Source organism: Megalobrama amblycephala, linkage group LG19 (genome assembly GCF_018812025.1).
Source record: "Megalobrama amblycephala isolate DHTTF-2021 linkage group LG19, ASM1881202v1, whole genome shotgun sequence".
Lineage (NCBI taxonomy): Eukaryota > Metazoa > Chordata > Actinopteri > Cypriniformes > Xenocyprididae > Megalobrama > Megalobrama amblycephala.
Genome location: NC_063062.1, coordinates 25,781,640 through 26,050,722, shown reverse-complemented (window position 1 = coordinate 26,050,722; position 269,083 = coordinate 25,781,640). Strand labels below are relative to the sequence as shown.

Below are 269,083 nucleotides of genomic sequence, written 5' to 3'. Positions count from 1 at the left end.
TCCAACAAAAATAAACATAATCCTGGAGTGTGGCAGCCAGCAGTCCTTCTCTCTCTCACTCACTCCTGTTTCTCCTGGCATTTTATACTCTCTCCACGGCAATTACCGCAACAAGAGACAGGTGTTTGTTATTTGCGCTTAACCCACTCACTCAACGCGCGTCTCTTGACGCTCTCCCCTGCTGCAGGGTTCGCTAAACCACGCCCCCCTTGCCACATACCCCCACCACCCAACAACTCAGGCCGGGGAGCCAGCCATTCCTTTTTAGTAAGATCAGTCAAGGGGCTGGTGAGGTCCGAATAATTAGGTACAAACCTTCTATAATATCCCGCCAGCCCCAAGAACCGTCTCACCTCCTTTTTGGTCTTGGGATGCGGACAGGTCGCAACTGCTGCAGTCTTATCAATTTGTGGATGCACCTGCCCGTGCCCCAAGTGGAAGCCCAGATACTTTACCGCCACGCGCCCAATCGCACACTTCTTCGGGTTGGCCGTGAGCCCAGCTCCTCTCAACGACCTTAAGACCGCCCTCACAGGCTGCATATGCCGCTGCCAATCATTACTAAATATAATGATATCATCTAAGTAGGGAGCAGCATATGCAGCATGGGGCCGCAACACCATATCCATCAGCCGTTGAAAAGTAGCCGGTGCCCCGAACAGCCCGAACGGAAGTGTAACAAATTGGTGTAATCCAAACAGTGTCGTGAAAGCTGTTTTTTCTCGGGATAATGGAGACAAGGGGATCTGCCAATAACCCTTTGTTAAGTCCAGTGTCGAATAAAAATGACAACCCGTGGCATTGGATATGCGTCGAATTTCGATGCAGCATTCACCTTGTGATAATCCACACAGAACCGGACCGAGCCGTCCGTCTTAGGAACCAAAACTATCGGGCTCACCCAGTTACTGTTGGATTCTTCTATTACTACCATTTCAAGCATCGCACCTAATTCTTCCTGAACTACTTTTTTCTTGTGTTCAGGCAAGCGATACGGCCGGCTGCGAACCACCACGCCCGGCTCTGTCTCAATATGGTGCTGAATGAGGTTTGTACGACCAGGTAGGGGAGAAAACACACCAGCAAACTCTGCCTGTAACGTAGTCAAATCAATGAGTTGGGAGGGCGAGAGGTGATCTCCCCCTGGGGCGAGAGTAAGAGATTGTTTTTTTATATTCGCTTCTGGCCCGAGATCATCCTCTCCGCTAATCACCATCGCCAGCATCACTGATTCTCCCTCATTCCATTTTTTTAGGAGATTGAGGTGATAAATTTGATGTGCTCCTCTCCTATCTGAGCGTATTACCTCATAATCGAGCTCTCCAACTTGCCGTGTGACCTCAAACGGTCCTTGCCACTTTGCAAGTAATTTTGAACTTGACGTTGGGAGTAATACAAGCACTTTATCTCCCGGTGCAAATTTACGCAGATTGGTTCCCCTGTTATACAGCCGACTCTGTTTGTCCTGGGCCTGTAACAAATTCTCCATAGAGAGCCGCCCCAAAGTGTGGCGTTTTGTTCTCAGGTCCATCACAAACTGAATTTCGTTTTTAGACTGAGAAGGTCCGTCCTCCCAAGTCTCTCTTATGACGTCCAGCACGCCCCTGGGCTGGCGACCATAGAGCAACTCGAAGGGGGAAAACCCCGTGGAGGCTTGCGGGACCTCTCGCACAGCGAACAACAGGGGTTCCAGCCATCTGTCCCAATTTTTGTCGTCTTCCTGAAAGAATTTAAGAATCATTGTCTTAAGCGTGCAATTAAACCGTTCGACCAGCCCGTCCGTTTGTGGGTGAAAGACGCTGGTCCGAATCGATTTAATTCCCAATAATTCGTAAAGTTCGCGTAACGTCCGTGACATAAACGCCGTGCCCTGATCAGTGAGGATTTCCTTGGGAATCCCCACTCGGGAGATTAAAGAAAACAGCGCGTCAGCAACACTCTTAGCGGAAATGTTGCGGAGCGGCACTGCTTCAGGATATCGCGTTGCATAATCCACAATGACTAATGCAAAACGATGTCCTCTTGCTGATCGCTCTAATGGCCCGATGAGGTCCATTCTCTCAAAGGGGACCTGCATTAATGGAAGGGGCGCAAAGGCGCTTTTGGGGTGGCCGGTGGGTTTACCAACTGACATTCACGACAAGCCGTGCACCACCTGCGCATTCTCGTGAATGCCCGGCCAAAAAAATTGGGTCATGAGGCGATTTAGTGTCGTTACCGGTCCCCCGCTGCAGGGTTTGCTAAACCACGCCCCCCTTGCCACAATGTTTTATTAACAAAGTTCAGGAGGAGCAAGTTCAGATAATTAACCTAATTAGCAGAGGTGGAGAGCATTCAGTTAATCAACTCAACCAATGTCAAGAGGTATAAATTCAGCAGAATTACCTCAGTTCATCTGAGAGTTTATCAGCATCCCTCCTCCACCCCATCTCCTCACTTATAGTTCTATCTACTTTTACCACACCGGGGGGAGTACTCTGGGTTCGGGCCAAAATTCAGAGCTTGGAGCCCTCTCCCCGAGCAGCACGCCAAATGCATATAACTTTACTCTATTTAATTATAAGGATATGTGAACTCGTGAGTTTGCTATTGGAGCAAATGGAAATGCAAAAATTGTTTCTTGTCACAGAATTAATGGGATAGTGGATGCAATAAATGAGAGTTTATTGGAAACACAAATAATCTCAAAAAACACAGTATGGAGATGGTTAGAGAATCCAAGAGATAACAGCAGGTAATCCAACATGAACAAGAGGCAAAACAAACTAGAACAGAGACAGAGGACAGCAAGAGTAACCGGCAGACATGAACCAACAACAATCTGATGAAGAACGACTGAAAGACAAGGGTATATATGGAGAATATGATGAGCATCAGGTGTGGATGACCTGATTAACTCCTGACAGGCAATCAGGTCACAGACAGAAACACAAATCACGCAAGGATGAACACACAGAACCGTCACACTTCTGCTTCGGAGAATCCAGTAAAATTTAAAAGGGCCCAGGTGTTTCCAACAGTACATGGAACCATGTTTTATTTGAGTTATTTGCTGTGTAGCTGCAGAGGCCACGGCAGCAAGTAACCCAAACTCCAACAGGTGACATCAGATGACAAACAGGTGTTAAAAATGGAGAACAGAACAGAAACCAGGCTCAGCCAGTTCTCCTCTGGCCAACAGCGAAGAGTGCTTGATTATGATTCAGGCATTGTTACAGGTTATAAGTCAGATTAGGATCGTAACAGTCAAAATATTTAATCCAGTTCTATCTAGTTGAAGATCGTGTTCATCACCATGCATGTTTCTTTTGTTCTCACTCAGCAATCCTTCCATTAATCTTTAATCATTGTTCTTTTGTGTTTATTCAGCCATTACTTGTCTTCATTCTGCCATGAGAATTATACTTATCCCGTTCTTCTTGATTCTCTCCACTGCTCTGGAATAAAGACAAAGGAATTTATCGACAATTTTGAGACACTGCTTTCAACACAAAGATCAGGAAAAAAGACAAAATAAAATGATGTACCAATTACCTTCATGCAATCCCAGAAAAACAATCTCAATTAAAACTGAACTTAGAGATTCACTATCATGCCTCAACATTGTATGGTCCAATATCTTTGAGACTGTAGACTCAGAGATAAATCCAGACAGAGCTAGACAGTATGAGACTGACTTTCTCAAAGGAGCCCCACCAACATGGCCGAATTTTGACAAATCAGCAAACTTACAATTGGTGGAAAGGGATGGCTTTAATGATTTAATACAGTTAATCAATAACAAAAAAAGAAAAAGCTGTCTCGTCACTGATGTTTCTTTACAATACCAGCCTGGCAGTGGAGGATCAACCCTCGCCATGCAGGTGCTTTGGCATTTCCGGAAAGATCTCAGGTGTGCCAGAGTGATTGATTCAATCAATGATGGCTTAGACACAAAAGAGCTGTCGAAACAAGTGGTGGACCTTTTTCTGCTGTCTAAAGAGAAACATGCAAAACAAGATTGGAAAACTGTGCTGCTGCTGCTAGACACCAAGGAAAAGATGGACAATGATCTGCCTATCAAGAATGATCTCTGGGAAAACCTGATTGAAGAAATACATAATAGGGACATTGATACTCAAACTCCAGTTGTGATCATTTTGAACTGCAGCACTGCAGACTTCAGTCTAAACGACACAATGATTCATGACTCCAAACTCTCTGAAGAGGAAATCAGACAATTCAAGGAAAAACTGCTGCAACAGATCCGACTACAGAGAAAAAGCCAGTGGAAAGTTACATCCATAAATCTGTTGTACCACAAAGACAGCAGCGGATCAGCAGTAGCCAGGGAGGTACTGCAGGACCTGAGGGAAGAGTTCACCTGTGAAATCCTGACAGAACCATTCACAACAGAGATTACAGAGAATAAAGAAAGGTTTACAAGACAGATTGAAGATATGGCAAACACACTGCTCGAAATATATGAAACACATAAAAAACCTATGCTTCTCCTGTTGGATCACAAGGATGATAAACCACTACGCTACTTATTAAAGAATCTGCAGTCAAAGCTTCAGCGCTCTGATCGACCTGACCATCCTGCATTCATCATTATTAATGCTGTGAGGAAGAGCGTTGTTCGAGCGCCAGGCCACGTAAAGCTGAAACTGGAGCTCTTACCAGATGAGAAGGAGAAGTTTGCTCAGAAAAGGCAGGAGATTGAAAAGAAACACAGGAAAATATCAAAAACGTTTCATGCCTTTAACATAATGCAGGGAGGTTTCCAGAAAGAGGATGCAGAGAAAGTCATCACAGAAGAAATGGTCAATCACATTGGAAAAGACAAACAGTCCAGCAGCACAAGACTTCTCAGTTTTTTGGCTTTGATAAATTCATATGTCCCAGGTTCACACTTGTTGAAACCTTTGTGCAAGAAATTCATTGAGCAAACAAATGAGAGAAAGCCTTCAGTGGAAATGATAATGAAGCCTTTCATGGATCTCATAGTCATTTTCTCTGACGGAGAGCAAAACTGCATACGTCTGAAACATCCCATGATCGCTGGTGCGTGTCTGAAAATGTTCACTGAGAACAATCTGACAAGATCTGACATCGCTCTTGACTTCTTGAACAGCATGGTTAATGGAAATGAGAGTAACTATAAGCACATCTGCAAGAGAATGTTAGTCACAAGACCAGACGGTCTGATAGAAAAGGAGAAGTTTTCCAGACTGATTCTTGACATCAAAAGGGAAGGTAAAACTAACAAATGCAAATGCATCAGTTTGTTGGAGAGGGCTTCGAATTTGTTCTCCACAGACCCTTTTTATCCTCAAGCACTTGCACGTTTGTATTACATTGAGGTAAATGAGGAAGACAAATATCAGGAGGCAGAAAAATGGGCAGAAGAGGCCATTGAAAGAGACCCCAAAAAATCTCATATTAGGGACACACTGGGGCAAGTTCACAAAAACCATCTGTCAAGGATCTGGAATAAAGTGGAAAAGTGGAAAAATGTGGAAAAACCATGTACAGACATAAACACACGTTTGGCCATTGCAAAGTCTGCCATCAATGCATTTAAACGTGAAGAGAAGGCAGCTGAAGATGAGTTAGATGCCAACGCCATATTCAATAACAGGGGCCACTTTGGTTTTCTGCAGGTTTGCAAGGAAATTTATGATTTGAGGCCCTTAAGTCCAAATAATCCTCTTCAACAAAAATACCATGATTTCATCAATGGTCTCAGGGGTAAAATTGAATCAAAATATGACTTCTTTGAATGCTACCTGACATTCTCAAGCAACAAAAAAGATGACCCAGACTACTTTCGTAGAGATGTTGAAGATTGCTACAAGCGATATTTTACACAGGGAGACCAGAATGAAGAAAATACCCTTAATGAGAAAAAAATGAAGTCTTTTGCAGGACTGCTTCATTTCCTAGAATCTGACATTGATGTGCTTGAACAGAATTTGATTGCAACTAAAAAGCCCCGGTCCAAAAGTGAAACCCAAACCATTCTCTACATTTTTGCCAATATCATCTTGAATCAGTCTGACGAACCCTCTGAAAAAACAAAAAATCTTCAGGACATGTTACAGAAACTCTGGTCGACAGAAGCTCATGGCAGAAGCCCAGAGTTTTACCTCTTGATCCTTTTGCTCTTTTGGCCTGATCAAGCAAAGAAGGCAAAGCCAAAACCTCCAAACCTTGAAAACTGTGTGAAATATATGAGTCAGTCATACGAGAGAAAGTATCAGAAATACCTTCACAGTCGCCACCTGGTGCCTCTGTTCTTCTATGGGAAAGGAGAAGGCTTGCAGAGACTGGTTCATGCCTTAAAACCTCATCAACATGGTTTGAAGAGACCGGTTCACTCAAAGCTAGATAAAACTGATCTGGATCTCCTGACTGAAGGAGATGGAAGTGTAGAAGTCAAATGTCTTCAGCGTATCGATGGGAAGGTGGAGGATCATAAAGTGTTTGCTGTTAGAAATGGGCAACAGATTCCAGTCGTCGCTCACAATCGGGCCAGTGTGTGCAGACGAGGCCAAGTGTCGTTCTACCTCGGCTTCACGATCAGAGGACCCGTCGCCTACAACATCAGATATCAGAACTGTAAGTAAAGCAATGCTTTATATTTCAGACTCACAAAACATTTCATATTTGCCAAACATTGGTCAGTAGTGAAGTCTGATTGTGTTCAAAATATAGACGGTTTATGTAATTGTCGTAGAGACGGCTCCAACAAATATGGACTGTACTAAAAAAAATCCTACCAAAAGTACCAATTCATCAGGAAGAACCTAGAGTTGATATGGTTGATTTGATTACTCAAGGTTTGCAAAAAAAAACAAGACGAAATCAAGAAGAAACAGGATGAGAAAGAGGAGAAGAACCACAAAAGTGGAAAGAATGAAGATGGACCCGAAGGCCAAAGAGATGCTTAAATTACTAAGACAGCAGCAAAGAAGTAATTTGAAATTGATTATGCTTATTAAACAATCATATAAGTTGAATACTTTTATGTGTGACCTGGAACAGATTACAAACGAGGTTGAAGCTTTGACTACAAAAGCTTCAGCGCCGGTTGAGTCTGAATATTGTGTGTAAAGGCCAAAAGGTCAAAATGCAAACTGGCCAAGATGTATGTTTTTGTTTTTCATTTTTTAAAAGTGTTGAGGCAAGCTAACCACAATGTATGCTTCAGTTGCTGAGCAAGAAGCCTTAAGGGGAACTAGTACTAACCAAGTTAACCACAGTGTTTCGGTTGCTGAAACGAGAAGTATTAAGGAGAACTGGTACTGACCAAGACGTATGCTTTTACCGCAAGCTAACCAATATGTGTGTTTGTTAATGCAAGCTAAGCAAGCTGTATGCCTTTTTTTGCAGAACTAGAACTGTTAAAGGGAGCCAGTGTGAAGGTCGTGAAGTTCAAGTTAGTAAAATGTGTTAAAAGTCGTTGAACGGGCATAGCCTGTAGATGACCTGTGTAACTTATATTTCGACAAACAAGGAGATGTTTTATGTCAGGAAAAAGGATGTGTTCAGACTATATATATTGGGAGTTGTACAACAGAAGTTTGCCACACCTCTGGTGAAGACTTTACTCGCTTTTATGTTCTTTGTAATTTTTTCTGTATCGTGTTATTAAACCGAAGCCATTGTATTTGGTGATTCGTAAACCTCTCTAAACAAGTCTCAGAGTGAAAATTGACTTTTACATAAAACTATTATCTGAACCTGCAATTAATTTACTCCAACGAGCCTCAAGAGCACCGGACCCTGACTGAGCTGGACTCCACCTTGAAAACTTTGATCGTCATACAACGCTCTCAATCCAAGGTAAGACCAAATTATTAGATGCAGTTAAGGACCGTAGAGACATGCATATGATTGATTGGAGGTTGAGGGGGATAACAAATACAACATAATATATCAACTCTATTTTACTCTTTTATCCCCTTTTTCTCTGCAGAGTTCATGGATGATCGAATGCTGTCATTCAGAGTATAAATCTCTTCATTGACACTGAAATGCTCAACAGTTCAGCTCATACAAAACAAGAAAAACGTTCCTCTTTCTTCTCAGCTGGATGTGAAAACAAGACTGTACAAGAACAAGACAACCTTTACTGCATCATGTTTATATGATAATATTTAATGTGATTATTTTTGAATTGCACTGTATGATTTACCTCTTCAACTAGGTGAATGTGGGACCGAATTTATCTACGAACTCAAATGTCAAAGACAAATTTGAAATGTCTTCTATTTTTGTTTCTATGTTCTGAAGAAAGAATTGTGTGTGTTGGGTATAATCTAACAGACAATTAGATAATAATTATTAGTTGTAAGCAGAGTTCAGTCATGGTACTTTTCACCTATTTCCAGAGAGGATGTGTTAGGAAAGGGAGAAAAATCTGAAAAATATTATTCATAATTGTGGTGGTGGGTCTGTAAATTCAAATTATTTTCAAGGGGTTTTGAGCTCATTTATTCCAAAAGAGGCCATATCACAATATCTCTTTCTTTATCTGAACAGCAGGTCAATAAGTTATCATTGCTGTGACGCCCTGCTGGCCGTTTCTCGTGTGTGTGTTGTTTGTATTTGTTGCAGGTGACTGGCTGATTGCGGCATGATTGGGAGCATCATGGTGTTCATTGCTCTCTATAAAAGAGGATCATTCCTGCTGGTGTGTGGGTGGCAGCTCTGGATCTGATGGCTGTTTGAAGCTCTTTGTTTGATATGGCAAAAATCCGGTTTATTTTAACCATGAATACAAAATAAAGATAGCAAGATGAATGTGCTCGTCTTCTCCTTATTTGTAGCGATTTGTTGTGATCGCAACACTGCTTTATCACAGTTCCCATCAGTGAATCGAGCTGATTATTCCTCATGCACAACATAACTTTGAGATGTATTTGTGATTACATTTGTTCCAATAAAAGTAATATTACAGTATCACTTGCTGTCCCTCTGCATGCAGAATGTGGCTGTAAAACATTACAGCAAGTCCAAAATAAGTAATTACATAAAGGGTTAGTTCACCCAAAAAAGAAGTTTCTGTCATTAATTAGTCATCCTCATGTCATTCTACACCGTAAGACCTTTGTTCATCTTCAGAACACAAAATTAAGATATTTTTGATGAAATTCGAGGGTAGGACCCACACATGGTTTGAAGTGAATTGTCATATACAATATGCTAGTGCAAGTATATAACAATTAGCTCAAACTTTGACCTGTGGAGGGCAGTAATACACTTAGCAGCGTCTACACTGCTGGAATTCAAATAGAGAAGAAGAGAGCTAGTTCAAGATGAGCATTTATGGTTAAAATGTAGAGCTCTTTGAAGCTGCACTGAAACTGACATTTGGACCTTCAACCCGTTGAACCCCAGTGAAGTCCACTATAAGAAGAAAGAGAGAAAGACATGAACATCTTGGATGACATGGGGGTGAGTAAATTATCAGGAAATTTTCATTTGAAACTATGCTAATATTAGCCATAGTCTGTCAGATCCAGGCCGTATCCAGATGAGATGAAGGACCTGTGCCTACACACGACGACAACGCAGCCCTGATGTTTCAACTAAACAATCCCTGCGAAGGCCTCCTTTCCTTTACTTTCCCTATGTATAGATAAAACATTATCAAAATGATTCCAGTTTTGCACAGTGTAGGGGAATTTTACAGTGAAAGACCAGATATGAATAAACTGCAGAAAATTTTACTGAAGAATAGTTTGTAGTTTCATCAGCAGAAGCCATCTTCAAGTCTCATGAGGAGTTCGTAGGTCGCGCTGCGTACATTCACATTTCCATAATTATACTCTAACATCATTAAATTAGTCATTACTTCAGGTTAAACGATTCTGATTGGCTAAGAAAATAGACAAAACCCACCTGCTGGTCTCAAGCAGAGTGACTTGGGTAAAGTTGGTTTTATATTCGCACTTCTGATAAATCCAGACTTTCCAATAAATGTGCAATAAATTAATGTTTGCGAATTTTAAGCAGCGATATGATATTGACAACCAACGATTGTCAATTTACAACATTTTTCACAGTCGATCAAAATAGGCAAGTATTGTTTTAATGGCATATTTACTTGTGAATATCCACTGAATGTCCAATGTAGTGTGATTAACAAGACTATTGAATACGGATGTCCGAATGTGTGAATATAAAACCAACTTTACCGAAGTAGCAGAGTGCCAGTTGTCCAGTAACAAAGGACCTGCACAGAACACTAGCGCACATACACAGCTACACGATTCACAGCTTCTTCAAGGTTGAAGTTGGTCTGAGCTTTGCTATGAACAGGAAACTTTCTCAAAACATACTAAGTTGTACATTTCTCTCAATGAGAGGTACAGACAATATTCATAATTGTTTTCTAGTGTTTGAAAATGAAAATAAATGCTTTAACAAAGTAGTCATTCATATATTTTAATATTTAGAAAGATAAATCACTCAAGATGTGTATTAAAGCAGCAGTGGATTCCAGAATCCACCCCTTCTATTAGGCAGAAATTAATTTTTTTTCTGTATTATGGGGACTGTCAGAGATCTGCCAGGCCCCATCACCACCCAATCACAGATCACTGTCACCTGAGTACTAGGGCCAATCACCCGCGCCTTATTGTCATCTCATCATCATTGCAGCATAAGCACACAATTCAACCGGTCAACTTTGAGTAGAACTCACCTGATCTACTTATCTCCATGGGCCATCATTCAAGCATCTCTCCCGATCCTCTGTGTCTTCGAATCCCGGACTCCATTATACTTGCCGAAGTGTGTGCTCAACTGCTCCTCTGCTCTTGTCTCTATTTTAACATGGAATACTGCTTTAATTGAAAAATAATTTTGAAATATATTAGAAATAAAAAAAACATTTAAAAGCAAATGTGACTCCTAAACAAAAAGAGCCAGAGAATTAAACTACATCGTTGTCACTAATGCAACAAGCTTTGGATGCGACACGGATCAAACTAGTCAATTTTTAAAAAAAAAAAAAAGATCTACAACTCAGCCTTTCAACAACACAGTTTAAATATTCACAATAATCTATACAAATCATCTCTTTTGTGGGAGTATATGGGTGGCTCTTAAAAGAGCCTTTGGGTGTGTGGGAGTCTCGGGGACTCTACTTGGAGCTGGTGTACTTGGTGACGGCCTTGGTGCCCTCAGACACGGCGTGTTTGGCCAGCTCACCGGGCAGCAGCAGACGCACGGCGGTCTGGATCTCTCTCGACGTGATGGTGGAGCGCTTGTTGTAGTGAGCGAGACGAGACGCCTCACCGGCGATGCGCTCGAAGATGTCGTTGACGAAAGAGTTCATGATGCCCATCGCCTTGGAGGAGATGCCGGTGTCAGGATGAACCTGCTTCAGCACTTTGTACACGTAGATGGCGTAGCTCTCCTTCCTGGACTTTCTGCGCTTCTTTCCTCCCTTACCGGCGGTCTTCGTGACGGCCTTCTTGGAGCCCTTCTTAGGCGCGGACTTGGCTGGTTCAGGCATGATGCTGAATGATCGCAGAACTGACGAATCAATGTGACTCACGAGCGACACAGAGGCTTTTATTCTCTACCATATGCTAATTTACACAGAGAGACGGGATCACCTGATTGCCTGTTTTCATAGGCCACACCCATAAACTCGTGTTTCACTGGACAAATCAAAGCATCACGCGCTGAATGAGAGCCAATCAATAAAATGATAGCCCCGCCCACCACCAACAGTTTGAGTGACACCCCTCCCCCCAGTTTCATTTGTTTCATTTCCCGCTCTTTTTATTCATTACAGTTTGAGAAAATATGAAATTCCAGAAAAATATTGTGCAAAATCATGTAATTTTAAAACCTCTTGTAGACTCATTGACTGACTTTGGGAGGAAAGAGACCAATAAGACACTCTTTCTTCATTAACTTTGTTGAACTGTTTAAACTACAAAAATAGTAAATACACACCCATTTTTGTGTAAAATAAAATTTTCTATTTTGTTTTCTCCATTTCCATTTATAACTGGGTCATTCTACAGAAATGTCCACTTTTGGTATGACAAAATGTCTTAAAATGGATTTCTTTTTCTAACATTTAAAATTAGACCACATTATTATATTACACTTTGACTTTATGAATACACATAAATGATAGCTTAATGATTTTTTATTTTATTATTTTTTTTTTAAACATTTTTCTGAAATATTGTTTCTCATTTTTTTCAGCACATGCAGTCAGAGTTACAGAATAATAATGATAATGCAAAAAATAAGGAGATTGTGTTATTTATTTTAATCAGGTTAGTTAAAAGTGTGATTGAATGATGTTAATTCAATTGTGCAACCATGTATTTATAAAAATGAAAATATTTGAAAAACAGTTATATAAAAGTAATGATGCGATCCTTTAAATCGTAATTCTTGAGTGTAGCAGAATTCAGTGAATGTAAAATTATTATCATGTCACATATGACACATTTTATTTAATGTGACAGACAAAAAACAGTAACACCAGTGACACAATGAATCTCCAATGACGTATACATAGGACCAAAGATCCTTAATTTTTCAACTATAATTAAGTAGATTGGACTAAATTTTTACATTTGGTATACAATAAAAGACTTATCATTGACACTTAGTGAAAACAGTCAGAAAAAGATCATAAACAACATTTTAAAACTGTCTGTAAAATATGCTGTCTGTAAAGTCGCTGCACTGAATTTAGCCAAATACCCTTAATTTAGCCATATCTGACCAAAGGAGGATTAACAATGAGAAAGAAAAGTTATAATCATGTAATCTTAGTGCTATTTTATGCAAAAGAACTTAATGAATAGCTTTGAATAAAGTTTATCTATAAATGGGTAACACCAATGACATTTTTCATGAAAAATGCATTTTACAAAATGGCTGCTGCAAGGAATCAATCCACATGTTGTCAATCATGATATATTCACTAAATTAAGTAGTTTAATCCATTTGTTTGTATTCTAGTTTTTTTTATAATTCCCTAGCAATAAAGTAGGTCACACCAGTGACTTCAACTAAAAGCTTCATATGTGATGCAAAAACTTGAGAAAATGAGATCCAGGCAGTAGATAAAGTTGTTGATGGAAAATTATTTATTCATTACAATTAAATTTAGCCTTGACACGCAAACTTTAATCGATAATGAAAATACTTAATAAAACCAAAAGGTAAAATAACAACCATAAAGAAGCAGTCAATAGTTAATAATACAATTTAGAGTATTATAAAATTTAGAGTATTGTATCTAATAGATGAAGATCAAAAAGAGCAATAATTAAGACATTTGCAGATAAGAGACAAGAAGTAGAAGCCAAGGAGAGCAAAGGAGGAAAAAGCTGAATTATCAATGACCCGGTCAGCTTTATAGCATGAGCACACAGGGAAATTTACATCCCACTCAAATTGATGTTTTTGTTCTAAAAGAAAAGGTTAATTTCACCCATTACGTCATCTACTGGTCCAGTGTCAAAAATAGTTGTTTTATCCCCTATAGGGAATTTTGCAAATGTCAGCAGACATATTTTGATCAGATTCAAATGAGCAATAATTCTGATCTGCCGTATTTGGCAGGCATCCAATGTCTAACCACAAACGTGTCAGCGTGACCTGTCATACTAGAACACTTGAAGAACAATTGAACATAACAAGCATACTCTTAAATATAAAATAACCATAAGGGTACAATAACAAGTAAATCCTTGAAAATATGATAAAAATTAATATATAAAGTAGGAGTACATCAATATAGGAAATCAAAAGTGAAACTGATAAATCGTAAGCCATAAATGATTAAAATAAATATTAATAGAAATGCATGACTATGAATATTGACCATTTCGGATCCATCAATATGAAATCATGATTTTCTAATTAAAATTTCTGATAACTGAAAAGAGACATTGGCCTTTCTTCATTGATCTTTAGGAAATAGGAAGAAGGAAGTCAAGTGATGTCATCAGTGTGATTTTTTATTTCAAAATAAGAGATTTTTGTTAAAGGTAACACCAGTGACACAACACCAGGGGACAACTACATTCATTAAATATTTTATAATATTTATTCAGCATTTGTTTTGTTTTTTTATGACATTTACATTATATATTTGATAGTAATGCATACATTATTGTAGTTGAAATGGTAGAAAAACCTGTTTGTGAGCTCAAAATAAAGCCCTTTCCCTCTGTTCATTACTGTGGGGACGAGCACTTCTGTGGTGTTTGGAATTCTTATTAATTAAAAAAACAAATATTGCCACATTTATGCTCAAGAAGGCTTAATTGTTCAAATAACATATTGTTTCATATTAAAATATTAAAAAAAACTGTAATCCTAAAGTGTTTTTCAAGTGTAATATTTCTGTAAAGTCTAGGGACAGAAAAGTGGACGTTTCTGTAGAATGACCCAACTATGGTGTTTTCTGATCTAATCGTTTTATTTGAAACTCCTTGTTTAACGACCGTTAAATTACTGAACATTGTAATAAAGATCTCCGTGCGCCATTTAAACTATTATATTTCATCTATCATGTTGGTTAAAGATAATGAGAAGATGCTGTTGACAGTCTCTAGACACATTGTGAAACTATATTTATGAGTTCATTAATAAAGTTGATTCTCTAACCAGAAAATAACTGCAGTTGTCATCACTTAATCATGACTCTTTGTGTGTCAGAGTGTGTGTCTCTTAAAAGAGTCGTTGGGTTTGTGTAGTTTCTCCTGGTTTCATGTTTATCCTCCTAAGGTTCGTTGCTTACAGGACCTGACAGAAACCAGCGCCGCGTCACATGACCCTAAACTTCAGTGCTAAAATGCAGAATTATGTTTGATAATTACTTTACTGCCTGCACACATTTTAAATTATATAATATATATATATATATATATAGTCCCTGAATACATTTAGAAAATATTTTCATAATATTGTGCAGCATATGCTATCCAGTAGGTTTACTATACTAAAGATTTAGATAAGGAATTATCACTCTATTTTACTTCGTAAAGTCATCTCCAATTTCATTCTTGAAGTGACAACATGAGCTTAAATTAAAAAGGAAAGAAGCCTCAAAACACTTTATTACCTACATTACATATTGACCTCTGACACTTTGGTTTGACACATACACCATAACTTACGTAATAATTACTGTCGCTGGAAATGGTCTCGTTCAGAGCAGGTTTGTGGCTCTTAAAAGAGCCGTTGGGGTGAAGCGCTGATGCGGGTTAAGCGCGCTCTCCGCGGATGCGGCGGGCCAGCTGAATGTCTTTGGGCATGATGGTGACTCTCTTGGCGTGGATGGCGCACAGGATTGGTGTCCTCGAACAGACCCACCAAATAAGCCTCGCTGGCCTCCTGCAGGGCCATGACAGCGGAGCTCTGGAAGCGCAGATCCGTCTTGAAGTCCTGAGCGATTTCTCGCACCAGCCGCTGGAAAGGCAGTTTGCGGATCAGCAGCTCGGTGGACTTCTGATAACGGCGGATCTCTCGGAGAGCCACGGTCCCGGGCCTGTAGCGATGGGGCTTCTTGACGCCGCCGGTGGCTGGCGCGCTCTTCCGCGCTGCTTTAGTAGCGAGCTGCTTCCTCGGGGCTTTACCACCGGTGGATTTACGAGCGGTCTGCTTGGTTCTTGCCATTGCTCAACTCTCCTTCTCTCTGTCCTGCTTGTGCTGGAAATGCGGCTTGATGTTTCACTCCTGCTTTTAAAGCATCGCGCGGCCACGAGCTCGTAAGTGTGCAGAGGCCTGTGATTGGCCAGTGTGTGAGTGTGCTTATGACCGCTAGCCAATGACTGCGCGTTTCCTCTTTTCAAACACGCGGAGGGTTTCCCGCTCAAGACGCTTTGTTCAGACAGTGTCACACACCCACAGACTTAGACTCTCTTAACCCTGTAAAACCCAAATATAGAAATTAGCAAAAACATTTTTGACCTCTCAGATATTGTTTTAGGAGGTCTCTGAATTAGAAATGAAAGATTTTTCAATTTTTTTACATTTTAGTAAGTTTTTAGGGAAATGTAATATTGCTACGCTGGGCCTAGTTAGGAGCAGAATTGCTGTATTTGTACTAATTTTGTCTGAACAGATATACAGAGCTTTTTAAGCATTCATTTGCAGAGTTGATTGCTTACTTTGCCCCATAACAGTATATATCATGAGTAATAATCACACAACAATCATATTTTTATGAATAAGCATTTATTAATAAAAATATTGAAAATTGTATTTATAAAACTTTCTTCTATCACTTTCAATGTGGTTTAAATGAAGTCTGTGTTTTGCAGTGATAGTCCCTAAGAACATTGCCCTTGCTACAGTGTATTTGTGTATCCATTATTGCAGTGTCTGCAGCATCCTCTCGTCTTTACTGGGAAATGTGCAATCATGTCTTTGTGTACATCCAGTGGATGGTGGTCCGATGACATCTTGGCATTCTAAAATGGAAAAAGTAAAAAAATTAATGAGTGAATAATACATACGGGTCTTATATTGTAGTAGATAAACAGAAAGAATACAGGGTGGTAGACCATGTGTCGAGGGTAGAGATCTAAGTATTATCCATCAAAGTATTATGATTTCAATGCAAATGCTAATCAAAATTCCTCTACTACATTCAAACAATACTGTCTGTCTGGCCTATTATGCTCTCTACTTATCATACTAAAGGAACACATGCACCCCCCCAGAGCACTTACAGGTTCATATTCAAGACCACTCACACCTCAGAACAATGCAACAGGCATCCCCCCTAAAAATATCCAGAACATTCAGAGCCTGTTTTTCTATTTCCTAATGCTATAAACTGCTACTTGGGCAACATTCATAAAAAATCTCGGGATCATTTAGAAGTTAAACTACAAAGATACAGGGAGTTTCAGATACTGCTCTAGATGATAGATGTTTCACATTCCACATACTATTTAATTATGGTCTAAGCTAAGCTAAACTAAGTACAACTTTAACAGAAAAGCACATTTAGAACTTAGTTACAATAAATCTAACAGTTTAAATTTCAATTCATGACCATGTGAGAAGTGCAGTGTCCTTATGTGATGTGTAGGAGCACGTTGTAGAATTACAACATGGACTTAACAATCTCTAAATCAAATTTGATGAATGTTTTCCAAAATAACTAAATAGGTATGTGTTCTAGACATTGTAATAATCAAAAAAAAAAATACATAAGGAAATTTACTTACTTGAATCTTGACAAATCCAGTCATGTAAAAAAAGGAGATGAGCTCAACACGAAGTTTGCAGGTAGAGTGAGTGCAAGGTCAGATGACCGGACATATAAACACTTCTTCTATCCAATAGCATTGTGAGGACGAACAGTAGAACCCATTAACTAAGCAAATGTGGTCTTGAGAGAAAAAAAAAAAAAAAACTTTTGCAGGCCTTTTTTACAAATTGTTGAAAGTGATGTTGTAATTCTGCAACAGTGGGCTTTACAGGGTTAATTCAGTGATTGTGCAGATCTCGGATCAGAACTAAATCACATTACAGTCTGTTTTAAAGCACTGCAGTCAGTCACACACACTAGAGTTTCCCTCCTTAGAGAAACACTGATAAACTTGTTACTCCAGACGATATGAAATGCTTTTTATTTTGGATAATCTATTCATGTACATAATCAGATATTGGAAAACATCAATTTATTATAAGGGGAGATGGGTTGTGGGACGTGAATGTGTCTAAATCCTAATGATCTCTTATCAGACACATTAGAGAATCATCATGCAATTATGACAAACATGCAATTCTTGTAGCCGTTACTGAATTTGTAATTTTTGATACACAGTAAACATTTTGTTTTCATGATCGTTTTTAATCAACCCACTGCGTTTGTGTCAATATGTATTAAAAAAAGAAGCGCTCTCTATCAGATGAAATGTGTGGCTCTTAAAAGAGCCTTTGGGTTTAATGAGAGACTGGAGCTGGTTTATTTGGATTTGGCGGGCTTCTCGGTCTTCTTGGGCAGCAGCACGGCCTGGATGTTGGGCAGCACGCCGCCCTGAGCGATGGTCACTCCGCCCAGAAGTTTGTTCAGCTCCTCGTCATTGCGCACCGCCAGCTGCAGGTGACGGGGAATGATGCGGGTCTTCTTGTTGTCCCGAGCGGCGTTTCCAGCCAACTCCAGGATCTCAGCGGTCAGATACTCGAGCACAGCCGCCAGATAAACAGGAGCACCGGCACCGACGCGCTCTGCGTAGTTGCCTTTGCGGAGAAGCCTGTGAACACGACCGACGGGGAACTGCAGTCCTGCCCTGGAGGAGCGAGTCTTGGCTTTCGCTCTCGCTTTGCCGCCGGTTTTGCCTCTGCCGCTCATTCTGGAGTTCAGTTACTGTAACTTTATCAATGAAAGAGAATGAAGATTCAATCCTGCACACACTGTCTTTATAGGAGAGTGCCAGTCGCTCATTGGCTTACAGTCTGTTCAGATTTCATCCAATCACTGAACTTCCCTCTAAAGCCCAACCCCTTGACTTTTAAAGACGAAACTAGTGAAATATTTCTGATAGAAAATTAATATAAAAGCATAACAGATTTTAAGATAATTAGATTCCTAAATATTCATTGAACAATGTGTTTTTTTCTGTGTGCAGTTAAAATGAACTAAAATTGTGAAAATTTAAACAAGTTTTTCAAATAATTCACATCAATATTAATATGCTACTGGGGTTTGACACACACTAACATGGAATATGGATATTATACGCTGTTCCTGCCAAAAGTGCTTCACTTTCACACTATATTTTGTGCTCATTGACCTTCTGAAACTACAGAATTATGTTCATATTGTAATACTGGAGTTTTATCACTTCATATTGTTGTATGTGGAGTTGTTTGTACTAATTGTTTATATGTATAATAATGGTTCACTGAGATTGAGTGATAAAATGAAAAATACATATAAGTATTTTATATTGTTAAAATTTCAGTGTTCATAAATCCCATCTTCACTGTTTCCTTTGCACATTTACAAGAAATGATTAAATTCAGGAGTTTTGCTCTTTACTCAGAGTTAGTGGGTGGCTCTTAAAAGAGCCGTTGAGGAACAAACTAGATTTTTACTTCTTTTTGGGAGCTGCCTTTTTAGGCTTGGCGGCTTTAGGCTTTGCCGCCTTAGGTTTAGCCGCCTTGGCCTTTTTGGGGCTCTTGGCTGCTTTCTTAGCGGCTGCTGGCTTCTTCGCCTTCTTGGGGCTCTTCGTGGCCTTCTTAGCGGCTGTGGCGGCGGGTTTCTTGGCCTTCTTGGGCGATTTCTTAGCGGCGGGCTTCTTTGCCGCGGCGCTCTTGGGCTTCTTGGCCGCAGCGGGTTTCTTGGCCGCGGGCTTCTTGGCTTTAGGAGCCGCTTTCTTGGCCGGCTTCTTCTTGGTCTCTGCTTGCTGCTTGTTGAGCTTGAATGAGCCCGAGGCGCCGGTCCCTTTGACCTGCACCAGGGTGCCTTTAGTCACCAGGCTCTTGATGGCGATCTTGACGCGGGAGTTGTTCTTCTCCACGTCGTAGCCGCTGGCAGCGAGAGCTTTCTTCAGGGCGGCGAGGGACACGCCGCTCCTCTCCTTGGACGCGCTCACAGTTTTGACGATGAGCTCACCGACGCCTGGACCTGCTTTCTTGGCTTTCGCAGCGGACTTCTTCTTGGGCGCTTTGGCCGGGGCGGCAGCAGCCGGGGCTGGGGCGGTTTCTGCCATCTCTCTCTGATCGGATCGAGTCTCTCAAACGCTGTCTGCTTTCAGCAATGAATAGCGCTCGCGCGGCGCTGCGCTCTTAAACAACACATGAGAACCTCGTAGACTCAACCTGCCCCGCTCTGTGTCTGTGCGCGTCCACGAGCCGCTCGCGCGTGTGTTTTCTTCTCTCACATTTGGGGCGAAACTGGAGCAGTAAAATAGTTTGTCACAGTCGAAACAAAGTGAGCAGCAAGCAGAGGTTCTGAGCTTTCATTAGAGACTGAAATACGGCGAGAGGAAATGTTTGTTTTGCCTCCGTCAGATCAAATCCGAGGCGAGCATCAGTCACGGGGAAAAGCCGCGTGTGGGCGAGAGGAGGCTTTCATACAGCTGCTGTTTTGGTTTTCATCACCCTCATCTTCACCAGCACTTACTTACTTTTCTTTCTTTCTTTCTTGAGAGAAACACGGGTCTTATTCAAGTGACCCTCTGTTTTGTCTGACGGTCATCATGGTAACTCTCAAACTCTCACTCAGAATTTAGAAAATGCAGCAAACTGTTCAATGTAATCTTATTATAATTCATTAATTAAGTAATTAAAATAAAACTTAAATAACACCTATTGTATACATGACTATGTTGTGAATTAGCATTTATTGTGGTTAAAAGGAAATTATGCTGTCTCTTGCTTTAAATGATGAATGAACTCATTTTCATGAGTGATAACATCTAACACAATAATTTCCATCATTTCTGTTCACATGGTTCCATATTTGAGACGAATGGAGAAACATTAACATTTGTATGTAGTGATATGATGTACAGTGATTAAATAAGGAAGGCGGTCTGACAAACGCATCGCTTCGCTTCATTAACCCGCCGGAGCCGTGTGGAGTACGGTTACGATGGATAGAGACACTTTCTTCAGCTCATACTCACTGTTTCCCATTCATTCTCATTATAAAGCTTGGATCCGTCAGGATATTTATTAATATCTCTGATTGTGTTCATCAGAAAGAAGAAAGTCATATACACCTAGGATGGCTTGAGGGTGAGTAAAGCTTGGGCTAATTTTCATCTTAATGTGAACTAATCCTAGAGAGAAATTGATTATATCTCTCAATTTCTTACACAACAACTCTCATTCCTCGGTAAACGAGCTGCACTGATGAAAAATATTCTGTGATGAAGTAAACACCACAGAAAAAAACAAATGTAATTTCTACATGATAGATTTAGTTTAACGATATAAAATAAGAGTAAAACCTACTCAACTTTTCTGATAGTGTTCCCATAATGGACCAGTTCTTTTTTTTGTTTTTGTTTTTTTTGCTGTTTTCCAGCCTTATTTACACTGTTTTATCATTGCTTTGTTGTTAAACTTTTGAGAATGAGTGTCATTTTGAGTAGAAAACAAAGTAATTAAGTAAAAATTAGTGATGGGAGTTACGGGATGGTTGATACCTGTAACGATGGGAGACTCAAACAGGGGATCCAAATGCAGCGGTTTATTAAAAGTGAGCGTGGTCGTACAAGCAGGGTCAAACAGGAACAAACAGGAGCAATAAAGAACAGGCAGAGTCGTAGTCAGGGTACAGGCAAAGGATCGAGGCAGGCAGCAATGGGTCGTGAAACAGGAATCAGGCAGAAACAGTAACAAATAGGCAGACAAGATAATAATGCTTAGAAATGTAACACAAGGTAAACAAGACTTCGCGATCCAGTGAAGTGTGAGTGAGTCCTTTATAGTTGGAAGTGTGCTGAGCTGTACGTGGCAACAGGTGATTGGTGTAGAGTGAACATGTGACCAGCAGGGAGGATTGTGGGAAATGTAGTCCGGGAACTGACGGTGATCGTGACAATACCGGAGCTCAACACAGTTTATCGTATCACACACTGTACTGATGCTTGTATCGAAATGACAATACTGTGTGATTGTTGACGTTTGAAGCTTCGAACGTCATGCAGTATCGGAAAGTCAGAACCGCTGGTTTGAAAAAAAATTGGCGCTTCATCGGATGCATAAAAAGAAAATGCATTTAATCATGTTTTATTGCTGGGATCTCATAGACCCCGAACAGAACATAAGGGTTAAACAGCTCATCCCAAATATTTTTTTCAACTACTCACGTCAATTATATCACATCATTGTATATTTTATATTATTGATCAATATGTGAATCTGTTGACCAGGCTACACATGACAAGAGTTGTGGTCACATTATTTGTCATAAACTAATTTAGATGAGATTAGATCAGATTAGATAGAACTTTATTGATCCAAGACAATCATGCTCCAATCAAGGCTTTTTCGGTAACTTGTACTGTATATTTTAACATACCTTCAGATGTTCATGCATGTTTATTTTGCGCTGTAACTGGTATTAAAGCAGAGGAGAGGATGATCACATGCTTCTCTTTAACTGAGGCGCTAAAGCGATCTGTCACGCCACATTAAACAGCGCCAAAACTGTATTTATTTTTTGAATCTCATAATAAGATGGACATCATTTGAAATCTGAGACTTTTCTTCATATCAAAAGTCACAAAACACAAAGATTATTTTGATTTATTGGATGGGAGGCACTACATATTCTGCTCATTCATCAACTGAAAACAGACTAATCGATTCTTGGGATTTAAGAATCCATATCATAAAAATGAGAATCGATTAAAATCAAGAAATCAATATTTTTTTACCCAGCCCTAGTTCCAAGCATGCCAAACCGATACTAAACTTGACGTTTAAACACTGCTGATCGGTCAGAGAGAATCATCACTGCCAGCATCAGTGGATTTGAAACATGAGACACCAAACTCGCTAGATTTGAATAGTCTGTAACAGCCACCGCAGTGCATTTGTTCGCGTGATTTTTTCAAACGACTCTCTAAACAATGGCCGTATCGTGGTCAGTAGACAAGGAGCGCATCCGCGGCAGTAGAGGCGGCACAAATATAACGGTCAGTCTATCCCACCCACTTGAAGCGGTACTAAACTGCAGTGGAAAACCAAACCGAAAGTAAAGCAAGCCGAACGGTGCCAAGCCGAACCGAGTCAAGTGGTACCGCACGCAGTGGAAAAAGGGCCATAAGGCAACAAACTGGCACACGGGCTGCGTTTCACTCTACTTTTAGACACACACTCGCGAACTCCCCTAAGCACTTCCCCTCGGGGGAATCCCTGCCACCATATTTAAGTGCGTTCAACTTCGTGAAGTGGAAAAGGCAAGTTTATTTGGACAGACCTTTACCTCTCAGTTTTGACCGAGGGAGCGAGTCTACTCAACCTGTACACTTTAGACAGATCCATAGACCACAATGCATAAATCAAGCTTTATTTACCCACACATAACTCCAGGTACTCAACAGGCGGCCCGCATCCGGCCCCGTCAGCATTAAATTTGTGGCCCGCATCATGCTACATATAAATGTATTTTATTATAATTTGCGTTCAAAAATTGTGTGTATATTACTTCGCTTTTTTACATGTACAAATACGGTAGGCGTACAGTGCTCGTGACGCTGCAATCATCAACACAGAACGCCATAACGTTAGCGCGCAGCACAGTTTTTCTAACCGCAAATAACAACATAGACTGAAGGCACTTTGCATGCGCACATTAAATAGTTTTTGCACTAATTTAGTTTGTCCACAAGGTGTCAGCACTGAAACGGGCTGTTGTTTCAGTCTGAAAAGAAACGGAGAAGACAGAACAAGAGTAACAACAAACACAATAGAGTGCCCCAGGGATGACGCATTTTTGTAGGCCAACCCGGAAGTTAGCGGCGCGCGGGTTCCCTCGACTGAAAGCCTATGCATTTTTCCCATAGACTTTTGGAAAATCGCAGAAAATAAGCTCTGTGTTTAACAAAGGGTTATGACACTTACACGTTTTGTCTATCAAAATAATCTTTACAAGTTACAAGTTTACAACATTTATAGATTTTGAAGTCGTCAGATATAAAAGGCTAACAGTAGGCTATAAACGGACTACAGCACAACATGGTCGCGGATCAATGTCGTCACCACCAAGCTTCCTCAAACTTTATTTAAAAAACAACTCTATTTAATAACATGCTCACTGATTATGATCTGCGCTGTGTATGAATACTTATCCACTTTTTCATGAGAAATGCTGTCCAAATGTCCCGTTTTTAATGATGACGTCTAAAGTCCCCGCCAAAGGAAGTAGTCCCTTTTAGCAATTTGTTAGCAACCGCCGAATTTAAGACACAGTAAAAGTTTAAAAAATCACAAGTGGGTTATAACTGGTGTGTTTTATGTCATAGATCAAAACGTGAAAGTATTTACAGGCTTTGTTTACCACAGACCTTATTTCAGGTGATTTAGCAAAAACCCATTCAAAAAACCTATAGACTTGACGGCGTTGGAACCGGAAGTCCTAAAATGCTAACTTGCTTCCGGGTTTTGCCTACAAAAACGCGTCATCCCTGGGGCACTCTATAGTCGACCGTGTTGAAGAGCGCTCATGTGAGGGGATTAAAAGATATCAGCAACTCTCTTTTAAACGAGTACAAAGACATTTTATTGTAACTATTTGACCAAAAAAGACTAGACGAGCATGAATCTCTCTAGCGCGCATGTGTCGAGCACTTGTGTTCGTGAACGCTTTCAAAGGTTTGAGACTGTGCGCGCGGTTATTTTTTTGTAATTAAAAGGATTTCTATATTTGATCCACTCAATAGTCTACGATATAATAGCCATATAAACGTAGCGTAATTATAATAATAAAACTGAGTGGGATATTCAGTGATATTGGCTGTGCAATATCGACTTTTGTACAAAGGTGGTAGCCTACATGAGGAAGTAATTTGACAACAATGCAGTAAATATTTTAGGTGCATCAAAAAGCATGCTACCAGCAGACAAGCTAATCCAGCACAAATTAGTGCATAAAAGGTCACCAAAATGAAGTATTTGAACCTCATACTTACATGTCCACTTTTTGAAAAAAAGAACCCCCCCCCCCCCCTTTCAATAGGCTGGTTACGGACTTGATAGGCACTATAAAAAGTGTTAAAAAGGTGCAATGGAGTATAAAAAGACTATACTGTCTCATCAGCCAGATGAGAAACTTGTGAAAACAATGCAGACATTTCACTATGAATAAGGGCTTCTTTTCATCAGTTCTTGTTTTTCTTTATGCATTTGTACATTAAGAATACAGCAAGACAAGCTATTAAACCCTTTTATAAATGCCATTTATCATGTTCAGTGACACTTTAAATAAGTAAATACTCAGTAAAACTACAAATATTGTTTTAAGTAGGCCTAAATAAAAGTCTTACGATCCAAGTTATAATTTGTGGCCCCTTGCATTTCATGATGTTAAAATGTGGCCCTCTTGGCCTCCGAACTTGAGTACCTCTGCTCTAGAGTATGATAATGGAGTTATTTTGACATTTAACCACATTTTACTTGTAGCTACCTTGTTTTTAATATTTTATATTTAATATAAATATATTAACAGTATATTCATATATAATATTTGTATTTATTTATTTATTTATTTTAAACAGCCCAAGCATACATACAGGCCCATAGAATGATGATCTGTAATAAATCAGCTCCATATCAGATTCCAAGTGATCAAGGGCATATGGGAGGCCAAAAGGGCCAAAATGTGTGAAACTGACGTGTAAACATGTAATTACGTCTTAACACGTCATTTACGAGAATATTTTTGGTGCGCCAAAAAATAAAAATATCTAACGACTTATATAGTGATGGCCGATTTCAAAACACTGCTTCAGGAAGATTCGGAACATTATGAATCAGTGTGTCGAATCAGCGGTTCGGAGCGCCAAAGTCACATGATTTCAGCAGTTTGGTGGTTTGACACACGATCCGAATCATGATTCGACACACTGATTCATAACGCTCCGAAGCTTCATGAAGCAGTGTTTTGTATTTTTATATTGACTATATAAGTCATTATCTTGTTTTTTTGGCGTACCAAAAATATTCTCGTGGCTTTATAATATTAATATTGAACCACTGTACTCACATGAACTGATTTAAATATGTTTTAAATATGTTTTACTGATTTAAATATAGTACCTTTATGGATCTTGAGAGAGGAAATGTCATTGCTGGCTATGCTGGCCTCACTGAGCCATCGGATTTCATCAAAAATATCTTAATTTGTGTTCTGAAGATTAATGAAGGTCTTACGGGTGTGGAACGACATGAGGGAGAGTAATTAATAACATTTTTTACATTTTTTGGGTGAACTAACCCTTAAACAGTTCTATAATTAAAATAGGGAATATATTTGGCTGCTGCTGTATACTGGATTTTTTGACCCATCTGTATACATTTGAATATAGTTAAAATAATTTTAAGTATTGATCCACTACTATTTCTTCAGGTATACACCTTTCCATTTATTTTAAAGTGTAACTGGAGATCTACCATTGGCATTTGGAACCATATAGATATACATAGCCTAATAAAGCCTAGATGTCTTACGGCGGAGTCTCTAACGTCATCACCGGCGGCCATCTTGTCACAGGCAAGCTTTCTGTTGGGCTCTGTGGTACCTGATGTAAGGTTCATGATCTGCACAAACACAAATACTCTTATCTCGCTGAAATCTTGACGGATTTTCAAATGGTTTGGTTTCTTACACAAACGTTATTAACGTGGCTATAATTCTGGATGCTAGAACATGTTGAAATTGCAGCTTTTCTTTTCGAAAAATGACTTAATCCTGCAGCATAGCTGTGTATCACGGCTACTTGCCCAAGTTATCGAGGCTGAGACCCTAATCGAGCTGTTCAGTTATATAGGTTTTGCTGACACCAATAACGATTTTATGACAACTTTTAATCTTTTGTCTAAATGACAATCTTTGTGGATGTGGTTGTAGTTATTAGCTGGCTAAGAGCAAGAAGTTTTGAGTGAGACCTAGTGGTTACAGTTTAGCTGCTACCCAGCAATTTTACATCAGTGGGAGAGGCAGAATTGCTCTTTCTTTTCAATATAACTTAAGCTGCACATTATTTCCAGTCGGTTTGGTTTGTTAAAAACATCTTACATTATGATACAGGAAATTGCTGGCTTTATTGGAGAAGATGCCAGACTTTGTGCAGTCTATATGGCCCAACCCTGAAAAAGTTAAAATAAACATGTAATAATTCAAATTATTTTATTATAATAGTAATATTCATATTATAAAAGTGTGTGTGTATATATATATATATCTCACGTTGCCATTCTGTACACTGAGTTTTAGTAGCCTATATATTGATCCTTGTGTGTGTGTATATTCATTGCACCTATCTGTTCTGTTCAATGTTATTTTCATATGGAAGTCCATGGTTATAATTATTCATAAGTATACAGTGTCATAAGTACATCTCTGACGTTTATAACAAACCAAACAGTTTGAAAATCGGTAGAAAATTGAGCAAGTTATGGTTATTTAAAAAGTACATGCACCATTAAAACACAGTGTTACGAGTGAGTGAGCTGACTGTGACAAGATGGCCGCCAGCTGCGGTTGTCGACCTCCATTGGCCAGCAGCGCGGACGAGACATCTGGCCTTTATTATGTATATCTATGTTTGGAACAGCCAAGGGGTATTATTGGTATTGCTACCATTGAGCTTAATTTTATGTCATTAATTCCTTGCTTCTTGGCATCCAGAACTAATGTAATTTACATTCTCATGTTCCCGACATTTTTTAATACATCTTTAACTGGATGGGTTTCTGCATGCCCCCTTACTGAACACCAGTATGCCATCTTTAACTTTTGCTCTAAAGGCAACTCTGCCATTTCCACCTGCATCGCTGAAACCGGAGATGTTCTAAATGCTGCTCTTGCTATTCTTAGTGCTTGAGATTGAATATTTACTTTCTTTAATATTGATACTGATGCTGAACCATATACCATGCTGCCATAATCAATCACATTGCACAATATACTCTTTTCAATGCATGTCGGGTTGCACCCTTTTTTAATTCCCCTTCTATTACTTTCTTCATATGTGATACAAAGGTTAGTTTTGAGTCCATCCATACTCCAAGGAACCTAATTTCTGTTACCTGCTCTAACATTTGATCATAAATCTTTAGTTTAATGTTTGGTGATTTCTTCTTTGAGAAACATTTCACTTTAGTTTTTTCTACCGACAATCTAAAACTCCACATATCTATCCATTTTTCCACTTCGTTAACTGCTTTCTGCATACTTCTTTCCACATATACTACATTTCTTCCCCTTTTCCACAAGGCACCATCATCTGCACATACAGATTTACCAAATCCTTGTCCAATCATTGAAAATATGTCATTTATCATTATATTAAATACAACTGGGCTGCACACACTTCCCATTATCTGTTGAGTAAGTCCTAGAAAAGCTTGTTCCGACTCTTACTTGAATGGTCATATTCATCAGAAAATCCATAATCCAATTATACATTTTTCCTTTTATACCCATCTTGTCTAATTTAACAAAGTCCCTCTTTCCAAAGCGTATCGTAAGCCTTCTCCACGTCAAACAACACACTAACACCTCCTTATTCGCTATTGCCTTTCTGATTTCAGATTCTAGACATATTATTGAATGTTCGATTTTCTTTTCTTTTACATAATTTGACCGGCTAATTATCATTCTCTCCATTACTTTGCATAAGTTTGATGTTAAAAAAAATGGCCTATAATATTAATTTGATGCTTTTGAATGATCCTTTCCTGGCTTTCCAAATGGAATTATCACTCCATGTTTCCAAGAGGAAGGGAGTTTTAACCCTCTAGGCGCAATATGATATCAATGAGGAAAAAAATTATTTGTGTTGTTTTTCCTGCTTAAAATTGGACACTTTAACAAAATCAATAAACATTTTCAAAATTGTATTAATTTATTTAATTTTTTATAAGTGTACCACAATGGAAAAAATTAAACATTTGGTATTTTCATGTAGAAAAAAGAAATATATTTATTGAAAACATTAATTTCTTTAACTAGACACTTAAACAAATTAATTTAGTTTTTATTGTATTAAAAGTTTCATATTTAATAAAAAGTAACATTTTATATCCAGCTGTTGCCCTCAGGCAACATTGTACCATAGAGGAACACAAACATTACCAAACCATCATATCTTTATGTTATTATATCAAGTTATCGTATCCATATTCATCCTCATCTCCATCTTCTCACTCTCTCCCTGATGGATTGTCACTATGATTTCATCTTCCTCATCACAGTATGACACTCATCCTCACCTTCATCAACTGGCTTTGCTACGTGTGTTTTATACCTCTTTAAAGTGCTATTGAAAATGCGCAGATCATAATATATGCAGATATAGTATGTGAATTACTATTCTCATAAGTGCATTACAAAATCATGTGAAAATGCCAACATATTTAGATAATTCTAACTCTTTTCCTTACAAATATGATACATTTGTATCGAAACCTATTATGCCTGTATGGCCTTATGCGATTCCATTATGGTACAATGTTGCCTTGAGGAAACACAGTTTTTTGTTATTTTCTCTAAAACATTTGATGATATATAATGTAAAGTTCTTAAAAATACTTCTTTACTTGCCAGTGAAGGTGATTCATATTTTTGAAGGGTGATAAAATGGTTACAAACAAGTGAAAAAAGCACTTATCAATGGAGAAAATATGGAGTCATGTGACGTGCACATGTGCTGAAACAGGACACCAAATGGACCCCTGTTGGTCATGTTTTGGTCTTTTTTGCACTTTTATTGATTAGTATTTGAGTTATTCTGTCCTGAGATACGTTTGATCAATCAATTGGTGCCTTATTTTATTAAAAACAAACTAAAATAGACCATGTTGTCTGGAGGGAACAACACCTACCATAGAGGGTTAAGAATGGGATTAAATCACGTGCTCTGGATATATTTGAGGGAAGGGGCGTGTTGTGCCATGTGACATGACGCTGGTTTCTGTCAGGTCCTGTAAGCAAGTGTAAAAGTCCTCCTTGTAACGCTGAATTATCATTTATTCGTCATCATCGTCTGATAGAGTTCAGTGATCATGTCTGGAAGAGGCAAAGGCGGGAAAGGGCTCGGGAAAGGAGGCGCGAAGCGTCACCGTAAAGTTCTGCGCGATAACATCCAGGGAATCACCAAACCCGCCATTCGTCGTCTGGCTCGCCGCGGCGGCGTCAAGCGCATCTCCGGGCTGATCTACGAGGAGACCCGCGGTGTGTTGAAGGTGTTTCTGGAGAACGTTATCCGCGATGCCGTCACCTACACCGAGCACGCCAAGAGAAAGACCGTCACCGCCATGGATGTTGTGTACGCGCTGAAGCGACAGGGACGAACCTTGTACGGCTTCGGAGGATAAACACCTGAAACCAGGAGAAACTACACAAACCCAACGGCTCTTTTAAGAGCCACACACTCTGACACACAAAGAGCTGATCAGATCATACTGATTCATGCGTTATTCAGATATAATGAAACGCTTCTGAGTAAAACATGAAAATATGAAATTAATCTGAAAGAAATTAGTGTCTTTTTTTTAATAGTTACTTTAATGTAATGAGTCTGATTGCATTTAGAACTGAGTCTATTTCTCTTTTAAGATTAAACTTTATAACCAGAATGTTTTTTTTTTGTATCAAACACATTTCTCTGAGATTAAGGTCTAGTTTCACAGACAAGGTTTAGACTAAGATTTTAAATTAGGACTTTTAATTAGCTTATTTAAATGCCTTAAAAAAAAAACATTACTGTTGAGACAAAACAATGACAGACATATTTTAAGACAGGACAGCACAAGTTTCTTTAGTTAAAGCTTAAACATGTATTTTAGTCTCAGACTAGCTTTAATCCTCGTCTGTGAAACTGCGGTAATTGTCTAATTTGTGTCACATGACATGATTTATTCCTGTACTTTGAATTAAAGTGGTTTACAAAATAAATACAAAATCTAAATATGACCAGTGAATGGGCTTTTAAGATACTTTTTGTTTTTAATCATTCTTCCCTCCAAAATCCTCTCAATCTATATGGAGTTTCAAACACAATCCTGCAGAATATTTGTCTTTTCACAATCCGATTAAAACGAAAATAAAGAGCGGGAAATTAAACGAAGGAAACTGGGGGGAGGGGTGTCGCTCAAACTGTTGGCGGTGGGCGGGGGCTATAATTTAACAGCCTTTGATTGGCTCTCAGTCAGCGCGTGATGCTTTGAGTTGTCCAGTGAAACACGAGTTTATGGGTGTGGCCTATGAAAACAGGCAATCAGGTGATCCCGTCTCTCTGTGTAAATTAGCATATGGTAGAGAATAAAAGCCTCTGTGTCGCTCGTGAGTCATATTGATTCGTCAGTTCTGCGATCATTCAGCATCATGCCTGAACCAGCCAAGTCCGCGCCTAAGAAGGGCTCCAAGAAGGCCGTCACGAAGACCGCCGGTAAGGGAGGAAAGAAGCGCAGAAAGTCCAGGAAGGAGAGCTACGCCATCTACGTGTACAAAGTGCTGAAGCAGGTTCATCCTGACACCGGCATCTCCTCCAAGGCGATGGGCATCATGAACTCTTTCGTCAACGACATCTTCGAGCGCATCGCCGGTGAGGCGTCTCGTCTCGCTCACTACAACAAGCGCTCCACCATCACGTCGAGAGAGATCCAGACCGCCGTGCGTCTGCTGCTGCCCGGTGAGCTGGCCAAACACGCCGTGTCTGAGGGCACCAAGGCCGTCACCAAGTACACCAGCTCCAAGTAGAGTCCCCGAGACTCCCACACACCCAAAGGCTCTTTTAAGAGCCACCCATATACTCACACAAAAGAGATTCTTTGTTTGTTTGTTTTTTTTCTTTCTGCAATGAAGAGTATGTAGATATTATTTCAAACAGATAAATATTTGCTGGATTTATATTAAAAAAAGTCTGAATCTCTCTGAAACTAACTTATAAAATTGTTTAGCTTTGTGCAACAAATATTTACAGAGTTTATAGTGTTTTAAGTCATATGTTTATTTCTCAAAACATCTATATCACTCTACAATAAGTTCACATTTGTTTGCCATTTAATGGATTCACTAACAAACTAACAATGGGCAATATATTTTTTTACAGCTTTTATTAATCTTTGTTAATAGGAATGTTCATGTTCTCAGTGCATTAATGTCAACAACTTTTGATCTTCAAAATGTGTCGGTATATACTGGGATATACATTAAGATTAATAATAAATGCTGTTTAAATAAATTATTCATTGTTAGTTCGTGTTAATATATAATGTTAACAAATTAAACCTTATTGTAAGTGTTACCAAAGTATCTGTAACTCTCATTTACTGAAGCTACTGATGTTTATTTCCTAATACAATATTATTAGAACTATATTAAGATATTGTAAAATATTTATACTCTTTATCTGATCCCTTACTGACTCCATCAAATAAATGTAGTCCAATTGTCTTCCCTGAATATTAATGTAGATCATTTTAATGTTCATTATAATTAGGCCTGTATTATATTTACAGTATGTTTTGGGTCAGTAGTTTTCTTTCAGCAAGGATCTATTGAATTGATTCAACAATAAGTGTAATAGTTGCCATGAAATCAAAATTGACAATTCTTTTTTTTTTTTTTTTAAATGGAATATTGCAGTATTTATTATCAATTTAACTGTGCATTTTTATTATTATTATTATTTTAATCCATGTGCCCTTGTGATCTTTAATCAGAAACATTAACCTCCCCTTCCCCTTAAAACGACTCATCAGCTGTGTCCCAATTCAGGGTCCGCGCACTTCAAAGTGCATGAAAGGGGAGGGGTTTTGGAGTGTAGGGTTGCCAGGTCTGCGCAACAAAACCATCCCAAATGTCGTGTAATCACAGCACAAGTGTAAAAGTATCCCAATCCCAGACATGGCAACAATGAGCCGAGCGTCCTTACATGGCTATCGGCTGTGTGACAGACAGCTGACAGTTGACGTTTATGTGTGCATTTTAAAGTTTATGACTTTCATTGGGTTTTGACATGCTTCACTGCCCGCGACGACGGGAGACTGGACCAAAATATGTATGGTTAAACTATGTAATGTTAGTTTTATATCATTCGCAATAGTTAACCTTGTTTTTTATATTAAATTGTTAAATTTATGTTAACTGTGAAAATATATACATTCATATTTCTACATTTATTCTGTATTTAAGTCTGAATTTAAAGTACAGTACTTTACAGTACTTTATTTTATTCATCTCAGAGACAAATACTGTATGAAAACCAGATATTACAGTTTGATTTAGATATTGGTGAACACGGGGCATTGCTTACATTTATGTGAATTCACACAGAACTCCTGTCGTCACTGGCGCGCAATGAACTGTGGGATAGTGTAGACCATGAAGTGTCTTGAGATCGGTGCTTCATTCCACTGGGAAACGGAGAGGGTGCACTTGAAGTCGCTCTCGAATTACGTCATCCCTCCTCGCGTCGCGGTGAATCGCACTTCAAAGTCCGCTTTCCCCCCACTTTTCTCAAGAACAGAATACAGTGCATAAGATGTGTCGATATAAATATTATTTAAATGTCACTTTGTCAATGAAACAGCCTAATTTCTGTACAGCTTATTTTTGTGATGTAAGTTAAAAATGAAATGCATGAAGTTATACATTATGTTTGTAAAGTAATTTATTTGTAAATGAGCCAGAGTAATTTCTAATTACTATAATTTCTGTTCGATCATTTTTTTAACGCATGTTCACGTCTGTAAATAAGAGAATTGTTCTGTTCATTGTTTTTACATGAAACATTTTACATATACAACATATACAATCATTTTTTCATCATGTAAATTAAATATTTTTACATTAAAATAGGCTACATCGTTCTATACATTACATAAAGTACCTTTACAACTGTTTACAACAGAACTTAGGTTGAACATCATAAACAACGACTGAGATGGAGTGCAGTTGAATAAAATACTAAAGTACTGTACTTTAAATTCAGACTTAAATACAGAGTAAATGTATAAATATGAATGTATATATTTTCACAGTTAACATAAATTTAACATAATTTAACATAAAAAGCAAACAAGGTTAACTAGTTGCGAATGATATAAAACTAACATTACATAGTTTAACCATACATATTTTGGTCCAGTCTCCCGTCGTCGCGGGCAGTGAAGCATGTCAAAACCCAATGAAAGTCATAAACTTTAAAATGTACACATAAACGTCAACTGTCAGCTGTCTGTCACACAGCCGATAGCCATGTAACGACGCTCGGCTCATTGTTGCCATGTCTGGGATTGGGATGCTTATACACTTGTGCTGTGATTACACTACTTTTGGGATGGTTTTGTTGCGCAGACCTGGCAACCCTCCACTCCAAAACCCCTCCCCGTTTTTATTTTCATTTTTTGCTACATCAAATTTGTAGCGCCTCCCGTCCAATAATTGCAAAAAGCTTTGTGCTTTGTTACTTCTGATGAGAATAAAAGTTTCAGTTTTCAAATTATGTCTATTTTATCATTAAATTCAAACAATAAATGGCGTTTTGACACTCTTACAGTTTTTCTCGATTGCTTAAACACATTTCTTGAAACTATGCCTCATATTCTCAAAACAGTAAACACAAATCCATAACGTCTCACTCAATTCCCCAAACATCCTATTTTCAGGTCAAAATGAAGCTCTACACTCAAAACCATTCACTCTTGCTGAAAAACCACACTTTGCCCTCAGACATCACACACAAGCCCTCAAAAACACACACACTACAACATAGTCTTACACACTGCAGCGATCAATTCAAAACAATACTACAAATAACAGTAATAAGTTGAGTTGCTTGTGGTTCACCCCCTCAAGGAACTTTTCACACGATGAACACATGTATACAACAAACAACAACAAAAAATATTCTGCCCCAGCATCACATCTTTGGTCCGGGACAGGCCAGGGAATCTCGTCAACATCGCAGGCTCTACAGGCCCTATCCAAGCAGCGGGGAAAAACCCTCTTGATCCACTCCTGGCACTCATCAACTGAAATGTCTCGTCAGGCTTCTTCCATTCCATCGTCTCTGTGTCCTACGAAGTACTGATTACTGTAACTGTAACACATCCTTTTTACAAAATGGAAGCAGACAGAAACTCTATCTGTATGTAAGGCAGTTTGATGCACGTGTTGTAACTCAGAAGTTACAGTAGAGTACACTGAGGTACACCTCCTGTTTCCCTCCCTGAAGCTTCTTATGATCGAGGCGACGGTGAAGGAACTTAAGTTTGGCTGAACTCATTGCCCAGCCTCCCTGGTCATACCCTGGACATGGTCAACTAGTGGCACGAATTTCATGGGACTCCTTGTCTCCTTGCCTATCATACTCATCCTCGTCCTCCTCTTCCTTCACCTCTTCCTCCTCCTCTCTGGTGTCCTTGACCTTTTCAATCACGTCTCTCTGGATCCATTGTTCCAAAACTGAATGAACTGACTCGGGCTCTTTTATCTCTCTATTGAAGGTTCTGATTGGTGTGTGATAAATTCTGACTCTTAGTGTTTCCATGTGGGTCACTGTGTGCTAACTGATCTCAAGCTGTGCTGACTTGAGGGAACAATATTGAATGCCAGTGCTTTCTAAATGACAACATGGTGTACGCAATGAGAAATGAAGGTACACTCTAAAAATGTTTGGTTAAAAACAACCCAAGTTGGGTTGAAAATGGACAAACCCAGCAATTGGGTTGTTTTAACCCAGCGGTAGGGTTAAATGTTTGCCCAACCTGCTGGGTAGTTTTATTTAACCCAACTACTGATTAAAAATGACTATATGGCTAGCTTAAAATGAACCCAAAATAGGTGAGAAATTAAAAATCAGACACATAATTACTAGAGGCAACAATAATAATCAAAAGGTGAACATTTATTAATAAGCAATTTAATAAATGTTTATTGTTTATTATTCATTATCTTATTAATAAATGCTCATTTATTAAACATATTAATAAATGTTAATTTCAGCATATTTTGGGTTCATTTTAAGCAAGCAATACAATAATTTGTATACAACAGTTGAGTTAAATAAAACTACCCAGCACGTTGGGCAAACATTTAACCCAACCACTGGGTTAAAACAACCCAATTGCTGGGTTTGTCCATTTTCAACCCAACTTGGGTTGTTTTTAACCCAACATTTTTTAGAGCGTAATTGTGTCTGGAATGTTGCAGTGACAGTTCAACAAATCTGATTCATGTGTCAAAACAGGAATAGTGTAAAAATGGGTATGCTTTTTGTTAAATGGCCTCAGGGTTTTGAAATTTTAGTTCAAAAGCCTGGTTATAGTGTTTAAGCAACCGAGAAAAACTGTAAACATGGCGTGTCAGATCGCTGTAATGCCTCAGCTCAGGCGGAGTCTTTTCTTCCTCTTCAATACAAGTTATATCTTGAAAAACATGCATGATCATCAGAGGTACGGTGAAATATATAGCCTAGTACAACTTACCAGAAGGTATCACGTCACATGTAATCACTTTATTTGTGCTTCAACCTCAGAAAGACGTCAATGAAACAGCTTGTGGACAATATGTCATGTCACATTTACCTCAGGAATATATATATATATATATAACACTAGAGAGGAGCTTATTTACTGTTAATTATGTTTGTGTAAATTTGCCATGAAGACAACAAGTGCTTATGAAAACCACCTTATGTGATACTAAGTTTTTATACAAACATTTCAGTTTTTATTTGAGTGTAATTATTATATCTGAAAACAAACAGCAGCTGAATATAATACCTCTGCTGTTAATTGTAACCTCTAATATTGTAATGTACCAAATGAGAGGGTTCCCTGCATAGTTTGCAACATAATTTGGGAGAGATATTTTTTTCCTTAAGAATAACCAAACTATCGGCATCGGCCGATATCATTCTGAATAACTGGCTATCGGCATCGGCAGAGAAATTTAGTATCGGTGCACCTCTATATAATATACATATCGTGAAATAAAATTTCTCATATCATGGTCATATTGCCCACTCGTGCTGTATTCCAGAGAAATCTGGTCACCAGGTTATTTACAGTGTTGTGGTATAAACATTTGCTCTGTAATATTTGTTTAGTTTTTGAAAGGCAGGTTAAAAAAGACATGATGTTTTATTTTTATTTATTTATTTATTATTTATTTATTTATTTTTTATTATGACTTTTATTATGCCCTTTGCAGGTTATTGGTGAAATTTGTTCTTTAAGTTTGTGACAAGCACATAAAAATTGATTACTTTTTGTATGGAGTAATAATAAAGAAGCTGTCCTATATTCATTTGCCTCACTGTGTTGTGCTTGGAAAACTGCCACATCAAACAAAACAAAAGAAATTAATAAATTGTATATAGGCATCGGCATCGGCATAGATATTGGCGAGCACTAGGGGGAAAAAAGGGTTGGTACTCATACTCGGTCCTTAAAAAATGGTATCGGTGCATCGCTACTTATTCTCTTTGACATATAATACATTTATTGTGATGCATATTTTTGTAATGTGTAAAACAACTAAATCAGTTTGTGTCTCAAACTCCACCCTGTTACACTGCTGCAACTCGCCCTTCAGCAGATTCCCCAAATCACATGACTTGCTAGAAGTGACATCATTTCATTGGAAGGAAAGCAACTCCAAGAGCCAAATTAAGTGTCAGTCATAAACTTTTCTCTCTTTTCATCATTTTAGAAGGCTTATATAATACAGTAAAGCACAACAAATCCATCCTTTTGTGTCAATTTAAACTTGACATGAAAATGCTTCGTTTTTTTTTAAATAGATTTGATACATCTATTAAAGTTCTTTCTCAATGTTCATCTTCTGCTAGCATGTTGTTCTTAGCTAGTAACATTTCTGGTAGTATCATCAGTATCATACTGTCATCCATAATGCACCAATAGATTTGTCAAATGATATAAAGATCAAATATAAACTTCACTCTCTTTGTAAGTAATTGACTTCTCAAAAGACAACAAGCACTTCAGGTGTAACAGGTTCATGACATAAAAGGGTGTGATATTTCACTCAGTAAAAGACTGCACTGCTGTAACTGCTATTGAACAACAGCTGATGGTAAGACAATTCACTCATACACAAATATATATATATAATTTGACTTTTAACAGACTGTGATGATGCGTTTCTACAGTTATTAACATTGCAAATCTAACAAAGTATATATATATATATATTGTAACGACTGAGACAAATCAGACACAATTATTTGTCATATTTAACAAGTAATCTTTAAAACTCACTCTGGGGTCTGCAGAACCATCCACCAATAGACCCCAATGGACTTGGTTACCATGGACACCATCTGATGAGACTTTTTATGACCCGAAACTATGCATAGCTCTGCATCAAAAGTCATTGTGAGTCAGGCAATATAAGACACACAAAGCCTAAAAAAAACGTGTTTTATACAACTTACCTGTCTGCATCCTTCTGTTGTGTGACACCCATTGACTTTTCATAGTATTATTATTATTATTGTTATTTTCATACCACAGAAGTCAACGGGGTCCATCAACTGTCTGGTTACCAACATTCTTCCAAATATCTTCTTTTGTATTCAATAAAAGAAAGAAACTCGCACAGGTTTAGAACAACTTGAGGGTGAGAGTATTATGACAACATTTTCATACTTGGGTGAACTAAACCCTTTAATGTTCATGTAAGTGTTGCAGTTAAAATTGCATTTATTTATTTTTTTATGCTTTAACATTGAGTGTGACTGCATATGGCTGGTATGCACCTGGAACCAAAGTAAGGATTAGTCATTAAGGCTATTCCACATGCTCTTATTTTACATGCAATCTACTTGAATATTAAAATGAATGAAATGTTTAATAGATTGATTTTAGGCTTTTCTGTTTACTTGGCAAATAAATGTTTAATTAAAATGTGTGTAGTGTACAGTTCAGTGGCGTAACTTTGTTTTAAAAAGTGGGTGGGACAGGAATGTGTGTGTGTGTGTGTGTGTTGGGGGGGGGGGGGGGTTGGGGGGGATTGGGTGTATTGCAATTGTATTATTACAATTGTATTATTACAATAATAATAATATGATATTAAAATTAATATGATAGTTTCTTCCTTACATCTGCTATAATACAATATGTCTCGAGAATATGTATATTAGTTAATAAACACATGGATCCGCTGCTCACAATAGATTGTCCTGATGGACTGGAGGCAAAATTTTCGTTTAGCGTGCAAGAGATTCTGGGTTCGAATCCAACCATGTATGATTTTTTTTTTCATTAAAACCAAAGATGTTCGTGAGTGATTGTATATCAAGAGCAGGGACACGTTTATGTGTATTTTGTTTTGTGATTCGACGTAACGAATAGAGAGTCTCTGCAACAGTTAAGCAGTGTGCACGAGCGCCAAGAGAACACTGTTGCGCCTCTGATAACAGCGACAATGAGCACTCAACAAGATTTAAAAAACAACACATCCCAGCGCCAGATCGCCTATTATTAACTCTAATTGATAATCAACTAGAGGTGTTTCTTTTGTATTAGATATCCGCGAGATGCCGCGAGATGATTCAAAAAGTGGTGGGGACATGTGTGTCCCACCCGTCCCACCCGCAAATTACGCCTATGGTACAGTTGCTTTCTTATAACTTTGGTTTTATTATATCCATTGTAAAGTACTCCTGGAGTAAATACAGTGTAAACAAGTAAATGCAACATTTTGATAATTGATAGTTCAATATTACATTAAATTCACATTTAGTAAATATAGCAGTTTGTTTTGTTAATTTCCATCCAATATTTCAATTACATCCTATTCAATTTTATTTATGATATAAAATAGTTATTCAATTTTTTAGGCATTTTGTTCATTACAAAAAAATACACAGTTATTATTATTTAACATTTTAATAAAACTTAAATTGATCAATTGAACACAGAACCACAGCAAACATATCAAATAAATAAAGACATATAAGGCAAATAAATGCAGGCAGATGCTGCTTCTTTTTCGGTTTTCACTCAGTTCCTCACTTTCTTCCGATGCGCTTGAATTTAAATCCGGCTCCCACACCTCTCCTCTGTCACTCTGTGTACCTGGCCTGTACCACTACACTCGCTATCTTCGGAGCGTGTGTCCCCCTTCCTCCTTTTCACATAATGGATATGATCCTAGTCTGTCCTCCCATGTGATTGGCTGCATGGTGTGCCTATTCAAATAAAGTCCCGCCTCTGCATGCAGATTACAAGATTCGGCTCTAGAGCCAACTCCTGTCGGCTCTTCTTGTTTGCTACAAAGATTCGGCTCTTAGAGCCGGCTTGTTCGCAAACAACACATTACTAGTTTCTATACCACTTTACTTAACAGAAGAACAGACCTAAAAGAAAAAAAAAGGATGATCTTGGCTGAAGACCGTCTATGGAGAGGTATGTAGAGGATTTTCTCAAGCTTTCCCATCAGGTGAGCTGGCCTGACGCCTCCCTCAGTGTGTGTTTTTTGATGGGACTGGATGAGGATACTATTCGTTACAGCGAGCCAGTTTGTTATTTCTCTTTAGTCGAGTCGATAAATCTTGTTCTCTATTTAAATGGTTCAAATTTTGAAGTAGAAGAAGTTACACAGTAAAATCCCCAGAGTTAAATCAACTCTGCTCATATGGTCCCTCTCTAAATAGTGTTAAAGTAACACTGAAGCAGAGTTAAAGTTAATGAGATAATTAAGCAATTGATATGGCTGTGACTGAAGTCAGTTGTAGTTCTTGTGTTTCTCTTTTCTTCAGTGATTGTTAACAGCAGGTGTTAATCACTAATGCACAATCATCACTCAATTAATAGCTACTTATCTCATTAACTTTAACTCTGCTTTAGTGTTATTTTAACAATATTTAGAGAGGGACCATATGAAAAGTTCAGATGCAAAAGCCGCTAAACGCCACCTCTGTCAAAAATGAGATAATGACATTGAACGAATGCTTACGGCACGTAGTACACGTTCAACAAATCACGTGCTTCAAATCCTCTAAATCGCAGCGTCAGCCCATTCAGAAATGTCGGTTTGTTGGCAAAAGCCTCTAGACGCCACTTCCCTTTGGCAGCAAAAGCCGCTATATTCCGAGAACCAATCAGAAGGCGCGAATCGAATCATATGATTCCGAGCAGTTTCAATATAGCGACGCGCTGAGGAGATTTTTTCAGAGAGTCAGATTCAGATTGAGATTTTTAAAATAAAAGATGGAGTACGATGAAATGGATCAGCCTGTCCTACTAATATTGAATGGCAGAAGAAAACGTTATTTACCTCAAAACTGTCATAAGGCAAAATAGCCTACAGTGGAAATGGCTTGGTCGCAATTGTATCATGCACTCATAACAGTTCTTCGTGCAGTGCCGTTACTTTGAAGGAATCGGATTTATTATACATCAAACAACAGCTCTATTTCAACAAAGACAAAGTCAAACAAGATGCTATTCTTCTGTCTCATATGGAAGCTGTGCCATATAAACGGAGGAGGCAAAAACTGGAGGCTGAATAGAAGAGACTTGTTAGATCCCTGTGTAAAGAGGTTTGTTTACTGTTTAGTTGTTAAGTGATAAGTTCTCTCATCTTTTTCAGGGTTTTTAGTTGCATCTTTAGTGATTTTTCAACTATTTACCATGTCTTGTCCCAAATAGGTGGATTTAGAGGTTTTTGCAAAAAAAGCACAAGTGGATTTAGCTGGTTTTGACGCAAAAGAAAATCTAACTCGTTAAAAACCAATCAATTTTCTAGAGTGACATTTTTGAAAAAAAAGTTATTTTATTCACTAGATAATAACCTTATCATTACCTTTAAAATTAAACTCCTGAACTTGATCGTAAAAGCCTGGTAAAAAATGCTCATTTTAAAGAAAAGAAGTCTGATGGATTTAGAGGGTTTTGCATCTGAACTCTTCATATGTACTCTGAGCAGAGTTGATTTAACTCTGGAGATTTTGCTGTGTAAAGAAAATTAGCGTCTTGCTCATCTTGCCCCCTCTGAAACACACTTGGCCTCGCCAGCTCACCCCACACCAGTGCCCTCCACATACCGCTCCAATGGATCCGTCCATTCCTGCTCTCCTGCGTTCCTGCATATCCAAAACTGGGTTTCCAACAGCACTGAAGTCCGCCTCCCTTCCTCTGTCTACAGCTCCCAAGACCATCCCAATTCTCAGCCAAGTGAAAATGCAGGCCACATCTCACGCTAACCCGCAGGCAACCATTCCAGAGTTTCGTCCCAAGATGGCCGCCATTCAAGATTCTCACAGTGCCCAAGGAAGTCGACCGGAAGTTGAAGTCGGCCGCGTGCCGCCATCTTGTAGCAGAACTTCACTTGCGTTAGCATCCCCATTGACTCCCATTCATTTTGGCGTCACTTTGACAGCGAATAACTTTACATCTGAGGCGTTTAAAGACTCCATTTGTCCATTATTTATTTCTAAAGATACACGACAATGTATAAAGGGCTCCATTACCTTCTATGTTACATTATGGCCCCGTAGAAACAGTTTTTGTAAAAATAGGCTAACGATTGCGTCATAACCACTCGACTCTCTGTCGCACAGTAGAGAAATTACCGTACAGACAGGAGGAGAAGCTCGCAGGCAATAGTATGCATTAACTTAATATGGCGTACTGGCGTTACATTTTAAAATACTGTACAAAATAATTAATCAGAATACTTACTCCTGCTCACTCACGCCAAAGAACTCCCCGCTCAAGCTCGCCGTCTCTGCAAGATTAACGATGGCAGTTTGCACGGCAGTTTGTTATTTTTTGGCATGCTTAATGTGTTCATAATCATTTAATACTATAAAATACTGCAAACAAAAATAAAGACATTAACAAGTGTACACAATTTCATGTATTTATCCTTTTTAATAAAGTTGTTAGAAACTCTCACGCTCACAGATGACGTGGTCTTTGAGCGCCCTCAGGCGACCGTTATGATTTGAATACGCTACCTATGATTAACGAATTTTTTTAAATCATCCACTAAATTATCATCTTTTAAAGTTTAATGAGTTAACAGTGCCACAAATTATTAAAACACATTGCTGTTAGTAAAACACATTAAATTGATTTAATGCCTACATAATATTTTAATAATAAAAATAATATTTTTTATTAATATAATTTCATTTTTTTTAATTCATCTATATAATAATGTCCCCCTACATTTTAGTAGGTTTTATTCAAGTAGTGATTAAAAAGAAAAAAAAAAAAAAAGGTTAAAAAATTGGATTTTGGGAAATAGTGCTTCAGCAAGTGTACATGGAATGTACACTCGAAATCAGAGAGAATTGTGGGTATAAAGTAGTGAACGAATGTAGGGAATGAAGTCGTTCACTCAGAATTCAGACACCACTACAAAATGGCCGACACCCGATATAGTGGACTATATAGTGGATAGGGAGCGGTTTCAGACACAGCTTCAGACTTGGCTGAGGGCCGCCGAGTCTGAGCCCTCAGCCAAAATGGCCGCAGCACCTGAACCTTCAGCAAAGATGGCTGCCACGCCTGAACCTTCAGCCTAAATGGCTACAACATCTGAGCCCTCAGTCAAGATGGCCGTCACGTCTGAACCTTCAGCGGAACTGGCTGCAACACTTGTACCTCTGGGTATTCTGGTGGAGTATGGAGTGATGTCCTGGAGCCCAGATATGACTCCAGTTATCAAGTTCAGTTCTGAGATGACTCCGCCATGGCTTCCTGAACTGCTGGCTCCGGCCTGGCCTCCTGAACCAGCGCCGCCCTGGGTGGCTCCTCTGAGGTGCCAGCTCCACCCTGGATCCCTGTACCACCAGTACCACCCTGGAGGCTTCCTGTTCTACACAAGATGCCCCTTGTCAGTCTACAGGGCACCCACCTTCCCACTCCTCAGATGAGGACACACCTTCTGGGAGGGGGAGGGTACTGTCACATGTTTGGTTTATTTGTTCATGTTTTGAGTTTGTTTTGTCATCTGTTTCTCTTTTCAGATCTTAGAGTTTCTTTGTTAATCTTCTAGTTTGTTGATTAGTTTATTCACCCTCTGTTCCCTGCCTGTTTGTCTTCCTAGTAACAGTTTGATTAGAGTCCTCCATGTCAGGTGTGTCTTGTTATTTACTCATCTTTGTTTGCCATGTGTATATATACCCTGTGTTCTCCCTCAGTCTCTGTCAGTTCTCATTTACAGTATCTTGTGGTTTTCTTCTGTGTTGTTCCTGCATGGTTCCTGAGTGTTTTGTGATTAAATTCTGCCTTCCAAGTTATTCTTCCTTCATCGTGAGAGTTTCTATACCACATTACGTAACATCTGGATTGTACTGTTTTGTTTTTTTCCATCAAATGACTCTCAATTACATGTAGCCTAGATCAGATAAACACTATATACATTAGTGAGTGTGGTGGTGCTTATGGGGTGTCGCTGAATGAGGCTGGAAGGGAAAAATCACAGTATACTCACTACAAAAAACTAGACTACACCACTGGCAGAAACCGGCTTCCTCATTCTCCTCGCCAGCCACTGAGGCCCCGTCCACACGGAGACGCGTTTCAGTGAAACCGCACAAATTTTTTATCGGATAGGCGTTTCGTCCACACGGATCCGGCGTTTTCGAAAGGTGAAACCGGTATTTTTTGAAACCGGGTCCCAGAGTGGAAAAATTTGAAAACGCCGGCTTGGCGTTGTCGTGTGGACGGGGCAATCCGTATATTTTCTGAAACGATGATGTCATCACCCCACGTGTCGACCCCTAGTCAGACACGCTAACACCACAAAACAGCACCAACAACAGCAATAGCAGACTCTACATGCTTGCATTCATGCTGCAGAAGCTACTGAAACAAAATAAAGTGTTATTTCTAAGCTTTGCTAAAGTTTGTATTCAGCGCGCAAGGTTTATGCGCATGCTCCAAGTCTTCTTCGCTGCTTTAAGTGCATTTCTGCGGCAGAATTACAGCGCCACGTAATGGTCTGGCATGTATACTACATTGTTTTGAGTCGTTTCAGTGGTTTCGTGTGGACGCAGATATTTTTTGAGACGAGGAAAAAAAAATATCGGTTTAGGGTAAGCTCCGGCTTCGTGTGGACGTAGCCTGAATTCTCTTGGCACTCCCGAGGACGCAGCGTGTCTAGCGGATCCGAGGACAACATCAGGAACGGGACCGTGGCTCAACTTCAATGCACTTTAAAAGCAAAGTTATCCACTTCAATCATTCAGATAACAAGATTATTCCAAATATATGCAGAATCCACCCAAACTTAAGTCAAAAAAAGCCGCCAGCGCTTCCGACAACTGCAAGCTTGCCACTCTCCACCACCCGTGACGTCATGAGACATTCTCCTCCACAACAGCTTCACTTCAGGCTGCTCCAGCTCCCCCTAGTGGCATCTGATGCAAATTCTTGAGAAAATGAAGTCCAGGCCGTGATGACGTTGTAGAAAATTATTTATTCATGTCCAATTAAAATTAACCTCACACGCAAATTCCAATCAATAATGAAAATGTTTAATAAAACCAAAAGATAAAAGTTAAAATCTGAAATCGAACATTTATGATCAGAACATCCTGAAATCTGAGTATAGTAATTTGCAAGAAAATCATTAGAAATGGCGCCAACGAGACAGCAAGATGCAATCAAGATAGCAGGAAAGAGGTACCAATCGAGAGAATGAGCCAAGTTTTATACCCCAAGATGGGAAAAACTTACATCACATTCGGGGGTCTTGTTTTGGATGAGTAAGAAAGGTCAAAATGAACCTTTCCATGGCTCGGAGTTTTTAAAGAAATTCATGACATTTGATGATTTCCTGCTATTCTGACAGTCATTGGATAATTTTGTGATCTCGTGACAATTGACATTATCAAACAGGGCATAAACACCCCAAAATAGTATCTAAATGGGTGGGGTAACACCTTCTTCGGAACAATACAATAACAAGTTAACATTTGACGAAAAATTCCCTTTCATTTGAATACAAAGATACAAAATATTATTGCAGAAAAAGTACATCATGTGATCCATTCTAGAACTTTTACGCTTTGGTAAAATTTTGGCAGGAACCCAACTCAACCACAAAGATAACAAACCCTCTTTTACCCAGAAACTTAAAGTTCACTTGGAACATCAAAGTCTTACAGTTCAACAGGTAAAATAACACAATAGAGATCAAAACAACAAAAGAGCATAATATGAAGTAAATATATGGTTATTCTTGAATATAAGTGATTATATGTGAGTAACCCGAGTAAGATGATATGAATACTTGAAATCATAAGTAACATTAAAATTCATAACCAATAAATGATGATAAAAAGATTAAAAATGATTAATGATAAGTGAGTACATAGAATATGAATAAATGAACATGCATAAATGAATATAAACCATTTTGGATCCATCACATCCAAGCTGTATTTCCACCACCACTCCCTACTTCCAGTCTTTCTTTAATAATTTCATCATTCTTTTCTTCTCTATGTTCTCATTTTGGCTCAGAAACCCCTTTCAAGTTACATCCTTTCATCCCAACATCCATTCTCTACCTCTCCTTCAGCAGTTTACAGTAATACGGACAATTTTTTTTTTTTAAAACAGCTAAGCTGCAGTCACACTAAACTTTGAGCATGCAAAATTTTTCATTAATTACAAACTGTACATTTTATGTAAAGATAACATGGTAACACTACAATAAGGATTTATAAAGGTGTTAGTTAATGACTAACAAGTAATTTTCAAATGTATTTTATTTGTTTTTGAGCATTTATATACTGGTATAAATAAGAATGTGAGTTCACTATCAAATTAGTGTTTACAGCCCGCCCACGGAAGATAGGGGTGGGGTGAACAGTAGCATCATTATCATTTAAAGGGACATGCACCGAAACGGCTCGCTGTGAACAGAGCTGTTTTTGACAAGGTAAAAAGGGTGTTTTTTACACAACCATTGAGAAATTTTAATCAAAGTATGTTTATAGACTTTTCATGAGAATCATACAAACTTGTGGAAAATTGGCATCCGATGTCCCCTTTAAATTAATTACCTACAGTAACTCATGAGCTTTGTGTTTTATTTTACAGTCAAATCGGGGGGAAAAGATGAAGAAATGATCTGAGAGTGAAACACCTGCTGAACACAATCACACACAAAAATGAACATTAAATATAGCATTTCTGTCATCTTTATTGTGGCTCTGGTCATCGTTGAAAAGGAAAACAACATTATTTCAAAGTAGGTACTTCTCTCACGCTCCTCTTCTATTTATTTTAATGTACGTGTGAATAACAGTCAGAGAACACTTTAAAATCAAATGTTGTCATTCATTTTTCAGTTTCTATTGCTGGAGAAATTGCTTCTTTGAGAAAAGATAAGATATTAAAGGGGTGATGAACTGAGAAATCAAATTTTCCTTGAGCTTTTGACATACAAGAGGTCATCATACTATAAGAATATCCTGTAAGTTTCAGAGCTGAAAACGTCACGGGTTACTTGTGTAACCCTGGTTCCCTAAACAGGGAACGAGACGCTACATCATATGACGTTATGGGAACCCTCTTCATGATTGCGTCGTGAAGCACTCTTGTATCTAACCAATGATAAGATGCGACGTCAGAGGCGGGTGACGTCACGGACCAGGAAACTATAAAGCATACCCAGAACAAAAGAACGCTAACTTGCTGGATTATGGCTGAAGCAAGACGCTCACAGGTATGCCGGGGATACGGCAATGCGACGTAGCGTCTCGTTCCCTATTCAGGGAACCAGGGTTACACAAGTAATCCGAGACGTTCCCTTTCATGGGAACTGTCGACGCTACGTCATATGACGTTATGGGAACGCTGTCCCAACAACGCCGTAGAACCAAGTACCTGTCTGTTATCTTGTAGACAGAACCGACGACCCCTGGAGTGGAGCATACGTCCAGGTTATAAAACCTAATGAATGTGTGCTGGTATGACCATCCAGCTGCATCACATATATCATTGATGGAAACTCCTGCCATCAAGGCCTTTGAGGCCACCATACCCCTGGTAAGAATGGGCGCGGACAGCTAGTGGAAGATGGCTGACCGGCCACTTCATATGCAAGTGAGATAGCCTCAACCAACCCACTTGCTCATCCTCTGCTTGGACGCTGGGCCTCCTTTCTTAGGAGACCCGTAACATACAAATAACTGATCTGTTTTATGCCACAGGGCAGCTCTGTGGACATATGCATCCAAAGTCCTCACTGGGCAGATCAGATTGAGTTTTTTTCCTGATCCGGAGTTTCAAATGGAGGAAGATAGAAGGCCTGAAGTACAATAGGGCCTGGGATGTTGTTGGGAACCTTAGGCACGTAGCCTGGTCTAGTGTGTAGGAACGCCTTGACCATTCCAGGTGTGAATTCCAGACACGAGGGAGCAACTGAAAGTGCTTGAAGATCTCCTATCCTTTTAAGAGATGAAATAGCAAACAAGAATATAGTCTTTAGGGTGAGGAATTTCTCTGAAACTTCCTCTAGTGGTTTCGAAGGGAGCCTCAGCTAACCCTTCCAGTACCACGGCCAAGTCCCAGGCCAGAGTTCTTGTACGCACTGAAGGCCTCAACCTCAGGGTACCACGGAGGAAGAGTATAACGAGGGGGTCTCGACCCACCGAGGAACCCCCCAGAGGAGCATGATAGGCTGAAATATCCGCAACGTAGACCTTCAAGGTTGAAGGAGATAAACCATCCGAGAATCTTTCTTGGAGAAATTGTAGCACAAGGCTGATAGAAGAATGGACAGGGTCCTGTATTACATTGTCTACACCAAGTAGAGAACAATTTCCATTTATATGCATACAGCTTCCTCATGGAGGGAGCTCTGGAGTGAAGAATGAATGAATGAATGAATGAGGCATTTATATAGCGCTTTCATATGTACTACTGTACACACAAAGCACTTTCCAATCATATCAGGGGTCTCTCCTCATCCACCACCAGTGTGCAGCATCCACTTGGATGATGAATGGTCTCCACAACCTCAGTTGGGAGACCAGCATCTATGATCCTAGCCCCCTCAGAGGACCAGGCCCACAGCTTCCATAAGTTCTGGGCGTGGATGAATTATTGTGCCGCCCGCTTGAGACAGGAGGTCCTGCCTGAGAGGAAGCTCCATTGGGGAGCCGTCTAAGAGTGAACATTAGGTCTGAAAACCATATCCTGGTTGGCCAGTACGGGGCTACCAATATTAGACTGACCCCTTCCTGGCGTACTTTCTCCAGAACTCCCGGGAGCAGAGCGAACGGGGGAAATGCGTACAGACGTAGCCTCGGCCACACCGACAACCTTTTATTGACACCAGACCCAGCAAACGACAGGATTTTCAAAGTGGGATCTATGACGTCAAAGGGCAGCAAGCACCGCCTCCGCAGAAGAAGATCAACCCCTACTTCATCACTGCCTGTTTAGCCCCACCCACCGATTCGCGCATGACATGCAATAGAATAGGTAGCCTAAGTAACATAGGCCTGCGTGGTACTAAACCAGATCAAGCTACCAAGCAATAAACATGCCGTTGAGGATTACAAAATATTGTGCAGTGCCTGGACTCAACAGACTAAACGTCAACTTGCATTGTTTCTCTTAGTAGGATGAAAATAATCTGTTATTTAACGGTGATTAAATTACATAAAGAAAAGCAATCAAAGAAAGCTCCCTTTGCAATCGTTGGAGTAAAGCGTGCTGAAGCGTGCTGTGGTTAATTACCACAATGGGTTGAAGCCATGTACTTCAACTTCCAGGTGTTTGCTTATAATTAATCATTAGCTAATGATTTTCAAATTGTATCATTATGTTATAACTTTACTTGTTGATGCACATGACTATTAACTAATTGTTAAAGTAATATGTCATTATGGTTTTTGACATCTACACTAAGCCAGGGAATTTAAATTTCCAACCATCTACAACCGGGACTCCACTGTATCAGATGAACTGCTGCATCCAGAGTCTTGTTGTTCATGGCACAGGAATATGTCAGGTTAAGCTTGAGGTCAAGGATTCAAAGGTGGAACACTGAGAACATGTGGCCGGGCACTGCTATTTCGTAACACTGTGTCAAGACCGGACAAAGAGAATAGAACCTATTATAATCAGTAATAGTGATGCTACACTAGACGCGGGGCGACGCTACATGACACAACAAAATGCTGCTTCTGTTATGAAGGACAAATGGACTTGCAATGGTTTGTCACATTATTCGATAATGGTCATGTCCAGTTTAAACACAGTGTAACAGTGGTCAGTAGTTCAGATTCTGGTGTGCTGATATGTGTGTGCATCCTTCAAACACATTCTCTGTCATTACCCTCACTGCATGTGCAACTGTCAAAACTCTTTAATTACATATTACTTAACAATTAGTTAATAGTCATGTGCCTCAACGAGTAAAGTCATAACATAATGATGCATTTTCAAATCATTAGCTACTGATTAATTAAAGCAGACAACTGAAAGTTGAAGTACATGGCTTCAACCCATTGTGGTAATTAACACATTAATTTGCACTTTTAGTTAATAAAATATGTTATTAAGGAATTAATACATTATGACACATTTAATTAATAACAATTCATATATTACTTAATATATTAATCATATAGACTCTTTATTAGTTGCTGATGCAGTAATTATTAATTAATGGATTTAGTTCTTCATGAGTCATACATTAACGCATGATTATCTGTGCATTAGTTAAGCATGAATTAATGCATATTAGTGCACCAGTATTGTAAAGTGTTACCATGATAATTTTCTGGTGAACTGACCATTTAGCACTAATGGCAACTATCGTACCTGTAACTGTGAACAATTTCTGATGTCATCTTCAGGGTGTCTGAAAAGCTGGTAAACTTGCCAAGGTCCATCCAGCAGAGTGTCTCGCCTGCATCTGCAGCTGGAGGACGGAAACACGTCCTTCTGCTGGCTACGACTCGCTCAGGCTCTTCTTTCGTTGGTGAATTTTTTAACCAGCAGGGATCCAATATGTTTTACCTGTTTGAGCCGCTGCGGCATGTGGCGCTAATGTTATCAGTCAAGATGGACGGGACGAACGCCACAGTCGCTGAACCAGTGTATCGAGACGTTCTGCATCAGCTGTTCCTCTGTGACTTTTCCCTGCTGGAGATCTTTATCAAACCCCCGCCGAAGGATCATGTGACTGCTGCGCTCTTCCGCCGTTATTCTAGCCAGTCGCTGTGTGAAGAATCCGTCTGCACGCCGCTTGTTAGAAAAGCGTTTGAGCAATTCCAGTGCATAGAGCGGCGCTGCGGGCCGCTCAACCTGACGCTGGCCTCTCAGTCCTGCATGCAGAAGAAACATCATGCGATTAAGTCCGTCCGTGTCCAGCAGCTAGAGACGCTACGGTCGCTGGCCGAAGATCCTAGACTCGACATGAAGTTCATCCAGCTGGTCAGGGACCCTCGCGCCGTTCTCGCCTCACGAATGGTTGCCTTCTCCAGAGAGTACAAGATCTGGAAGAAGTGGGCCGTGGACGAAGACCTTCCAGTGGATGAGGTTGAAGTGAGAAAACTCAAAGAAAACTGCGACAACATCCGCATGTCTGCTGAGATCGGACTCGAGCAGCCACCATGGCTTCGCGGACGGCTACATGCTAGTGCGTTATGAGGACATCGCACGATTCCCCATGCGCAAAGCTGCAGAGATGTACAGCTTTATAGGCATTCCCTTCACCACAACGGTGGAAGAGTGGATCCTAAAAAACACTCAGGCATCTAAGAAAGTCAGTGAAGTTTTTTCCACCCAGAGAAATTCCTCTGAACAGGTGGAGAAATGGAGGTTCAGCATTCCCTTCAAACTGGTTCAGCTGGTGCAGAAAGCATGCGGCCCCACCATGACTCTGTTCGGCTACAAGTTTGCTGAAAACAAAGACATGTTGATCGATAAATCAGTGAGCCTGATCGAAGACAGAACATTCTTATGATACTGTACTTCCTGAAGAAGAATGCTGAGATTTAGGAAGTTGTTTGTGACATGATTGAAATATTATGCAGAAATGAATTATATAACTTAAGCATTACTGAATGAAGAAATATTTTGACAAGTACAGTAGAAAAGATAATTGAGTTGAAGTGAATTGGCACATAGCAGGTGTTTGGGGTGTTTTCAACTGTACTGTATATACTATATGTTTTGAGGGAAATTAGCTAACAGACGTTTCTGATCTGCTTCAGTGTGTTCAGATATTCTTTCCTCCTATCCGCTGTCAATAAAAGACACAATGATTTAAATGGACTCAAGCAGTATGAGTGGTAGCTGAAAGCCTAAACATAATATATGCCAAGGCACATGTGAACAAAGATCTCTTTCAGTGCTGTTGCAAAAGAATCCATGAATGCAACAATGCAGGAACGGTTTTCTACAAAGTTTTAAAGTTGCATTTAAAGGGGTGGTTCACAGTTTTTTTTTTGTTTGTTTGTTTGTTTTTTGTTTGTTTTTTCTAGGCTTGTTTATTGGGTGCAGTTTAACATGTCTTAATGCTTCATTTTTAAAAAAAGAATTCTTTATTTTTCATATATTTTACCTTTATTCTACACAGCTGTATCCATTGTCATTTGAACGTCCGGTTTGACTTCCTAGTTCACGAGTTCACACTTACAAATAAGTCAGGTAAATAAATTGGTAAACGTATTTGCCGTGCTGTCCGGGGAGACAGCACGCCATTATATGAAGTAACCCAGAGAGTGTGAGGAGACGGGGTGGTGGAGGGATTCTGGAAACTGTCGAGGATCCTTGGGTGAATTTTGACTGTGATTATATACAGGCCTGAACTCATGCCGATTGGGTAGATATACGTTGATTACAGATTGTTGACAGCTGGTTGAGATGACGTAATCATTAAGATGACGTAATGATTGGGTAGCTTATTTGACTTGTTCCTCCTGAACTACGTTAATAAAACATAATATAGTAGTCAACATTTGAAGTGGATCAAACTTAGTTCTTTAGGACAACTTTGATGAACTTTTTTTGATCCACTTCAAATGTTGACTACTGTACATTGCTTGAATACAGACATAGCAATGGAAACTTTTCATTTTTCTGTCTTTTCTGTTCAGGCACATGATGGCCAAATTCATTCCTCATCCCCAACAGGACTGGGTTGACTGGCATGCTGTGCCTGTGACTGATTTTCTTTGCATTGTTGCTCTTCCATTTTAGCTGTAAAACAATAAAATGTCTATTGACCCCACGTTTAATTACTATTGTTCTTTAATATACATTAAGACAGTTTTAATTAAGTATGTTATAATTCCAACGTCATTTGATTTTGCTGATTTTATAAATTGTTTCAATTATTATTACTTCAACATGACACTTTGTTGGGTGTTGTTACCATAGACAGTAAAAAATATGGATGTAGCGTCCGTGGCGTCACCCATAGAGTTCTGAACAGCAGTTTTGAAGCGAAAATGAGGCCGCTGCCTTCTTAGCAGCGCGTCACAGCACGTCACTCCCGGATAACTGAAAATGGGCAAAGAGGCGGGGAGGTGGTTTGAGCTGATGTGACTGGTTGCTGAAACCACGCCCGCCTAGCTCAACATGACCATGTTAGCAGCAAAGGAGCTATCTATCTATCATCTATTAATGAAGATAAGTTTTATCATCAGAAAGTTCTAAAGGTTTACTGTCAATCTACTGTGTTTTTTTTTAAGATATAGATGCTCCAACACCAGTAGTGTTGGGTTGTGCAAATAACAACATGGAAAATCAAATGGGACTTCATACCTTTATAATGAAATAGAGATCGCGAGAAGAATCCAATCTGTGGCAAAATATGAGTGTCCATTGCAAAACAAAAAAACAGTACTTTTTGTCCATGAAAGATTTATATTTTGTCCATCGTTTGCATCACATTTCTTCTGAATGATCTGCTCTCTGTCATCGTTCTTCAAGAAATAATGCAATCTGAGCAGCGTTTATGTTGTAAAACTGTATACGATCGTATCTAACAAACAAATGAGCCCGTGTCCAAAGTATATTTTTTCAAAATAGTGCAGTAGTTTTAGTTATAATATCCAAGCAGTGCTGTCAGATTTTGATATCCTCCTGGTATTGTCATTGAAGTAAATCTCACAAACAAAACTTTCAGCCAATGAAACAATCCAACAACGTGTGTTGTTTATCTTCCCCATGCATGCACATCTACACAGACACACATCAGTCTCGAATATTATGCAGCAAGCCATATTTTATAATTGTATAAAATAATCGAGCACAAATACGGCTGAGATGCCAAATTCAGCGGCAGCTGAGGTAACATGACGGCTCACAGACAGCAGCACAATCTACCTGTCACTCAAGTGACCACGCCCTTAATTATGCAGAACTTTAAGGCTTAATATAATTTAAACGGATAAGTTATAAAAAAAATTCACCCCGCTCAGAGTTGTCATGAAGGGCAAAAATAGCAGTATAGACCAAAACCACAATTTGAACCAACTTGTAAACATGTTTTTTTCTGCTATAAACTTGGCCAATTTAACATGGGACTCAATGAGATTCTGCTCTCTTTTGGAGCCTGTCCCTAGCGGCCAGTCGATGAATCGCAGTTTAAGTCACTTCCGTACTGGCTTCACGAGAGACTGGGGGAGGTTGCCACTTAAGTTGTTACTGATGGGGACATGGGGTATGTAAACAAAGTTTAAGAAACATCAAATGTTGTACAAAATGTAACTGCAGACATGTTCAAACAAGGGTTAAAACACTAAGAGTAAAAATTGAACACACATCAATCAGATCCTGCAGTAGATAAAAGGGCCCGAATCAGATCATTGAGTTTTGGAACAATGGATCCACACAGAAATGAAGGAATAGGTCGAGGAGGAGGAGGAGGAGGAGGAGGAGGAGGAAGAGGAGGAGGAGGAGAAGGAAGAGGAGGAGAAGGCTTGTGTGTGATGTCTGAGGGCAAAGTGTGGTTTTTCAGCAAGATTGAATGGTTTTGAGTGTAGAGCTTCATTTTGACCTGAAAATAGGATGTTTGAGGAATTGGGTGAGGATTTGTGTTTACTGTTTTGAGAATATGAGGCATAGTTTCAAGAAATGTGTTTAAGCAATCGAGAAAAACTGTAAGGAAAATTAATAATGCATAAAATAAGGACATTCATTAAAGCAACTCAGTCATAACTAAATATGTTCAACATTACCTGTGAAGGGCTGAACCTCTGAAGGGTTAGGGTTATTTAACGCATGGCAAGTGTTGTGTTACTGTGCTTTAACTACAGTAAAACTATGTTTACTGAGGCAAAACCACTCTTTTCCATCCAAAATATAAGAATGTGAAACATCTTTTAAAAATGACAAAAAGTTTATTACCAGCAGGACACTGTTGTCAAAGATTTTTGCCTGATTGCGGGACATGTTTCATGCACCTTCCTTGGCTCTGGTCCGGGACACTTTCATGGACTTCATGTCCAGCAGCTTCCCACACTGAATAGGGGAGAGAGACAGAGAGAGTAAAGGGGAGACGTTATGACAAAAAAAAAAAAAAAAAGATTCTGAACTGTGGTCCAGTTGATCAAGCATTGCTGATTGGATACTTGAAGTGAATGACGGACTCAGTATGCAGCTGAATCAATGCACTGGCATGTTTTAATAAGGCTTCTCTGCCACTCAGAGCGTTGCATTTCAGAAGATGCTAGGTCTAATGAGTTCAGCATCTCTGGCTCTGCAGCTGGGCTATATATATAATTATACACAGCACACACACACACACACACACACACAAATTAATTATTTAATTAACTTAAATATAAGTTTAAAAATTAGTTAATTTATTGTCTTGTCAATCAGTTTCTCAGTCAGACCTTGAAGGTTTCTGTTAATTTTGATTTTTTTTTTTTCAATATATTGAGTTCAATTATTAAAACATCAACTGAACTACATGATACTATGTCTGATTTACCTAAGAACATTGTTTATGTTTAATATTAAAAAGCAGGGTATTGAATTAAGGAATTTACTAACTGGATTGTTCATAGTGTAAAGAAAAAAGAAAAGTGTAAAGAACAAGAAAAAATGTAGCGAATGTATTTTTATCACTTATCTACTTTACTGAATACCATTATTACATAATTGAAGACTTTACACTGTTGTTGGATGAATCAAATTGAAATAGCATGCTTTATTTGGTAATGTGTTAAGTTATGAAGTGAATAAATGTACATTTTTAGAGAGAGAGAGAGAGAGAGAGAGAGAGAGAGAGAGAGAGAGAGAGAAACATTTTTTATAAAAACCTATTGCTTTACATCAGGGGTGTCCAAACCTGCTCCAACACACCTGTCTATCAAGCAGCCTTAAACCCCATGATCTGCTGGTTCAGGTGTTTGATTCAGGTTGGAGCTGAAATCTGCAGGGCGGTAGTTCTTTACATAGTTCATTAGCTGAGACCTTTGTCTACAAATAAATCAGATAATAATATATTATTAAATCATAAAAACTAACATCTAAAACATGTTTTGGACCTTATCTCAAGAATCAGTGTATTATTATTATAAGTACAGATGAAGGTGAAGATGAGGGTGATGAGAGTCACAGACAGACTCCGGATGATGTTCATGTGCTTCAAGCGCCCAAAACAGCAGCTGTATGAAAGCCTCCTCTCGCCCCTCACTGATGCTGATTTCATTCAAGTCTCTTTCAGACTGTTTGCTGAACACACAGAGGAGCGTTCAGGCTTTCAGCAACTTTATCACTTCAAATATCCAGCAGATTCACACGCGGCTTTTCCCCGTGACTGATGCTCGCCTCGGATTTGATCTGACGGAGGCAAAACAAACATTTCCTCTCGCCGTATTTTAGTCTCTAATGAAAGCTCAGAACCTCTGCTTGCTGCTCGCTTTGTTTCGACTGTGACAAACTATTTTACTGCTCCAGTTTCGCCCCAAATGTGAGAGAAGAAAACACACGCGCGAGCGGCTCGTGGACGCGCACAGACACAGAGCTGGGCAGGGGTGCGTTTCCCGAAAGCATCGTTGGTGAACTATGGTCGTAAGTCCCATTGAACTCTATTGGTAACGACGGAACTTACGACCATAGTTCGCTTTGGGAAACGCACCCCAGGTTGAGTCTACGAGGTTCTCATGTGTTGTTTAAGAGCGCAGCGCCGCGCGAGCGCTATTCATTGCTGAAAGCAGACAGCGTTTGAGAGACTCGATCCGATCAGAGAGAGATGGCAGAAACCGCCCCAGCCCCGGCTGCTGCCGCCCCGGCCAAAGCGCCCAAGAAGAAGTCCGCTGCGAAAGCCAAGAAAGCAGGTCCAGGCGTCGGTGAGCTCATCGTCAAAACTGTGAGCGCGTCCAAGGAGAGGAGCGGCGTGTCCCTCGCCGCCCTGAAGAAAGCTCTCGCTGCCAGCGGCTACGACGTGGAGAAGAACAACTCCCGCGTCAAGATCGCCATCAAGAGCATGGTGACTAAAGGCACCCTGGTGCAGGTCAAAGGGACCGGCGCCTCGGGCTCATTCAAGCTCAACAAGCAGCAAGCCGAGACCAAGAAGAAGCCGGCCAAGAAAGCGGCTCCTAAAGCCAAGAAGCCCGCGGCCAAGAAACCCGCTGCGGCCAAGAAGCCCAAGAGCGCCGCGGCAAAGAAGCCCGCCGCGAAGAAATCGCCCAAGAAGGCCAAGAAACCCGCCGCCACAGCCGCTAAGAAGGCCACGAAGAGCCCCAAGAAGGCGAAGAAGCCAGCAGCCGCTAAGAAAGCAGCCAAGAGCCCCAAAAAGGCCAAGGCGGCTAAACCTAAGGCGGCAAAGCCTAAAGCCGCCAAGCCTAAAAAGGCAGCTCCCAAAAAGAAGTAAAAATCTAGTTTGTTCCTCAACGGCTCTTTTAAGAGCCACCCACTAACTCTGAGTAAAGAGCAAAACTCCTGTATTTAATCATTTCTTGTAAATGTTCAAAGGAAATAGTTAAGATGAAATTTTTGAAAACTGTTGTTAATAATATAAAATATTTATATGTAGTTTTCACTATATCACTTAATTTCAGTGAACCATTATTATATATAGAAGAAATTATTACAAACAACAATATGAAGTGATAAAACTCCAGTATTGCAATATGAACATAATTCTGTAGTTTCAGAAGGTCAATGAGCACAAAATATAGTGTGAAAGTGAAGCACTTTTGGCAGAAACAGCGTATAATATCCATATTCCATGTTAGTGTGTGTCAAACCCCAGCAGCATATTAATATTGATGTGAATTATTTGAAAAACTTGTTTAAATTTTCACCATTTTAGTTCATTTTAACTGCACACAGAAAAAAACACATTGTTAAATGAATATTTAGGAAAATAATTATCTTAAAATCTGTTTCTATCAGAAATATTTCAATAGTTTCGCCTTTTCTGTCTTTAAAAGTCAAATACTTAATTATTCCCGCCAGAAAGGGGGTTGGGCTTTGGAGGGAAGTTCAGTGATTGGATGAAATCTGAACAGACTCTAAACCAATGGGCGACTGGCACTCTCCTATAAAGACTGTGTGTGCAGGATTGAGTTTTTCATTCTCTTTCATTGATAAAGTTACAGTAACTGAACTCCAGAATGAGCGGCAGAGGCAAAACCGGCGGCAAAGCGAGAGCGAAAGCCAAGACTCGCTCCTCCAGGGCAGGACTGCAGTTCCCCGTCGGTCGTGTTCACAGGCTTCTCCGCAAAGGCAACTACGCAGAGCGCGTCGGTGCCGGTGCTCCTGTTTATCTGGCGGCTGTGCTCGAGTATCTGACCGCTGAGATCCTGGAGTTGGCTGGAAACGCCGCTCGGGACAACAAGAAGACCCGCATCATTCCCCGTCACCTGCAGCTGGCGGTGCGCAATGACGAGGAGCTGAACAAACTTCTGGGCGGAGTGACCATCGCTCAGGGCGGCGTGCTGCCCAACATCCAGGCCGTGCTGCTGCCCAAGAAGACCGAGAAGCCCGCCAAATCCAAATAAACCAGCTCCAGTCTCTCATTAAACCCAAAGGCTCTTTTAAGAGCCACTCATTTCATCTGATAGAGAGCGCTTCCTTTTAATATTTAGACATCATAAACGCAGTGGGTGAAATAAAAATGACCTATCAAAACAATCAGAAATATGGTAAATGCATCAATAATTACAAATTCAATAACTGCTACAAGATGTGCATGTATAAAGGGGCCATTCCACCCAATGGGTGACATTTGTTGTAACTCTTCAAAATTAAACTTTTTATTTTATTTATTTATTTTTTTTTTTTTTAACACTGAATCTAATATTACATTGATTTTATTTTTTACAAGGTTTCAATGCAGAAGATGGATGCATGTTTTCTCAGTCCTTCTACCAAAACTCATTTGCTGTGTAAAAAGCATGTCAGTTAATTCCTTTATATTCACCTACAGAAAGCGTTCATTTTGAAAAAATGGATGGTTATTTGTGACAAAAAAAAATAACTATATTAAGGCAAGGTGTATTTAATAAGCGCAAAACATTTTTTTTCATTTAAAAGACAGAAGCTTCAAGTTAATTGTGTAAATGATGGATCAAACAAAACTGATAAAAACAGTGGTTTAAGTTTATTTATTTTTTTTTAGTAAAATAAATTTGGTAACAGGAATGAGTGTCCATATGTGTGAGAAAGAGAGTGTGTATATGGCCGTGTGTGTGAGTGAGATTTCTGTGTTGAAGGGATGTTGTGATAGTAGTACTTCACAGTGAAGGAGGTGGAGAGAGAGGGGGGAAAGGAGAGGGTTGCGGGTGTGTTTCACTCGTTCTCTTGCAGCATGCCATGGGTGTGTGTTTCTGGCACCTGCAAAGTATAGATTCTCTCCATCTTCTACAAAACAAAATAAAGAAAAAGACAAAAAGATGAAGTCACGTCGTGGTGGACTGGCTCCCTGCAAGTATGTCATTCACACTGTAAAAATAATCCTAAATAAATCTACAATTGAAGTAATTTCAACTGTAAAACTCATGAAACATAGTATTATATCAACTAATAATCACACAATTAAATCAACAAACCAGAGGACTCTACTCACTTATTTTTCATATGAGTAACAGGATTGAGTTTTTAAGCAAAAATGATCAAAAACATGACATATGGCCACATGGAGTACATGCTAATAGCATGAGGACACTGAGCAAATACTGGTGACTTACCTAAAGTTAATATTTTTAAAATAAACAAATAACATCTAAGAAATAATGTAGGTAACAGGACAGTACGTTGAGATTGACCTTCTCATTCATAGTTACAATTTCATCAAATATACAGAAATTAAAATGAGAGGACTTACTTTTGGTCTTCTCATGGTCTGCATAAGATCCAGATGATGCAACTTCCTGTTGAAAATGTGTCTTGTGGAATGTTCCAAGTTTTTCAGAGGAGGAAATGTGTGAGGGTAACAGGACTGAAAACCTGGGGACACGACTAAAATGTGTATTTTATTTAACATACTATGGATTTCTAATGAAATTTATTTTTGTTTAGCATAGATGGTATACGGAGTAACAACAATGCAAAAATAATAAGATTTCTGAAAGATTTTAATGATTATATTTCATAATAAAGTTTAAATAGCGGGGACATGTGACAAATGCTATTCTTTAGTATTCTCAGTAGATTTTAATAATGCTTTAAATTATTTATTTTAAATTTGCAGTTAGAGAAATGTTCAGGACATTTTACTTAATAAAATAAAGTTAATTTTCATGCATATTTATAAATAAAATATCCTGGGGACAGAAATGGCACTGATTTGGTGGAATGACCCAAACATGATTCTCTAATGTGTCTGATAGAGATCATCAGGTGTAGAGTTGTTTAGAGACATTCACACCCCCAACCCACTTATCCTAAAATACATATGTTTACCAAGCTCTGATTATGTATTTAATATTACATTAATAGATTGTCCAAAATAAAAATCAATTCATATGGTCTTCAGGGGATGTCTGGAGTAACAGAAGTTTATCAGTGTTTCTCTAAGGAGGGAAACTCTAGTGTGTGTGACTGACTGCAGTGCTTTAAACAGACTGTCATGTGATTTAGTTCTGATCCGAGATCTGCACAATCACTTGTCTGGCTATCACCAGATCAAGCTCAATTAAAATTTGTTTGCTAAACTAAAGAAGTCATTCATCAGCATTGTCGAGAGGTTAAAAGGAATTGGACTGACGCTCCTGCTTGCTGTCACTTCTCTGTCGTCATCGTGTTATACCCGCCAATAGCGAGCAACGTGGATAAGAAAGTCTGTGATTGGTTCCCGCAAAAGTGTAACAGAAGCAGTAGAAATGAATGTACGGGTTTCCAGACTGAGTTGCCGGGCGAAATCAAATCGCCGGCAGATCAGGCTGGGTTTACCCAGTCTGCACAATCACTGAATTAAGGGAGTATTTCAGCACAATAACACAGCAGTGTGAGTGTAAGTCTGTGGGTGTGTGACACTGTCTGAACAAAGCGTCTTGAGCGGGAAACCCTCCGCGTGTTTGAAAAGAGGAAACGCGCAGTCATTGGCTAGCGATCATGAGCACATGTCACACACTGGCCAATCACAGGCCTCCGCATCCCCTCGCGACACTATGAGCTCGTGGCCGCGCGATGCTTTAAAAGCAGGAGTGAAACATCAAGCCGCATTTCCAGCACAAGCAGGACAGAGAGAAGGAGAGTTGAGCAATGGCAAGAACCAAGCAGACCGCTCGTAAATCCACCGGTGGTAAAGCCCCGAGGAAGCAGCTCGCTACTAAAGCAGCGCGGAAGAGCGCGCCAGCCACCGGCGGCGTCAAGAAGCCCCATCGCTACAGGCCCGGGACCGTGGCTCTCCGAGAGATCCGCCGTTATCAGAAGTCCACCGAGCTGCTGATCCGCAAACTGCCTTTCCAGCGGCTGGTGCGAGAAATCGCTCAGGACTTCAAGACGGATCTGCGCTTCCAGAGCTCCGCTGTCATGGCCCTGCAGGAGGCCAGCGAGGCTTATTTGGTGGGTCTGTTCGAGGACACCAACCTGTGCGCCATCCACGCCAAGAGAGTCACCATCATGCCCAAAGACATTCAGCTGGCCCGCCGCATCCGCGGAGAGCGCGCTTAACCCGCATCAGCGCATCACCCCAACGGCTCTTTTAAGAGCCACACACTCTAACGCACAAAGAGCTGATCAGATAATATTGATGTGTTATTTACACATAACGAAACGCTTCTGAGTAAAATATTAAAATATGCTAGTCCTCTAAAAGAAAATAGAGGCTTTTTAATAGTTACTTAATTGCATTTAGAACTGAGTTTTTTTTTTTTTTTTCTTTTTAGATGAAACTTTATAACTAGAATATTTTTGTTTTCAGAAACATTTCTCTGAGATTAAGTTTCACAGACAGGGTTTATACTAAGATCTTAAATTAGGATTTAATTATTTTATATAAATGTGCCTTAGAAAGAAATATTTCTGTTGAAACAATGACACTGACATTAGTTAAAGCTTAAACATGTATTTTAGTCTCAGACTAGCTTTAATCCTCGTCTGTGAAACTGGGTAATTGTCTAGTTTGTGTCACATGACATGATTTATTCCTGTAGACTTTGAATTAAGTGGGTTACAAAATAAAGACAAAACTTTGGGCCTTTGTTTAAGAGACTTTTTTAATCATTCTTCTCTCAGATTCTCTCAATCTATATGGAGTTTTCAAACACAATCCTGCAGAATATTTGTCTTTTCACAATCCGATTAAAACGAAAATAAAGAGCGGGAAATGAAACAAAGGAAACTGGGGGGAGGGGTGTCACTCAAACTGTTGGCGGTGGGCGGGGCTATCATTTAACAGCCTGTGATTGGCTCTCATTCAGCGCGTGATGCTTTGAGTTGTCCAATGAAACACGAGTTTATGGGTGTGGCCTATGAAAACAGGCAATCAGGTGATCCCGTCTCTCTGTGTAAATTAGCATATGGTAGAGAATAAAAGCCTCTGTGTCGCTCGTGAGTCACATTGATTCGTCAGTTCTGCGATCATTCAGCATCATGCCTGAACCAGGCAAGTCCGCGCCTAAGAAGGGCTCCAAGAAGGCCGTCACGAAGACCGCCGGTAAGGGAGGAAAGAAGCGCAGAAAGTCCAGGAAGGAGAGCTACGCCATCTACGTGTACAAAGTGCTGAAGCAGGTTCATCCTGACACCGGCATCTCCTCCAAGGCGATGGGCATCATGAACTCTTTCGTCAACGACATCTTCGAGCGCATCGCCGGTGAGGCGTCTCGTCTCGCTCACTACAACAAGCGCTCCACCATCACGTCGAGAGAGATCCAGACCGCCGTGCGTCTGCTGCTGCCCGGTGAGCTGGCCAAACACGCCGTGTCTGAGGGCACCAAGGCCGTCACCAAGTACACCAGCTCCAAGTAGAGTCCCCGAGACTCCCACACACCCAAAGGCTCTTTTAAGAGCCACCCATATACTCCCACAAAAGAGATTCTGATGTTTGATATTATTTAAGGGGTCTAAAGCTGCCATTTTTGCTTTGTTTGTTCTCAGTTAGTTTGTAAATGTTTTGCACACTCAAAGTTTAATGTATTTATCACTCAAAATGTGACTAGCAGACTAATGTTGTTCTTAGTTTTAACTGCATGCTTGTTTATTCAAAATTGCTAAAATTAAGAATGTTTCTATGAATGTCTAACCTTTTCCTTAGATGACAGTCTGATCTCTCTCCACGTTCTCACATTTGAGGCCAGAATCAAGTAACTTTTTCTGTATTGTAATCAGATTGAGGCTGATGAGGATAAAGTAATTCTCCAACTCTAGTAACTTTAACTCCAGTAAATACAGCATGTAGAGAGACTATCTGTAATCTATAATGGACTGAATTTAGTTATATTAGATTCCTTAATTCTTGGTCTAGGGGGAAAAATAGAAACCAACAATAAAAATTAAGGGAGATGTTGATGTGCTCCTGACACCTTTTCATTTGTTTAAAACATGATAGCCATAAAGAGATCTTTTATTTTACTGACAAAAAGAGTAGCGAATAATAAAGGCTAATTAGTGAAAATATAATACAATTTATCTCAGGAAATGCGATCCCAAAAATAAAAACAAAATAATCTAATTTTAGCAGAAACTAATATATTAAAATAAAAATCCTTAAAAGAAAAAATCCACAAATCAAGAGAAAGCGTTTAACTCTTGTGCTGTTGAAAACCCTCTAACGCTCGTGGTGTTCCCGCTCAATATGACAGGCCTGCAAAAAACTGCTTCTAAATCTCTCGTTATGCTACTTTATCACCAAATATTGGATTGGATCTTTTTGTCAGCTTGTCTTTCAGTTAGGACAGATTTTGTATTTATTTTTGGAACTGATTGATCGGAGCCTCACTGATTTCAGGATAAAGTTCATCTTTGTGAAAAGGAAAGCCTGTAATACTCAAAATGGTTTGTTTGTGTACATGATTGTGTGTATGTGCGCGGATGCACGAGTCTGCATGTATCCACACATCCACAGGTCCGAGGCCTTTATTTTGCCAGATCACATGTGAACATGAACATGATGAACGCGCTCCTGAACACTGATTGTTTCTCTGATTTTCTCTGAACACACTCCTTACAAAACCCTTAACACGTATTTTAACGACATTGTTAGAGTAACACACACAAGTTAAACAACAAGTGTGTCTGTGAATGTAGACGTGAAGGAAACCATCAAGCAAGATGAATCGCTTCTCGGCTGATTGTGGACGCTTATATCTCCACACTGATCAGCAGCAGGTGTCAGCAATCTGCACAGACAACAGATAGAAAAAGAAACACAGAAAACAATCAAACTCCAGAATAACACTGATCGTCTGTTAGTGGGTGGATATATTAGGCAGCAAGTGGACATTTTGTCCTCAAAGTTGATGTGTTAGAAGCAGGAAAAATGGGCAAGCGTAAGGATTTGAGTGAGTTTGACAAGGACCAAAGTGTGATGGCTAGACGACTGGGTCAGAGCATCTCCAGAACTGCAGCTCTTGTGGGGTGTTCCCGGTCTGCAGTGGTCAGTATCTATCAAAAGTGCTCCAAGGAAGGAACAGTGGTGAACCGGCGACAGGGTCATGGGCGGCCAAGACTCATTGAAGGCTGGCCCGTGTGGTCCGATCCTACAGACGAGCTCCTGTAGCTCAAATTGCTCCAGCAGTTAATGCTGGTTCTGATAGAAAGGTGTCAGAATACACAGTGCATCAGTTTGTTGCGTATGGAGCTGCATAGCTGCAGACCAGTCAGGGTGCCCATGCTGACCCCTGTCCACCGCCGAAAGAGCCAAACCACATGTCCAGAAAAGTTGGGACATTTTGTAAAATACAATAAAAACCACAGTCTGTGATTTGTTAATTCTCTTGAACCCTTTTCTACTTTTTTTCTACTTTTATTTGTACTTTTTCTAAAAAAGTACAAAGAAAAGATTTCCAGTGTTTTCACTGACCAACATAATTGTATTTTTGTGAATATAAACACATTTGAATTTTGATGGCTGCAACACACTCCAAAAAAGTAAGTAAGTGAATTGGTAATAGATGAAGGTCTCATGTTTGGGTGTAAAAGACTTTCTTTGCAAGAAAAGATGGGTCATGAAGCAGTGTTTTGAAATTGGCCATCACTAGATATTGTTTTTTGGGTTTTTTTTGGCAGACAATAAGTATTCTTGTTGCTTCATAACATTAAGGCTGAACCACTGCAGTCACATGAACTGATTTTTAAACATGTCTTTAGCAGCTTTCTGGATCTTGAGAGGTTCAGTGACATTGACGTCAATAGAGGCCTCACTGAACCATCGAGTTTCATCAACAATATCTTAATGTGTTAATTCTGAAGATGAATGAAGGAACATGTCCTAGAAATGTTTAAGCTAAATTAGGAGCTTTCTGAGAGGAGCTTTAATAATACAGGCCTTTGGGACCAACTCCTTGAACCTCCAGTCATTCACACTGTTCTCAACACTAAAGCTTTATACCTGTCGACAGAAGTCTTTCTGTTTGTGGTTCGAGACTCGTGATGTTGACCCTGTACAATGCACATTTTCTGTAGTTTTGAGCTTATTGCAAGGTCTTTAGACAAAGCAGCCTCCATGTTAAAAATGTATGTAGCCGTCATTTCTGCACCATTTCTGTAGACAGTTCTTCTCTGGGCTCACACAGCCTGGTTTGTAGTTTTTAAAAGGTGTGAATCTGTGAGCCAGTCCTGTTTGAGATCAAACCAGAGGGTTATCCTTTGGCCCAATCCGGCTTTCCTCCATAAGATACTTCTGCACCAGTTTATTCATCAGTCTATTGAACTGTGTTCTTCCAGCCAGCGGTTATTGAGTAACGTTCTCTGCTCCTGTGCCCTGTGAGAGCTTTAATGTGGAGGCTACAGCACAGTTAATGCAATCAGAGCAACAGTGGCCCTCTATCTAAGCAGAGGCTGTCACGATGGGTTGTTGGGGTTATTGCTTTGGCCTACAAGATGTCTGGGCAACCTGTGCCTGGGACCATGGGGGGGGGGGGGTTTGGTTACTGACTGGATTTTGGCGGACTGTTTTATAGTTGCGATTGTCTCTTTTAGACTTTACCTATGACTACAAACTGAGCCTCAAGAAAGAACAAGCACAAGGGAGTCTTCTACGTCATTCCTGAAGATCTTCAACCTGTGGGCGGGTGAGTATTTATGGTTTAGGCAGAGACATAGCCATCATTTCAGAAGTGAGGGGGACAGAAAAGTACCAGTTTTATTATCTGATTTTTTTTTGTTTTGTTTTTTTTTATCTCGTCTCTTGCTTTTAATTTGAAATCAATTTGCTTTTAATGAGAAATCAAATAAACTACTGAACAATAACCAATATCTATAATATTTTTCATACATTTTATGACAATGTTATGATTGGTTTATGTACTGGATTTTATACAGTGTAAAATAAAAGATCACAGAATAAGGCAGAAAATATGCAGTACCTGTCTAAAGTTTGGAAACAATCAATCAATGTTTTAGTCTCTCCTGTGAACCAAGGCTGAATTTATTTAATCAAAAATCCATTATAAAAACAGTAATATTTGAATGTCACAGTTCATAAGGTGCACAAAGAAGAAGAATCAAGTAAAAATACTTTAATGAAGATACTCAAGAGAGTATAGATGAAATACAGCACCATACAAACAAGAACAAAGACTAAGGGAAAACACAGGCTATCTCAGAATTATTCAGACGTTTTTGATATTTTTGGCACATTTTTTACTAGTGGGTGCAAGACACTATTTTATGTAAGTCAAAATAAAGTAAACTGTAACATATTATACCCAAAAATTATTCAGACACTTTGACCTGACCATGTTTTGCTCAAGTGTTATCTGACATAATTAAGATATTTTTTTTTTTTTTTTTTTTGGACACCGTTTAACGCTGAGATCTTTTCATATTTTGTTACCATTTTTTTTAAACTATAGTGAATAAACTGAATTAATGAATGAAATTGTAATGAGGCAGAGGCGGCGTTAGAATCCATACGCAGTAGTTTAATAAAATCCACAGCAAACAAGTCCAAATCGACAGGCAGATAGCATAAACGTGAGGCAGGCAGAGGTAGAGACACAATAAGGCAGTCCAATCCAAACAACAGATCAAAGGGGTAATTCAAGAGGAAGAAACAGAACTAAACAGGCAATGGTCATACACAAGATAGCAAGACAATAATGAATAATCGCTCAGTAAGGCAGGTAAACTTAGCCTGACTACGTCAGACTTCCTACTTCCGCTCAATTTCATTTCGCTTCTGTACTCAGTCTGATACAGCGTCAGAGCTTTCTGTTTCCCACCGGTCTGGAAACAGCCGGGCCAATCAACGAACAGAGGGCGGGCTGAGAGCCGTGACGTAGATGCTAAGCGCAGAGTTTTACATTGTAGGTTAGAGAAATCGAAAACCGAAACGACCGCGGAAATGGGAAACGAGACACGGGATGCAAACTTCGGGATGCATTAACTTCGCATAATCTGCAAAAGTCGTTTACAGCCATGTTCACTCCGGTATTTCGCTCGCATCATCATGTGTTTACAACAGGTTTACAGTGGAAGTTCAATCATAGATTTGAGTTCGATGCATGATGTCTGTGCTTCGATGCGGCTGTAGAGGCGCATAACATACGTCATAACTAAACGTATCTGATTGGCTTACGGGTAACCAATGATTTTAAACTTCAGACAAGCGCCCCCTAGCGAGAGAGAAAACACTTCTCTATTATGCCATTCCAGACTCTGTCTACGAAGCAAAGTGAAGTAGCAGAGTCTGGTATTACCAGGCTAAGGTAAACTGGCAATACTTTGCAATAGCCTGATAGCCTAGCCATGCTTAAATGTCCCACAAACAGGAAGTGACTCATGAAGCAGAGGGAGCGACACACAGTCAGTAATCGGGAGAGGGCTCCCTCTGCTGGCGTGACGTTACAGAAATGCATAAGGTGTCTGAATAAAATTTGGCTTGACTGTATAAAATATGTTTGCAAATCTCAACATCTACAGTGCATAACATCATCAAAAACTTCAGAGAAACTGGAGAAAATCTCTGTGCGTAAAGGACAATTGAACTGTTCACTGAACTTTCTATTCATCAAAGAATACAGAAAAATTAAGTGTATCTGTCACGTTTTGAGTTTGTTCTGAATATGTGTTTCTATTCATTCATTAAGTTCCAAGTTTTATTGCTCTGTTAATTCAATCTAATTAAGCCTTGTATTTCAGTCTGTTCTTCGTCAGTTCTCCATTGTGTGTACTTCTGTTTGTTTCTCAGTCAAGTGTATTGTTTATAGTTATTGTTAATAAACCGTTTTCTGCCGCACTTAGATCCAGCCGCATCCTTTGCTGTAACCAAGTGTGACAATATCATGGTTTCTACAACAATTGATAAGACTGATAATAATCATGCATGTTTCTCGAGCAGCAAATCCGTATATCAGAATGATTTCTGAAGGATCATGTGACACTGAAGACTGGAGAGAATTGTCACAATTGTGTGTTTTCACATTTCTTCAGCCAATCCGTTTCTGCTGCTACAGCGAACAGCTGAATTACTTCTATGAAACCATGATCTGCTTTTATTTTTTCCTTTTTTATTAAAAGTATTTAAATTTGTTAGCTATAGCATGAATTATCTGATATTCTGAGTGTCAATTATGTGCAAGTGAATGTGTTTTACTGTTTAAATGCTTTTATAATGATTGCGTTAGGCGATGGGTGCCGCCATGTTAGTTTGTACTACAGTTCAGAGAATCAGATCTGTGGGATTCACAACACGCAAATTCCTCCACTTCTCCTAAAATACATGAAAGTGAGCTGGTGAACAGATAGAAGAATAGAGTAAACCAAGACTGATCACACCGGTGTTAAGGGTTCAGAATAAAATGACAGGTCATGCACAGACTATCTTGTCTCTTTAATTCAAATGTAGATTTACATTGGCCTACAATGAAGTAATGAAGTGCAGTTTAAAAAAAAAAAATATATATATTTTTTTAAATTACAAATAATAATGAAAGGCAACTGAAGAATAAGCGCCCAGGGCTGCAAGTCCCGAACTATCAAACCAGAGTCCTAATACAAAAGCAGAACAAATGTAGACAAGAAAGTTAGTCAACTAACACTGAGAAGGCCAAACAAGACCTGAAAAACAAGACTAAATAACCTCAAATCAAACCAACTAACAAGGAACAGGGAACTGACAGTAACAGAAACCGAATCGAAACACGGGAGGGAGTGATTTAATCTGAAAAATGTACAGAGCCAGATATTTACCCTCTTGTTGAGCAATACACTGTCTAACCAGAAACCAGTTTTTCTTCCAGAAAAAATGCTTTAAGGAAACATTTCCCAAAAAAAGTACTATAAATATGACCAAAAAACGCAGTTGGCTTCAGACTTCAACTGAAGACATTACCAGACAACTTCTGAACATAACGAATACACACAAGGACCCCAGGTGAGACATCACTTTAAAATGATACGGACAGGTAATGTTATGACATGAATGTTATGAGCTGATCTGAACAGTATTGCATGAAGACTCAAAATGCATTAGGAATAAACATTATGTCTTCAGACTAATCAGATGCATATGTCATTTCACCACAGCCAATGGTTAAACATTATTTATTTGATTGTATTCAGTAAAGGAAGGATTTATGAGTTTTTTATTTTTTTGAGTTTTTTAAACACTGAATTAGATTGCATTTTAAGGAATTTTATGTGAGAACTAATGAAATCAGTAACACGTAAAAAGAATTTCAGAATGATGAAGTAGTCATTATTAAACTTCATATGTGTAAATCCCCATTGTTCATTGTTCTTTACTGCAGTCATGGCATCAGAGACCATTGAAGTGGCAGCTCTGGGAAGACCTCTGTATCCTGGTATGCTGTATGACTGCCGCAAGGATGCCTTCATTCCAGGTGCTGTACCTACTGAAATTATTTTTATTCCTTTTTCACCCAAACATGAATCAACAAAACAGTACATGTGTGGTCATTTTGAGACAAAATATGAAGCACACAAATATTGGCATGTTTACTTCAACAGTACATTGCGTCCTCATACGTAACTGTTAAAGCCATTTCTCATTTCAGGTGTTACTCTGTGGGATAAGAAGTTACTGAGTGAAGATTTGGACAGTCATCCACAGCCCATGACAGATTTGAAGTTCAGCAGCTCCGACTCTCTCTCTAGTAAGTCCAGTCTCCTGGATGTAAGCGCTTCCCTGAAGGCCAGCTTCTTGGGAGGACTGGTGGAGGTGGGAGGATCTGCCAAATACCTGCGTGACACCAAATCCTCAAACCAACAGTCCAGAGTTACAATGAATTACAGTGAAACCACCAGATTTGACCAGCTCACCATGACCCAGCTGGGCTCAGCTCATATCACCTATCCTGAGGTGTTTGACCAGAAAACTGCGACTCATGTGGTCACGGGTGTAACGTACGGAGCTCAGGCCGTCATGGTGTTTGATCGGACATTTTCAGAAGAGGAAAACAAGCAGGAGATTGAGGGAGAAATGAATATCATGGTCAACGCCTTCCCTGAATTTTCTATGACGGGAGAAGGACATATAAATATGACAGATGTTGAAAAGAAAATGGCTGAGAGCATCACATGCACATTTTATGGTGACTTCCGCCTTGAGGAAAATCCCACCACTTTCATGGAGGCCCTGGATGTGTACAAGAAGCTCCCCGTTCACCTGAAGGAGAATCCAGATAATGCAGTTCCAATAAAAGTCTCTCTCTATCCTCTTTGTCTTCTGAATTCAAAAGCAGCTCAGTTGGTGAGAGAAATCACCACACTTCTGGTTTCCAGCACTGAAGATATAATAGAGGGGCTGTTAGAGGCAGAGAGGACATGCAACGATCTCTCCAGAAAACCACTGGTTAATGTTTTCAAAGACATCAAAGAGAGGCTCAGTTCATTTCAGGACTGTCTTAACATTTACAAAACTGTGTTGCTGAAAGCAGTGGCCAAGGTCTTGCCTGCTATACGAGGAGGAGAGAAGGAGGAGAAGTCACTGGAAGACATCCTGAAGATCCACTACAGCTCCCCTTTTATAGCTGACATGCTTAACCAGTGGTTAGATCAGGCAAAGTCTGAACTTAACCTCTTGAGTTCTCAAACCAAGATGCTGGAGGGAATCAAAACTGAAGATGCAGACAGTCTCAACATCCTCCTCCTTAATCCTGATATTGATGTTGTGGTGTGCTTGACCTTCACATCTCTGAAGTATGAAGACCCGTATCTTTCAACCCTGAAGAAGTTTCTGGAATCTGACGAGTTTAAAAAGCTAGATGAGGGAATGAAACAGTGTTCTCGCACATTAGCATTAGAAGTGTGGTTCAACAAACCTGGTGTCATCTTAAAGATGAGAGAGAACTTATCTCTTTTCAGAAGTTTTTCTGAGGCTAACAAAGATGAAAAGAGATACCAATTCATTTTATCTGCCATCTCCAATCCATCCAGTCCAGGCTCCTCCATCTATCTGTATGAAAAAGGGCAGCTGACAGACACACAGTTCCAGCCCGTGTCGAAGCCTCCCCCTCCAGAAGTGAAGGAAGTGAAGGAGCGCAGTGTGTCCCTGAAACTGCAGAAGTCCCCGACTGGAGAAACTGTGCAGTACAGAGTGGAGTACAAGCCGGTGAAAGCAGATTCTGGCTCTGAGGAACAGTGGCTTGTCAGAAACACACCTGATGAAGACTTTACTCTGACTGGATTGGAGTTTGAAAAGCAGTACTTGATCCGCTACAGGATTGTGGGTAAAGTGGGAGTGAGTGAAGCCAGTGACACTATCAGCCCCAGCCCCATAGGTAAGTGTCAATATGCACTTTTTTTTTTTTGCATTAATGTTGATATATATATATATATATATATATATATATATATATATATATATATATATATATATATATATATATATATATATACAGTGGGTACGGAAAGTATTCAGACCCCCTTAAATTTTTCACTCTTTGTTATATTGCAGCCATTTGCTAAGCTCATTTAAGTTCATTTTTTTCCTCATTAATGCACACACAGCACCCCATATTGACAGAAAAACACAGAATTGTTGACATTTTTGCAGATTTATTAAAAAAGAAAAACTGAAATATCACATGGTCCTAAGTATTCAGACCCTTTGCTCAGTATTTAGTAGAAGCACCTTTTGATCTAATACAGCCATGAGTCTTTTTGGGAAAGATGCAACAAGTTTCTCACACCTGGATTTGGGGATCCTCTGCCATTCCTCCTTGCAGATCCTCTCCACTTCTGTCAGGTTGGATGGTAAACATTGGTGGACAGCCATTTTTAGGTCTCTCCAGAGATGCTCAATTGGGTTTAAGTCAGGGCTCTGGCTGGGCCATTCAAGAACAGTCACAGAGTTGTTGTGAAGCCACTCCTTCGTTATTTTAGCTGTGTGCTTAGGGTCATTGTCTTGTTGGAAGGTAAACCTTCGGCCCAGTCTGAGGTCCTGAGCACTCTGGAGAAGGTTTTCGTCCAGGATATCCCTGTACTTGGCCGCATTCATCTTTCCCTCGACTGTCCCTGCAGCTGAAAAACACCCCCACAGCATGATGCTGCCACCACCATGCTTCACTGTTGGGACTGTATTGGACAGGTGATGAGCAGTGCCTGGTTTTCTCCACACATACCGCTTAGAATTAAGGCCAAAAAGTTCTATCTTGGTCTCATCAGACCAGAGAATCTTATTTCTCACCATCTTGGCAAACTCCATGCGGGCTTTCATGTGTCTTGCACTGAGGAGAGGCTTCCGTCGGGCCACTCTGCCATAAAGCCCCGACTGGTGGAGGGTTGCAGTGATGGTTGACTTTCTACAACTTTCTCCCATCTCCCGACTGCATCTCTGGAGCTCAGCCACAGTGATCTTTGGGTTCTTCTTTACCTCTCTCACCAAGGCTCTTCTCCCCCGATAGCTCAGTTTGGCCGGACGGCCAGCTCTAGGAAGGGTTCTGGTCGTCCCAAATGTCTTCCATTTAAGGATTATGGAGGCCACTGTGCTCTTAGGAACCTTAAGTGCAGCAGAATTTTTTTTGTAACCTTGGCCAGATCTGTGCCTTGCCACAATTCTGTCTCTGAGCTCTTCAGGCAGTTCCTTTGACCTCATGATTCTCATTTGCTCTGACATGCACTGTGAGCTGTAAGGTCTTATATAGACAGGTGTGTGGCTTTCCTACTCAAGTCCAATCAGTATAATCAAACACAGCTGGACTCAAATGAAGGTGTAGAACCATCTCAAGGATGATCAGAAGAAATGGACAGCACCTGAGTTAAATATATGAGTGTCACAGCAAAGGGTCTGAATACTTAGGACCATGTGATATTTCAGTTTTTCTTTTTTAATAAATCTGCAAAAATGTCAACAATTCTGTGTTTTTCTGTCAAAATGGCTGCAATATAACAGAGTGAAAAATTTAAGGGGGTCTGAATACTTTCCGTACCCACTGTGTGTGTGTATATATATATATATATATATATATATATATATATATATATATATATATATATATATATATATATATATATATATATATAAGATATATAAAGATAAACAGTAACAATCAGTGTTTGTATTGACAACCATATTTACTAACCGGTGTGGCTATTAATAAATGTGTAACATGTTGAAAAGTGTTTCCCATTTGACTGTATTTTATCCTTTGTTCATGTTGTTACAAATAGTCCAATAGATAGATCTATCTATCTATCTATCTATCTATCTATCTATTACATTAGACATTTATTGATCAGTCAGTGTCTCTTTGAAAAAGAATAATAAGGAGGTCATGGTTTAATCTAAAATTTCGTTACAATGACTTGAGTGATGCAACAATTGTCTCATTATTTCATGCATATTTCTATACAGTTATGCAAGTAAACATTTGAAAAAAAAAAACTACTTTATCAGCAGTTGTCTTCACTTTTGCATGGAAAAGACAAAAAAAAATATACAAAAAAATTGTTGTTTAATACATTTATTGCAAACATATTTAAGTTTTTACCTCTAAGAATGAAAAATAGCTTCAGTTGAAGTAAACTGTGTGAAATCATATGGCAATAGTAAAGGAGGAAAAGTAAAGCAGGCTAAACCGGTTGAACCTGGTGAACTGAAGTTGAGAAGAGATCGACTCAAACACTGGGTCACTTCTAACATGAGTCTACTGAAGCACATATTCACTGTTAAAATCACATTTAAATACTGTTGATTCTACTGATACCAAGAGTTGAATGAATATCTGAAAACAATGTGTTTTTAAGAATTTAAAGCTGCAGTCCGCGATTTTTCCTCTTTGTCGCCATCTCTGTTTGAAACATACGATTGCAGTCATCTGCGGAGCAGTTATCTGTACGTGTGTTGTGCCTCGGCACGGCTCGTCAGCGGATGAATCTAATGCTTGCTGTCAGTCACGGCACCGGTGGATACTGTACTTCAGAATCACAGATTGTATGTCTTGAAAGTATGATCAATATCAGACAATATCAGAATTTTCACTGGAAAATATCATCTGAACAAGTAAGTAACATGTCTGCCACTTTTGTTCTGACCAACTGAGGAAAAAAGCATTAAGCCTACGATAAATCGCGCTGCCAATGATGATTAAATCTAACGCTTATCTCAGATCATGCCAAACCACAAATTATTATTACTGTTATATTGTTCTCAAATTGTTTATGTTAACAATGTGTATATTAGCGTTACCTGTAGATTTCAGTTTCTGTATCCACTCCACAGTCCGATGTCTTTTGCTTTTTGACTACGGGTGAATCTCCAGTTGTCACTGATGATTGTCATTTGGATCTTTCTGGATTACAATCTGCCATCAAGATGATAAGTTTAATTATTTCAGCTGCTGTGAGAAAAGGCTATAAATGATCCGCTACAAGCAGCATCCTCAACTAAAACTAAAACCGATTAGCCTGAACTCCTTCCTTTCTGTTTACGGACGTGACGTAATGACGCACAGACAAACTGCTGTACGCTCGAATTTCCTGCAGAAATCCACCATGTTGCTCTTATTATAAAACATTATTACAAGCTTACCGTTGTGAATCAAGCAAAGATATTGAGATTTGAACACTGGCTGGTTATGTACTTGCTCAAAATTTGATTTTGGATCATTTTTAACCAAAAAAAGTTACGGACTGCAGCTTTAAGAAATATGTTTTTGTGCTATTAGTATTTAAAACCAAACATCAATGATGAATTTTTATGATTTTAATAATTAGAGCTAAAACATGCCCTCCATGTATTCACAGACATTCTCATAATAAACAGTATAATTATGACAGGCTGATCAAATAATTGATCATCAGGCATTTATTGATCAATCAGTGTCTTTTTGAGGAAGAATAATAATCCATTCGATCGCAGTTCCTCTTATAATTGACATGTTATTTCTCACAGATTACAGATTTAAGGGTTGTGTCACAGACGCTTACATTCCCTCAAATCAAATCTGATCAGTTCATGCTTACACAAGACAAATCAAATGACATATATAGCAGTTGTGTCAGGATCTGGGCTCTGTGAACAGCAAAAACATTTCTCTAAATATCTTCTGTGTAGGAGGATTTGTAAAGAGCTTTATCAAAACTAAATCTCTGCTCTCAGAAATGATCCTCCATCATCTCATATCATGTAGATCATCATATTAGAAATGTGTTAGCAATAATTTGCAGGGATGATTTTCTCTTGACATGATAATCACACTCTTCATGTCTCTTGATTTCCACAGACACTGATCCCAGCACCAGAGACGACTTCCTACAATGTAAGTCACTGAGAATCAAGCAGAAACTTTGACACAAAACACTCATGAAGTACAGTGGCTTTTTCTTTTCTATGATCCGCCAAATAAAATAACAGTAAAATAACAGTATCCATAATTAGATTAATGGCAATTCATCTAGTATTTTAATGCAGGATAATTAAAGTGATGCAACATATTAAGACCATGGAGTGACTGTAAAACACATTAATGTCTAGACAGCGGAACAAACAGATAAATCAGGATTAATCTTATCCTGGTTGTTAGCCTGTTCTGGAGAATAAATCTTTATAGTAACTTAATAGCTTAATTTAGCCTGCTTTCATTCTGCTTTCATTTCATTCAGTCAGTGTTAAATTCAGCCAGGATAACTGTAAAATCCCAGCTTAATCCCTTATCTTGCTTTTGTGTTAAAAATGTGTCTGTCATTGAATCATTCATTCAAGAGATTCATTCAAAAACACTGATTCATCCAGTAATGAAACAAGTGAAGTCTTAATGAGTGTCATTGAATCTTTATCTGAATATGATTTTTAAAAATCATTCATTCAAATTAATTGAACATATTAAATAGACTGCAGAAATTAACATTTTGTCAGAACCTCTAGTAAATGACGTTATTTTGTTTAGTTGTGTGTTCAGAATCGAGATCTCTATTTGAAGAAAAAAAATGTGATTCTCAGTTTATCCTGAATCGTGCAGCTCTGTGCTGTTCATTATGTGTAAGAGATCAACATTATAAACCCTGACAGGTGCAACAATATTACAGTAATATTAATACTGATCTAAAGTTCTTTTTCAATGCACTCAATAAATGAAACACAAGATGGCGCCAGTTGTTTGTATGAAATAAGATGCATGTTGCCATGGACAACAGTGAACATGAGTGATAAATGCTGATGGACCAATCAGAATCACATGTTATAGAGAGCCATGTAATAAACGCCTCAATCGAGTTTGATTTTTGGCCTTTAGTTTCATTGATTCGAACTGATGGAGCGCTTTAAGGTTTCCAAACTACAGATGAGACGAGATTCTGTGAGATAGAAGAAGATCCTAAATCAAGTTCAGATTTAAGACAAACAGTGTTGGGTATAGTTACTTTGGAAAGTAGTTAGTTAGGTTACAACGTTACCATCAATTAAAAGTAATCAGTTATGATACAGCGTTACCTATTCATAAAAGTAACGCGTTAGAGTACTCATGCGTTACCAAAAATTAAAAGCCGTTTGCAGCGGCTCACACATGACAGACACAGCCCCCGGCCCCTTTAAATGCACCTAGAAGTCGTGACTCCCGACAATGAATAACGTCAGTCATCCGACTAAATTAACACTGCAGGATAACAATAACAGGAAAGACAGTCCGCAATAGGCTATTCCACATGGCGTTTTATTTATTTATTATCACAGAACATATTATTAATCAAAATTCGCACCTACCCAGCCCGGGTAGCCTAGGCTACTGTATATTATGAGCACCACAAGATAACTCCTGATTTTTCTTTAACTTTAAATAATGCAGTTATCAAAGTACAAGTATGCTTACTTGTAAACACAACCTTAAAACAGGCTTGCAGATTTAAATCCATTTAGAAATGATGAACAACCAGCCAGCCAACGATCTAACAGAAATTAACAGCTGCCTGTCAAACAAAAATGATAACAAACCGAATTAAATCCTTCACTGCCACACAGGCAAATGACAAATCGCTTAATAGCCGAACTAACAGTCACAGTCACAAGCCTAAATTCGCTTTAACACAGTCCTCTTACATTTACTCTTCAAAGTAGTGATTAAAACGTAGCAGAAGCTTTTCACCAACGCAGAGTGTGCATTTTACCGTTATGTTATGTTACAAATTGAAAATAATGTGCGTACTTCCATAAACCAAACGATGTCCTCTCTGCCATCTTGCCGGGAGTTCACACAGGGTCAGGCGCAGGGCACAGACAGACGTATCACAGCCATTGACTTTACGATCACAGAGCTTCGGCTCCGCTGATACATCCGCAGGTGGCACAGTAGACCTAGGCCTACTGTCTGACAAAAAGCAGGCTGCAGTCGGGATTTTCCTTTCCTTAAAATAACGGATTACTTTTTTAAAAAAATAACGAAGTTACTGATTACTTACGCACGAAACTAACGCGTTAAGTTACACATTTCAGGAAAAAAGTAATTAGAGTACTCTAACGCGTTACTTTGTAAAAGCCGTTACTTTACTTTGTAACGCGTTACCCACAACACTGAAGACAAATCCTATAAACTCGTCAGATCTGAACTCAAGATTCTGTAATAGATCCAGACCAGAGCAAAGCATGCTGGGAACTAAACATCCACTGCCCAGTTTCAGTTCATTCAACACAAATGATGAAGTGAACTTCAGTTTGACGTGTTTAAGTGGATTTACTCCATTAAATCAGGACAGAATGTGCAGTAATTGTGTGGTTTAACTCATTTTAATGAAGCTCATTTAACAAGCAGCAGAAATCATGTTTACAGTGTAGATTAAAAGATGGACAGATTGATGATTCCTGATAGTGATGTGTTTTATCTCCATCAGATTCCCATCGGATCACTGCGGATCCGAACACAGTGAGTGAACTCCTCCTTCTGTCTGAGAACAACACAGTGATTACATTCACTGACAAACGTCAGTCGTATCCTGATAATCCAGACAGATTTGATGTTCCTCAGGTGTTGTGTAGAGAGAGTGTGTGTGATCGACGCTGTTACTGGGAGATTAAGTGGAGTGGGACATATGTGTCTATATCAGTGTCATATAAGAGCATCAGCAGGAAGGGATCGGGTGATGAGTGTTGGTTTGGAGCTAATGATCAGTCCTGGAGTTTTATCTGCTATCCTGACAGTTACTCATTCAGACACAATAACATAAAGACTGATCTCCCTGTAAAGCCCGTCAGCAGTAGAACAGTGAATGGTGTGGATTACTATAGAGTAGGAGTGTATGTGGATCAGAGAGCAGGAACTCTGTCCTTCTACAGCGTCTCTGGAGACACAATGATCCTCATCCACACAGTCCAGATCACATTCACTCAACCGCTCTATCCTGGGTTTTGGGTTTATGTTAATGGATCATCAGTGAAACTGTGTTGATGAATCAGAACAGACTGTAGAGATTCTACCCATAATGCTTTGAGCTCATGATAAATCAGTGACTGTCACACACTGGCTTGACTAGATAATCCAAGATCATAGGTTTGACACAGAAAGACGATGAACACTAATATTTAATAAACACTAGCAGGAAATGTTAACACAAGAAAATAAACATAAGATGAGGGTTTAAATACACCAGTTAATAAGAGACTGATGGCAGGGGAACGGGGAGATGTTTAAGGTTAGAGATGAGAAACTATTAAGAAACAATACTATATAAAACACGTCAACACTCTGGGAAACAAGCATTTCGCTGAGACAAAAAAAAAAAAAAAAAAAAAAAAAAAAACTTTAAACAAATAAAAAGTATAAAACTTTTTTCTTCATTATACTTCCATGAGATTTCCGTGCTCCACTTTTAAGTCACATGTCCACAACATACAGATCCCAGCATAAAAACTAATACAGTATTTGTTATTAAAGTATCAACATCATTCAGAAACATTAAAGCAAGCACAGATTGACATGACGAGCACTTACTTTATGATCACAAGATGACCGTTTATTTCATCTTATTGTTCCTTAAAAAATACAGCATTTTTATATTTAAAGTGTTTATTACAAACAAATTATTAAATGATAAAAAATGAATAAATGTAACTGAACTAAAATTTGCGTTGCATTTACTGTCCTGTGAAAACTGCAGCTTCCCCAGAACCCCTGATGGTGAGAAGTTGTCATGGTTACAGACACTGTTACTATGGAAATGAAAACACAGGAAGCAGGAACTAAACCACAGGAACTGAAAAACAGACACAACAAGACAAAGAGATTTCAAAATAAGAGTCCATGAAGACAGACATACGAGTTATCATGACAGTGACAGTCAGATATTATATTATTGTGTTATAGAGTCTCTTCATTACATTACTGTGTGTGTGTGTGTGTGTGTGTGTGATAAATCCTCACATAGATCAGTGTGTGTGATCATCATGAGCGACGGTGTGTATATGAGCTTTTCTCAAACTCTGTTTTATTATTATGTCACATCAATCATTTATAATGTGTGTAGAATTGAGATTTGTTCAGCATATTTTAATCCAGGAGTATTTTAGGGGTTCAAGCGCTGAAGCTGCTGCATCATTATTGTGTTTGTACTGTTTTATCAATTATTGTTTTCTGTTTTAAACATGTTTGGGTGTCAGAAACTGTACTTTATAGAGTAAATAAATTAAAATTGTCTAAACTGTTGGTCTAATTTACTCATGACAATATATATAGATAAAATTCAGACAATTTAATATGCCACTAGAAACAACTATAAAATTATATCTATTTCAGGACGTCAGTGTACAAAGTCTATTTTAGGCCAGAAGTGTCTCAGTTTTGGTTCAAGGTTAAAGAGAGATGCTATATGTTTGGATTTATATGTGAGACACAAAATATCCTCACTAATATAGTGTTTAAACTCCAAATGTTTGAACATGTTTGTAGTTATTATCAGTTCTTCAGCTCGTGTCGTTCAGACTTCAGTACAGATCCCAGTTTATCCCGCCGGTGTAATTCATTATTGATCTGTGTTTGTTTAGGGTTCGAGATGAACTATATAGTCTGAGCAAAACCTGAACATCAGTGTAAATATATCAAACATATTTTGTAAAAACAATTACATTAAAGGTGCCCTAGAACGTTCTTTCACAAGACGTAATATAAGTCTTAGGTGTCCCCTGAATGTGTCTGTGAAGTTTCAGCTCAAAATACCCCATAGATTTATTTATTTTTTAAAAAATTTTTAACTGCCTTTTTTGTGGCATCATTAACTATGCACCGATTCAGGCTGCGGCCCCTTTAATTCTCGCGCTCCCCGCCCCCGACTATAATACAGTGCATAAACAAAGTTCACACAGCTAATATAACCCTCAAATGTATCTTTACAAGAAGTTCGTCATGCATGCTTCGGATCATGTGAGTATTGTGTTTATATGAGTATTTTGGATGTTAACGTTTGATTCTGAATGAGTTTGATGGTGCTCCGTGGCTAAAGCTAACATTACACACTGTTGGAGAGATTTATAAAGAATGAAGTTGTGTTTATGAATTATACAGACTGCAAGTGTTTAAAAATGAAAATAACGACTTGTCTTGTCTGTGAATACAGTAAGAAACGATGGTAACTTTAACCACATTTAACAGTACATTAGCAACATGCTAACGAAACATTTAGAAAGACAATTTACAAATATCACAAAAAATATCATGATATCATGGATCATGTCAGTTATTATTGCTCCATCTGCCATTTTTCACTGTTGTTCTTGCTTGCTTACCTAGTCTGATGATTCAGCTGTGCACAGATCCAGACGTTAATACTGGCTGCCCTTGTCTAATGCCTTGAACATGGGCTGGCATATGCAAATATTGGGGGCGTACATATTAATGATCCCGACTGTTACGTAACAGTCAGTGTTATGTTGAGATTCGCCTGTTCTTCAGAGGTCTTTTAAACAAATGAGATTTGCACAAGAAGGAGGAAACAATGGAGTTTGAGACTCACTGTATGTCATTTCCATGTACTGAACTCTTGTTATTTAATTATACCAAGATAAATTCAATATTTGAATCTAGGGCACCTTTAAGTGACCTGTGCTTTATTATTTACATTTGTTCATTTAGCAGATGATTTTATCCAAAGAGACTCATGAAGGAAAACAGTCTTAAAGAGGCAATGACATGATAAATGATGACAATACAAACATTGTCCTGAAAAGTACAAGCTTGAACAAAGAGGGAAATAAGAAATAGAGAAAAAGAAGTTTTTAAGTCACTTGCTGCTCCTTGATGTAAATGAACAACTGATTCAGATGAGCTTCAACACAATCCTCATTCTGATGCTGAAAACTGATTATAATGACAGATGAAGGTGAAGATGAGGGTGATGAGAGTCACAGACAGACTCCGGATGATGTTCATGTGCTTCAAGCGCCCAAAACAGCAGCTGTATGAAAGCCTCCTCTCGCCCCTCACTGATGCTGATTTCATTCAAGTCTCTTTCAGACTGTTTGCTGAACACACAGAGGAGCGTTCAGGGTTTCAGCAACTTTATCACTTCAAATATCAACAGGCTGACTCGAGATTTACACCCGAAGTTGATTTTTGCAGATTGGCGTATGATTTTTCATAACGATTCAGATGAGCTATATTTTTTTATATGAAAATAATTTTTCGGGTCAACCCTCAATATTACGTTTCAGAACGCCAAATTGGAAACCGCACGCCCGAGGGCGTTGAATCCAATGGTGAGTTGTGACTGAGGGCCAGCCCATCGCAGGCGTACAAGATCCAACGGCTAGTGTACAGATCCACAGCCGTACAACGAATCCAACAACGCCTCAACGCTGAATATGGATAAATTTTCAGCCCTAAACTGCGTTGGATTGGCGAAACGATTGTTGGGCGTAGTGCCCCCAGGCCATCCGATCACCTGAGCGCCTTTGCTTCGTTTGCAGGACCTTGTTTTGATTTTTTATCATTTTTTATGTTTTAGGATTGACCGCATCACATATGCAGCATAAATATACCCCAATCCTTTTGTGCCTATTTCACGGGTTCCGTTCGTGTTAGAAAGTCGGTTCAGACGCGGTTGTTCTCGTCTTCCCGAGCCGGTTCTGACGACGTCAGAATATCATGAAAATCTCAAAGTGCCAATTGGGCAGTTTTCATAATTATGCACAATAGATGCATAAGCACGCCAGCTTAGCCTTGAACTGTTAGTCCGTCTTGATATTGATATCTACGGGAAGGCCTAAATCACCTCTGTACATTTATGTATCATCCAACTGAAAATATGAGTTTCCTAGCCTGTACAGCCTGGTTAATATTTGGACAAACTTTTGGACCACTGAGATTACTGCCTAAATTGGGTTTATTGTAGTGATAATTATTAGCGGTCACATTGGGCTATATTAATGTGTTTGTGCTTGATGGAAAGTGGGGATTCAGGGCTACAATTTGGTCTATCACAACTGAAAATCTGAGTCTCCTTTGGGCTCAAGATAACAGGGGTCAAGTATGCCGTGTCGAGGTCATTCAGAGCTTTGTTGTGGATATATTCTCACCAAAATCTTTGTAAATGAGCCAAATCTTAAGCTATTTTTATATATTTTGTATAAAATTAAAGCTGAACATTGGTAGTTTACAAATATGTTGATGAATTTACTTGTTCAGAAAGTGAAAGAGGAGATTTACAGTTGAGCCTGTTTTTGGGCTTTTGCAAGGCTGCAGCTGTTTGCTACAGCTGCCTGTACAATTTTATTTATTGTTCATTAAAACAAAGTCCAATCAGAATGTGTCTTATATCATTGGAAAGCTTGTGTTGTGCAGTTTCACACGAGCTCAACACCACTGTTGTACGTTGTTCGCAGGCCGAGAGAACAGGGGTCAAGTGAGGCCTTACAGAGGTCATTCAGAGTTTTGTTGTGATCTAAGGGCATCACAGACCTGTTATTGCTCCATCTCGCGTGGCTGAACGCCACGTGTCCCTCTAAGAAGTTGGACGCCGACCGCGCGGGGCCGCGTAACTATTTAGCATGCCGGAGTCTCGTTCGTTATCGGAATGAACCAGACAAATCGCTCCACCAACTAAGAACGGCCATGCACCACCACCCACAGAATCGAGAAAGAGCTATCAATCTGTCAATCCTTTCCGTGTCCGGGCCGGGTGAGGTTTCCCGTGTTAAGCCGCAGGCTCCACTCCTGTTGGTGCCCTTCCGTCAATTCCTTTAAGTTTCAGCTTTGAAACCATACTCCCCCCGGAACCCAAAAACTCTTGGTTTCCCTCACGCTGCCAGGAGGGTCATGGGAATAACGCCGCCTCATTACGGGTCAGCATCGTTTACGGTCGGAACTACGACGGTATCTGATCGTCTTCGAACCTCCGACTTTCGTTCTTGATTAATGAAAACATTCTTGGCAAATGCTTTCGCTCTCGTCCGTCTTGCGCCGGTCCAAGAATTTCACCTCTAGCGGCGCAATACGAATGCCCCCGGCCGACACCAGGTTCCGGAAACCCACAAAATAGAACCGGAGTCCTATTCCATTATTCCTAGCTCCGGTATTCAGCGGCGACGGGCGGCCTGCTTTGAACACTCTAATTTTTTCAAAGTAAACGCTCTGGTCCCCGAGTGACCAGACGACCCAGCTAAGGGCATCCAGGGGGCACCGAGAGGCAGGGGGACACGGGGACAGGCGGTGGCACGCCTCGCGGCGGACCGCCAGCCCGCTCCCGAGATCCAACTACGAGCTTTTTAACTGCAGCAACTTTAGTATACGCTATTGGAGCTGGAATTACCGCGGCTGCTGGCACCAGACTTGCCCTCCAATGGGTCCTCGCCCATGGGTTTAGGATACGCTCATTCCAATAGGTTGTTTGCACATGACGTCACAGCAGCAGCGCGAATGAGTCTGGAGGGCAGGGATTGATGTTTCTATATAGGAATCCTATCAAAAACTCAAAATTTGTATGTTCTGCGTTGTTTATGGTTGCTCAAATCGTTAAAATCGAGAACCCAGAAGGTCTTTATATCGTTTTCCTAACCTATACCGTTTTTTATAATTTAGTTCATTTTTTTTTTTTACTTTAAAAGTTGTCGCCTTTTATAGCATTTTGTGTCTGCTGATACTGAAATGATTATGGATACCTGCTTACCTTTTGTTTTTGACTTGGTTAAATATTCACATTCTTCATGCTATCGTTTGCAGGGAGGAGAAGATATTTTATCTATTGAATGATAATTTGGTGTTTTCACTTCAGTTTTGTAGAATTCTGTTTACAATGTTGATCTGGTTACCATGAAAACAGTCATGCGCTGCTGTTTCAGCCGTCGTATGGTAGAAAACGTCCAAATAAAATAAATGTTTAACAAGCTGACAGAAGTCGATGCATTTCTTTCTTGGAAGCGTGTAAATGTATAGTTTTAATGTTGTTTTAGTAAATATTCACTTTCCATATGACCACGAAGGAGAATACATTTGCTAGTCGTCTTCCCTCACCTTCTCAACCAAGGCGAAAATTGTATTAGCGTCCAGTTTTTTCCCCCGAACGATATCGTGAGTTCCTATTACAATTCTCGAATCAGCATAAATGACCAACAATGGTGACATTTTTCACAATAATGACAGAAAATTTAAATACCGCACTTAACATCACTAGCAGAAAGGCAGCGCGATATAAACAAACCCAGACTTATAACTGAACGCGGCGTGATGGCAGCTTAACATCCACTATATCTACCTCCTCGATGGCAATCAAGTCTTTCAATTCAGTGGAAAAGTCGCTCCTCTTCATAACATAACGATCACGTCCAACATATGTTGTGATTTTCTGTTTACGCCTTTCTAAATCAGCACAGAAAGGACTTATCCCTATCTCTTCCATTCTAATTTTCACTGCTTGCCCTCCACCGGAATTTCGCGCGTCACTAGAACCACGTGATTGCAAACAACCTATCACAGGGCCTCGAAAGAGACCTGTATTGTTATTTTTCGTCAGTACCTCTCCGTGTCGGAAATGGGTAATTTGCGCGCCTGTTGCCTTCCTTGGATGTGGTAGCCGTTTCTCAGGCTCCCTCTCCGGAATCGAACCCTGATTCCCCGTTAAGCCGCGCACACACTTAACGATTGTAAGGCCGATTATGAATGTAAATTATGACTGATCGCGCTCAAACGCGTCCAGTCTGCGATTACAGTCGGTGTTCAAATTCCATGTGTAAGTATTTAAATCTGCTTCAGTTGCAGGAAACAATCGGTATGTGTGTTCAGTTCAGTCTTTGAATGTTTTAGCTAATCGTTAGGTGTGTGCCCGGCTTTACCCGTGGTCACCATGGTAGGCGCCGGACCCATCGACAGTTGATAGGGCAGACATTCAAAACAGTCGTCGCCGCCGCGGGGGGAGCGCGATCGGCCCGAGGTTATCTAGGTTTTGGATCTGATAAATGCACGCGTCACGAGAGGGAGGCTCGGGTCGGCACCCGTTAGCATGTATTAGCTCTGGAATTGCCACAGTTATCCAAGTATTGGATGGAGCGATCAAAGGAACCATAACTGATTTAATGAGCCATTCGCAGTTTCACAAACCCTAACTCTATTGAACTAATCTCTTGTACGAACTATATTTTCATGTTTTTTTAGACATTTAAAAATCTTTGCAATTAAAAAGGTTAGGCCATCCATCATCATCACAGCCTCCAAAGCCCTGCTGTCCAACAGATCGACCATTAGGTTGTAGAAAATAGATTTGCTACATATGAAAAGGAACAAATATATATTTACATACACAGGTAGTGCAATAACAAAATACAATAAATAAATACATTTTATAAACATATACATATATAAACAACCATTTCAGTAAACTCTAAAACATATCAACATTCAAAATTTGTTAAAAAACTATGAAAAGCACATAGATGGTGCTAAGTTGTTGTCTGTTCTTGACAGCGGGCCTCTGGAAAGAGGCAAATTTAGGCCCAACTCAACAGTACCCTGACAGGCGCCACATGTTTCCAAGTGAACGATGTTGGTCTCAAGTGAAAGGCCAGAATCTAGGCTATATATTACCCAATCACTGAAGTAAATGTGGTCAAGTTGAAGAGAGAGCCAGGCCTAAGAGTCAGGCACAAATCTGCCCTCTTCGGTTAGACCAGGTTAACAATAAATCACCTGGGGAGAATTTTCTCCTGGTCACACCCAAAAAATTAACTTTATACTTGCGGTAACCTTTGATTAGTCTTGTTAATAAAATAGTATCAAGTCAAATTATTAACACTTCCCCCACCAGCAGTTTATACATTATACCTTACAACATTATTAAACTGAATATATAGTTAACATTTTTATACTTGTATTGATTTTCATTTCACCCCCTATACCTCCTAATAAAAGGAAAAAAATGAAGTTAAACCATAAATATATCAAATAAAAACTTTATTGACATGTTGTCATAAAGATGCTCTGCAATGACTCTTGAGTTGGTATTCAAACTAGACAATCAGAACAACATTTCTTTTTTGGAATAAATGAATACTACTAAGCAAGTAAATGATCAGTGTCACAGTGTATTCAATTTAGCAGGCCTGTCTGCCTGGGGTCAGAGGTCAGACCTTAAAGTTTTCGTATGTATTTCTGCCCAACATTTTCAAATATATGGTTAATGATTAATACACACATTAAAAGCTTAGCTGTTCGTCTATCCTGCAAGCCCAGGCCCACAATTCTAAGACAACCTGGCAGCTGGTGACAAATTAACAGCAGGATAAATTAGCCCATGTCTTGGTACAATATAATACAATAGAACGTAATAGAGTCTGTCCGGGGAGGTTGTCAATCATCCAGCCACTCCAGCTCCTCTTCCTCCCCACGAAAAGACCTCTTCTTTATGCTGTGGTTGAAGCGGATCTTCTCATCTTTGGAAATGTCCTTTGTGGCCTGAAAGAGCATGACGTCCCTGTCTCCTTCTTGCAGCTTCACTGTGCAGAGGCGTGGCTGCACGTTGAACTTCTTCTTGGAGTGCGTAATCAATCTCCCTTTGGTTTCCAGAGACGGGTGGCACTCACAGGGGAAGGTCTCCGCATCGATGCAGACTTCCTCACTCCCATGTTTAAAGAAAAACAGGTGGCCCAGCTTATCCTGCATCTCTGCCATCTCCCTGCCCTCAGCACCCATGATCACCTTTCCGTGGAAATCACACAGGATGGAGCCCTTCCCGAAGGCCTTGGTTGCAACAACTCCTGTGGTCAAAAACAACGTTTTCACTTCAGTAAGTACACATTTGTAACAGGAATGATGTTACTACATTTTTTCATTAATGTGCCGTTCATGATGTTATTATATTCATATATCAATTTATACCTTTCTGCCCCCCAAAATCCTTCACAGCCAGACCCGACCATTTCTGACGGGTCACCCCCCTGATGATGGCTGGGTCACTCTGTGCCTGTGCTCTGCTGAGCGGCCTCCACTTCGCAATGACGTCCTCTGGACGGGGATGATTGGCCGTCCACCCCTCTGCCTCTATGACTTTAGCCACCTTCGCTGCAGTCGGGGCACATCTTGAGCATTTTGCTGTCAAAGAGAGAACGTTTAAATTAAAATTCCGGTTCACCCTTATGAAACAAAAATATTTTGCAGTATATTGGAAAATATCATGTAATATATCAGGCAATATATTCTTACAGTGCTTCCCACAGGTTTGAAATATACTTGCGGTGGTAGCCGGGCGAAAAATCCTCCTATTACCCACGGCACAAAAATGGTCTACTACATGTGACAAACAAATAATGTGTGATTTTTAACAGTATTTTTATTTATTGAAATTAATTTTAAATTGCATAGCATATTACATTTAATTACATACTAATAGTATCCATAATTACAGCATTTAAATGGTTCTCCTTTTCCTATGTTCTCCTTGCTGTCATATAGTATCTCTCTCAGTGAATGGGAGAGACAGATTTTAATAGTAAAATTTATAAAATTAATAATATATGTGTCAAATAATGTTCTTAGTCTTTTTTTCCTGTGGGGGAGACTACAATGATTTACTATGAATTAATTGGAAATCAAATTAAATACAATTTATTGTGTAACCAAAATACCAATAATGCCCAAAAGAAAAAAAAAAAAAACTTAGCGTGTGACTTTTAATTATAAACAAGCCTGAAATACACCGGGACTCTTATTTTGAAATGTCTGTACTATTGCAGGCTGATCCTTCAGATTCTTACAATCTTCTAAAACATTTTATATAAAGGCCATGAAGTAGACTTAGTAATAATTCATCAACTTGAGTTCATCAGCAATCGCTTGGCATAAATCTGTGCTTTTCATTGATTGAGAATCACTTTGAAACAGTCTGAAGCGCTCTTGCGCGAGCTTGTAGAAAGCACAACAGCGCCCCCTTGTGACTTTGCAAAATGCAGCGCCCGTGAGAATGTCAGCAGGAGTAAACAGTTCTGACGCACACATAACGAGCAGGTACGAAACGACTAGTTTATCGATCGCGGATGTTTTTATTATCTTGTGGATATAAAAGTATAAGAGGATAAACATAATAAAAGCAAAAATGGGTCTCAAAATATACTTGGGCGGCCATTATTATACGTGGGCGGCCCGCCCAAGTAAAGTCTATGTGTGGGAAGCACTGTCTTATATATGGGATTTAATATTTATATTTTCCAATATATTGCAATACATTTTCCTTTCGTAAGTTCTAAATGTTTCCGTTGGAGCAGATCTAATCATTGGCTAAGAAAGTGTCTACACTTACACAAAAGATGTTGCTCGCGCTTGCTGTACTGCAGAGCTCTCCACTTGTCGTAGAAGACTCTGTCGGTGGGGAACCCAGCTTTTGCTCTCTGGGTTTTGTTGGGTGGCTGGCCAGTGATTCCTACAGGGAAGGCCTGTAGGAAAACGTCCAAGTCCGGTGTTGGGCTGCTCACCTCTTCTTCCACTCGCCTTCTCTTCTCTGCCCGGGCGCCATCTTCAGCAGAGTCGCTGCAACATTGAAAAGGTTTCACGGTTACACACTGACAAACTGACGGATGAGCGTTGAGAGACATTATAATTATAACTGTTTCAGATAATTACATACCGACTCAGGGAGTTGAGCAGGTTTGCGGTCGCCACCACAAACTCCAGGGGCTTCATTCGGTAGTATTTATTTGCCACCGCCGTCGAATGGGCCATGTAGTGTGCGACAGACGCCTTCTGCTCCTCTGTGAGGTTTGCAGCCGCATCTGTCTCCACGCTCCTGCGTACCTGCTGGCTTTTGATGTTGGGCAGTTTGTAGCTGCAATGGGGCAGAAATATCAGATGAAACTCCCAAACTTGAATTATATCATTTTCTACAGGCTGATTCGTTTAATAAATGCACAAATCCAACAGATATTTTTGGACTTATGGACTGCTGTTAACACTTACTGTGCGTGCAGACGACAGAGGTCATTGGTTGCACTCCTGATCTTCGTGCCCGATGTTGAAACAAACAACCTGTTTCCATGATCTACATCCGGCTGGATGCAGTCAGGGCGGATCCAGGTGTAGTATGCGTCCAGCATCTGCAGAGACAAACAAAACAAAATCTGTTAAAGGTGCCCAAGAATGCTTTTTCACAAGATGTAATATAAGTCTAAGGTGTCTGTGAAGTTTCAGCTCAAAATACCCCATAGATTTTTTTAAATTAATTTTTTTAACTGCCTATTTTGGGGCATCATTAACAATGCACTGATTAACACTCGGCGCCGCGCCTTTAAATCTCGCGCTCCCTGCCACACGAGCTCTCGCATTTACAAAGTTCACACAGCTAATATAACCCTCAAATGGATCTTTACAAGATGTTCGTCATGCATGCTTCGAATTATGTGAGTAAAGTATTTATTTGGATGTTAACGTTTGATTTTGCATGAGTTTGAGGCTGTGCCCCGTGGCTAACGGCTAATGCTACACTGTTGGAGAGATTTATAAAGAATGAAGTTGTGTTTATGAATTATACAGACTGCAAGTGTTTAAAAATTAAAATAACGACGGCTCTTGTCTCCGTGAATACAGTGATAAACAATGGTAACTTTTAACAGTACATTAGCAACATGCTAACGAAACATTTAGAAAGACAATTTACAAATATCACTAAAAATATCATGTTATCATGAATCATGTCAGTTATTATTGCTCCATCTGCCATTTTTCGCTGTTGTTCTTGCTTGCTTACCTAGTCTGATGATTCAGCTGTGCACAGATCCAGACGTTAATACTGGCTGCCCTTGTGTAATGCCTTGAACATGGGCTGGCATATGCAAATATTGGGGGCGTACATATTAATGATCCCGACTGTTACGTAAGAGTATGTGTTATGTTGAGATTCGCCTGTTCTTCGGAGGTCTTTTAAACAAATGAGATTTATATAAGAAAGAGGAAACAATGGAGTTTGAGACTCACTGTATGTCATTTCCATGTACTGAACTCTTGTTATTTAACTATGCCGAGATAAATTCAATGTTTGAATCTAGGGCACCTTTAATATCTGTTGGTTCGTTGCTGGTGTTACTGTATTTTATGGTAAGGCAATTTAGCCTGTACAAAGTGTACTTACTGCTGCCTCCTCCATTGTTAGGGCAGTCTTGTGTTCGCTGACAGCCACACACACCTTTCCCCCAGAATTTTTCCGTTCATCCCACTCTGCTGTCTGAGAAAAAATAAAACTCACAGAGTGAATAACTGACATAAACGTCCTCTTTGCAGACAACCTAATATAATCTGTTTAGGCTGATGCCCCCACAAAAACTGAGGTCTAAACCACTTACAGTTAATCCCTCCACCGCTCCTGGTCTCTGGAAGTGACCGAGGATCAGGATTGCTTCACAGTAGTAGCGGAAAATGGTCTTTTCCTCTGAAGACACGTGGTCACCTTCCAGCATCCTCCCATAAACGGACAGCATGTCTTTCTTGGCCTTCCGGAGGACTGCCTGGCACTCCTGAAGGCTCTTCTCACCCTCAAGGAACCGTTCATACCTAGAATGACATACAAGACAACGATGCGCTGGAGAATTACACACGTCTGTAGCACATAACCCCAGATGTACAGCCAGCACATAAGTACTATCAACATGGAGGAAGTCATGAAAGAAAACAAAATGGAAGGCAGATTAGCAACTGACCTGATTTTACAAGTGACCTTGCTGTTCGACCTGGAAACTGGCTTTCTGAGGGTAGTGAGGAGGTCGATGTAGGCTTGGCACTTCCTGTAGAAGTCAGCATCTGCTGCAACCAAGTTGAGGTGGGTCTTCAGATACTGAACAAACCGGATCATGTTCTTGATGTAGTTCAGTATGGTGGCTGGGCCCATGTCAGCGCGCCGGAGTTGGGTGAGGAAGTCCTTGGTCTCAGTGGACTTTAGCAGGAAGTCTAAGGTGACTTCATCCCCACTTGGCTGGATGTATCTCAGCATCCTGGAGACGTTGTCTATCTGTGATAAGGAAAAAGAGAAGTGTGAGATGATGCAGTGAGAAAAAAAGCCACGGAGCAGACTAAAAAGAAACAGAAATGGGATGTATCTTACCACCTGCTGGCAGTTTGTGACCTGCAGGGTGTTGATCAAGTAGCCCTTGAAGTCTGTCAACATGGCCTCTTCTGCAGGGAATTTTTGATAGAGCCCCATGTTCATCATTTTGACCCGGACACCTGGGCTCGTCTGTGCTTGATCTCTGAAAAAGAAAATACAGACAGAAGAAAATGAGCTCAAAGCAACCTTACAGTTTTTGCACTGATGTGTGTGAGGTTTAGAACGTACCCTTGCCATGTTCGGTCACTTGGATCGGTGGTGCTGCCTTCAGAGCTGCTGTCCTCCGAAACCAAGACACCACCGGCTGCTCCAGAAAGGCCACTGGCTGTGGGAACGACAGCTGTGCTGCTGGACGGCTCTTCGGGTTCCAGGTCTGCCTGGTTAGGAGCGTTGGCCACGAAAAACTTTCTTTGACGCAGCTCTTCCAGAAGAGCCAGCCTAGATGGTCTGTGGGGGTAACGTTTAACCATCTCCTTGTAGTCCCAGTTTCTGGCTTCCCGTGTCCACGCCTTGGTGGACTCCTTGGCCCTGTTCGCCTCCTCCAGCCGTTCTTCGGGTGTACTATTCCTCATGCAGACCCTGCTCAGGTGCGTCGTCAGCATTTCCTGTGGTTTTTCACACAGCAGGCAGTGAACGATGCGACGGTCAGATTTCTGGCTGTGAGACAAAGCAGACACACCAAAGATTACAAATGTGAAAATGAATGAAGACAGAGCATTCTTAACACAGAGGCCTGATGTGACCCTTAACCAGCAAAACTGATCATATAAAGCTACTGTAATACTACCAGAACCAGTTTTTCAGCCTTCTTACCACAGAGGCCATTGTGTGTGCTAATGTGGCTGACCAATTCACACCTAACCCTTGACCTATTTTAGTTTAGGGATGAGAAATAAGTCTTACTAAGAAAAGAAAAGTTGACTGAACTTAAAATTATAAGGCAACTTGATGCACAGCTTTTTTGAGTTTACTCAAGTATAGAGTTTATTTAACTGATGTTATAGTTGAGTAAACTCAAAGAAAATGCTGTGCAGCAAGTTGCCTTATAATTGTAGGTTAAGTCAACTTTTATTTTTTTTTACAGTGTAGAAAAACAAAGAGGAGCACCTATCCTTTAGTTTTTCACAATTTGCTCAAGATATCATGTTTTTATCCATACTATGTCAACTGGCATATAACAATAACAGGCAATAACAAGCAAATAGCTTACAATAACAAACAAATAGGCAAATAACAGCATATAACAATAACATGGAAAAAAGTTTGGATCAGACACAACACAAATAGGAAAAATCAACTAGAGAAAAGAAATTTGAACTTACATGTTGGATTCTGATGCCATTTTCAAGTTTCAACTTCAAAGTTCAAGATGTCCTTGCAAAGGTCAAAAGGTGGTATCCGTAATCTGATTTGAAAACAAAGTGAATGTGATTCACTACCTGCAGTGTGTATACACTCCCAGTTGTGTGATGTCATCGTCAAGCAGACCAATCAGGTTTATTGCTATTGTTTATCGGGTGGGAGGACCCAGCATCTGGAAAATAATCAGACTGTTGTAAATATTGAGAGATATAAGGTCAAAAATAAAACAAAAACACCACATAATAAGAATATATTTATTAAATGTATAAAATATTTTTGGAATGCTCCCCTGGGGAGAATTTTCTCCTGGTCTGACCCAAAAAAAATGAACTTTATACCTGGTAACCTTTGATTAATCTTGTTAATAAAATAGTATAAAGTCAAATTATTAACACTTTCCCCACCAGCAGTTTATACATGATACCTTACAACATTATTAAACTGAATATATAGTTAACATTTTTATACTTGTATTGATTTTCATTTGACTTGATCAAGAAAAAAATAAAATAAATAAATAAAATAAAAACTTTGGGACATCTCATTTGTCAAAGATTCGCCTCGTTTGTTATAAGACACACAGTTAACAATGGTCATTGCAGGTCAACTTTTGAAACTTTTAAGTAGATAATCAGACCCTGCCCCCACCAGCCTGGAAAGGTGTGAAAGTCAGCCTGTAATCAGCACTTTAATTCAGAAGTTTGGAGTGAGTCGTTGTGTTTAAAATGGGCCCATTTTCATCCTGTTATTAGCCCATTCACCTTACACCATCCACCAATCAGGTCAAGGTTTAAAATCTGCAAAGTGGTCAATAAAGGTGAGCCTCAGAGGCACCAGTTACTCAGTTCTTCAAGGCAAAGATTACTAGATAATCCACAGGAGAGACCAGGAACATACACCAACACATACTTGAACCAAACCAAACCAAACCACACAAGACTAGAAACACAGGGTTTATATACAAGGGCTAACAAGCAGGGTGATTAGAAACAGCTGGGTGTGATGATTATGTGATGAGTTGCTATGGTGACAAACTAGTGGCGGGAAATAGAACTACAACAATTCCAACAATGAGTCCAAAACGGAGTGCACATGTAAAGGCGAGCATACTGTGCGATATCTGTGCGATTTCAGCAAGGTTACCAACTCGCACTGTACACGCGTGCGATGGAAAACCAAAACGCACGATTTATGTGCTCACACTATGCGGTCCGATAGTCGAGACGTGACTCCACTGCTCACACTATGCGTTTGAAATATGCACGATAAACCATGTACTGGGATGCGCCGATTGACAATGTTTCCAGAGATATCGTCAAACGCATCAGCTATGGATATCAAGAGGATTTAGCATTTCCAATTCATATATTAAATAATAATAATAATAATAATAATAATAATAATAATAATTAGCCTATTATTATTAGTAGTAGTATTAGTAGTAGCAGTATAGGGTAGGCCTATTTAATATTAAATTGATTGCTACAATTCATTTGGCCCGCGATATTTTATAGCGCATCACCGCATAACTGACGCACTGCGAGGATAATAAAAGATTTGATTAGCTTATAATTACTCCTCACTGAAAATTATTTAAAGACATTTATACAATGAATTAAAGGCATATAATTAAAATTATTAACGTTCGAAGCAGTGGCGTAGCCAGAATTTTATTTTTGGGGGGGGGCCCATCTAAAAATGAGGGGGCCGCTACAATATATATATATATATATATATATATATATGACACTAATAATGACTACAATGACACTAATAATTCTTAATTTCTAAAAGAAATGCAAAATCAATCGGTAGTTATTAATAGAATAACGAGACACAAACCTTTACATTCAATCGCGTTTGGTCCCATTTATTTTTGATCTCAGTGCATACTACATATACAAACTTTTACTCTCAAAGTGCGCACATTTGTAGAAATACACGTTTACCTCAGATTTCATTAGATAGAATTTCTAGAACATGTACGCAGGATTTCATAATTACAGAGGTCATAAAATGTAGTTTGCTAGGGGGGTACGGGGTCATGCAAAATTTAGATTTCCCTGGTGCATATATGTGCAGTTTTAAGACATTAAGACCAACAAATTGGATAACAATAGCTTTAAAACCATGCCAACAAATACATGCGTGCACAGTTTTGAGGCAGCTTTAATCGCATGTTTGTCAATTTCATTTTCAAGCGACGGTCATTGCTCGTAGTATCTATTGCGTTTTGTTTAAGCTATAATAAAGTAATTATGAAGCGCGCGCCGGCGCATTTGCGCATGAAATTCTTGAGTGCGCACCTCGAGCACAGTATAATGACTGATTGGACAGTCGTGTTATTTTTTCTGAGTTTTACCGACATAGCCTGACATCATCTCATCTGACCGCGGTTCACTGTTGTTCAACTGAAGGTCCCTCGTCGTCATCTGCACCTTTTCCGCGCTCGTTTGACTTGCGCCTGGCGCTGAGGTGAAGCCGGAATGCGCGTCTGAAAAGTGTCCCGTTTGTTGTGTCGTAAAGAGACAGTTCTAAACGCAGCGTTTTACTTGTCAATGTTTTAAAAAAACGATTTTTATTTTTGGTATTTTATATGCTCTGTTGGTGGTTTGTGGAGTATCATCACCCGGGAGGGATATTTTTTTTTATCCCCACCAGGGATAAAAATAATTCAGCAGAGGCAGGGATACATAGACCAGACCATAAACCATTTATAAATTAATTTTAAACAATAAAACATTTTGTCAGAACCTAAAGTAAATTATCCCTACATATTGTTTTGTTTGATTGTGTAATTTGCTTTTTGAACCGTGGAAAAACCGTTATTTCTATTCTAAAAAAATACAGATTATCCAGACTTGTGAAGTTAGAGCGTTAAACAGTTTTTCACCAAGTCTCTGTTCAGGATTTTTTGGGCGGAGCTAAAACGGGGGTCTGATGACGCACTTGGACCCCCGAGCATAGCCCCTCCCCTAAAACTATATAACTGTCGATGACGCACCGAGCGTGGCGCCGCCTCTACAGCGGTTCACTCGAGTGCCATTACGGTTACGAACCGACGTCATGCCGTGTTGCATGCCGGGGCGGCGCCGCCATTTTGACAGGATCGCCCCACTGAAATGAATACAGATACTTGCTTACCTTTTGTTTTGTTTCTGCCATTAAGTGGAACATTCACATTTTTAAGGGTATCGTTTGCAGGGAACAGAAGCTATTTTATAGCATCGCATGATAATTTTATTTATTTTTTATTTTTTCACTGACGTTTTGTAGAATTTCGTTTACAATCTGTTACATCTGTTTACCGTGTCGCACACTGGACGCTCGCTGCTGCTTCAGCCATCATATGAATATCCAAATAAAAGTATGTGTTCAACACGCTGAGAAAAATCGATTCATTTATTTGTTGGAAACGTTTAAATGACGCTTAAACAAGCATATTGAGTAGGCCTACAACTGTTGTCATTGTAAATATTCCTTTCCACGATCCCAGAGAATCAGAGATTATGGGTCAGTCAGCGGACAGACGGACACGAACACACTGTATTTTTATATTTATTTCAACAGATGACAAACAAAATCAAAACCCTAGGAGCTTGTCAACAGTTTAGTAGTGAGTCCTTGCAAGGGCACATTTTAAAAACGCTGGCTTAGTGTATTATGATGACATTATAATAAAAGATGTGCAGACGAGCCCTGAATATGAACGCAACGCGTTCTCCACACAGTATGCTTTAACAGATATGTACAGAATCTTGTGTTTGTCTCGGTGCATTAAGCGTTTCTTCATCCTTAAAAGCATTTGAATGTCCCCGTTCAAGTTCTACTAATTCACGAGCGGAGTGAGAGTCAGACTCGCAAAATGTAGGGTAGAGTGGGGGAAAACGCCCCCCACCTGTTTTTCTCAAAATAAGCACTAGAGGTAGTCAATATACATTTTCACTGTTGCTATGCACTACGTTTGACAACGGGGATAAACATTTTCTTGGAGAAGCTGACACCAGCGACGTATTTGAAGAGAAGAGGATTACATGGCAAGCGCTATAATTTTCAGATATTAGTAAGTGTTTAAGAGAATATTGTTCTGCAGGATATCACAGTATGATAGATGAATAGTGAAGTCTGTAGCTTGAGAGGATATGTTATTTATAAGGAATATAATTATATTTTAAAAATTAAACATTTTAAAAAAGTCGTAGCTTGTGGGGTAAAACGCCCCCCAGAGGGCATAGTTTCTCTCTATCATAATTACTATAATAACATATTTCTGTCTATCAAATCCTTTGTTTTACACTTAATGCAGTATAACTAGGTGGTAAAATCAAAATATTTAAACAAAATTAAAGAAAATAAAATAAAAATTACCTCAAGTGAGCATTAGGCTAGCTTGATAGCACAGTTGGCTCACTGATGGAAGGTGGTTAGGTGACCCAATGAAATTGGGTGGCTTTTAATGCATTTATTGGATATATTTTACTACATAAATATACAAATTTATAAGTTTAATATTTATTTAGGGTTTTCTGTTTGTCTTGGTGATAGTGGTGAACAAATACATCAATTATCAAATGTTAAAAATTTGGATATGTTGGATATTCCTCAAATAAATATTAAAAATATTAAATATATAGGCCAATACATGTTGATACATTACTTGCCTTTTACTTTTAGAGATTAAAAATTAGTCTGTTCATTTTGCTGTTGATCTATGAAGCAAACTGGTTGGTAAAGAAAAGGGGGCATTTTACCCCACCTTGGGGGGCGTTTTACCCCACCGCTGGGGCAAAACGCCCCCTTTGTACAAAAATATTTTCAGTCAAAATACTAATTAATTATGAAGGCTGAGCAATTTTAATATTTGGTGAATAACTCCTGCCATAGTCACTCAAAACCGGGATGGCAATTCTAGTCACATTTATGTTTTGTTTCACTGTAATGTCACATTTTCCTTAAGGGGGGCGTTTTCCCCCACTCTACCCTAATGTTAATTATTAAACCAAAAATTTCAAAAAACACTCAGCAATGTGATTCTTTTATTGAGTGATATGCAGTGGGTTTAATCAGTGCCATTACTAAAAGATTTGCCATCCGGCGTCTTCTCGTCATCTCCTACACCTGCTTCCCTTGCTGTTTTTACACGTAGAAAAAGCAAAAAACGTTGCTCATTGTCCGGTTCTCTCTCAGAACGATTATCAGAGTTACTATCACCATTATCGATGCAGCATTAATGACATGGTGAAATTTTTCACAATCATGACAGAAAACAAATTACTGAACTAAACTCAATGACGGAAAGGCTGCGCGATCCTGTCAAGATGGCGTATAAACAAAGAAGTTACCCAGAACTCAACGCGGCGTGACGTCAGAATCGTATTCTCTATACAGCCCGTTGCACATTTACATGGTTGTTATAATATACAATATGCTCGGTCTCCTTATTTAAATTGTCTAAAACGACGATATGAAATATTCTAAAGTGATCGTTCTACACCAGATAATTTTACAAACTTTCATCAGACAGCTGGGATTCACAGATAATCCGCTGTTTTTGGTAATTGTGACTGAACAGACCTCGGCCCCCCTCGCGCCTCAGCCTTCCTACCGTCCCACCGATAACCGATGATATATGGGGCTGGACAGAGTCTCTCCCGTCCCGGCCTTCAGCCTCCCGTCTCGCGGCACCGTCATTTGTCGACTCGACAACAGTCGGCAGTTCGTGCCCACCAATGAGTGTAAGTTGCCGAGTTTGCTTATGTTATAATTAGTAGGTAGTCCACAGTAACTCTGCTAAAATCTGCAATCATCTAAATGATTCTTTTCATATGCATCAGTATGTTTGACTCATTAGACTCAAGTTAGTTGAGACTGCAGCTCTCGCGAGTGGGCGTGGCTTCAGCGCCGCCAGAGGACACGCCCCCAGCGTTTGAGAGCAGAGAGCGCTGCCTATTTTTTCGAGATTTTGATAACTTATTTAATTTATTTGCAGATTTTTTTTAATCATTCAAATTTGGCTGGGTGGTTAATAACACATTTTTCTGCAGAGTGAAAAACTCAGAACACATACTTTAAAATGACTTTACAGGGACTTTAACACATATAACATGCTTTGAGTCATGAACTACATTACCCAGAATGCACCGCTGATTACAGGCACGCATTTTACATTGCGCAGCAAGGAATTAACCACTCGCGTCATCAAAATGTAATGAAATGAAACTCAGATGAACGTTAATAAACTTCCTCATACTCATGAGAATGAACATAAGACATAAACTGATATTTCAGATGATGTGCGTTCATAGGATTACATCACATTCACACGTTTTAAACTATACAGTTTATGTAAAGTATTAAACATGCACAACCTCTAATTTTACACATAACAGGGTCAAAAACGGTATTACCAAAATATTTTGTTCTGATTTAGTTGTAACTTCTATTTAATATGCTCTAAAAACATGTTCGAGCTGTCCACTAACAGAGACACATACCTCTCTTCAGAATGTTTCACGCAGACTGAAGAACGCGGCACCAGGGGAACATACCATTGACCGAAGAGAGGGGTATACCACATGAGCAACACAAAAGAACACATAACATTTTTTAAAACAGAAGCTATTCGTCTTATTAGAAGTCAGTGTATCAGAATGTTTTGAAAGTGATTTTAAGGTAAAAAATGCATACAGTTGTTTTAATATAGCCATGTATATTGTATCCATTGCAGGAATAGGCCTAATGGAATAGCCTGTAATTATAGTCATTTTTTTCTTATGAAGCTATAACAATTTTGCATTCATATTAAATGTGTTATACTAACCATGTTTAAACTTATGTTTTAGATACATGGATTCCTTTGTAAAGGAAAGATTACAACAGTGGAACCTCTGCAATTTAATAGGAACATTTCAAGGTAAGTAATTATTTAATTTAGTGATGTATAAGAGTTTTTTTTAAGACTTTTGTTTGTTAATGGTAATGAACTGCCTCCTCTGGTGTAGCCTGGTTTCTCCCTAGACTTTTTTCTCCCTCTACCACCTCTGCCTCAGTTGCATGTGACTTGCTCATCAAAGGATCAAAGCATTAAAGGGTTTGTTCACCCAAAAATAAAATTTCTGTCATTAAAGGGTTTGTTCACCCAAAAATAAAATTTCTGTCATTAAAGGGATAGTTTACCCAAAAATGAAAATTTGATGTTTATCTGCTTACCCCCAGGGCTTCCAAGATGTAGGTGACTTTGTTTCAACTGAAGTGAGGTCTCACACTCATTGAAGAAAAGCACGAGACATCACTTCAGTTGTCTCATTCGGTTACCTCACTAACCAAGTGCTGAACGCAGTTGGATATAGTGGTGTATTAGAGGTAAAAATTATATAAATACTGTTTGGTTTCTCGCACAAACCGATCGTTTTGCGTTTTAGGACATCAGTGTGCCGTCATGAGCTGCAGGGTTTAATTTGGATTTGTCTATGCATGTTTTTTGACTCTTATAAATTGTGTTACCATTGACACGCATTATAAGACTGACAGACGGCAATGGTTGAAGTTGAAAATCATCATTTGTGTTCTACTGAAGAAACAAAGTCACCTACATCTTGGATGCCCTGGGGGTAAGCAGATAAACATCAAATTTTCATTTTAGGGTGAACTATCCCTTAAGTACTCACCCTCATCCCAAACCTGTAAAATAGTCAACATGACTATAGTGGTTCAAACTTAAAGCTGCAATATATAATATTTTTGCAGTAAAATATCCAAAAACCACTAGGCCAGTGTTATATATTTTGTTCAGTTGAGTACTTACAATATCCCAAATGTTTCCATAAATTTGTTGCTCATTCTCGGTGGGAAAGTGCCCAAGCAACATTGCCCGGCAACATTGCTCAAAATGTTGCCACGTGTATCATCACCTTTAGACACGTGCCCAAGTCATTGATATATATTCTAGACAACACTAAAAATATTGCTAGTTCTAAATCCAGAGGATATTGTCATATCGTTAACTTAATTTGACTATTTTAATTATCTTAAAATAAGAGTAGTTTACTTTATTGTGGTGTAAATGTTTCTTTTTCTGCTTCATCTTATCACAGAGGAAGGAGTGGATGAGGAGAGCTTCATGCTATTGGATGAAGTCAGCATTGCTGCTTTAATTCCAAGAATTGGTCTCAGGGTTAAATTCAGCAAATTTCATTCTGAACTTTTGGGAGTAAGTTTGCACTAGATAAATGATGATTACATTTTTGCTCACTTGTTTGTTAACATGTTTCAAGTGCAGTCAGGAAATTTCAGGGGAAACAAAACAACTTTTTGCACATCTAAATTTGATTCATGGCATTAACAGTGCTAGCACTTACATCAGATGTTGTGAAAAAGGCTGTAACAGAACATTCAATTACTTATGGTCATATAAGAGACACATATTAAAAGAACATATTTGTCAAACCGTATCATCCACAACAGATACAGATTTGCACAGCCAACATGTTCCAACACAGTCACGATTAGAAAACATGACAATATTGACAACACTTACAGATGACTCTGGGGGTAACGAAGACACAGAGGATTGGGAAGATTTAACAGAGGAAGATATAACATACAGAGTGGCATGCTTCCTTGCAAAGCTTAAAGCCCAATCGAATCAGACCTATTCTGCAATTAATTACATGGTCAAGCAAACATCCTCTTTGATCAGTGATATTGTAGGTAACTTGCAGACTAAGACAATGGCTCTGTTGCATCGGCTTGGTCACTCAGATCACCCTGATGTCAGTACCTTAAAGAATCACTTTAACAGAGCAGCTGAACCGTTAATGAACTTGGATTCTGACTATAAACAGATGAAGTATTTTTCTGAAACAGGGTTTTTCATTAAGCCAGAGACTAAGCAGTTTCCAGGCACTTCATATGTCCAGCGTTTGGATGCACTGACTGGCAGCGTGAAGCAGGTAGCAGTCCAGGACACTTTTCAGTATGTTCCGTTACACCCTGTCCTTAAAAAAATACTAGAAAGTCCAGGTACCATTGACAAAATTCTCTCTCAGGAGCAAAATAAAGACGGTGCCCTCATTGATTACATTGATGGAGAGCAGTACAAAAGCAGCCACCTGTTCTCCAAAGAAATCTCTGTTCCGCTGACGCTCTATAATGATGATTGTGAAATTGTAAATCCCATCGGTTCCAAGACTTCAATCCACAAACTGGGGGTAATTTACTTTCAAATTAAATGCTTACAACCTGAGCTGCTTTCTTCGTTGTCAGCGTGTTTTTTGTTGGCTCTGTACAAGTCAGACGACATCAAGACTTACGGCATGGACTCGGTTCTAGAATGTATAGTTCATGATTTGAGGGATTTGGAAAATAATGGCATTCAAATTGAGACTGAACAATTCAATGGTACCATTAAGTTTGGAGTTGCACAGGTGTGTGGGGACAATCTTGCTCTGAATTCTCTTCTTGGCTTTTCAGAGAGTTTCTCAGCAAACAGCGTCTGTCGCTTGTGCAAAATTAACAAACAAGTCCTCCACAGCCAGACAGCAGAGGACCCAAATTTGCTGCGCAATGCACTGAATTATAGTCAGGATTTACAGAGTAACAATCCCACAGAAACAGGCATAAAACGGAGATGTGTCCTGGACAAGCTTGCATTCTTCAGTGTTGTTGACAATGTTACACCTGATATCATGCATGATATTTTAGAGGGTGTTGGCCCTCTGGAGGTGAAACTAGTGCTGTCTGAACTTATAGCTGAAGGTCATGTTAGCCTGGAAACTCTAAACTACAGGATAACAAGCTTTGATTATGGTTTTGTTGATAGGTGCAATAAGCCATCAGTCCTGTCAAGTCATGAACTCAGAAACCCCAGCAGTGCCATGCGTCAGACTGCAGCACAAATGTGGTGTTTTTTACGATTTCTTCCACTTCTAATAGGTGACTTAATTCCACATGACAACAAGTACTGGGAACTGCTGCTTCTACTGTTGTCTTGTATGGAAATGATCTTTTCCCCATCCATGACTCCTGATGCCACAATATACCTCCAAAGTCTCATTCAGGACCATCACACACTCTTCCTAGAGTTGTTCCCTAATTTGAATTTAAGACCGAAACACCATTTCATGGTTCACTATCCTTCTGCTTTTAGAAAGATAGGCCCACTTGTCAACTTCTGGACAATGCGATTCGAGGCTAAACATAGCTTTTTTAAAAGACTAAGCCACGTCACTTGTAATTTTAAAAATGTCACAAAGACTATGGCATACAGGCACCAAATGATGCTGTGCTTTCAGCTGTTAACAGACGGGTTATTCAAGAAGGAAACTGAGATTGGATCAGGTCAAAACTCTGTTCTTCATTCAGTTGAGGGATTTCAAAATATTACTGGTAGCTTGGATGATTTTCCCCGTTCCAGTGAGGTTTATATCCCCTCATGGGTCAAGATTAATGGCACTGTATATAGACCAGGGATGACTGTTTTCATGTCCTGCAATACTGATGGAGATACTCAGTTTGGCTGTATTAAGAAAATTGTCACTCTTGGTGACAAAGTGAAACTGATAGTTCAGAGATGGACAACAGTTTGTTTCAGTCATCATTACTTTGCCTACACTGTTGTTCCTGACCAAGTTTTGGAAGCACGTAGTGTCAGTGAACTCTATGATTTTCACCCGTTACATGCAGTCAAGTCACTTGACTGTCATGATGACCATTACTACATTCCATTGCGGTATCGGCGGTTTTAAGTGTTCCAGGCACTAAAACGCATATTTGTTTGTTTGTTTTACTATTTATTTATTTGTTTGTTTGTTTGTTTGTTTGGCAATACTGATAAATTCACTTCCTCTGTAGGCTTCCTTTCCCCCAGACTCATGTACCACAAAATGTGCTTGCAACATCTCAGTCATAACATTTTCACAAATTAGACACAGTGGGTAGGGTAGAAAAATACACATGTATGAGAATTGGAACGGGTGAGACCAATTCTCCACAGCTGCAGTGCATAGAATCTTCTGTACAGGTACAGTTAAGTCACTGGTAGGTGATTGCTGGTACTGTAGGATATTTACTACTACTTCTTTCTCTTTTTTTTTTTAAAATAGTCTCTGGATCATAGACCTGTTAACAATCAGTCATGTCGCAATCAGTCACCTATAAGGAATGACCCACCAACCCCAACTCAGACAGCAGTGGAAAGCTGCCAGGCGAGAACAACAAACAACTCAATCTTTGTAATGACATGTCTTTTGATACTCTTGAACTTGAATTTTTGGCAATATTTGTATTATTTTTAAGAATGAATTGAATGAAAATTTTAGTGTGCATTTTTGCTTTTCACAGGATATACGAGAAATACTCATAAAATCTGGAGGATTGGCATTAACAACATCCTTAGACGGAGACGGACACCTAAGCCTCAAGGAACGACGTAAGATGGTGCGGTTGTTGGTTTCTCATTTGATGGAAAGGTTTGGGAAAGAGTGAGTAAAAGTAAAATAACTTGACAAATGCATTTGAGTAAACTAGTAAGTAAAGTAGCATATTTGAAATGATTGTTTCTTTGTAAAGCCCATCAGCTGAGATCAAAAAGGAGATGGCTTTGGCACTAACTGCCCAGTTTCCTTGCCTGAAGAACAATGAGGGTCATGGATATGTAAGTTGTTGTGCTGATTCTGATTAGAGGGTAAAGATATTGAGAACTGATAAAAGGAATCAGTCCCCATCTTTTTTTTAATAAAAGTGATTTCTTTATATTCTTTTGCTGCAGGAGTCATGGTATACACCTGGTCGTTATCGTCACCCTGCAACAGGTTACCTAGAAGAGAGACTCCGCAATGTGAGGAAACGTCTTAGAGCCCCACACAGTCAGAGACGGCACAGCCATCCCATAATTTTTCTTCCAGACCAAGTTTTCAACTGCCAGGTTAGAGCTGAGGGGTGGGTCATGATTGTCCAGAACAAGAGTATTATTAAAGGGTTTGTTCACCCAAAAATGAAATTTCTGTCATTAATTACTCACCCTCATATTCTTCAGAATAAAAATTAAGATATTTTTGATGAAATCTGAGGGTTTCTGAACCACACATAGGCAGTAACGTCATAGCACCTTTTGAGGTCCAGAAAGGTATTAAAGACATTGTTAATAGTCAACGTAGTCTATGTGACTACAGTGGTTCAACCTTAATATTATGAAGCGACAAGAATACTTTTCGAACTACTTTTTTTAACAGTTTGAAATATGCAGTTGACGTAGTGAACACAGTTCAGTGTTTCCGTGTTTACATCCGAATGCTGACTCATTATTGGCTGGCTCCTGCGTCAGACTTGCGTGCATCCATCGTGCTGCTCATGTGTTACAGCATCTGCCAATAATGAGTCGGCATTCAGACATAGAACACGGAAGCGCTGAACTGTGTTCACTACGTCAACTGCGTATGACAGTTCAAACTGCTAAATAAAGTCGTTCAATGTGTTTTTGCACACAAGAAGTATTCTCTTCACGTCATAATATTAAGGTTGAACCACTGTAGTCACAGACTATTTGTGGTCACATAGACTACGCTGACTATTAACGATGTCTTAAAGGGAACCCCTGGTGTTAAGACTTGTATGGCTTAATATAATGAGAATGATGTCTCTTACTGAAATATGTAGTAGAAAACCCATGAAAGATTTAGGTTATTTAAAAAAATCCATATTTGGACAATGGGTGGCGCCATTTTGTTTGCATTCTATGTCGATGACGTCAAATGTGACACTTCTGACACTGTCATATTGCTATTTTTAACACAAAACAACTTGGAATATAATATACAATGCCACATTGTGCAGCTTTTGCAACTTCCCATTCTCTTCTCCTCTTATCGCTAGTAAAGCAATAAAGACTTACATTGCTTCTCTTGTGGCTCATCGACTGAAAATTACAACCAAAAGCTGTTGTGTTGTGTTAAAAATAGCAATAGTGTGTGGTTCAGAAACCCTCGGATTTCATCAAAAATATCTTAATTTGTGTTCTAAAGATGAACAAAGGTTTTACGGGTGTGGAACGACATGAGGGTGAGTATTAAATGACAGAAATTTCATTTTTGGGTGAACTAACTCTTTAAAGGGGCAAGGGAAACAGATTTTTACTTGCCCGACTGGAAAAGTAGCCAGTGCAGGGCTCGACAATAAGTGTTTCCGGCAGTGTTTCCCATACATTAACTAGACTGTGGCGGTTCTAACTGTCCACCTTCTAATTTGTCCTACCACAGTAGTTTGAATTCTCCGCTGTAATCAAGGGCTGAATCCGAAATCGCCCCCTATAACCTCAAATAGGGCATTATTTGGGGCGACTTTTGTAGTGGTGTCCGAAACCATAGTGGACGTTATTGAGTGCACTCATTCAATCTCACATTGCACCGCAATAACGAGTGTAGGCTACAGCCGAATACACACAACGGCTGTTCGAATTCACTCACTCGTTTTCATTCACTCTTTCAAGTGAACAATATAAGTGGATAACATCGGGAATAGTGAATGAGGCTTTAGGGGGTGATTTCGGACTTACCATATAGGCTGTGATGCGATTTCAGATTTGCTCTCACTACAGTGCAACAGTGAAACGGGACGCTCTCAAACAGTGACGGGCTGCGCTGCATTTCGAACACTGGTTAAGCGACACATACCGGTATTGCGGTATCATCAAAATTCATATCATAACAAAAATAAATACCGGTATTTGGTATGAACCTGTATACCGCCCAGCACTAATTGTCATTTATTACTTACCCTCATGCCGTTCCACACCCGTAAGACCTTCGTTAATCTTCAGAACACAAATTATTTTAGTTGGAATCCGATGGCTCAGTGAGGCCTGCATAGCCAGCAATGACATTTCCTCTCTCAAGATCCATTAATGTACTAAAAACATATTTAAATCAGTTCATGTGAGTACAGTGGTTCAGTATTAATAAAATTTTGTCTGCTCACCAAGGCTGCATTTATTTAAATAAAAATACAGTAAAATTAGTAATATTGTGAAATGTTACACTATTTAAAATAATATATTTTATAAAGTAATTTATTCCAGTGATCAAAGCTGAATTTTCAGCATATAGTCTTCAGTTAGATTAGATTAGAATATCATGTAAAAGTTTTTTTTTTTTTTTTTTCTGTAATAATTCAAAAAGTAAAACTTAAATATATTCTAGATTTATTAGACAAAGTAAAATATTTTCAGACTTTTCAGACATTTTTTGTTTTCATTTTGATGATTACAGCTTGTTGTTCATCAAAATCTAAAAATCAGTATCTCAAATTATTAGAATATTAGTTTTTAGTTTTAAATTACAGAAGAAAAAAAACTTTTACATGATATTCTGATTTATTGAAATGCACCTGTATTTGAATGTTCCGGTAAGATTTTGCCAAAGGTTTAAAAGATGCAGAGGAATCGTTGTCATTAATAAAGAAAGATCACGCGGGTACTTGAATCGAGATCACAATCTTTTTACAATTAATCGTGCACCTCTACCATGAATGAAAAATAACAGGCTAAATAACACTCAAACAAGGAAATTTTGCCTATTGTTTTGAAACAGATACCACAGCAAAAGCAACTAGCCTAACTAATATAAATTTCAAACATTACTAATGGCATGTAAACAGTCAGTAATTAAATAAGAATAAATAAACAAATTAGCAATAGCACAAAAAAATACAACTGAACAAAGATACAAATTACATTTCCGGGTAGGTCTAGTATTCAGGCACAGAAGCTATAATCAAATGTGAAATACCACTGTAGTATATAAATAAAATACACATTACAAATATAGTTACAGAAGTTATTTAATCAAGATCAGCAAATGAATTTTCTCTTTGAATATCTTCAGTTTTATTAACATTAATAACACAGACAGAAGCAGGATTATTTGTTTGGGAAACATAGGTAGAGTTTATTACTCAGGTTTTTCCCAGTTGTCTTCCCTAATTTTAATGTGTTTTATCTGCTGTAGAGTCTGAGTTGTCTTTAACTGAAATTCACACAATGATTGAGTGGCTAAAGAACAACAGAACCCCTCACAGCCAAGTAGAAGAGTTCATGAGACGTACAGCACCTCATCGAGCTGCGTGGATTCGATCATCTGGTACAAAAACTGTTGAGGAAATAAACAGAGAATATCCCAGACTTCATGATTTTCCTGGAATGGTGAGTGTGAAGATGTGCAGTATAGGGAATTTACTGAAGGGTTGTCTTGGCCTGTCGTAGAAAGCCTACATTAATTTAGAAAAGTAAAATGTTTCAGCTTATTTATTCTATTGTTACTAGCAAAAAATAGTAATTTAATGTTTTGTTAGATATCACAGGACTTTGGAGTTTTATTCCCTGACAATGCAGAGCGCCTTTATGAATTTTGGGCTCCTGTCTTTACTGACCGGATTTTACTTTTTGCAAGAAAAGAACCCAAGGCTTCTGATGTCCTTCTAGAAAGTCTGGAAACACTGACAAATGGTAGGTTATCCACTTAGAATCATATACGATATACCACTTGTTAACTATAGCACTCTAAATTGGTTTATTCTGATTGGTTCTTAGCTGATGAATTTTCAGTAACTGCACAGGTACTTCTAGGTCTGTTACCAACATTACAGTAACATATATCACTTAGCCACGTATTTCAGCCTTACAGCCAACCACAGAAACTGACCAAGTAAATAAATTTGAAATAATATCTAAATTATACACATTATAGAATCAATAAAATGGAATCAATAAAATGGTACATTCCTTCAGGAATACTGTATAGGACCAGCCCAAAAAAATTACTTATTGAACAAGGAAAAAGTAGGGTGGAACTTGATTTTATACATTGTTTTTTGAAAACTGTAAGCTTAACTTTTTTCTGACTTGTGTTCTCTCTCAAACTTGTTTAAGACATCCTTGGTGAAATTGCCTTTAAAACCCTTCCTGCTGTCCTGCCATCATCACCATAGCGCACAAATGGGAAAATGGTGCGTCCAACATATACTGAAATGAAGCGCAGCTTCATTGACGGTCAGCCTGTAAGTAAAAGCAACACTGCAAACTCATCTCTCAAAGGGCTTTTTTTAATATATATTTATTAAATATGTAGTATTTTTGTTGTTCACTTATAATATTGGTAAAAAAAATTGCACAATTTTATTCACAAAAGATTATGAAAATATTTTCTACCTTCATTTGACCTTCTGTCTGAAAAGCTCTTATTTAGAGGATTGGCTCCTTTAAAGGCCTAGATATACTTCAAGTAAAATCAAAGTATGAACTAATGTGACATAATTTCAAACAAAATCAGGCAAAAACGAGAACACGGCATCTATCTACAGTCCAAATCCAGTGTATTCATTGATTATAGCTTTTGTTAGTGAATCCACACTCTCGTCTGGTGTAGACAAGTGTCTGTCAGCAGGCATTTTGCAAATGTGTTATATAGGCTGTTTCTCAATTCCAAGAATGTAGAGAACCGACTTGTGTTCTTGTGGAAACTGGTCTTGCCAGGCGACCTTGAAAGAACAAACTCAGAAGGACGCAAGGACACAGAACGCATCATTAGAGAAATGAGATGTTCTGCAATCTTGTTGCTCAACTGACTGTCCCAGCATCTTATAAGTGGCTAATGCACAATAAATACAACAAATTTCATAATCTAGCTATTAAAAGATTTATTTCATATTATTAAAGACATTGTTTTCAAATAATTTTCTAATTTTTAATTTCACCGTGTGTATTTTTGAAAAGGAGTAGCCTTTGTGTTACATGCTTTGTCAATGTTAAGTTTCGTTTTTATATTCCAGTAGAAGTACTACAGGCTTTTTTTCAGGTTATCACTTTATTAAAATTAAGCAAAACAAACAGACAAATGTTTACTTTCACGAGCCGTCACGTATATACAGTGGGTACAGAAAGTATTCAGAGCCCCTTAAATTTTTCACTCTTTGTTATATTGCAGCCATTTGCTAAAATCATTTAAGTTCATTTTTTTTCCTCATTAATGCACACACAGCATCCTATATTGACAGAAAAACACAGAATTGTTGACATTTTTACAGATTTATTAAAAAAGAAAAACTGAAATATCACATGGTCCTAAGTATTCAGACCCTTTGCTGTGACACTCATATATTTAACTCAGGTGCTGTCCATTTCTTCTGATCATCCTTGAGATGGTTCTACACCTTCATTTGAGTCCAGCTGTGTTTGATTATACTGATTCGGACTTGATTAGGAAAGCCACACACCTGTCTATATAAGACCTTACAGCTCACAGTGCATGTCAAAGCAAATGAGAATCATGAGGTCAAATGAACTGCCTGAAGAGCAAATCCTTAAATCTTTAAATAATCCTTAAATGGAAGACGTTTGGGACGACCAGAACCCTTCCTAGAGCTGGCCGTCCGGCCAAACTGAGCTATCGGGGGAGAAGAGCCTTGGTGAGAGAGATAAAGAAGAACCCAAAGATCACTGTGGCTGAGCTCCAGAGATGCAGTCGGGAGATGGGAGAATGTTGTAGAAAGTCAACCATCACTGCAGCCCTCCACCAGTCGGGGCTTTATGGCAGAATGGCCCGACGGAAGCCTCTCCTCAGTGAAAACACCCGAAAAAACACCTGAAGGACTCCAAGATGGTGAGAAATAAGATTCTCTGGTCTGATGAGACCAAGATAGAGCTTTTTGGCCTTAATTCTAAGCGGTATGTGTGGAGAAAACCAGGCACTGCTCATCACCTGTCCAATATAGTCCCAACAGTGAAGCATGGTGGTGGCAGCATCATGCTGTGGGGGTGTTTTTCAGCTGCAGGGACAGGACGACTGGTTGCAATCGAGGGAAAGATGAATGTGGCCAAGTACAGTGATATCCTGGACGAAAACCTTCTCCAGAGTGCTCAGGACCTCAGACTGGGCCGAAGGTTTACCTTCCAACAAGACAATGACCCTAAGCACACAGCTAAAATAACGAAGGAGTGGCTTCACAACAACTCCATGACTGTTCTTGAATGGCCCAGCCAGAGCCCTGACTTACAGGTGCTGGTCATATAATTAGAATATCATCAAAAAGTTGATTTATTTCACTAATTCCATTCAAAAAGTGAAACTTGTATATTATATTCATTCATTACACACAGACTGATATATTTCAAATGTTTATTTCTTTTAATTTTGATGATTATAACTGACAACTAAGGAAAATCCCAAATTCAGTATCTCAGAAAATTTGAATATTGTGAAAAGGTTCAATATTGAAGACACCTGGTGCCACACTCTAATCAGCTAATTAACTCAAAACACCTGCAAAGGCCTTTAAATGGTCTCTCAATCTAGTTCTGTAGGCTACACAATCATGGGGAAGACTGCTGACTTGACCGTTGTCCAAAAGACGACCATTGACACCTTGCACAAGGAGGGCAAGACACAAAAGGTCATTGCAAAAGAGGCTGGCTGTTCACAGAGCTCTGTGTCCAAGCACATTAATAGAGAGGCGAAGGGAAGGAAAAGATGTGGTAGAAAGGAGTGTACAAGCAATAGGGATAACCGCACCCTGAAGAGGATTGTGAAACAAAATCTATTAAAAAATGTGGGGGAGATTCACAAAGAGTGGACTGCAGCTGGAGTCAGTGCTTCAAGAACCACCACGCACAGACGTATGCAAGACATGGGTTTCAGCTGTCGCATTCCTTGTGTCAAGCCACTCTTGAACAACAGACAGCGTCAGAAGCGTCTCGCCTGGGCTAAAGACAAAAAGGACTGGACTGCTGCTGAGTGATCCAAAGTTATGTTCTCTGATGAAAGTAAATTTTGCATTTCCTTTGGAAATCAGGGTCCCAGAGTCTGGAGGAAGAGAGGAGAGGCACACAATCCATGTTGCTTGAGGTCCAGTGTAAAGTTTCCACAGTCAGTGATGGTTTGGGGTGCCATGTCATCTGCTGGTGTTGGTCCACTGTGTTTTCTGAGGTCCAAGGTCAATGCAGCCATATACCAGGAAGTTTTAGAGCACTTCATGCTTCCTGCTGCTGACCAACTTTATGGAGATGCAGATTTCATTTTCCAACAGGACTTGGCACCGGCACACAGTGCCAAAGCTACCAGTACCTGGTTTAAGGACCATGGTATCCCTGTTCTTAATTGACCAGCAAACTTGCCTGACCTTAACCCCATAGAAAATCTATGGGGTATTGTGAAGAAGAAGATGCGATATGCCAGACCCAACAATGCAGAAGAGCTGAAGGCCACTATCAGAGCAACCTGGGCTCTCATAACACCTGAGCAGTGCCACAGACTGATCGACTCCATGCCACGCCACATTGCTGCAGTAATTCAGGCAAAAGGAGCCCCAACTAAGTATTGAGTGCTGTACATGCTCATACTTTTCATGTTCATACTTTTCAGTTGGCCAAGATTTCTAAAAACCCTTTCTTTGTATTGGTCTTAAGTAATATTCTAATTTTCTGAGATACTGAATTTGTGATTTTCCTTATTTGTCAGAAATAATTCATCAAAATTAAAAGAAATAAACATTTGAAATATATCAGTCTGTGTGTAATGAATGAATATAATAAGTTTCACTTTTTGAATGGAATTAGTGAAATAAATCAACTTTTTGATGATATTCTAATTATATGACCAGCACCTGTAAACCCAATTGAGCATCTCTGGAGAGACTTAAAAATGGCTGTCCACCAACGTTTACCATCCAACCTGACAGAACTGGAGAGGATCTGCAAGGAGGAATGGCAGAGGATCCCCAAATCCAGGTGTGAAAAAACTTGTTGCATCTTTCCCAAAAAGATTAATGGCTGTATTAGATCAAAAGGGTGCTTCTACTAAATACTGAGCAAAGGGTCTGAATACTTAGGACCATGTGATATTTTAGTTATTCTTTTTTAATAAATCTGCAAAAATGTAAAAAAAATTCTGTGTTTTTCTGTCAATATGGGGTGCTGTGTGTACATTAATGTGGAAAAAAAATGAACTTAAATGATTTTAGCAAATGGCTGCAATATAACAAAGAGTGAAAAATTTAAGGGGCTCTGAATACTTTCTGTACCCACTGTATAAGCTTGTAGCGGGAATCTCATAAGTGAGGACGAGAACTTTAAAGCTTGCAGGCTTCCGTATGTCGGACCGCCCGCAGCGTCTTCTGGGATTTTACGGTTAATGGTTCGATTCTCTCAAGTCTGCATTCGATGCATCCTCAATATCAAGGACACATCCGGGTACTTTCATGCGTCCTCTGTTTTTTGCGTTCTTGAGTATTGGAACTGAACTTCGACAGTTGATGATGATGTAGAGCAAGAGCACTTAGGATCGCTTAGGAATGCATATTGAGAAACAGCCATAGTAACGTTGTAAAGTCACAGAAGTAATGGCAGGGCTACAAATAATAAATTTCAGGCAGTTCAAGTTGGATAGAAAGACCTTTGGTTTATACTTTGTAACCTAAAGGAAAAGTAAAATTAAAAAAAGGATAATATAGGCCCATTAACCCTTGTGCGGTCTTCGTTTGGGGACTACACTCTGGAGACCCCAGGCAACAAAATGTAATTTTGTAACAATATAATATATTTTTTAAAAACCAATGTAATTTTACTCTGTTTATTAATGTTTTTACTCAACGTTTGTGCAGTTTTTGTAGGATTTGTGAGATCTTTTAAATTTTTATAAATAAAAAAAAAAAAAAAAGTTTTATGCAAAAGCTGCTTTTATGTAAAATTCACTTTATAAAAGGCCCATATTTCTAACTTTCATTCATGGGGATAACATGGATAATTTGTCATGGTTTAGTGTAAGATTTTTGCCCGTCTTTTGGAAAATGCAGTTAAAAAAGTAAAAAAAAACTATTACTTTTACCAGTAGATGGCTGCAGAGCTCCACTATTTGCTATGTGCCATGTGACTGACTGAGAGATGTCTTTTCACAAGTTTTTTTCAGTTGGATTCTTATCTAAATGTTATAAAATCACAATTATAACAATAAAAATTACTTTTTGTCAAAGTTTAGCATTTTTTGTACTGAAAATAATCAGTTTTTCAATAATGTAGTATTGTAATTATTCTAGAACTTTGTAATCTCCAGAGACCCCGCTTAGAAATTGGACAAAATCCATTCTCAAAATCAGAAACAACGCGGAACACACACAGACAGAAATGAGGTGGCACACTTCCAAAAATGCAAAACAACATCCTCAATACAAAATGGACATGCTCACACACACGTGCGCGCACACAAAAATAAAAATTATTTATTTTATTATTTTTATTATAAAATTTTTGAAAAACTGTCTTTCAGTCAGTCAAATGGCAAATAGTGGAGCTCTGCAGCATCTACTGGATAAAGTGATAATTTTTTACTTTTAAAACTGCATTTTTCAAAAGATGGGCAAAAATCTTACACTAAACCATGTCAAATTATCCATATTATCCCCATGAATGAAAGTTAGAAATGTGGGTCTTTTATAAAGTGAATTTTACATAAAAAGCTGTTTATAAAAATTTATATAAATTTAAAAGATATCATAAATCCTCCAAAAACTGCACAAATGTTGAGAAAAAACACCAATAAACAGAGTAAAATTACATTGGTTTTTAAAAAAATATATTGTTACAAAATTACATTTTGTTGCCTGGGGTCTCCAGAGACCCTGAAACCATTTGGACAAAGAGAACTTTTTTTTTAATTTTTTTTAATTTGAGCAAACGTCCTTTGGGGTCTCAAAAGCCCCCTAAGACCGCACAAGGGTTAAATTACACTGCTCTGTACATAAACTCTTTCCTTCAGTGATTCTGCTTGTTATCCACAGGTGTCATGACTATTGGTCATTCATCACTTTTAGAGTTAACCTATTTTAATTCACTACAACACTGCTTCAGTTTTACTTTTACACAGTTACACTTTAACACTGTTTTTTTTCTGTGATTAATTTGTAAACACGTATTGAATCCCTGGAATGTTTGTCATATATGCCAACTAAAGTTTATTTATTTGTTCAAGGTTGGTACTAATATGGTGCAATACCTCCACAATGAGACAAGTCAGGATCCACATGTCTTGGTGCTTGGAGACAAAGGAAATTCCTCCCAAGTTTTTATCATTTTCAATGGAGAGGCAGTTGAAAAGGAGACCTTACTTCAAGCTGTTGATGTATGCTTCAAAATGTTCTATATCTATGATATAAACTACCCAAAGCCCTCTGCTCCCATTTGGGAGTTCTTGCAGCATGCAGTCTATAATATTCCTGGAGGAGTTCCTTCTACACATTGCCGCCTCCTAAAAAACATTGTATTCAATGTTACTGATCATCAGTAGATCCAGTAGCCAAAACACACATCAAGGTGTTTATAACACAATGCATATGGTGTACACTGTAGCCTTTTATTAAGGATATGTTTAGTTCTTTAAGTATTATAGAGGTATGTTCTTGGTGTACACATTTGCGTAGTTTTTGAATTGGTATACTGAATTCCTGATTTTAATTTGTATACTGTATGTGCACATCTGTGTTTTAAATGCATACTATATGTGCACCTGTGTAGGTTATGAATTTGTATACTATATGTGCACAAATGTTAGGATTGTATATTTCTGTACTGTATGTGCACATGTGTTTTAAATTTGTATTTATGCACCTGTGTAGGTTTTGGATCGGTAAACCGTATGTGCACATTTGTTTGAATCTGTATACTGTATATGCACATTTGGTTTGAATTGGAATATGTGCCTTTTTTTTGTGTGTGTGTGTGTGTGTGTGTGTGTGTGTGTGTACCACACATTTTGTATTTGAGATTTAAGATGCATTTAAAAATGTTTTTAAAAATTGAATTTTCACTTGAGTCTGTATTTGAAAACAGTGTATTTTATTCATTAAATTAATCTCACTAGTAAAAGTAAATAGTTAACCCAACTGTTGGGTTATTTTTTTTAACCCAACAGTTGGGTTAACATAGCACCTTCCCAACTGTGGGTTATTTTTAACCCAACTGTTGGGTTATTATTTAACCCAACTGGCTTTTAACCCAACCATTGGGTTAAAAATAACCCACAGTTGGGAAGGTGCTATGTTAACCCATAGTTGGGTTATCTGTTGGGTTATTTTTAACCCAACATTTTTTAGTGAGTGGCTTGAAAGACGTGGGTTTATCCATCATGCAACACGAACTGGAGGTAAGCAACAGTTTGCTAAATTGCAGCTAGTTTGATAGCTACAGAACTTAAAGATCTCCCTCTTTTCGTTTTCTTTCTTGCTGCATTGAAGATTGGTTTAATTTCTTTTTTCGCGCAGGCGCAGTGAGGGGAAAAACACAGCGTTTAGGCAAGTCGGTTCGTAGCTCTGCTTCAACTGTGCGATATCCTCACGAGGGGCGACCAAATTTCTGACATGCCAGAAATTCATCCGACCATGCGATTGCCAGTCGGGAGACGTTTATCGCCACTCGTTTCCCCGTGTACACTGCACGATCACTGCACGACAAACGACACACGACAAAGCTGAAAATCGGCCCGACTCAAAAAAGAGTCGCACGAGTCAGAATTTGGCTCAAAATCGGACGAAAATCGCACAGTGTATGCCTGCCTTAACAAGAATATGCAGTTAGGTGGTATGCAATATACAGTACAGTCCAAAAGTTTGGAGCCAGTAAGATTTTTAATGTTTTTAAAAGAAGTTTCGTCTGCTCACCAAGGCTACATTTATTTAATTAAAAATACAGTAAAAAACAGTAATATTGTGAAATATTATTACAATTTAAAATAACTGTTTTCTATTTGAATATATTTCACAAAGTAATTTATTCCTGTGATGCAAAGCTGAATTTTCAGCATCGTTACTCCAGTCTTCAGTGTCACATGATCCTTCAGAAATCATTCTAATATGCTGATTTGTATATACCCGCCGTGCAGGTGGAGTTGGATCCATGGATCATCACTGCGAGCCAGAATCAAAAGTGGACAGGCCTGGCCCGCAAGGACTTTGGCACAAAAGGACAAGGTATGTAGACATAATACATAAAAATACATACCATTTTTGTCTTGTAAGCAGATATTTGTACTCCTTGAGTGAATACTAATTGCACCTTCTTTTGACCACAGGAGTTGTTGCCACCAAAGCCGCTTTGTGATTACCATGGCAAGGTAATCACAGGAGCAGAGGGCCGGAAGTTGGTTGAGTCCTTTTCTTTTTCCCCGCTGCTGGTCGGGACCTCTGTGTGGATGCTGAGACTTTCCCTTGTGAGTGTCACCCAACAGAAAACACCATGGGCCGGAGGATCAATCATTCCTCCAAGAGAGCAAACCTAAGGCCAGTCCACTCCATGACGAACTTCCCTGAAGGACAGCATCTAATCTAATTTATCTAATTAGATTAGAATTTCTAGATTTGAAGACTAATAAATTATATTAATTAATTATTTTGAAGACTAATAAAGAAAATGTGCATTGTCCCTTTTAAAATAAAATAAATAATAAAAAAGAATAGGCAGTTAGAAAATAAAATAGTTTTAAAATAAACTACGTAAAATTTGTTGAGACCAGGATAACAATGCATCCCCTAGCGAGATATATAGTAAACGTTTTTAAGTATTGATTTTCATTTCACCCCCTATACCTCCTAATAAAAGAAAACAAAAAATGAATAAATAAATAAATAAAATAAAAACTTTAGGACATCTCATTTTGTAACTGTTAACTGTTTCAAGAGTTGACCTGCAATGACCCTTGCCCCCACCAGCCCCCTCTAAAGGGTTTATCAACACTATCATTCAGAAGTTTGGGGTGAGTCATTGTTTTATTTCTTTTTTGGAATAAATGAATTCTACTAAGCAAGTTGTGTGCCAACCGCCAAGAAAAACTCCATGCTGGGCGTTCTAGGTGATATTTCTGTTGGATTAGAAATAATACACAGAGAAGCAACACTCTCGCGTTCTGAACGCGGCCGCCATTTTGAATCGGACCCGCTGGTTTTCGGCAAATATCTCCGCGAAAACAGCACCAAAAACCATGAACAAGGTACCGTTCTTTTCAGCAAGACGAGGCGTTTACAAAGAGCTAAGCAAACGACGGATACATCGTGTTTCCAGGCGTCGCGTCCAGGCCGAGCCAGAGGCCAGCTTTCAGCGCCTAACACACGGGAGTGTTTGTTTAGGGAGAAGGTGAGTGCCTTTTTTCATTTTTAACGAACATTAATAACTGAAAACATCTAGGTGATATATAGACATGCAATATTTATTATTTGTGCTATTATTTGTGTGTGTGTGTGTGTGTGTGTGTGTGTGTGTATTCACTTTTTCTTTTTTTATGTTGTTAGTGGAAATGATTAGGATGGGCTTGGTGGTGAGAAACATACCTTCACTCCTTCCTGCAGCATCTTCTGTTCCTCAGAGCTCCTCGAGATGCTGAGAGCAAGCCACATTTTGAGCCAGAAACGGAGCCAGCTGGAAACTGCTCTGGTGAGTCCTATTAAAGATAAAGTGTCAAATCATCCTTCACAGAAAGCATATGCAGAAATTGGACATGATTTTGAGATTAGAAAAAAAGATACCTTAAATGTCTCTCACACACACATATAAACACACAGAGAAAAACAAATCAGTAAATTTTGAAGAACAAAACAGGTTACAAGGGTAGGATTTGCATTTAATTTTAGTTAATTTACTGTCATTAATAGGTTCTAATGTAACGTGTGTATTTAGGTTTGACAGTATGTTCATCTATTTTAACGAGTTTACATATATTTTTACACGTATGCATTAGTAAATAAGTCCTTTTCAGTATTTTCCAGGATGCAGAGTGGGTGAGCAGGACTGAGCTGGGTGACAGTTTTACCATGATACAGACTGTTGATTGCATGGAGCCGATTCACGTCACACAAGACACTGTGAACATCTCGCTGGACGACGAGACACAATTCTTGCAGAGTTTTTCCTACCTGAATGATCTCAGGCCTGATTGTTGTGAAGCTTACCACCATTGATTTACATTTAATAACTCTTTGGTCTTTTTTCATAGTGCTTGGAGTTGTGCCTATACAGATCCGTGTACCATGTATTTCCTACATAAATAAATAAAAATAAAAAAAGCAGGACATCGTTCTCATTTTGTATATTGACCATAGGATATTGACACATCTCATAAAGTTGCTCCTTGTTTGTTATATTAGGCACCCTAAGGTGGCAGAGATCAGTGTCAAAATGTTTTCTAACTGTTCAAAGACACACTAACTTTATTAACTTGAATGTATATTTAACATTTTTATACTGGTATTCAATTTTTCCACCGCCTTTGTTCATTTTGAGAAACAAGTTTAATGAATATTAAAATATTAAAATATTTCAGATTTTCATTTTATGACAGGAAATTACGTTTTTTTTTTAACGATAAACAAAAATAAATAACACAAACAACTAACCCTAACCAAGAAAAAGGCATTTGAAAATTTTTTTGTTTGCATTTTTTATCTCATTATGTCACTAGTTACCACACTCACTGTATTTTTTTTCTCAATACATCCCATAATTTTTTAAATATCAGCCTCTACCAAATGGTTGAGATGGCACTTAAAGGTAAAATAAATAAATTCATACACATACTATGAAAATCAGAAAATATTAACTAAAATTCAAATTTATTTAATCATAATCAAAATAAAATAGTTTTATATATTGAATCTTGTTTATTTATTGAAATATTCCATAAAATATTTCAGATTTTCATTTTATGACAGGAAATTACGTTTTTTTTTTTTTTTAATGATAAACAAAAATAAATAACACAAATAACTAAAAGTAACAAAACTAAAGACATTAAATTTTTTCTACATTCAAAAACTAAAAACAAAATAGCAAAAGATAGTAATATAATGGCATTTTAGGCTTTTATGATTCAAGAAACGCCATCAAGTGTGGTAGTGCAACAGGATTTTTCTTTTTTTTTTAGACATATGAACATTTCTCTTCTCAGACAGGGTGATAATCCAGATCCTCTATTGGGTCGTCATCATCACTGAGCTCAGCATCAGAATCTCGGGTGTTTTCTGGGACAAGGGCCTGAAGAGTGTGTGTTCTTGTACCATAGAAACTGTTGACATCCATCTAGTAATTGTAAAAAAAACAACAACAAACAAATAAATAACAATCTCTTACAATTTTAGTAATGTTAGTACACCAGCATGTCATTTAAGAAGTAATTGCATCTGATAATTATGATTTCCACACATTAATTCAATGAATTCATTATATTTACTTCAAAAAATATGCAAAAGTGGCAAAAAATACATATTTAAGAAATTATCTCAGCAAATTCATGAAGAAATAACAATAGCTGTCATATTCATAGCTAATAATTATCAGAAGTTTATATTTCTCAGCAAATAGTCCATTCTGACTGCAGAAATGGATGCAGGGCAGGACTGCAGTTCCCGTCGGTCGTGTTCACAGGCTTCTCCGCAAAGGCAATCACTCTTGACTGAATAGCTTTTGTATCTTAATGTTTCACCTTTATTTATTATTCGCATAGGTGTAATTTGCGGGCGGGAGGGGTGGGACATGTCCCCATCACGTTTTGAAACATCTTGTGGCATGGATGTCTAATACAAAAGAAACGCCTCTCATTGATTATCAATTTGTGTTGATAATAGGCGATCTGTTGCTGGGATGTGTTGTTTTTGAAATTTTGTTGAGTGCTCATTGTCGCTGTTATCAGAGGCTCAACAGTGTTCTCTTGGCGCTCGTGCACGCTGCTTAACTGTTGCAGAGACTCTCTATTCGTTACGTTGAAATCACAAAACAAAATACGCATATACGTGTCCCTGCTCTTGATATACAATCACTGATGAACATCTTTGGTTTTAATGAGAAAAAATAATAAATCAATCTTAAATGGATGGATTAGAACCCAGAACCTCTTGCACGCTAAACGAAAATGCTGCCACTAGTCCATCAGGACAATCTATTATCAAAGGTGGATCCTCGTATTTATTAACTAATACCCTCGAGACTAACATATTATAGCAGATGTAAGGAAGAAACTATCATATTAATTTTAATATATTATTATTATTGTAGTAATACAATCCTGTCCCACCCACTTTTTAAAAAACAAAGTTAATCCACTGATTATTCATATTAGTTTTTATGCAGTTATTTTAGATTTGATTATTTTGTTCAATTTCTGTATTTGAAAACTATTATTAGATAGTTGAAAAACCTGTAAAGCATTGTTTATTTTTGTTTAATTATTATTATTATTTTTTTTTATGGTTGCTTTGGTGTACATAAATGTATGAGTTATATTAAATCATATAATTTGGTTATTTGGTGTCCTTTTTTGGAAAGAATTTAAAAAATAAAAAATCTAAATTTACCTTGAAAAATAGTTTTGAGAAAATCACACTCCAATCTGATGGTTTACTTTGCTGGATAAAGGCAATGATGGCAAAATTGACGTGTTAAACAAGATAGTGTATGCTTAATTTCACGATAAAGTGCGATTAAAAAAATGAATCTAATGACAGCACTAGTAAATATCAACTAAATACTCTACATGGCAAGAAAAAAAATTACAAATTTTCCTATGCAAGTTTATCGGTTTCTGTCTTGTGCTCCTGTAATTCAATCATTCTCTTGTCTTTGTCTTGCTTTAGCTCTTATTCAACAAATACCAAGACTGTTCAAATAAATATTTGTGCATTTGATTCTTTGGAACAGCTACAATATAGCCTATGCTGTTGCTCCAATGATAAGATTTTAGGCAGTTGTAAAGTTAGATAATAGGGACTTTAAGCAACAGCCTCTGGTGGAACGGCAACGGCATTCTGGCGTTCTAGTGCGCATGCGCAACTTTAACTGCTACTTCGCGACGTTCTACTGTAACCGTCTACTACGCAAGAACAGCTGATTTGCCGTAGTCGCTATATTAAGAAATATTAAGAATATTAAGAAAGTTAATATATTTTATGGTATGTGACATTGTAATTGTCTCTGTATATAAATAAATACACAAAGCAACCATTCTCTTGCTTTTTAAAATCACTCTTTTTTTGTATTTTGTCAAATGATTAAATTATCCCCTACGCCGTCCTCTTTACTGTTGCTTAGTGATTTTTGCGTTCTTTAGCTACAGCACTTAACCGTTGCCGTTCCATCAGCAGCTGTTGCTTAAAGTCCCTAATATATGCAGTGCAAGTTAACCAATATAGAATTTTTTTTTTTTTTTTTAGAGCTGAAAGTTCTGTTTAGCATTTGTTAATATCTTGAAACTAATTAAATTGATTCAAGGCACTTAGTTACACTTTAAAAACAAACATGAACACAAGCTTAAGCCATTAGTTTATAGTAAACTAACTACAGCGATTTAAGTTTAAATTAACTTCTACAAAAATTCAAGTCTCTTTTGTGTGAGTATATGGGTGGCTCTTAAAAGAGCCTTTGGGTGTGTGGGAGTCTCGGGGACTACTTGGAGCTGGTGTACTTGGTGACGGCCTTGGTGCCCTCAGACACGGCGTGTTTGGCCAGCTCACCGGGCAGCAGCAGACGCACGGCGGTCTGGATCTCTCTCGACGTGATGGTGGAGCGCTTGTTGTAGTGAGCGAGACGAGACGCCTCACCGGCGATGCGCTCGAAGATGTCGTTGACGAAAGAGTTCATGATGCCCATCGCCTTGGAGGAGATGCCGGTGTCAGGATGAACCTGCTTCAGCACTTTGTACACGTAGATGGCGTAGCTCTCCTTCCTGGACTTTCTGCGCTTCTTTCCTCCCTTACCGGCGGTCTTCGTGACGGCCTTCTTGGAGCCCTTCTTAGGCGCGGACTTGGCTGGTTCAGGCATGATGCTGAATGATCGCAGAACTGACGAATCAATGTGACTCACGAGCGACACAGAGGCTTTTATTCTCTACCATATGCTAATTTACACAGAGAGACGGGATCACCTGATTGCCTGTTTTCATAGGCCACACCCATAAACTCGTGTTTCACTGGACAAATCAAAGCATCACGCGCTGAATGAGAGCCAATCACAGGCTGTTAAATGATAGCCCCGCCCACCGCCAACAGTTTGAGCGACACCCCTCCCCCCAGTTTCCTTTGTTTCATTTCCCGCTCTTTATTTTCGTTTTAATCGGATTGTGAAAAGACAAATATTCTGCAGGATTGTGTTTGAAACTCCATATAGATTGAGAGAATTTTGGAGGGAAGAATGATTAAAAAAGTCTCTTAAACAAAAGCCCATTTGCTGGTCATATTTAGATTTGTCTATATTTTGTAAGACACTTTAATTCAAAGTCTACAGGAATAAATCGTGTCATGTGACACAAATTAGACAATTACCCGCAGTTTCACAGATGAGGATTAAAGCTAGTCTGAGACTAAAATACATGTTTAAACTTTAACTAAAGAAACTTGTGCTGTCCTGTCTTAAAATATGTCAGTGTCACTGTTTTGTCTCAACAGCAATGTTTCTTTCTAAGACACATTTATATAAGATAATTAAATCCTAATTTAAGATCTCAGTCTAAACGCTGTCTGTGAAACTAGATCTTAATCTCAGAGAAATGTGTTTCTGAAACAAACAAAAATGTTCTGGTTATAAAGTTTCATCTCCAAAGAGTAATTAAACTCAGTTTTAGATGCAATTACACTCATAATATTAAAGTAACTATATTATAAAATCTCCATTTTCATTTTGTATGACTTTCATGGTTTATTCAGAAGTGTTTATGGTTCATGTCTGAATAACACATGAATCAATATGATCTGATCAGCTCTTTGTGTGTAAGAGTGTGTGGCTCTTAAAAGAGCCGTTGGGTTTGTGTAGTTTCTCCTGGTTTCAGGTGTTTATCCTCCGAAGCCGTACAAGGTTCGTCCCTGTCGCTTCAGCGCGTACACAACATCCATGGCGGTGACGGTCTTTCTCTTGGCGTGCTCGGTGTAGGTGACGGCATCGCGGATAACGTTCTCCAGAAACACCTTCAACACACCGCGGGTCTCCTCGTAGATCAGCCCGGAGATGCGCTTGACGCCGCCGCGGCGAGCCAGACGACGAATGGCGGGTTTGGTGATTCCCTGGATGTTATCGCGCAGAACTTTACGGTGACGCTTCGCGCCTCCTTTCCCGAGCCCTTTCCCGCCTTTGCCTCTTCCAGACATGATCTATCAGACGATGATGACAAATAAAAGATAATACAACCTTACAAGGAGGACTTTTACACTTGCTTACAGGACCTGACAGAAACCAGCGTCATGTCACATGGCGCAACACGCCCCTCCCCTCAAATATATCTAGAGCACGTGATTTAATCCCAACTCTAGCCGTTTGTTTAAGATTTTATAATATTTATTTCCCAAAGATCATATAATTTACAGTTTTACTAGTTTACACTGAAAATGCTGTTCTACAAGCTCAACAAAGTAAACAAAGAGGGATGTTAAAGTGAAATGATTATATTGTGGCACATCTATGTTATATCTTGTTTATGCTTGTGTGTGTTTGAACATGTATGTTTTAAGTGTTTTTACCTCTTTAGTAAAAGAAATGTAGAAATCGTAAACAATTGAAAGCCAGACAGAATTATTTTAATGGTAAACTTCAGTGATATAATGCAGGATTACGTTCGATACATTCACAACTTCACTGCCTGCGTACATCTTAAATATTATTGTCCCTGATTACATTTAGAAAATATTCTCAAAATAATGTGCACCATATACTATCCATTATGTTTACTAAACTAAAAATGTAGATATGAAATAATTTCAGGCATAAAATCAGGCACTATCACTCTGCATGTACTCACTCAAAAATATGACTCTATATTATACAGTTAATTTACATTCATGAAGTGATAACAGGTTAAATAAAGGGGGGGGGGGGGTCTCAAACGCTTTATAACCTGCATATATTGACCTCTGACACTTTGGTTTGACACAAACACCAAAACTTATGTAATAATTACTGATGCTGGAAATGGTCTCATTCAGAGCAGGTTTGGTGGCTCTTAAAAGAGCCATTGGGATGCACTGAAGCGGGTTTAACTGCAATGTGTGGACTTAGTACCTACTACTTTTTCTCCTATTTCAATTTAGCAAAACATTCATCCGTAAGATGCGAAAGAGAGCTTTGTGTGTGCGATCATCTGAAGCGCGTTCATGGAGAGCCGCGTCACAGCGCGCAAATACTCTCGTACAAATTCTCATTTTTTATTTTTTATTTGATGGTTTCTCAAGACTCTTATTCCTCGTCTGGGATCATGTAGGGCTCTTTGAAGCTGCACTGAAACTGTAATTTTGACCTTCAACTGTTTGGAGGCCAGTGAAGTCCACTATATGGAGAAAAATCCTGGAATGTTTTCATCAAAAACCTTAATTTCTTTTCCACTGAAGAAAGAAAGACATGAACATCTTGGATGACATGGGGGTGAGTAAATTATCAGGAAATTTAAATTTGAAAGTGAACTTATCATTTAAAGTCCATGATGATTCTATCAGAGATGGCAGATAGAATTATTCATTCCAGTGTCTGTTTCGCTTTAAATCACGAACTCTGTCATTTTCTGTCATTGTAACTGAAGAGCGCGAGCCCTCCCGTTCGGCACGCGCTTGCACCGCGGTTCATCTCAATGATGATGCATCGGCAGGTGAGACCTGAACATCTCACGTTGCTATCTTTGTTTAAACTAAACTCATTTAAACCTCGCCAATTTAAACATTCATCCGTAAGATGCGAAAGAGAGCTTTGTGTGTGCGATCATCCGAAGCGCGTTCATGGAGAGCCGCGTCACAGCGCGCAAATACTCTCATACAAATTCTCTTTCAAGTCTTGCACCTAAATGGACAAATTCACACAAAAATTGTGTCAACATCTTAGCGAGTATCCTAACAAACAGGTTATGTCTTAAAGAGAGAAACGAGACAGACAGCGCATGTGTGTCAGTATCAGTGTTCTGGATCTATTATGTCTTAAAGGTACAGCAGTCTAATATTCCTGCTTTGTGTGTTTAAAGTTAATCAGAAGACGAATAAATCACTCTTGACTGAATAGCTTTTGTATCTTAATGTTTCATCTTTATTTAATTATTCGCATAGGCGTAATTTGCGGGTGGGACATGTCCCCACCACTTTTTGAAAGGGTCGATATTGGCACAGCACGGATATCTAATACAAAAGAAACACCTCTAGTTGATTATCAATTTGTGTTAATAATAGGCGATCTGGCGCTGGGATGTGTTGTTTTTGAAATCATGTTGAGTGCTCGTTGTCGCTGTTATCAGAGGCGCGACAGTGTTCTCTCGGCGCTCGTGCACACTGCGATCCACGCGGACGAGCGCTTCAGTCTATCGCTTACCTGTTGCAGAGACTATTCATTACATTGAAATCACAAAACAAAATACGCATAAACGTGTCCCTGCTCTTGATATACAATCACTGATGAACATCTTTGGTTTTAATGAGAAAAAATAATAAATAAATTATAAATGGATGGATTAGAACCCAGAACCTCTTGCACGCTAAATGAAAATGCTGCCACTAGTCCATCAGGACAATATCAAAGGCAGATCCTCGTATTTATTAATCAATGTACATACTCTCGAGACTAACAACATATTGTATTATAGCTGATGTAAGGAAGAAACTAACATTTTAATTTTAATATGATATTATTATTATTATTATTATTGTTGTAATAATACAATTACAATACACCCCCCACACATACACATTCCTGTCCCACCCACTTTTTAAAACAAAGTTAAGCCACTGATTATTCGTATTAGTTTTTATGCAGTTATTTTATATTTGATTACTTCAATTTCTGTATTTGAAAAATATTATTAGATAGTTGAAAAACTTGTAAAGCATTGTTGATTTTTTTATGGTTTGGTGTACATAAATGTATGAGCTATATTAAATCATATAATTTGGTTATTTGGTGTCCTTTTTTGGAAAGGCATCTAAATTTACCTTGAAAAATAGAGTTTTGTGAAAATCACACTTCAATCTGATGGTTTGCTGGATATAGGCAATGATGGCAAAATGGACGTGTTAAACAAGATAAATGGTGTATGCTCAAATTTCACGATAAGTGCGCAATTAAAAAAATTAATCTAATGACAGCACTAGTAAATATCATCTAAATACTCTACATGGCAAGAAAAAAAAACTACAATTTTTTTTTTTATGCAAGTTTTCATCTGTTTCTGTCTTGTGCTCCTGTAATTCAATCATCCTCTCATTTTTTTCTCGATTTAGCTCTGTTTTGTTCTTTATTCAACAAATACCAGGACTGTTCAAATGAATATTTGTGTATTTGATTCTTTGGAACAACTACAATATAGTCTATGCTGTTACTCCAACGGTAAGACTTAAAGCTTGTCTGGCTATCACCAGACCAAGCTCAATTTAAAATTGAACATTGGTCTGGGAAGTCTGATATGTATTTTCTACTGCACACGAGGCGTGATCAACGAGCATTATTCACGCAATTGGACAGTCCTTCAACCAATCAGATCAACGATCCGGGTGACATACCTTGCAGAGCAACACGAAAACTCCAGTTTGTATTGGTTTGTAGCATTGATCAGTACACTGTTAGAAATTACCAGCATTTCACAATAATTAACAGTATTATTTTACAGTAACTTGTTGTAATTAAATTTCCCTGTAATATCCCAATGAATACCTGTAAAAACTACAGTATCCTTGGATTTTACAGCATTTAACTCTTATTTTACAGTAAAATCTTGCAATCTAAAACCTGCTGTTATATCACAACAAGGTCTGTAATATCACAGCAACACAGTGAAAAAAATAAGGATTTTACAGCATTAAACAGTATTATTACAGTGAAATATTGTATTGAAATATGCCCTGGGAAGTCACATGACATAACCGAACTGTTTTGAACTGAAGGCGCCATCGTGTCCCTCTTCTATTCCGGGCTGAATGGAGAAGGTGAGCAGCATGCATGTTTGCAGCACTTACACCCATGTTATTTTAATTAATGGTGCTTGCCAAAGGCAAAGCATCCATTATTGTTATTCTAAATACTTATTATTATTATTCTTCCACACAAAACTTCGGCACGCTACTCGTCCCGCAGCGTTTGTCCTATACCCATGAATGAGCTGTCAAATCGAGTTACAGGACCCTAGCAACCACTCCATAGACTCAAATGGATCAAAATGGATAACTTTGGATTTAAGTGTTTTAGGAATGCCATGCATGTAACCAGTTACAGCAGCATTTATTATAATATTCACACACACACAAAAACTTTTAGTTCTTTAAAAAATAATATATATATAGTAGGAGGGGCTTCCTTTTCAACTGTATTGTTATTGTTGTATAAAATAGTTTATTAGGCATTGATATAACACAGCTTCTAATATGTGACCCTGGATCAAAAAAACAGTCTTAAGGTTTAATTTTGTTAAATTGAGATGTATACATCATCTAAAAGCTGAATTAATAAGCTTTCCATTTATGTATGGTATGTTAGGACCATATATATATATATATATATATATATATATATATATATATATATATATATATATATATATATATATATATATATATATATATGTGTGTGTACATACACACACACACTATAATAAACAGATCTTGCCATACTAGTAGGTGGTGTTATTATAGTTTCATTAATATTTTGAATTCAATCTGCTTTTATTTTAATTTTAAAAGTTTTAGTAATTTTGTTGTTATTGCCATTTTTATAATTTTTTTGTTGTTTTTCAATTTAGTATATCAGGTTAATTAATTAAACGTAATAACTTGTTATTTTCAATTAAAAATAAATATAAGAAATATGTACGTTTTATTCAGTTAACATTTATTTCAAGTAATGAAAAATGTTTTTTTCATGATTTTAGATTTTGTTAAATATAATAACATTAACACTAGTAAAAATCTTATTTAATAATATGTGTCAATAATGTCAATAATGTCCTTAGTCTTTCCTTCCTGTGGGGCATCCCAGACAGAAGCTAGAATACTTTACTTTAAATTAATTATGAATTAAATTATATAAATTATAGATTAAATGAAGTTTGTGTAACCAGGGTGGAAACTGGACACATTGCGTGACTTTTACTCATAAACAAGCCCGAAATACACCGGGACACTTATTTTGAAATGTCTAATGCTTTATTGTTTCAGGCCGCTCATTCAAATCCAAATTAGGGAGATAAAATATGCATTCTTACAACCTATACAACATATTACCATATAAACACTGTAAAGTAAACATTGTCATAATTGATCAACATTAGTTAATAAGCAGTCGCATAAATGTGTGCTTTTATCGGATTGCGATCTGCTCTGAAGCAGTCTGAAGAACGCACAACAGCGCCAGGCTCAGGCTTTGAAACTGAAGCGCTCACATTTATTTTATTAAATCAAAGCTTAAATCAACATTATTGTTATGATTTGTACAACATTATTATTATTATTTATTATTTTAAATGCGGATTTGCCTCGTCACAAAATTATGTGTAAATAATGTATAGCGAAGGTGTGATTCTATTGGTTGTACAATCAAAGCTCGCTGCTGATTGGCTGCGAAATTGATGACCCGGAGCCGTTGCCACGGGATCGTCCACACTATTGTCTTGAGGTGAGTAAGATGGCTGTGTTCAAATGCTGTATTATAAAGACTTGTAATGTGAAATGTAGCTCTTTATTTTAAATACGTGTAGGCAATATTATTCGTATTATAATGTGAGGTATAGTTTATGTCGTTTTTGTTGACATTGAATGTACCTTTATCTCTGTAAAAATCATAATGTGTTTGATACTGTAAGTTAATGTTTACAGCTAATGTTAGCCTTACTTCTATCTTTGTGTGAAAACGTAATATGATATTGTGTGTGTTTGATTGATATTACGTTTGCCATTTGCATTTAGCATTACTTACTGCGTGCATAAGGAGTGTATTAATTTTGGCGCTCATTTTAAGCTAACCTTGCAGCATCCACTATCATGGTAGCCTACCTTATGAGATGATGTAAGTTTGTATTTTACATTCATGCATAATGGATGCATAGATATTACGATGAAAAGTGTCGATTGCTCCATTAAATCGATTTAGATTTAGATTTTAGGTTCATGTCATTTAAAGACAGCTTTGACCAATCACACGTGTTTTTTTGTCTATTTTGCATTTAGCATTACCCACTGCATGCTGAGAAGTGTGTTAATTTTGGCGCTCATTTTAAGCTAACGTTGCAGCATCCACTATGGTAGCAAATGAGATGATGTACAAGTTTGTATTTTAAATGCATGCATATGGATGCATAGATATTACGATGAAAAGTGTCGATTGCTGCATTAAATCGATTTAGATCGTTTATGTCAAAGGCAAGCGTTGAGCAGAACCAATCACACGCGTTTTCGCTGAGCTTAGGAACGCAATGTCCAATCGAAGGCGGTTGATTAGTCAGCGGTGAAGAAACCCGGTGAGAACAGATTGCGCGCTCACGACAGAATTCTCTAGTGCAGATATGATGTATAAGAAATTCATTAATGCGATGCAGACAGATTTATTGAATCTAACGGGTGTTTTTTGTCTTTTCTTTGGTACAGGGCCTTGTTGTAATGATGCAACCTGCTGCTCCTAATGTTGTACTTCAAAGAGCCAAAAGAGAGTTTGATGCTTGAAGTTGATGTAAGATTTTTTAATTCAAATATTTAAAATGCAAAATGAGTGATTACATTATCAACATTTACCTTGCATGATTTACTACCTCTGACCAATGAACAATATTTATCCTTTATCCTAAATCCATGCTATTGTGTGTTAACTATGTTACAGCCATGTGCCACTGTTGTGGACGTCAATACTGCAGAATTCCCCGGCACCCCCTGCTTGATCATTCAAGGTAATGTTACTTTGATCTAGTATCAACATTTCTAACTCATTATTTTGTTTTCATTCTAGAAATCTACATGACCACAATAAATAATAATAATTATAATAAGAATTACATTTGTATAGCCCTTTGTATCTTAAGCAGATCGCAAAGTGCTCATAACACATAATGTTGTATCTGTTCATTTCAGGTGACATGATGAAGCCCTCTGGATGGCTTATATCCATCGAGGGACATGTCGTGATGGGCCCACACCCTTTCTTTTTACACGGAGTAGCTGCTTTCTTCAGCAGCTATTACGTATTCAACCTTGAGTATCCTGCCGCTGGATCTTTGACGCTGGAGTTCATTCAAAGGTATTTTATAAAGATCACATTTAATCTTGTAATTCACATTATAGTACAGGCTTACAACTCAATGATTGTCTTGAGGTCGAAAATGCTGACAAACGAGGTACCTGAGGCTAGCCTGGTGAGACCATCCTGATCTCGCAACTGGCCCTCAGGCAAACCTAACCTGAGGCACCTTGGCTAAAAATGGCAAAAAAAAATTATGGTGAGAGTAAGATCTAACAAGTTTGGATTATAAATCTATTAGGGTTTGATGTGGGGGAAAAAGCACAGAAAAAAACACACCTTGATAAATGCTGTCTGCAGTACATACTGTAAGTCTATTTAAAACTGAAACTATCTTTGCTTATTAACAGGTGCTTCCTGGGCATCAATCCTGAAAGAGGCTCAAAGACCAAGAAGCGGACAACAATGAACCCTCATGTGAGCACCCTTTTGAGGAAACTTATTGACTTTGAGTGGGCATCATAGTTTTTTTTTGCAGCGGTAGTTGTCAGGCTCAGTTTTGAGTAGCCTTGTTCTTTTTGTAATTTTTCAAGACAACTTTGCCCTACAAGATTTTTACACAATGCTGTTGCGTGTGGACTCATTATAATGTTTGAGACTGAGAGGAGCGCCTGACCCCTTTACGACATTTCTTCATCACTCTCTCCCTTTTATGACTAGAAAGTTGAATTTCTTGAACTCTTGAAGTTCTTGGCATCTGCTGTACATTGAAAAACATTTATTTGTTAATAAATATGCCATTGGGCTAACGTTGACTTTACCTCAGAGTTGTTTGTTGGGGGGAGGGGGTTAATTGTACAATGGTTGTAAATTCACAGTAAATGGAAGCTTCATTTGCATTACTTTTACAGTGTTATTGGACAATTTTAGCATGACTTCCATAGTATACATTGTAAATTCACAGTAAATTATTGTCAACTTGTACATTACTTTCACAGTACACACTGTAAAAGTACAGGGCCTTGTTGTAATGTACAGCAAAAGATTGTAATTCCCCAGTAATGTACTGTAACATCACAGTAATTGCTTTGTCATTGAAGCTGTAAAGTTACAGTATACAGTTGTGCTTTTACAACAATGCATTGTAATATCACAGATATAAAATTACAGTAAATTGCTGTGAGTATATTTCACAGTATATTGCTGTAATCCTTACTGTGAAAGTCATGCAAAATTTATCCAATTATTTATTGTAAATTTACAACGAAAAATTTTGCAGTGTAGTGATGGGAAGTTCGGATCATTTTACCGACTCAGACTTTTGAGTCTCGTTCAACAAAATGAACGAATCTTTTTTCGAGTAATTTCGTTTATTTTAGCAAAATGTAATTAAAATGTTACGTGTTACTTCCCCAACACATCTACTACTTATGCAAACATTGATCACACTGCAAACAATACAAAACTACAATGCTATAAGATTCAGAAATGATTAATTCATTCTTTACCTGGGTCTTCAGTTTATGACAAGCTGATTAAGCTCACCTCACTCACCTCTTGTCTGACAAGTCTTCGGGTTTAAGTCATTCCTTAATGACGTGACAGGCAGTCCCATGCTAAACCAATGCAGTCTGAGCCGGAAAGAGAATTGATTAGTTCTCTTCATGAGTCATTCGGGTTTTGAGTCGTTCCTTAATCACGTGACAGACCCATACGCTATTTCTGACATTTCTGTCACTGTTTTTGTTACTGTTTCTTGAGGATCTGTGGTGTGTTATTATAAATAAAGCCCTGTTATAAATAAAATATTGATTAATTTATCTTTTTGACTGTCTATCTGTAAATAAACACTAGGCTATATAATAATATAATAATCCAAGCCTACAATACGAAGTATTTATAGCCTAGTTTGTTCATTTTTACTCCAATTTTGAGTTTGCTGTTATAATAATTGCTTTTCCTAGGCAGACTTGACATATTGGTCTAATATATGTATAAGAAGATTGCTCAAAAAGGACATAATGACATAAATTAAAAGCAAATAACATTTTGAATTTGAATTATTAATGTTAGTTTAAAACATCAAGGTTATGATAACTTCAGCTTTAACAGTTGTACACAAACTCAAACAAAACTGGAGAGTTAACGTTATTTACTAATAAATATAATGTGCTTGGGTCACACAGCATAGTGTATGGGTCTGTCACGTGATTAAGGAAGGACTCAAAAACCCGAAAGACTCATAAAAAGAACTAATCAATTCTCTTTCCGGCTCAGAATGCATTGGTTTAGTGTATGGGTCTGTCACATGATTAAGGAACGACTCAAAACCCGAAAGACTCATGAAATGAACTAATCAATTGAATCATCAGGTGAACTACTACTAGCAGTACAGAACCTGTAGAATATTGCACATGCGCGACTGAACGAATCACCCCCCAAGACGACTCGTTCTTCCCGAGTCACATTAAAGATTCGTTCAAAATGAACGAATCGTTCAAGAACGACACATCACTATTGATCAGCGGTTTGCAGAAGCAGCAATGGCATCGAGCGATTTTTGCAGGCTGTGCAAAAAAAACATGAAAGTGAGTGGTATTTACACCCACTCAAGCGATTTGTTTGCTAAACTAAATAAGTCATTCAGCATCGTCGAGAGGTTAAAAGCTGCTTGCCGTCGCTTCTCTATCTCATCGTGTTATACCCGCCAATAGCGAGCAAGGTGGATAAGCCAGTCTGTGATTGGTTCCCGCAAAAGTGTAACAGAGGCAGCAGAAATGAATGTACGGGTTTCCAGACTGAAGCCATGGTCACACTAGACTTTGAACGTGCAATTTATTCGGATGCTGTAACAGTCGTGATATGACATCACGGTCTACAACGTCTTTTTTATAAACATGAATTCAACATAACTTAAAGCAATACATTCAAAATATAAAAATATAGAACCTACTCGACTTTACTGCAAAGAATATAATTCTTTTAATTCAGCCAAGGTCATGCCGTGACGAATAGATCTTCTACTGGTCGCACGTCTTCACGTGATGCGAATTCGCAGGTAAGGTGTGGTCACACTGCACTTTTCGTTCCATTGACTTCCATTCAAACGCATGCGAATGCGTCAGACTGGAAACGCAAGCTCGTGCGAAAAATTTCGCATTTCGCTGCGTTCCAAAGTTCAAGTTTGGTGAAGTCTGACCTGCGAATTCGCATCACGTGAAGACGTGCGACCAGTAGAAGATCGATTCGTCACGGCATGACCTCTTGGCTGAATGAAAAGAATTATATTTTTACAGTAAAGTCGAGTAGGTTCTATATTTTTTACATTTTGAATGTATTGCTTTAAGTTATGTTGAATTCATGTTTATAAAAAAGACGTTGTAGACCGTGACGTCATATCACGACCGTTACAGCATCCGAATAAATTGCACGTTCAAAGTCTAGTGTGACCGCGGCTTTAACCAAACTTGAACTTTGGAACGCAGCGAAATGCGAAATTTTTCACACGAGCTTGCGTTTCCAGTCTGACGCATTCGCATGCATTTGAATGGAAGTCAATGGAACGAAAAGTGCAGTGTCAAGTCGCTGGCAGATCAGGCTGGGTTTACCCAGTCTAACTTAGAGCAGTTGTAAAGTTAAACAATATTTTCAGAATAAGTTTTATCCAAAATAACAAACTTTAAGATTGAAGTTCTGTTTAGCATTTGTTAATGCCTTGAAACTAATTAAATTATGCATTGATTCAAGGCACTTCAAGCTAATATTATACTATAAAGACAAACATGTACACAAACCATAAGCCACTAATTTATAATAGGTTGTAAAAACAGCGACTGAAATTTAAAATAAACCTCTTCAACTAAAGTTAAAAGTCTCTTTTCAGTGAGTATGTGGGTGGCTCTTAAAAGAGCCTTTGGGTGTGTGGGAGTCTCGGGGACTCTACTTGGAGCTGGTGTACTTGGTGACGGCCTTGGTGCCCTCAGACACGGCGTGTTTGGCCAGCTCACCGGGCAGCAGCAGACGCACGGCGGTCTGGATCTCTCTCGACGTGATGGTGGAGCGCTTGTTGTAGTGAGCGAGACGAGACGCCTCACCGGCGATGCGCTCGAAGATGTCGTTGACGAAAGAGTTCATGATGCCCATCGCCTTGGAGGAGATGCCGGTGTCAGGATGAACCTGCTTCAGCACTTTGTACACGTAGATGGCGTAGCTCTCCTTCCTGGACTTTCTGCGCTTCTTTCCTCCCTTACCGGCGGTCTTCGTGACGGCCTTCTTGGAGCCCTTCTTAGGCGCGGACTTGGCTGGTTCAGGCATGATGCTGAATGATCGCAGAACTGACGAATCAATGTGACTCACGAGCGACACAGAGGCTTTTATTCTCTACCATATGCTAATTTACACAGAGAGACGGGATCACCTGATTGCCTGTTTTCATAGGCCACACCCATAAACTCGTGTTTCACTGGACAACTCAAAGCATCACCCGCTGACTGAGAGCCAATCACAGGCTGTTAAATGATAGCCCCGCCTACCGCCAACAGTTTGAGCGACACCCCTCCCCCCAGTTTCCTTTGTTTCATTTCCCGCTCTTTATTTTCGTTTTAATCGGATTGTGAAAAGACAAATATTCTGCAGGATTGTGTTTGAAACTCCATATAGATTGAGAGAATTTTGGAGGGAAGAATGATTAAAAAAGTCTCTTAAACAAAAGCCCATTTGCTGGTCATATTTAGATTTGTCTATATTTTGTAAGACACTTTAATTCAAAGTCTACAGGAATAAATCGTGTCATGTGACACAAATTAGACAATTACCCGCAGTTAATTTAAGATCTTAGTATAAACCCTGTCTGTGAAACTTAATCTCAGAGAAATGTTTCTGAAAACAAAAATATTCTAGTTATAAAGTTTCATCTAAAAAGAAAAAAAAAAAAACTCAGTTCTAAATGCAATTAAGTAACTATTAAAAAGCCTCTATTTTCTTTTAGATGACTAGCATATTTTAATATTTTACTCAGAAGCGTTTCGTTATGTGTAAATAACACATCAATATTATCTGATCAGCTCTTTGTGCGTTAGAGTGTGTGGCTCTTAAAAGAGCCGTTGGGGTGATGCACTGATGCGGGTTAAGCGCGCTCTCCGCGGATGCGGCGGGCCAGCTGGATGTCTTTGGGCATGATGGTGACTCTCTTGGCGTGGATGGCGCACAGGTTGGTGTCCTCGAACAGACCCACCAAATAAGCCTCGCTGGCCTCCTGCAGGGCCATGACAGCGGAGCTCTGGAAGCGCAGATCCGTCTTGAAGTCCTGAGCGATTTCTCGCACCAGCCGCTGGAAAGGCAGTTTGCGGATCAGCAGCTCGGTGGACTTCTGATAACGGCGGATCTCTCGGAGAGCCACGGTCCCGGGCCTGTAGCGATGGGGCTTCTTGACGCCGCCGGTGGCTGGCGCGCTCTTCCGCGCTGCTTTAGTAGCGAGCTGCTTCCTCGGGGCTTTACCACCGGTGGATTTACGAGCGGTCTGCTTGGTTCTTGCCATTGCTCAACTCTCCTTCTCTCTGTCCTGCTTGTGCTGGAAATGCGGCTTGATGTTTCAAGTCAAGTCAAATTTATTTATATAGCGCTTTTACAATTGGTAATTGTTTCAAAGCAGCTTTACATATTAGAAGCACAGAAAAAAGGGAAGTGGTCAAAAATAAGCTGTACAAACAAGCGTGGTAATATGTAACATATACAAGATGGTGCTACATTAAGCCAATGTCGGCTGACTCCCAGGGGTGGAAAAAACCCCCTAGGAGAAAAACCCAGCGTGCTAACACTGGGAAAAAAGTCCTAGGAGGGAAAAACCCCTTGGAAGATATATATAATATATGTAAATGGATATGGAGATCAAAATCTGAATTATACATTTTTATTATAGAGATTAAAAATAGATTATATATAAATATATGTAAGCGGATACGGGGATTAAAAATCTGAATTATAGATGCAGCCAGAACTGGATCTGTAGGCCCATTGTCTCCTGGGCTACGTTGTAGTCAGGTCCAGACACAGGTTCTCCATCTGATCTGGATACGGCCTGGATCCAGCACCCGGCAAACCTCAGGATAAGCAGAGAGACAGATATTAGCGTAGATGCCATTCTTATTCTGATGTACAGGTATATCTAGTGTTATAGGAAATGTTCTCGGTTCCGGCCGACCTAATTATTGCAGCGTAACAATCCTTTAACGGATTTGAAAAATGTTAATGTATTGATAATGTGTTATGTGTATGCAAGAGCAAAGAGATGTGTTTTTAGTCTAGATTTAAACTGACAGAGTGTGTCTGCTTCCCGAACAATGCTAGGAAGATTGTTCCAGAGTTTAGGTGCTAAATAGGAAAAGGATCTGCCGCCTTCAGTTGATTTTGATATTCTGGGTATTATCAACTGGCCTGAATTCTGAGATCGCAATAAACGTGAAGGACTATAATGCATTAAGAGCTCACTTAGGTACTGGGGAGCTAAACCATTTAGAGCTTTATAAGTAAGTAGCAAGATTTTAAAATCTATACGATGTTTAATAGGGAGCCAATGTAATGTTGACAGAACTGGACTAATATGGTCATACTTTCTGGTTCTAGTAAGAACTCTAGCTGCCGCATTTTGGACCAACTGTAGTCTGTTTAAAAGCCGAGCAGAACAACCACCCAGTAGAGCGTTACAATAATCTAGTCTTGAGGTCATGAATGCATGAACCAACTGTTCCGCATTTGTCATTGAGAGCATATGTCGTAATTTAGATATATTTTTTAGATGGAAGAAGGCGGTTTTACAGATACTAGAAACATGACTTTCAAATGAAAGATTGGTATCGAAGAGCACACCCAGGTTCCTAACTGAGGACGAAGGTTTAATGGAGCACCCGTCAAGCGTTAGGGAGTATTCAAGGTTTTTTCGTGAGGAAGTTTTTGGTCCAAAGATTAGGATATCAGTTTTTTCTGAATTTAATAATAAGAAATTTCTTGTCATCCAGTTTTTAATGTCAGCTATGCATTCTGTTAGTTTTGTGAATTTGTAGGTTTCGTCAGGGCGCGAGGAAATATAGAGCTGAGTATCATCAGCGTAGCAGTGAAAACTAACACCATGCTTCCTAATTATCTCTCCTAAGGGCAGCATGTACAGAGTGAAAAGCAACGGTCCTAGTACTGAGCCTTGTGGTACTCCATATTGAACTTGTGAGCGATACGACATCTCTTCATTAACTACTACAGACTGATAACGGTCAGATAAGTACGATTTGAACCATGCCAAAGCAATTCCACTAATGCCAATATAGTTTTCAAGTCTTTTTAAAAGAATGTTGTGATCGATAGTGTCAAAAGCAGCACTGAGATCTAATAACACTAATAGAGAAATACAGCCACGATCGGATGATAAGAGTAGATCGTTTGTAACTCTAACGAGAGCAGTCTCAGTACTATGGTATGGTCTAAATCCTGACTGGAAATCCTCACAGATTCCATTTCTTTCTAAAAAGGAGCACAGTTGTGTTGAAACTGCCTTTTCTAGTATCTTTGACAGAAAAGGTAGATTCGAGATTGGCCTGTAATTTACTAAATCTCTCGGATCTAGTTGAGGTTTTTTAATAAGAGGTTTAATAATAGCCTGCTTAAAGGTTTTTGGCACGTATCCTAGTGTTAAGGATGAATTAATTATATCAAGAAGTGGACCTACGACCTCTGGAAGCATTTCTTTCAGTAGTTTAGTCGGCATTGGGTCTAACATACATGTCGTTGATTTTGATGATTTGATAAGTTTAGATAATTCTTCCTCTCCTATAGCGGCGAATGATTCTAGTTTTACCTCAGGGACACTACAGTGCACTGTCTGAAGCGAAACTGTGGACGGTTGCATGTTTTTAATTTTCTCTCTAATATTATCAATCTTGCAAGTAAAGAAGTTCATAAAGTCATTACTGCTGTGCTCTATGGAAACGTCAGCAGTTGAATCTCTGTTTCTAGTTAATTTAGCCACTGTGTCAAATAAATACCTAGGATTATGTTTGTTTTCTATTAAGAGATTTGAAAAATAAGTAGATCTAGCATTTCTTATAGCCGTTCTGTACTCAATCATTTTTTCTTTCCACGAAAGGCGAAAAACTTCTAGTTTTGTTTTCTTCCAACTACGTTCAGTTTTTCTAACTGCTCGTTTTAGAGCCCGAGTGTGCTCATCATACCACGGCGTTGGATTAGTTTCCTTAATCTTCTTTAGACGTAAAGGAGCGACTGCATCTAATGTGCTGGAAAAGAGAGAGCCAATAGTTTCTGTTGCAGCATCGAGTTCTTCTAAGTTGTCAGGTATACTAAGGCGATGAAACTGCTCAGGGAGATTATTTATAAAGCAATCTTTAGTGGTAGACGTGATGGTTCTACAATATTTATGGCTGGGTGGTGGTTTTGTAGCCTTGGCTAATTGTATTATACACGACACTAAATAATGATCTGATATATCATCGCTCTGCTGTAGAATTTCAACAGCATCAATATCAATTCCATGCGACAGTATTAGATCTAAGGTATGATTATGACAATGAGTGGGTCCTGACACGTGTTGTCTAACTCCAATAGAGTTTAAAATGTCTGCAAATGCCAATCCAAATGCGTCTTTATTATTATCTACATGGATATTAAAATCACCAACAACAAGGACTTTATCCGCAGCCAGTACTAACTCTGATAGAAAATCAGCAAATTCTTTGATAAAGTCAGTATGGTGTCCTGGTGGCCTGTATACAGTAGCCAGCACAAATGTCAACTTACATAATGTTACATAAAGCACCATCACTTCAAAGGAGTTATATTTGAAATTCTTTTGAATGATTCTGAATATATTACTATAAATTACAGCAACACCTCCCCCTTTGCCTTTCTGTCGAGGATTGTGTCGATAATCATAACCTTGAGGACTAGATTCATTTAAAGTAATGTAATCGTCTGGTTTTAGCCAGGTTTCTGTCAAACACAGCAAGTCTAGTTTATTGTCTGTGATAATTTCATTTACAATAAGTGCTTTTGAAGAAATAGATCTAATATTCAGTAACCCAAGCTTTATCATTTGTTTATCTGATTTATCTGTGATTTTCATTTTTTGAACATCAATTAAATTTTTACCCTTAAAAGGTTTCGGAAGTTTTTTGTATTTACTAGTTCGAGGTACAGACACAGTCTCTATGTGATAATATCTAGGTGAAAGAGTTTCTATGTGCTGTGAATTATTTGAGTTCTGTGACGTGAGGCGGCTAGCAGACGGTCGGTTTAGCCAGTTTGTCTGCGTCCTGATCTGGGCCCTGGTTTGTCATGTTTCAGCTCTAAGACTATTTGCCAAATTTCTAGAGAGAAGAGCAGCACCATCCCGGGAGGGATGAATACCATCTCTTTTCAACAGATCAGGTCTGCCCCAAAAGCTTTTCCAATTGTCTATGAAACCTATATTATTCTGCGGACACCACTTAGACAGCCAGCCATTGAGTGATGATAACCTGCTAACTATCTCATCACTCCGACGAACAGGAAGAGGGCCAGAACAAATTACTTCTGCTGACATTGAATTTGCGAGTTCACACACCTCTTTAATGTTAATTTTAGTGATCTCCGACTGGCGAAGTCGAACATCATTTGTGCCGACGTGGATAATGATTTTAGAATATTTACGTTTAGCATTAGCCAGCACTTTTAAATTTGCTTTGATGTCAGGTGCTCTGGCCCCCGGCAAACATGTGACTATGGTGGCTGGTGTCTCTATTTTCACGTTCCGTGTAATAGAATCGCCAATAACTAGGGCACTTTCAACAGGATTCTCAGTGGGTGCGTCACTGAGTGGGGAGAACCTGTTTGATGTTTTAATCGGAACGGAAGAGTGGTGTTTGTTCTTGCCATTATGCCGCCTCACAGTCACCCAGTTAGCCTGCTGCATGGCTTCTACAACCGGAACCGAATGTGCAGTGTTTACTAGGCTAGTCGCATCCAAAGCAGTATCTAAGGCCCTTTCATTCTCACTATCCTCAATTAAAGTTTGGATGCGTGTCTCTAATTCTGAGATTCTCTCTGTCAGCCTGACAATATCCCTGCATTTATCACATGTGTAAGGCTCACTGCTGACAGAAAGAGCTAAGCTGTACATGTTGCATTTAATACACATGATAATCGTCGGACATGACTGACCGTGTGTTTGATGAACGCCGTCCGAAAAACTGCAACGCACACGGGACTCGCTGGCTGGATGTCTCGGTCGCTTGCCGGTGCCTGGGGCAAGGGTGATGTGCGGGACGCTGTACCTCGCGGTGGATCGATGAATGCCGGGCAGCAACGTCTCCACAGCTTCCCGATCTGGCGAGGACAGATCAGAATAACATACATCTGATAAATCCGCCATTAAATCGACAAGGAAGGTTGGTTTAGAGGAAAAAAGAAAGTAGACGGTAGCTAGCAGGCTATGGCTAACACTAGGTGATTACGCTGGTGGATTGCTAGTAATAAATCGTTCCGTTTAGTAATACTATGCAATAGGTTAAGTAATCTAGTGAAAAATAAGAAAGTTATATTATGTGAATAGGAATAAAGAGAAGGATTTAGGATAAACTCCACGAAGCTCCGAGCGTAGGTCAGACAGCAGGCCAACTCTCAATGTGTTTGCTGTTCACACCCTGACGAAGGCAATAGCCGCAACGTGTAGGTGTGCTACTTGTGTGTCTCACCTGTTTTTAAGTAACAGCCAAGATGAAATAAAGGCTTTTTAACATTATTTTTCGCTTGATTCGAGTGCCTTGGATTACCTACGATTACAAATCTTCCTAGCATTGTTCGGGAAGCAGACACACTCTGTCAGTTTAAATCTAGACTACAAACGCATCTCTTTAACCTGGCATACAGATAACACATTATCAATTTATATTTTCAAATCCGTTAAAGGATTATTAGGCTGCATAAATTAGGTCAGCCGGAACTGGGAACACTTCCTATAACACCAGATGTACTCGTTACATCAGATGAAGAATGGCATCTACGCTAATATTAGTCTTTCTGTTTATCCCGAGGTTTACCGTAGTCAACCGGATCCCGGCCATATCCAGCTGAGACCAAGGACCGGTGCCATGATACGACCACAACGCAGCCCTGAAGTATCATCAGAGATCGAGTCGACTAGATCATCCATTGTGAAGACATCATCAACACTACAGCCAGTGCCACAGTTCCTCAACAGACCGTCCATACCGACGTGATGAATACGATCCTCAACTGGATGGAACTGACATAAATACGTTGATTGTTGTGATCCTATCAGACTTATGATAGCAACCTGATTGTAACAAAGCACTGTTCGCCAGAGGAGAACTGCCCCCCCGACTAAGCCTGGTTTCTCCCAAGGTTTTTTTCTCCATTTTAACAACTATTTGCCACTTGTTTGCAACCTGATCTCACCTGTTGGAGTTTGGGTTCCTTGCCGCTGTCGCCTTTGGTTTGCTTAGTTGGGGACACTTGACATTTGATATTCAACAGTATTCTTGACATTTATTCAACAGTGCTTTGATCTGCCTGCATTGACACTATTATTTAAGAGCTGCTGTGCAGCCAAATTATGTACCAGTTATCAATGTAAAGCTGCTTTGACACAATCTGCATTGTAAAAAGCGCTATATAAATAAAGGTGACTTGACTTGTTTACTGAAATCATGTGACTTTGGCCGTTTGATACGCTCCACTGATTCGAAACAAAAGATTCGTAAAGGTTTCGAAGTTTCATGAAGCAGCGTTTTGAAAGGATTCAGAGTTAATAAATAAAACATAATGTTGTTTATTAGCGCCACCATTGAGCTGAATCTCACAAGATTAAATACACAGCCTTGTTTTGACACTATATACAAATATGTTAATTTTGACCTTAAATATGTTAATAATTAACATTATTATCTGGTGAAACTTCTTCAGCTGCTGACGGCTGTTTGTTGAATAGTCTGAGTGATATTTGAAGAATATGTTATCATTTGACCCAGAGAAGAAGAATATAAATGTTTAACTGTATTGATGATAATTCTGCAGATCTGCGAGTGTTTGTCAGCTGTAGCGCCCCCTATGGCTGGATTTGAGTATATTGTCCTGTTTCCTCTTGATATCATCTGTGTGTATCAGGATTCATTAGGTTTGATCAGCAGAAACAGATCAATACATACAAATGTCTGACTCCGACTGTTTAATATCTTCACTGTGTTTTGATGTATCAGGGTTTTTATGACTTTTGTCATGAGTTTGAGTAAATTAGATCAAGAGTTTAGACTGTTTTAATTTATTTCCTCTATGAAGTACAGTTTCTGACACCTGTTGTGGCAAAAAAAAATCATCAACCCCGACTCTACTGCATAAGAGACAAACACGTCCAATTGTCTTTAAAGGTTTTATTTCTTGCAAGAAAGGTCAGACAGGTCATACAGAAACACAGGTAGCTGCAGAGTGTAAGACCAAGAACGAAAGCTTCCCTTCACTTTTATATCTCTAACCTCCAAGGCCGAAGTCTCTGTCCTTTTACCATATTAGGAACATCTCTTAGTGGCTGTAACTTTCCACACATTGTTAGCACAGACATGTTTTTAACATACATCTTACATGTCCCCATACTATATCTTGCTCTTTCTATTTATGTCTCTTACAGTTGTTTTCCTTCTTAACCAAGAATAATGACCCCAAAGGTTAAAGGTTTCTCTACCTAAAGTTTCCCATACATCACACACAGAGGTTTTACATTACAGGATACATAATTCAACCTTGGTATGTTTGTGGAGGAGACATGCACATTTTAAAATTTCCACAACACACCCAAACATGTTTTAAACAGAAAAAACAATAATTGATAAAACAGTACAAACACAATAATGATGCAGCAGCTTCAGCGCTTGAACCCCTAAAATACACCTGGAATGAAAATATGCTTAACAAATCTCAATTCTACATACATTATAAATGATTGATGTGACATTATAATAAAAACTGATTTCAATCAACAGCTCATATACACACCGTCACTCATCATGATCACACACACTGATCTATGTGAGGATTTATCACACACACACACACACACACACACACACACACAGTATTAATGTAATAAAGAGTCTCTATAACATAATAATATAATATCTAACTGTCACTGTCATGATCACACGTATGTCTGTCTTCATGGACTCTTATTTTGAATTCTCTTTGTCGTGTGTCTGTTTTTCATTTCCTGTGGTTTAGTTCCTGCTTCCTGTGTTTTCATTTCCATAGTAACAGTGTCTGTAACCATGACAACTTCTCACCATCAGGGGTTCTGGGGAAGCTGCAGTTTTCACAGGACAGTAAATGCAACGCAAATTTTAGTTCAGCTACATTTTTTCATCTAATATATCATTTAATAATTTGTAATAAACACTTTAATATAATATAAACACTATAAAAATGCTGTATTTTTTAAGGAACAATAAGATGAAATAAACGGTCCTCTTTTTAGTGATCATAAAGTAAGAATTTTTTGAAGCATCGAAAATACATTTTGGTCCAAAAATAACAAAAACTACGACTTTATTCAGCATTGTCTTCTCTGTTGTCAATCCGCGTTCATGACTCCACAGTGACGCTGTTGACGTGTTATCCGGTGCGCCAGAGCTTAGTTTACAGTCTGAGCAGTCAGAGCAGGGCGGGCGAGAGCCGTGAGAGAACGGCACGAGGCCGGTGACGCGAGAGTTAATGAGCTCCACCTGGGAGGCGCACCGGCCTTGAGTCTCTCACGGAGGAGATCCGGAGGCATAAAAGGAGGAGCGACGACAGTGAAGGACAAGAGAGGACCAGGCCTGGATATTATTTTATGTTTGATTATGTTTGTGTGGCCGGCAGACGTCCGCGAGGGTCTGCCGGCATTACTTTAGTTTTGTTCTTTGTTTATTTTATATTAAAGTTTTGTTGAATGTTCGCCGGTTCCCGCCTCCTTCTTCCCGTATATACGAACTGTTACATTGGTGCCGAAACCTGGGAGGAAGGAGGCGGGAACCGGCGAACATTCAAGTCTTGGATCATCTAGTCAAGCCAGTGTGTGACAGTCACTGATTTATCAAGAGCTCAAAGCATTATGGGTAGAATCTATACAGTCTTTTCAGGTTCATCAACACAGTTTCACTGATGATCCATTACCATAAATCCCAAACCCAGGATAGAGCGGTAGAGTGAATTTGATCTGGACTGTGTAGATGAAGATCATTGTGTCTCCAGAGACGCTGTAGAAGGACAGAGTTCCTGCTCTGTGATCCACATACACTCCTACTCTATAGTGATCCACACCATTCACTGTTCTGCTGATGATGGGGTGTACAAAGAGATAATTGCTTGTGTTACATAATTTGAATGAGTATCTGTCAGGAGAGCACTCCAAACTCCAGGACTGATCATTACCTCCAAACAACATCACATAACCCCCTCCCTTCCTGCTGATGCTCTTATATGACACTGCTAAACACACATCATCTCCACTCCACTCAATCTCCCAGTAACAGCGTCGATCACACACACTCTCTCTACACAACACCTGCTGAACATCACCAAATCTGTCTGGATGATCAGGATACGACTGTGGTGGGACAGTGTTAGTAATCACTGTGTTGTTTTCAGACAGAAGGAGGCATTCATTCACTGTGTTCAGATCCAGAGTGAGCCGAAGGGAATCTGATGGAGATAAAACACATCACAATCAGGAATCATCAATCTGTCCATCTTTTAATCTGTAAACATGATTTCTGCTGCTTGTTAAATGAACTTCATTAAAATGAGTTAAAGCACACAATTACTGCACATTCTGTCCTGATTTAATTGAGTAAATCCACTTAAACACGTCAAACTGAAGTTGACTTCATCATTTCTGTTGAACAAACTGAAACTGGGCAGTGGATGTTTAGTTCCCAGCATGCTTTGCTCTGGTCTGGATCTTTACAGAATCTTGAGTTCAGATCTGACGAGTTTATAGGATTTGTCTTAAATCTGAACTTGATTTAGGATCTTCTCCTATCTCACAGAATCTCGTCTGTAGTTTGGAAACCTTAAAGCGCTCCATCAGTTCGAATCAACGAAGCGAAAGGTAGAAAATCAAACTTGATTGGGGCGTTTATTACATGGCTCTCTATAATGTGATATTCTGATTGGTCCATCAGTATTTATTACTCATGTTCACTGTTGTCCATGGCAACATGTATCTTATTTCATACAAACAACTGGCGCTATCTTGTGTTTCATTTATTGAGTGCATTGAAAAAAGATATCAGAGAACGTCAGTTCAGTATTAATATTACTGTAATATTGTTGCACCTGTCAGGGTTTATCATGATGATCTCTTACACATAATGAACAGCACAGAGCTGCACGATTCAGGATAAACTGAGAATCACATTGTTTTTTCTTCAAATAGAGATCGCGATTCTGAACACACAACTAAACAAAATAACAATTTACTAGAGGTTCTGACAAAATGTTAATTTCTACAGTCTATTTAATGTTTAATTTGAATTAATTATTTTAAAAATCAGATTCAGATAAAGATTCAGTGACACTCATTAAGACTTCACTTGTTTCGTTTCTGGATGAATCAGTGTTTTTGAACGAATCTCTTGAATGAATGATTTATTGACAAACACATTTTTAGCAGGGGGTATTGCACAAAAGCAAGATAAGGGATTAAGCTGGGATTTTACAGTTATCCTGGATTAATTTAGCCCTGACTCAGTTGCATGAAAGCAGGCTAAATTAAGCTATTAAGTTATTATGGAGATTTATTCTCCAGAGCAGGTTAACAACCAGGATAAGATTAATCCTGATTTATCTGTTAGTTCCACTGTCAATCATAGAAATTAATGTGTTTTACAGTCACTCCATGGTCTTCTGTAAATATGTTGCATCATTTTAATTATCCTGCATTAAAATACTATAGATATATTGTCATTCATCTATTTATGGATACTGTTATTTTACTGTTATTTTATTTGGTATTGGCAGCACATTGGTGACAGTTTATCTTCCCAAATTCTAGTTCACACACTGGATTAATAGCTATGTAGTTTACTGGACATTCATGAGAAAGGTAGCAGACCACAATTCCCTTGGATTTTTTTTTTTCTCCCCTGTTATCACTTATCAGCTTGGAGCTTTGGAGAGAAAAAAAAAAAAAGATTAATACATTGTGTTACAGTCATGGTTCAGTGTGAATATGATTATGAGCCTATTTAAATGCTAAAATTAGTACAGATAATAATTACAATTCAATGAGTAACTTGTAATTTCCACAAATTAGCAGGTGATTGAGACACTTTCCCCATTGAGTTGACTTGGAATAAGTGTCCCAATCAACCCTACTAAAACAACAACCAGGGTAAAACTATTTTCTCACACATTTCTTGTCATCAGTAGCATCTATTGTTAAGACAATGGCAACGTGAATAAAGTGGAAGTACAATATAGTGATGTTTAGCATTTCTATCTGTGTATAGCGCTGCACGTGTAAGCGTTGCCTTCATATTCGGCCTGATCTACTTAAAGGTTCCCTAGAACATGTTTTTAAAATATGTAATATAAGTCTAAGGTGTCTCCTGAATGTGTCTGTGAAGTTTCAGCTCAAAATACCCCATAGTTTTTTTTTTTTTTGTTAATTTTTTTAACTGCCAATTTTGGGGCATCATTAACAATGCACTGATTTACACTCGACGCCGCCCCCTTAAATCGCGTCTTCCCTGCCACACGAGCTCTCGACTATATTACAGCGCATTTACAAAGTTCACACAGCTAATATAACCCTCAAATGGATCTTTACAAGATGTTCGTCATGCATGCTGTATGCATGCTTCGAATTATATGAGTACAGAATTTTTTTGGATGTTAACATTTGATTCTGAATGAGTTTGAGGCTGTGCTCCATGGCTAACGGCTAATGCTACACTGTTGGAGAGATTTATAAAGAATGAAGTTGTGTTTATGAATTATACAGACTGCAAGTGTTTAATAATGAAAATAGCGACGGCTCTTGTCTCCGTGAATACAGTAAGAAACGATGGTAACTTTAACCACATTTAACAGTACATTAGCAAAATGCTAACGAAACATTTAGATAGACAATTTACAAATATCACTAAAAATATCATGAAATCATGGATCATGTCAGTTATTATTGCTCCATCTGCCATTTTTCGCTATTGTCCTTGCTTGCTTACCTAGTCTGATGATTCTGCTGTGCACAGATCCAGACGTTCTGCCCTAATGGCTTGAACATGAGCTGGCATATGCAAATATTGGGGGCGTACATATTAATGATCTCAGCTGTTACATAACAGTCGGTGTTATGTTGAGATTCGCCTGTTCTTCGGAGGTCATTTAAACATATGAGATTTATATAAGAAGGAGGAAACAATGGAGTTTGAGACTCACTGTATGTCATTTCCATGTACTGAACTCTTGTTATTCAACTACGCCAAGATAAATTCAATTTTTGAATCTAGGGCACCTTTAAGCTTTGTTAGTCTTTTAACATCACTGTCTTAATGCATCAAGTGTTTTCTTTATTATTTACAGTATTTTATTATATATGTATTATAGCAGATGTAAGGAAGAAACTATCATATTAATTTTAAAATCATATTATTATTATTATTATTATTATTATTATTATAATACAATTACAATTCCCCATGCACATTCCTGTCCCACCCACTTTTTAAAACAAAGTTACGCCACTGACACGGACCAAATGAAAACAAAAATGAACAATGTTAAAAAACAAAACAAACAAAATCGTCTCAAGTTACGTATGTAACCATGGTTCCCTGAGAAACAGGGAACAAGACTCTGCGTTTCAAACGCTATGGGGAACGTCACACGTGACCCGGTGTCTGAAAAGCAAACTATCCAACAACTCCGATCCCTATTGGCCTGCGACAGCCTATGACATAATACGAAACGGCACGACCCGGAAGTATAAAAGGAGCGCATGAACATCATGCGATGAACCCTCCTATTGAGGGGAGATAATCCACTCATCCTAGGATCTACTCAGTGCTTGATTATTTGCACTGAGGAGGCTGTGTGCTAGAAACCCTGATACAGGGGAGCACAAACCTGCCTGGGGCTGATCCTCAACGGGAGGCCTCAAGGAAGCCTTCACCAATGATCAGCTTAGGGAGCTAAGAACTATTACACAGACAACCCTAGCAGGGAAGTACAAAGCTCGACCTAACAGGTAGACCATACTGTGGGCACATAATCATGGAGGCCAGAAAGGGCCTACATCATGATAGTAGTACTATGTGGAGTAAGACTCACATAAGCTAGAGTAGTTTTGTCACAACAGTAGGACATTCAATCGTGGCCTGCGAAGGCCACCTTCATAACCTATCTTGCTAGAAGCACGAAACTTCAGTATACAGCAAAATGAGACTGTGAAGTGCCCACATAACAGTCCACCTAACACAATCCAACAAGCAGTGCACTCGGTAAAAGAACCTTTTTACTCTTTAAAGCAAGAGGAGTACAACGTACACCAACACGCACTAAGGAAGGCCTTTGAGGGGCCTTTGACCTCAGCAGACACGTGACATCAGCTCGTGGCAGTGTTTAAAGCACCAGGAAGGATAAATAACCAAACCAAATAGAGGTTAAATTATCACCTGGGGCCCTGGCCAACCAGAAGTGTATTCAGTAGGATACTGATAGCTCTCTAGTAAGAGGATACACTACAACATACACTAGTATGTTAAAAAAAAGCAGCCCAGAGGGCCTAAAAACCTTTAAAACATACAGCGTTAGTCTAGTGGCCATTAGGGTTCTAGGAGCAAAAGTAGAACCAACCTAGATAATAGGTAGCTATTTAGCTCAACTAGAGTAGAAACCCAGACTCAAGGAGCCTGATGTAGTTAAAACCAAACCTCAGTAAGGGTTTTACCACAAAAACTCACCCCTGAGAGGTCAGCCACTCAGAAGTGTACTTGGAAAAAGCACCTTTTTACTCTCAAAGCAAGAGGAATACATAACTGAACTCCAACATGCTTCACGGGAGGCCCATAGGGCCTACCCTAGTTAACATGTGGCATCAGCAAGTGGCGACCATAACCACACCAACCATCAGGCCATGTGTTCAGCGATTTAGTTTCTAAAAGGAAATGCATATTACGCCACATACTCCTCGAGAGGCCTGCTTAAGGCCTACTCAACAGAGGTGGGGCGGGGCCGATGGTGGTAATGGATTCACAAGCATCCTGCCAGCATGTCAGCTAAAATGAAGGCCTTATGGGGCCTCCAAGTTCAGCAACAAATGGCATTCAGCTCGTTTGTCCATATAAACACAAACTGTGCCAACATGTAAACTAATAAACACTAGGGGTGTCCTCGACTACGGATTTACATAGTCGAATCCGATTCGAATCAGATTGCCTATATTCGACTGATAGTCGTGCGCTGAACAGTGCACGAGATGGAGCGGGACACGGAAAGAGAAGGCCTATAGCCTACCCGCGGGCGTGGCTTAAGACAACTTTTATTTTCTTTCACACACAGCACAGAGAAACATATTTCTAATAAACCGACCAAACTGCCTGTCAAGTTATAGACGAAACTGACAATGATTTTATCTTTTTTAAACAAATGAAAGGCAATGTGGATAAACATTCACAGCCACGATGTACAGAACACTCTCAAAGATAGAGAAGAAAATGAATAAACACATTTTGGATCAATAAAACTTAAAATATATATATATATATATATATATATATATATATATATATATATATATATATATATATATATATATATATATATAAATAACTGCAGAAAGGCCACACTGCAGATATACATTTTATATGTCGGCAAATCAAATTGCATCGGCTAAATTATCTGTGCAAGCAAGCTTTAACTCTACAGCGCAACATTGTTTCACCAAAAAACAAAACATTAAATTAATTTAATTAAAAAAAAAAACATCTTTTTTTTTTTCAAACATTAATTTACAGATTTGAATTAGAACAGAAATATGATCAAGTCAAACTGCAAAATGCCTGAAGTGCAGGGGAACATATATTCAAAACACAAGTCAGAAATAGTTAAATTAGATACCCAGAGTGATCAATAAATAAATTAAAATTAAAGAAATTATTAAAATAACGAAAGTAAAGCTAGAATTGTCAACTTGTCTTTTTAACTGCAGAGACGAGTGGCAGTCTTTTTAGTTAAACATTCACAGCATCCAAAAATCAAATTACATCCGTCTAAAATAGTTTGAAATCATTTGTAGCTACCCTACCTGACTGAGAGACAAAAATCCAGTCTTTCACGCGATCTGCCTGTGTCCGTTTGAGTCTTTTCAAATAGCGCGCTATAGTCAGCTCGTTGGCGCAGAAGCGCGCCGCAGTGTTTGTCGTTGTTGAGTGGGACAAAACTTGCATCATACGTTTTTTGATCATCTTTTACCATTTCAAAGTGCATCCAATTGTACACTTTATCCCAGGCAGTGTTGAAGATTTAATCCCTGCCGCAAAGATGCTCCTCTGCCGGTCACGGATGATGGAAGTGAAACTTAAATCGGTCACAGGGGTGGTTGGATTTATTCACGCACATTAAAAATATTTATTAAAAGCTTCTTTCTTTTCACAATTTTATTTATAGTATTAACATACTAGGCTGTATATTAACCTATTGGGAAAGAACCGGTAGCTTATGTTTATGTAAAATCAGATATTGAGCGCTCCCATATCTCTTCTCATAACACCTCTGCGACGATTCGATTGTGAGATTGGTAGTCGAATCAGGCTCCTCCTATCGAAGATTCGAATCGTCGACTATTCAGGGTCACCCCTAATACACTGCGTTCCAAATTATTATGCAAGAGACAAATCAGTAAGATTTCTGTACAATAAACATTCAGATTTTAGTTTTTCTAAGAAAATGTTTGTTCGATTATTTATCCATGTCTTTTTAGATAACTGGAATCAATCTCAGACAAAATAATTTGCCAGATCTATGGAAACCCTACTTAGAGGTTGTTCCACATTATTAAGCAAGTCACAGTTCTCATGCAATATGGGGAGGAAGAAAGATCTTTCTGAAGATGAAAAGCATGAAATGGTGCAATGTTGTGCAAAAGGCATGAAAACAACTAATATTTTGTGAAACTGAATGGAGATTATCGAATTATCATAAGATTTGTGAGTGATTTAGAGCACAGCAGAACTCGGTCAGATAAAGGCTTATTGAGGAAATTTCCTGTCAAAAAATGTATTGTATTAAAAGGGCAGCTATAAAAAAAGCCAGTGTTGAGCAGCAAACAGGTATTTGAAGCTGCTGGTGTCTCTGGAGTCTCAAGAAGCTCTCCATGCAGGCTGGCAGTTGTGCGTAAAGATGCATTTCAGCCACCACTAACCAAACCTCACAAAGAGAAACATTTACAGTGGGTTTAGAAATACATGAAGACTCATTTTTAAATAGTTTTATTCACTGACTAATGCCGTACTACAATGGATGGTCTAAATGGATGGATTTCTGGATGGTTGGTGAATGGCCACCTGTCATGATCACCAGTGAGAGTGCCCTTTCAGACACTAGAGGGCACTCCATCCCGGACTCTCTGTTCACCCATTTCATGGACTACATTTCCCATACACACTCCCTGGACTAATCACCATTCATCATTGCACTCAGCTGTTTTGTGTTTCATTATCAGTGTCTGTCTATTTAGTCTCAGTTGTTTCTGTCCTTGGTTGTGGTTCGTTATTTTCTGTTATGTGTACATTTTGTACCGCTGGCTTTTGTTTTCTGTGGACTGTAACTCTGGATTTTGACCCATGCCTGTTCTGGATGTATGATTTTGGATTTCCCTTTTATTAAACTGCTGCACTTGGATCTTACCATCTTGTTTCTGTGTGCAACCGTGACACCACCACGTTCCAACAAGACTGCGACGTCAGCAAGGAGCTGGTGGGTGATGATTTGGGCTGGAATACTGGGAAGTGAGATGGAGGGTATTAAAATGATTTTTGCAAGATATGTGGAGTTCATAACTGGCCATTTTCAGCTATGTTATAAAAAGGAGGATAGTGCATAGTACAATGCACTATTCTACAATGCACTATGCACTATCCCATGCTGCAAAAAAACACCACAGCAATAAAACTGTTTTAAAATGTATTTCTACAGCCACTGTAAATGTTTCTCTTTGTTAGGTTTGGTTAGTCGTGTCTAAAATGCATCTTTACGCACAACTGCCAGCCTGCATGGAGAGCTTCTTGAGACTCCAGAGACACCAGCAGCTTCAAATACTTGTTTGCTGCTCAACACTGGCTTTTTTTATATCTGCCCTTTTAATACAATACATTTTTTGATAGGAACTTTCATTAATAAGACCGAGTTCTGCTGTGCTCTAAATCACTCACAAATCTTATGATAATTCGATAATCTCCATTCAGTTTCACACAATATTAATTGTTTTCATGCCTTTTGCACAACATTGCACCATTTCATGCTTTTCATCTTCAGAAAGATCTTTCTTTCTCCCCATATTGCATGTGAACTGTGACTTGCTTAATAATGTGGAACAACCTCTAAGTAGGGTTTCCATAGATCTGGCAAATTATTTTGTCTGAGATTGATACCAGTTATCTAAAAAGACATGGATAAATAAACAAACAAACATTTTCTTAGAAAAACTAAAATCTGAATGTTTATTGTACAGAAATCTTACTGATATGTCAATTGCATAATAATTTGGAATGCAGTGTAAACACATGGCATCAGCCAATCTAAGACCATACCAACCAAACGCCATGCATTCAGTGAAAAACCTTTCACGCATAATACTGAGAGAACGAATGCATATTACGCCACCATACTCCACGAGAGGCCTGCTTAAGGCCTACTCAACAGAGGTGGGGCGTGGCCGATGGTAATATGGGTTCTTGGATTCCCAGGCATCCTGCCAACAAGTCAGCTAAAAAGGAGGCCTTGTGAGGCCTACAATCTCAGCAACAAGTGGCATTCAACCTGTTTACAGAATAAAAACACAAACTGTGCCAACATGTGAACTAGAAAGGAGGCCTTTTGGGGCCTACTGTTCCAATGACATGTGGCTTCAGCCACCAAGCTACAGGAGATCAGCTCTAACCCAACAATAGCTGTGGGAAGCTAACTGCAACCTGAGTTAGGCTACACATTCCAACAGGCAATGAACCCTAAATCATATGTGACTAAAGGGAACCAAACAATGCCAACATGGTCTAAGGGAGGCCTAAAATGCCTACTGCCTCAAACGGACACGTAGCAAAAAGCCTGCGGCAGTGTAAATAAACTATGTTAGCAAACTATGATCAGCTAACAGCACTTGTTAGAAATACAATTTCTAACTAGAAGTAGGCTAATTAACCACAAGAGCCTACAATCAAAGTTATATGCAATATAGCTGTTAACACGACCATAAAAGGGAGCGAATAGAAACCAGCTTTTCTCAAAAAGTGGTTCTATACTACCCTGAGTATGCAATCCAACAGGTGATGCACTCAGTAACACCAATAAACCTCAACTGCAGGGAATATAAGGTCACCAATGTTTCCAATAGAGGCTAACATCAAAGAGCCTGCTATTATGAGAACAGGTGCTAACCTGTGGCAGCATAAGTAAGCTCACATATAATGAAGGGCAAAAGTCTAGAACTTCAAAGCAAACGTAATGCTTTGACATACATGCTGTTTCCAATGAGGAAAAACATTTTCTCCACACAGATTCTCAAATCTGTACTAAGCCCTAGTGGACGAAAGCTAAAAGCTAGCACTGTCAACTCAAATTTGATTAAGAAATCAAGTAGCTCAGAGGAAAAAACACATTTTCCCTAGCATAAAAGTTCTAGAAGGTGGGGCCAAGCACACAAAGCATGACTTATCTACGCAAAGGGCCTACCACCTGAGATAACAGCATCAAGAAGCTTAAAAACAGTCTACAACCTAGCTGTTAACCTCACCAATTGCACCTACATAAAATATATATACATGTATAAATAAACATATATATATATAAGGGAGGTGAAAGAAGAAGAGGAGAGGGTAGATATAAATTGCCGTTGCAGCTGAGGAATCGATTACAAACGCAACAGTGTTTACAATCGATCACCCATCTCACTCTCGCTTCTTCCTCCTCCCGTCTGTCTGGGCTCAGATACAAATCTGAACGGCTAGGGATTTTTCCATGCCCTCCTGATCTCAAACTCAGAGATCCGGAAGGAATGGAAAGCTTACGGGAGCTGTAACATTCACGGACAGAAAGGAACCGTTCGTCGAGCCGTCTGCATGCGGCCCCTTTCTTAACACGCCCTCACAGCAGCTGCAGTCTGCTGAAGAACACGTCCCATAAACACCAGCAGCTCCACACACACAACAGCCAGAGGAGCATGCGCTGCCCGAAGCGATGATGTCAAAAATGGACGTCATTGTCATCCAACAAGTCGTCAGGCCCGGGGAAGCCAAGAGAGAATACAGGTGCTGGTCATATAATTAGAATATCATCAAAAAGTTCATTTTTTTATTGTAAATTATTCTTAAAAATGAAACTTTCATATATTCTAGATTCCCTACATGTAAAGTAAAACATTTCAAAAGTTTTTTTTTTTTTTTTAAATTTTGATGATTAGAGCGTACAGCTCATGAAAGTCCAAAATCCAGCATCACAAAATATTAGAATATTTCCTAAGATCAATCAAAAAATGGATTTGTAAAACAGAAAAGATCAAGTTCTTTAAAGTATGTTCATTTGTGCACTCAATACTTGGTCAGCAGCACATATTACAGCAAATGACTTGCTCCTAGCACAAATTACAGCATCAGTGTGTGACACTGTCACACAAAATGCATGTTTTACCACTCTATTTATTACAATGATTTTATGTATAATAGAGTTTTAATTGGTTTACATGTGTTTTAGTCCATTTTATTCCTCTTAACATTTTAAGTGTGTATGTCTTTAAGAGATGAATGGTTGGCCTGTCATGTGACCAGTCACATGACAGGAAGCAGGAAAAATATCTGTATAAAGAGAGCAGCATGGCAAACAAACAGAGACTCACTAACAGTCATCTTAACTGGATTGCGGAGTTTCCATTTTGCGGACTTACCTCTCCAGACACAACTTTTGGATTATCACTACTTGGACATTTGTACATACACTGGGGGACACTCACGTTGGGACTTTATCTGCACACTAGGTTTCTTGGACTGTTTTAGGGTATGGTACAGTGGTACAGTGATTTCAATAATACATGACTGAGTAGTCGCATTTTTGTAAAGGTAGCGTTTAATTTATAGCATGAACAACTGTTTGTCTATGAACATAGAAGTTTGTTGGTGTTTTTTGCACTAGAATTTAGCTAACTGCCTAGCTGAATCGAGTTGCTCTTTGTATATGTCCTTGATGCATTAAAATGGCAACAGAACTATACGTTTAAAAGACATGTACAAACAATAAAACGTATTTACAGTTTGAAGCCAATAAACAGCAGCTTCTGCTTTTAAAATGGGAACTGCTCCATCTCTCAGTAAAAGATTATAATGGGTTCTATATCTTTTGACGCGTCGCGCCGCTCGCGTCCGGTGTACACAACTCTTCTGCGCCACATGGCCTTGCCCACTTTGTTGCGTGTTCCCGGGGGCAGTGTTTATGTTAATAGCAAGGGTTTATGATGTCACCAACCCGGGAAGAAGCTCGTTGTAGTCCAAACCGGTCTTTTTTGTAGGCATTAAACTGCCATAACTTTAAAACACAAAATCTCCGTGTGCATTGAACTTTTGAACTTTCAGCGCTGTAACTTTGCAGATACTGCAGATACAACATTACACACTAACTAAAGTTAAAAAAGTGAAATCGCAATGAACCACCCCTTTAAGCACAGTAATATCATGGTCAGCAAACCACTTTAGCACCAGCACTGTGGGCAGGTGCTAAAGTCCTGCTGGAAAAGGAAATCAGCATCTCCATAAAGCTTGTCAGCAGATGGAAGCATAAAGTGCTCAAATCTCCTGGAAGATGGCTGCATTGAGTTTGCACTTGATAAAACACCAGCAGATGTCACGGCCCCCCAAATCATTACTAACTTCAGAAACTTCACACTAGACTTCAAGCAGCTTGGATTCTGTGCCTCTCCAGTCTTCCTTCAGACTCTGGGACCATGATTTCAACATGAAATGCAAAATTTACTTTTATCTGAAAAGAGGACTTTCGACCACTGTTCACTGTCCAGTTCTTTTTCTCCTGAGCCCAGGTAAGATGCTTCTGATGTTGTTTCTGTTTCAGAAGTGGCTGGGTAGTCCTTTTCCTGAAGATGTCTGAGTGTGGTGGCTCTTGATGCGCTGACTCCGGCTTCATTTGACTCATTGTGAAGCTCTCCCAAGTGTTTGAATCGGCTTTACTTGACAGTATTCTCAAGCTTGTGGTCATTCCTGTTGCTTGTGCACCTTTGCCTACCCAATTTCTTCCTTCCAGTCAACTTTGCATTTAATATGCTTTGATACATCACTCTGTAAACAGCCACCCCCCATTCAGTAATGACCATCTGTGACTTACTCTCTTTGTGGAGGGTGTCAATGATTGTCTCCTGGACCATTGCCAAGTCAGCAGTCTTCCCCATTAGTGTGGTTTCAAAGAACAAGAGATACCCGGAATTTATACTGTAGGGATGCTCATTTAATGAAACTCAAATGTAAATATTCTAATATTTTGAGATACTGGATTTTGGACTTTCATTAGCTGTAAGCTCTAATCAACAAATAAAAAAAAAAAAAAAAAAAAAAATTTGAAACGTTTTACTTTACATGTAGGGAATCTAGAATATATGAAAGTTTAATTTTTTAAAATAATTTACAATTAAAAAAAAGAACTTTTCAGGATATTCTAATTATATGACCAGCACCTGTACAACTCTCTCAAACTTCCCAACGAGCTCACCTGTGAGCCCTATGATTGCAGCTACCGCTTTGCCTCAGCACAAACGGGGCAGCACAGATGCGGACAGCTCTTCCCTCGAGAAGAGTGCTGAACAAGAACGGAGCATCCCGATAGGGAGACGCTCACAGTAAACAAAGACAAACACACCGACAGCGCCCTCAAGCACCATCTATGCGCGCTCACGTGTGACGCTCCCCATAGCATTTCAAATGCAGAGCGAGTTCTCTTTCAAAAGGGAAATGCACATTTATGGATAACTCAGACTTGGCACCATGATTTTTCTTAATTCAACATGCATTTGTTCACATGCTCTGCGTGTTGTGGCAGTGCATGTGTGATCAGAACTGGTCTCTGTAATAATAATACTCTGGTTCAGGCCCGGTTCTAGGATTGCGTGACTGGGGGGGCATTTCGAAAACTTGGTGGGGCAGCATAATATGATTTATGATTCGTAGGTTTATGATCTCCCCAATCCCCTTAGACTGGAAGTTATTATTTTATTTAAAGATCTACTTTTTTTTTAGTTCTGTTCTACAAAAACTACATAAAACACTTTTCAGAAGACAAAATAAAAACAATTTACCCCCCAACCATCCTGTGCAAATGTTTTACCCCCTGAATTTTAATGCATTGTTTCCTTCTGGAGTATCAGTAAATGTTTTCACCATTTGTAACAGTTGGGTATGAGAAGAGTCCCAAACATGGGACTTATCATAAAGAAAATTATAAAAACAGTCATAAATTAATGACACACAGTACTGAGAATAAATTAAGTGTATGTAAACTTTTGAACTGCTTAAAGGTGCCGTAGAACGTCTTTTTAAAAGATGTAATATAAGTCTAAGGTGTCCCCTGATGTGTTTGTGAAGTTTCAGCTCAAAATACCCCATAGATTTTTTTTTTTTAGTAATTTTTTTAACTGCCTATTTTGGGGCATTATTAAATATGCACCAATTCAGGCTGCGGCCCCTTTAAATCTCGTGCTCTCCGCCCCTGGAGCTCTCGCTTGCCTTGAACAGCATAAACAAAGTTCACACAGCTAATATAACCCTCAAAATGGATCTTTACAAAGTGTTCGTCATGCAACATGTCTAATCGCGTAAGTATGGTATTTATTTTGATGTTTACATTTGATTCTGAATGAGTTTGATAGTGCTCCGTGGCTAAAGCTAACATTACACACTGTTGGAGAGATTTATAAAGAATGAAGTTGTGTTTATGAATTATACAGACTGCAAGTGTTTAAAAAATGAAAATAGCTCTTGTCTCCGTGAATACAGTAAGAAACGATGGTAACTTTAACCACATTTAACAGTACATTAGCAACATGTTAACGAAACATTTAGAAAGACAATTTACAAATATCACTAAAAATATCATGATATCAATGATCATGTCTGTTATTATTGCTCCATCTGCCATTTTTCACTATTGTTCTTGCTTGCTTACCTAGTCTGATGATTCAGCTGTGCACAGATCCAGACGTTAATACTGGCTTGTCTAATGCCTTGAACATGAACAGTCAGTATTATGTTGAGATTTGCCTGTTCTTCGGAGGTCTTTTAAACAAATGAGATTTATATAAGAAGGAGGAAACGTCTCGGTTACATAGGTAACCCTCGTTCCCTGAAGGAGGGAACGGAGACGTACGTCGGACAGACCGACGAATAGGAATCTCGCTAGAGAGGCCAATCTACTTCGAGTGTAACTAAACGAGCCAATGCACATTGGCATGCAATCATATGCATCAGCTGCTTGCCTCGCAGCGCGGGTATATAATGAGCAGCAGGTGCGTTGCATCTTCAGGTTTTCGCTGAGGAGCCGAACCCAGCAGGTGGCAGCATCAGCAGGACAACGCCTGTGGCGACGGGACGTACGTCTCCGTTCCCTCCTTCAGGGAACGAGGGTTACCTATGTAACCGAGACGTTCCCATTCAGTCGGTCACGTTCGACGTACGTCGGACAGACCGACGAATAGGAATCCCTACCAAAGCGCCACAGGAGCTGCCCTCTTCCAGCGCTCTGTCGTGAGCCACCTGAACCCCCTTGCCTAAGGACGGTGGGACCAGGCTCACACAGAGAGGGTCGATCACTGTTGTTCCCAAAACCCACTCAGTGCGACAATTGGATAACGCTGGGAAAGCGTAGCCTTACATGAGATAAGGAACGCTGCGGAAGCCATATCCTTCCCCGAAGGAGTTATATGGATAAGAACATATGGACTAACCTTGTAGGTTGTACAACATATGGAAGAACTGGGGTGACTCCACTCGGTGAGAGATGGGTTCTCCCAGAGGGAAAGACACGGGCTTCGTTTAGGAGCAGCCGTGGAAAAGCCATATGGGATCCCCGTAGGGTCACACATATGGAACCCAGCCTAAATCCGGTTCTCAAGGATACAACGGAGTATAGGCCTGGCGCCAGACGCTCCGCCACGTCGGCTGCCGAAGGGTAACCGGAGGACTCAACAGGGTCTGCCCGTAGGGACTCTCTGGAGAATAGAACGCGCATGTAGCGCAGCAAGCCGACACTAAGCCGGGGCCTCTCCGTGCCTCTGACCTGAGGCGAGAACACGGGAGGAGACCGGCTCGACACGAAGGCTATAGTATCTAGCGAACGTGTTAGGTGTCGCCCAGCCCGCAGCTCTACAAATGTCTGTTAGCGAGGCGCCACGAGCCAGCGCCCAGGAGGATGCTACACCTCTCGTGGAGTGAGCATGCAACCTGAGCGGGCAGGGCACGCCCTGAGCTTGATAAGCCAGGGCGATGGCATCCACTATCCAGTGGGCCATCCTCTGCTTGGAGACAGCCTTTCCCTTCTGCTGGCCTCCATAACAGACAAAGAGCTGGTCTGAGGTCCTGAAGCTTCGAGTTCTGTCTATGTACAGTCGCAAGGCGCGAACTGGACAGAGCAAAGCCAGGGCTGGGTCTGCCTCCTCCGAGGGCAGCGCTTGCAGGCTCACTACCTGGTCCCTGAAGGGAGTGGTAGGAACCTTGGGCACATAGCCAGGCCGGGGTCTCAGTACCACGTGGCTGTCACCCGGCCCGAACTCTAGGCACGATTCGTCGACCGAAAATGACTGCAGGTCCCCTACCCTCTTGATGGAGGCCAATGCCACCAGCAGCAAAGTCTTCATAGACAGAATCTTTAAGTCTGCTGACAGCAACGGCTCAAAGGGAGCAATCTGGAGTGCTCTGAGCACCAGAGTAAGGTCCCAAGAGGGTATGGAGGGGGGGCGAGGAGGATTTAACCGTCTCGCCCCCCTAAGGAACCTGATGACCAGGTCGTGCTGACCAACAGATTTGCCATCTATGTGGTCGTGGTAAGCGGATATGGCAGCAGTATGGACTTTGAGGGTGGAGGGGGACAGCCTACGCTCCAACCCTTGCTGCAAGAAGGAAAGCACGACTCCGATCGAGCATCTTCGGGGGTCTTCTCGGCGAGAAGAGCACCACTCGACGAACAGGTTCCACTTCGAGGCGTAAGCACGTCTCGTAGACAGTGCACGTGCCGAAGTGATGGTGTTAAGTACCTCAGCGGGTAAGTCACCTAGAACCTCCGCGTCCCGTCCAGGGACCAGACATGGAGTTTCCAGAGGTCTGGACGCGGGTGCCAAAGAGTGCCCCGTCTCTGAGAGAGGAGGTCCCTCCTCAGAGGGATGGGCCAGGGAGGGGCTGTCGCGAGGAGTGAGAGTTCTGGGAACCAGGTCCGGTTGGGCCAGTAAGGCGCAACTAACAAGACCTGCTCCTCGTCCTCCCTGACTTTGCACAGGGTCTGTGCAAGTAGGCTCACTGGGGGAAACGCATATTTGCGCAGGCCCCGGGGCCAGCTGTGAGCCAGTGCATCTGTCCCGAGTGTCCCCTCGGTCAGAGAGTAAAACAACTGGCAGTGGGAGGTTTCTGGTGAGGCAAACAGGTCTACCTGAGCCTCTCCGAACTCTCTCCAGATCAGCTGAACCACCTGGGGGTGGAGTCGCCACTCTCCTGGCAGCGCAGCTCGTGATAGCTCGTCGGCCACACGGTTGAGCACACCGGGGACATGAATGGCGCGAAGCGACCTCAGATGCTTCCGACTCCACAGGAGGAGATGGCGGGCGAGTTGCGACATGCGACGGGAGCGTATACCACCTTGACGGTTGATGTACGCAACGGTCGCAGTGTTGTCCGTACGGACCAGTACATGCTTGCCCTGAAGCAGGCCTTTGAGGCGGCTCAGAGCAAGGCGTACTGCCAGCAACTCGAGGCAATTGATGTGCCAATGCAGATGGGGTCCCGTCCAAACCCCTGAGACTGCATGCCCGTTGTACGTGGCACCCCAGCCGATGGCAGAAGCATCTGTGAAAACCACAGCATGCCGGGACACTTGTTCTAGGGGCACTCCTGCCCGGAGAAACAAAGGGTCTGACCACGGACTGAAGGTTCGGCGGCACTCCTGAGTGATTGGCACCCGGAACGTGCCGCGTTGCCACGCCCATCTCGGGACTCGGCCGTGAAGCCAGTGCTGAAGCGGTCTCATATGAAGCAGACCGAGCGGTGTTATAGCCGCTGCAGCCGCCATATGCCCCAGGAGCCTCTGAAAAAACTTCAGTGGAACCGCTGTCCTGCCGTTGAACGTATTCAGGCAGTTCAACACCGACCGAGCACGTTCCTCTGTGAGGCGTGCTATCTGTTCGACCGAATCCAACTCCATACCGAGAAAAGAGATCCTCTGCACTGGGGCGAGTTTGCTCTTTTCCCAGTTGACCCGAAGCCCCAACTGGCTGAGGTGACTGAGCACCAAGTCCCTGTGTTCGCACAACTGATCCCGAGACTGTGCTAGAATGAGCCAGTCGTCTAGGTAGTTGAGAATGCGAACACCCTGTTCTCTCATGGGAACAAGGGCTCCCTCCACGACTTTCGTGAAGACGCGGGGAGACAGGGCCAGCCCGAAGGGTAGGACTCTGTACTGATATGCTCGACCTTCGAACGCGAACCTCAGGAATGGCCTGTGTCGCGGAAGAATCGAAACATGGAAGTACGCGTCCTTCAGGTCGATCGCTGCAAACCAATCTCGGGGACGGATGCACTCGAAAATGCGTTTCTGCGTGAGCATTTTGAACGGTAGCTTGTGAAGGCTCCGATTCAAAACTCGCAGGTCCAAGATCGGTCGTAACCCGCCGCTTTTCTTGGGTACAATGAAGTAGGGGCTGTAGAACCCCGACCTCAAATCGGCTGGAGGGACCGGCTCTATCGCGTCCTTCGCCAGTAGGACTGCGATCTCCGCACGCAGAACAGGGGCATCGGCATCTTTCACTGTAGTGAAGAGGATGCCCCTGAACTTGGGGGGCGCCGGGCGAACTGAATCGCATAGCCGAGCCTGATGGTCCGAAGGAGCCAGCGAGACGGACTGGGGAGCGCTAGCCAGGCTCCCAGAGACCGCGCAAGCGGCACCAAGGGACCACCGGCGTACCCGCCGCGGGGCAGCGAGGTGGAACGCAGGGACGCGGCCCGGGAGGCTCTCTGTGTGAGGCGGCCCGAAGCGGGGTCACAGTGTGCTGTGCAACACTTACCTGCTTCCACGGGTGGACAGAGGGAGCAGTCGAGGTTTTGCCTACCTGCTGCTCGCTGCTGTCCGCTGGCGACAGAAGAGGTGGATGAGAGTGGTGAGGTTCTAGCCCTCCCACTGCTCTCCGAGCCCTCTTCGGACCCGGAGATAGAGGAAACTGCTCTTTTATTGAAAATTTGGGTACCGCTGGCCGTTGAGCCAGCGGCGGAACAAAAAGGGGAAACAAAAGATTCTCCACCCGGCCCTCCTCCGGGGGAAGGAGCGGTGCGGTCACCACCTCCTGAAGAGCAGTCCCGTCCATCTCCGGGTCGCCCGTCCTAGGGCCGCTTGGACTTGGCCTTGCCACCCTTCTTCTTAGGGGGTGGCTGGACGGGCTGGGCACCCCGCCCGCGACCGGCTCCACGACGCCGCTTGGATGGAGGCTGCTGCTGCTGCTGGGGCGTGGGAGCGGAGGCTGCAGGGGGGCGCCCTCGGCGACGGGCAGTCTGAGGTGCCGCCGGCGGTGGAGGTGCAGCAGCTGACCGCCTCGGCAGGATGTGACTGATGGCCTCTGACTGCTTTTGTACAGCCGAGAACTGTTGGGCAAAGTTCTCGACCGCGTCGCCGAAAAGGCCGGTCTGGGACACGGGGGAATTAAGAAACCTGACTTTGTCGGTATCCCTCATGTCCGCGAGACACAGCCAGAGATGGCGTTCCTGGACCACCATGGTGGACATCGCACGACCCACTGACCGCGCCGTAACCTTCGTCGCTCGAAGCGAGAGGTCCGTCGCGGCACGAAGTTCTTGCAGAACTTGCGGATCGTGACCACCCTCGTGCAGGTCCTTCAGTGCCTTGGCCTGATGGACCTGCAACAACGCCATAGCGTGTAAGGCAGAAGCGGCTTCCCCACAGGCCTGATAAGCCTTGCCGGTAAGATCCGACGAGTACTTACAGGCCCGGGAAGGGAGAGACGGCTCCCCCCGCCAGGTGGAGTTAGGGCACAGTTGCATAGCAACGGCCCGTTCCACAGGGGGTATGCGCGTATAACCCTTAGCCGCTTCACCATCAAGGGTGGTGAGGGAGGAGGACCCACCGACACGGCTTCGGGCAGTAAAAGGTGCCGTCCACGTGCCAGTGAGCTCTTTATGCACCTCCGGGAAGAAAGGCACTGGGGTGGGGGGCTGAGAACCAGCCCTTGCCACCCCGAGATACCAATCATCCAACCTCGAGGGCTCGGGACACGGTGGAGGGTTCCACACGAGCCCGACCCTGTTGGCGGCCCGGGAAAGCATAGCCATCATTTCCGGGTCTGAATCGGGCACAGTTGTCACTCCCGAGGGAGGCAGCTGCGCCGAATCGTCATCCCCAGAAGCGTCAGGCTCACCCTCCGATGCAGCGATCGACATCCGGTCGTCTTGGGGAGCTCCGAAGGATACGGATGGTACACACCTCTGGGGTGGTCCACCGCGTTCCCCCGGCAGCTCTACTGGCTGCGGAGTGCAGGAGGGATGAGGGTTCCTAGGGGGTTGGTTCCCCGAAGGAAACGCGCTCACCGTGATCCTCAAGTCACCAGCCCCGCCGCCCGAAGCAACCCTCTGAGGAGGATTGGAACGAGGCGTCGGGACCGGGACTCCACCCCTTTGCAGAAAGTGGAGTCTCGACCGCAACTCCGCGACGGTCATCTTCCCACAATGGGTACATGACTCGTCCACAAACGCCGCCTCAGCGTGCCTTAAGCCCAAGCACGCGATACAGCGCTGGTGACCATCCCGAGGCGCCAGGTAACGACCGCATCCAGAAACACACAAGTAGAACGACATCTTTAAAAAGACGCGAACTACTCGTGTAAGCTCTTTCAAGGACTGACTCTTTTAGGTGCTGAAGCACGCAGGGGAAAAGCCGCTGCAGCACAGACAGGGAAATGTGCAGCCTGTCGTGTGCACTCTCCTTGAAGGCGCTCTCTTACCAGCTGTAATAACAGCTTTTTAGCGCTCTAGGCGCACCGTTTCACCAGCCGTGAGAACGGCCTTCACGCTGATTACAGCTTTTTGCTCAAATAAAAAGGCAAAAGAAAAAAACAAAGGAGAAATCGGCCCCGCTGCTGCGCTGTCCGCCTGCACCGCAACCAAGAGACGTCTTGAAGAGCAGACTCGTTCACACTCGTGCTTCCAGTAGCTATCTTCAGCTTGTTGCAGAAGTTTGGCTCCGAAGCGAAAAGCTGAAGATGCAACGCACCTGCTGCTCATTATATACCCGCGCTGCGAGGCAAGCAGCTGATGCATATGATTGCATGCCAATGTGCATTGGCTCGTTTAGTTACACTCGAAGTAGATTGGCCTCTCTAGCGAGATTCCTATTCGTCGGTCTGTCCGACGTACGTCGAACGTGACCGACTGAATGGGAACAACGGAGTTTGAGACTCACTGTATGTCATTTCCATGTACTGAACTTATTTAACTATGCCAAGGTAAATTCAATTTTTAATTCTAGGGCACCTTTGTTAAATGGCAGATATTGTGGACTATATGTAAACATCTCATAATAATACATTTTTGTTGCAGTGCTAAAAAAAGAAAAAACAATTTTTGATCTCACTTATTTATTTTTTTAATTATTGATATTTTGCAGATTCTGAAATGTGCATGCAACTTATCACATCAAATAATAGGCTAGTCAACAAATAGCGCAATATGCTGATAGAATATTTCTGAGCTGAACATAACTGAGCAAAACTATTTTATATTTTACTAGAATAGTTACATCTAGTTTTTAATTTATTAATTTTCGAGATTTTTCATGACTTTGAAATCACAATTTTAAAATTCCAAGCTAAATTTCCAAGTGTTCCATGATCGTGTAGCAATATATTAACAGTGTGTGCGTGTTTAAATAGAGACTAGAGCGCATTTATGAAGGAGCTGCATGTCATCTCAAGTGATTGTCAATGGCCGTCTTGAGAAGTAATCAGATAAGGTGTGAAAAAGTCTTGGATAACTGCTTAGAAAAAAGGATGTGGATGAGGACATGAATGCTTTTTACAAGTTGAAATCTTGTAATTCTGGCAATTCTAGCATAGTGTGAGCACCTGAAGTGCTGAGCGTATCTGTGAGGGAGAACTGTGAAAGGATGTGCGCCTGAAAAATACAACAGTACAATGTTTCTAGTAATTTGCATGTGTAACTAATTTAGTGTTGATATATGTTTTACATTTTGTGTGCTATCACAAAAAAAAGGGTATCCTGGGGATGTTGGAGGGGCACAAGAGAAATCTGGGAAAATCTGGGAAATCCCCCCCAACCCCCGGTCTGGTTTGTGCATCTCTGCGATAGAGATCAAAACAGGTGTGCTTTTAATGAAGTGCTGCAGAAAGAGACGTTTTGATGAGCTTGAAAAGGCAAAGCCTACCCCTGTATTCCACGAGTCTGTATTTTGTGTCAAAGTTTCTGCTAGTGTTCTCTGTGACTTACATTTTAGGAAGTCACTTCTGGTCTTGGGATCAGTGTCTGTGGAAATCAAAAGACATGAAGAGTGTGATTATCATGTCAAGAGAAAATCATCCCTGCAAATTATTGCTAACACATTTCTAATATGATGATCTACATGATATGAGATGATGGAGGATTGTTTCTGAGAGCAGAGATTTAGTTTGAGCTCTTCCTAACAGAAATCCTCCAACACAGAAGATATTTAGAGAAATGTTTTTGCTGTTTACAGAGCCCAAATCCTGACACAACTCCTATGTATGTCATTCGATTTGGCTTCTAACATGAACTGATCAGATTTGATTTGAGGGAATGTGACCGTCTGTGACAGGGCCGGATTATCCGTAGATGGGATTGGGCGAGTGCCCTGGGGCACCAGCCAATAGGGGAGCACCAAGTGATTAAGATAATGACTAGACTCGTACCGCACGCGAGAATCAAATGATAACATGGCAATTATATTGGGAACTGCGATCGAATGAACTTCTTATTCTTTCTCAAAAAGACTGATTGTTCAATAAATGCCTCACACACAATTATTTGATCAGCCTATGTCATAATTCTACTTTTTATTATCAGACTTTCTGTGAATACATGGAAGGCATGTTTTAGCTCTAATTATTAAAATCATAAAAATGCATCATTGATGTTTGGTTTTAAATACTGATAGCACAAAAACATATTTCTTAAATTCTTGAAAACACATTGTTATCAGATATTGGTTCAACTCTTGTTATCAGTAGAATCAACAGTATTTAAATGTGATTTTAACAGTGAATATGTGCTTCAGTAGACTCATGTTAGAAGTGACCCAGTGTTTGATGAGTCAATCTCTTCTCAACTTCAGTTCACCAGGTTCAACCGGTTTAGCCTGCTTTACTTTTACTATTGCCATGTGATTTCACACAGTTTACTTCAACTGAAGCTATTTTTCATTCTTAGGGGTAAAAACCTTCATACATTTGCAGTAAATGTATTAAACAACACAAAAACTTGCAATAATGTTTTATTTTTTATTTTTTTGTCTTTAAAGGGCTAGTTCACCCAAAAATTGAAAATTATGTAATTTATTACTTACCCTCATAAGATATTTTAGTTTAAATCTGATAACTCCGTGAGGCCTTCATAGGGATTAATGACATTTCCTCTCTCAAGATCCATTAATGTACTAAAAACATATTTAAATCAGTTCATGTGAGTACAGTGATTCAATATTAATATTATAAAGCCACGAGAATATTTTTGGTGCTCCAAAAAAAAAACAAAATAATGACTTATTTAGTGATGGCCGATTTCAAAACACTGCTTCAGGAAGATTCAGAGTGTTATGAATCTTTTGTGTCAAATCATGATTCGGATCGCGTGACAAACCGCCAAACTGCTGAAATCATGTGACTTTGGCACTCCAAACAGCTGATTTGACACAAAAGATTCATAACGCTCCGAAGCTTCCTGAAGCAGTGTTTTGAAATCGGCCATCACTATATAAGTTGTTATTTTGGGTTTTTTTTTGGCGTACCAAAAATATTCTCGTGGCTTTATAATATTAATATTGAACCACTGTACTCACATGAACTGATTTAAATATGTTTTTAGTACATTAATGGATCTTGAGAGAGGAAGTGACATTGCTCCCTATGCAGGCCTCACGGAGCCATCGGATTTCATCAAAAATATCTTAATTTGTGTTCCGAAGATGAATGAAGGTCTTACGGGTGTGGAACGACACAAGGGTGACATAATTTTCATTTTTGGGTGAACTAACCCTTTAAAGTAGTTTGTTTGTTTTTTTCAAATGATTACTTGCATAACTATAAAAATATTATAAGACAATTGTTGCATCACTCAAGTCATTGTAACTAAATTTTAAAGAGTTGAATTTTAAGTAATATGAAATAAACAGTGTTTCGTGTTGATAGATGAAACCATATTAATATACCACAGCAACAAATTAGAGGCTTGATGCCAAAATGACTCTTGAGTCTGTATCTCTGCAGTGCTTTGACATATTGACACCAATCTTTGCGTGTCATTGTCATCTCACTCTGACCATATAGCCTAGAGCAATTTTTATCTCAAATATAATTCATGCAAAGAACATGATTCTTTTGCTAAGAATTATCTTGTAAAAATGAAAACTCTAGAATATTAAGTAAAATCTAAATACATACTCAATGTTTACTAGCAAATATTAGACATCCAACAGACAAGTAAATTTTACTTGTGATTCTCTGGCATATTTATACGAATTAATAAAGTACTTGAAGCAAATTCCTCGTCTTGAATCAAGGAATCTGAGCATGCGCGGAAAGAAGAAAACCCACAATCATGGAGTTCCCTTTCGAAAGGGAACTTCAACTGCGTTGATTATACAATGGGGAACGCCACACATGACCCGGTGTCTGAAAGCCAACTATCAACTACTCCAATCCCTATTGGCCAGCGACAGCCTATGACATAATATGGCGCGACCCGGAGGTATAAAAGGAGCGCCTGGAGAAGCAGTCATTATCTCATCGTCTTTCGGTCCTGTTCTGTCTGATCGCGACTATATTGACTCCTGTAGGGTTTTTATATATGCCTTACAAACGTTCAAACGTCAACGTACAAACTTTCACATTTTTCTGGGCATTTTCTGTCTGGAGAGGAGCGCGCATAGACAGTGCTTGAGGGCACTGTTTGTGTGTTTGTCTATTGTTTGCTGTGAGCATCTCCCTATCGGGATGCTTCGTTCTCGTTTGGCACGCTTCCCGAGGGAAGAGGTGTCCGCATCTGTGCTTGATGATTCTGAACCTGTTTGTGCTGAGGCATAACGGTGACTGCAATCATAGGGCTCGTAGGTGAGCTCGTTGGGAGATTTGAGAAAGTTGTGTTCTCTCTCAACTCCCCCGGGGATGACGATGATGTTCGTGTTTGATGTCATCACGTCCGGCGCTCCTCTGGCTGTTATGTGTGTGCGGAGCTTCACACCCTGACGAAACTTACCAATTCACAAAATTAACAGAATGCATAGCTGATATAAAAAAAACTGGATGACCAGTAATTTCCTACTACTGAATTCAGAAAAAACAGAGATTCTAATTTTTGGACCAAAAACTTCTTCACGTAATAACCTAGAATACTGTCTAACACTTGATGGCTGCTCTGTCAAGTCTTCGTCGTCAGCTAGGAACCTGGGTGTGCTCTTTGATACCAATCTTTCATTTGAAGGCCATGTTACTAGCATCTGTAAAACCGCATTATTCCATCTTAAAAATATATCTAAACTATGACATATGCTCTCAATGAAGAATGCAGAACAGTTAGTTCATGCGTTCATGACCTCAAGGCTAGACTACTGTAACGCTCTACTGGGTGGTTGTTCCTCCCGCTTGATAAATAAACTACAGCTCGTACAAAATGCAGCAGCTAGAGTTCTTACTAGAACTAGGAAGTATGACCATATTAGCCCAGTTCTGTCGTCACTGCATTGGCTTCCTGTTAAACATCGTATAGATTTTAAAATCTTGCTAATTACTTACAAAGCACTAAATGGTTTAGCCCCCCAGTACCTAAGCAAGCTCTTAATGCATTATAGTCCTTCACGTTTATTGCGATCTCAGAATTCAGGCCAGCTGATAATACCTAGAATATCAAAATCAACTGAAGGCGGCAGATCCTTTTCCTATTTAGCACCTAAACTCTGGAACAATCTTCCTAGCATTGTTCGGGAAGCAGACACACTCTGTCAGTTTAAATCTAGACTACAAACACATCCCTTTAACCTGGCATACACATAACACATTATCAATTTATATTTTCAAATCCGTTAAAGGATTATTAGGCTGTATAAATTAGGTCAGCCGGAACCGGGAACACTTCCTATAACACCAGATGTACTCGTTACATCAGAAGAAGAATGGCATCTACGCTAATATTAGTCTTTGTGTTTATCCCGAGGTTTACCGTAGTCAACCGGATCTGGGCCGTATCCAGATGAGACCGAGGACCGGTGCCTTGATACGACCACAACGCAGCCCTGAAGTATCAGCAGAGATCGAGTCGACTAGATCATCCATTGTGAAGACATCATCAACACTACAGCCAGTGCCACAGTTTCCTCAAAATTATAATCACGATTATTAATCATGTTTATTCTATCAAAAGAGTAATGTAACTATGGCTATTTTGCAAGTTCTTTACCAACCTACACTTCACCCAAAAGGCCTGTAGGTGGCACAAAGACTTAAATTTAACCAACTATGATAACTTCGTTAGATGGTAAATCAATACAAAACATGGTTTTGGTGAGCGCTTTGTAATATGTATTCACATTAGATTTTAAAAGCAACACAATTTGTTTGCAATAAGACAAACCAGATTCAAATTGCCCGGCAAATTCGTAAAGCAAAGAAAAATAATTTCTAGCTGATCAACATATGAAAACTGGTAAAACCTTTAGGAACTTCAAAAGATAAAACAGCGAAATTCCTAATATTACTTCCAATATTTCCAAATTATGTTCATTTTCATAGAGTGGGCCAATATCGTGACGATTATTTAAAATCAATCAAGAGAAGCAGATATCGTTATCGTGATAAAATACGATTAATCGTGCAGCCCTAATTTAATTTAACCCTCAGGGGTCTGAGGATTTTTGGGGCCCTGGAGAAGTTTTGACATGCCCTGACATTTGTGCTTTTTTCAGTTGTTCATAAACATATTAATGGAAAAAGTGTCATTACACTGTATTCAGCACAAACTAGGCTACAATAATATGTGAGGAACATGTATGTACATGTTTGTGTTTTTGAAGGAATAACGTTTATGCGTGGTTATTGAAAAAACAAAAAACTTAAGTCACTGAAATAAGGCCAAAAAAAGTATATTAAATCTGTGTTCATAAGACTTCTAGGTATTGGAGGTTGTAGACTAGAGTTTTTGCTTCAGAATGAAGTAAAAATTATCCTTCCTACTCCTTCATATAAGACAATAGAGAGATTTAAATTTTCTAAGACACTTTTGGTCAAGAAACACAGTATGCATGGAGGCGTGAATCATCATGAATAATGGGTGATTCTCACCTGAGAAGACAAAAGAATTGAATAATAATGACCTGAAATGACTTGCATATTAATGAGGCCTTTCAGTCAGGTAGGCTGTGAAAAAACCCTCTGTGATCATGCTAATAACAGGATTAAAGTCCACTCAGGACAAAAAAAAACATGATTTTTGTGATCTCATGCATGCACGTATTATTGCACATGATATGAAGAAAATTTTGTATAGGCCTATGTTAAATTACAGTACCAGTCAAAAGATTGAACACATTATAATGCCATTATAATGTTTTTAAAAGAAGTCTCAAGTCTCTAACCAAATAATGGTTTTCTATTTTAATATACTTTCAAATATAATGTATTTCTGTGATGCAAAGCGTCTGAACATTCCTACCTCTAGGGCATTTCATATAGGCTACTATATTTGTTATATTATAGAGCCTAAATGTTGATGTGCAGTTGACAAACTATACATCATTAAAAAGATCTAAGACTCAAGCTTCACATTTTGACTCTTAAAATCTTATATTGACCATAATTTCTTAATATGCTTAAAAGCATACACATTTGGAGAAATATTGATGGATTCTCATATGTTTATATCAATTTTCTATACAGAAGTAATATTTATTATTCTATATTTATTGTCATCATTATGAGCGCTGGATGCTGTGTTTTTAATTCATTTGCAGCCGGAGGGCGCTCTGCCCCTTTTGTCCACAAATGCCTCAGTAAAAGAAGAGGAATATCATGTGACAATCAAGGAACTAACAGAGGCAAGAGATCGCTAAATATGGCTATTCAAAACCGGGTGTGTCTCATACGTTCTGAAAAGTTAAGCAGATGCTTTTGGCTTGGCATTTAATTTACAAACATAATATTAGTCCCCACAGGTATTTTATTTGGAATAACCATGATATCCGATATAAAAATAAAACTCTTTTTTCCCAGATTGGTTTGCTAACAATATTCTTTTGGTTTCTCAACTTTTAAATTCAAATGGTCTTTTGTTTTCTTATTCTGAATTTTTAGCTAAATATTGTATTCCTGTCACCCCACGAGACTTTGCCATAGTGATGGATGCTATCCCTAGTGGAGCTATTGCTCTGTTAAAAAACTCAGGAGACTCTTCACCTTTTTTTACCTCTTGGGCTCATCCTTTTGAGACAACAATAGGGAAGGTTTGTTTTTTGTCCAGTCCTTCTCTCAGGAATAGAAGGATTAGACAACTCTTTCAGAATGATATCATCACTGTCCCTTCTGTAATATCTTATTGGAGTAATTGTTTTAATAATATTCCTTGGAAGAAAGTGTGGTCTTTACCCAACAAATATTTAATCACTAATAAGGTTAAAGAGGTTTCATTTAAGTTGTTATACCGTTTCTACCCTGTCAATCTTTATATCCAAAAAATGTTTCCTGAGAAGGATTCTCTATGCTCTTTTTGTGGGGCGGAAGATGAGTCTATCCCTCACCTTTTCTGGGAGTGTGTTCATGTAGCTATTTTTTGGAAGAAATTTTGTTTATTTATACATGCTTCTTTTTTGAAAATTTTTCTTTGACATTTAAGGATGTATTATTTGGATTATATAACTCCGATAAAAATCTAAAAGACAAATACTTTCTTGTAAATCTATTTATTTTTCTTGCCAAGTTTTTTATACATAAGTGTAAATTTTTGTCTCTTAAACCTCTTTTTATTATTTTTTGTCAAGATTTGAAATGTTATTTGGGCACTATTTCCTCTTCCAGCAATGTCAAAGCCCTAAAGTCCAATTCGTTGTGCACAAAGTATAATATTTATGCCTTTTTATGATGTTCAAAGAAGAAGGAAAGGGAAAGGAAAAAAGGAAAAGGAGAAAAAAAAAAAAAAAAAAAAAAAAAGGGACCCTTCTCTTCTTTTTTCAGTATAATTTAAGTTATATTACCTCTGGCTCATAGGGTTTTTTTTTTTTTTTTTGTTTGTTTTTATTTTTTTTTTTTAATTTATTTACTTATTTTTTGTTTGTTTGTTTTCTCCATTGTTCATATATTTATTTATTTTCTCGTTTGTTTCCTTACTGTTTTTGTGTTTGCCTATAATTCTATTGTTAAATTTTTTGATCTGTAATTTTTGTCCTTATATATCAATAAAAAAATAAAATAAAAAAAAACGTTCTGAAAAGTGAAGCCACGGGCTCTTTGATCGCCCCCTGGAGGCTGGATGCAGTACAGGTCATAAACCCCGCCCTCTCAATGCAGTCGAATGAGACTTCAGTGAAAACTTAAAAATAAATTCTGCTTCAAATAAAACTTTCTGAAAGATGGTTTTGGTCATTTAAGGTAGTTATCATCACACTGATATATATTCAATTGTTCGTTTTTGTGATGATTTAGATTTTAGCTAGCAATTTGATGCTATAAAAACGGGGCGTGTCGTCATGATTCGAAGTTGATTGACAGCTTGTCTGAGGACTGTCGGAGCTTCGAGGGGAGATTGAAGATGTATTAACTAACTGTTAATTTTCGATTTCTTTGTTATTTAACACCAACAAAATGAGTTGTTCAGCAGTAAACTGTACTAACCGACCTACAGGATCTGACTGAACTTTTTTTCTGTAACATCAAATGTGGGCGTTATAAGCTAATTAATAAATGTTATTAGTTAAGATAACACACCTAATGTTAACCATGTCGGGAAAAAGCAGGTGATCGTTATCTGGCAGTTACTTATTATTTTTATGGGTATAAAATAATAATTAGCAGGACAAAACTAATGATAGCTTACTCTAATTACAGCAATCGATCTCCTGTAACGTTAGTTGAACTTGATTTAAAATGGCAGGACGTTTCTGACGATTTAGAGTTGTTTCTAGTGGCATATTATTTTGATTTTATCTACTGAATTTGCTGTTTCAAAAATATTATTGCTCTAGAAACAGAATAGCCTATTATTTTATAGGTAGACTTTTAAATTGTGTATAATTTTTTATAGTCTATTTAAAATACATGAATGATGACGCAGTCGTCTGGGCGGAAGTTTGATATCGCGACTCCGCCTCCGGCTCAACTGACGATTCCTTCTGCGCATGCCCAGGCTCCAAACTTTTTTTTTTTGACGTATTGCGTAACGTGTCAGCGCCCATTCATCAGCCCATTTTGGCTTCAGTTCAATACAATGGAAGGAAGCGGCGTCGCGTCGTCCATCTTTTTTTACAGTCTATGTTCAAAACACTTTTGAAGACAAATACACGATTGAGATGATGAATGCATGTATTGCCTCTGAATTTGCGTCTGAATAGCGCTGGCTCCGTGGGCGTGGCCGCATTAGCGGATAATGAGCTGAATCACAGACTTCTGACATGGCTCTCTTTTCATACAGATTACATAAACACAGAAGGTTTGTTTTCGATTTGACTTACATGATTTAAAACCTGACATCTTAACGTTTTTTTTAGACATAAGTGTAAATTTTTTGTCATTAGTATTCACTAAGTTACAGTTAATTTTCTAAGAACTATCAGATTTGAGTTCGTTCAGAGGGAGAGGAGAGATCACGCATCATGTTAGTTTTCTTTATTTTACAAAAAGCACAACATTTTGTTTTTACTCTGAGTGTACACAAATAAAAGAAGATATTCCACAGATTAAAATGGTGTATAACTCTTAATTGTATGTGCAACATTGACGGAGTATTTTGAGTCTCTTTCACACTGATAAGAAAAAACCACGGTGGTATCGCCGGCGATACCTTCAGACCTCAGAGTGTTAATTTGACATGACATTGGATATTCAACAGTATCCTTGACATTTATTCAACAGTGCTTTTGATCTGCCTGCATTGACACTATTCTTTAAAAGGAAAAATTATATACCAATTATCAATGTAAAGCTGCTTTGACACAATCTGCATTGTAAAAAGAGCTATATAAATGAAGGTGATAAGTCATGCTGTGTGTGCAAGGCCCCACTTTCTAGAACTTTTATGCTATGGAAAATGCTACTTGTTTTCTTTAATCAAGTTTGAGTTGTCGTTGCTAGTGTTTAGCATCTGTCCTTTATGGCTCAGTACAGATTTGAGAATCTGTGTGGAGAAAATTATTTTCCTCTGAAAATAGCATATACATCAAAGTGTTTGCTTTGAAGTTCTAGACTTTTGCCCTACATTGTATGTGAGCTTACTTATGCTGCCACAGGTTAGCACCTGTTCTTATAATAGCAGGCTTTTCATTAGCCACTATTGGAAACATTGGTGACCTAATATTCCCCATTAGTAGGTTTATTGGTGTTACTGAGTGCATCACCTGTTGGATTGCATACTCAAGGTAGTATAAATCCACTTTTTTAGAAAAGCTGGTTTCTATTAGCTCCCTTTTTGTGATCTTGTTAACAGCTATATTGCATATAACTTTCATTGTAGACTCTTGTGTTAATTAGCCACCTTCTAGGTAGCAATTGTATTTCTACAAGTGCTGTTAGCTGATCATAGTTTGGTTTTAATTACATCAACCTCCTTGAGTCGGGGTTTCTAATCTAGTTGAGCGAAATAGCTACCTAGTATCTAGGTTGGTTCTATTTTTTGGCTCCTAGAATCCTAAAACGAGCTAATGCCACATGTCTCCTGAGGTTATAGGCCAGTCAAGGGCCTTCCTTAGTGCGTGTTGGCATACATTGTACTCCTCTTGCTTTAAAGAGTAAAAAAAAAGCGTTCTTTTACTGAGTACATTGCTCGTTGGATACAAGCTGAAGCCACGTGTCATTGAATCGGAAGACCCCTTCAGGCCTCCTGTGTTTTTATTCTGCAAACAGGCTGAACACTGCTTGTTGCTGAGATTGCAAGCCCTTTTAGGCCTCCTTTTTTAGCCGACTTGCTGGTAGGATACCTGGGAAACCATGCCACCATAGGCCACGCCCCATCGCTGAAACGGATAGGCCCTAAACAGGCCTGTTCATGATGTTTGGCAGCGTTTTCATGTATTCCCTCTTTGGAAGTCTCTAATACATGGCCTTTTCTGGATGGTATGGTTATGATAGCCACTTTCTGATGGCACGTGTTTACTAAGGTAGGCCTACACCTCCGGTGTAGCATGTGGAGTTCAGTTATGTACTCCTCTCACTGTGAGAGTAACAAGGTGCTCTTTACCGAGTATTCCGAGTGGCTGGCCCCTCAGGTTGATTATAATAGTGGAACCTTACTAAGGTTTGGTTTAACCTACATTTGCCTACCTGAGTCTGATTCTACTCTAGTTGAGCTAAGATCCTTTATGCTCCTAGAAACGGCCACGAGACTTACGCTGTGCGTCTTAGAGGTTGCTAGGCTCTACGGGCCGCCTTTTTGAACACACTGGTGTATGTTTGTGTATATTTCTCTTTGAGAATTATCTGTGTACACTTCTGGTTGGCCAGAGGCCCAAGTGATAAATCCAACCTCCTTTGGTCCGGTTGTTTATCGTTCTTGGTGCCTGAACACTGCCACGAGCTGATGCCACATGTCTGTTGAGGTTATAGGCCCTTCCAGGCCTTCCTTAATATGTGTTGGTGTACGCTGTACTCCTCTTGCTTGAAAGAGTAAAAGGTGCTTTTACTGAGTACACTGCTCTTTGGATTGTGTTGGGTAGATTATCATGCGGGCACTTTGCAGCCTCTTATGCTGCCATTGAAGTTGCCTGTCTGCTGCCAGCAAGACAGGTGTTCAGGGTGGCCCCCCCAGGCCACTTTCTGGATATACTTCTGTTTCACATATAGCTACTATCATGCTGCAGGCCCCTCTTCGGCCTCCATGAGTATGTGCCCATTGCATGGTCTACCTGTTAGGTGAGCTCTGTACTTTCCTTTTGGGTTATGTATGTAATAGTGCTTAGCTTCCTAAGCTGATCATTGTGGTAGGAGTTTATCAGGCCTCCTCCTAAGATTCAGCCCTAGGCTGGTTTGTGCTCTCCTGCAGGAACAGGTGTTTAGCGCACAGCCTCCTCAGTGCGTTAATTAAGCACTGAGTAGATCCTAGGATGAGTGGATTATCTCCCCTCAATAGGAAGGTTCATCGCACTCAGCTGTGTTCTGCTCTCCAGGATGCCTGTCTCTACGCGTGGGTCTGAGTTGTTGCTCCTGCCTTTCTGCAGTCACTCTTACCTGCTCTCTTCTGTGAAGAATGTGTTATGGAGATTCTGTACTCAGACAGGGTTGGCCAAGACTAAGTTTGTCTTATGACAGACCAGGTCGGCTTCCCTGGTGGCATTGAGGGTGACTTTGTTCCCCTCTAGTGACTGGTCGGGGTTCCCTTCGGTTCTCTGGCCACATTCCCTTAAAGGGACAATTTTCTCTTCAGAAAAGTTGGTTCTAGATGCCTTTAAGTGGCCTTGGTAGGCCTTCTGCGGAAGGCCTTCTTGAGGCTCAGCTTGGGCTGTTGGCCATAGGGAATGCTGTCACTGGCAGCCTGGTGTGACCCGAGGGTGAGTTGCTAAGCATTTCTTTCGAAACTGCTTGACGTTTGTCAGCCATATTATTTGGCATGCACTCTCCTCAAGCATGGCGCCGTGGGTATATCGTTCCCCATTGCATAATCAACGCAGAGTTGAAGTTCCCTTTCGAAAGGGAATGTCTCAGTTTACGTACAGTGGGTACAGAAAGTATTCAGACCCCCTTAAATTTTTCACTCTTTGTTATATTGCAGCCATTTGCTAAAATCATTTAAGTTCATTTTTTTTCCTCATTAATGTACACACAGCACCCCATATCACATGGTCCTAAGTATTCAGACCCTTTGCTCAGTATTTAGTAGAAGCACCCTTTTGATCTAATACAGCCATGAATCTTTTTGGGAAAGATGCAACAAGGTGTTCACACCTGGATTTGGGGATCCTCTGCCATTCCTCCTTGCGGATCCTCTCCAGTTCTGTCAGGTTTGATGGTAAATGTTGGTGGACAGCCATTTTTAGGTCTCTCCAGAGATGCTCAATTGGGTTTAAGTCAGGGCTCTGGCTGGGCCATTCAAGAACAGTCACGGAGTTCTTGTGAAGCCACTCCTTCGTTATTTTAGCTGTGTGCTTAGGGTCATTGTCTTGTTGGAAGGTAAACCTTCGGCCCAGTCTGAGGTCCTGAGCACTCTGGAGAAGGTTTTCGTCCAGGATATCCCTGTACTTGGCCGCATTCATCTTCCCCTCAATTGCAACCAGTCGTCCTGTCCCTGCAGCTGAAAAACACCCCCACAGCATGATGCTGCCACCACCATGCTTCACTGTTGGGACTGTATTGGACAGGTGATGAGCAGTGCCTGGTTTTCTCCACACACCGCTTAGAATTAAGGCCAAAACGTTCTATCTTGGTCTCATCAGACCAGAGAATCTTATTTCTCACCATCTTGGAGTCCTCCATGCAGGCTTTCATGTGTCTTGCACTGAGGAGAGGCTTCCGTCGGGCCACTCTGCCATAAAGCCCCGACTGGTGGAGGGCTGCAGTGATGGTTGACCTTCTACAACTTTCTCCCATCTCTCGACTGCATCTCTGGAGCTCAGCCACAGTGATCTTTGAGTTCTTCTTTACCTCTCTCACCAAGGCTCTTCTCCCTCGATAGCTCAGTTTGGCCGGACGGCCAGCTCTAGGAAGGGTTCTGGTCGTCCCAAACGTCTTCCATTTAAGGATTATGGAGGCCACTGTGCTCTTAGGAACCTTAAGTGCAGCAGATTTTTTTTGTAACCTTGGCCAGATCTGTGCCTTGCCACAATTCTGTCTCTGAGCTCTTCAGGCAGTTCCTTTGACCTCATGATTCTCATTTGCTCTGACATGCACTATGAGCTGTAAGGTCTTATATAGGTGTGTGGCTTTCCTAATCAAGTCCAATCAGTATAATCAAACACAGCTGGACTCAAATGAAGGTGTAGAACCATCTCAAGGAGGATCAGAAGAAATGGACAGCACCTGAGTTAACACTCTGAGGTCTGAAAACATGCCGGCGCGTTTTGGAGGTTTTTTTTCACATTGCAGCAAAACAGACTTAAAATACTCCGTCATTTTTTGTCATAGAGACATAAGTAATATATCAATTGAAACTATAGAATATCTTCTTTTATTTGTATGCACTCAGAGTAAAAACACAATGTTGTGCTTTTTGTAAAATAAAGAAAACTAACATGATGCGTGATTTCTCCTCTCCCTCTGAACGAAGTCCAATCTGATAGTTCTCAGAAAATGAACTGTAACTTAGTGAATACTAATCACAGAAAAATTAAACTTATGTCTAAAAAAATGTTAAGATGTCAGGTTTTAAATCATGTAAGTCAAATCGAAAACAAACCTTCTGTGTTTATGTAATCTGCATGAAAAGAGAGCCATGTCAGAAGCCCGTGATTCAGCTCATTATCCGCTAATGCGGCCACGCCCACGGAGCCAGCGCTATTCAGACGCAAATTCAGAGGGAATACATGCATTCATCGTCTCAATCGTGTATTTATTGTCTTCAAAAGTGTTTATCTGGATGTAAAAGTCATAGTTAGCGAGCTCTAGAAGACATGCAGTTAGTTCCTGTTTTATTTTCTTCTATAGATGAATTTTAGATGAGTTTTTGTTTCTTTAGTGCCCTCCGGCTGCAGTATGAATTGGAAACTCCATTCATGGAATAGCCTCTTCTTCTTTTAGATGAATTTGTGGACTAAAAATGCACAGAGAGCGCCCTCCGACTTCAAGGATGAATTGAAAACACCAGCGCTCATAGTAATGACAATGAATATTAAATAAATATAACTCCTCTGTATAGAAAATTGACATAAGCATATGAGAATCCAATATTTCTCCAAATGTGCATGCTTTTAAACTAAAAGCCTATATTCAGACTCTTTGCATCACAGAAATACATTATATTTTAAAGTATAATATAAATATACTTTATATTGTAATAATATTTTTCTGTATGTTTCATATATCATGATGAGCTTGAGACATCACAGAAGATTTTTTTCACAGCCTACCTGACTGAAATGCCTCATTAATATGCAAGTCATTTCAGCTCATTACTATCCAATTCTTTTGTCTTCTCAGGTGAGAATGGCCCATTATTCAGTGGTGATTCACGCCTCCACGCATACTGTGTTTCTTGGCAAAAAGTGTCTTACAAAAACTAAATCAATATATTGTTTTATATGAAGGAGTAGGCAGCATAATTTTTACATAATTTTGAAGCAAAAACTCGAGTTTACAACCTCCAATACCCAAAAGTCTTGTGAACACAGATTTACTATACTTTTTTTGGCCTTATTTCAGTGACTTAAGTTTTTTGTTTTTTCAATAACCACGCATAAATGTTATTCCTTCAAAAACACAAACATGTACATACATGTTCCTCACATATTATTGTAGCCTAGTTTGTGCTGAATACAGTGTAATGACACTTTTTCCATTAATATGTTAATGAACAACTGAAAAAAGCACAAATGTCAGGGCATGTCAAAACTTCTCCAGGCCCCAAATCAGCCTCAGACTCCAGAGGGTAAAATATATGAGTGTCACAGCAAAGGGTCTGGATACTTGTACTGAATACCATGTGATATTTCAGCGGGAAAGTCTCTGCTGTGTGTACATTAATGAGGAAAAAAATTAACTTAAATGATTTTAGCAAATGGCTGCAATATAACATAGAGTAAAAAATTAAGGGGGTCTGAATACTTTCCATACCCACTGTATGTAACCAGAACAGTTCCTCAAGACGAGAGATAATGATTGCTTCTCCAGGCGCTCCTTTATACATCCGGGTCGCGCCATATTACATCATAGGCTGACGTAAAACATTGACTGTATTGTTGAATAAAGTGGTTATTTTTGTTATGTTTTTGAGCACAAAAAGTATTCTTGTCTCTTCATAACATTAAGGTTGAACCACTGCAGTCACATGACTGTTTTAATGACGTCTTTATTTCCTTTCTGGACCTTGAAAGTGTTGATTATATTGCTGTCTATGGACGAGTTATAAACCTCTCGGATTTCATCAAAAATATCTTAATTTGTGTTCTGAAGATGAACGAAGGTTTTACAGGTGTGGAACGACATGAGAGTGAGTAATTAATGAATTACAGAATTTTTATTTTTGGGTGAACTAACCTTTAAGTCCACACAGGGATAAAGTTGATTTTTATATTGATTCAAGCATTTTGATATGAACGAGGACCAGGCCTGGATATTATTTTATGTTTGATTATGTTTGTGTGGCCGGCAGACGTCCGCGAGGGTCTGCCAGCGTTACTTTCGTTTTGTTCTTTGTTTATTTTATATTAAAGTTTGGTTTGAATGTTCGCTGGTTCCCGCCTCCTTCTTCCCGTACATACGAACTGTGTTACATTGGTGCCGAAACCCGGGCGGAAGGAGGGACATGCTGTCGGAGAGATGTGTGAGGATCGCGAGAGGCTGCCCGAGGCGGTGGTGGGACAGGTGACAGGTGGGACAAAGAGCTCGGTGCCGTGCCCCTGGGACGAGGTGGGGTGGCTGCCGTCCAAGAGGGAGCGGAGGAGTCGCCGCCGTTTGCTGCGGGCCAGAGCCTGCTGCCGTCCGCCATGAAGGGGAGGAGCAGGGGACGGGGGACTCGCTGCCGGCTGCCCTCAGTCGGAGGAGCCATCGCCAGCCGGCAGGGGGCGGAGGAGGATCGAGCTGTCCACGAAGCGTCCAGTACCATCGCATGGCACCGCGTGGAAGAGCCTCTCGGCTGGCTGAGGACCGAGCGGCAGTGTGTCAGGGAACCGGACCAAGAATTTTTTTTTTTTTCCTCTCTCCCCTCTCTCGTCCTGTCGCTCCCCTTGCTTCCGTCTCCTTTCTCTCGTCTCGTCTGTCCTTACCCCCAGGTGCTGCGGCCGCCGAGTCAGGCCCCGGGGGGGAGTAAGCGCAGTCTTGGGAGTACCCCCCGGCCTGCGAGGGGCAATGGGGGTATGTGGCGACCAGGGCGGGCGAGAGCCGTGAGAGAACGGCGCGAGGCCGGTGACGCGAGAGTTAATGAGCTCCACCTGGGAGGCGCACCGGCCTTGAATTAAAATATTGCTACTTACTTATAAAGCTCTAAATGGTTTAGCTCCCCAATATCTAAGCGAGCTCTTGGTGCATTATAGTCCTTCACGTCTATTGCGATCTCAGAATTCAGGCCAGTTGATAATACCCAGAATATCAAAATCAACTGAAGGCGGCAGATCCTTTTCCTATTTAGCACCTAAACTCTGGAACAATCTTCCTAGCATTGTTCGGGAAGCAGACACACTCTGTCAGTTTAAATCTAGACTAAAAACACATCTCTTTGCTCTTGCATACACATAACACATTATCAATACATTAACATTTTTCAAATCCGTTAAAGGATTGTTACGCTGCAATAATTAGGTCGGCCGGAACCGAGAACATTTCCTATAACACTAGATATACCTGTACATCAGAATAAGAATGGCATCTACGCTAATATCTGTCTCTCTGCTTATCCTGAGGTTTTCCGGGTGCTGGATCCAGGCCGTATCCAGATCAGATGGAGAACCTGTGTCTGGACCTGACTACAGCGTAGCCCAGGAGACAATGGGCCTACAGATCCAGTTCTGGCTGCATCTATAATTCAGATTTTTAAATCTCCGTATCCGCTTACATATATTTATATATAATCTATTTTTAATCTCTATAATAAAAATGTATAATTCAGATTTTGATCTCCATATCCATTTACATATATAATATATATCTTCCAAGGGGTTTTTTCCCTCCTAGGACTTTTTTCCCAGTGCTAGCACGCTGGGTTTTTCTCCTAGGGGGTTTTTTCCACCCCTGGGAGTCAGCCGACATTGGCTTAATGTAGCACCATCTTGTATATGTTACATATTACCACGCTTGCTTGTACAGCTTATTTTTAACCATTTCTCTTTTTTCTGTGCTCCTAATATGTAAAGCTGCTTTGAAACAATTACAAATTGTAAAAAGCGCTATATAAATAAATTTGACTTGACTTGACTTGACTTGACCTGTGGAGGGCAGTATTACACTTAGCAGTGTCTACACTGCTGGAATTCAAATAGAGAAGAAGAAGAAGAAGAAGAGAGCTAGTTCAAGATGAGCATTTCTGGTTAAAAGAAACCAGAGAAAAGAAAATGAGTGATGGTTTCTCTAGATAAGACCAGGGGTTAAATTGGGATTTGTTATGTGGGGGGGCTCTGTGGTTTCAGGGGTGCATGTGTATGTGAAGACTACAAAATCGAATCAATTGACAAACTAAAATATAATAAGTTGAGAGAGCCCTCTGCTATGAACACTAATAAAATCTTTCTGTAGGCCTGTGCCTTCTCCTTTGTGTCAGTATCAAATATAAGAGTGATGCTACCATTAAAGGAGAGAATATAAATACAAAATACAGAGTTCGACATTAAGCCTTGTTTTGTGCTTGTCCTTTGGACAACTAAATTTGTCATTTACTTGTCAGAGTAAAAAAGTAGCTTGTCTGAAAAAAAAAAAAAAGATTTGTTGTAAATATAATTTCAGAAACAAGCAACATTCTCATCAGTGTTTTATCAGCAGTGACATATTTAAATCTGCATATTTATGTTATTTACCCTGGGGGCATTTTATTAACCTTTATAAAGAGCATTTCCCCCCAATCTAATTAAATTTGTTTAATCTTTTATTTAAAATTCTTACATTTGATAAATTAAAATAGTAAGACACTGGCTGTTACCAAATTAAATAATTTACACTGAAAAAGTACAACTGCATTCAATAATGTTATGAGATTCTTTAAATATTTTTGAATATACAAATAAGAAATGTTGGAGGGAAATTTATACTTTTAAACATGAAATTAAATCGCCAGTAGATGGCGTCAAGTGACCGTCTTAATGAGTGAGCCACTGAGTCATTTATTCAAACGATTCACTCTGAATCAAGAATGAAGCAGTTGTTTATGAATGGGCGATTGAATCTTCACTCAACCGATTCGTTCAAAGCACTGAATCATTCGAAACGGCTGAGCGTAGCTGCGAGATGCGCTGCTTCTGCTTTGTTTGGAACTATTTTCGCTGCTACAATAGAACAAAAAACAGGCAATATTGTACCTAAAACGTAAGTAATTAATATTAACTACTTAGCTGTTTATTGAACTGTTGTATGAAATTAGTGTCAATTTTAATCAAGGCGATATCCAGGGCCCGTATCCCTAAAGAATTTTTGTGCAAAAAGTGGCTCCTAGCGGCCAAATTCTAAGAAAATTCTCAGAGTCATGACGTTTTCTTAGAATTTCCCCTAAAAGTGACACGAAAATCCCAGTTAATATAAAAGCTATTCCTCAAGATTCCTAGCGCTTAAAAGGGCTCCTAAGGCGAGATCTGCTAAGAGCAGGGAAGAGGACTTTTAGTGGCTTAGGAGTTCCCCTAAGCAGCTGCACAAAATGGCCAACAGAGGAGGCAGGAGAGATGTCCTGCAAACACTGGATGACAGGGAATTATTGAGACGCTACAGATTGGATCGTGCAGGAATCATGTTTGTGGTGGATCTCCTTAGAGATGCAATTACTTCACCAACTCGACGCCACAACGCTATTACACCGGAGAAGAAAGTAATCACAGACATTGATAAAAGCTGAGCCGTGTTACCCTCGTTAAGACCACACTGAGTTGTAACGTTGTAATTTCTACTTCATTAAGGACAGCCCCTTGAGATAGGCCATCTTGTTTTCAATGGGGTCCATATGGGAGTGAAAGTACAAAATATGCCAGCTAGGATATTAATCTGAGCAAATAAGACAGGAATTATTATTTGAACAGGGTGTAATGAGCTTAAGTTTTCACATATTTTAGATTCTAATGTTAGGCTATAACCCCTACAGCTTACTATTCATTTTCCAGATATTTTCTTGAATGTGAAATATTATTTACAATTACAGTCTGCATAAGATTAGAGTGTATAATTATGTTTATTGATTTGAGGGTACATCCTTTGCTCATTATCACCAAAAGTTCATTTTCATCAAACTTGTAGGATCAACCAATCACGGCTTTTGAAATGATGACTCATACCTAGCAACGGGGTCAACCACACCTCCTCACTAAGATAGGATTTTCCATCCATTCCTTGCTCAGAGTTCACTGAAAATGTTCTGGAATCACTTCTAAGCTAAAACTCCTGGCAAGGAATTTTTAGGTTAAGTTAGGAGCTCTCTGAGAGGATTCTCAGAATCTTTAGGGATACGGGCCCAGGAATTCAGCTCTTTCGGTCGTGTGATGCTTAACTTTATCATATGTCGAAAATATCTAGCTATAAAAACCCCACATATTGAATTTTTATTGCAACATGATAACTGAGTTTCTTTGTGTGAGCAGAGCTCATTTGTTTTTGTTATGTATGAATAAAATAATAATTGTAAATTTAATACGTAAGTAATGGGTGGAGTCACGTAGCGATGACGAAGTGATTTGTTCTGGAAATACAAGTGCAATGTGAGCATTAAAGACACAAGTTCTTTTGTCCCTGGATTATTATTTCTAACTATTCTTTAGTGTCCTCTGTCTCAAGTAAAAAGGGAAAGACCTGACAATTTTGAATTCTCCTCAAGAGGTTACGTGCACCTCAGCAGCGCAATAGGCTCACCGCCAATATACATTAGCCTACATATATTACTATCCACTATCAATCGCCACTTAAGCTAAATGAATCAGTCTCGCGTTTGTTACTGACATTTTAATCAAGCTACTTATCTGGTCAGGCAAGTAATATTCTCTTCCACATAAAAAAATCCACTTATCTGTCTTGTCTGCGTATGTCGAGCCCTGGTAAGCCTATGTGCCGGGGCTCAGCCCCGGACGGCCCCGGCCCAATTTAACCCCTGGATAAGACCCTTATTTCTCATCTGGGATCATGTAGAACAATTTAAAGCTGCAGTGAAACTAATTTTGACCTTCAGTCGTTTGGTGCCCATTCAAGTCCACTATAAGGAGAAAAATCCTGGAATGTTTTAATCAAAAACTTTAATTTCTTTTCGACTGAAGAAAGAAAGACATGGACATCTTGGATGACATGGGGGTGAGTAAATTATCAGTAAAAGTTTATTTAAAAGTGAACTAATCCTTTAATAGAACATTAAACAATAATATCAAGTCTTCTACTTATTTATCTTGCTTAAAAACACATGAAGATAAACAAATTAAACATTTTTTCTTCAAATTAAATCTGATGCAAAGCATTCTGAGAACTAGAAATCCCCCAGTAAATAGATTATATGTAAGAGGTATACAAAGTATACAGCTAAATATTGTTATAATTCACACAAAATTGTTCTCTTATACGTTTTATGATACCTGATCTTCTTCTTCTTCTTCTTCTTCTTAATTTTTATGGCGGTATAATACCTAATCTAAAGCGCTTCCCCTTTAAGTGTTGCGTGGTCACAAAATGACTTAATTTCCTGTCCTGTCTCCTCCTCTTCTCTTTTGAAATGTGATTCAATGGAAGAGGTAGGTTTATTTTGTCATCCTGTTAATTTTATTTAATCCTTATTTTAATTATATCTTTTATATCTGTATTTCCACCCTAACTTATGTGTATAGTGCTATTTTATCAATCTTTGGGATTATTTTCGTTATTTTGCATTCTTTGAGGTATATTTTTGTCTTTTATGTGAAACAAGCACATGTGTTATAAGCAGGCACGTGCACACATAGACAAAAAAGGGGCTTGAGCACCTGCCCTTTTTCTTCCTCGAGAGAAAGTGCCCTTTTTTCTGGGGTGCTTTTTTTTTTTTTTAATAAATGAATATATATTGTTGAAGCTGTTTGAGCACAGCTTCCCTGTCAAACAAATATATTTACTGAATAAAACAAATAAAAAAATACTATATCAGGTCGGCTTTGTCGAGTTCAGCAGCCCTCACTCCGCGACACGCCATTCATTCCCGAACGCGCGCGCGCCACTCCCCGCCTCGCCTCGTGTTTGCTGCTGGCTGAAAACTTGTGACAACTATTCCCGCGAAAATGCAACTGCTGTCTGGCGATAAGAAGCGAAAATGAACCACATTATTAGACATTTTTCTAAGGATGCATGGCTTATTAAAACTATTTAAAAATCATAATACAGCATCAGCTACATAATGCTATTCTTAAATCTACGCTTACACAGGATAATACATCAATAAAAGTTTAAACCCTCGCTCTGTCTTTGCATGTTTGATGTCCACATATTCTTGTTGAAGAAATTACAGTGGCTGTAGCATTTCTATCACAAAGAAGTGGGCGAATATTATTATTTAACTAATAATATATTTTCACAGTTATGGTGGTTGGCTTTGATCGTGCTGTGCTGTGTAACTACAAAAATCAGCAGGCTTTTGGCGCCCTCTGCAGGCATTTGTTATAATATATAATGTACTCTTGATGTTTAAATATGCAGATTAGCTTGTTTTGGTTAATTTGGAAGAAATCTACAGATGCAAACAGACGGATGGTAGAAGGCTTAAAACAAACACCATCTAAATGTTTAGATGGTGTTTGTTTTAAGCCTTCTACCAGTTAGGGGTTAAGTTTTCTTTCCATTAGAGTAAAAGACATGGAAACAAAAATGGACCACAATCTTAAAATTGTCCACTTCATGAAAGTGCGATGATGTGCGTAATGCACGCGGTTGTGAAGCTTCCAACAGCGGTCAGGATTTGTAAAGTTTTAATTGACGTGTCGCAGTAGATAGATAGACCGATGTCTACAGACCGCTTCAAGCTGTTGCGGTGCGGCGCGAAATAACGGCCACGGCTGTTGTTGAGAACACTGTTAAAAAAATTGCCTTAAAATATGAAATATGAGAAAAATTGCCAGAATTATGTTGCAGTATAAAAAAAAATACATCGTCAGCTTGTGAAAAGTGTTCATTGCATCAGCCAAATCCAGCAGTAAATATTTAAATAATTGTTACTTAAATAGTATGTTGGAAATGCACGTGTTTACAAAGTCTTGTCTAGCTTGCTCAAGATAAGACGTGCGATATAAACAAAATACGTTTTTGCTACAAATCCAAATTAGCTACTCAAGTTATCCAAGTAAATTAACAAACCAATATTTATTTGTAAAAAATAATGATTGTTTTCTTTTTTTTTGTTACACTTACAGCCTCAATGATTCATTTTTATCAGTGATTGTTTTTTTGTTTGTTTGTTTGTTTTTTGTGCACGTGAATTAGGTTTCACACATGTGAAACTGGCTGTGCATGTTTGAATCATGTACTTTGAGTGAATATTTGAGATGAAAATCGCTCCATATGACCATAGCCTACCTCAATAATTTAATCACAGTGCCACCTATTGGTCGAAAGTGATAAACCAGTAAATCTTTATTATTGACTGTATTTGTGTTTTTTTTTTTTTTTTTTTTTCTTTTGCCTAAAATGATCTTAATAGGTTGTTTGCAATCACGTGGTTCTGGTGACGTGCAAAATACCGGTGGAGGGCAGTGAAAATTAAGGGGGTCGCACACCGGACGCGAAGCTCGGTGCCGCGCAGCGTCGCGTCTCTGACAACTCACAGGTATCGCACACCGGCCGCGCACATTATATACGTGCGAGCTCAATTTTGAATCGACTCCTGATAGAAGAGCTGCACAATGGGAGTGTTTTACGTCAACAGGGAAACATTACATGCCTGTGCTTTAATATTTCACACTGAGGTTAGAGAATGTGAACCTGCTGTCACGCCGCGTTCAGTTCTGGTCTGGGTTTGTTTATAACGCGCTGCCTTTCTACTAGTGAAGTTAGGGCAGTATTTTGATTTTCTGTCATGATCGTGAAAAATGTCGCCATTGTAGGTCATTTATGCTGAATCAAGAATTACAACAGGAGCTCGCATTATTGTTCAAATAAAAAACTGGATGGTGTAATGCAATTTTCGCCTTTTCGAAGTGTAAAAACACATAAAAACTCTAAGGGAAGCAGGTTGAGGAGGTGATGGGAAGACGTACAGCAAATGTAATGTCACTGATTTAACCCACTCCCTATCACTCAATAAAATAATCACATAGCTGAAAGTGTTGTCTTTGTTGTTGAATCGACTTCTGTTAGCTTGTTAAACATTTATTTATTTGGACATTTTCTACCATATGATGGCTGAAGCAGCAGCACATGACACTGTTCTCATGGTAACCAGATCAACATTGTGAACGGAATACTACAAAACTGAAGTGAAAACACCAAATTATCATTCAATGGGATAAAACAGCTTCTCTCCCCTGCAAACGATACCATGAAGAATGTGGATATTTAACCAAGTCAAAAACAAATAAGGTAAGCAGGTATCCATATTCATTTCACTATCAGCAGACGCAAAACGCTATTAAAGGCAACAATTTTTAAAGTAAAAAAAAAACGGTATAAGTTATGTAAACAAAATAAACAGCACCTGGGTTCTCGATTTTATCAATTTGAGCAACCATAAACAACTCAAAACATAAAAATTTTGAGTTTTTGATATGATTTCTATAAAGAAAAATCACTCCCTGCCCTCCAGACTCATTTGCGCTGCTGCTGTGACATCATGTGTGACAACCTATAGGTCTTTAATTGCTCACTGTTGCAGTTAGTCTGATGCTCACAGCTGTGCTGGCTGGCTTCTTGTGCTTCTTTTGTGCTTTGCCCCGTAATTGCTGCTTGAAGCTAGCCTATATTCTATTTTTATTTATATTTTTTTCATTCATATTGTATTGTGAAAAGGCTATTTTGTTTCCTCAAAATAACAACATTAAATGTGCAGTTAAGCTGGACAATGACACCATTATCTTCTAGAGTTGCTGTGTGTAGTGTTCTTATGTTTAAAGTCCCTGTAAAGTCATTTTAAAGTATGTGTTCTGAATTTCTCACACCGCAGAAAAAAGTGTTATTAACGACCCAGTCAAATTTGAATGATTAAAAAAATTGGCAAGTAAATGAAATTTAGTTATCAAATTCTCAAAAAAATGAGCAGTATTCTCTGCTCTCAAATGCTGGGGGCGTGTCCACTGTTGGGGCTGAAACCACACCCACTTGCAAGAGCTGCCGTCTCAACTGACTTGTCTAATGAGTCAAACATACTGATGCATCTAAACAAAAGAATCACGTTAGAGGGTTACAAATTTTAGTAGTTATTGCAGACTACCTACTAATTATAACATAAGTGTCATGATCATTACTGGGAGTGCCCTTGTCTTCCACTAGAGGGCACTCCAACCCGGACTGTGTCTCACCCCACTTGTGAACTTCATTACCCATAATGCACTTCCTGGACTCATTATCTCATGTCATTGCACCCAGCTGTTTTGTGTTCCCTCATCAGTGTCTGTCTATTTATACCCTGTTTGTTTCTGCTTTAGTCATGGAGTTTTCAGTTCAGGTCACCAGTTTCTTTGTTTATTTTCTTGTTTCCTGTTTTGACTGCTTTGTGGATTTTGACCCCTGCCTGTTCTGGATTACGACTTTGGATTACCCATTAAACTATACTGCACTTGGATCTGTTTGTTGTTTCAGTGATTCACCGTGACAATAAGCACACACGGCAACTTACACTCACTGGTGGGCACGTACTGATGACTGTTATCGACAGATGTCGGTGCTGCGAGACTGGAGGATGAAGGCCGGTGTTGTGCCCAATTCTGACCCCCTGCCAAATTATTACCCCCCTCGTTGAAGTCGCTATCTGATTGCCTAATCCTAACCCCTCCCCTACACCTAATCCTTAACCTACCAATACTAGGGGGGTAATAATTTGGCAGGGGTAGGAATTGGGCACAACACCGGGACGGGAGAGACTCTGTCCGGCCCCATATCATCGATTGTCAGTGGGACGATAGGAAGGCCGAGGCGGGAAATAGTCTGTTCAGCCCCATTCACCAAAAACAGCAGATTATCTGTGAATCCCAGCTGTCTGATGAAAGTTTGTAAAACTATCTGGTGTAGAACGATCACTTTAGAGACAAAATGAATCCACCCCTTCCTCATATCTTCGTTTTAGGAAATTTAAATAAGGAGAAGGAGCTCTATTGTATATTATAACAACCATGTAACATGCATTTGCGTGACGAAGGCATTACTAGCTAAATGTGCAAAGGGCTGTATAACTATCGGTAATGACACTCGAGATTGAGCGAGTGAACCGCTGTAGCGTTAGGGGCGGCGCCATGCTCGGTGTGTCACTGACAGTTATATAGTGTTAGGGGTGGGGCCATGCTCGGGGACTCCAGTGCGTCATCGGACCCCCTTTTTAGCTCCGCCCCAAAAATCCTGAACAGAGAGTTGGTGAAAAACTGTTTAACACTCTAACTTTACAATTAAGCATTACACAATTCACAGTCAGCAATACATTTGTAACCTTTATAACGTGTTTAGAAACAATTCTCAGAATTGACTTTCATTGACTTTCGTGACAATCGCATGCAATATATCGGTCAGCCCTATTTTCCAATGAGACACTGATTGATCAAGAAATGTCTCATGCGATAGATAGATAGATAGATAGATAGATAGATAGATAGATAGATAGATAGATAGATAGATAGATAGATAGATAGATAGATAGATACGCACTGTGCTGGAACTGTGTGTTTGTCAGCTGCCCTTTTTCATACAGATAGATGGAGGAGCCTGGACTGGATGGATCGGAAATGGCAGAAACAATGAATTGGTATCTCTCTTCATCTTTGTTAGCTTCTGAAAAACTTTTAAAAAAAGATAAGTTCTTTCTCATGTTTGAGACAACACCAGGCTTGTTGAACCACTCTTCTGATGCTAGCGTGCAAGAACACAGTTTCATTCCCTCATCTAGCTCTTTAAACTTGTCAGATTCCAGAAACTCCTTCAGGGTTGAAAGATATGGGTCTTCATACTTCAGAGATGTGAAGGTCAAGCACACCACAACATCAATATCAGGATTAAGGAGGATAGTGTTGAGACTGTCTGCATCTTCAGTTATGATTTCCTCCAGAATCTTGCTGTGAGAACTCAAGAGGTTAAGTTCAGACTTTGCACGATCTAACCACTGGTTAAGCATGTCAGCTTTAAAAGGGGAGCTGTAGTGGATCTTCAGGATGTCTTCCAGTGACTTTTCCTCCTTCTCTCCTCCTCGTATATCAGGCAAGACCTTGGCCACAGCTTTCACGAGTGCCATTTTGTAAATGTTAAGAGAACCCTGAAATGAACTGAGCCTCTCTTTGATGTCTCTGAAAACATTAACCAGTGGTTTTCTGGAGAGGTCGTTGCATGTCCTCTCTGCCTCTAACAGCTCCTCTATTATATCTTCAGTGTTGGAAACCAGACGTGTGGTGATTTCTCTCACCAACTGAGCTGCTTTTGTATCCAGTATAGAAAGAGGATAGAGCCAGACTTTTATTGGAACTGCATTCTGTGGATTCTCCTTCAGGATATCGGGGAGCGTGTTGTACACCTCCAGGGCCTCTTTGAAAGTGGTGGGGTTCTGATCAAGGCGGAAGTCACCATGAAATGTGCAGGAGATTCTCTCAGCCATTTCCTTATCACCATCTGTCATATCTACAGCTCCTTTTCCCTTAATGGAAAATCCAGGGATCTTCTTGACCATGATATTCAGTTCTCCCTCAATCTTTTGCTTGTTTTCCTCTTCTGAAAATGTCCGATCAAACACCATGAAGGCCTGAGCTCCGTACAGTACAGCCGTGACCACATGAGTCGCAGTTTTCTGGTCAAACACCTGAGGGTAGGTGATCTGGCCCAGCTGGGACATGGTCAGCTGTACAAATCTTGTGGTTTCACTGTAATTCATTGTAACTCTGGACTGTTGGTTTGAGGATTTGGTGTCATGCAGGTATTTGGCAGATCCTCCTACCTTCACCATCCCACACAAGAAACTAGCCTTCAGGGAAGCACTTACATCCAGGAGACTGGACTTATCAGAGAGAGAGTCGGAGCTGCTGAACTTCACATCTGTCATGGGCTGTGGACGAGTGTCCAAATTTTTACTCAGTGACGACTTATCCCACAGAGTAACACCTGAAATGAGAAATGGCTTTAACAGTTACGTATGAGGACACAATGTATTGTTGAAGTAAACATGCCAATATTTCTGTGTTACATCTTATGTCTCAAAATGACCACACAAGTACTGTTTTGTTGATTCATGTTTGGGTGAAAAAGGAATAAAAATCATTTTAGTAGGTACTGTACAGCACCTGGAATGAAGGCATCCTTGCGGCAGTCATACAGCATACCAGGACACAGAGGTCTTCCCAGAGCTGCCACTTCAATGGTCTCTGATGCCATGACTGCAGTAAAGAACAATGATCAATGGGGATTTGCACATATGAAGTTTAATAATGACTACTTTATCATTCTTTTTTTTCTTGTTACTGAATTCATTAGTCCTCACATTCCTTAAAATGCAATCTAATTCAGTGTTTAAAAAACTCAAAAACAAATAAAGGCATAAATCCTTCCTTTACTGAATACAATCCAATAAGTAATGTCTTACCATTGGCTGTGGTGAAATGACAGATGCATCTGATTAGTATGATTTTGTTCCTAATGCATTTTGAGTCTTCATGCAATACTGTTCAGATCTAAACAGCTCATAATCTGAAGGTGGCTATTCACACTGTCATAACATTACCTGTTCTTTTAATTTTAAAGTGGTGTCTCACCTGGGGTCCTTGTGTGTATTCGTTATGTTCAGAAGTTGTCTAGTAATGTCTTCAGTTTAAGTCTGAAGCCAACTGCGTTCTTTGGTCATATTTATAGTACTTTTTTAAGGAAATGTTTCCTTAAAGCATTTTTACTGGAAGAAAAACTGGTTTCTGGTTAGACAGTGTATTGCTCAACAAGAGGGTAAATATCTGGCTCTGTACATTTTTCAGATTAAATCACTTCCTCCCGTGTTTCGATTCGGTTTCTGTTACTGTCACTTCCCTGTTCCTCGTTTGTTGGTTTGATTTGAGATTATTTAGTCTTGTTTTTCAGGTCTTGTTTGACCTTCTCAGTGTTAGTTGACTGAGTTCCCTTTCGATACTTCACTCGTACTGCGTATGGGGAAAAGTCTCCCTTTTTCCCTGTCAGTGAAGCCTTTTTCAATAACGCAGTGTAACTACACCGTCGTTGATTCACTCATAGACAAGTTGTTGAACCAATGACGGCGCGGGATAGCTGCGTGGCCTATGGCGACAACGCGCGCGAATATTCCCGCCGAAAGGGGCGGGGTTTAGTACTATATAAGCAGGCATTTCGCCATAGGATTACAGTCCTTTCTCCTTCAGCGACGACTACTCATCTCTTTGCTGATCTCCGCCTGAAGCCGAAGAAGCTCGCTGCCTGGAAGAAGCAAACGGGCCCACAAATGTTGCGTCCACACAAACCGCCGTTCTCACGGCGAACACATTTTTACCTTTTCAAATAAACAGATCCTTGCACAGATTTGTCACGAGGACTGGTTCTGCTCACTGGATCTGAAGGATGCATACTTTCATATCCAGATAGCCCCCCACCACAGGCGATTCTTGAGATTCGCCTTCGAGGGTGTGGCTTACCAATATACGGTCCTGCCCTTCGGGCTGTCTCTGGCTCCTCGCACTTTTACCAAGTGCATGAACGCAGCTCTTTCCCCACTGAGACAGATGGGAATCCGAGTTCTGAATTATTTCAACAACTGGCTCATTTTGGCCCAGTCGCGAGCCGAGCTGGAACATCACAGATCCGTGCTCCTCAGCCACCTAGAGTGCCTAGGACTCAGGGTCAACCTGTCCAAGAGCTCGCTGCTCCCCAGTCAACATATTTCTTCCTGGGAGCAGTTTTCGACTCGGTCCGCATGACGGCGGTAGTCTCGCCAGAGCGCGCTCTGGCCATTCAGCAGCTCGCGCCTTCCGTCAAGAACAAAGCCTACCTCCCTCTGAAGCTCTTCCAGAGGTTGTTAGGGCTGATGGCTTCCGCCTCCCCAGTTCTGCAGCTCGGCCTTCTTCGGATGCAGCCTCTACAGTACTGGCTGAAGTTTCGGTTCCCTCCACACGCCTGGCGGCATGGCCGCTTGTGTCTCAAGGTCAATCAGGCCTGCCTGTCAGCCCTGAAGCCCTAGTTGAACCCCGAGTGGTTCAGGCGTGGCGTACCCCTACAGGTGGCGTCACGAAGGACGGTGCTCTCGACAGACGCATCCAACTCGGGACCGGCCTTCGGCTCGTGGTCTCACGAGGAGAGCCATCTTCATATCAACTGTCTCGAGATGCTGGCAGTGATACGTGCCCTTCACTTCTTTCAGGCTTAACTGACGGGACGCCACGTCCTAGTCCAATCGGACAGGATGACAGTGGTGTCGTACATAAATCACCAGGGAGGTCTTTCGTCCAGCCGCTTATGCGCTTTGGCGAAGCGTCTTCTGGAATGGGCTCTACCCAGGTTTCTGTCGCTCAGAGCGACACACATACCCGGGAAAACCAATCTGGGAGCAGACATGCTGTCTCGAAGCAATGTCCCCTCAGACGAGTGGATGCTCCACCCCCAGACAGTTCTCATGATATGGGAATTCTTCGGGAAGGCAGAGGTCGACCTCTTCACCTCAGAAGACAACTCTCATTGCCCAACTTATTTTTCGAAGGACGACGCATTGGCCCGTTCTTGGCCCAGCACCCTTCTTTACACTTTTCCCCCGATCGCTCTGATTCCTCAGGTTATCAGACGAATCGAGGAAGACAATCACAGAGTCCTCCTTGTGGCCCCGCTCTGGAGGAGCCTAGTTTGGTTTGCAGCGTTTCACTCTCCTATCGCTGGCCAGTCAGTAGGAAGAAACAGCCTAGTGGTGCGTTTCTTGAGGGGTGCTAGGCGATTAAATCCTCCTCACCCCCTCACTGTCCCCACCTGGGCCCTCTCTCTGGTCCTTAGGGCTCTCAAAGGACCTCCCTTTGAGCCGATGCGTTCAGCTGATGTCAGGCCCCTGACACTCAAAACCGCTCTGCTACTGGCTCTAGCATCGGTTAAGCGTGTTGGAGACTTGCAGGCCCTCTCTGTGAGCCCTGCTTGCCTTGAGTTTGGGCCTAAAGTCGTATTGAAACCCAGGCACGGCTACGTTCCCAAGGTGCTCTCAACCCCGTTCAGAGCACAGGTCATCTCTCTCTCTGCTCTCCCAGTTTCGTCGGATGAGCAAGAGCTGGAGTTGCTCTGCCCTGTCAGGGCATTGAGAACTTACGTGGAGTGATCACAGCCTTTTCAGCTAATGGATCAGCTCTTTGTTTTCTTTGGTGGCCGCACCAAAGGGTCTCCGGTCTCAAAGCAACGCCTTTCGCGTTGGATTGTCGACGCCATAGCTCTTTGTTACTCCTCCATGGGCATGGAATGCCCCATAGGAGTTAGAGCCCACTCCACTAGAGGAATGGCTTCCTCTTGGGCCTGGTCCAGTGGGGTTTCCATTAACCCTCTGGAGTCTGAGGCTGATTTTGGGCCCTGGAGAAGTTTTGACATGCCCTGACATTTGTGCTTTTATCAGTTGATTATAAACATATTAATGACAAAAGTGTCATTACACTGTATTCAGCACAAACTAGGCTACCATAATATGTGAGGAACATGTATGTACATGTTTGTGTTTTTAAAGGAATAATGTTTATGCGTGGTTATTGAAAAAAAAAAAAAAAAAAAGTAACTGAAACAATACCTCAAAATGCATACTAAATGTTTTTTCACAAGACTTTTGAGAATTGTATATTTTAGTGTAGAGTTTTTGCTTCAAAATGATGTGGAAATGATCCTCCCTACTCTGACACATAAAACATTGTATTGATTTTAAATTTCTAAGAGACTTTTTGTTGAGGTAGGCCATATGCGAAGAGGTGTGACTCTTCATGAATAATGAAGTGATTTACACCTGGGGAGATTAAGACCCTGCCCCTAATGAGCCGCATAATGAGCCATTCAGTCAGGAATGTGACTGAGTCAACTAAGAAAATGCAAAGACAAGACATATCATTGTTTTTTTTCTTTTTTATTTAAAATAAAGTTAACAATATAATCCACATATAAACTAGGGTCAAAGGCACATTTTGTGTATACAGGCAAATAAAGGTAAGGTTTATAAAAAAAGCCCACTTTTACACCCTATACATAACCTGCTTGATCACATATAGATAATCTTTGCAGCCCAATGGTCAGTGAGAGGTGGTGAACAGAGAATCTGAACAGTCACACATCTGTGTGCCATTTTTGAAAACAGTTCCTTTTCAACTGAAGACACAAGTAAATGTCACATGCCTGGCATTTCCAAGGTGTGTCTTGCCTTTTACCAAGCTGTACTTTGCAAAGCATGCAGTTCCGACGACCAGCGGTGGCATTATTCCTTGCATTTTGAACATTTTGAAGAGACTCTTAGGAGTGTGTTCATCAGCAGGACGCAGCTGTGGTCCAGGTTCCCGTGCAGGTAGGAATCTCAGAGTCTGTGGAACCATGTCAGTGTCATTATCTGTTTTCCATGACAGAGCTGAATGCCTGTTGCTTGTCTGAATGTTTTTCTTGGCCTTTTTTGCAAGGGGTTTTGGAGCACTCTCATTAGGGCTATAGCTGGAGAAAAAAAACAGTGAGATGGTTATTACACAAGGAGCTATACTATTTGCATCATCAATAACTAATACTAATATAATGTTTATTATTGTATATATTAACATTACCAAGCACTAATGCTAATATATTGTGCACGCATAAGAAAGAAAGCCATACAGACACATATATACATACACTACCGTTCAAAAGTTTGGGATCACTTAACATTACATAGGCCTACCATATAGTGGGTGAACATGTACTTACTCTTTCTCATTTCCGCCTGTGTTGGGTGCCCTCTTAGTGGGAATTGCAGGTGAATGTGAGAGTGATGGATCCACATTCCTAAAAAAAACAAATTGTAAAAAAAAAAAAAAAACCTGTTATTATTAGCATATAAGATACTACTCTCATACCATTACCTATGCATAACGGACAGGAAAGTAACAGGTATACAAGCATGCTGTATATGTCTGTCAACTGGCCATTACCGGACAAAGTGTGCGAATGTGTAAACGTTACAGTCTGCTATATCAGTTTGCACATATAGTGGGTAAACATGTACTTACTCTTTCTCATTATCGCCTGTGTTGCTGCGTGCCCTCTTAGTGAGAATTGCAGGTGAATGCGAGAGTGATGGATCCACATTTCTAAAACAAAACAAAAAAACTGTTATTATTAGCATATAAGATACTACTCTCATACCATTAGCTATGCATAACTGACAGGAAATTAACAGGTATACAAGCATGCTGTATATGTCTGTCAATTGGCCATTACCAGACAAAGTGTGCGAATGTGTAAACGTTACAGTCTGCTATATCAGTTAGCACATTTAGTGAATAGCAACACGTTCGCGCATTTCACAACCAAGCATATTTTAGCACATTCACGTCTATCATAATATGCTATTCAGCTGCATGCAGTTAATCGATCTAACGCGTGTATCCAACGTATCTATGCATATTAATAACAAGTCGAATATCAACAGAAAAGCATTCTATTTATAAGCATTTTTATGAGATAAAGTTATATAGATAGATGTAAATATAAGGCAAATATATATGTACGCTTATATAAAAAAACAAGTCAAATAATTTAAGTAACGTTATATCAACAGAAAAGCATTCTATTTATAAGCATTTTTATGAGATAAAGTTATATAGAGTTATATAGATAGGCCTAGATGTAAATATAAGGCAAAAACACAGAAGGTTTGTTTTCGATTTGACTTACATGATTTAAAACCTGACATCTTAACGTTTTTTTTAGACATAAGTGTAAATTTTTTGTCATTAGTATTCACTAAGTTACAGTTAATTTTCTAAGAACTATCAGATTTGAGTTCGTTCAGAGGGAGAGGAGAGATCACGCATCATGTTAGTTTTCTTTATTTTACAAAAAGCACAACATTTTGTTTTTACTCTGAGTGTACACAAATAAAAGAAGATATTCCACAGATTAAAATGGTGTATAACTCTTAATTGTATGTGCAACATTGACGGAGTATTTTGAGTCTCTTTCACACTGATAAGAAAAAACCACGGTGGTATCGCCGGCGATACCTTCAGACCTCAGAGTGTTAATTTGACATGACATTGGATATTCAACAGTATCCTTGACATTTATTCAACAGTGCTTTTGATCTGCCTGCATTGACACTATTCTTTAAAAGGAAAAATTATATACCAATTATCAATGTAAAGCTGCTTTGACACAATCTGCATTGTAAAAAGAGCTATATAAATGAAGGTGATAAGTCATGCTGTGTGTGCAAGGCCCCACTTTCTAGAACTTTTATGCTATGGAAAATGCTACTTGTTTTCTTTAATCAAGTTTGAGTTGTCGTTGCTAGTGTTTAGCATCTGTCCTTTATGGCTCAGTACAGATTTGAGAATCTGTGTGGAGAAAATTATTTTCCTCTGAAAATAGCATATACATCAAAGTGTTTGCTTTGAAGTTCTAGACTTTTGCCCTACATTGTATGTGAGCTTACTTATGCTGCCACAGGTTAGCACCTGTTCTTATAATAGCAGGCTTTTCATTAGCCACTATTGGAAACATTGGTGACCTAATATTCCCCATTAGTAGGTTTATTGGTGTTACTGAGTGCATCACCTGTTGGATTGCATACTCAAGGTAGTATAAATCCACTTTTTTAGAAAAGCTGGTTTCTATTAGCTCCCTTTTTGTGATCTTGTTAACAGCTATATTGCATATAACTTTCATTGTAGACTCTTGTGTTAATTAGCCACCTTCTAGGTAGCAATTGTATTTCTACAAGTGCTGTTAGCTGATCATAGTTTGGTTTTAATTACATCAACCTCCTTGAGTCGGGGTTTCTAATCTAGTTGAGCGAAATAGCTACCTAGTATCTAGGTTGGTTCTATTTTTTGGCTCCTAGAATCCTAAAACGAGCTAATGCCACATGTCTCCTGAGGTTATAGGCCAGTCAAGGGCCTTCCTTAGTGCGTGTTGGCATACATTGTACTCCTCTTGCTTTAAAGAGTAAAAAAAAAGCGTTCTTTTACTGAGTACATTGCTCGTTGGATACAAGCTGAAGCCACGTGTCATTGAATCGGAAGACCCCTTCAGGCCTCCTGTGTTTTTATTCTGCAAACAGGCTGAACACTGCTTGTTGCTGAGATTGCAAGCCCTTTTAGGCCTCCTTTTTTAGCCGACTTGCTGGTAGGATACCTGGGAAACCATGCCACCATAGGCCACGCCCCATCGCTGAAACGGATAGGCCCTAAACAGGCCTGTTCATGATGTTTGGCAGCGTTTTCATGTATTCCCTCTTTGGAAGTCTCTAATACATGGCCTTTTCTGGATGGTATGGTTATGATAGCCACTTTCTGATGGCACGTGTTTACTAAGGTAGGCCTACACCTCCGGTGTAGCATGTGGAGTTCAGTTATGTACTCCTCTCACTGTGAGAGTAACAAGGTGCTCTTTACCGAGTATTCCGAGTGGCTGGCCCCTCAGGTTGATTATAATAGTGGAACCTTACTAAGGTTTGGTTTAACCTACATTTGCCTACCTGAGTCTGATTCTACTCTAGTTGAGCTAAGATCCTTTATGCTCCTAGAAACGGCCACGAGACTTACGCTGTGCGTCTTAGAGGTTGCTAGGCTCTACGGGCCGCCTTTTTGAACACACTGGTGTATGTTTGTGTATATTTCTCTTTGAGAATTATCTGTGTACACTTCTGGTTGGCCAGAGGCCCAAGTGATAAATCCAACCTCCTTTGGTCCGGTTGTTTATCGTTCTTGGTGCCTGAACACTGCCACGAGCTGATGCCACATGTCTGTTGAGGTTATAGGCCCTTCCAGGCCTTCCTTAATATGTGTTGGTGTACGCTGTACTCCTCTTGCTTGAAAGAGTAAAAGGTGCTTTTACTGAGTACACTGCTCTTTGGATTGTGTTGGGTAGATTATCATGCGGGCACTTTGCAGCCTCTTATGCTGCCATTGAAGTTGCCTGTCTGCTGCCAGCAAGACAGGTGTTCAGGGTGGCCCCCCCAGGCCACTTTCTGGATATACTTCTGTTTCACATATAGCTACTATCATGCTGCAGGCCCCTCTTCGGCCTCCATGAGTATGTGCCCATTGCATGGTCTACCTGTTAGGTGAGCTCTGTACTTTCCTTTTGGGTTATGTATGTAATAGTGCTTAGCTTCCTAAGCTGATCATTGTGGTAGGAGTTTATCAGGCCTCCTCCTAAGATTCAGCCCTAGGCTGGTTTGTGCTCTCCTGCAGGAACAGGTGTTTAGCGCACAGCCTCCTCAGTGCGTTAATTAAGCACTGAGTAGATCCTAGGATGAGTGGATTATCTCCCCTCAATAGGAAGGTTCATCGCACTCAGCTGTGTTCTGCTCTCCAGGATGCCTGTCTCTACGCGTGGGTCTGAGTTGTTGCTCCTGCCTTTCTGCAGTCACTCTTACCTGCTCTCTTCTGTGAAGAATGTGTTATGGAGATTCTGTACTCAGACAGGGTTGGCCAAGACTAAGTTTGTCTTATGACAGACCAGGTCGGCTTCCCTGGTGGCATTGAGGGTGACTTTGTTCCCCTCTAGTGACTGGTCGGGGTTCCCTTCGGTTCTCTGGCCACATTCCCTTAAAGGGACAATTTTCTCTTCAGAAAAGTTGGTTCTAGATGCCTTTAAGTGGCCTTGGTAGGCCTTCTGCGGAAGGCCTTCTTGAGGCTCAGCTTGGGCTGTTGGCCATAGGGAATGCTGTCACTGGCAGCCTGGTGTGACCCGAGGGTGAGTTGCTAAGCATTTCTTTCGAAACTGCTTGACGTTTGTCAGCCATATTATTTGGCATGCACTCTCCTCAAGCATGGCGCCGTGGGTATATCGTTCCCCATTGCATAATCAACGCAGAGTTGAAGTTCCCTTTCGAAAGGGAATGTCTCAGTTTACGTACAGTGGGTACAGAAAGTATTCAGACCCCCCTTAAATTTTTCACTCTTTGTTATATTGCAGCCATTTGCTAAAATCATTTAAGTTCATTTTTTTTCCTCATTAATGTACACACAGCACCCCATATCACATGGTCCTAAGTATTCAGACCCTTTGCTCAGTATTTAGTAGAAGCACCCTTTTGATCTAATACAGCCATGAATCTTTTTGGGAAAGATGCAACAAGGTGTTCACACCTGGATTTGGGGATCCTCTGCCATTCCTCCTTGCGGATCCTCTCCAGTTCTGTCAGGTTTGATGGTAAATGTTGGTGGACAGCCATTTTTAGGTCTCTCCAGAGATGCTCAATTGGGTTTAAGTCAGGGCTCTGGCTGGGCCATTCAAGAACAGTCACGGAGTTCTTGTGAAGCCACTCCTTCGTTATTTTAGCTGTGTGCTTAGGGTCATTGTCTTGTTGGAAGGTAAACCTTCGGCCCAGTCTGAGGTCCTGAGCACTCTGGAGAAGGTTTTCGTCCAGGATATCCCTGTACTTGGCCGCATTCATCTTCCCCTCAATTGCAACCAGTCGTCCTGTCCCTGCAGCTGAAAAACACCCCACAGCATGATGCTGCCACCACCATGCTTCACTGTTGGGACTGTATTGGACAGGTGATGAGCAGTGCCTGGTTTTCTCCACACACCGCTTAGAATTAAGGCCAAAACGTTCTATCTTGGTCTCATCAGACCAGAGAATCTTATTTCTCACCATCTTGGAGTCCTCCATGCAGGCTTTCATGTGTCTTGCACTGAGGAGAGGCTTCCGTCGGGCCACTCTGCCATAAAGCCCCGACTGGTGGAGGGCTGCAGTGATGGTTGACCTTCTACAACTTTCTCCCATCTCTCGACTGCATCTCTGGAGCTCAGCCACAGTGATCTTTGAGTTCTTCTTTACCTCTCTCACCAAGGCTCTTCTCCCTCGATAGCTCAGTTTGGCCGGACGGCCAGCTCTAGGAAGGGTTCTGGTCGTCCCAAACGTCTTCCATTTAAGGATTATGGAGGCCACTGTGCTCTTAGGAACCTTAAGTGCAGCAGATTTTTTTTGTAACCTTGGCCAGATCTGTGCCTTGCCACAATTCTGTCTCTGAGCTCTTCAGGCAGTTCCTTTGACCTCATGATTCTCATTTGCTCTGACATGCACTATGAGCTGTAAGGTCTTATATAGGTGTGTGGCTTTCCTAATCAAGTCCAATCAGTATAATCAAACACAGCTGGACTCAAATGAAGGTGTAGAACCATCTCAAGGAGGATCAGAAGAAATGGACAGCACCTGAGTTAACACTCTGAGGTCTGAAAACATGCCGGCGCGTTTTGGAGGTTTTTTTTCACATTGCAGCAAAACAGACTTAAAATACTCCGTCATTTTTTGTCATAGAGACATAAGTAATATATCAATTGAAACTATAGAATATCTTCTTTTATTTGTATGCACTCAGAGTAAAAACACAATGTTGTGCTTTTTGTAAAATAAAGAAAACTAACATGATGCGTGATTTCTCCTCTCCCTCTGAACGAAGTCCAATCTGATAGTTCTCAGAAAATGAACTGTAACTTAGTGAATACTAATCACAGAAAAATTAAACTTATGTCTAAAAAAATGTTAAGATGTCAGGTTTTAAATCATGTAAGTCAAATCGAAAACAAACCTTCTGTGTTTATGTAATCTGCATGAAAAGAGAGCCATGTCAGAAGCCCGTGATTCAGCTCATTATCCGCTAATGCGGCCACGCCCACGGAGCCAGCGCTATTCAGACGCAAATTCAGAGGGAATACATGCATTCATCGTCTCAATCGTGTATTTATTGTCTTCAAAAGTGTTTATCTGGATGTAAAAGTCATAGTTAGCGAGCTCTAGAAGACATGCAGTTAGTTCCTGTTTTATTTTCTTCTATAGATGAATTTTAGATGAGTTTTTGTTTCTTTAGTGCCCTCCGGCTGCAGTATGAATTGGAAACTCCATTCATGGAATAGCCTCTTCTTCTTTTAGATGAATTTGTGGACTAAAAATGCACAGAGAGCGCCCTCCGACTTCAAGGATGAATTGAAAACACCAGCGCTCATAGTAATGACAATGAATATTAAATAAATATAACTCCTCTGTATAGAAAATTGACATAAGCATATGAGAATCCAATATTTCTCCAAATGTGCATGCTTTTAAACTAAAAGCCTATATTCAGACTCTTTGCATCACAGAAATACATTATATTTTAAAGTATAATATAAATATACTTTATATTGTAATAATATTTTTCTGTATGTTTCATATATCATGATGAGCTTGAGACATCACAGAAGATTTTTTTCACAGCCTACCTGACTGAAATGCCTCATTAATATGCAAGTCATTTCAGCTCATTACTATCCAATTCTTTTGTCTTCTCAGGTGAGAATGGCCCATTATTCAGTGGTGATTCACGCCTCCACGCATACTGTGTTTCTTGGCAAAAAGTGTCTTACAAAAACTAAATCAATATATTGTTTTATATGAAGGAGTAGGCAGCATAATTTTTACATAATTTTGAAGCAAAAACTCGAGTTTACAACCTCCAATACCCAAAAGTCTTGTGAACACAGATTTACTATACTTTTTTTGGCCTTATTTCAGTGACTTAAGTTTTTTGTTTTTTCAATAACCACGCATAAATGTTATTCCTTCAAAAACACAAACATGTACATACATGTTCCTCACATATTATTGTAGCCTAGTTTGTGCTGAATACAGTGTAATGACACTTTTTCCATTAATATGTTAATGAACAACTGAAAAAAGCACAAATGTCAGGGCATGTCAAAACTTCTCCAGGCCCCAAATCAGCCTCAGACTCCAGAGGGTAAAATATATGAGTGTCACAGCAAAGGGTCTGGATACTTGTACTGAATACCATGTGATATTTCAGCGGGAAAGTCTCTGCTGTGTGTACATTAATGAGGAAAAAAATTAACTTAAATGATTTTAGCAAATGGCTGCAATATAACATAGAGTAAAAAATTAAGGGGGTCTGAATACTTTCCATACCCACTGTATGTAACCAGAACAGTTCCTCAAGACGAGAGATAATGATTGCTTCTCCAGGCGCTCCTTTATACATCCGGGTCGCGCCATATTACATCATAGGCTGACGTAAAACATTGACTGTATTGTTGAATAAAGTGGTTATTTTTGTTATGTTTTTGAGCACAAAAAGTATTCTTGTCTCTTCATAACATTAAGGTTGAACCACTGCAGTCACATGACTGTTTTAATGACGTCTTTATTTCCTTTCTGGACCTTGAAAGTGTTGATTATATTGCTGTCTATGGACGAGTTATAAACCTCTCGGATTTCATCAAAAATATCTTAATTTGTGTTCTGAAGATGAACGAAGGTTTTACAGGTGTGGAACGACATGAGAGTGAGTAATTAATGAATTACAGAATTTTTATTTTTGGGTGAACTAACCTTTAAGTCCACACAGGGATAAAGTTGATTTTTATATTGATTCAAGCATTTTGATATGAACGAGGACCAGGCCTGGATATTATTTTATGTTTGATTATGTTTGTGTGGCCGGCAGACGTCCGCGAGGGTCTGCCAGCGTTACTTTCGTTTTGTTCTTTGTTTATTTTATATTAAAGTTTGGTTTGAATGTTCGCTGGTTCCCGCCTCCTTCTTCCCGTACATACGAACTGTGTTACATTGGTGCCGAAACCCGGGCGGAAGGAGGGACATGCTGTCGGAGAGATGTGTGAGGATCGCGAGAGGCTGCCCGAGGCGGTGGTGGGACAGGTGACAGGTGGGACAAAGAGCTCGGTGCCGTGCCCCTGGGACGAGGTGGGGTGGCTGCCGTCCAAGAGGGAGCGGAGGAGTCGCCGCCGTTTGCTGCGGGCCAGAGCCTGCTGCCGTCCGCCATGAAGGGGAGGAGCAGGGGACGGGGGACTCGCTGCCGGCTGCCCTCAGTCGGAGGAGCCATCGCCAGCCGGCAGGGGGCGGAGGAGGATCGAGCTGTCCACGAAGCGTCCAGTACCATCGCATGGCACCGCGTGGAAGAGCCTCTCGGCTGGCTGAGGACCGAGCGGCAGTGTGTCAGGGAACCGGACCAAGAATTTTTTTTTTTTTCCTCTCTCCCCTCTCTCGTCCTGTCGCTCCCCTTGCTTCCGTCTCCTTTCTCTCGTCTCGTCTGTCCTTACCCCCAGGTGCTGCGGCCGCCGAGTCAGGCCCCGGGGGGGAGTAAGCGCAGTCTTGGGAGTACCCCCGGCCTGCGAGGGGCAATGGGGTATGTGGCGACCAGGGCGGGCGAGAGCCGTGAGAGAACGGCGCGAGGCCGGTGACGCGAGAGTTAATGAGCTCCACCTGGGAGGCGCACCGGCCTTGAATTAAAATATTGCTACTTACTTATAAAGCTCTAAATGGTTTAGCTCCCCAATATCTAAGCGAGCTCTTGGTGCATTATAGTCCTTCACGTCTATTGCGATCTCAGAATTCAGGCCAGTTGATAATACCCAGAATATCAAAATCAACTGAAGGCGGCAGATCCTTTTCCTATTTAGCACCTAAACTCTGGAACAATCTTCCTAGCATTGTTCGGGAAGCAGACACACTCTGTCAGTTTAAATCTAGACTAAAAACACATCTCTTTGCTCTTGCATACACATAACACATTATCAATACATTAACATTTTTCAAATCCGTTAAAGGATTGTTACGCTGCAATAATTAGGTCGGCCGGAACCGAGAACATTTCCTATAACACTAGATATACCTGTACATCAGAATAAGAATGGCATCTACGCTAATATCTGTCTCTCTGCTTATCCTGAGGTTTTCCGGGTGCTGGATCCAGGCCGTATCCAGATCAGATGGAGAACCTGTGTCTGGACCTGACTACAGCGTAGCCCAGGAGACAATGGGCCTACAGATCCAGTTCTGGCTGCATCTATAATTCAGATTTTTAAATCTCCGTATCCGCTTACATATATTTATATATAATCTATTTTTAATCTCTATAATAAAAATGTATAATTCAGATTTTGATCTCCATATCCATTTACATATATAATATATATCTTCCAAGGGGTTTTTTCCCTCCTAGGACTTTTTTCCCAGTGCTAGCACGCTGGGTTTTTCTCCTAGGGGGTTTTTTCCACCCCTGGGAGTCAGCCGACATTGGCTTAATGTAGCACCATCTTGTATATGTTACATATTACCACGCTTGCTTGTACAGCTTATTTTTAACCATTTCTCTTTTTTCTGTGCTCCTAATATGTAAAGCTGCTTTGAAACAATTACAAATTGTAAAAAGCGCTATATAAATAAATTTGACTTGACTTGACTTGACTTGACCTGTGGAGGGCAGTATTACACTTAGCAGTGTCTACACTGCTGGAATTCAAATAGAGAAGAAGAAGAAGAAGAAGAGAGCTAGTTCAAGATGAGCATTTCTGGTTAAAAGAAACCAGAGAAAAGAAAATGAGTGATGGTTTCTCTAGATAAGACCAGGGGTTAAATTGGGATTTGTTATGTGGGGGGCTCTGTGGTTTCAGGGGTGCATGTGTATGTGAAGACTACAAAATCGAATCAATTGACAAACTAAAATATAATAAGTTGAGAGAGCCCTCTGCTATGAACACTAATAAAATCTTTCTGTAGGCCTGTGCCTTCTCCTTTGTGTCAGTATCAAATATAAGAGTGATGCTACCATTAAAGGAGAGAATATAAATACAAAATACAGAGTTCGACATTAAGCCTTGTTTTGTGCTTGTCCTTTGGACAACTAAATTTGTCATTTACTTGTCAGAGTAAAAAAGTAGCTTGTCTGAAAAAAAAAAAAAAGATTTGTTGTAAATATAATTTCAGAAACAAGCAACATTCTCATCAGTGTTTTATCAGCAGTGACATATTTAAATCTGCATATTTATGTTATTTACCCTGGGGGCATTTTATTAACCTTTATAAAGAGCATTTCCCCCCAATCTAATTAAATTTGTTTAATCTTTTATTTAAAATTCTTACATTTGATAAATTAAAATAGTAAGACACTGGCTGTTACCAAATTAAATAATTTACACTGAAAAAGTACAACTGCATTCAATAATGTTATGAGATTCTTTAAATATTTTTGAATATACAAATAAGAAATGTTGGAGGGAAATTTATACTTTTAAACATGAAATTAAATCGCCAGTAGATGGCGTCAAGTGACCGTCTTAATGAGTGAGCCACTGAGTCATTTATTCAAACGATTCACTCTGAATCAAGAATGAAGCAGTTGTTTATGAATGGGCGATTGAATCTTCACTCAACCGATTCGTTCAAAGCACTGAATCATTCGAAACGGCTGAGCGTAGCTGCGAGATGCGCTGCTTCTGCTTTGTTTGGAACTATTTTCGCTGCTACAATAGAACAAAAAACAGGCAATATTGTACCTAAAACGTAAGTAATTAATATTAACTACTTAGCTGTTTATTGAACTGTTGTATGAAATTAGTGTCAATTTTAATCAAGGCGATATCCAGGGCCCGTATCCCTAAAGAATTTTTGTGCAAAAAGTGGCTCCTAGCGGCCAAATTCTAAGAAAATTCTCAGAGTCATGACGTTTTCTTAGAATTTCCCCTAAAAGTGACACGAAAATCCCAGTTAATATAAAAGCTATTCCTCAAGATTCCTAGCGCTTAAAAGGGCTCCTAAGGCGAGATCTGCTAAGAGCAGGGAAGAGGACTTTTAGTGGCTTAGGAGTTCCCCTAAGCAGCTGCACAAAATGGCCAACAGAGGAGGCAGGAGAGATGTCCTGCAAACACTGGATGACAGGGAATTATTGAGACGCTACAGATTGGATCGTGCAGGAATCATGTTTGTGGTGGATCTCCTTAGAGATGCAATTACTTCACCAACTCGACGCCACAACGCTATTACACCGGAGAAGAAAGTAATCACAGACATTGATAAAAGCTGAGCCGTGTTACCCTCGTTAAGACCACACTGAGTTGTAACGTTGTAATTTCTACTTCATTAAGGACAGCCCCTTGAGATAGGCCATCTTGTTTTCAATGGGGTCCATATGGGAGTGAAAGTACAAAATATGCCAGCTAGGATATTAATCTGAGCAAATAAGACAGGAATTATTATTTGAACAGGGTGTAATGAGCTTAAGTTTTCACATATTTTAGATTCTAATGTTAGGCTATAACCCCTACAGCTTACTATTCATTTTCCAGATATTTTCTTGAATGTGAAATATTATTTACAATTACAGTCTGCATAAGATTAGAGTGTATAATTATGTTTATTGATTTGAGGTACATCCTTTGCTCATTATCACCAAAAGTTCATTTTCATCAAACTTGTAGGATCAACCAATCACGGCTTTTGAAATGATGACTCATACCTAGCAACGGGGTCAACCACACCTCCTCACTAAGATAGGATTTTCCATCCATTCCTTGCTCAGAGTTCACTGAAAATGTTCTGGAATCACTTCTAAGCTAAAACTCCTGGCAAGGAATTTTTAGGTTAAGTTAGGAGCTCTCTGAGAGGATTCTCAGAATCTTTAGGGATACGGGCCCAGGAATTCAGCTCTTTCGGTCGTGTGATGCTTAACTTTATCATATGTCGAAAATATCTAGCTATAAAAACCCCACATATTGAATTTTTATTGCAACATGATAACTGAGTTTCTTTGTGTGAGCAGAGCTCATTTGTTTTTGTTATGTATGAATAAAATAATAATTGTAAATTTAATACGTAAGTAATGGGTGGAGTCACGTAGCGATGACGAAGTGATTTGTTCTGGAAATACAAGTGCAATGTGAGCATTAAAGACACAAGTTCTTTTGTCCCTGGATTATTATTTCTAACTATTCTTTAGTGTCCTCTGTCTCAAGTAAAAAGGGAAAGACCTGACAATTTTGAATTCTCCTCAAGAGGTTACGTGCACCTCAGCAGCGCAATAGGCTCACCGCCAATATACATTAGCCTACATATATTACTATCCACTATCAATCGCCACTTAAGCTAAATGAATCAGTCTCGCGTTTGTTACTGACATTTTAATCAAGCTACTTATCTGGTCAGGCAAGTAATATTCTCTTCCACATAAAAAAATCCACTTATCTGTCTTGTCTGCGTATGTCGAGCCCTGGTAAGCCTATGTGCCGGGGCTCAGCCCCGGACGGCCCCGGCCCAATTTAACCCCTGGATAAGACCCTTATTTCTCATCTGGGATCATGTAGAACAATTTAAAGCTGCAGTGAAACTAATTTTGACCTTCAGTCGTTTGGTGCCCATTCAAGTCCACTATAAGGAGAAAAATCCTGGAATGTTTTAATCAAAAACTTTAATTTCTTTTCGACTGAAGAAAGAAAGACATGGACATCTTGGATGACATGGGGTGAGTAAATTATCAGTAAAAGTTTATTTAAAAGTGAACTAATCCTTTAATAGAACATTAAACAATAATATCAAGTCTTCTACTTATTTATCTTGCTTAAAAACACATGAAGATAATTAAACATTTTTTTTCAAATTAAATCTGATGCAAAGCATTCTGAGAACTAGAATCCCCCAGTAAATAGATTATATGTAAGAGGTATACAAAGTATACAGCTAAATATTGTTATAATTCACACAAAATTGTTCTCTTATACGTTTTATGATACCTGATCTTCTTCTTCTTCTTCTTCTTCTTAATTTTTATGGCGGTATAATACCTAATCTAAAGCGCTTCCCCTTTAAGTGTTGCGTGGTCACAAATGACTTAATTTCCTGTCCTGTCTCCTCCTCTTCTCTTTTGAAATGTGATTCAATGGAAGAGGTAGGTTTATTTTGTCATCCTGTTAATTTTATTTAATCCTTATTTTAATTATATCTTTTATATCTGTATTTCCACCCTAACTTATGTGTATAGTGCTATTTTATCAATCTTTGGGATTATTTTCGTTATTTTGCATTCTTTGAGGTATATTTTTGTCTTTTATGTGAAACAAGCACATGTGTTATAAGCAGGCACGTGCACATAGACAAAAAAGGGGCTTGAGCACCTGCCCTTTTTCTTCCTCGAGAGAAAGTGCCCTTTTTTCTGGGGTGCTTTTTTTTTTTTTTAATAAATGAATATATATTGTTGAAGCTGTTTGAGCACAGCTTCCCTGTCAAACAAATATATTTACTGAATAAAACAAATAAAAAATACTATATCAGGTCGGCTTTGTCGAGTTCAGCAGCCCTCACTCCGCGACACGCCATTCATTCCCGAACGCGCGCGCCCTCCCCGCCTCGCCTCGTGTTTGCTGCTGGCTGAAAACTTGTGACAACTATTCCCGCGAAAATGCAACTGCTGTCTGGCGATAAGAAGCGAAATGAACCACATTATTAGACATTTTTTAAGGATGCATGGCTTATTAAAACTATTTAAAAATCATAATACAGCATCAGCTACATAATGCTATTCTTAAATCTACGCTTACACAGGATAATACATCAATAAAAGTTTAAACCCTCGCTCTGTCTTTGCATGTTTGATGTCCACATATTCTTGTTGAAGAAATTACAGTGGCTGTAGCATTTCTATCACAAAGAAGTGGGCGAATATTATTATTTAACTAATAATATATTTTCACAGTTATGGTGGTTGGCTTTGATCGTGCTGTGCTGTGTACTACAAAAATCAGCAGGCTTTTGGCGCCCTCTGCAGGCATTTGTTATAATATATAATGTACTCTTGATGTTTAAATATGCAGATTAGCTTGTTTTGGTTAATTTGGAAGAAATCTACAGATGCAAACAGACGGATGGTAGAAGGCTTAAAACAAACACCATCTAAATGTTTAGATGGTGTTTGTTTTAAGCCTTCTACCAGTTAGGGGTTAAGTTTTCTTTCCATTAGAGTAAAAGACATGGAAACAAAAATGGACCACAATCTTAAAATTGTCCACTTCATGAAAGTGCGATGATGTGCGTAATGCACGCGGTTGTGAAGCTTCCAACAGCGGTCAGGATTTGTAAAGTTTTAATTGACGTGTCGCAGTAGATAGATAGACCGATGTCTACAGACCGCTTCAAGCTGTTGCGGTGCGGCGCGAAATAACGGCCACGGCTGTTGTTGAGAACACTGTTAAAAAAATTGCCTTAAAATATGAAATATGAGAAAAATTGCCAGAATTATGTTGCAGTATAAAAAAAAATACATCGTCAGCTTGTGAAAAGTGTTCATTGCATCAGCCAAATCCAGCAGTAAATATTTAAATAATTGTTACTTAAATAGTATGTTGGAAATGCACGTGTTTACAAAGTCTTGTCTAGCTTGCTCAAGATAAGACGTGCGATATAAACAAAATACGTTTTTGCTACAAATCCAAATTAGCTACTCAAGTTATCCAAGTAAATTAACAAACCAATATTTATTTGTAAAAAATAATGATTGTTTTCTTTTTTTTTGTTACACTTACAGCCTCAATGATTCATTTTTATCAGTGATTGTTTTTTTGTTTGTTTGTTTGTTTTTTGTGCACGTGAATTAGGTTTCACACATGTGAAACTGGCTGTGCATGTTTGAATCATGTACTTTGAGTGAATATTTGAGATGAAAATCGCTCCATATGACCATAGCCTACCTCAATAATTTAATCACAGTGCCACCTATTGGTCGAAAGTGATAAACCAGTAAATCTTTATTATTGACTGTATTTGTGTTTTTTTTTTTTTTTTTTTTTCTTTTGCCTAAAATGATCTTAATAGGTTGTTTGCAATCACGTGGTTCTGGTGACGTGCAAAATACCGGTGGAGGGCAGTGAAAATTAAGGGGGTCGCACACCGGACGCGAAGCTCGGTGCCGCGCAGCGTCGCGTCTCTGACAACTCACAGGTATCGCACACCGGCCGCGCACATTATATACGTGCGAGCTCAATTTTGAATCGACTCCTGATAGAAGAGCTGCACAATGGGAGTGTTTTACGTCAACAGGGAAACATTACATGCCTGTGCTTTAATATTTCACACTGAGGTTAGAGAATGTGAACCTGCTGTCACGCCGCGTTCAGTTCTGGTCTGGGTTTGTTTATAACGCGCTGCCTTTCTACTAGTGAAGTTAGGGCAGTATTTTGATTTTCTGTCATGATCGTGAAAAATGTCGCCATTGTAGGTCATTTATGCTGAATCAAGAATTACAACAGGAGCTCGCATTATTGTTCAAATAAAAAACTGGATGGTGTAATGCAATTTTCGCCTTTTCGAAGTGTAAAAACACATAAAAACTCTAAGGGAAGCAGGTTGAGGAGGTGATGGGAAGACGTACAGCAAATGTAATGTCACTGATTTAACCCACTCCCTATCACTCAATAAAATAATCACATAGCTGAAAGTGTTGTCTTTGTTGTTGAATCGACTTCTGTTAGCTTGTTAAACATTTATTTATTTGGACATTTTCTACCATATGATGGCTGAAGCAGCAGCACATGACACTGTTCTCATGGTAACCAGATCAACATTGTGAACGGAATACTACAAAACTGAAGTGAAAACACCAAATTATCATTCAATGGGATAAAACAGCTTCTCTCCCCTGCAAACGATACCATGAAGAATGTGGATATTTAACCAAGTCAAAAACAAATAAGGTAAGCAGGTATCCATATTCATTTCACTATCAGCAGACGCAAAACGCTATTAAAGGCAACAATTTTTAAAGTAAAAAAAAAACGGTATAAGTTATGTAAACAAAATAAACAGCACCTGGGTTCTCGATTTTATCAATTTGAGCAACCATAAACAACTCAAAACATAAAAATTTTGAGTTTTTGATATGATTTCTATAAAGAAAAATCACTCCCTGCCCTCCAGACTCATTTGCGCTGCTGCTGTGACATCATGTGTGACAACCTATAGGTCTTTAATTGCTCACTGTTGCAGTTAGTCTGATGCTCACAGCTGTGCTGGCTGGCTTCTTGTGCTTCTTTTGTGCTTTGCCCCGTAATTGCTGCTTGAAGCTAGCCTATATTCTATTTTTATTTATATTTTTTTCATTCATATTGTATTGTGAAAAGGCTATTTTGTTTCCTCAAAATAACAACATTAAATGTGCAGTTAAGCTGGACAATGACACCATTATCTTCTAGAGTTGCTGTGTGTAGTGTTCTTATGTTTAAAGTCCCTGTAAAGTCATTTTAAAGTATGTGTTCTGAATTTCTCACACCGCAGAAAAAAGTGTTATTAACGACCCAGTCAAATTTGAATGATTAAAAAAATTGGCAAGTAAATGAAATTTAGTTATCAAATTCTCAAAAAAATGAGCAGTATTCTCTGCTCTCAAATGCTGGGGGCGTGTCCACTGTTGGGGCTGAAACCACACCCACTTGCAAGAGCTGCCGTCTCAACTGACTTGTCTAATGAGTCAAACATACTGATGCATCTAAACAAAAGAATCACGTTAGAGGGTTACAAATTTTAGTAGTTATTGCAGACTACCTACTAATTATAACATAAGTGTCATGATCATTACTGGGAGTGCCCTTGTCTTCCACTAGAGGGCACTCCAACCCGGACTGTGTCTCACCCCACTTGTGAACTTCATTACCCATAATGCACTTCCTGGACTCATTATCTCATGTCATTGCACCCAGCTGTTTTGTGTTCCCTCATCAGTGTCTGTCTATTTATACCCTGTTTGTTTCTGCTTTAGTCATGGAGTTTTCAGTTCAGGTCACCAGTTTCTTTGTTTATTTTCTTGTTTCCTGTTTTGACTGCTTTGTGGATTTTGACCCCTGCCTGTTCTGGATTACGACTTTGGATTACCCATTAAACTATACTGCACTTGGATCTGTTTGTTGTTTCAGTGATTCACCGTGACAATAAGCACACACGGCAACTTACACTCACTGGTGGGCACGTACTGATGACTGTTATCGACAGATGTCGGTGCTGCGAGACTGGAGGATGAAGGCCGGTGTTGTGCCCAATTCTGACCCCCTGCCAAATTATTACCCCCCTCGTTGAAGTCGCTATCTGATTGCCTAATCCTAACCCCTCCCCTACACCTAATCCTTAACCTACCAATACTAGGGGGGTAATAATTTGGCAGGGGTAGGAATTGGGCACAACACCGGGACGGGAGAGACTCTGTCCGGCCCCATATCATCGATTGTCAGTGGGACGATAGGAAGGCCGAGGCGGGAAATAGTCTGTTCAGCCCCATTCACCAAAAACAGCAGATTATCTGTGAATCCCAGCTGTCTGATGAAAGTTTGTAAAACTATCTGGTGTAGAACGATCACTTTAGAGACAAAATGAATCCACCCCTTCCTCATATCTTCGTTTTAGGAAATTTAAATAAGGAGAAGGAGCTCTATTGTATATTATAACAACCATGTAACATGCATTTGCGTGACGAAGGCATTACTAGCTAAATGTGCAAAGGGCTGTATAACTATCGGTAATGACACTCGAGATTGAGCGAGTGAACCGCTGTAGCGTTAGGGGCGGCGCCATGCTCGGTGTGTCACTGACAGTTATATAGTGTTAGGGGTGGGGCCATGCTCGGGGACTCCAGTGCGTCATCGGACCCCCTTTTTAGCTCCGCCCCAAAAATCCTGAACAGAGAGTTGGTGAAAAACTGTTTAACACTCTAACTTTACAATTAAGCATTACACAATTCACAGTCAGCAATACATTTGTAACCTTTATAACGTGTTTAGAAACAATTCTCAGAATTGACTTTCATTGACTTTCGTGACAATCGCATGCAATATATCGGTCAGCCCTATTTTCCAATGAGACACTGATTGATCAAGAAATGTCTCATGCGATAGATAGATAGATAGATAGATAGATAGATAGATAGATAGATAGATAGATAGATAGATAGATAGATAGATAGATAGATAGATACGCACTGTGCTGGAACTGTGTGTTTGTCAGCTGCCCTTTTTCATACAGATAGATGGAGGAGCCTGGACTGGATGGATCGGAAATGGCAGAAACAATGAATTGGTATCTCTCTTCATCTTTGTTAGCTTCTGAAAAACTTTTAAAAAAAGATAAGTTCTTTCTCATGTTTGAGACAACACCAGGCTTGTTGAACCACTCTTCTGATGCTAGCGTGCAAGAACACAGTTTCATTCCCTCATCTAGCTCTTTAAACTTGTCAGATTCCAGAAACTCCTTCAGGGTTGAAAGATATGGGTCTTCATACTTCAGAGATGTGAAGGTCAAGCACACCACAACATCAATATCAGGATTAAGGAGGATAGTGTTGAGACTGTCTGCATCTTCAGTTATGATTTCCTCCAGAATCTTGCTGTGAGAACTCAAGAGGTTAAGTTCAGACTTTGCACGATCTAACCACTGGTTAAGCATGTCAGCTTTAAAAGGGGAGCTGTAGTGGATCTTCAGGATGTCTTCCAGTGACTTTTCCTCCTTCTCTCCTCCTCGTATATCAGGCAAGACCTTGGCCACAGCTTTCACGAGTGCCATTTTGTAAATGTTAAGAGAACCCTGAAATGAACTGAGCCTCTCTTTGATGTCTCTGAAAACATTAACCAGTGGTTTTCTGGAGAGGTCGTTGCATGTCCTCTCTGCCTCTAACAGCTCCTCTATTATATCTTCAGTGTTGGAAACCAGACGTGTGGTGATTTCTCTCACCAACTGAGCTGCTTTTGTATCCAGTATAGAAAGAGGATAGAGCCAGACTTTTATTGGAACTGCATTCTGTGGATTCTCCTTCAGGATATCGGGGAGCGTGTTGTACACCTCCAGGGCCTCTTTGAAAGTGGTGGGGTTCTGATCAAGGCGGAAGTCACCATGAAATGTGCAGGAGATTCTCTCAGCCATTTCCTTATCACCATCTGTCATATCTACAGCTCCTTTTCCCTTAATGGAAAATCCAGGGATCTTCTTGACCATGATATTCAGTTCTCCCTCAATCTTTTGCTTGTTTTCCTCTTCTGAAAATGTCCGATCAAACACCATGAAGGCCTGAGCTCCGTACAGTACAGCCGTGACCACATGAGTCGCAGTTTTCTGGTCAAACACCTGAGGGTAGGTGATCTGGCCCAGCTGGGACATGGTCAGCTGTACAAATCTTGTGGTTTCACTGTAATTCATTGTAACTCTGGACTGTTGGTTTGAGGATTTGGTGTCATGCAGGTATTTGGCAGATCCTCCTACCTTCACCATCCCACACAAGAAACTAGCCTTCAGGGAAGCACTTACATCCAGGAGACTGGACTTATCAGAGAGAGAGTCGGAGCTGCTGAACTTCACATCTGTCATGGGCTGTGGACGAGTGTCCAAATTTTTACTCAGTGACGACTTATCCCACAGAGTAACACCTGAAATGAGAAATGGCTTTAACAGTTACGTATGAGGACACAATGTATTGTTGAAGTAAACATGCCAATATTTCTGTGTTACATCTTATGTCTCAAAATGACCACACAAGTACTGTTTTGTTGATTCATGTTTGGGTGAAAAAGGAATAAAAATCATTTTAGTAGGTACTGTACAGCACCTGGAATGAAGGCATCCTTGCGGCAGTCATACAGCATACCAGGACACAGAGGTCTTCCCAGAGCTGCCACTTCAATGGTCTCTGATGCCATGACTGCAGTAAAGAACAATGATCAATGGGGATTTGCACATATGAAGTTTAATAATGACTACTTTATCATTCTTTTTTTTCTTGTTACTGAATTCATTAGTCCTCACATTCCTTAAAATGCAATCTAATTCAGTGTTTAAAAAACTCAAAAACAAATAAAGGCATAAATCCTTCCTTTACTGAATACAATCCAATAAGTAATGTCTTACCATTGGCTGTGGTGAAATGACAGATGCATCTGATTAGTATGATTTTGTTCCTAATGCATTTTGAGTCTTCATGCAATACTGTTCAGATCTAAACAGCTCATAATCTGAAGGTGGCTATTCACACTGTCATAACATTACCTGTTCTTTTAATTTTAAAGTGGTGTCTCACCTGGGGTCCTTGTGTGTATTCGTTATGTTCAGAAGTTGTCTAGTAATGTCTTCAGTTTAAGTCTGAAGCCAACTGCGTTCTTTGGTCATATTTATAGTACTTTTTTAAGGAAATGTTTCCTTAAAGCATTTTTACTGGAAGAAAAACTGGTTTCTGGTTAGACAGTGTATTGCTCAACAAGAGGGTAAATATCTGGCTCTGTACATTTTTCAGATTAAATCACTTCCTCCCGTGTTTCGATTCGGTTTCTGTTACTGTCACTTCCCTGTTCCTCGTTTGTTGGTTTGATTTGAGATTATTTAGTCTTGTTTTTCAGGTCTTGTTTGACCTTCTCAGTGTTAGTTGACTGAGTTCCCTTTCGATACTTCACTCGTACTGCGTATGGGGAAAAGTCTCCCTTTTTCCCTGTCAGTGAAGCCTTTTTCAATAACGCAGTGTAACTACACCGTCGTTGATTCACTCATAGACAAGTTGTTGAACCAATGACGGCGCGGGATAGCTGCGTGGCCTATGGCGACAACGCGCGCGAATATTCCCGCCGAAAGGGGCGGGGTTTAGTACTATATAAGCAGGCATTTCGCCATAGGATTACAGTCCTTTCTCCTTCAGCGACGACTACTCATCTCTTTGCTGATCTCCGCCTGAAGCCGAAGAAGCTCGCTGCCTGGAAGAAGCAAACGGGCCCACAAATGTTGCGTCCACACAAACCGCCGTTCTCACGGCGAACACATTTTTACCTTTTCAAATAAACAGATCCTTGCACAGATTTGTCACGAGGACTGGTTCTGCTCACTGGATCTGAAGGATGCATACTTTCATATCCAGATAGCCCCCCACCACAGGCGATTCTTGAGATTCGCCTTCGAGGGTGTGGCTTACCAATATACGGTCCTGCCCTTCGGGCTGTCTCTGGCTCCTCGCACTTTTACCAAGTGCATGAACGCAGCTCTTTCCCCACTGAGACAGATGGGAATCCGAGTTCTGAATTATTTCAACAACTGGCTCATTTTGGCCCAGTCGCGAGCCGAGCTGGAACATCACAGATCCGTGCTCCTCAGCCACCTAGAGTGCCTAGGACTCAGGGTCAACCTGTCCAAGAGCTCGCTGCTCCCCAGTCAACATATTTCTTCCTGGGAGCAGTTTTCGACTCGGTCCGCATGACGGCGGTAGTCTCGCCAGAGCGCGCTCTGGCCATTCAGCAGCTCGCGCCTTCCGTCAAGAACAAAGCCTACCTCCCTCTGAAGCTCTTCCAGAGGTTGTTAGGGCTGATGGCTTCCGCCTCCCCAGTTCTGCAGCTCGGCCTTCTTCGGATGCAGCCTCTACAGTACTGGCTGAAGTTTCGGTTCCCTCCACACGCCTGGCGGCATGGCCGCTTGTGTCTCAAGGTCAATCAGGCCTGCCTGTCAGCCCTGAAGCCCTAGTTGAACCCCGAGTGGTTCAGGCGTGGCGTACCCCTACAGGTGGCGTCACGAAGGACGGTGCTCTCGACAGACGCATCCAACTCGGGACCGGCCTTCGGCTCGTGGTCTCACGAGGAGAGCCATCTTCATATCAACTGTCTCGAGATGCTGGCAGTGATACGTGCCCTTCACTTCTTTCAGGCTTAACTGACGGGACGCCACGTCCTAGTCCAATCGGACAGGATGACAGTGGTGTCGTACATAAATCACCAGGGAGGTCTTTCGTCCAGCCGCTTATGCGCTTTGGCGAAGCGTCTTCTGGAATGGGCTCTACCCAGGTTTCTGTCGCTCAGAGCGACACACATACCCGGGAAAACCAATCTGGGAGCAGACATGCTGTCTCGAAGCAATGTCCCCTCAGACGAGTGGATGCTCCACCCCCAGACAGTTCTCATGATATGGGAATTCTTCGGGAAGGCAGAGGTCGACCTCTTCACCTCAGAAGACAACTCTCATTGCCCAACTTATTTTTCGAAGGACGACGCATTGGCCCGTTCTTGGCCCAGCACCCTTCTTTACACTTTTCCCCCGATCGCTCTGATTCCTCAGGTTATCAGACGAATCGAGGAAGACAATCACAGAGTCCTCCTTGTGGCCCCGCTCTGGAGGAGCCTAGTTTGGTTTGCAGCGTTTCACTCTCCTATCGCTGGCCAGTCAGTAGGAAGAAACAGCCTAGTGGTGCGTTTCTTGAGGGGTGCTAGGCGATTAAATCCTCCTCACCCCCTCACTGTCCCCACCTGGGCCCTCTCTCTGGTCCTTAGGGCTCTCAAAGGACCTCCCTTTGAGCCGATGCGTTCAGCTGATGTCAGGCCCCTGACACTCAAAACCGCTCTGCTACTGGCTCTAGCATCGGTTAAGCGTGTTGGAGACTTGCAGGCCCTCTCTGTGAGCCCTGCTTGCCTTGAGTTTGGGCCTAAAGTCGTATTGAAACCCAGGCACGGCTACGTTCCCAAGGTGCTCTCAACCCCGTTCAGAGCACAGGTCATCTCTCTCTCTGCTCTCCCAGTTTCGTCGGATGAGCAAGAGCTGGAGTTGCTCTGCCCTGTCAGGGCATTGAGAACTTACGTGGAGTGATCACAGCCTTTTCAGCTAATGGATCAGCTCTTTGTTTTCTTTGGTGGCCGCACCAAAGGGTCTCCGGTCTCAAAGCAACGCCTTTCGCGTTGGATTGTCGACGCCATAGCTCTTTGTTACTCCTCCATGGGCATGGAATGCCCCATAGGAGTTAGAGCCCACTCCACTAGAGGAATGGCTTCCTCTTGGGCCTGGTCCAGTGGGGTTTCCATTAACCCTCTGGAGTCTGAGGCTGATTTTGGGCCCTGGAGAAGTTTTGACATGCCCTGACATTTGTGCTTTTATCAGTTGATTATAAACATATTAATGACAAAAGTGTCATTACACTGTATTCAGCACAAACTAGGCTACCATAATATGTGAGGAACATGTATGTACATGTTTGTGTTTTTAAAGGAATAATGTTTATGCGTGGTTATTGAAAAAAAAAAAAAAAAAAAGTAACTGAAACAATACCTCAAAATGCATACTAAATGTTTTTTCACAAGACTTTTGAGAATTGTATATTTTAGTGTAGAGTTTTTGCTTCAAAATGATGTGGAAATGATCCTCCCTACTCTGACACATAAAACATTGTATTGATTTTAAATTTCTAAGAGACTTTTTGTTGAGGTAGGCCATATGCGAAGAGGTGTGACTCTTCATGAATAATGAAGTGATTTACACCTGGGGAGATTAAGACCCTGCCCCTAATGAGCCGCATAATGAGCCATTCAGTCAGGAATGTGACTGAGTCAACTAAGAAAATGCAAAGACAAGACATATCATTGTTTTTTTTCTTTTTTATTTAAAATAAAGTTAACAATATAATCCACATATAAACTAGGGTCAAAGGCACATTTTGTGTATACAGGCAAATAAAGGTAAGGTTTATAAAAAAAGCCCACTTTTACACCCTATACATAACCTGCTTGATCACATATAGATAATCTTTGCAGCCCAATGGTCAGTGAGAGGTGGTGAACAGAGAATCTGAACAGTCACACATCTGTGTGCCATTTTTGAAAACAGTTCCTTTTCAACTGAAGACACAAGTAAATGTCACATGCCTGGCATTTCCAAGGTGTGTCTTGCCTTTTACCAAGCTGTACTTTGCAAAGCATGCAGTTCCGACGACCAGCGGTGGCATTATTCCTTGCATTTTGAACATTTTGAAGAGACTCTTAGGAGTGTGTTCATCAGCAGGACGCAGCTGTGGTCCAGGTTCCCGTGCAGGTAGGAATCTCAGAGTCTGTGGAACCATGTCAGTGTCATTATCTGTTTTCCATGACAGAGCTGAATGCCTGTTGCTTGTCTGAATGTTTTTCTTGGCCTTTTTTGCAAGGGGTTTTGGAGCACTCTCATTAGGGCTATAGCTGGAGAAAAAAAACAGTGAGATGGTTATTACACAAGGAGCTATACTATTTGCATCATCAATAACTAATACTAATATAATGTTTATTATTGTATATATTAACATTACCAAGCACTAATGCTAATATATTGTGCACGCATAAGAAAGAAAGCCATACAGACACATATATACATACACTACCGTTCAAAAGTTTGGGATCACTTAACATTACATAGGCCTACCATATAGTGGGTGAACATGTACTTACTCTTTCTCATTTCCGCCTGTGTTGGGTGCCCTCTTAGTGGGAATTGCAGGTGAATGTGAGAGTGATGGATCCACATTCCTAAAAAAAACAAATTGTAAAAAAAAAAAAAAAACCTGTTATTATTAGCATATAAGATACTACTCTCATACCATTACCTATGCATAACGGACAGGAAAGTAACAGGTATACAAGCATGCTGTATATGTCTGTCAACTGGCCATTACCGGACAAAGTGTGCGAATGTGTAAACGTTACAGTCTGCTATATCAGTTTGCACATATAGTGGGTAAACATGTACTTACTCTTTCTCATTATCGCCTGTGTTGCTGCGTGCCCTCTTAGTGAGAATTGCAGGTGAATGCGAGAGTGATGGATCCACATTTCTAAAACAAAACAAAAAAACTGTTATTATTAGCATATAAGATACTACTCTCATACCATTAGCTATGCATAACTGACAGGAAATTAACAGGTATACAAGCATGCTGTATATGTCTGTCAATTGGCCATTACCAGACAAAGTGTGCGAATGTGTAAACGTTACAGTCTGCTATATCAGTTAGCACATTTAGTGAATAGCAACACGTTCGCGCATTTCACAACCAAGCATATTTTAGCACATTCACGTCTATCATAATATGCTATTCAGCTGCATGCAGTTAATCGATCTAACGCGTGTATCCAACGTATCTATGCATATTAATAACAAGTCGAATATCAACAGAAAAGCATTCTATTTATAAGCATTTTTATGAGATAAAGTTATATAGATAGATGTAAATATAAGGCAAATATATATGTACGCTTATATAAAAAAACAAGTCAAATAATTTAAGTAACGTTATATCAACAGAAAAGCATTCTATTTATAAGCATTTTTATGAGATAAAGTTATATAGAGTTATATAGATAGGCCTAGATGTAAATATAAGGCAAATATATATGTACACTTATATAGAAAAAACACGTCAAATTATTTAAGTAAAACTAAATCACTTACTCATCAGAAACTGTATCGTCAGCTGGATCAAGTCGCTCTTCAAAATACAGACGTTCATCGTCAGAGTCGTGTTCTTCTTCCGAGGAAATGTGAACTCTTCCTCACTGTCCAGGACCACTGAAGAGCCTGCTCACCTGTGTAGCGTGCCATCTTCCAAACGCGCAGGAAAGCGAATGAATCTGATGAAACTTGATGCTTTTTAAGACGCTGTTAGGGGCGTTTACAGTTTGCATAGATCGCTCTGCGCGTGGGGGGGCACACATTAAAGATAATTAGGTAAGACAGGAGAAACAGTACCTCTCTTTACTTTTATACTGATTACATAAAGGGAGAATATTTTTTTTAGAATTTATTTGTTTCGTTTAAAAGTAGACACTTAAAGCTTTGCAAAGACATATCTCTCATGTCCATGTAGCATGTATAAGCCGTCTATTTTAGTTACTTTTAGTGACGTTTTAGAATGATGTTTGCAGAGACGGAGATGGCAGGACAGCACACCCTGTATATTTTATTTATTTTTAAAAAGCACAAAGTTTTATTTTGATTGTGAGTGTACACAAAAAAAAGAAGACATTCTATAGTTTCATTTGATATATTACTTATGTCTCTATGATAAAAAATGACGGAGTATTTTAAGTCTGTTTTGCTGCAATGTGAAAAAAAAACTGCAAAACGCGCCGGCGCGTTTTTAGACCTCAGAGTGTTAAAGACATCTGTGAGGCGGCCGGCTGGTCCTCGCCGTCCACTTTTGTTAGATTTTACCAGTTGGACGTTCCGACCTTGCAAGCTCGGGTCCTTTAGGTGTGATGCAGCGGCCTCTTCGAGCTCCGCCTCATACCGGTTCAGGAGTTATCTCCTCTTGTAGTGTAACGAAGGGTTCGGCGGCTTCGGCCTTTTTACTAGTTTCATGGACCCCTCTAGGCTTCCAAAACATGTCCAGTCGTTCCCTGTCGTGGCACGGCGCGGTTGAATTCATTCCCCATACACAGTACGAGTGAAGTATCGAAAGGGAACGTACTCGATTACTAACGTAACCTCGGTTCTCTGAGATACGAACGAGTACTGCGTTACATGCCGTGCCATGAGGCTGTGGCTTCAGGGTCGTCGCTTCAGTCGATATGGCCTGAAATCCTGTGGCGAAATGCCTGCTTATATAGCACTAAACCCCGCCCCTTTCGGCGGGAATATTCGCACGCTTTGTCGCCATAGGCCGCGCAGCTATGCCGCGCCGTCATTGGTTCAACAACTTGTCTATGAGTGAACCAATGACGGTGCAGTTACACTGCGTTAATGAAAAAGGCTTCAGTGACGGGGAAAAAGGGATACTTTTCCCCATACGCAGTACTCGTTCCGTATCTCAGGGAACCGAGGTTACGTTAGTAACCGAGTATGTTTCTTGTCTACATTTGTTCGGCTGTTATATTAGGACTCTGGTTTGATATTCGGGACTTACAGCCCGGGCTCCTCGTTCTTCAGTTGCCTTTCATTATTATTTGTAATTTTTAAAATAAATTTCCTATTTATTTACCTTTTTTATTTATTTATTTATTTATTTTTACTGCACTTCATTACTTCATTGTATAACCAGAAACCAGTTTTAAAACCTTTTTATAATTCATGTGTTTTGCTTGGTTTTTAATGTTGTATCTTATATTTAATATTTTAACCTTTATAAACTGATGTATTTTAATGGGTCTATTTTTTATTTATTTTTTATTTGTTTAGAAAAGTGCTATATAAATAAAATTTGCTTTCTTGCTTGCTCTTAAAGGATTAGTTCACTTTGAAATGAAAGTTAGCCCAAGCTTTACTCATCCTCAAGCATTTTTTGAGCAAGCGTGTTCATAGAGGTCAATATAAATAAATCTAGATTTCAATTCAAAGAGACAAGATAGTCTGTACATGACCTGTCATTTTATGCTTAACCCTTAACACCGGTGTGATCAGTCTGGAGCGTACGATCACACCGGTGTGATTAGAACGTTCAGTGCATCACGTGATCAACTGCCAAATTCAAATGTGATTGCACGCTTTGGCTGGCCTAAAAATAAATCACAAATATGTAACGTTTTCAACCACATTGTTTATTTTAGGTTTCAGACATTTAAATACACATAAGAAGCTACTAACAAAACATTTAGAGTTTGTAAAATACAGACTGATATCTATAGAAGCGGCAATAACAATCCTTTTGATGTAAGATGCACATTGTGTAAGTAACTTTAAGGTTTACTCTATTCTTCTCCCAGTTCACCGGCTCACTTACTTTCATGTATTTACGGAGAAGTGGATGAATTTGCGTGTTGTAAATGCAACCAATCCGATTCTCTGACCTGCAGCACTAACTAGCATGGCGGGCCATCACGCATATAGCTCTTATATACAGTGGTGGGAAGAGTACTGAAAAATCATACTCAAGTAAAAGTACTATTACTTACCAAAAAATTTAATGTGAGTAGAGTAAAAGTACCCGTCCTAAATACCACTCAAAGTACGAGTGTATGAAAGTTGTTAAGGTGTGGATCTTAATATAGGTGGCAACCGCTACAGATCGTCAAGGCAGAACAATAAATCACTTGGTCCATGTCCACAAAAAGGATTCTTTACTGTTGTCTTTGTTCATACACCAGTATGAGTGTGTGTGTGTGGTTTTTTAAGATGTACGCACACAGTATGAACAAAAATCAGCAAGAAATCGGACCAGATCAGCACGATCAAATGACGCAGTTTCAATACAAGTCTGGACACGAACAGTCTTTGATTGACATTCAGTTCTGCTGATTTAAACCAATGAAATTACAGAATACTAGTCAGGTGATTCAAAGATAATACGTGCATCCTGCAGTGGACTATAATAAATATCCAGCGGAGGGCGCTAACGTCATTATTAAAGCTTGGCCTTTTGTACAACGAGTAAAGAGTAGCCCCTTCAAAAGTACTCAAGAGTAGTGAGTATTATGCTGTGACTTATTTCACCTTATACCCTGTGAATTAAATGTAGCTTTAAAACAGTGTCATTCTCTTTTATGGATGTTTCTCAGTAAAAAAAATAAAAACAATTACTCAAAGAGTTTTATTTTTGACTGCTAGGACTGAAAATCCAGGCATGTAATATTTGAAAAAGCAGCCAATAATCAGATAACATTTATGACCTCTGTAGAGGTCTTCTTGCAGCTTAATAAAAAAAAGCAGCATTGTACATTAACAATTTAACTTAAAAAGGTTACATTAACATGCATTAACCAACAAGTCTCTTAACATGAATGCAGACTTTAATGTAGGGGGCGACAACAATCCTACATTTTGAATTTGTTGTTCAGTTTTACAATGAGCTGATTCTCAAAATTTGTACTGTCCAGCCTTGCTCGTTTAGGTGTAAACAGCTGCCCAGCACAACTAAAAAGGCGCTCGCATGCTGCAGAGGCAGGCAAGGGTGTGTTCAGTTTGAGGCTTAGCTTTTTCACCAAAGGAAATGAGTGAAGCAGTCCCATCTCTTCTGAGGCACAAGCCAAGTATCCATCCAGTTCAGATGCAGTTGGAGACTGAACAGTCTTAATGGAAGAAAAGAAGTCATCCTCATCAGAGGCATCATGCTGCGAGTCGTTTTGCTGGGTGTCCTTAATGGCGTCAAGATGATGCAGGATGTAATCCATCCCTACCATATACACAAAATAGAAACATTAATAATAATAATAATAATAATAATAATAATAATAATAGCAGATAATGCTGATAGACAAACTACAGCATGTTTACTAGTGTGTTATGGACTTTGGGGTTGTCATAGTTATTTTAGAAATGAAATAAAGCTGTTTACTTGCTACATAATCGCTGTTGCATTTACTACCCTATAACCCCTCAATACCCTTGTCTTTTCGAACATAGTTTCATAGTCTAACTGTGCTACAGTAGGCAAGTAAATAAATATCGAACCAATAGCTTAACGCCACATAAACCCATAAAGTAGTGGAACAGTTAGTGGGATAAGCGAAATGTATCCATGACTCCTGTCATTAAAAATCGAAATAACAAAATTCTCCATGCTCTCAATCTTGAACAAAACCGGCATAAAATATCAATTTCATCAGATAATCTGTATTCATGAACAAATAGAAATCGCTTACCTGCTTTTATGATGTGGGCCTTGTCAGTCCATGACGTTTTGAATTTTGGAAGAAGAATTGTAGCACTGATGAGTTCCGGATCTTCTGCAGAGCATAAATAAGGGGAAGACATACCTTGATTGAAGCCTCCATCTTTTTGAGCTTGGAATCAAGAAGGTAGATGGTGGGAAGCAGCCACCCCATCTGAGTGTTTGTTTCGGACTGAGGGATGTGCAAGGCCATGGAAATAGGCTTCATCACAATGCAGTATTCAGAGAGATAAGAAACTTCAGCAGGATTTAGCCTATTTAAAAATTAAATGACGACAACAACAAACAACAAAGTCAAATCTAAACAAACAACTTAAGTATTCCAATTAGAACACACTGAGATTGAGCAAACAGACTTACATTTTGATTTTGAATGCTGCACATACATTCCGAAGAGATGCTTCTCCCTGCTCCTTCAGGATCCGCATTACCCTCTCTGCAGCATTGTACATTGAGTTCCATCTTGTTTGGTTGGGCTGAATGAACTGCAGCGCATTCATTGTATTGCTTTATTTTTGATGGATGTTTTCTCTGTAAAAAGAATACACTTCAAAATCAACTCACATCTAACACCACTGATAAACTTTTGCTACCATCATTTAAAAATAAATAAAGAAACACATACATATATATATATATATATATATATATATATACACACTGATGTTTTATGAAAGTTATTTGCCATTCATAAACTACAATTTCAAATCGCCATGCAAGAACACATTACATTAACATATACATCAATAATTAAGCCGACAAAAAGTAGGTTAATGCGTTTATATGTTGAGCGAAATATGTGTAAGGGGCATAAATCTAATGATAATGCTAAATGGACTTTGAACCCTGCTAACAAGCTAAGGGTGTCCAGCAGCTGGCGCCTCGAGTTCGTGCAGCACTGACAAAATACATTAAAATTGCGCATGTATTAGAAAACGTAACATTCTGCAGTGTATTTAGTAACTGTTTAAAGCCATTTTGCGATTTAAGTACATACATACAGTATAACCAGCAACAACCCCGCTCCCTCTTCTTATCAATGACGACGACTGACGAGATACAGTCTTACTAAGCAGTCGTTGCTTGTGATGATTTTTGCGTCTTCTCGAACACATCCACACTGCTGCATAAATAAAACGACAGTGCCTCTCACTCCAAACTGGTTGCTAATCGCTAATTGTTTTTGGCCGAATAATTTCAGTTGCCTGAACCATTCGGTGCATCCCTAATTCACATTGGCTCATAAAACCTAACACATTTTTATTTATGCCCCCCACACTATATTTGTGACGTTTATTATACCATTTAACATAAATATTTAAGATATAATACTTAGCAAATATTAAAAACTTACCTCGATGTGCTTTTTTAAATTAGAGGAAGAACTCTTGAATGCTGGTATTTCAACCGGTCTGGGCAAGCAAAGTAGGCATGACATAACGACACAATTGCCCTTATTCGCCTTCATTGTAAAAAGCTCCTTCAGGTATGGCCAAGGATGCTGAAGTGCTGTATTTGAGTTATTGCATGTTGAAGCATCCACCACACTTCCTTCCTCCTCTTCCTCCATGATTAAACTAAATTGGCGCCAGGTGTTTTGAAGTCTGTCTGATGCAAGTTTTCTATGCGTGATTTGATTGGACGGGAATCACTGGACTGATTATTCTCCTTAGCCAATCATCATTGACAGGAAAAAAATAAAGACAATGTAGCGACTGCAGGTTGAGGGAAAATAGCGCAGTAAAAGTACCGATACAGCACTAAAAATGTACTCAAGTACAAGTAAAAGTACACTGTTTTAAAACTACTTAATAAAGTACAATTCCTGAGAAAAACTACTGAATTACAGTAACGAGAGTATTTGTAATTCGTTACTTTACACCACTGCTCGCAGCTATATTTAGGGCCCAAGCGAAAATTCGCGCAGGGCCCTCTTGATCCCCTAAGGATTATTATTTATTTATTTATTTATTTATTTTTTTCCGTCTTTCGGGGCTTTTTGGGGTCCTTAACATGCTCAAAAACTCCTGAAAATTGGCACATACGTTGGAATCTGCGGCCATTAGGACGCCGCAGAGGCTGGTACCCGGGCGTGGCAGGGGGGGCTCGACAGCGCCCCCTTGAAAAAAGTCAGAAAACTTCGTCCATATATTGAACACACTTGCATGTATTAGTATGAAACTCGGTACACATATAGACCTCATCGGGCCGAACAACTTTCGTGCTCTAAGTTAAACGCCACGCCAACAGGAAGTCAGCTATTAAGGGTTGTTTGAAAAACGCATGCTCTGGAATTTGATATACTCCTCCTAGGCGATTAATCCGATCGCCACCAAACTCGGTCAGCATGAAGTCAAGACACTGATGATTAAAAATTGCCAGGGGATTTTTGATATCTCGAACGGTTTGGCCGTGGCGAGGCAACAAATTTATGGCGAGAAAAAGGAAACAGGAAATGTGTTATAACGTCTGCATACATATATTGATCTTTATGAAACTTCACGAGTGTGTTCGTTATAGGAGTCTGATCACATGGATGTGACTATTGTGAGTCAAAGTTATAGCGCCACCAACTGGCAGCAGGAAGTGTATCACTTTTTGAAATGCTTTGAGATCACCCTCTTATTTTTACCTGATTTGCTTCAAACTTCATCAGTGTAATGTCAATACACAGCAGATGTAGACCTATGACAGGATTTTTGATATTTGAAATATTGTTGCCATGGCAACAGGTCAAACTGTAATAATATTCTTGAGTGTTTTTGAGGCTCTTAACATGCTTCAAATTGCATGAAACTCGACACACACATCAATATTGTCAACCAGTAGACATGGACAAAGCCATAGAAATGGGCGTGGTGGAGGGGCTCAGTAGCGCCACCTTTTGACAAAAGTGGGGGGGTTAGTTTTTCCTACAGTCACCAAACTCGGTACACATATTGTTCTCATCAAGCCGGGCAATTTTCTAATTTACATTCATTAGCTCCGACCAACAGGAAGTCACCTATTTTGGTTTGAATGTTAATTTTTTGAAAAAACAGGCTATGAATTTTTTACTACTACTCCTACAGGGTTTATCCAATTTACACCAAGCTTTTTTTAACTTGTTGCTAACACATTGAAGTTGTTTAATTGCAGACGGATTTTGGATATCTCAAACGGTTTGGCCGTGGCGAGGCAACGAATTTATGGCAAGAAAAGGGAAACAAAGTGTTTTAACTCCTGCATACATTAATTGATTTTGATGAAACTTTGGCTTAGTCTTCGTTGTACAAGGCTGATCACATGGATGTGACTATTGTGATTCAAAGTCATAGCGCCACCAACTGGAAGCAGAAAATGTGTCACTTTCAGCATACATTGAGATCACCCTCTTATTTTTACCTGATTTGCTTCAAAATTCATCAGAATAATGTTAAAACTTGGCACATGTAATCCTTTGAAAATGGGCAGGGAGGAGGGGCTCTATAGCGGCACCTTGTAGTGCAGTAAATGTGGAGTGAATTTGACATAGTCCTTTGATGTTTAACCGTTTTAAGTGCCTATTGCCCGCCGTGCACAGTTGCCCTGAAGCCACCGGGGTGGCGGTGCCACCGGGCTTGGGCCCGCCATCGCTGCTCGCAGCTATATTTAGGGCCCAAGCGAAAATTCGCGCAGGGCCCTCTTGTTCTTCTAAGGATTATTATTATTTTTTTTTTTTTATTTTTTTTCCGTCTTCCGGGGCATTTTGGGGGCCTTAACATGCTCAAAAACTCTTGAAAATTGGCACACACATTGGAATCCGCGGCCATTAGGACGCCGGAGAGGCTGGTACCCGGGCGTGGCAGGGGGGCTCGACAGCGCCCCCTTGAAAAAAGTCTGAAAATTTGGTCCATATATTAAACACGCTTGCACGTATTAGTATGAAACTCAGTACACATATAGACCTCATCGGGCCGAACAACTTTCGTGCTCTAAGTTAAACACCACGCCAACAGGAAGTCAGCTATTAAGGGTTGTTTGAAAAACGCATGCTCTGGAATTTGATATACTCCTCCTAGACGATTAATCCGATCGCCACCAAACTCGGTCAGCATGAAGTCAAGACACTGATGATGAAAAATTGCCAGGGGATTTTTGATATCTCGAACGGTTTGGCCGTGGCGAGGCAACGAATTTATGGCGAGAAAAAGGAAACAGGAAATGTGTTATAACGTCTGCATACATATATTGATCTTTATGAAACTTCACGAGTGTGTTCGTTATAGGAGTCTGATCACATGGATGTGACTATTGTGAGTCAAAGTTATAGCGCCACCAACTGGCAGCAGGAAGTGTATCACTTTTTGAAATGTTTTGAGATCACCCTCTTATTTTTACCTGATTTGCTTCTAACTTCATCAGTGTAATGTCAATACACAGCAGATGTAGACCTATGACAGGATTTTTGATATTTGAAATATTGTTGCCATGGCAACAGGTCAAACTGTAATAATATTCTTGAGTGTTTTTGAGGCTCTTAACATGCTTCAAATTGCATGAAACTCGACACACACATCAATATTGTCAACCAGTAGACATGGACAAAGCCATAGAAATGGGCGTGGTGGAGGGGCTCAGTAGCGCCACCTTTTGACAAAAGTGGGGGGGTTAGTTTTTCCTACAGTCACCAAACTTGGTACACATATTGTTCTCATCAAGCCGGACAATTTTCTAATTTACATTCATTAGCTCCGACCAACAGGAAGTCAGCTATTTTGGTTTGAATGTTAATTTTTTGAAAAAACAGGCTATGAATTTTATACTACTACTCCTACAGGGTTTATCCAATTTATACCAAGCTTTTTTTAACTTGTTGCTAACACATTGAAGTTGTTTAATTGCAAACGGATTTTGGATATCTCAAATGGTTTGGCCGTGGCGAGGCAACGAATTTATGGCAAGAAAAGGGAAACAAAGTGTTATAACTCCTGCATACATTAATTGATTTTGATGAAACTTCGGCTTAGTCTTCGTTGTACAAGGCTGATCACATGGATGTGACTATTGTGATTCAAAGTCATAGCGCCACCAACTGGAAGCAGAAAATGTGTCACTTTCAGCATACATTGAGATCACCCTCTTATTTTTACCTGATTTGCTTCAAAATTCATCAGAATAATGTTAAAACTTGGCACATGTAATCCTTTGAAAATGGGCAGGGAGGAGGGGCTCTATAGTGGCACCTTGTAGTGCAGTAAATGTGGAGTGAATTTGACATAGTCCTTTGATGTTTAACCGTTTTAAGTGCCTATTGCCCGCTGTGCACAGTTGCCCTGAAGCCACCGGGGTGGCGGTGCCACCGGGCTTGGGCCCGCCATCGCTGCTCGCAGCTATATTTTTAATTTTTTTTCTAAGTTTTTTGGGGTTTTGGGGCCCTTAACATGCTCAAAAACTCTTGAAATTTTGCACACGGGTCAGAACCCGCGGCCATTACAGCCGGAGAAAAGCTGGTACCCGGGTGTGGCAGAGAGGCTCGACAGCGCCCCCTTGAATTGAGTCATAAAACGTGGTCTATATATCAAACACGCTTGCACATACAAGTATAAAACTCGGTACACATATAGACCTCATCGGGCCGAACAACTTTCGTGCTCTAAGTTATACGTCACCTCAACAGGAAGTCAGCTATTATGGGTTGTTTGAAAAACGCATGCTCTGGAATTTGATATACTCCTCCTAGGCGATTAATCCGATCACCACCAAACTCGGTCAGCATGAAGTCAAGACATTGATGATGAAAAATTGCCAGCGGATTTTTGATATCTCGAACGGTTTGGCTGTGGCGAGGCAACGAATTTATGGCGAGAAAAGGGAAACAGGAAATGTGTTCTTCTTCTGCATACATTGATTGATCTTTATGAAACTTCACGAGTGTGTTGGCTGTAATAGTCCGATCACATGGATGTGACTATTGTGAGTCAAAGTTATACTGCCACCAACTGGCAGCAGGAAGCGTGTCACTTTCAAAATGCTTTGAGATCACCATTTTATTTTTATCCGATTTGCTTCAAACTTCACCACAATAATGTCAAAACATGGCAGATGTAGACCTTTGAAAAGAATTGTGATATCTCAAACATAGTTGCCTTGGCAACACGTCAAACTTTTATAATATTCTTGGGCGTTTTTGAAGCCGTTAACATGCTTCAAATTGGATGAAACTCGACACACATATTATTATTGTCATACAGTAGATATGGACAAAGCCTTAGAAACGGGCGGGGAGCAGGGGCTCTGCAGCGCCACCTTTTGACAAAAGTGGGGGGTTTAGTTTAACCTACAGTCACCAAACTCGGTACACTTATTGTTCTCATTAAACTGGACAACTTTCTCATTTACAGTCATTAGCTCTGACCAACAGGAAGTCAGATATTTTGGTTTAAATGTGGATTTTTCTTAAGCTCTCTTAGACGTAGGGTCTCAGTCCCCCTCCCCCCTCCCTCTGTGTGTGTGTGTGTGAGTGAAAGTGAGAGACAGAGAGAGTTTTACAGCCAGTTATTTAACCCTTTTATTGCAGACTGTGCTTAAGAGTTTATTCTCAACCCTTACTCAAACACATCTGAAGCAGCTAATCAGGCCAGTTCATCTGTAGGCCACTGACAACATATTATTACATTATTAGTTTGATAATTAGGGTTAATTCAAATATAAAAACACACTGCAAAAGCATGCTTTTGCTGCATAAGATTGGGGCACAAACAACAGCTCAGGGAGGTCAAAAACATAATGTGTGAGGATTATTGACTAGCCTTATTCCTGACTAGCCTACTGCGTTTCAAATTACGGGTTCCACTTCCGGATTGGTGAACTTCCATTCAAAAAAACTGAAACTTATCGTTTCAAATCATATGGTTGCCCTACAATTAAAGCTTATCAGTCAGCTTGACTGAATCAGCTGTCCAATTTCTTTCATGTTTTATTTTCAGACATCATGAGAATGACATAACGCTTGGTATTGTAATATGTTATAACAAAAATATCTATGGCAAGAGCTCTTTTCAGCAGCTGCTTTCTATCCTCCAGAATATTTTATTTTGTCTCTTTGCATACTGCTGTAATAGTATGAAAAAGGACAGCATATACTGTACATTTGTGGTCTGTTCTCTCTATATAATTTACAATACATCCCATTAATAATTCACTGGAATGCACAAAGAATCTCCTCAAAGCCTCACGTCTCTTTCCAGGTTTGTTTCACAGGTAAATACAATTTATTAAAATGGAAATCACTTTGAAATAGTATCACACAAAGCTGAAGTTCATGAACATTTTTATTAAGGCAACGTATTACATAATGCATATATATCACTATAGTATATGTTCAACCCATCCGTTATTGCTGTGGAAAGAATCACACCTTTTCATGGCCTGTTGAAATTACCTTGTTGATGCTTTCACACTTTTAAATGTCCATTTATTGTTCATTGGTTGAAGGGTGAGTAGAATAATGTCATCTCATTGTACCCAGTTTAAAAATAAAACGCATTACTGTGTTCATAGTGTCTATCACTGACTGTTTACAGCTTAACGTAAATTACTCCCATAATTCGTGCAAAGTGTCGTGGGGCGTTGGAATAAGGTGGATACAACATCAGCAATCACAGACATTCACATTAAGGCTAAATTAGATTTCTCAGAGCACGGTGGAGTTTGCACAAATAACAGTATGTAATTTGCTCTAGAATTTTTTTAGGGTTTGTCTGAGAAAAAACACAGATATGGCAGATTAGGATGGTATTTTGCACTCATTGTTTGATTTAAATTAAATTACGATTGTATGTTTAGTAATTGAACCTGGATGAATTCAAAATGAAGGTACTTCAGATCAGTAAAAAGATAAGAAAACTGTTAGTCTTTGTTTTTTTTTTAAGTTCGAATGACAAAATAGCTGTGTTAGGCACTGATTAAAGTGGATTGATTCTATGTTTTCATTGTATGAGTTTTAATGAACTTTAAAACTTGGAAAATAAAACTGCATTGTTTAGGGTACAATGCAATATTTTGTGTGTAGTTATTTATTTGTAAATATTATGATATAATCAATGTTAAAATAATAGTTTGGTATAACACAACATTTACTTATAGTGCACAGCCTTAATATGGTTTGAAAGAAATATGTGTATAAATTTAATAAGGTAGTAGCAGTAGGAGTAAAAAAAAAAAAAATCATGTATTTTTCATCTTAAAGGAGGCAAGCTGACAGGGAAATATATGTAAGAAAATATTTGTTATTCTAAAACTTGATCTATAGTGGACAATTGTAGTGTAATAGCAGTCTTCTGGTAGTTGAAATGGTTAAAAGTTAATAATATGCTGTTTGGACCAAAAACACTAAAAACTTGGCTGAAGTTTGAAGTAAAAGCTGCTGCAGTAAATGTGGTGTGATATTGACATAGTACTTTTATGTTTAACCGTTTTAAATGCCCATTGCCTGCCGTGCACAGTTGCCCTGAAGCCACAGGGGTGGCGGTACCACCGGCTTTGGCCCGTCATCGCTGCTCGCAGCTATATTTATTAGGGCCAAAGCCCTGTAAGGGGCTGAAGGTCCTTTTGTTTTCTTTAGGATTATTAGGGCCCAAGCGAAAATTCGCGCAGGGCCCTCTTGTTCTTCTAAGGATTATTATTATATTTTTTTTTTTTTTTTTTTTTTCCGTCTTCCGGGGCTTTTTGGGGGCCTTAACATGCTCAAAAACTCTTGAAAATTGGCACACACATTGGAATCCGCGGCCATTAGGACACCGGAGAGGCTGGTACCCGGGTGTGGCAGGGGGGCTCGACAGCGCCCCCTTGAAAAAAGTCTGAAAACTTCGTCCATATATTAAACACGATTGCACGTATTAGTATGAAACTCGGTACACATATAGACCTCATCGGGCCGAACAACTTTCGTGCTCTAAGTTAAACGCCACGCCAACAGGAAGTCAGCTATTAAGGGTTGTTTGAAAAACGCATGCTCTGGAATTTGATATACTCCTCCTAGGCGATTAATCCGATCGCCACCAAACTCGGTCAGCATGAAGTCAAGACATTGATGATTAAAAATTGCCAGGGGATTTTTGATATCTCGAACGGTTTGGCCGTGGCGAGGCAACGAATTTATGGCGAGAAAAAGGAAATGTGTTATAACGTCTGCATACATATATTGATCTTTATGAAACTTCACGAGTGTGTTGGTTGTAGTAGTCTGATCACATGGATGTGACTATTGTGAGTCAAAGTTATAGCGCCACCAACTGATAGCAGGAAGTGTGTCACTTTCAAAATGCTTTGAGATCACCATCTTATTTTTATCCGATTTGCTTCAAACTTCACCAGAATAATGTTAAGACATGGTGAATCTAGACCTTTGAAAAGAATAGTGATATCACAAACACTGTTGCCATGGCAACGCATCGAACTTTAATATTAGTTTTGGGAGCTTTTGAGACTCTTAACATGCTTCAAATTGCATGAAACTCAATGCACACATCAGAGATATCAACCAGCAGACATGGGCAAAACCGTAGAAACGGGTGGGGAGCAGGGCCTTTATAGCGCCACCTTTTGACAAAAGTGGGGGGGTTCGTTTATCCTACAGTCACCAAACTCGGTACACTTATTGTTCTCATTAAGCCGGATAATTTTCTAATTTACAGTCATTAGCTGCGACCAACAGGAAGTCTGCTATTTTGGTTTGAATGTGGATTTTTTGATAAAACAGGCTCTGAATTTTAAACTACTACTTCTAACGAGTTTATTCAATTCAGACCAAACATTTGTTACATGTTGCTAAGACATTCAAGATGTTAAATTGAAAACGGATAATGGATATCTCGAACCGTCTTGCCATGGTAATAGATTGAAGTAATGTAAAAAAAAGAAAACGGAATGACTCATATTCTCTATTAAAAAAACACTATACACAATTAATTTATATATAGAATAATATAGATGTTTGAAATAAACACATTTTATTCATTTTCTTCCAATTCAAAAAGCATGTGTAATTAAAAATAGGCAGATTAATCCATTTTTCAGTCAAATATAATTAATGTCATACATAGAGTAACAACTAGAGGGCAGCATATACCTATTTTTAAAACAGGGTTGGATAAGTCAAACCTATATAATCACTATGATATATATAGAACAAATAATTTGTTTTAATTATACTGTTTGTGCAGGTATATTTAAAAAATGATCAAAGACTACTTTGTCACAATTAAAGGGCACCTATTATGCAAAATTCACTTTTACATGGTGTTTGACCATAAATGTGTGTTGGCAGTGTGTGAGCAAAACCACCCTAGAATGAGAAAAATCCACCCAGTGGTTTTTTTACAATCTCAATAATTCATAAGCACTGTCTCAGAACGCCCTGTTCTAAGATTGCTCTCACTGTGACGTAGAATTGCGCTAAGCCCCACCCACGTGGTTTGATTGACAATCTGGTTTTGGCATAGACGGTAGACCCCGCCCTCGGGGATCTGTCAATCATCCTCCATTGTTTCAACGACAGCCGGTAATGTCTCCTAAGAAACATAAGTGTTCTGTTGTGGGATGTAATAATGAACATAGTAGTTTTCACTTACTTCCGACATCAGAGCCACTGAAAACGCAGTGGATGGATTTTATTTACGAAGGAAAGGCGCCACTCAAAATTCCAAAATATGTTTATGTTTGCGCGAATCATTTTTTGACTGACTGTTTTGAAAACGAGGGTCAATTCAAAGCAGGTCTTGCTTCAAAGTTAATCCTCAAGTGTGGATCGTTGCCTACTGTTCGCGATCCAACGTCACCTCCAGAAGAAGTAAGTGTATTTAATGTTTTTTGAGCAAATAGTCATTTCAGTCGATGTCAGCCAATTCAATAACAAATGCGTCTAAAGTTGTTGTTGTCGTCGTCGTAGAATGTCTGTGTATATAATTTAAACCTTGTTTGTATAGTTCTGTAGCCATCTTCTCACATTTGCCACATAAGCACCTGTACGACAAGTAATGTCAACATGACGCAACCGTTCCCTCGCATAAATATAATTTCGTTTGTACTTAGCAAACGTTATCACAGTATTTGTGTTTGTAGTTTCAAAAAATTGCGCGAACGTTATCACAGTGTGTGTGTGTGTGTGTGTTGCACATCCATAATTGCAAAGGGGGCGCGATTAAAACTCTATAAGTACATAAATGTATCAAATAACCATTCAGAGACGTCCTGCTCCATTCTCAATTGTGTTTCTTCTGCCGGAGTCTCTTCATCATCTGGGTCTGATTCCGGTTCAAACATGTACGGCTGAATGCCATACAAAACAGCGGGTCTCTGTTTATTGCCATAGGTATGCAAGTTACGCCCTCATCCAAAGGCAGGGCGGGGATATGCAGCTCATTTATATTTAAGGTGATACACACCAAAACAGCTCTTTTTAAAACAGGCCCCAAAAATGACATTTTCAAATGGTTATAATAAATTAACTGTGGGGTATTTTGTGCTGAAACTTCACAAATACATTCTGGGGACACCCAAGACCAATATTACATCTTGTAAAAAGGGGCATAATAGGTGCCCTTTAAGATTTTTTTTGTTTTGTTTGTTTGTTTAAAATGATCTTCTCAGTCTGTCTCAGTCTCTCTACCTCTCTCTCTCTCTGTCCTCCCCCATACTAGCCCAGGCTCATTCGGGTGTGTGTGTGTGTGTGTGTGTGTGGGTGGGGGTGGGGGTAGGGGGTGTCTGTGTGTGGGTCTATGTCTGTGTCACACTGTCTATATATATCTTTTTCTTTCTCTGTGTATGCATATGTATGCTTTACAGTCTTATTTTTTTCTAAATATTGAGTTATTTATTTTTAACAATTACAATGAGAATTTTTGAATTATTTATTTACTGATATAATTCAAATTTATTAAAAAAAACCCCTGTAAAATTTCACATGATTATGAATGCGGCTGTTTAAAATAAACTTGCATAAGTGAGCAGAAAATTCAAGACATGAACCTTATTAAAGGGATAGTTCACCCAAAAATGAAAATTTGATGTTTATCTGCTTACCCCCAGTACATCCAAGATGTAGGTGAATTTGTTTCTTCAGTCGAACGCAAATTATGATTTTTAACTGCAACCGCTGCCGTCTGTCATTCAAATAATAGCAGTGGATAGGAACTTCAACTATAACAGTAAATAAAACTAGCTTAGACAAATCCAAATTAAACCCTGCGGCTCGTGACGACACATTGATGTCCTAAGACACGAAACGATCGGTTTGTGTGAGAAACCGAACAGTATTTATATCATTTTTTACCTCTATTACACCACTATGTCCAACTCCGTTCAACTTCCGGTGTGTGAGGTCTGATCGCGCTCTGACAACGGAAGTGTTGTCTCGCGCTCATTGAAGTATATGGGCGAGACATCACTTCCGTCATCAGAATGCGTTTTTTGACCTCACTAACAGGAAGCTGAACGAAGTTGGACATAGTGGTGTATTAGAGGTAAAAAATGATATAAATACTGTTCGGTTTCTCACACAAACCGATCGTTTCGTGTCTTAGGACATCAATGTGTCGTCACGAGCCGCAGGGTTTAATTTGGATTTGTCTAAGCTAGTTTTATTTACTGTTATAGTTGAAGTTCCTATCCACTGCTATTATTTGAATGACAGACGGCAGCGGTTGCAGTTAAAAATCATAATTTGCGTTCGACTGAAGAAAAAAAGTCACCTACATCTTGGATGCCCTGGGGGTAAGTAGATAAACATCAAATTTTCATTTTTGGGTGAACTATCCCTTTAATACCTGAGACTGACATTAAAATTGTCTTTGCAGGTTCTGTGATTTGGCTTTATTTATTATTTATTATTTTTTCCATTTTATTTTTTATCTTATACCACACATATTAAAATTAAATGAATGCATGCTTTTGGTGCATAAGATTGGTGCACAAACAACAGCTCAGGGAGGTCAAAAAACATATGAGAAGAAAGAGGATTATACAACATCAGCAATCACAGATTCACATTTTGGCTGGATTAGTTATTTCAGAGCACTGTGGAGTTTGCACAAATAACAGTATATAATTTGGTCTAGAATTTTTATAGGGTTTGTCTTGAAGTTGTTTGAGTTCAGACTGCTCGATTTTCAGTCGCTGTTGTGTTCAAAATGCATGATGGATCGGCGACAGAAGGTTTCACACTGTATGAATTTAGAATAGGAAGAATCGCAGACAACTCTGTCTGGCACACAAACTATGTTTCACAACCAAACCCATGGGAAATGTGACAAGGAAACAACGCAATATCACGCATGCAAGACCGGAGTTCTCAAGTGAGACTGGGTTTATTATTAAAAACGGTAACCCGCAAGAAGCTAGCAATACGAATGGCCTGTGTGCTGATTTTCAGCGAAAATCACAAATCACAAAATCACAAATGCCTGTGATTTCGTGCATTTTTCTGCGATTTCACAAAACCTGTCTGAGAGCTAAAATCGGGGCTAGCTAAAATCATGCAGCCTGAACTCGCAATGAGAAAAAACCCAGACATTTAAGATTATGATGATATTCTGCACTAATTTGAAATAGACGTGTAACATTCTGTGACATGAAAGTGATCTCAATTTAAACTCAATTTAATCTCATGCATGTGGCTTTTGTGGTTTGTCATCATAGGAAAATCAGCCTCTGCAGTAAATGTGGTTTAACCGTTTTAAATGCACATTGCCCGCCGTGCACAGTTGACCTGAAGCCACCGGGGTGGCGGTGCCACCGGCTTTGGCCCGTCATCGCTGCTCGCAGCTATATTTATTATTATTATTATTTTTCTTCCGACTATTCGGGCATTTTTGGGGCCCTTACCATGCTCGAAAACTCATGAAACTTTGCACACACGTTGGAACCCGCGGCCATCAGGGCCGGGCAGAAGCTGGTACCCGGGCGTGGCAGGGGGGCTCGACAGCGCCCCCTTGAATAGGGTCCGAAATTTTGGTCTATATATCAAACACGCTTGCACATATAATTATAAAACTCAGTACACATATAGACATCATCGGGCCAAACAACTTTCGTACTCTAAGTTATACGTCACCTCAACAGGAAGTAAGCTATTACGGGTTGTTTGAAAAACACATGCTCTGGAATTTGATATACTCCTTCTAGGCGATTAATCCGATCACCACCAAACTCGGTCAGCATGAAGTCAAGACATTGATGATGAAAATTGCCAGCGGATTTTTGATATCTCGAACGGTTTGGCCGCGGCGAGGCAACGAATTTATGGCGAGAAAAGGGAAACAGGAAGTGTGTTATAACTTCTGCATACATTGATTGATGTTTATGAAACTTCAGCGGTGTGTTCGTTATAGGAGTCTGATCACATGGATGTGACTATTGTGAGTCAAAGTTATAGCGCCACCAACTGGCAGCAAGAAGTGTGTCACTTTCAAAATGCATTGAGTTCACTCTGTTATGTTTACCTGATTTGCTTCAAACTTCATCAGTGTAATGTCAATACACAGCAGATGTAGACCTATGACAGGATTCTTGATTTTTTAAATATTGTTGCCATGGCAACACATCAAACTGTAATAATATTCTTGAGTGTTTTTGAGGCTCTTAACATGCTTCAAATTGCACGAAACTCGATACACACATCAATATTGTCAACCAGTAGATATGGACAAAGCCATAGAAATGGGCGTGGTGGAGGGGCTCAGTAGCGCCACCTTTTGACAAAAGTGGGGGGGTTAGTTTTTCCTACAGTCACCAAACTCGGTACACATATTGTTCTCATCAAGCCGGACAATTTTCTAATTTACATTCATTAGCTCCAACCAACAGGAAGTCAGCTATTTTGGTTTGAATGTTAATTTTTTGAAAAAACAAGCTTTTAATTTAATACTACTACTCCAACAGGGTTTATACAATTTACACCAAACTTTTTTTACTTGGTGCTAATACATTGAAGTTGTTTAATTGCAAACGGATTTTGGATATCTCAAATGGTTTGGCCGTGGCGAGGCAACGAATTAATAGCAAGAAAAGGGAAACAAAGTGTTATAACTTCTGCATACATTAATTGATTTTGATGAATCTTCGGCTGTGTCTTCGTTCTACAAGGCTGATCACATAGATGTGACTATTGTGAGTCAAAGTTATAGCGCCACCAACTGGCAGCAGGAAATGTGTTACTTTCAGCATGCTTTGAGATCACCATCTTATGTTTACCCTATTTGCTACAAACTTCATTTAAATAATGTCAAAACATGTCAGATGTAGACCTTTGAAAAGAATCGTGATATCTCAAGCACAGTTGCCTTGGCAACGCATCAAACTTTTATATTGGTTTTGAATGCTTTTGAGACTCTTAGCATGCTTCAAATTGTTTGAAACTCCACACACACATCAGGATTGTTAGCCAGTAGACATGGGCAAAGCCATAGAAATGGGCAGGGAGGAGGGGCTCTATAGCGCTACCTTGTAGTGCAGTAAATGTGGAGTGAATTTGACAGTCCTTTTATGTTTAACCGTTTTAAATGCCCATTGCCCGCCACGCACAGTTGCCCTGAAGCCACAGGGGTGGCGGTGCCACCGGGCTTTGGCCCGTCATCGCTGCTCGCAGCTATATTTATTTTTATTTTTTTTCCCACGTTTTTGGGGTTTTTGGGGCCCTTAACATGCTCAAAAACTCTTGAAATTTTGCACACGGGTCAGAAACCGCGGTCAATACAGCCGGAGAAAAGCTGGTACCCGGGCGTGGCAGTGGGGCTCGACAGCGCCCCCTTGAATTGTGTCAGAAAACGTGGTCTATATATCAAACACGCTTGCACATACAAGTATAAAACTCAGTACACATATAGACGTCATCGGGCCAAACAACTTTCGTACTCTAAGTTATACGTCACCTCAACAGGAAGTAAGCTATTACGGGTTGTTTGAAAAACACATGCTCTGGAATTTGATATACTCCTCCTAGGCGATTAATCCGATCACCACCAAACTCGGTCAGCATGAAGTCAAGACATTGATGATTAAAAATTGCCACCGGATTTTTGATATCTCGAACGGTTTGGCCGTGGCGAGGCAACAACTTTATGGCGAGAAAAGGGAAACAGGAAATGTGTTATAACTTCTGCATACATTGATTGATCTTTATGAAACTTCACGAGTGTGTTGGTTGTAATAGTCCAATCACATGGATGTGACTATTGTGAGTCAAAGTTATACTACCACCAACTGGCAGCAGGAAGCGTGTCACTTTCAAAATGCTTTGAGATCACCATCTTATTTTTATCCGATGTGCTTCAATCTTCACCACAATAATGTCAAAACATGGCAGATGTAGACCTTTGAAAAGAATTGTTATATCTCAAACATAGTTGCCTTGGCAACATGTCAAACTTTTATAATATTCTTGGGCGTTTTTGAAGCCGTTAACATGCTTCAAATTGGATGAAACTCGACACACATATCATTATTGTCATACAGTAGATATGGACAAAGCCTTAGAAACGGGCGGGGAGCAGGGGCTCTGCAGCGCCACCTTTTGACAAAAGTGGGGGGTTTTGTTTAACCTACAGTCACCAAACTCGGTACACTTATTGTTCTCATTAAACTGGACAACTTTCTCATTTACAGTCATTAGCTCTGACCAACAGGAAGTCAGATATTTTAGTTTAAATGTGGATTTTTCAAACATTCTTACGCACACACATAAGCTCTCTTAGACGTAGGGTCTCAGTCCCCCTACCCCCCTCCCTCTGTGTGTGTGTGTGTGTGTGCGTGTGTGTGTGTTAGTGTGTGTTTGAGTGAAAGTGAGAGAGAGAGTTTTACAGCCTCACTGTGCTTAAGAGTTTATTCTCAACCCTTACTCAAACACATCTGAAGCAGCTAATCAGGCCAGTTCATCTGTAGGCCACTGACAACATATTATTACATTATTAGTTTGATAATTAGGGTTAATTCAAATATAAAAACACACTGCAAAAGCATGCTTTTGCTGCATAAGATTGGGGCACAAACAACAGCTCAGGGAGGTCAAAAACATAAACTGTCAATTTTTCTTTCATGTTTTATTTTCAGACATCATGAGAATGACATAACGCTTGGTATTGTAATATAACATGTTATAACAAAAATATCTATGGCAAGAGCTCTTTTCAGCAGCTGCTTTCGATCCTCCAGAATATTTTATTTTGTCTCTTTGCATACTGCTGTAATAGTATGAAAAAGGACAGCATATACTGTACATTTGTGGTCTGTTCTTTCTATATAATTTACAATACATCCCATTAATAATTCACTGGAATGCACAAAGAATCTCCTCAAAGCCTCACGTCTCTTTCCAGGTTTGTTTCACAGGTAAATACAATTTATTAAAATGGAAATCACTTTGAAATAGTATCACACAAAGCTGAAGTTCATGAACATTTTTATTAAGGCAACGTATTACATAATGCATATATATCACTATAGTATATGTTCAACCCATCCGTTATTGCTGTGGAAAGAATCACACCTTTTCATGGCCTGTTGAAATTACCTTGTTGATGCTTTCACACTTTTAAATGTCCATTTATTGTTCGTTGGTTGAAGGGTGAGTAGAATAATGTCATCTCATTGTACCCAGTTTAAAAATAAAACGCATTACTGTGTTCATAGTGTCTATCACTGACTGTTTACAGCTTAACGTAAATTACTCCCATAATTCGTGCAAAGCGTCGTGGGGCGTTGGAATAAGGTGGATACAACATCAGCAATCACAGACATTCACATTAAGGCTAAATTAGATTTCTCAGAGCACGGTGAAGTTTGCACAAATAACAGTATGTAATTTACTCTAGAATTTTTTAGGGTTTGTCTGAGACAAAACAGACATGGCAGAGTAGGATGGTATTTTGCACTCATTTTTTGATTTAAATTAAATTACTATTGAATGTTTAGTAATTGAACCTGAATTAATTCAAAATGAAGGTACTATATTTCAGATCAGTAAAAAGATAAAAAAAAAAAACTGTCAGTCTTTGTCTTTTTCTAAGTTCGAATGACAAAATAGCTGTGTTAGGCACTGAATAAAGCGGATTGATTCTATGTTTTCATTGCATTAGTTTTAATGTACTGTAAAACTTGGAAAATAAAATTGCATTGTTTAGGGTACAATGCAATATTTTGTGTGTAGTTATTTATTTGTAAATATTATGATATAATCAATTTCAAAATAATAGTTTGGTATAACACATTTACTTATAGTGCACAGCCTTAATATGGTTTGAAAGAAATATGTGTATGAATTTAATAAGGTATTGGCAGTAGGAGTAAAAAAAAATCAAAAATCATGTATTTTTCATCTTAAAGGAGGCAAGCTGACAGGGAAATATATGTAAGAAAATATTTGTTATTCTAAAACTTGATCTAAAGTGGAAAATTGTAGTGTAATAGCACTCTTCTGGCAGTTGAAATTGTTCAAAGTTAATAATATGCTGTTTGGACCAAAAACACTAAAAACTTGGCTGAAGTAAAAGCTGCTGCAGTAAATGTGGTGTGAAATTGACATAGTCCGTTTATGTTTAACCGTTTTAAATGCCCATTGCCCGCCGTGCACAGTTGCCCTGAAGCCACCGGGGTGGCGGTGCCACCGGGCTTTGGCCCGTCATCGCTGCTCGCAGCTATATTTATTTATTTATTTTTTCTAAGTTTTTGGGGTTTTTGGGGCCCTTAACATACTCAAAAACTCTTGAAATTTTGCACACGGGTCAGAACCCGCGGCCACTACAGCCGGAGAAAAGCTGGTACCCGGGCGTGGCAGGGGGGCTCGACAGCGCCCCCTTATATTGGGTCAGAAAACGTGGTCTATATATCAAACACGCTTGCACATACAAGTATAAAACTCGGTACACATATAGACCTCATCGGGCCGAACAACTTTCGTACTCTAAGTTATATGTCACCTCAACAGGAAGTCAGCTATTATGGGTTGTTTGAAAAATGCATGCTCTGGAATTTGATATACTCCTTCTAGGCGATTAATCCGATCACCACCAAACTCGGTCAGCATGAAGTCAAGACATTGATGATGAAAAATTGCCAGCGGATTTTTGATATCTCGAACGGTTTGGCTGTGGCGAGGCAACGAATTTATGACGAGAAAAGGGAAACAGGAAATGTGTTATAACTTCTGCATACATTGATTGATCTTTATGAAACTTCACGAGTGTGTTGGTTGTAATAGTCCAATCACATGGATGTGACTATTGTGAGTCAAAGTTATACTGCCACCAACTGGCAGCAGGAAGTGTGTCACTTTCAAAATGCTTTGAGATCACCATCTTATTTTTATCCGATTTGCTTCAAACTTCACCACAATAATGTCAAAACATGGCAGATGTAGACCTTTGAAAAGAATTGTGATATCTCAAACGTAGTTGCCTTGGCAACACGTCAAACTTTTATAATATTCTTGGGCGTTTTTGAAGCCGTTAACATGCTTCAAATTGGATGAAACTCGACACACATATCATTATTGTCATACAGTAGATATGGACAAAGCCTTAGAAACGGGCAGGGAGCAGGGGCTCTGCAGCGCCACCTTTTGACAAAAGTGGGGGGTTTAGTTTAACTTACAGTCACCAAATTCAGTACACTTATTGTTCTCATTAAACTGGACAACTTTCTCATTTACAGTCATTAGCTCTGACCAACAGGAAGTCAGATATTTTAGTTTAAATGTGGATTTTTCAAAGATTCTTACGCACACACATAAGCTCTCTTAGACGTAGGGTCTCAGTCCCCCTACCCCCCTCCCTCTGTGTGTGTGTGTGTGTGTGCGTGTGTGTGTGTTAGTGTGTGTTTGAGTGAAAGTGAGAGAGAGAGTTTTACAGCCTCACTGTGCTTAAGAGTTTATTCTCAACCCTTACTCAAACACATCTGAAGCAGCTAATCAGGCCAGTTCATCTGTAGGCCACTGACAACATATTATTACATTATTAGTTTGATAATTAGGGTTAATTCAAATATAAAAACACACTGCAAAAGCATGCTTTTGGTGCATAAGATTGGGGCACAAACAACAGCTCAGGGAGGTCAAAAACATAAACTGTCAATTTTTCTTTCATGTTTTATTTTCAGACATCATGAGAATGACATAACGCTTGGTATTGTAATATGTTATAACAAAAATATCTATGGCAAGAGCTCTTTTCAGCAGCTGCTTTCTATCCTCCAGAATATTTTATTTTGTCTCTTTGCATACTGCTGTAATAGTATGAAAAAGGACAGCATATACTGCACATTTGTGGTCTGTTCTTTCTATATAATTTACAATACATCCCATTAATAATTCACTGGAATGCACAAAGAATCTCCTCAAAGCCTCACGTCTCTTTCCAGGTTTGTTTCACAGGTAAATACAATTTATTAAAATGGAAATCACTTTGAAATAGTATCACACAATGCTGAAGTTCATGAACATTTTTATTAAGGCAACGTATTACATAATGCATATATATCACTATAGTATATGTTCAACCCATCCGTTATTGCTGTGGAAAGAATCACACCTTTTCATGGCCTGTTGAAATTACCTTGTTGATGCTTTCACACTTTTAAATGTCCATTTATTGTTCATTGGTTGAAGGGTGAGTAGAATAATGTCATCTTATTGTACCCAGTTTAAAAAGATCATAGTGTCTATCACTGACTGTTTACAGTTTAACGTAAATTACTCCCATAATTCGTGCAAAGCGTCGTGGGGCGTTGGAATAAGGTGGATACAACATCAGCAATCACAGACATTCACATTAAGGCTAAATTAGATTTCTCAGAGCACGGTGAAGTTTGCACAAATAACAGTATGTAATTTACTCTAGAATTTTTTAGGGTTTGTCTGAGAAAAAACAGACATGGCAGAGTAGGATGATATTTTGCACTCATTGTTTGATTTAAATTAAATTACTATTGAATGTTTAGTATTTGAACCTGAATTAATTCAAAATGAAGGTACTATATTTCAGATCAGTAAAAAGATAAGAAAACTGTCAGTCTTTGTCTTTTTCTAAGTTTGAATGACAAAATAGCTGTGTTAGGCACTGAATAAAGTGGATTGATTCTATGTTTTCATTGCATGAGTTTTAATGTACTGTAAAACTTGGAAAATAAAACTGCATTGTTTAGGGTACAATGCAATATTTTGTGTGTAGTTATTTATTTGTAAATATTATGATATAATCAATTTTAAAATAATAGTTTGGTATAACACAACATTTACTTATAGTGCACAGCCTTAAGAAATATGTGTATGAATTTAATAAGGTATTGGCAGTAGGAGTAAAAAAAATTAAAAAATCATGTATTTTTCATCTTAAAGGAGGCAAGCTGACAGGGAAATATATGTAAGAAAATATTTGTTATTCTAAAACTTGATCTAAAGTGGAAAATTGTAGTGTAATAGCAGTCTTCTGGCAGTTGAAATTGTTCAAAGTTAATAATATGCTGTTTGGACCAAAAACACTAAAAACTTGGCTGAAGTAAAAGCTGCTGCAGTAAATGTGGTGTGAAATTGACATAGTCCGTTTATGTTTAACCGTTTTAAATGCCCATTGCCTGCCGTGCACAGTTGCCCTGAAGCCACCGGGGTGGCGGTACCACCGGGCTTTGGCCCGTCATCGCTGCTCGCAGCTATATTTATTATTTTATTTTTTTTTCCGACTATTCAGGCATTTTTGGGGCCCTTACCATGCTCGAAAACTCATGAAACTTTGCACATACATTGGAACCCGCGGCCTTCAGGGCCGGGCAGAAGCTGGTACCCGGGCGTGGCAGGGGGGGCTCGACAGCGCCCCCTTGAACAGGGTCTGAAATTTTGGTCTATGTATCAAACACGCTTGCACATATAAGTATAAAACTCGGTACACATATAGACCTCATCGGGCCAAACAACTTTCGTACTCTAAGTTATATGTCACCTCAACAGGAAGTAAGCTATTACGGGTTGTTTGAAAAACACATGCTCTGGAATTTGATATACTCCTCCTAGGCGATTAATCCGATCACCACTAAACTCGGTCAGCATGAAGTCAAGACATTGATGATGAAAAATTGCCAGCGGATTTTTGATATCTCGAACGGTTTGGCTGTGGCGAGGCAACGAATTTATGGCAAGAAAAGGGAAACAGGAAGTGTGTTATAACTTCTGCATACATTGATTGATGTTTATGAAACTTCACGAGTGTGTTCGTTATAGGAGTCTGATCACATGGATGTGACTATTGTGAGTCAAAGTTATAGCGCCACCAACTGGCAGCAAGAAGTGTGTCACTTTCAAAATGCATTGAGTTCACTCTGTTATGTTTTCCTGATTTGCTTCAAACTTCATCAGTGTAATGTCAATACACAGCAGATGTAGACCTGTGACAGGATTCTTGATATTTTAAATATTGTTGCCATGGCAACACATCAAACTTTAATAATATTCTTGAGTGTTTTTGAGGCTCTTAACATCCTTCAAATTGCATGAAACTCGACACACACATCAATATTGTCAACCAGTAGACATGGACAAAGCCATAGAAATGGGCGTGGTGGAGGGGCTCAGTAGCGCCACCTTTTGACAAAAGTGGGGGGGGTTAGTTTTTCCTACAGTCACCAAACTCGGTACACATATTGTTCTCATCAAGCCGGACAATTTTCTAATTTACATTCATTAGCTCCAACCAACAGGAAGTCAGCTATTTTGGTTTGAATGTTAATTTTTGGAAAAAACAGGCTTTGAATTTAATACTACTACTCCAACAAGGTTTATACAATTTACACCAAACTTTTTTTTACTTGGTGCTAACACATTAAAGTTGTTTAATTGCAAACGGATTTTGGATATCTCAAATGGTTTGGCCGTGGCGAGGCAACGAATTAATAGCAAGAAAAGGGAAACAAAGTGTTATAACTTCTGCATACATTAATTGATTTTGATGAATCTTCGGCTGTGTCTTCGTTCTACAAGGCTGATCACATGGATGTGACTATTGTGAGTCAAAGTTATAGCGCTACCAAGTGGCAGCAGGAAATGTGTTACTTTCAGCATGCTTTGAGATCACCATCTTATGTTTACCCTATTTGCTTCAAACTTCATTTAAATAATGTCAAAACATGTCAGATGTAGACCTTTGAAAAGAATTGTGATATCTCAAACACAGTTGCCTTGGCAACGCATCAAACTTTTATATTGGTTTTGAATGCTTTTGAGACTCTTAGCATGCTTCAAATTGTTTGAAACTCCACACACACATCAGGATTGTTAGCCAGTAGACATGGGCAAAGCCTTAGAAATGGGCAGGGAGGAGGGGCTCTATAGCGCTACCTTGTAGTGCAGTAAATGTGGAGTGAATTTGACAGTCCTTTTATGCTTAACTGTTTTAAATGCCCATTGCCCGCCATGCACAGTTGCCCTGAAGCCACAGGGGTGGCGGTGCCACCGGGCTTTGGCCCGTCATCGCTGCTCGCAGCTATATTTATTTATTTTATTTATTTATTTATTTTTTTCCGTCTTCCGGGGCTTTTTGGGGGCCTTAACATGAATGAATGAATGAATGAATGAATGAATGAGGCATTTATATAGCGCTTTCATATGTACTACTGTACACCCAAAGCGCTTTACAATCATATCAGGGGTCTCTCCTCATCCACCACCAGTGTGCAGCATCCACTTGGATGATGCGACGGCAGCCACAGTACAACGGCGCCAGTGCGCTCACCACACACCAGCTGAAGGTGGAGAGGAGAGAGAGTGAAAGAGCCAATTCAATGGATGGGGATTATTAGGAGGCCGTGATTGGTAAGGGCCTATGGAGGGAATTTGGCCAGGACACTGGGGTTACACCCCTACTCTTTACGAGAAGTGCCATGGGATTTTTAATGACCACAGAGAGTCAGGACCTCGGTTTAACGTCTCATCCGAAGGACATGCTCAAAAACTCTTGAAAATTGGCACACACATTGGAATCCGCGGCCATCAGGGCCGGGCAGAAGCTGGTACCTGGGCGTGGCAGGGGGGCTCAACAGCGCCCCCTTGAAAAAACTCTGAAAATTTGGTCCATATATTAAACACGCTTACACGTATTAGTATGAAACTCGGTACACATATAGAACTCATTGGGCCAAACAACTTTCGTACTCTAAGTTAAACGCCACGCCAACAGGAAGTAAGCTATTAAGGGTTGTTTGAAAAACGCATGCTCTGGAATTTGATATACTCCTCCTAGGCGATTAATCCGATCGCCACCAAACTCGGTCAGCATGAAGTCAAGACATTGATGATGAAAAATTGCCAGCGGAATAACTTCTGCATACATTGATTGATCTTTATGAAATTTCACGAGTACATTGGCTGTAGTAGTCCGATCACATGGATGTGACTATTGTGAGTCCAAGTTATAGCGCCACCAACTGGCAGCAGGAAGTGTTTCACTTTTGAAATGCATTGAGTTCACTCTGTTATGTTTACCTGATTTGCTTCAAACTTTCAGTGTAATGTCAATACACAGCAGATGTAGACCTGTGACAGGATTCTTGAAAAACAGGCTATGAATTTTATACTACTACTCCTACAGGGTTTATCCAATTTACACCAAACCTTTTTTAACTTGTTGCTAACACATTGAAGTTGTTTAATTGCAATCGGATTTTGGATATCTCAAACGGTTTGACCTTGGCGAGGCAATGAATTTATGGCAAGAAGAGGGAAACAAAGTGTTATAACTTCTGCATACATTAATTGATTTTGATGAAACTTCGGCTGTGTCTTCGTTGTACAAGGCTGATCACATGGATGTGACTATTGTGATTCAAAGTCATAGCGCCACCAACTGGAAGCAGAAAATGTGTCACTTTCAGCATACATTGAGATCACCCTCTTATTTTTACCTGATTTGCTTCAAAATTCATCAGAATAATGTTAAAACTTGGCACATGTAATCCTTTGAAAATGGGCAGGGAGGAGGGGCTCTATAGCGGCACCTTGTAGTGCAGTAAATGTGGAGTGAATTTGACATAGTCCTTTGAATTTTAACCGTTTTAAATGCCTATTGCCCGCTGTGCACAGTTGCCCTGAAGCCACCGGGGTGGCGGTGCCACCGGACTTGGGCCCGCCATCGCTGCTCGCAGCTATATTTTTTTATTATTATCAGTGTTATCAATTGTTGTAGAAACCATGATACTGTCACACTTGGTTACAGCTAAGGATGCAGTAGGATCTAACTAATTAGATTAGATCTATCTAATTAACAATAACTAGAAACAATACACTTGTGCTTTTCATTAATTAATTCAGTTTATTCACTACAGTTTCAAAAAATGGTAATAAAATGTGAAAAATAATCTTAATTATGTCAGATACCTCTTGAGCAAAACATGGTCAGTTCAAAGTGTCTGAATATTTTTTGGGTATAATATGTTACAGTTTACTTTATTTTGACTTTATTCACCTACATAAATTAGTGTCTTGCACCCACTAGTAAAAATGTACCAAAAATATAAAAAAACACATGTGAATACTTTTGTGTTTGACTGTACATATACATACATATATTGTACATTTTACAATATATTCACTGTTTTAAATTGTAATACTATTTCACTGTCACATGTCTGTCTGTTTTGGACTCTGTTCTGTTTGTGTCTTCCTTTGTTTAGTTTCCCCACTATTATTTAGTTGTCATGGTTTCTAATTTGATTAGTGTCCTTGTTTCAGGTGTGTCTTGTTAGTTTCTCCCTTTGTTTGCCTTGTGTGTATATATATATGGATAGATAAATATGGAAGTAATTCAGTAGCAAAACCCAAGAGGTTGCTGATTTGAATGTGAGAACTTGTAGTATTAATATTTGTATTTGTAAATTGAAATTTACAATCACTGCCCTGACGCGAAAAGCTGAATGTTTCGATTTGCACACACAGACAACAATCAAAACACCCGTGTTACGAAGTTGTAGTTGCAGATTAATAGTTACAAATGTGTAAAATGGCATTCACAAATACAAATGACAAACACAAATGTGTGAGGCATATTTACTTTTGCTCTTTACTTCAGTTTCGCTGTACAGCTTCAAGTCGGCACTTACAGCCTCTCAGATCTGGCAGTACAAATTCAATTTCTGGCGCTTTGACTTTTGCTACTCTTTTTGCGATATTCCTGGTGCAAAACTGACTTGTGCACTTGAAAGCAGATGTGAGAGAGCAGAGAGCGGGGGAGAGGGAGGGGAGGGGAGGGGGAGGGGGAGGGGGGTTGAAGCCGTTTTATTGGTCGATGCCTGACCAATGAACAACGCCAGCCAGTGCGGCATTTTTATGCATATGTATGAGACAATATTTTCATTAAAATATCATTAGTTTTAACGGGTTTTTTTTATTACAGTAAAAGATTAGTAAAGTCGTTTATTGGTTAGAGTCAGCCAATGAAATGGGACGTTTTGGTGGTCCATGTAGCAGCCTTTCATCGCGATGGAGGCATCGAGCAATTCCAGGGTAAGTTTTTCTTTATAATACTTATTAAAACAGATTCAAAATACAACTTTATAATTAAAATATTATTGCAACAAAACAATAGAAAGAAAACAATATAAGTTGCATTCACGTAAAATGCAACAATAACAACAACAATAATATTTTATTTATCAAGTAGTAACCCACCCCACATGCATGGCACAGGGTAATTATTCTGTTAGAAAAATATTGCACATGGGTCACGGAGTATCTTGTCTTATTTTTATTTTAATCAATACTCACGATGTTTAAAATCACTGATAATATAAATAAATATACTTCTATGTAACTATAAAATTCATATTATATGAAAAAGTTCATTATAAAAGTTACAGAACCACCTAACGCAGTCCACCTTCACTAACAGTAGTGAAGGTAACGTTATAGATACGTCTAGGAAAAATTATTTTATTTTGAATCTGTTTTAATAAGTATTATAAAGAAAAACTTACCCTGGAATTGCTCGATGCCTCCATCGCGATGAAAGGCTGCTACATGGACCACCAAAACGTCCCATTTCATTGGCTGACTCTAACCAATAAACGACTTTACTAATCTTTTACTGTAATAAAAAACCCCGTTAAAACTAATGATATTTTAATGAAAATATTGTCTCATACATATGCATAAAAATGCCGCACTGGCTGGCGTTGTTCATTGGTCAGGCATCGACCAATAAAACGGCTTCAACCCCCCTCCCCCTCCCCCTCCCCTCCCTCTCCCCCGCTCTCTGCTCTCTCACATCTGCTTTCAAGTGCACAAGTCAGTTTTGCACCAGGAATATCGCAAAAAGAGTAGCAAAAGTCAAAGCGCCAGAAATTGAATTTGTACTGCCAGATCTGAGAGGCTGTAAGTGCCGACTTGAAGCTGTACAGCGAAACTGAAGTAAAGAGCAAAAGTAAATATGCCTCACACATTTGTGTTTGTCGTTTTGTATTTGTGAATGCCATTTTACACATTTGTAACTATTAATCTGCAACTACAACTGTTGTCTGTGTGTGCAAATCGAAACATTCAGCTTTTCGCGTCAGGGCAGTGATTGTAAATTTCAATTTACAAATACAAATATTAATACTACAAGTTCTCACATTCAAATCAGCAACCTCTCGGGTTTTGCTACTGAATTACTTCCATAGATAGATAGAGAGAGAGAGAGAGAGAGAGAGAGAGAGAGATACCATGTGTTTTCCCTTAGTCTTTGTCGGTTCTCGTTTGTGTATGGTTAGTTAGATACTTTATTTATCCCTGTGGGAAATTCACAATTTCCAGCGGTATACACAACTGATACATCATACAGTAATACTAGAATATAAAAATAATAAATATAAATTAAAAAAATAAAGTCCTGTGCAAATCAAATTTTATGCTACCTCATGTACAATGTATAATCCAGTTCAGTTCAGATCAGTGACAAATGTCCACCTTGAATGGAGTTAAAAAACCGCATGGCATGAGGAATAAACAACCTTCTCAGTCTGTCTGTGGAGCAGGGTGATGACAACCTATCACTAAAGCTGCCCCCCTGCCTTGAGATGATACTGTGCAATGGATACAATGGATTGTCCATGATTGACAGCAATTTGCTCAGCGCCCTTCGCTCTGCCACAGTTGTTAGGCTGTCCAGCTCTGTGTCCACAACAAAGCCGCCTTCCTCACCAGCTTGTCCAAACGTAATGCGTCCTTTTTCTTGATGTTGCCTCCCCAGCACACCACCGAATAGAAAAGGACACTCGCCACCACAGACTGGTAAAACATCTGCAGCAGCTTTTTACAGATGCTGAAGGATGCCAGTCTTCTGAGGAAGTACAAGCGGCTCTGTCCTTTCCTGCACAGAGCATCCGTGTTAGCAGTCCAGTCCAGTTTCTCATCTAACTGCACCCCCAAGTATTTGTACGTCTTTACCAGGTCCACACAGTTGCCGGTGATGATCACAGACTTCGGTTGAGGCCTGGGCCTTCTGAAGTCCACCACCATCTCCCTGGTCTTGGTGGTGTTAAGGTGCAAGTGATTTAGGTTGCACCATGTAACAAAATCCTTGATCAGTCTACTGTACTCCTCCTCCTGTCTACTCCTGATACAGCCCACGATAGCAGTGTCATCTGCAAACTTCTGCACGAGGCAGAACCCAGAGTTATATTGAAAGTATGACGTGTACAGGGTGAAGAGGACTGGAGAGAGCACAGTCCCTTGTGGCGCTCCCGTGTTGCTCACCACCGTATCAGACCTGTAGTCCCCCAGTCACACGTACTGAGGTCTGCCTGTCAGGTAGTCCATAATCCACGCCACCAGCTGTAAGCCTACTCCCTTCTCTGTCAATTTATCTCTGAAGAGCAGCTGTTGAATGGAGACACTGGAGAAATCCAAGAAAGTAATTCTCACAGCCCCGCTGCCCCTGTCCAGATGGGTGAGGGATCGGTGTAGCATGTAGACAATAGCGTCTTCCACTCCCACCTTTTCCTGATATGCAAACTGCAGAGTGTCTTGTCCGTAGACACTGGTGGAGCACCCATCTTCTCCGTAAACTCTGGTGGAGCACCCATCTTCTCCGTAAACTCTGGTGGAGCGGCCATCTTGTCCGTAGACACTGGCGGGCTTGAGTGCGTAGCAACCGGCGGGCTTGAGTGCGAAGCGTCCGGCAGGCTTGAGAGCGAAGCAGTCGGCGGAGGCTTCGGAATTCCAGCTGTTCGTGCTGACGTCACAGGTGGATCATCCACACTGGACAACAATCCTCTCCGCTCTCGGACTGATCCAGAGATGTGACGTGGCTCTGGGCGATCAGCGGAGACGTGACGTGACTCTGGACGATCAGCGGAGACGTGACGTGACTCTGGGCGTTCAGCGGAGGCGTGACGTGACTCTGGACGATCAGCGGAGACGTGACGTGACTCTGGGCGATCAGCGGAGACGTGACGTGACTCTGGTAGATCAGTGGAGACATGACGTGGCTCTGGAAGATCAGCGGAGACGTGACGTGGCTCTGGGCGATCAGTGGAGACGTGACGTGGCTCTGGGCGATCAGCGGAGACGTGACGTGGCTCTGGGCGATCAGCGGAGACGTGACGTGACTCTGGGCGATCAGCGGAGACGTGACGTGACTCTGGGCGATCAGCGGAGACGTGACGTGACTCTGGGCGATCAGCGGAGGCGTGACGTGACTCTGGACGATCAGCGGAGACGTGACGTGACGTGACTCTGGAAGATCAGCGGAGACGTGACGTGACGTGACTCTGGAAGATCAGCGTGACTCTGGAAGATCAGCGTGACTCTGGAAGATCAGCGGAGACGGGACGTGACGTGACTCTGGAAGATCAGCGGAGACGTGACATGACTCTGGAAGATCAGCGGAGGTGTGAAGTGACTCTGGGCGATCAGCAGAGGCGTGACGTGACTCTGGGCGATCAGCGGAGGCGTGACGTGACTCTGGAAGATCAGCGGAGACGTGACGTGACTCTGGAAGATCAGCGGAGACGTGACGTGACTCTGGAAGATCAGCGGAGACGTGACGTGACTCTGGGCGATCAGCGGAGACGTGACGTGACTCTGGGCGATCAGCGGAGGCGTGACGTGACTCTGGGCGATCAGCGGAGACGTGACGTGACTCTGGGCGATCAGCGGAGATGTGACGTGACTCTGGGCGATCAGCGGAGGCGTGACGTGACTCTGGGCGATCAGAGGAGACGTGACGTGACTCTGGGCGATCAGCGGAGATGTGACGTGACTCTGGGCGATCAGCGGAGATGTGACGTGACTCTGGGCGATCAGCGGCGGCATGACGTGACTTATTTGATTTCTCATTAATAGCAAATTGATTTCAAAATTAAAAGCAAGAGATGAGATCAGATAATAAAACTGGTATTACTCCTGACATTTCTGTCCCCCTCACTTCTGAAGCAGTGGCGCCTGCAGCTGTACGGCTGTATGCACTGTGCGTACCTTGAGAGGGTGCTATTAATGCCGTTTTTATTTTTTATATAATTTTTAAATTGATTATTAAAATCTATCTGCGTACACTCATGACATTAAGAGAGCAAGAAAGAATGAAAATAAATAAAGGTGTGCATTTGTATGTTGTAAAGTCAAACGTGTGTATGTGCATCCATGGGGGGGCCTGGGGGATATGGCTGAAAAGAAATCTGATTGGCTGGTTTAGTTTCATCGTTTTTTTTCCAACACATGAAAAATGTTTAAAAACAAGCTCAAAATGAGTAAACACTCTCTAAAACAGCTAAATTCGACTTAAACATTTGCCTAAAACTATTGAGTAGGTATGGAGAAATGAAACCTAATAAATCTTTGAAGCTTTTCTCTAAATGTTTCGGGAAAGGTTAGCATCAAGAGTGTTGAAAACAGCACCATCCTGTGGCAGGTAAAATGTACAGCACCCATAAACTTGAGGGCGCAATTCCGTTGTTTTATCCAATAAGCACGAACAAAAGCCTGACGGCGCTGTTTATTTCAATAATATAATTCACATATTAAAGTCTGGCAATAGATGAAATGTATGGGATCAACAAAAACAATTAGGCCTCTAATAATAATAATAATAATAATAATGCATACTGAGTTGTTTGAGGCAATATTGTGCTGTTATTTTATAGTAAATACTGTTCCCTTTCGATACTTCACTCGTACTGCGTATGGGGAAAGGTCTCCTTTTTCCCCATTACTGAAGCCTTTTTCAATAACGTAGTGTAACTGCATCGTCATTTGTTCACTCATAGACAAGTTGTTGAACCAATGACAGCGCGGCATAGCTGCTCGGCCTATGGCGACAAACCCCGCGAATATTCCCGCCGAAATGGGCGGGGTAGCTATATAAGCAGGCGCTTCGCCATAGGATTTCAGTTCTCTCTCCTTCAGCGACGACTTCATATCGCTCTTCGCTGATCTCCGGCTGAAGCCTTCGCCGCCTGGAAGAAGCTCGCCTGGGAGAAGTTCTCGCCGCCGTCGAAGAGGCTCCCGCAGCGGACTGAGCTGAGACCGCCGAACGAAGACAGCGCCGGCGCCCTCGCAGACTGCCGCTTCGAGCGCCGCTCTCGAGCCGCCCGCTTCCCGCTTCCGGCCGCCTCTCAGCGCGTCTCCTGCCGCCATCCGGCGCTTTTCCCGCGGCTTAAGGCTGCTTTCTAAAAGAGCTTTCCCAGCGGCTCTCGCCGCTCTAAAAGAGCTACAATCATCGTTTTCACGGCGGCGGCGTTGCCTCAATGCCGCGCCACAACTGTGGCACATGCAGAGCCTCGCTCCGCGGATCTTCGCTCTCTAGAAGCTGTTCACCGCGCCGCCCTCGTGCCGCCTTCAGCATCTGAGAGCATTCAGCTCATTCCCTGCCGTCTTCCGTCAGGTGACTACAGAGCTTATTTTTCTACTTTCTCGCTGGCGTTTGCTTCAAATGCCGTCTCCGAACGCGTTATTTGCCGGGCCCTCCCCGCAAACCGCGTTCGTTGAGGATGCGTGCTCTCGCTCTCTCAGCTGAATGTGACATGATGCTCTCCCCTGACTTAGGCGAGACTCATGATACATTTTCTATCTGAGTGAGTTTATTTCTCCTTATCTCTATGTGCGTCGTTCGCCGGTCCCTCCCCCGCGAGCCGCGTTAATTCAGAATTATGACATGTCTTTCTTCCCTAGCTTGGGTGAGAAACATGTTATATGCTTAATTTAATGGAGCATATTTCTGCTGTTTGCACTGAGTCTTCTCTATGCGTTGTTCGCCGGTTCTGCCCGCGAGCCGCGTTTATTGAGAAATATAATGTCACTCTCCCCCCTCTTGGGTGACACCCCTGTTATAAACATTCAGTTTATATAGCAGATTTTTGCAGAAGTTAACAGTCTCTCAGCTGAATTTGACACGATGCTCTTGACTTAGGCGAGACTCATGATACATTTTCTATTTGTGTGAGTGTATTTTTCATTCTCAATGCTTGTCGCTTGCCGGTTTCGCCCCGCAAGCCGCGTCGATTGAGAAATATAACGTGACCTTCTCCCCCGACTCGGGCGAGAAACATGTTTTTATACTCTATTAATGGAGCTGATTCTGCTGTTTGCGCTGAGTTTCTCTATGCGTTGCTTGCCGGTTCCGCCCCGCAAGCCGCATTCATTGAGAAATATAACATGTCGCTCTCCCCTTGTCTCGGGTGAGACATATGTTATATATGTATATATTTCAGTTGATACAGTGTATTTCTGCCGAGTTTGCTGAATTTCTCAGCGCGTTGCTTGCCGGTTCTGCCCTGCAAGCGTCCTTTGAGAAATATAACGACACTCTCACCTGTCTCAGGTGAGACCCACTGTATGTTATTTATATTCAGCATATCAGTTGATGTAGCATATTTATTCCAGTCTCTCTGCGTGTCGTTTGCCGGCCCTGCCCCTGCAAGCCACGTTCATGAGGATGTATGAGCTCACTGAAAGCGAGCTCAATGCTCACTTGTGCTCGGTGGAACTAACATGCTCATTATGCTGGACCTCTGTTCATGTGACTTGCTGGCTCTGCCCTGCAAGCCATGTTCATTGAGGTAGAGCGGTCTCACTTCCGACACCGCTCTGTGGAATATATCTTGATGCTCTCCCCTGACTCAGGTGGGACACATGTATATTTTTCCAAGAAGCATATATCTGTTTACTGAGTTTCTCAGCGTGTCGTTTGCCGGTTTCACCCCGTAAGCCACGTTCATGAGGATGCGTGAGCATTTCTAAAAACTAGCCGGTGTGCAGGCCCCCCTTCCAGCGGCCCGCCAACCGGCGCCATTCAACCCCTTGTCACGCGGGCCTGGCAGGCCATCCCTGGAGTATCAAGTGGGTTCTGGGGATAATATCTCAAGGCTACTCGCTCCAGTTTGCTCGCAGACCCCTGTGTTTTTGCGGGGTGCTTCCCACTTCAGTAAACATGGACGACGCTCACGTCCTCCGAGCCGAAGTGATGTCTCTGTTCGAGAAGGGGCCTATAGAAATGGTCTCCCCTCAGAGAGCGATTTACAGCCATTACTTCCTCATTCCCTAGAGTGATGGTGGTCTCAGACCCATCTTAGACCTCAGACTCCTGAACCTTTCCCTCATGAGATGGAAGTTCAAGATGTTAACGCTGAAGCAGATCCTCGCGCAGGTTTGCCCCGGGGACTGGTTCTGCTTGCTGGACCTGAAAAATGCATACTTTCACATCCAGATAGCCCCCCATCTCAGGCGATTCTTGAGATTCGCATTCGAAGGTGTGGCTTGCCAATATATAGCTCCTCGCACTTTTACCAAGTGCATGAACGTGGCGCTTTCCCCACTGAGACAGTTGGGAATCCAGGTTCTCAATTTTCTCGACGACTGGCTCATCCTAGCCCAGTCACGAGCTGAGCTGGAGCATCACAGATCCGTGCTACTCAGCCACATGGAGTGTCTGGGTCTCAGGGTCAACTTTGCCAAGAGCTCACTGCTCCCCAGCTAACGTATAATGTTCCTGGGTGCAGTCTTCGACTCAGCCCGTATGACGGCTGTAGTATCGCCAGAGCGCGCTCTGGCCATTAAGCAGCTCGCGGCATTGGTCAGGAACAGAGCCTATCTCCCTCTGAAGTACTTCCAGAAGATGCTTCCGCCTTCCCGGTTCTGCAGCTCGGCCTTCTTCGGATGCGGCCTCTGCAATACTGGTTGAAGTTCCGGGTCCCTCCTCACGCCTGGCGGCATGGCCGCCTGCGTCTCGGGGTCAATCAGGCCTGTTTGACAGCTCTGAAACCCTGGATGAACCCTGTATGGTTCAGTCAAGGTGTACCCCTATAGGCGGTGTTCAGAAGAATGGTGCTCTCAACAGATGCACCCAAAACAGGTTGGGGTGCTCTTTGCAAGGGCAGACCGGCCTTCGGCTCATGGTCTCACGAAGAAGCCATCTGCACATCAACTGCCTCGATGTTGGCAGTGATTCGAGCCCTTCGCGCCTTTTAGACACACCTGACGGGACGCAACGTCTTAAGTCCAGTCGGACAGCATGACAGTGGTGTCATACATAAATCACCAGGGCGGTCTTTCGTCCAGCCACTTATGCGCTCTGGCGAAGCGTCTTCTGGAATGGGCATTACCGAGGTTTCAGTCGCTCAGAGTGACTCACACAACTGGGAGAACAAACTTGGGAGCAGACATGCTATCCCGGAGCAATGTCCCCTCAGACGAGTGGATGCTCCACCCCCAGACGGTTTTCACGATCTGGGAGTTCTTCGGGAAGGCAGAGGTAGACCTCTTCGCCTCAGAAGACAACTCTCACTGTCCAATTTATTTCTCGAAGGAGGACATTGCGCTGGCTCACGTCTGGCCCAGCACCCTCCTTTACGCTTTTTCCCCCGATTGCTCTGATCTCGCAGATCATCAGATGAATCAGGGAAGACAAGCACAGAGTCCTCCTGGTGGCCCCGCTCTGGAGGAGCCAAGTTTGGTCCTCAGAGCTGTTCAGGCTTTCCACGAAAGCTCCGTGGCCGATCCCCCTGAGACGGGACCTCCTCTCTCAGGCGAACAGGACGATTTGGCATCCCCAGCCAGAACTCTGGGCTCTGCACCTCTGGTCCCTCGACGGGAGCCTGCTAACCTCCCCGGGGACGTGCTGAATACCATCTCTCAGGCGAGAGCTCCGTCCACGAGACGCTTCTACGCCCAGAAATGGTCAGTCTTTGATGGTTGGTGCTCTGTACGCAACATAAACCCAGTGGAGTGTGATGTATCTCCGATACTGTCTTTTCTCCAGGAGCGTTTAGAACTGGGTCGCACCCCTTCAACACTCAAAGTTTACGTAGCAGCCATCGCAGCGTTTCACGCTCCTATCGCTGGCCAGTCAGTGGGACGAAACCTTGTGCTGCGTTTCTTGAGAGGTTCTAGGCGATTGAATCCACCTCATCCTCTCACCGTTCCCACCTGGGATCTCTCTTTGGTCCTCAGAGCTCTCAAAGGGCCTCCCTTTGAGCCACTGTGTTCAGCTGACCTCAGGCCCCTGACGCTCAAAACCGCTCTGCTACTTGCACTAGTATCAGTTAAGTGTGTTGGCGACTTGCAGGCCCTCTCCGTGAGCCCTGCATGCCTTGAGTTCGGGCCCAACAACTCCAAGGTCGTTTTGAAACCTAGGCTACATCCCTAAGGTGCTCTTGACTCCATTCAGAGCACGGGTCATTTCCCTCTCAGTGCTTCCTCCCTCGTCGGACGAGCGAGAGCTGGAATTGCTCTGCCCCGTCAGGGCATTAAGGACCTACGTTGAGCGATCACAGCCTTTCCGGCAATCCGATCAGCTCTTTATCTGCTTTGGTGGCCGCACCAAAGGGTCTTCGGTCTCAAAGCAACGTCTTGCGTGTCGGATAGTCGATGCTATTACTCTTTGTTACTCCTCTATGGGCCTCAACTGCCCCATAGGAGTTAGAGCCCACTCCACTAGAGGAATGGCTTCCTCTTGGGCCTGGTCTAGTGGAGTTTTGATTAAAGACATCTGTGAGGCGGCCGGCTGGTCCTCGCCGTCCACTTTTGTCAGATTTTATCATTTGGATGTCCCGACCTTACAAGCTCGGGTCCTCTCGGTATGATCCAGCGGCCTCTATCGAGCTCCGCTTCATGCCACTCTGGGAGTTAACTCCCCTTTTGGTAGTGTAACAAGGGTTCGACGGCTCCGGCCTTCTCACTTGTCCTCTGGTTCCCTCACGGTGTCCAAGACAAGTCCAGTCGTTCCCTGCCGTGGCACGGCGCGGTTGAATTCGTTCCCCATACGCAGTACGAGTGAAGTATCGAAAGGGAACGTACTCGGTTACTAACGTAACCTCGGTTCCCTGAGATACGGAACGAGTACTGCGTTACATGCCGTGCCACGAGGCTGCGGCTTCAGTCGAATGACCTGAAATCCTATGGCGACGCGCCTGCTTATATAGCTACCCCGCCCATTTCAGCGGGAATATTCGCGGGCTTTGTCGCCATAGGCCGCGCAGCTATGCTGCGCCGTCATTGGTTCAACAACTTGTCTATGAGTGAACCAATGACGATGCAGTTACACTGCGTTATTGAAAAAGGCTTCAGTAATGGGGAAAAAGGAGACCTTTCCCCATACGCAGTACTCGTTCCGTATCTCAGGGAACCGAGGTTACGTTAGTAAACGAGTACGTTTATATGACAGAACATATGATGATGTAGCATAGGCTGCAGGCTTATATATTTAAAATATTTAGTAAATGGACTTGAACTTCCATATGGTATATGTTAAAAAATTCTGACACGCAAAGTGAAGTTTCACTTGACTACTGTAGAAAAAAAAAAATGCGAGGATCGTTTCTCTGAAAACAATACCCACATTTCGGGACAAGGCTGCTCAGAGGCAACGTAAAAAACAAAACAAAACAAAAAATTAAAGAAGCATTAAGCACATCAGAGTGCAGTTACATCAAATTATCTAAGTGGTGGTGAACATAAAAGAGACTGTCGATCACTCGATTTGTACAGCATTAGATCGTTCCCACCAACTCACTGATTTATTTTATATAATAGTTTTTTTGCAGACAGGAAAAATAAAAAAAAAAAAAAAGGGGGGGGGGGTAGTTCTGTGCGTACCCTGAGATAAAATCCTGCAGGCGCCCCTGTTCTGAAGTGATGGCTATGTCCCTGCCTAAACCATAAATACTCACTCGCCCACAGATTGAAGATCTTCAGGAATGATGTAGAAGACTCCCTTGTGCTTGTTCTTTGTTGAGGCTCAGTTTCTAGGTAAAGTCTACAGGAGACAATCGTAACTATAAAGCACTTACTGGAGATAGTCTGCCAAAATCCAGTCAGTACATCAATAACCAAACACAGCTCGCCCCCCATTTACTACCATAGTAGGAAAAATAAATGTACCAGTATCCGCTGGGGTGAGATCTGTTTGCTTACTTACATTCTTCCAAATATCGTCCTTTGAGTTCAGCTGAACAATTTTAAGCAAACTGAAAAACAGGGTGCATAAAATATTGGTGTAAGATTATAGTATCATTCTCTTAATGGATAAAATATGATATTCCTAAAGAAAATTTTTAGAAAAAATTAGAGTATTGTTAGAAAAAAAAAAGTATCTGATGCTGAAGGTCAGGAATCAGTGAAAACTTTAAATCTAGATAGGTCAGAGTTTTTATTTACCATGAAAGACTTGGACATTTGAAGGATTCTTGTGGCTTCTTGAGAAAACGCTCTGAAACTCATCTCCAGGAAAACAAGGGAAACCAGTTTTTCAAGAGACATGAGAGAAACTCTGAGGGGAAAATCACATTCTGTCCATCGTTTGCAATGTTTGAGTGAAACATTCACACCCAACAGGAAACATCTGATCGCCTTCAGCTAATTCACGCCTGCAGGATAGGTTGTGCTGACCAAGAATGCGTATTTCCTCATGTTTGTATCTCACAGGTATTTCCATTGGACCTTAATCTCATCCGCTGCACAACATACAACAGTAAGTTAAGATAAAGTTTGGTACTATGGCAGAAAAACAAACTCTCAATAATGCTTACACGACCTTAAGAGAATTACTTTGACCAAATACATCATTAATTATAAAAATGTACATTTCAATTTAAATGTGTGATTTGGAAACCCTACAGCTTTATCAGTGTCATTAAACACAGATGATGCGCTGAATGCTCGGAAAGGCTGGAAAACAACATTGTCTCATACAAGAAGATATTTAAATAAAGAACAAGAGCAGAAAGTGTTTTGACTTCAACATTATTGTGGTCTTGTGGCTTTGGTCTCATACAATACTTCAATGTTTACATATATTTGCATCCTGGTGTCATGTGTTCCCCAGGTAAGAGACACAGACACACCCGGCCATTCTCATGATGTGATTCATCAGACCAGATCTTCTTCCATTGCTCCATGGTCCAGTTCTGATGCTCACATGTCACTGTTGGCTCTTTCGGCGGTGGACAGGGGTCAGGGGTCAGCATGGTCACCTGACTGGTCTGCAGCTCTGCAGCTCCATACGTGTGTATTCTGACACCTTTCTATCAGAACCAGCATTAACTTCTGGAGCAGTTTGAGCTACAGGAGCTCGTCTGTTGGATCGGACCACACGGGTCAGCCTTCATTGAGTCTCGGCCGCCCATGACCCTGTCTCCGGTTCACCACTGTTCCTTCCCTGGAGCACTTTTGATAGATCCTGACCACTGCAGACCGGGAACAGCCCACAAGAGCTGCAGTTTTGGAGATGCTCTGATCCAGTCGTCTAGCATCACAATCTGGTCCTTGTCAAACTCGCTCAAATCCTTACGCTTGAACATTTTTCCTGCTTCTAACATCAACTTTGAGGACAAAATGTTCACTTGCTGTCTAATATATCCACCCACTAACAGATGATCAGTGTTATTCTGGAGTTTGATTGTTTTCTGTGTTTCTTTTTCTATCTGTTGTCTGTGCAGATTGCTGACACCTGCTGCTGATCAGTGTGGAGATATAAGCGTCCACAATCAGCCGAGAAGCGACTCTTTGGGTTTGGGCTAAATTCCTTGGACAGCACGCTTTATATATATATATATATATATATATATATATATATATATATATATATATATATATATAATTTTATTTTTATTTTTTCATTTTTTTTGGCGTCTCATCATAGATTCAAATCTATAAATACACAAATCTATAAAAACACAAACAAACCATTTTGAGTATTACAGGTTTGCACAGATATGAACTTTATCCTCAAATCAGTGAGGCCTATGATCAATCAGTTTCAAAAATAAATACAAAATCTGTCCTAACTGAAAGACAAGCTGACAAAAAGATCCAATCCAATATTTGGTGATAAAGAAGCATAACGAGGGATTTATAAGCAGTTTTTTGCAGGCCTGTCATATCGGACCGGGAACACCACGAGCGTTAGAGGGTTTTCAACAGCACAAGAGTTAAACGCTTTCTCTTGTTTTGTGGATTGTTTTTCTTTTAGGGATTTTATTTTAATATACAAGTTAGTTTCTGCTAAAATTAGTTGGCAGATTATTTTATTTTTTGGCTCCAATTTACTGTGGTAAATTGTATTATATTTTCACTAATTACCCTTTATTATTTGCTACTCTTTTTATCAGTAAAATAAAAGATCTCTTTATGGCTATCATGTTTTGAACAAAAAACATGTCAGGAGCACATCAATGTCTCCTTTAATTTTTGTTTCTATTTTTCTCCCTAGACCAAGAATTTAAGAATGTAACTATATATAACTAGTAAATTCAGTCCCTTAGAGATTACAGACTGTCTCTCTACATGCTTTATTTACTGGAGTTAAAGTTACTAGTGTCAGAGAAATACTTCATCCTCATCAGCCTCAACCTGATTGACAGTCCAGAAACAAAAAGTTGTACTTGATTCTGGCCTCAAATGGGAGAAAGTGGAGAGATTAGAGTCTCATCTTCAAAGGAAAAGTTCATAAGCTTTGAAAAGTTTCAAAGCTTATAATTAGCAGCGCTTTTGAATAAACTCCAGCATGTGGTTAAAACTGAGAATGATGCTAGTATGAAGAACATTAGTCACATCTTAGTTGACTAAACTATTAAACGTTTAAAGTTCAAGCTATTAAAGGATTAATTCACTTTTAAGTAAACTTTTGCTGATAATTTACTCACCCCCATGTCATCCAAGATGTCCAT

The 269,083-nt window shown here is 40.0% G+C and overlaps 19 protein-coding genes, 2 long non-coding RNA genes and 2 pseudogenes across 25 annotated transcripts; 11 read left to right on the top strand and 12 right to left on the bottom strand.

Annotated features, from left to right (window-relative positions):
• The first annotated feature begins 3,441 nt into the window (after nucleotides 1–3,441).
• Nucleotides 3,442–8,535, top strand: LOC125254778 (sterile alpha motif domain-containing protein 9-like). Of its 2 annotated transcripts, XM_048169600.1 has the most exons (3): nucleotides 3,442–6,603; nucleotides 6,825–7,830; nucleotides 7,964–8,535. In XM_048169600.1, exons 1-2 carry the CDS (start codon nucleotides 3,519–3,521, stop codon nucleotides 6,866–6,868), a joined length of 3,129 nt encoding a protein of 1,042 aa, XP_048025557.1. In that variant the 5' UTR covers nucleotides 3,442–3,518; the 3' UTR covers nucleotides 6,869–7,830; nucleotides 7,964–8,535. The 2 variants fall into 2 exon arrangements, with proteins under 2 accessions (XP_048025557.1, XP_048025558.1); XM_048169601.1 differs by lacking the exon at nucleotides 6,825–7,830.
• Nucleotides 8,536–11,091: 2,556 nt separating this feature from the next.
• On the bottom strand, nucleotides 11,092–11,557 carry LOC125254807 (histone H2B-like). Its single transcript, XM_048169635.1, has one exon. The coding sequence runs from the start codon at nucleotides 11,510–11,512 to the stop codon at nucleotides 11,138–11,140; it is 375 nt and encodes a 124-aa protein (XP_048025592.1). The 5' UTR covers nucleotides 11,513–11,557; the 3' UTR covers nucleotides 11,092–11,137.
• A 3,523-nt stretch (nucleotides 11,558–15,080) lies between these two features.
• Nucleotides 15,081–15,711, bottom strand: LOC125253774 (histone H3-like). The gene is given in 2 exon segments (XM_048167881.1): nucleotides 15,081–15,329; nucleotides 15,331–15,711. Coding segments are annotated over 2 exon segments (411 nt in total). The 5' UTR covers nucleotides 15,658–15,711; the 3' UTR covers nucleotides 15,081–15,245.
• A 2,228-nt stretch (nucleotides 15,712–17,939) lies between these two features.
• LOC125253778 (histone H2A-like) lies at nucleotides 17,940–18,381 on the bottom strand. The gene has a single exon (XM_048167884.1). It carries the CDS (start codon nucleotides 18,347–18,349, stop codon nucleotides 17,963–17,965), a length of 387 nt encoding a protein of 128 aa, XP_048023841.1. The 5' UTR covers nucleotides 18,350–18,381; the 3' UTR covers nucleotides 17,940–17,962.
• Nucleotides 18,382–19,024: 643 nt separating this feature from the next.
• On the bottom strand, nucleotides 19,025–19,731 carry LOC125253789 (histone H1-like). Its single transcript, XM_048167898.1, has one exon. The coding sequence runs from the start codon at nucleotides 19,710–19,712 to the stop codon at nucleotides 19,092–19,094; it is 621 nt and encodes a 206-aa protein (XP_048023855.1). The 5' UTR covers nucleotides 19,713–19,731; the 3' UTR covers nucleotides 19,025–19,091.
• A 9,963-nt stretch (nucleotides 19,732–29,694) lies between these two features.
• Nucleotides 29,695–30,206, top strand: LOC125253787 (histone H4). The gene has a single exon (XM_048167896.1). It carries the CDS (start codon nucleotides 29,743–29,745, stop codon nucleotides 30,052–30,054), a length of 312 nt encoding a protein of 103 aa, XP_048023853.1. The 5' UTR covers nucleotides 29,695–29,742; the 3' UTR covers nucleotides 30,055–30,206.
• Nucleotides 30,207–31,023: 817 nt separating this feature from the next.
• On the top strand, nucleotides 31,024–31,484 carry LOC125253781 (histone H2B-like). Its single transcript, XM_048167889.1, has one exon. It carries the CDS (start codon nucleotides 31,064–31,066, stop codon nucleotides 31,436–31,438), a length of 375 nt encoding a protein of 124 aa, XP_048023846.1. The 5' UTR covers nucleotides 31,024–31,063; the 3' UTR covers nucleotides 31,439–31,484.
• Nucleotides 31,485–46,473: 14,989 nt separating this feature from the next.
• Nucleotides 46,474–51,965, top strand: LOC125253767 (annotated as a pseudogene).
• Nucleotides 51,966–56,839: 4,874 nt separating this feature from the next.
• LOC125253769 (histone H1-like) lies at nucleotides 56,840–57,586 on the top strand. The gene has a single exon (XM_048167877.1). It carries the CDS (start codon nucleotides 56,909–56,911, stop codon nucleotides 57,527–57,529), a length of 621 nt encoding a protein of 206 aa, XP_048023834.1. The 5' UTR covers nucleotides 56,840–56,908; the 3' UTR covers nucleotides 57,530–57,586.
• Nucleotides 57,587–58,228: 642 nt separating this feature from the next.
• On the top strand, nucleotides 58,229–58,684 carry LOC125253777 (histone H2A-like). The gene has a single exon (XM_048167883.1). It carries the CDS (start codon nucleotides 58,275–58,277, stop codon nucleotides 58,659–58,661), a length of 387 nt encoding a protein of 128 aa, XP_048023840.1. The 5' UTR covers nucleotides 58,229–58,274; the 3' UTR covers nucleotides 58,662–58,684.
• Nucleotides 58,685–61,314: 2,630 nt separating this feature from the next.
• On the top strand, nucleotides 61,315–61,814 carry LOC125253772 (histone H3). Its single transcript, XM_048167879.1, has one exon. It carries the CDS (start codon nucleotides 61,366–61,368, stop codon nucleotides 61,774–61,776), a length of 411 nt encoding a protein of 136 aa, XP_048023836.1. The 5' UTR covers nucleotides 61,315–61,365; the 3' UTR covers nucleotides 61,777–61,814.
• Nucleotides 61,815–62,682: 868 nt separating this feature from the next.
• On the top strand, nucleotides 62,683–63,118 carry LOC125253784 (histone H2B-like). The gene has a single exon (XM_048167892.1). It carries the CDS (start codon nucleotides 62,698–62,700, stop codon nucleotides 63,070–63,072), a length of 375 nt encoding a protein of 124 aa, XP_048023849.1. The 5' UTR covers nucleotides 62,683–62,697; the 3' UTR covers nucleotides 63,073–63,118.
• A 6,336-nt stretch (nucleotides 63,119–69,454) lies between these two features.
• On the top strand, nucleotides 69,455–80,728 carry LOC125253764 (stonustoxin subunit beta-like). 4 transcript variants are annotated; one of them, XM_048167872.1, is made up of 6 exons: nucleotides 69,469–69,640; nucleotides 70,017–70,109; nucleotides 70,284–72,008; nucleotides 75,954–75,989; nucleotides 78,550–78,581; nucleotides 79,813–80,704. In XM_048167872.1, the coding sequence occupies exons 2-6, from the start codon at nucleotides 70,019–70,021 to the stop codon at nucleotides 79,828–79,830; spliced, it is 1,902 nt and encodes a 633-aa protein (XP_048023829.1). In that variant the 5' UTR covers nucleotides 69,469–69,640; nucleotides 70,017–70,018; the 3' UTR covers nucleotides 79,831–80,704. The 4 variants fall into 4 exon arrangements, with proteins under 4 accessions (XP_048023827.1, XP_048023828.1, XP_048023829.1 ...); XM_048167870.1 differs by having other exon boundaries at nucleotides 69,455–69,640; nucleotides 78,550–80,727; XM_048167873.1 differs by lacking the exon at nucleotides 75,954–75,989.
• Nucleotides 80,729–86,412: 5,684 nt separating this feature from the next.
• Nucleotides 86,413–93,723, bottom strand: LOC125253925. The gene is made up of 11 exons (XM_048168183.1): nucleotides 93,540–93,723; nucleotides 92,446–92,874; nucleotides 92,215–92,359; nucleotides 91,814–92,121; nucleotides 91,460–91,667; nucleotides 91,249–91,341; nucleotides 90,081–90,217; nucleotides 89,752–89,949; nucleotides 89,428–89,654; nucleotides 88,011–88,223; nucleotides 86,413–87,889 (listed from the first exon to the last, which is right to left on the bottom strand). The coding sequence occupies exons 1-11, from the start codon at nucleotides 93,557–93,559 to the stop codon at nucleotides 87,483–87,485; spliced, it is 2,385 nt and encodes a 794-aa protein (XP_048024140.1). The 5' UTR covers nucleotides 93,560–93,723; the 3' UTR covers nucleotides 86,413–87,482.
• Nucleotides 93,724–99,400: 5,677 nt separating this feature from the next.
• On the top strand, nucleotides 99,401–116,339 carry LOC125253766 (annotated as a pseudogene).
• A 1,345-nt stretch (nucleotides 116,340–117,684) lies between these two features.
• LOC125253790 lies at nucleotides 117,685–119,907 on the top strand. Its single transcript, XR_007181542.1, has 3 exons — nucleotides 117,685–118,738; nucleotides 118,894–119,035; nucleotides 119,358–119,907. It is a non-coding gene; the product is annotated as an uncharacterized LOC125253790 (long non-coding RNA).
• Nucleotides 119,908–123,003: 3,096 nt separating this feature from the next.
• LOC125253785 (histone H2B-like) lies at nucleotides 123,004–123,468 on the bottom strand. Its single transcript, XM_048167893.1, has one exon. The coding sequence runs from the start codon at nucleotides 123,407–123,409 to the stop codon at nucleotides 123,035–123,037; it is 375 nt and encodes a 124-aa protein (XP_048023850.1). The 5' UTR covers nucleotides 123,410–123,468; the 3' UTR covers nucleotides 123,004–123,034.
• Nucleotides 123,469–123,810: 342 nt separating this feature from the next.
• LOC125253788 (histone H4) lies at nucleotides 123,811–124,759 on the bottom strand. The gene has a single exon (XM_048167897.1). The coding sequence runs from the start codon at nucleotides 124,726–124,728 to the stop codon at nucleotides 124,417–124,419; it is 312 nt and encodes a 103-aa protein (XP_048023854.1). The 5' UTR covers nucleotides 124,729–124,759; the 3' UTR covers nucleotides 123,811–124,416.
• A 10,895-nt stretch (nucleotides 124,760–135,654) lies between these two features.
• Nucleotides 135,655–136,090, bottom strand: LOC125253783 (histone H2B-like). Its single transcript, XM_048167891.1, has one exon. The coding sequence runs from the start codon at nucleotides 136,073–136,075 to the stop codon at nucleotides 135,701–135,703; it is 375 nt and encodes a 124-aa protein (XP_048023848.1). The 5' UTR covers nucleotides 136,076–136,090; the 3' UTR covers nucleotides 135,655–135,700.
• Nucleotides 136,091–136,874: 784 nt separating this feature from the next.
• On the bottom strand, nucleotides 136,875–137,347 carry LOC125253773 (histone H3). Its single transcript, XM_048167880.1, has one exon. The coding sequence runs from the start codon at nucleotides 137,295–137,297 to the stop codon at nucleotides 136,887–136,889; it is 411 nt and encodes a 136-aa protein (XP_048023837.1). The 5' UTR covers nucleotides 137,298–137,347; the 3' UTR covers nucleotides 136,875–136,886.
• An 8,395-nt stretch (nucleotides 137,348–145,742) lies between these two features.
• Nucleotides 145,743–195,490, bottom strand: LOC125253765 (stonustoxin subunit alpha-like). The gene is made up of 5 exons (XM_048167875.1): nucleotides 195,404–195,490; nucleotides 194,936–195,028; nucleotides 193,320–194,756; nucleotides 167,764–167,799; nucleotides 145,743–146,488 (listed from the first exon to the last, which is right to left on the bottom strand). Exons 2-5 carry the CDS (start codon nucleotides 195,024–195,026, stop codon nucleotides 145,932–145,934), a joined length of 2,121 nt encoding a protein of 706 aa, XP_048023832.1. The 5' UTR covers nucleotides 195,027–195,028; nucleotides 195,404–195,490; the 3' UTR covers nucleotides 145,743–145,931.
• Nucleotides 195,491–217,263: 21,773 nt separating this feature from the next.
• Nucleotides 217,264–219,757, bottom strand: LOC125253924 (neoverrucotoxin subunit beta-like). The gene is made up of 4 exons (XM_048168182.1): nucleotides 219,671–219,757; nucleotides 219,203–219,295; nucleotides 217,587–219,023; nucleotides 217,264–217,283 (listed from the first exon to the last, which is right to left on the bottom strand). Exons 2-4 carry the CDS (start codon nucleotides 219,291–219,293, stop codon nucleotides 217,264–217,266), a joined length of 1,548 nt encoding a protein of 515 aa, XP_048024139.1. The 5' UTR covers nucleotides 219,294–219,295; nucleotides 219,671–219,757.
• Nucleotides 219,758–226,773: 7,016 nt separating this feature from the next.
• Nucleotides 226,774–230,751, bottom strand: LOC125253791. The gene is made up of 3 exons (XR_007181543.1): nucleotides 230,313–230,751; nucleotides 228,930–229,489; nucleotides 226,774–228,460 (listed from the first exon to the last, which is right to left on the bottom strand). It is a non-coding gene; the product is annotated as an uncharacterized LOC125253791 (long non-coding RNA).
• Between the last annotated feature and the right edge of the window lie 38,332 nt (nucleotides 230,752–269,083).

Coding starts and splice junctions, on each gene's coding strand:
- LOC125253781 (XM_048167889.1), top strand. CDS start 31,064: ATGCCTGAACCAGCCAAGTCCGCGCCTAAGAAGGGCTCCAAGAAGGCC.
- LOC125253772 (XM_048167879.1), top strand. CDS start 61,366: ATGGCAAGAACCAAGCAGACCGCTCGTAAATCCACCGGTGGTAAAGCC.
- LOC125254807 (XM_048169635.1), bottom strand. CDS start 11,512: ATGCCTGAACCAGCCAAGTCCGCGCCTAAGAAGGGCTCCAAGAAGGCC.
- LOC125254778 (XM_048169600.1), top strand. CDS start 3,519: ATGATGTACCAATTACCTTCATGCAATCCCAGAAAAACAATCTCAATT. Junction 6,604..6,824: donor CAACATCAGATATCAGAACT/GTAAGTAAAGCA, acceptor TGATTACTCAAG/GTTTGCAAAAAAAAACAAGA.
- LOC125253769 (XM_048167877.1), top strand. CDS start 56,909: ATGGCAGAAACCGCCCCAGCCCCGGCTGCTGCCGCCCCGGCCAAAGCG.
- LOC125253785 (XM_048167893.1), bottom strand. CDS start 123,409: ATGCCTGAACCAGCCAAGTCCGCGCCTAAGAAGGGCTCCAAGAAGGCC.
- LOC125253924 (XM_048168182.1), bottom strand. CDS start 219,293: ATGGCATCAGAGACCATTGAAGTGGCAGCTCTGGGAAGACCTCTGTGT. Junction 219,024..219,202: donor CAAGGATGCCTTCATTCCAG/GTGCTGTACAGT, acceptor TTCTCATTTCAG/GTGTTACTCTGTGGGATAAG. Junction 217,284..217,586: donor AAACACACAGTTCCAGCACA/GTGCGTATCTAT, acceptor CTCTCTGTTCAG/GATTTTTGGGGCGGAGCTAA.
- LOC125253787 (XM_048167896.1), top strand. CDS start 29,743: ATGTCTGGAAGAGGCAAAGGCGGGAAAGGGCTCGGGAAAGGAGGCGCG.
- LOC125253765 (XM_048167875.1), bottom strand. CDS start 195,026: ATGGCATCAGAGACCATTGAAGTGGCAGCTCTGGGAAGACCTCTGTGT. Junction 194,757..194,935: donor CAAGGATGCCTTCATTCCAG/GTGCTGTACAGT, acceptor TTCTCATTTCAG/GTGTTACTCTGTGGGATAAG. Junction 146,489..167,763: donor CAGAAGTGACTTCCTAAAAT/GTAAGTCACAGA, acceptor TATCTCCATCAG/ATTCCCTTCGGCTCACTCTG.
- LOC125253773 (XM_048167880.1), bottom strand. CDS start 137,297: ATGGCAAGAACCAAGCAGACCGCTCGTAAATCCACCGGTGGTAAAGCC.
- LOC125253764 (XM_048167870.1), top strand. CDS start 70,019: ATGGCATCAGAGACCATTGAAGTGGCAGCTCTGGGAAGACCTCTGTAT. Junction 70,110..70,283: donor CAAGGATGCCTTCATTCCAG/GTGCTGTACCTA, acceptor TTCTCATTTCAG/GTGTTACTCTGTGGGATAAG. Junction 72,009..75,953: donor TATCAGCCCCAGCCCCATAG/GTAAGTGTCAAT, acceptor TGATTTCCACAG/ACACTGATCCCAGCACCAGA.
- LOC125253784 (XM_048167892.1), top strand. CDS start 62,698: ATGCCTGAACCAGGCAAGTCCGCGCCTAAGAAGGGCTCCAAGAAGGCC.
- LOC125253778 (XM_048167884.1), bottom strand. CDS start 18,349: ATGAGCGGCAGAGGCAAAACCGGCGGCAAAGCGAGAGCGAAAGCCAAG.
- LOC125253777 (XM_048167883.1), top strand. CDS start 58,275: ATGAGCGGCAGAGGCAAAACCGGCGGCAAAGCGAGAGCGAAAGCCAAG.
- LOC125253788 (XM_048167897.1), bottom strand. CDS start 124,728: ATGTCTGGAAGAGGCAAAGGCGGGAAAGGGCTCGGGAAAGGAGGCGCG.
- LOC125253925 (XM_048168183.1), bottom strand. CDS start 93,559: ATGGCATCAGAATCCAACAT. Junction 92,122..92,214: donor TCACAAACTGCCAGCAGGTG/GTAAGATACATC, acceptor TCCTTATCACAG/ATAGACAACGTCTCCAGGAT. Junction 87,890..88,010: donor GGATTTTGGGGGGCAGAAAG/GTATAAATTGAT, acceptor TTTTGACCACAG/GAGTTGTTGCAACCAAGGCC.
- LOC125253783 (XM_048167891.1), bottom strand. CDS start 136,075: ATGCCTGAACCAGCCAAGTCCGCGCCTAAGAAGGGCTCCAAGAAGGCC.
- LOC125253789 (XM_048167898.1), bottom strand. CDS start 19,712: ATGGCAGAAACCGCCCCAGCCCCGGCTGCTGCCGCCCCGGCCAAAGCG.